Genomic DNA, 288,358 nt, shown 5'->3' with positions numbered 1-288,358 from the left:
AACATAGTATATCCTCAACACACCAGGCACAGGCCCTTGTACTTAACAGGTGCCTCCTAAATAGCTGTTTTGCTGAATAAATGATTCACCTGGGTAACACTGGCAGAAGCCTGGGCATATGATGGGTTAGTGGTATAGAACAGGGTATGAGATTGCATTAGAACAAGGAGAATCAAGTGATTAATTTGAAGAATAGTTTTCTCTATGAATAATGATAATTTCCAGGTTGGTAATAGGCAAATTGAATGGTGCCATTTGTACACCATTTCTGCTCCTTCTCTCCCCTTCAGTGTCTACCCTAAATATGCACCAAGATGTCCTCCATTTGACCTTGTCCCCTAGTAGAAACTTCCCTTCCCCACCACCATTTTTCCATATTCAAGTTCACGCTAGACTATGTTTTTAGCATTTCTTGGCCATTTGCATTTCTTCCTGTCATATATCACAGTCAGATTTATCTCAGAGTAAACAATGTCTTTTTTACCAATACCTTTCTTTTCATTTTTCTCATAATGCTACTTGTGAGCATAAAAAACCTGAATTCGGGCTGATTGGAGCAGTATTAATAATACTCAACAGCAAAAGCCAAGAAGACTTTATGTATTGAAGTAAATTGGACATTCGACAGAATAATAAATAAAATTATTTCTACTTCAGCTTTTTCTAGGCTCCTAAGGCCTAAATATCATATGACAGTGAGGTAAGAACAGAGCCCTGTGCAGAACTGCTAAGAAGATTGTAAAACTGTTTTTATCAGCATCAGTGAACCCTAATAAAAAAAAAAGAAAAGAAAAAAAAAAAAAAAAAAAACCTCTACAGTTCGAAGAACTGGAGAAGAATCCTGTTGAGAGAGTTATTGGCAGCATGGCTCCCCCAAGGGAGAAAACCTACTTCTTTGCTTTAAGCCAAGTGAGAGGAACTTCAAGCGGGGGAGACACTTGAAGAGTTTGATAAATATCTCCCAGAGTTTTAAAAGAATGTTAGTGCAGGTATAAGACATTGTGGCTAGACCGGCCTGAAGAAGCAATGCAGAGAACAAGGAAGGAATCAAACTTTCTGCACACCAACTGTGTGCCACACAGGAAGGAACAAACCTAGAGTTCTTGGAAGGACTGCCTGGAAAGACATAGCAAACTGCCAGGAATCGAGGACAGTGTCAAAAGTAACAAACTGCATGAGGTATCACCTATCTTACAGTAATTATAGTTGCAGTTGAGTCTCCCACAGGTAAAATCACTCCAAAAACACCCCTGTGATAAAGTCAGGTTTGAGCCTCCATGATGGCAAATCCAAATCACACCAGTAAGCTCTTTGATGTCCCCTTAACTCTTCTCCCTTATCCGCCTCCAGTGCTGAAGGCACTAGAAGCCATAGTTAGTGATGGAAGAGGACATGCCACGTCTCATACACACACACACACACACACACACACACGCACACACACACACTTTACATTCACATACATACACTCTCATACACATGCATTTATACACACATTCACATGCATTCACACACATGCACACACACAAACACCACACACACACCAGGCTTCCAATTCTTGGTCAGGCCCTGGCTGGGAAATGGGAGAAAATTTAAAGAGGACAATGGTTTTCTATTATTATACTGAACTGAACCGCTTAAAGCTTTAAAGTAACTGGAAGATTACTAATTGCCAGAAAATAGAGAGTAATTTTTAAAACTCTGAGATCTGCTCAAAATTTCATCCAAGAATCAGGAAAAAAGCTATTCAACCCAATGTGTTAAAGAGACAATGAGAAAAAAAAAAAGTTGCTTCAGGTTTCTTTTTTCTAATGAGCTTTTTTAACTATAATGGTCACAGACTTAATAGAAAAAGATTGGCCTCCAACCCTTCAAGTCCTTGAATGTTTTCAAAACCACTTTAAAACACCAAAAGGCATTGATTCATCTGCCCCTAATCGAACTGCAAGCACCCACATTTGAGAAAAGCAAAAACTATTTCTTCTTCGATTGTGTTGTTCCTCTGTTTTGCCTAATTAATAGTATTAAAACTATGTGTTTTCTATTGTTTTTCATTGGAAATGCACTGTACTTTTACTCCCCTATTGATTTTTAAGTCAGATAGACCTATAACATTCTTCATAAAGGAAAATGTCTGCAACATTCCAAAATTAATGGTTAGAACCCAACCCATTTGTAGACTAAGCTTCCCTGTAATATGTGCATACTCCAGTGATGACTGCACTTGTAAGAGTAAAATAAAACCTTTATTCAACATGATCATCTCCGTATAGAACTTGTTATACTAATTTCAAATCTCTCAAAGGATATAGATGTTTTCCTCAGCAGGTCTGGTCTCAGGGATAAGAGAAATTCATTATTCCATCTGTATTAATTTGTCATGGTGTGTACAGCCAAGGATCCAGCACAGAAATGGCACAAGCAAAGACTTCCAGGCTGACTGTCTCTTGGGGGTCCAAGACACAGTAAGTTGTCAGAGTTGATAAAGATATGTTCTAAGAAATGTGAACCTGCCCATTATTTTTCTGGGAATAGCAGCCAAAACCAATAACAAAAAAAAAAAAAAAAAAAAAAAGACCCAACACCGCCAGGCTTGCAGGCATTCTTTACTACATTTCATGCCAATTATTCCTTCTCACATGAAAAGCAGGCATTAATTTCCAACCCCTGACCTATATTTCACATACCAGAGTTTCAGACCAAAAGAAACACTAGCTATCATAAAAATGCTACGACAGCCTGCCACATGAGGAGGAATCCCTTTAGGCTTCCAGCCAACAAGTTTGGTTTGAGTCTGCCACACTTTTATAGGGTGGAAAGGTGAGGTAGGGGAGAAAGAGGATAATTGTCCTCCCTTCCTTGAGAGGTCTTATCACAATATCTACTACTTTCAGAGAGGCAGTGAAAAAAATGATGGAAATCATAACTAATATCTGCTTGTCTCCATGGCATCTAGAGTCCCAGCAGGCCTCATCCTTAGCTGCTTCTCCTGTTTCAAGCACAAACTAATCATTCCAGTAAAACCTCCAGAAAAGATCTCCTGCATGCCTGAAATATTCCAAAGACATGGGATTGGAACTAGAAAGCGCTTCAGACAGAAACTTATGCTGGAGCATGGCTTTTGTGAATGGGAAGTCATGGGCAATGGTTCTTCTAGTGGCTGAACGGGAATTCAAGTATAATGGTTCATTTTCACTAAATGGTTCCCTGGGGGTCCAAAAAAAAAACACAAAAGAGCAATATCCAAAAGTGCCAAACATCTTTCCAGGGGTAGCTTTTTCAGGGGGAAGAATCTAATTCAGTGAGGACTCACAATGTGTTATACTGAAAAATGGAATGAAAATACATTTCCAGCCTTCTCAAGCAGACTCCAACAGTGAAGAAAAAACCAGAACACAAAACATTCTCAGGTTATAGCCAAGTTCTAGATGGATCTCAAGACCCAGCAGAGAGATTAATTTAATTTTCTAAGATAGCAGAGTAAGTCAAGAAATAGGGAATTTAAATGAAATTATTTTTGCCTGACTACCATATCAAATCCTTAAATAATAAGGCAGTGTCTAACTCCATTATTTCAAACTTCAAATATTGTTTCTAGCATAATAAGAGAAGCATGCAGAAAGGGGATGGGAGGCATACTGCATTGTTATTCAAAGCAAACCCTCAGCATCTTCTGTACTTCATTCACATATATGTATTCACATATATGTATTAACTATTCCATTCAAAGTTCTGTGCAAGCTGCTAGGGCTGAAATTGTGAACAAGATAGATAAGACTGTTGTCTTCATATAGAAGCAGAGAAGAGAGAAAAACTGCATTTTGAACAACAGACAAGCTCTAGCTATGTCAAAGCTCTAGCTAAACTGATATACTTGGTCAAGGTGTCCAGCCTTTGTAGAAAGAATTTCAATTTGGGTTCTGGCTCTGTCACTAACCTAACTTGTGACCTCAAACAAATCATGAATATTTTCTGGCTCCCAATTTGGAGACAATGGCACCTGTTTTAGGGAGCTGAGATTCAAAGAAGACAATGAAGTTTTATAAAGTGTTATATAAATAAAATGTCTTATTACAAATATTAGAAAACACTTATAGCGGCCAAGCATGGTGGCTCACGCCTGTAATCCCAGAACTTTGGGAGGCCGAGGTGGGCGGATCACCTGGAGGTCAGGAGTTTGAGACCAGCCTGGCCAACATGGTGAAATGCCGTCTCTACTAAAAATACAAAAATTAGCTGGGCATGGTGGCAGGTGCCTGTAATCCCAGTTACTCGGGAGGCTGAGGCAGGAGAATCACTTGAACCTGGGAGGCGGAGGTTGCAGTGAGCCGAGATTGTGCCATTGTACTCCAGCCTGGGTGACAAGAGCAAGAATTCATCTCAAAAACAAAAAACAAAAAACAAAAAAAAAGCACTTATAGCAAAAATACTTGTTAAGAGTTAGCATTCTATTTGTTGCCTAATTCAAATCTAACAAAAATATCTGCTGTCAGAGCCAAAAGAGTAGGTTGTGATTGTAGCTAATCATTTACACAATACATCATGAAGAACACACAACACTCAGATCTGTACAAAGTCACAAGCTAAAGCATAATAACGTTTTACACAGTTTTCTTTAAATTGTTCCCAAACTACGTAAAAAAAAAAAAAAGAAAATGCATATTTTCCATTCCATACTCTTCAGAATTAAAGAAAAATAAGAGATACAGAAAAATAGGCCTTTTTAAATAGGTAAATATAATTTTTTTTAATGAATAGATAGGTTTATTTCAGTTAGTAGTCAATGACTCCAGGGAAAGAAGTTAAGGGAATAGTCCATGAGGTTTTGGTGTGTGTGTGTGTGTTTTTTCTTCCTTTCTCCCCTACCTCTCTACCAAAGGAAAGGAGCCAAGACGAATGGTGAACGGAAGGTTCCTTTTATTCTCCCATAATTCAGGTACATATTTTTTCCAGCTGAAAAGGGGGTAAGTACTTCTTCAGCGATGACCCAGAATGATCAGTTTCCATTTCAGAAAGAATGGTTAAAAACAAATACACATATAGTAGACATGCAATTGTAGTCACATAGAGAGATTTTTTTCCTACATCTAAAACAAATGAATCTAAGTATTTTAAGTGGCTTTACCAGTTGGTAGAAAATGTGCAAAACATAATTCACAGGTGTGTCTACTGGGTTCCTTTTATGGCAATGAGCAGCTAGGGGGTTCCCATTATCAGACAATAAGGACAATAGTTTTAAATCCAAACCCACTGCAGAATCAAAAACTGCCATAGTGGGAGAAGTCAATCAAAAATATTTTCATTGAATGCTTTAGCACTGGAGGCATTGAGAATGCAGTGCAGCTCATCAAGACAGATTCCCTGTCAGCAAGTCCTGGCACACGTATATGGGAAAGCTGTGACCCTCTTGCAAACAGACAGCTTAACTCCCTCACCTTTGGTGTAGTGGGGCACACCCTACTACCTATAGCAAACTTCCCATAGGGCAGAATATTAGCTAGGCATGAGATGGCTTATCACCTAGCTATTCTAGGCATGGTGGGGTAGTCACAACCAGTAAACCTTCTAATGTACTCTCTTTCCAGGAAGGCATAGACAAGGTAAAGAGGACAAGTCTATTATAAGCTTAAATACTTAATAACTTAGTGGGGTAAAGATTTAATACCAGCGTCTTGCCAGCAGAAGTTAAAAATGGACAGAAAGAGCCACAAAGAAACAACAGGAACCCCCGCTACCCCCACCACACACACACACACACACACACACACACACACACACACATCAGAATTTTGCCTATTATAGAATGCAATTCTACAAATCACATAAAAGCTGCAAAGGAGTAAGTTTTCAGTAAATGTTGTCAAAAATTAAAAGCAACGCTATAAAGGTATTGTAAAAAAAAAACACACACACACACATACAAGGGAAAGAAAGACACTAGGAAGTTGGGTGATGACTGACTCACAAAAATGTCTTATAGAAACATCAGCATGAAGAGAAACTACAGCTTAACCAAAACCATCTGATGGCTGAACTCTAGGTGCCTTGTAAACAGGATCTTTGCCTTTATTTTTCTCTCAGCAGCTGACTGCAATTTTGGTGGTTTAAAAAAAAATCTGGATTTTTTTTCTACAGATGAAACTTATATGTTTGATGTTTAAATTTCTGTAATTTTTCTTTAGCCATACAAGGTTCTGGTGATATGAACACAAGTTATACTATGCGCGCGCACGCGCGCGCACACACACACACACACACAAACATTGATATATATTCATATGTCCAGATTTGGGGACAGGGAACATACTTTCTGATGATATAAAGCATAATCTTTCTTAGGGAAAATTTGTTGTTTTGATACATTAATCTTTTCAGTTGGTATCTCAGCTAGAAAACAAAGGAAGTTAAGCCTGATTTAGCTATATTAGATTTTAAATCTGCTGAATTCACCAAAGTTTACCCTGAGCCCAGCAAAGTGTTTAATACATAATAGGCACCAAGCAAATGTCTGTTAAATGAATTAATATAGTAAAACCAATCAGCAAACCTATCATTAAAACTGAAGTTTTACCTTAATTATTTGTATAAACTAAAATAACTTCCATTGTAATATTGCTAGTTATGAGCTAATAAAGATCTACTCAGATTTTAAAAATGTGTTTGGATTTCACACTCCTCTCCCCAGTAGCAGCCAAGTCTCTGTCAATAATCATATAGTGACATTTCAAGTCCTCATGTCTTAAGCTAACAAATAAAACCAGGGGGCTAAGAAGCAAATTTATGAAGTATAATTTGAAGAATACTTAAATGATTGCCTAAAAGTATTTTTCCTTCACCAATTTACCATTGGATGATCTGAAATTGCCACCATCAATCATGCATTGGACGCAAAACATTCAAAGGTTCTGGTAAAAGGCAAATATGTTACAGGTACCATCTGAATTTCCTTAGACCTTAAAAATGTGGGTTAAAATGAAGTTTTATTTAATGGAATAATTTAAATGTTTATAGTCTGTATAACCATTTGTGTTTGACAGGCCTTCAGGCCTTCAGCCTTCCCCACCCCACTACTCACCCTGATCCCTTCAAAAACTTTTTTCCAATATTTCTGAGTCTGAAACAGGCTGCTAAATAATCCCATTCCTGCTGGCTCCTGTGATGACCTCAGCTTGGCTTAGCCATCATTCCTGCAAGTACCCCAGTTCCTCATAGGGCTCTCCAGAAATCAAATCTATGCAAGAACTATATCACAAGAAAGAAATCTTACTTCCATTTTGCTTTGGAGAGATTCTCAAGCATGGTCACTTAGGTCCCAGTACTTTACAGAGTTCTCTCTCTCTCTCTCTTCTCACCCCTAACCTCCCTTAAAATTTTAGAGTTCCTCTGCTCTCCGCAAAACTCAGATATGTTCCATTAGGGCAGGGAGACAGCTCTAGGTGCCTGAAACCATGGCACATGCTGGCTCAGCACCCCCTGACAGGCAAGGCCCTACGCTGAGAGCTTATCCAACCTGGCTCCTTCTTCTCCCAGGACATTCCTCAGTGTTTGTGCAAACATGCTTCTGGCAAGCACAAGATAAAAATGTGCCAACTATGCCTGAATTTCAGTCTCAGTTGAGACCACTTCCACATATGGAAAGATGAAAAAATAAATATTAGCACAGTATCATCTACAAACATCTTCATGAAAATTAGATTCTGAGATCAGTTGATCCTGCAACAGACAGCAGATCTCTGAATGATAGGACAAATGTGATTTGATGAAAGGGACAAAGGGGAAAGAGACATAAAGGTTAAAAAATTCAGAATCTGGAGGTCGTTCCCAGGGTGATGAGCCCAGGAGCCAGGTGCCTTAAGGGTGAATGCCCAAGGGCACCTGAGGATATTGGGTACAAGGGCAGGGGACACTTGGGTGAAAGGAGATGAAATGGGAATGAAAAGACACCAGAGATAAACTCAGCCAGGTCTCAGTGTTTCTGAAACTGTCTTGGAAACAAATAATTATCTTTTCCAGTGAAATTCCAGTGAGTTTCTGAAACTCAGTCTTGGAAATAAATAATTATCTTTTCCAGTGAAATTCCATACAAAAGTTTGATTTCACAAATTTGTCATTGATCTTCCCTGTAACTGGCTCTACTCCATCGTTAGCCAGTCATAACTTCAGTCTATGTGACACCAAACATCCAGCCAATTCAGCCGTAATCAAAACTCCAGTTAACCAGCCAGCTGTTGTCTGTACATAATGCCAAGCAATCAACTGGACTAACTTCATGCCTGGGTTGATGGGAAAGACCAGATGTTTCAGCATTATGTAAATGCTAAGTGCCACTTGAAAACAGGAGTGTTCGCTGTCATTTTGCATACAATCTTAGAATGAGCACTTGCACTTTTCTCATAAGTAGGACATTAGCCCAACCAAGATCTCAGAGATACGCATACACAAACACAGGTACACATGCACACTGAAAATGCCTCAGTGCATGTGGGCATGTAAGAACGTGTCAGAGGTGCAGGGGCAGTAAGTTAATTCATACAATCTCAACTTTATAAAATGTACTCAATGCGCCTGTCCCTGCCAGTCTGTGCTCTTCCCTGCCTTGCCCTGCTCTGCTCTCCATCTCAGGGAACGACTCTTCCAGGCTCTTTCGCCCTCTGGCTTCAGCATATTGGAGGCACAGCTAGAAGATGAAGGGCACAAGGAAGGGCATGACAAATGAATTTTCTCCCTTCTCTCTCTCTCTCCTTTGATGTCTCCAGAAGCTGCATCTCCTTCCAGGTTATCTTTACTTCCACAGTTCTGGTTCCCATCCAAAAGCCCTCTCTCTGGTCCCTAAACTCCTTCTCCATCATCTGTGAAATCTATTTCCTGGACTAAATTTCATTTGCTGAAAGACCTGGAGTGCCTTATTTTTCTGGCTGGACCCTGACTGATACACAGGATAATCTGGCAAAGTAAAGTACTTCTCATCCTAGGGTTTCAAGGGCAGCCTGAGGCCTATTAAAGAGCAGCTCGAGTGCTGAGCCAATGAAGGATGTGAGCAGAGTTCTTCTCCTCCTCTTCCTTGGTTCTCCCTATCAAGTCTTCTTTCCTACTAGTTAGTAGGAGAATAAATAAGTAAAAATGATTTAGTGCTTGCTTTGGCAATACATATTCTAAAATTGGAACAATACAGAGAAGATCAGCGTGTCCATGTGCAAGAATGACATGCAAATCTGTGAACACGCTATATATTTTTTTACTATCCATGTATCTTATAAAATCATGTTGTATACCTTAAATATACACAACAGAATTTATTTTTTAAGTGCTTTATCAAACACAACTGCCACCGTTTCCTCCAGTGATTCCTATGAGACAGAACCCCCAAATCAAATGTTCAGAACACTTTCCAAAATCAGCAAGCAATCCTGTCTTCCTGCCTCCACTCTGTATGTCTGCCAATGGACAATGTAAAATGATTTTATCATTTCTTCTTTTGTGGGCTAGGATGCAGCAACTTCTTCAGATGGCCCCCTAAACAGTAACTCAGAGTTGATAGCTTTTCAATTTTAAGTTAAAAGTCATTTCAACAGTCTTATTTATAAGTTTAAGACATTGTTAAATCTTTTGGAAACAATCTTATATCAATTTTGTCAGAAGTTTCATCAGACCACTTTAACAAATTACATTCACACATTCCCTTAGCATACACACTGATGAGGACAAAAGAAAACAGGAACATCAAGGTAAAGTAGATTTCACTGAATGTAGGAGAAATCATTAACATGGAAGAAAGCAAATGGAATGAATTCCTTATACATACGTTTTCTGAGTACTTAGGTACAGGCTCTGTGCTGTTTACTTACAATACACGAGTTCAAAAATGATAGTCCCTGCTTAAGAAAGGAGCTCACACCTGTGTACTGAGAATTGCACTTTATAAAAGTATCATTTCTTTGTCAGTAACTGATCTGTCTTGTAAAATAGCATGAAATACAGCTAAAAATAAAGGGGACAAAACCATACTCGCCTCTAATTCTGGCATAGAGTCAACTATCATTAACATATTGGTATATATTATTCCAGACTCATCTCTATGCATGCAAATAATATGAATATTTGTACATATTTATATTTTTACATAAATTGGAGCATGTTATTCCAATTGTTTTATATTAGCAATATTTTATGAACATTTTTCCATATTAACATACATTCTACCTAATCTTTATACTATATCTTATTGTATGGAGTGTGTATATGTCTTATTGCTAGTAATCTAGATAGTGTCCAATGTACTTGAATTATAAATAATATTGCAATGTTACTTGTAGAAGTGCAAAACTATATGTGCAAGGTTACATTGCACCAAGAGCAGAAGTATATATGCAAGGTTACTATATGTGTGAAACTGTGCATAGTTTTACACTTGTACAAATATTTTTATATAAGTTGCTTATAAATAGTTAGAACCCTAGATCTCCTCCCCATTCCTGTTGCTGGGAAATTGACCCACCACCTCTCAGAAAGGAAACTGGGAATTTATTCTCTGGAAGAGGGTAACAGATAAAGTCCTTGGACTGGGGACTGACTGGGCATAGTTGAATGTGTGGTACCAGACCTGACACAGGAGACTTAAGTAACAACAATCATACTAGAGATGGAATAATGAGGCCCCTAACTTCTTCCCCCACAAAGCTTCCAGAATACTGGCAGCCAGACCTTTACCCTCCTGGAAAGAGAATGGAGGAATATTCACTGCAGAACTTGACCAACCCAAGAAAAAAGACTTACATATACTGGCATCAGCATTTCACCAAAAAAAGCCCACTCAAATCACCCTACAATTGAGCTCACTACTCACAAGCCCCCCAAAAAGGACACCAATATTAATCAAGAACAAGAACCAAGGATTACCAGATAGCTGAAGAAATATTGTAACATGGGAGATGTGACCAAAAAGAGAGTAGAGGAGGGAGATTTTTAAAAGGGAAACAAATTTTCTGCAGAGAGAGCCATATTAAAATACCCTCAGAGAATACCCTCAGAGAAAATAAGAGAAAAACAAAAACAGGATACTACCAAATAGGAATATTCTGAAAGGAAAACAGAATTTTTGAAACTTAAAAGTGATTACATAATCAAAATTTCATATATTAAGTCAATTCCATGTGGAAAAAGCATTCTTTTCTATAAATGGTGCTGAGATAACTGGATATCCTCATGCAAAAGAATAAAGTTTGATCCCTATCTCACACCATACACAAAAATTAACTCAAAATGGATCAGACACTGAAATGTAAGAGCAAAAACTATAAAACCCTCAGAAGAAAACATAGCAGCAAATCTTTATGACCTTAGATAATGGTTTCTTTTTTAAAAATTGATTTTTCATACTTGTACATATTTTGAGGGTACATATGGTATTTTGATGGATGTATACAATGTGTAATGATCAAATCAGAGTAATTGGGACATCCATTACCTCAAATATTTATCTTTTCTTTGTGTTTGGAACATTTTAATTCTTCTCTTCTAGCTTTTTTTGAAATATACATTAAATTATTAATAGCTATAATTTCCCTACTACTCTATTTTTATAACTCATTCCTTCTGCCCAACTGTATTTTTGTAGCCATTAACAAACTTCCCTTCATCCTCCTCCTCTTCTCATCCCAGATTCTGATAACCAGCATTCTACTCTCTATCTCCATGAGCTCCACTTTTGTAGCTCCCACCCCTTGTGTAAGTGTGCCCTGGACATGGGACATGGGACATGGTGTCAAAAGAGATTATTTTGGAGCTTTACAATTTAATGGGTGTGCTCCTGGGTTTCAGAGTTGCTTGAGGCCTGTAGCCCCTCTCTTTTGGCTGATTTCTCCCTTTTGGAGCAGGAATGATAACCCAATGCCTGTACCCCCATTGTATCTTGGAAGTAAATAACTTGTTTTGATTTCTCAGGCTCATAGGTGGAAGCAAATGAGTCTCAGATGAGACTTTGAACCTGGACTTGGGACTTTTGAGTTAATGCTGGAATTAGTTAAGACTCTGGAGAACTATTGGGAAGGTATAATTGTATTTTGCAATTAGAGAAGGACATGAGATTTAGGACCAGAAGCAGGACGATATAGTTTGAGTATTTGTCCCCACCTGTATTAGCCTGTTTTCATGCTGCTAATAAAGACACACCTGAGACTAGGAAGAAAAAGAGGTTTAATTGAACCTACAGTTCCACATGCCTAGGGAGGCCTCAGAATTATAGCAGGAGGTAAAAAGCACTTCTTATATAGCAGTGGCAAGAGAAAATGAGAAGGAGCAAAAGCTGAAACTCCTGATAAACCAATCAGATCTCATGAGACTTATTAACTATAACAAGAATAGCATGGGAAAGACTGGCCCCCATGATTCAATTACCTCCTCCTGGATCCGTCCCACAATACTTGGGAATTCTGAGAGATACAATTCAAGTTGAAATTTGGAGGGGGACACAGCCAAACCATACCACTACCCAAGTCTCATGTTGAAATATAATCCCCATGATGGAGGTGGGGCCTGGTGGGTGGTGATTGGATCATGGGAGTGGATCCCCAAAGGCTTGGTGCTACCCTCACAATAGTGAGTGAGTTCCCATGAGATCTGTTCGTTTAAAAGTGTGTGACACCTCACCCCACCCCTCTTGCTCCTGCTTTTGCTATGTGACGTGCCTGCTTCCACTTTGCCTTCTACCATGAGTAAAAGCTCCTTGAGGCCTCCCCAGAAGTTAAGCAGGGGCCAGCACCACACTTCCTATACAGCCTGCAGAACCATAAGCCAATTAAACTTCTTTTCTTTATAAATTACCCAGTCTCAGGTATTTCTTTATACCAATGCAAGATTGACCTAATACAGCAATAAAAAAAAACCTGATTTTAATATGGGCAAATGGTCTGAACAGATATTTTCCAAAAGAAGTCATGCAACTGGACAGTAAGTACATGAAAAAATGCTTAGTATCACTAACCATTAGAAAAATGCAAATTAAGACTGCAATGAGATATTACCTCATACCTGTTAGAATAGCTTTTATTCAAAAGATGAAAGATAAGTGTTGGCAAGGATGTGCAAAAAGAGAACTCTTATACATTGCTGTTGAGAATGTAAATTAGTAGAGACCTTATTAAAAAAACAGTATGGATGTTCCCCAAAAAAACTAAAAATAGAACTACCATATACTCCAGCAACCTCACTTCCTGGGTATATAGTCAAAGGAACTGAAATCAACATGTTGAAGGGATCTCTGCACTCCCACATTCATTCCAGCATTACTCACAATAGACAAGATATGAAATCAACCTAAGTATCCATTATGAATGAATAGGTAAAGAAAATTTGGTATGTGTACACAATGAAATACCATTCAGCCTTTTTTTAAAAAGGAAATGCTATCATTTGTGACAACAGGAATGAACCTAGAGGACATTATGCTAAGTGAAATAAGTCAGATACAGAAAGACATGTGGATATGTGGAACCTAAAAAAGTGGAACTCTTAGAAGTAGAGAGTAGAATGATGGTTACCACAGATTGGGAGATTGAGAGAAGGAAGGGAATGTGGAGTTGCTGGTCAAAGGGTACAAAGTTTCAGACAGACAGGAGAAATAAGTGTTGAGATCCATTGCACAGCAGGTGACTACAGTTAATAAAAATGTATTGCATATTTCAAAATGACAGAGTAAATTTCAAATATCTCACTGTAAAAAACAATAGGTAAGTAAGGTGATGGCTAGGTCAATTAACTTGATTTAGTCATTTCACATTGAATACATATATCAAAACTACATCGTAGCCCACAAATGTATATAATTATGATGTGTCAAGTAAAAAAAATTTAAAAATAAAAATATATTTTTGAAGAAAAATAAATAAATAGAAGTAGATAGTAATGATGATTGTACAACAAACATTGAATTATACAACTTAAAATGGTGAATTTCATGGTATGTGAATTATAGCTCAATAAAGTTTCTATTAAAAAAATAAAATCACCTACAGGATTAATAAGAAAAGAGAAGGAGGTCTAGGATTAAATTCTTGGCACATTATTAAATTCCCCATTATCTAGAAGTTCAGCAGAGGAAGAGAAGCCAGCAAAAGACACTGAGCATGACCAACCAGTAAAGTAGAAGAAACAACCAGAAGACTGTGGTGTCATTGAGGCTGAAGAAGAAAGTGTGTCAAAAGAGGTATGCAGTGGTCACCGCTGTCAAATGCTGCAGAACAACCGAGTAAGAGGAGATAATAAATTGACTGCTGGATTTGACAAGTAATGCCAATAGCAGAATAATATACTTAACTTGCCTTTATGATCATTATAAATCTACTTGTTATTTCAAATTACCAACAATTATCAAAAAGCATAGCAAAAAATAATGTTTATAATATTTGTCACCTTTTTAAAATTTGTAATTTGTGGGAATTTCTTAGCCTAAATAGATATTCGTTTCATACCTAAACAAAACAAAACAAAACCTTAATAGAAGGGCTGGAATAAAAAATTGAGCACATATTCCAAAAATAAGACAAAAAGTCAAAGTATGGAAAACAGGAAAGAAAAACATTAGAAGAACAATACAACTCCTATTTGAATAATAGGAGTTCAGAGACAAATACAAATGGAGAGAAGAAAATCATCAAAGAAAGAATCCATGAAAATTTTATAGAGTTGAAGGACATGAGTTTCCAGATTGAAAGGATCCAGTGAGTACCAAGCATAATGAAGGAAATTAGGCCCACACCAAATCCCATCACTATGAAATTGTAAAACACTTGGTCAGGGGGAGGGTGAGTAGGAACTAGACAACCCAGTAAGAGTCCAGACAGGCCAGGCATGGTGGCTCACGCCTGTAATCCCAGCACTTTGGGAGGCCAAGATGGGAAGACTGCTTGAGCCCAGCAGTTTGAGACCAGTTTGGGGCAACAAAGGAAGACCCCATCTCTAAAAAAATTATTAATAATAATTAAAATAATAAAATTTAAGAGTCCAGAAACAAGTTTAAAGGGAAGGAATTTCAAACAAAGTTTCAAGAATCACAATGGCAGAGATTTCTCTAATTCCAATCTGAAATCAGAGAGCAATAGAAATATGCTTTCAAAATTTTTATGGAAAATTATTTGCAACCTAGAATTCTATATGCAGTAAAAATTAAAATCATATGTGAAGGTAGAATACGGACATTTTCAGAAGTACATAAATGTCAAAAATTTTACTTCTTATGCAAGTCTTCTCAAGAAGCTAGTGGACAGTGTGCTTCTCCAACAGAAGAGTAAGAAGAAGGAAGATATGAAATTTGGGAAACAAGAATATGATATAGGAAAGAGAAGACTCATGAATAAAGATCCCACAACTGCACAGCAGACCTAGAAAACAACTAATCTAAGTTTGGAACAGGTCAAAAGTCTCAGGAGAGATTTCTTCAAGACAGTGAAGGTGACAAAATACCTAATGTGTCCAAATGTTTTTGAGAAGATGTTTCCACAATTGAGAGAGTTTGGTCAAAGAAAATGATATGATTATAGAAAACTAAAGAAAGAAATGACAGTAAAACCAGGCCCTCCTTAACTTTAAGGAGAACAAAATATTGTCAAGAGAAAAAAAGATCATGGTATGCTACCTAGCTCATTCATGAGCAATTACATAGTCATAGAAACATAAACCCTGATTACTGGTCTAATCAAATTGTCATATAGCTATCTTGGGAGGTGGGTGGGTTCTGAAGTGGACTAAACGTGATAGAAGAAAGAAGTTGAAAAGAGTTAAATCCTCATCCTCCAGAGCAGTAAGTTAAAACACAATGCTCAAAATATTTTCCAGTTAAATGTCTCTTTCAATTGGCTTTGTAAATGCTCACACTTTCCCTTTACTTCTATTGTCTATAACACATGGTAAATCAATTAGTTAATTGTTGATTTGAAGATAGGTAATAAATTGAAAGTCAGGAAATATAAAAATATTTAACCTTAATTTTATGTAAGAGTTTCCTCAGAAGTAGTTTTGGAATGAAAAAAATAGTTTGAAAGTATATATTAAAATTTAGAATTATTTTTTGCAACTCAGCTAATGGTATTATCTTCACAGAAAAACTATTCTCCAGTAAAATATACAGTATAACAGAATGTAAGCTTTGAATATAATTGAAAAGAACAAATTATTTGCTTAAAATATGCAGAACTGTCCCATAAATCCACAGGAATTGGCCATCTGGTTTGTCTCCGTGACGTATCTATTGACTCAAATTATGTCATCTGACTATTCTTGGGGGCGGTCAAGTAAAGTAAATAGAGGGAAACAAGTCAGTATAAAAACCATTGAAAATCTCACTGTTCTTTTCATTCATGAGCATTATTTGACATACTATAATGTCGTCATCTTTACCTATGTGCAAGCCTAGAATCGAGCACTAAATCATTAGGACCAGTTCAGGATAGGACTACAGCGTTTCAGCCTTTATGATGGAATTTGAAGTGTGATGACCATTTGAGTCATTTCTGTTTCACATCCTTGAATCCTTTGGAAATTCTTAACTGTTATCTTTCACTGTACCATAGCCTTCCATTTTTCCCCCCAGCAAATGAAAAGTCTGCAGAAATTTGAAAGAAAGAAAAGATACAAGCCTAATCAAAGGAAGATTGATTACTTTCCTGATATTCTGTAAATCTTGACATTCTATAAAAGGAATGATAGCATCTTAAGGAGCTAAAAAGCTTTCCTTATTCATTCATTTTTAATATAAACCTGTAATTGGATCATTTGGTTTTAACAGGTTCTTTGATTTAGAGAACCATACTCATTATAATTGCTATTTATAAATTCATGTCAAAGAGAAATGTATTAAGAATTGTGGTTAAATTTGAAATTGGCCAATATAAGAAATTTTTTCTATTAATCCTGAGATATATTTCTTCATAACAGTTTTTAAATAATTTAACGCTAAGATATTGCAACTGGAAATTTTAACCATTTTTAAAAGATAGTTAAAACTGCCATAAAACAGAAAAATCTTCCCAATATATTATTCCATGCCACAATGGGAAACCATAGCGCAGCCTGAAAAAGCAATTAATTTACATATTATTGCCTAGAAAAGTATCTCTAAGTGCACAGTAATAGAGAGTAATTTTATTTGAAAACTCAAAACACCTTAAAAGACCAATAAAATGTTAAAATTATAATCCCTTATAGATATTGAAGCTACACACATATTCCTGTGTGTACCTTTATAACATTTCTGAATATTATTATTCTGCTCATAAAAATGCTGTACTTTTTCTAAGGGAGATTATATACTAAATTCTTCATGGAATCTTTGGGAATTTGTGCCCACGCTAAAGCAATACACCAAAGCAGAATTCTAAAAGAAGCTGTTTTTAAACAAAAATGAATTGAAAGGCAATAATGTATTTATCTATTAGGAAGTTAAATATATAATCTCTTAATTTGAAGTCAGAAGATTAAAATTGCCTTTTCATTTACGTATACCACTACCCAAACCATTAAGGCAGTTGGCTTATGATTTCTACTTTGGCCTTTCTGGTCAACTGTCTGCCAGAAAGCAATGTAATTACCTCTTTGAACTTTAACTACTGCATCAGAAATAATGAGAACAATACTTTCTAAAATTCTATGACTTTACAGAGTATCTAGAAGACTCTGTATTTCATGATGTTGCTTCAACATAGTTGATTCAAAGTTCAAATAGCTTTCTAATTCTGCAGCTCTTTGTGACTGTTTTATTTATCATTACCTGGGAATTACTGGAGTATTCATATATGCACTGATCTTATCATTAATTTAATGGATATTCTCTTTTATCACAAACTCTGGAGTATTCTATTAGTCTTTAGGAATAGGATGTCAGGAAGTAAGAAACTGGCTCCATCTCCATGGACACTATCGTTTCAAGTCAAAATAGAGTCAAAAGGAACCCCATCACATGCTGTAAGCAACTAGAAAAAATCAGACAAAACATAGGAAACACTGGTTTAGAGGCATTTGAAAAGAGGCATTATAAGACTGTGATCCCTGAGAGAAAGAAACCAGATGATGAGATGTTAACCTGCACCATCTTACTTCCTGTAGGCAGTTTCCAGGCAACAGCACAGAGTTAGGCAGTCTTTTTAAGCTGAAGAAAGAGAGATTAGAATTCAGGGATATTACAAAAGGTGGAGTTCGTGGGGACATGGTAGCACAGATGAAGGAGCTGCACAAAAAAGGAACTCTGGAGATCTGCAGTGGGGTCTGGAGGAGGCTTTGCCTAAGTACTGATCTGTGCATGCATGAGAGGAAATGACTCAAGCTTGGGAAAAAAACACAAGAAAGGAGTAGTCAGAAATATTCCTGCAGCTCACAGAGCGCTAGGAATTGTTCATGTTCCCACCAGCCAAGATGAAACAATAACAACAACAACAACAAAATTTTAAAAACCAAAAACCAAATATATAAGGTATCAAGTAAAAGCTTGAGAATGGTATTAGATTCCAAAGCACTATATAATTAAATGGCCAAAAACTAATGATAAAAAGAAAATCTTAAGATCAGCCATAAAAATAAGACACATTGTGACACACTGCAAACAAAGCAACAAAGAGAAGAATGATAGCAGACTTCCATCATAAACTATGCGAGCCAGATGTATTGAGAGGGGGAAATATTGTCTACCTACATTTCTTTATCAAGAAAAATATATTTCCAATGTGAAGAATGAATGTACATTTCTGGAAGAACAAAATGAAGAGAATTCCTCACCAAAAGAATTCCACTCCAACAATGCTAAAGGAAGTTCTTTAGGCAGAGCTAAAATAACACCAGGTGGAAAATTAAATCCACACAAAGGATTAAAGAAAGCCAGAAATGGTAAGTATGTAGAGGAATGTAAAAAAACAATTTTCTCATTTTACAAAATATCATCAAAATAGAATCGACTGTTTAAAGCAAAAATGAGAGCAGTGTAGTATGGGATTCACAGCAAACATGGAAGTAAAATACATGAGAACAGCAGCCATCAGGATAAAGAGATGGAAGCACCCTGTTGTGAGGTTCTTATACTGCATGTGAAGAGGTATAAGGTAGATTGGGATAAGTTTTTTCTAATGAAAATTATTTGTATTTTTTTTACCTCAATATGTGACTTTTTAAAAAATTTTAGGTTTGGGGTACACGTGCAGGTTTGTTACACAGGTAAATTGCATGTCACAGGGTTTGGTGTACAGATTATTTCATCACCCAGGTAATAAGCATAATGCCTGATAGGTAGTTTTTGGATCTTCACTCTCCTCCCATCCTCCACCCTCACATAGACCCTGATGTCTGTTGTTCCCTTATTTGTGTCCATACCCAATGTTTAACTCCCACTTATAAGTGAGAACATGCAGTATTTGGTTTTCTGTTCGGGCAACGGCCTACAGCTTCATTCATGTTGCTGCAAAGGACATGATCTTGTACTTTTTTATGGCTGCATAGTATTCGATGGTGTATATGTACCACATTTTCTTTATCTAGTCTACCACTGACGGGCATTTAGGTTGATTCCATGTCTTTGCTATTGTGAATACTGCTGTGATGAACATATGTGTGCATGTGTCTTTATGGTAGAATGACTTATATTCCTTTTAGTATATACCCAATAATGGAATTGCTGGACAAAATCTTAATTCTGTTTTAAGTTCTTTGAGAAATTGCCAAACTGCTTTCTACAATGGCTGAACTAATTTACATTCCCCCCAGCAGTGTATAAGTTTTCCCTTTTCTCCACAATCTCGCCATCTAGACTGTGATAAATTAAAGTCCTTCGCTCTTCCGCTGAAAGGAAACTCCAGGTGATTTGGCATTTGATTAAAATTATTAGGCCACCATAGGTACGTCTCTGAGAATGTTCTGCGAAGAGATTAGAATTTGAGTCTTTGAACTGAGTGGGGAAGATCCACCCTCAATGTGGGCAGATACCTTTCAATTGGCTGGGGGCCCAGATGGAATAAAAGGGTGGAGAAAGGGCAAAATCTTGCTCTGCCTTCTAAAGCTAGGATAACTTCCAGCTGCTCTTGAATGGTACAACTCCCCTTCTCAGCTTTTGGACTCTGGGAAACACACCAGCACCCCCCAGGCTCCCAGGTTTTTGGCCTTGGACTGAGACTTATGTTATTGGCTTCCTTGGTTCTTAAGCCTTCACACTTTGCAGTGAGCCATGCTACCAGTTGCCCTGGTTCTCTAGCTTGCAGACGCCTATCATGGGACTTCTCAGCCTCCATAATCAACTGAGCTAATTCATATATCTTATCAGTTCTGCCTCTCTGGAGAACCATGACTAAAACACCTATTGATTACTTATAATATGCCAGAAATGTTCTAAGTAATTTATACATATTGTCATTTAATTATCATAGTTCCAAATAGATGGGCACTATTATTAAACCCATTCTACAGATGTAGTCCTAAGGCACTTGCCCAATGTAGATGTACGATGCTTTAGGAGTTCAGAAACAGGAGAAGGAGAAATTCAGGACCAGGAGGAACAATAAGGACTGTATTAGCCTAGAGAAGTTGTCATGGAAGGTATAAGACTTGAGCTAGCTCTTGCAAAGGTATATGCTAATGACTACCAGAATTGTCACACCAAATGTCACAATCTAATATTATCAAAGATCTAGTACTTCAGCAGAGTAATTTAAATCAATTCCTCAGATCTCTCAACATTTATTAAATACCTATTATGTTTTAGCCTCCGCAATCAAAGAGATAAACAAAAAATGGCTATCTATTGAAAATGTATATATGATACTCAGCATATTACTAGATGTCACTGGGGTACAGCCCCCACTTTTGAAAAGCTTGTAATCTAGTTGGTCGTGTGTGTGTGTGTGCATGTGTGTGTATATGTACACGTGTGCAAACTATTTAAAAAGCAACTGAGACTAGGTTATAATCATGAGCTACACTGAGCAATGCTCTATGATTCAGGAAAGCAGATTTCTGTGAATTACCCAGATAGCTTCACGGAGGAGATGGCTTGGAGCTGAATATTGAAAAAGCAGCCACATTTATATAAGTAAAGGAAGCAGGAAGAATTTACCAGCTGGTGATAACAAGATGAGAAGGACTTAGGTAGGGATAAGCATAGTTGGTGTGACTAAGAGTGAATAATATTAAAAGATAGCTGAAAATAAAGTCACACATGTAAAGGGGGCAAGAGGGACACAAATTGGACATTAAAATTAACTCAAATCCCAGATTGTTGTTGAGAATATAGGCTTGATAATTTTCATCCTCAAATGCTAACTAAATCTTTCTGTTTTACTTATGCAGGAGAAAGGGCAGAAATATAAGACAGAGTGCAGAGAATACTAAAAATAATAGAAAAAAATAAGGTTGCAAAGACCATCTGATATGTAATTTCCTTGGAATTCAGAAATATCAATAAAATTTAAAACAGAGAATGTTACCTGATCCAAGATTTTATTTTTAAGCCCAAATCTTCTGTAAGCAATTAACAAACAGGCATCACTGATCCCACTAAACATCATCAAACCATATAGAAAATGCGAACTTTATATCAAAGAGCAGCATGAATACTGACATCCCCATGGGCTGGTGACGTGCCTGCACTGCTCAAATGACAGGGCACTGGGCCTTCCATGCGTCCAGGGGATATTCCCACTGTAATGTGTCAGCAGATTTGCAAATGTTCTCGGTGACAGCAGCACACAGTCCAGGAATATATCCTTACCCCTGTGCTCAGCTCAGATCGCCTCAGTGCAACGTCGCTCTGCCCTGCGGGGTCCCTCTAATGGCCCCAACTGCCAATGAAACACCTTCATCATCTCTGTATCTAAAATTGGACGAAGGTATCAAGTTTGGCTGCCTGATGAGACTAATTAAGTACTTTGCAGAGATGTGAAGAAGTAATCAGTCCTAGCCAGTGAGAAAAGAAAAAGAAAATATGAAGGAAACCCCCAGAGGTGACTCTGACACAGTTCCTGTCTCTATTGATGATTCATAAGATCACAGCTGAAAGAACCTCTACCATAAATCCAGGACCTGTGTTAACAGCAGGAAACGAAACATCATCTCCCAACTCTTCCCCCACTAATTCAGCACATCAACCCCGCATCCTAAAATCGTTACATTGCTGTATACTGACACCTAGTGTCCAGAGTTAGGTGAGCCCAAAGGCAACATTTTTTTCGGTCAAACTGTGGGACATGGCTCTCTCCCGCATCAGGTTTCCTGGTGTGATTCCTCACTCTGCTTCAGGGCATCCACGTGAAAGTGTCATTAAGAATTTACTTTAGTACAGTTAAACTCCCATTTTGTGGCCTACCCTCCTCAAGTACTTTGAAACTGCAAAGTGTTCCCCAGGACGACCCTTCTTTCTACTGAGCACACAGCAAACTCCCACCTTTCCTTCTTCCTCCTCTCCTTCAGTATCAGGATGTGGTCTTTCTTTATACAAAGTCTATATATTTTAATAGCATTATTTGCTATATCAAATATAATTGGAAAGAGAAAGCTGTACCAAAAATGCCTCAGAATTGTTCATAATAGCAACATGTAAGTGGCTTTCGAATTATTTCATTTTGGAGAGTCACCTCTTCCCTCCTTCTACTCCCACAACCACGCAGTGAGACAGAGAAAGAGATGTTAATGAATAATCAAAAGTCAACAGAATAACAGCACATAAAAAAATCAAAAATAATCCCAAGGAGTAAGTACTTAAGTGACTCTATTTTATTCTAAGCAATCTTTAGAGATAAGCCGGAGCCGTTTCTAGACAGGAAGTGTAAAAATTTTTGAAGATGTGAGCTTTCAGATAGCAATAATTTCTCTTAAGACCATTTTTAGATCTACATTACTGTCTTTGAGTCAGACTTTTTCCATACAGGCAAAATAGAAGATGTAAGCAATTAGATGAGATTGGTGAGTAGAAGATGCATGGATGTAGATAGCATTTGGTCTTGGAGTTAGATTTTCCAGTTTGCTGTGCAATACATGGGACATAGTCATACTAAAAAATTATTCATTGTCCTCTCGGCCTTAGCACCATTTTCTTGAAAACCTCTGTGCCATAAGAGCCAAGTGGAGGAAGAAGCGAATGCGCAGGTTGAAGCGCAAAAGAAGAAAGATGAGTCAGATGTCCAAGTAACCACTAGCTTCTTGTACCATGGAGGCCACAGGAGCAGAAACATGGAATGCTAGATGCTGGGGATGCTGGTACAAGTTGTAGGACTGCATGCTACTGTCCAGAGCTTATCTTATGATCTAGAACTTCATCGCCCTCTGATCGCCAATCACCTCTAAGACCCATGTTGCTCATAACCAAAACTGCCCATTTTGGTCCTTTGCCCTAGACCTGTGACATTCTGGACTATTTATGTGTTTACTTGTGGCCGAGTGTAACAACCATACAATAAATCATCTCTTCCGCTGTCTTAGCTGAAGAATTAAAAAGAAATCATTGTTTACATGAAATCAAACTTTATATCAAACTTACCTGGCTGTCCAGTATTTTATCAGGCAATGCTATTTGGGGTGGGGAAAAAAAAAAGAGCTAACTAGGAAAAGTAACTAGGCTCCTAGTGAAACCTGAGTCATTTTTATGGAAATGGGTGCTATAGTGGGGTTCCAAAGATCAAATATAAAAGTGAAAGCCCAATGCCATAAGCATTCAAGTACTATTTTGCATTTATTTAATGCTTCATAATTGGTAGAGCATTTCATATTTATTATATTATCTGGATCCTCCTGATGACAACCCTTATGTGGGTATTTTTATGCACACTAAAAGACTCAGAGATGTTAAGGAATTGTCATTGTAATCTGCACGAGGCTATAAGGAAAAGACAGAATTCGAATCCAAGTCTCCCAGTATGGTGCAGTGTCTAAAAATACAGAAAAAGTTCCTTTGAATACTGCACAAGACTTTTAATCCCTGAGCTACACATGAAAATTAAGTATCTGAAAAACCCAGTAACATCAGGACATAATACCAAGAAAATGAAAAGATATTCTTAGAAAGAGTCATTGACCTGCCTTACATACTTTCAAACTGTAGAGTCCAGTTTGGTTTTAAAACCACAAAAGCATCCACTTTATTTCCCCAAGTATAGTAAGACATTATTCTGACATGGACTTACTCACACATACCCAAAATCTCTAAATCTCCAACCACTACTCTTTGTAAACTATTTATATGTCTAGAGATCTTTGATAAAATCACAGGATAATTCAAATCTGTTTAACTTAGAGATCATGTTCCCTAGATCTTTACATTTCAAATTTAGAAAATGTTCTTGTAATAATTCTTTTCACTATTAACCATCAAGGTCATTTTTAAATTGTAGAGTACTGACAGCTGGTGTTCATAGTGTATATTGCACTTCTCCCCTGAACTGTTTTTATTTCTTACCTGTGATCTTCAAATTGCAGTGTTTATAAAAATTCCCTGAGGAGCTTGTTAAAACATAGATTCCTAAGTCCCCACTCTTATAGATTCTGATTCTATATATCTGGGGCTATGTACATGGCAAGCACCACTGCTACCATCCCTTTTCCCACCTCCTGGCCAATCCTATTCAAGAGTCTGGAGCAGGGCTTTTCAAACATTATTGAGCATATGAGTCACTAGCAACCTTGTTAAAATACATATTCTGGGACAGTAGTTTGGGGATAGGGCCAGAGATCTTGCATATCTAACAAGCTCTGGGTTGCTTTATACCCCGATTTTAAACCTAGGCATTTCCAGTTCTTATGTAGCTAGATCACCACAGACCAAATCCTCTGAGTTTACAAAATGCAACTTATAGGTGCTTCTTGCTCAGTGACTAAAGAGATTTTGCTTAAGTCTTCTCCTTAACCCTGTTTTCGACTCTGTCCACATGCTTGGGGCCTAAAGGATAGCCATAGTCACCTCAAGAAGTAGCTAGGAACAAAGAAGGCCATTATCCTGGTGGGAGTCCCACTAAAACCTTTGCCTGCTTTTCTCTAAACCAAATCATTTCCTGATACAAAGGAGACAGAAAGGCCCAGGGCAATATCACTCCCTATAAATCACAGTCAAACTAAGCACCAAAATATTAAATCAAGGGCTTCTTTTCTATTGTATCTCAGAGGCATGTAACATTCACTCTCCATAACATTTCTCTATGCCATTCACGCATTTCACCTAACAACAGATGGCTAGAACATACAGGATAGCCTTGGCTTTTCTGGAAATGGCCAGAGCATATGCCTGTCTTCATATACTAAATACTGAAGAATTCTTGCAGCAACCATGCAGGCAACTTCAAAAATGCATTCTCAACAGTTGAGTTGTATAACCAGGTCTAGTATGTTCACATACTTTTACTTAATCTTTTTTATTCTTATTACCTTTTTTTTACATGTTATTTTCTTACCACCAGGTAATAATGCTATAGAATCTTTTCTTAAAATAACACAGAATATTGTCTCCAAACTTCAAATGTGCTTTTAGATATGCTTAGTTGCGTGGGAAATATTCCCTGTTGTCTCTTTTGGTTTTATAATACTATTGTCTTTACCGAAAAAGCAGACTGCAATCCAATATTCTTTCCAGGTTGAGCATTTAGTGATAACTATATATGCCTTAGTTTGCTTAAGTATGCATCCTTTGTTATTCAGATCTAGTGTTTTCTAGAATAAAAAGGAGACCATATGTTAATCAGAAAGCATTAATACAGGCAGTTGTAAGGGTGAGATGAGAAAGGAAACCCCAAGGATTACATATTAGCCTCCAAATAATCTCATAATCTGGTACTTTGATCAACCTTTATAGCTCTCTGAAGGCTCCTCTTTACCTCTGAAGGATAAGAACAAACCGAGAGAGTGAAAGGAGGAAAACATGTAGATAAGGAAAAATAGAATAACCACTGAGAGACAGCTGTTCACCTCTGTCTCTTCTCCTTAGTTTTGCTGTAGTGGGGGGGAAAAAATAAAAACCTAGAAATTTTGGAGCCAGATAAATCCAAGTTTGAATCTCACATCCGTCATTGTGTGTTGCTATATGGCTTCAGGTAGTTTACTTAGCCTCTTTGAGTCTCAGTCTGTTTATGAAACACAGAAACTACTCCTTCCCTGGCAGAGTTCTTGAAAAGATAGATGTTAGGTAGGTATGGAGCCTGAAAATAGAACAACAAAGAAAAGCTGTTATTAATGGTCGCTGCCACCACTTCTTCATCTGTTCAACTTTCAACAATATTTATTGATTACCTCTCTGTAGCAGGAATATAGTGAAGTCCTAAGAACAGTGAACAGACAAAAAAATCTCTGTCCTCAAAAGGTTTATGTTTCATCCTTTGAATACCACAGTAATCAAAATTTCATCTCTTACTGTTCCACTGAAATTCCTCCAGCAAAGTCACCATTGGCCTATCAAATACGATGATCTCTTTTTGGTCCTTACTAAGACCATTGTGTAGCATCTAATAATCCTGAGCAATTATCTTCATGATGTTTAAAATATGTCTTTCTCCTGATTTTTGTCTACCCACTGACTAAAGTTTTTCAGTCTCTGTTGCTAGTTTTCTTCTTCGGTTACTCCTTTAATTGATACTTCCTAGAGCTCTGACTTTTGCCCTTTTTCTTTTATACTCTCCACTAGTGGCCCTTGATCTTTTCAGAGGCACAGACTCCTTCAAACACCTAAAGAAGCTCAGCTCCCTTGAAGGGGAAACAGAACCTACTGATAAATATTCAGGAATTTACATGCATTTTCAGGAAATTTCACAAATCTTCTTCACTCTCTGCAAAGCCCATCATTGTACTCCAGTTCAAGGGGTTCCAATGGCTTTAACTCTTTGTTAAAAACTCTCAAATTTTGGCTGGGCATGGTGGCTCACACCTGTAATCTCAGCACTTTGGGAGGCCAAGGTTGGCAGATCACTTGAAGTCAGGAGTTTGAGACCAGCTTGGCCAACATGGTGAAACTGGTCTCTACTAAAGATACAAAAATTAGCCCCAGCATGGTGGCACATGCCTGTAATCCCAGATAATCGGGAAGTTGAAGCAGAAGAATCGCTTGAACCTGGGAGGCAGATGTTGCAGTGAGCAGAGATCACTTCAGTGCACTCCAGCCTGGGTGTCAGAGCAAGACTCTGTCAAAAAAAAAAAATCTCATATCTTGATCTCTCAGACAAGCCACTTTCTTGAGCAATAGACCTTTCAAATGACTTCTTGGACAAAAACCCACATGAATGCTCTCAGGCATCTTAAATTAAAATTCAAAATTCAAACTAAGCATATTATCATTCTCCTTAAATTTGCTTTCCTCTTGGGAGGAAGTATCCTATGAAAAAGGGAATACTAGTTTTAAACCAAACAGATCCAGATTTAAATCCAGCCCCAGAAGCTTCAGTAATATATTTCCTCTTTTTGCTTTCATTTTTTCATTTATGATATGAAGATAATAATACCTCAATTTTCTGCATTATTGAGGGTTAAAATAGATATTGAAAAAATGCCTATCCAAGTGCCTGCCACGTAGGATATATTATACAAATATCCACTTTTTACTGGATTCCCAATCTCAGTAAAAGGAACCCCATTCGCCAAATATCCTGAATCAAAAATTTAGAAGTTGAAGATTCAACTTGTCCTCTTTTCCTCATCAGCAACCCATGGATAGCTATGTCATGTTGATTCCTTAACGCTCCCCTTCCCTTAGTTCAGGCTCTTTGTGTTCTTCCTCATGGATACTACAAGAGTCTCCTAACTGCTTGATCCAATTGCAGCCCAACACCCTTCCAATCTATTCTCTGTGCTGTAGCCAGAAGATCTTCCCAAGACACAAATCTGATAATGGCATGACTGCTTAAATCTGCCCACTTACTTTTCATTGCTTCCAGGATTACATCCGCCTTAGTATTGCACTGAAGACCAATTATGATCTGATCCCCATCTACCTCCAACTCAATTCCTTGAACTAGTTGTGGATCTCTCAAACTGCCCACAGTCTTTTGGATTCTATTCCTCTATTCATGTTGCTTCCTTTGCCTGAAATGTTCTCAACCCCCTACATTTCTTCTGGCCACAAGATGATGAAGCACACGGGCCCTCAGAAGATTCTAGCATATACTGTTGGACTTCCAGCTCCATAACCATGACCTAAATAAATTTCTTTATAAATTAGTCAGTCTGTGGGATTATGTTGTTATTTTATAACAATATAAAATAGACTAAGACAATGACTTAGCTAGCAATGTCAGATTCAAGAATCCAATCAGGGCCATATGGTGTTAGTCTATACCTGTACCATTACATACAACATTCTGCCTTTATAGAATAGCATCAGTAGTGGTGGTAGAGGTCTTCAGGCTGGTAACTCCTGGACATACTTAGTTTGGAAGGATAATCTAGAATTCTCTCCTCAAGTCTAGTTTCCTATCACTAATGTTTGCAAAGTAAAGGTCTCAAATCACCAGCTTCTTTGGCACTTTTCTGCTCTCTTCATCACTAAACAACTTGACACCCACAGACTTTCACTAGGAATCACGAAGTCACAACAGAGAAAGAGAGCTCCCACCCCTTCCTTGGTTGTGCCTTATATCTAGCATTTTCTGTAAGAAAATATGCAGCTCTCTTTCAATTTCACATCTCAGAAATTGAAAGACAGTCTGATGACTTTAGTAATTGGCCCACTTTTGGAGCAACAAATTCCCAGCATAAAAAAGCATCAATTAAAGAAAAAGACAATTTGAAGTCAAAATTTTTGACTTCCATCCCACTACTGACCAGCTGTCTCCTACTATGTATAGGAAAAGAGGAAATAAATGTACAACATGAGAATTCTGGGGCAGGGATAATTTCCTAAGATTAAGGTTTTTTGAGATATCAGATGGTTTCCAAGGAAAGTCCTAGAATTCCTTCCCTGGATATCCTTAACAAAGACATTCCAAGATATTCTCCTTTATCTGTGATTGAGTATTCATTGATTTGAACAGCTGCAGGAGTGTCAGCCTGTGATTCGTAAAGCCTACTAATTTGGACATTACCAATTTGTAGTAATCGGACAGGAGTGGAATGAAGTTTGCTCTATGTTATCAACATAGAAGAGCATTTCTTAAATTAACTATAAATATGATTGTGGGGAAGATGCTCAAATAACCTAGCAGAACTATTTTCACATGTCTTATAAAAATACAATTGCCAGCAATTGTGCTTCTAGATATTTACTCAACTGACTTGAAACATGTTCACAGAAAAACCTGCACTTAAATACTTAATACCAGCTTTATTCACAATTGTCAAAAACTGGAAGAATCACAATGTTCTTTAATAAGTATAAATGGTGGTACATCTATACATTAGAATACTATTCAGGGATCAAAAAGACAGAAATAAAGACCAGGCATGGAGGCTCATACCTGTAATACTAATGCTTTGTGAGCTGACGTGGGAGGATCCCTTGAGGCCAGAAGTTTGAGGCCCCCTTCTCTACAAAAAAGTTTTTACAATTAGTGAAGCATGATGGTGTGCACCTGTAGTCCCAGCTACGTGGGAAGCTGAGGCAGGAGGATTGCTTGAGCCCAGGAATTTGAGGTTACAGTGAGCTATGATCGTGCCACTGGACTGCAGCCTGGGCAACAGAGCTATCAGACCCTGTCTTAAAAAAGAATCCATAAAAAGACAGGAATGAACTGTTATGCCACACAAAAACATGGATGAATCTTAAATGCAGCTATTACTATGTGAAGAAAATGAGTCTGAAAATGCTACATGCTGTATTATTCCATTTCTATGTCATTCTGGAAAAGTCAAAATTATAGAGATGGTAAACACATCAGTGGTTGCTAGAGGTATAGGAAGGTGGGAGGGTTTACTACTAGATGAAACAAAGGGGATCTTTTTAGAACTACAACTTTTCTGTATGACACTGTAATAATGGTGGATCCATGACACTATGTATGGATTTGTCAAACCCCATAGAAAGAAAATTTGAAGTGAAAAAAATTTTTACTTCTATCCCACTACTGACCAGCTGTCTGCTATTATGTACAGGAAAAGAAAAAAATAAATGTGCAATATGAGGATTGCACAAAGAGAACTTAAACGGAGGAAGATTTTTTAAAAAATCTTAGGAACTCAAAGAATCCCAGGAGTAATGCAGATTGTGGCAAAAGATTACAACTGTATTACGAGCATATAAAATAACTTCACTGAGGCTGGGTAGAGGTAGGAGGGAGGGCTGCTGACTTCAGTAACTTTGAAAATAAGTGGAGTCTATAAGATTAAAAGCAAAAGAACTATACATAAGCATTGTACTCTAATCGGTAAATCTGTTTCTCACAGGTATACCTGGTAACAGTTCAGAAACAACTATACATGTACTCTGAATACAGGTTGACGGTTCTGAATCCATTATACATGTAACCTGGAATTGAACAATTAGGTAAATGGATGGCAGATGATGAGAGCCAGGTGTCTCACACTGGAGTGGAAGGCTACAGACAAGCAAGGGGAGAAGGCTGCAATGATCCATATGGTGCTGGAATTGAACTGAAGATAACAGCTCTCGTATTTGAACCTAGAACGCCTGTGTAGCTGTCAAAGATACAGATGGATACATACATAAATACTTACAGATATGCGTATTTAGTCAGGTCAGCATATGCACAAATATTTCCTTGCTCTGTCAGCTGAGAGTGTCTAGAAGCAACAACATCCCAAATGTCCAAATCTTGATTTCTAATATCATTTTCCATTAAAAGTACCCTTGGCTCCTTGGGGAAGCAGCTGATTCTAGGATTGGGGCAGGGAATATACAAGATGAGCCTGGAGCAACTTATAGAAATTAAGAAAATGCTCAAGAAAAAAATCAATAAACATAAAATGAGGAGGGTTTGTCAAAAAGACACAAATGCCAACTAAAGGAAATCTCAATAGCCAAAGCTGGAACCAATATGAACAACAAAATAAAGTAGTATTGGATTATAACCCAAAATGTAAAATAAATATCCATGAGTCCATACTGACATAAATGATTGAATACATAAATAAATGCAGTACAGACAAATCTTCCATGCAGAAGAATTCCAAATAATTCATGAAGATATTCTGTCCTCATAAAGGTGGAGTATAACAATTTCCCATTCCTACAGTTTGGGCTGCACAGAGTGATGTCCTTCCAAAGAGTATAGTATGGAGAGGAAAAGAAAAACAGTAACCTCACAGTGGAGAAATCTGACAAACCCTACATGGGGAGGTGGAAGGGCTTACTAGATGAAACAAGGGGATCTTTGTAGAACTATAAAACTTTTCTGTATGACACTGTAATAATGGTGATAAAGGTTAGCATCAACAGTAATAAGTCATGTGGATAGTATATACCCCTGATGTGATGTGATGAGAAGATCACTTTACCTTACCTCTTAACTCAAGAAAAACCCATAACCTCAGTTAATGCATGAGAAAAATACAGGCAAAACCCAATTGAAGGACATTTGACCATTAAGGTTATCAAAAACAAGGAAAGTATGAGAAACGGTCACGGTCCAGAGGAGCCTGGAAGACATGGTGATGTACTCCGGACAGGATCCTGGAATGGAAAAGAATACCAGGTCGAAAACTAAGGACATCTGGAATAAAATATGGGCTTATGGGCTTTAATCAATTTTTTAAAAAGTATTAGATACATGAAAATGATACACGATTTACAAATCTATCGCCTAATATTTATCGAGCATATTGAGAGCCTGGCACTGTGGTAGGGCTGGGGACACAGAAAGAGGTAAGTGCCCTATGCTCAAAAACAGCGATTCATGAAAAATAACTATGACAAAAAGAACAGAAGACTGTATCTCCTGGAGGCAGTAAGGAAGGCTTAAGTTGGGAGGACTATCAAACGCATCAAGGAGTTACTGAAGATTAACTGACCCGCCTAACGCAGGTCGGAAGCCCTCCTCTCCATCCACCCAAATCACCCCTGCCCCACCTTTTCTCCTCCCTTGCGTTTACCCAATGGCAGGTCGGCTCCGCGTAGGCCTACTTTGCGCGTGCGCATCATCGTTTCGACGCGCTCGGAAGCAACTTCCTTCGCCTGGTCACCGCCAGCGTAGGTGCTACCACCGCTGCCGTCGCCGCCGCCATTTTGGTGGCAGGAAGAGTCCGGTTCTGGGACAGCTGGAGACAGTGGTGGTGACTGGTACGGATGGTTTCTGCCCGTGTTAGCCCCTCCAAATTTGCCCGTGTTAGGGTTACAGCCCTCGGTATTGCCCGTATTTTCACTGGGTCCCTGTCGTTGTCCCCAGCCATCCTGTCCGTCTGTCTTTAGTCTCTTTTCTGCTTCCTCATCCTTCAGATCAGCCTGAAGCTTTGCCTGGAGCTGTTGTTACGCAGCCCCAACCGCTGTTAAAGCAGCCGCTCCGATCCTCTGGACTGAATTTTGGCCGCCCAGCCCCCATTCCCCTCCCCGATCTGGTCCGAGTTGTTTTTCCGCGGCTGTAAACCGGAAGGGCTCTGAGCTGCACTGCCGGCTCCGGGCTGGGGGATCTGTGCCCGGCATGGGGGCGAGTTCTGGCCTCCTTAGGGTACGGGGAGCGCTTGGACTTTGGTCCTGACGTGGTGGACGACACACCTTCGAAGAGTGGACGTTACCTCAGTTGTCTGTTGTTAGAGTTTAATCGATCACTCGTCTGTTTTGTTGTGTTCTTTCCCAGAAATAACTTTACCAAAGGAAAGCTATTTTGCGAACTATCTTCTCCAGTGGAGATGGCCAATGTGAGTAAATTATCTCCTAAGAATCAGCATAGTAAACTCGTTTGGGAATGTTAGGAATGAAAGAACGGGTTTAATTATGATGGCATTGGGTGGCATAGTGTTAGATATAATGTATCAAAAATGTCAAGGGAAGCAAGTGGTGTGAAATTATGTTATGCTTTGAAGATGGTAGCATTCTTTGCACTGCAAATACACTTATTTATACAATTTCATTTGTACAGATGTGGAAATTCAAGCACCCTTTCGGTATTTTTTAAATACAGCGTTTCAGTAAATATTAGAATCTATGTTTAGGCCCTTTTTTAGCTTTTGGGTTAGCTAAACTGAAGAGTTTTTTTAATCTTTTTTTCTTTTTTTTTTAAACAGTTTCCATATTGGAAGTGACCTTCTAAATCCTACAAAATAAGAATAGGAGATACTCTCACACACCAGAGATATTTATTGACTGTAACTTTCCAGTGATTAGACACATCCTATCTATAGAATTCATATGTAGCGGTCATAAGACATATATAAAAACAGCTACAATTAAAGTATAAAGTAATAATTTTTTTTTAGAACCTACACGAAGGTGCAATGCAGATTCAAGTCTTTGTGGAGAGGAGTTTGGGATCACTTCATGAGGGAAACATTTAACTTGAGGTTTGAAAGATAGGTGGGATTTGTATAGTCTAAAATATGAGCAGGAAGGACAGGAAGGTATATTCAAAGAACTCCCCACCCCGCCTACCCCTTTGAAAAACGTAAAAGTGACTGCTGCCTGCCAACCTGAATGTAAGATGTATGAAAGAGATAAGTGGGAGATAAGGTTGAATTGTGAGGTTGGTACCAAGTAAATGAGAGCCTTGAATGCCGAACTCAGTAATTTAGACTTTATTCTTTAAATTGTGATTATTCACTTAGAGCTGTGTGCTAGGAAGATTTATATGGCAGCATTTAGCCAGGATGCTATTTCTGTAATTGAACAAGGTATATTAAGTCTAAAGTGTGACTATAGAGACAAGTCATAAGAATAGATTACTAGTCTTGGCCAAGTTCTGTGGTGAATTTTTGCCTACCCATAACCTGCACAGAAAGAGAATGCTGTAAAAGAAGTATGTGGTACTTTCAAAGGAGAGAAATTAATTGAAGTAGAATAGAATGCTATTATTTGACCTGGTTTTATTTTGGTTTAAATGAATAAATTATAATAGTTCAGTAGGGAAGATCCTTTTTTAAGTCTTTTGTTAGAAAGAAGTTAATATTAAAATAATTTAAGTTTCAGTATCCAAATGTACGATAACAATTTTTGTGTTTATATGGATTGTAAATTCTGGATGGATGTTACTAATGAAATATGCAGATAGTGTTTCATAACAAGGGGCAAAAATGTTCATATTTCAGAGTCTAGACAGGTACATTAATTAAGAAGCCTTCGTGGGGACTATGACAAAGCCTTTCTGAACAAAGGGAAGCAGCCTTCCCTTAGCTACAGTGATTTGTTGCTAACTAATGCCATTTGGTTATGTGAATCCAATACTGCCAGATCTTCTGAGTTTTCAAGAAGAGCCAAATTTCTGGACCTTTTGTGTAAATATTTCGATTTCTCAATGTTTGTATTTAATTCAAATATCTTGCAACACTGTGGGATGCACAAAAATGTCTGGATAGATGTGGATGCGCTACATAAACTACCAGTTTTTAGTTTTTGTACAGACCATATTTTTTCCTCACATGATCAAAAGCAGAACTTAGTCCTAAGGCAGTGCACAAAAGGCACTTTCTCTTTATATACTAATAAGGATTTTACAGTTAAAACATAATAGCATGTCATCTTCCCAAGTCTAGAAGTTTGAATTTAATCATATATAAAATAAGTGCTTTTCCTCAATCTAGAATGAACTCTCTGCTGTAATTTTGACTTGCTTTTTGGCTATTATTTTTAATTATGTTCACCAGCTGAACCAGTCATAAAATCTGTCAAGTTGTCAGAAAACATTCCACTTCCACAATTACAATTACAGATTTGTTTTTCTTTTTTTTTTTTCTTTTTTTTTTTTTTCTTTTGAGACGGAGTTTCACTCTTGTTTACCAGGCCGGAGTGCAATGGCGGGATCTCTGCTCACTGAAAGCCTGGCACCTGGGTTCAAGTAATTCTCCTGCCTCAGCCTCCTGAGTAACTGGGATTATAGGCACTCGCCACGATGCCCGGCTAATTGGCTTTTTTTGTATTTTTAGTAGAAATGGGGTTTCATCATGTTGGCCAGGCTAGACCTCAGGTAATCCACCCGCCTTCACCTCCCTAAGTGCTGGGATTACAGGCATGAGCCACTGCACCCGGCCAAGATTTGAGAATCTTACAGGTTAACGGGTAAGGTTTGAAACAGATTAGTACTATCATCAACTGTCCCTTTCAGTGGGCAATTTAGATACTGGTTTATTTTGCTATTAAAATGAAATTTGGTAATTGGATTTTCTTAGGCTAGGAACAAAACTCATATTTTATTATATAACTTTTGTTAAAAGTTCTATCACCAAGAAAAGAATGTCAAAATATAATCTAATGGCCTTGATAGGCTAAAATAATAAATAATAGGCGATTTTTGAAATAATTTGGATGATCTTCCTCTTCCTTCTGTTTTTTGCTTGTGAAACGATGTGAATGATCGCAGATTGTAGTTTAACCATGCTGAAACTAGTTCTAATAACAGTATATAGAATTGTTATGGAAATTAAATAAAACAATGTATATGTACAGCACTTACTATAGAACTTGGACCCATAGTGTCCAACATTGATTATTACTATTACATGCTCTCAAATATTGGCCCCTTCAGATAATCTTTTATTTTGCTGCTGCTTATTTTGAGCCCTTGCTGAAAATATTTTTGGAATTTGAAATTTTAGATTCCTTTAGATCCTGAGGCATTCTCTTAAATATCCTTAGTTGTAAAGGTAAATTTGTATTATATAAACACCCAAAAGTCTGAGTTTGTTTAGTAAGTAAAAAGCCAAATAATTACCATTTTTGTTTCTTTGGGCAAGTTGGGTACAGACCCCAAGAGAGGCGGCCTAAATTTTCAGGTTGACAGAATGCTTTGGAGACACGTATCACAAAGGAGGTTATATTTATCCAGGTCTTAAAGAAAAAGTAAGAATTTGCTAGAATTTTCTAGAACAATAAGGAAACAGTATCTTTTAGCAGAAGAATTCTTATGGCAGTATAAAGAATGAAGAGAAATGGGAAATGTTGGGGAGATATTTTTATGTGATTGAAAAGTAGAATAAGGGAAGGGAGGGTAAATTTGTAGGAAATTATGTCAGAAAGGCAAAAAGACCAGTTAAGATGCGCTCATAGTGACAAAGGAGGAAGGAAAAAATAGGTTGGATATTAGAATACTGTACTTTGTGAAAGGGAAATAGAATAATTCTCAGGTGTCAGATGGCTGGATTTTTCCAACATCCTGGTAACTGATTTTCACACCACCTCTCTACTCCTCCTCCAGTCCATTTTTTATACTGCCCTTAGTGGTACATTTCTTAAAACAGCCTTTGTTTTTGTCAGTTTGCTCTGGCTCTTTCCTGCCTACAAATTAAAATTCCGACTTACTATCTTGATGTAACAAGCCCTTTACCATCTGTGTCAAATATACAGTCTTTTATAGTTGCCCATAAGTTCAATTTCAAACCTTTTTTTAATTGCATTCTTATACCTACCCTCACTGAATTTGTCACTCTTTGAAATATGTCTTCATTCCTTTGTTCCTGAAAGTCACTCATTGAAATGCACCTTTCCCAAGCAAATTTTTACTGTCTTCAAAACTTAGTATATCCTCCATGAAATTTATTACCTTTTCTCCCAAGGATTTCTTAACAATTATTCAAATCTTTTCATAGCATTTCACAGATGATTTGATATTTGTTTTTACATCTTTTTCACTAAACTGAGAGTTGCCAATGTCTGTGTGTATGTGTGTTTTTAATACAAATATCCGGATAGTGCATATTTTAGGCTTTGTGGGCCACAGAATATCTCTTGTAACTACTTAACTCTGCCATTGTCGTGGGAAAGTGACCATAGGTAGTACATAAATTAGTATGGCTATGTTACAGTAAAACTTTATTTACCAAAACAGTGGGCTGTATTGGGAAATCGTTCGCCAATCCCTGCATTAAATTGTTCTGACCCAAGTACTTTGTTAAAAAATGTATGAATGAAAGATTGTTAAAAAATTTATGAATGAAAGATATTTACACATTCATCCATTGTAATACATGACCTCACTGTCTAGTAAGTGAACATATAAGCAGAAAAAAATATACCACAAAGATATGTGCTGAAATGGAGAAAAGCAGACATTGCCATGAAACCACAATGAAAGGACAGTATGGGAGAGAATTAGCGCAATTTATAGCAGTAAAAGAAGAGAGAAAAGTTCGAAAGTAACAGATTTTGGTCCAAAGAGATGTCTTGAGAGTTCTTTATTGAGGATAGAAGAATCTTGTTAGTTGTGCTACCTTTTTAGTGTTGTGTCTAAATAAGACAACTTTTAGATGTCTATTCTCTCATGTGTGGCACTCTTGAATTCTAGCCTTTATTGAAAAGTACATAGACTTTTACCCAAACTAACTTATTACTTGTTTTTTTAATTTTAATTTTTATTTTTAAAATTACAAATATATATAATGCTTTCATATAGTAGGTGTTCAGTAAAAGTAGAATAAATGTTGGTTTTAAAAGAACCTTGCAGTGTGAAGATTCGCCAGAGATTGTCTATGTAAGTATAACATTTATATTCAGAACAAATAGTTTTAATTTTGTGTCATTTTTAGGTGCTTTGTAACAGAGCCAGACTGGTTTCCTATCTCCCAGGATTTTGCTCTTTAGTTAAAAGGGTTGTCAATCCCAAAGCCTTTTCGACTGCAGGATCATCAGGTTCGGATGAGTCTCATGTGGCTGCTGCACCTCCAGATATATGTAAGTGAAAGTTGTTACTGCTTTACTTATAATTGTTTCAAAACATTTTTAGTTGTATTTTCCTCTAATATTTCTTCTTAAGGCTTAATGGATTTTTCTAAAGTTGTGTTTATTCAGTTGAAAATGAATCACAGCTCTGCCTAAATATATTTATGTCAGAAAGCTACAGTATTAAAAAGGAAAAAAGAATAAGTACTGGTTTCTAAAACTTACTTCTTAAACTTTTCTATCTTCAAACATAGAGTCTTCCCTGAAACAAATCTCCTTTTGGTCCTGTTAAACCATATTATTATTTCTTCCCATTCTTTGCTAGATTTCATAAATGTACCTTGTACTTTTTATGTGTTAGTGTTTATTGAACTTACCTGCTTTCTACAAAGTCTGTTTCTTCTAACCTGTTGGGTACACCACTACCATGCTAATCATTCTAAATTATTTTAACCGTGTCCCTTTCTTGAAAAACCTGTTATCTTTTGTTGCTTTCAGCAGTAGTTCCCCGACTACCTTCAAGCCATGAAGCTTTGTTCAAGGTTAAAAAGAAAAAGTGGGGGTAGGGGGATAGTTTCTGTGGTAGGTAAGTTTGAGAAATGCTACATGCCATATTCCTGTCTTGGAGGCTTATAAGGCACACTAAAATATTAAAGACTCTTAGAAACTTAACCTAATGTGTCCTAAAGATATTGGACATGGAATCCTTTTTTCATGGCACACATTACTTAACAACGTAATTTAAGTTCACTTGAGCATTCAGAGCCTTCCATCCTGCCCAAGTTTTCTAACTCTCTGACTACTCCCCAATTTACATCACCTAAAGACTAACCATATATTTATAATAAATGAAAGATTTTGCCATTCAAATTATATAAGATGTTAGTATCTGGAATATATAAAGAATTTATAATAGATCAATAGGAAAAGATAACCCAACAGAAAATCAGAAAACAAAAGGACATGAATAGGCCTTTCACAGAAAAGAAAACCTAAAATGACCAGTAAACATATGGTCAAATCCACTGCCCAAATCTACTATTAATATGGGATGCTTGTTTTCTGTAAAGAGAATCTAGAGATTGTTAGACTTTTAAAAACCATCTTGTTCAAAAATAGCTAACAGGTTTTCTCTTGGGAAGTGACTTGAGTAGTCATTAGTGGCTGTCTAGATAGAGCCTTGTTATTCAACATGATCTGCATCAGTATCATTTAGGAGCTTGTTAGAAATACAAAATCTTGAGCCCCACTCCAGACCTATTAAATCAGAATCTGCATTTAAACTAGATCCCAGATGTATCTTAAGTACATCTTTAGAGTTTGAGGGGCACTGGACTAGAGTGTTTATGTTGAGAATCTTGAGACGTTGTCTGGGTTCAGCAGGAAATGGTTCCATGATTGATGGGTGATGTATGTCCTAAGTGTGGAAGAGGGATATGGTGGCTCATGATCCAGGAATGAGACAGCCATACTGACATGGCCATTCTCAGTTACTTAGTTCTCTGACAGGATATTTTTAAATATCTATTTTTATTGCTTAGTAATATGCATAGCAGTTGTCCCTCTGTTTCTCTAAGCCCAGATCTCTACTCTGAGTAATTATTAGTTTAATTTTCTACTTTATTCTTTTCTGAATCTTTCTGAATTTTTTATAAGTTAGGTTTTTTTAAAGTTTTAAGTGAATAAAGTAATGTGGTCTGTTCTATATTTGCAATCCATATTAACTCATGTGGCTGGTAAACAGAGCATTAGGTCACGTGATGCATGATTTTTTTTCCCGTTCATATTTTGTGCCACCAGATAACAGCAGCAGAATGCCCCTCCCCAGATGACCATTACTAAGTTTCATTTTAGATCTTCTCTTTACTTAAAAACATGGGCCTGGCACAGTGGCTCATGACTGTAATCCCAGCACTTTGGGAGGCTGAGGGAGGAGGAGACCTTGTGTCTACCAAACATAAACAAAATTAGCTGGGCATAGTGGTGTGCACCAGTGGTCCCAGCTACTTGGGAGGCTGAGGTGGACCTCAGAGGTCAAGGCTTCAGTGAGCTGCGATCACACCACTGTACTGCAAGAGACCCGTCTCAAAAACAAAACAATACATGAATATGGGGATGTAAATAAATGTTGTTATACATGCTGTTCTTTGACTTAGCTTTTTCTTTTAATGCATTGTATCCTGGATTTCATTCAGTGTCAGTACGTAAAGGTTTATTGTCTTCTTTTTAATGACATTCAAGCATTTCTTAGTATGGATTAGAGTATTTTATTCAGTCTTTCCCCTAATAACGGACTTGCCTGTGATCTGTCAATCAGTTGCTTTGATTAGTGTTTTGGAAACAATAGGAAACTATCTATTTATATTCACATGGGAAAGCAGATTTTGAAGATCTTTTAGATAAAAATATACATAATTTTAAGAAGAGCATTCTTTCAGTCTACCAATATACTTGACTATTAAGGAGAAACTGTTCCTTTTGTTGTTTCTCTTCAGGCTCTCGAACAGTGTGGCCTGATGAAACTATGGGACCCTTTGGACCTCAAGATCAGAGGTTCCAGCTTCCTGGCAACATAGGTTTTGATTGTCACCTCAATGGGACTGCTTCACAGAAGAAAAGCCTGGTTCATAAAACTTTGCCTGATGTTCTAGCAGAACCCTTATCAAGTGAAAGACATGAGTTTGTGATGGCACAATATGTGAATGAATTTCAGGTAAATTGTTGGTAACATTTATTGTGCTTTCCTGATTGTTAATGCTGTATGACTTTTGATTATTATAAGCATATTACTTTTGTTGAAAAGGTAAAAAATCAATTTAATTCCAATACATGTATATACAAAAACAGCATATATAGCTTTGGAAAACTTGGCATTGTCCTCTACAAAGTGTTTGCTATATAATTTTTTTACTGTACATTATAATATTTTTAAAATATTTCTTGAAAAATATGTTTTTAAGTAACTAGATATACATAATGTAATTACGTCTGTATACTGGAAATTTAGGTTCCCTGTTTTTCATTTTTAATAAATGGCAATTAAATTTGTATATGGATCTAATTCCAACTGGTTCTGTATTCCTCTAGCCATTTAAAAGCTTAAGAAAAATTTGAGATCTCTGAAATTGTTCAGATATAGTAAAAAAAAAAAAGGAACCAGTTTCATAAGTTTATTTTTTCTTAAACAATTTATTAAGGTTTGTTTGGGGTTTTTTTTTTTTTTTTTCGTTTTTAAACATTTTAAACTTGCATTTATGATTATTTAAGTGGAAAGCTACATGCAATTCAGGGTTTTTGTCAAACCCCTGATGGTTATCATTTTTCATATTTTTGCATAGTTTTAGGCTGAGTTTTTTTTTTATCAAAGCCATATTATAAGCAGCACCAATTCCTTACATTTGAGTTATGTTAGATGACATGACACTGAGACACAGTTGACCTGTCCTATCTTTTTATCTCAGATAATTCCTTCTCAGCCTTCTTGGCTCCTTGTTCTTCCTGTCTACCAATTAAATTACATTTCCCATAAGTTTCTGTCCTACACCTTCTCATTTGAATCACCCCTTGGTCACTTAATCCCTTGGCCTCCTCCACAGTCTATGTTTTTATAATTTCTAATTCAGTATTTCTATTTCTGACATTTCCAGTTCTATATTTCTATATGCCTACTGAACCATCTTTGTTTGGATGTCTCACAAGTCCCCAGATTTTGTGTGTCTAATACTGAAGTAATCTTTTTTTTCCTTAAAAACCTGTCCTAACTCCTGTATAACCAATACTACTAGTGGAATAACCATCCTCCCCTCTCTCCTAAGATAAAGCTTACAGCACCAACCTTCTTTCTCCATCATATCACTATAAATAATATAAAAATCACATCGCTTTTATCTCTCAAGTTGCTCCTAAAATATTAGTGTCCTTTCAATTCTTTGCCAGAGTTCAAGGCCTCTTTGTCTTACCTGGATTTTTAGAGTCATTGTAGCATGACACACAATGAAGATAGAATAAATCTGGGTTCAAAGATTGACTCTGCAACTTACTTAATTTTGTGACCTCGAGGAAATTACTTAACCTTTCTAAGCTCCTGTTTCTTTGTTGTTGTTGTTGTTTGGTTTGTTTGTTTTGAGATGAAGTCTCGCTCTGTCACCAGGCTAGAGTGCAGTGATGCGATCTTGGCTCACTGCAACCTCCGACTCCCTAGTTCAAGTGATTCTCCTGCCTCAGCCTCCCGAGTAGCTGAGATTACAGGCGTGCACCACCACACCCAGCTGATTTTTGTATTTTTAGTAGAGGTGGGGTTTCACCATGTTGGCTAGGATGGTCTCGATCACCTGACCTTGTGATCTGGCCGCCTTGGCCTCCCAAAGTTCTGGGATTACAGGTGTGAGCCAATGTGCCTGACCACTCCTGTTTCTTTATATGTCACATGAGGATAGTAATAATCTCTAGCCCACAAAATTTTTTTTTTCTTTCTTTCTTTTTGAGACAGAGTTTTGCTCTGTTGCCCAGGCTGGAGTGCAATGGCATGATCTTGGCTCACTGCAACCTCTGCCTCCTGGATTCAAGCAATTCTCATGCCTCAGCCTCCCAACGAGCAGGGATTACAGGCATATGCCACCATTCCTGGCTAATTTTTGTATTTGATATTGCTGTTTCTCATTGCCTGTAGACTAAAGTCCAAATTTCTTAATGCTGAATAAATGGCATTTCATATTTTTGATCCCTTATCTTTCCCACCTTATCTGCCACTACTTCCTATTCCCTCTGCACTCCAGCCGCAACATACTTGCCATTTTTCTTGAATACACATTCTGTGTCTTTGTACTTTATTATCTTTTGCTGGACTATTTTTCCTCCTGAATTCCTAACCTCTGTACCAGCTATTTTTTACCTGTCAGACATAACACATCAACTAACTTGTAGCTCAAATATCACCATTTCAATCATTTCCTGATGCCTCCCAGCAAAGTAAGTTTCTTCCTCATCTGTGCCCCTAGAAGACTTTATTCATAACTCTGTAGCACTTGTCATATTTAATTGCATTTATTTGCTTGTGCTTATTTTTTTTTATTAGGCCTGAAATAGCTGAGAGTGAGGACTGAATTTTTTACCATTGTAGCGCCTGCTCCTGTCATAGTGCCTGATGTATAGTAGGCTCTCAGTAAATTTCAGTTGAATAAAAGCCTCTAAGCTCTTCCTGTAGGAGAGGCTGTATTATTTAGTCATGTATCTTGTAAGTTAGTATCATTATCCCCCTTTTACAGATTATAGAAGAAAAGATAATTAAATATTACCATAAAATAGAAGAGGTAACATTATGAGACACATTATGGCATTTTAGTTACTTAGCCAGTTTCTGTTTATACCAAGTTTTAGAATATCAGTATATTTATATATTCATGCTCTGCTGTATTCACATTTTTTGAACTTCCAAATCTTATATTCATTGTAGAGAAAAGTTTGAGTAAATGAGAAAATGTTATTACCTCACCTCCCAGTTAGATTATAATTTTTTGTAAAAACAAAAAGTTTTCTAAGGAAGACAAGTTTATAACAGGCAAGATACCGTTTTATTTGAACTCCAGATTTTGTTGACTTACATCCTTGTTCCCCTTAGGGTAATGATGCACCTGTTGAACAAGAAATTAACAGTGCAGAAACTTACTTTGAAAGTGCCAGAGTAGAGTGTGCAATACAAACATGTCCAGAATTGCTGCGAAAAGGTATGTCATGCTTTATACTTTGAAACACTGTTACTAATTTTTTTAATATGTTGAATAATGTACTCTATAGAAATTGGAACGCTGTATACCTTAATATTATATTTTACCGTATCTGGCTGGAAGTGATTGCATGGCCAAGATAAAGGCTTTCAAATGTCCTGTGACATCTGACCTCATGCTGCCATTAGATAGGAAGAGTAAAATTTTTAATAACTTTTTTCCTAAGGCTAAATTAAAGTCATTTTTACTCCTGGGTGATTATTAGAGTTATAATTTTATGAGTTAATATAATACAGAAAAATCTTAACAGTAAGCATTTTTGAAAATTATATTAACCCCAAATAACGTGTAATCCTACTTACCCTTCAGGATTATTGGTAGTAATATTTCAGTTCATCCAACAAAAGCAGAAGTAAACAAAACTAAGTGAATTTTACCGTTTTCAAAAATAACATACATTTATAAAAATTATCTAATACCACAGTAATTTTACTTAATCAGCATTTTTCTAAAGAAGTACTTTTATCCTTCTTTAAAAATTTGTTCTTTAAAAATCAAATTCTTTTCTACCTGGAATGTTTATTCTTATTTGTAGATTTTGAATCACTGTTTCCAGAAGTAGCTAATGGCAAACTAATGATTCTGACTGTAACACAAAAAACTAAGAATGATATGACTGTTTGGAGTGAAGAAGTAGAAATTGAAAGAGAAGTGCTCTTAGAAAAGGTAATTCTTTCAATTGCTAATAATTTAATTTTATGGTCATTATTTCAGTAATAGTGAACCAATGTCTTAAAATGATGAGTGTCATTTCCACCCTTTATTCATTTTCTGCCAAAGTATTATAATACTAAAGGACTTACATCTTTTTTGAGAATAAAAGTGCAGCTTTTTAGTATCCTTAAAAGTTTAGATTCTGTTTATTACTTTCCTCAATTTATTTTTAAAAAGTCTATTTTGGAAAATTTGGAAAATGACAAAAAGGTAAAATTAACTCTTTATCCTTCTCCCCTCAGCCTCCCCCTCCCTCTCCTTCTCCATCTCCCCCTTCATTTCCCCGTCTTCCCCTCCAAATCTATCCCCTTTCTCCTAGGCCTAGAACATGTCAAAATAAAGAGTGAAAATTATGCCAGCTCTCTCCAAGAGTAAACAGTAACAGTATGCAGTACAATAGTAGTATAATAATGTATACCCACATTTTTTTCTGTGGTTTGCTTTTAACCTAAAGTATGCCTTGACGTGTTTCCATGCTTACACATAGATATATTTCATTCTTTATAAAATCTGCATAGTATTAATATCACAGGGTAAACCATAAACTTTTTAATTTATTTAAGAATTTTAACCGGGTGCAGTGGCTCATGCCTATAATTCTAACACTTTGGGAGGCTGAGGCTGGAGGATTGCTTGAATCCAGGAGTTTGAGACCAACCTGGGCACTGTAGTGAGACCCTGTCTCTATAAAAAAAATTATCCAGGTTTAGTGGTGCGCACCTGTAGTCCCAGCTACTCTGGAGGCTGAGGTGGCGGATCACTGGAGCCTGAGAGGTCGAGGCTGTAGTGAGCCTTGATGGTGCTACTGCCCTTCAGCCTGAGCGACAAAGTGATAACTCCCATCTCTTATAAAAGAAGTTTCTTAGTCATTTATAAGTTTAAAATCCAACTTTTGCTATTATAGGCAACAAGCAGTGACAATCTTTTTACAAATACTTTTATGCATGCTAATGTCTATAGATTCCTAAATAGAGAATTGCTGAATCAGTGTGTATCTACATTTTAAATTTTGATAAGACACTTCCAATTTGCCCATCAAAAAGATTGTTCTAGTATATAAGCTGTCATGCTAGCTTACCCTGGGTGTTAGCAGTTCTTTCCAACTCAGGTTAGCTAAGGGGCCCAAGTCACTAACTTGAGTTAAAAAATCCCTTTAGTGATTTCTGTGTAGGATGTTAGGAAGTATTTTATATTTGGGATTAGATGTATGGTCTTTATTTGTAAAAGTATATTGTAATTTACATATTCAACAATGTTATAATTTCACATTTAAATGTCACATAACTGCTAATAGATTTTGTGTGGTTTTTAACAATCACAAGCATATTAGTTATATACTAATTAACAAGGGAGTTATAGAGAGGTATAGGATATTTTCTATTTACATATTAAAATAATGCTTAGTAAATATATACTCATCACTATCATTGAAGTGCTAGTATATTGTCACATGTATATTGCATTAGTGGTTCTAATTTTTGGTCAGTTTAAGATTCTGAACCTAATTTGATACTGACTCCAGTATAGTTCTAAGTTTCCTATAACCAGTTTGAGAGTTTTAATTTTGTAATGACTGAAGCTATTTTATTTTCTGTGAAAAAAGATTTTTTTTTTTTAAAGATTTCGTCATGATTATTTTGGAACCACACCTAGCTCTCCAAGTAAATATTTGATATTTTATGGTTTAAATCTGTTCTAATTTTTTCCAGCAGATGTCAGTGTTGGTGAACAGAAATCCTAAGAAAAATACTTCAGCTGGTTTTTTTTGTTTTAATTTGAGATTCTTTCAGTTAACCTTTGTAAACATTTGATCGCATTGCATTGTTTTGCTCTCCTTGTAGTGTTTATGTATGACACATCTGTTCATTAAATTGAAATACATTCTAATGACTATTTTCTAAGCCATATTCAGTAGTTTTCTATTTTTAAGAATTATGAGGATTAATAAAATACAGCAATAAATATTAAATATGGAAGAGAATCTAAAGAATACAGTATTATCTTAATGGTTATTGTTAGTTTATAACCAAGTATTAAGAGAAAAGTTACCTTAGATCAAATAACTTTTTCTATAAAGGGTGTTAAAAGACAAATTATAACAAATTTAAAGATCTAATTGGTTTTTATTTCAAATTCTAGAATTAAGCAACGCCTCATTCTGTAAAATAGATTTGAGTGTTACAAACAGCTAAGCAGAGGAGGTTGGCTTTATAGACGGCAAAGGGCTGGAGAAAGCAGAAATAGGAAACAAGAAGCAGATTGTTCCTTTCAAAGTTACTTTCCTTACAGGGTTAAAACACAGGTGGCTTTCTTATGCTGGCTCAGGTAAACTAGGCCCATTATGATTGGATGCTGTGAATCTCCTGGGTTTTGTGTTGTTTGTTTGTTTGAAAACTAGTCTGTTTCAGAATTCAGTTCAATTAGGCGGTACCTAGCATGAGTGACCCCATTGTGGTTTGGTCTCATCTCCTGCGACCTAGTGCAGGAGGCTAGTTCAAAACAAGGAGCTGCCATAAAATTTGTTTAACAAGGGCCAAATAGTAAATATTTTAGCTTTTATAGGCCCTAGGGTCTCAGCTACCCAGCTCTACCCTTGTGTTGTTAAAGCATCTGTAGACAATATGTAAATGAATTGCCATGGCTGTGTCCAGTAAAACTGTTTATCCAAACAGGCACCGGATCAGATTTGGCCCTTGGGCTGTAGCTTACTAACCTCTGAATTACAATATAGTCTCGATTTGTAAGGCTTGGACTTTTGGAGATCTCAGCTGAAATACCAGAGTTGGTCAGTAAGGTCTTTTCATTCTGGGTGGGTCGGAAATCCATGTGTCCCAGCACTGCGTGCCACATGGATTTCTAGGCCTCTTGGAATCTTGCCTCATGAGTGCACAGCTCAGCCCTTAGCTAAGAAACCCTGGTGAATAGTTCTGCAGACTAACTCAGGAGCCCATTTTATGTATCTCCTTCTTTTCCAGTACCTTCCCGTACAATCCCAGGTGCCTCAGCTGTCTAGAACTCTTGCTTTCTACCTCCTCAGCTCCAGTGACACCATTACTTTGCTTGGGCCTCTAGTTCATTGCCCTGTGACAGGCAAATGTCCACAGACAGAAAGCTAGAGCAGATATAGGGATTACTTCATTTGTTTCCCTTCTCTCAAAGATTATAGTCTTGTCTCACCTGTTGTTCAGGGTCCAAAAATAGTTAACTTGTATATTTTGATCAGTTTTACAGTTTTACAACAGGATGGTGAGTTCAGTACCTGTTAACTCTGTTATGGCCAGAAGTGGAACTGTGCCCTTGATTTTTTTTTTTTTTTTTGAGACGGAGTCTCTCTCGCCCAGGCCGGAGTGCTGTGGCATGATCTCGGCTCACTGCAATCTCTGCCTCCCGGGTTCAAGCAGTTCTTCTGCTTCAGCCTCCCAAGTAGCTATGTGCCCTTGTTTTTAAACATTCATGATCTCTGCTTTATTTCAACATTGTAATCTGGTCTTAATATTTGTTACTGTCTTTTCACTACTTAGACTTCTGATAAAGCTAATAAAATATCTTATAAATTAGGATGGTAAGACCAAAATTTTTATATATGCACATGGTAGTAGTAATTGTACACTATACAAAAGACAGAGAAGAGTATATAATGAAAAGCAAGTACCTTGTTTAACTCTGTACACCATTTACCAGGTTATATTATTTTTATATGTCTTTTCAGAATTATTTCATGACTGTGAGTAGATAGATGTATATTGAAGGACACACAAACAAGTAAATGTTTTTAAACAACTTTCATTTAAACGAATGAATGTTTCAGATGTTTTCACTAAGAGCATTTTATTTTCCTTTACCTATTTCTTTTTTTTTTTTTTTTTTTTTTTTTGAGACGGAGTCTCGCTCTGTCGCCCAGGCTGGAGTGCAGTGGCGCGATCTCGGCTCACTGCAAGCTCTGCCTCCCGGGTTCACGCCATTCTCCTGCCTCAGCCTCCCGAGTAGCTGGGACTACAGGCGCCCGCCACCACACCCGGCTAATTTTTTGTATTTTTAGTAGAGACGGGGTTTCACCGTGTTAGCCAGGATAGTCTCGATCTCCTGACCTCACCTATTTCTATTAAAATACATATTTAGTATTTTACCTATTTCTGTTATCACCATAGTAATACAAAATAGCAACCATAGTTGATAGTTTATGACAGATTCAGAAGTTAGTAGTACAGAACTCATTAGAAGTAGTTCATAAAGAAAGAAAGAATTCAGAAGAAAAAGTACAGAATTTAGTCTTTTTGAAATAAAGTGTTGTGTTAACCATTAATCTTCTGGAATGGTGAAAAGAATCTTACGCCTTTACAGTCTAATTTGCCATTGGTTTTTATTTTTTTATTAATCTTGAGTTCTTTTCTGAAACAAGATAGTCACTTAAAATTTTATTTAAAAATAAAACAATCTCTAGTAATGCTATCTTAAGCATATTATTTGTGACTTCCATTGCAGTTCATCAATGGTGCTAAGGAAATTTGCTATGCTCTTCGAGCTGAGGGTTATTGGGCTGACTTTATTGACCCATCATCTGGTTTGGCAGTGAGTAATTATCATTTGAAAATCAGATTATGTGTAGTAGAGATGATTTTTATTATAAAATGTGTTTATAACTTTGGTAATAGATTAAGACTTTTTAAAAATCTCACAATTTTACCCAAAGAAATACTACTGTGAGTCAGTTGAATTCTCAACTTTTGAGAGACCTCTATCACTCACAGTTAAGTTTCTCCATCACTTTAATTTTTTTAATTAAAAATGTTTTTACTTTGTGCTCTCACTAGTAGATATTATATATTTGATTTGCATTGAATTAGTGTGTTTACTTTATATGTTGAAAATTATAAATTGGTACAGTCTAGTTTCTGTAAGGAAGAAATAATTATTCTTAGAATTAATTGAGTAAAATACAGGTGGTAAAAATAAATACTTAGACCAGCAAATTTTTGGAAATTAACATCTATAAGGTTATACTTTGAAGAAATAACTGAACTACCACTGTAGTCACATTTTAAATTCTGGGTATATCTTTCTGTAACAAGTAGTAATTAAATCATTTCTTGAATCTTAAGATAGGAATATATACCATTTCTTCTCAAAGTCAAATAAGATATAATCGAGAAATGGAAAACTTTTGCTTGGGCTTTAGTTTCCTTGTCTTGAAAATGATGGTGAACTGTAGATAATTGTCTAGGGTTTATTCCATCTTCAAAGGATGCAATATTATGCATTTGATTCTAGGTAACATGTAATTTGCTAGATCATTTCAGATTTCCAGAATGCATAGGAATTGGGGGAAAGGGATATTAAGGCGGTTTAAGTGTTGCGTGTGACTTTTTACTTATTTAGTTTTTTAAATATTTGGAGTATTAAAGTAGATAGGTGTTCATGTTTACCTAAAAATTATTACTAAAATGTCTTTCTTACTAATGAGAATATTTCATTTTTATTTCCTCAGTTTTTTGGACCATATACAAACAACACTCTTTTTGAAACTGATGAACGCTACCGACATTTAGGATTCTCTGTTGATGACCTTGGATGCTGTAAAGTGATTCGTCATAGTCTCTGGGGTACCCATGTAGTTGTAGGGAGTATCTTCACTAATGCAACACCAGACAGCCATATTATGAAGAAATTAAGTGGAAATTAGCAGAAATATCCATTTATTTGCTGTACTATTTGTATGTAATATTTGGGTTGCTCTATAAACACTGTCAGACTAAAGTTTTTAAAATATACTTATTTCTAAGTATTTATTTCAGCATTTATGAATTTACAACATTGGCAAGTGATTTGGGATTTTAAAATTGCAAATGTTCATTATTCATATCATTGAATACACGTTGAACACATCCACATTGTATAGGATGTGGTAATTAGCTTGTAACCAGGGTATGATCTGCTATTGTTATTTCTCCTCTTTATTGGAAAAAGGCCTCAGTTTTAATTATTTTCTTCCCAAAATAAATCACACATTTGGTTACAATAATGTGTGTTTTCAATACAGTATTTTTTAAATACCATTATTGATTCTTAAGTTTCTATATTAATCTTTTTAAAGTTCTTTTTAATAATGCAGTTGAGAATTTTGGGTTCATTGTAGACTTTTTCAAATTTTCTTTTATCTTTATTGTCTATTAAGTGTTGTGGTACCAGTCTGAGTATTACTTTGAAATAATTTATGTTCAGGAAAAGAAGAAGAGGGATAATACATCTTTAAACGCATATGAGTCTTGTCCTTATCCCTACTAAAAAGGTAATTCTCTCTTAACTCCTGAGTTGAGACAGACAAATAGAACTATGCCTTAACTGACAAATTTATTTTTCAATTTTAGCAATAGGTGGAAACTGCAGTACTTTACAGAGGTGCCTCATTTGAGACAGAGCTTGTTTTTACAGCATCATAAACTTCATCTTTCATTTTTGAAGCTTTTGCAAATAGAAATAGGCAGATCTAAGAGTAAATGTAACAACTTCCACAAAATGAATTGAAATAGATTTTTTTCTGTTTTTTCTTCTTTGCATGAAATGCCTGTTTTGAAAAGGACTACATGGAGATAACTTTTTAATCACACCTTGTTTTAAAACCCCTAGCTTAGTTAACGTCATTTGATAAGAGGTGTTGCTTATGATCTAGAGCTAGAAAGTTTTCATTTATTTTGAAATGATGAAGTGTAGTGATTGCCACAGCATTTAGAAGAACATTTATTGAAGTGTGTATATATATATATATATATATATATGCACATCATATGTGCTCAATAAATTTTTATCTATGTAACCAGCACCCAGATCAAAACACAGAATACTCAAACACACGCATCCTGCTCCCTTCTAGGTACTTACATGCCCCCAGCCTTTGCCCTTTCCATGAGTAACCACTGTCCAGATTTCCTTGTACAGTATAGGTTGGTTTTGCCTGTTTTGATGCTTTATATATATGTAGACACACATACACATGTATATATACACACACACACACATTTTACATATATATATGAAACTGTATAATGTGTTCGCTTCAGTGTCTGGCTGCTTTTACTCAACATTGTGAAATCAATTCCTGTTATCGTATATGGTATCAAATTTGTTTGCCTAGTTTTTGCCTTCTCATTGCTTCTGAATTGGGGCAGCTTTGCCCCTCAAGGGAAATTTAGCAATGTCTGGAGATATTTTTTATTTTCATAATTTGGAGGGACATGGGGGAGTTGTGCTACGGAACTTAGTAGGTAGAGGACAGGGTTAGTGCTGAACATCCCACAGTACAGAGAACAGCTTTACACAATACAGAATTTGGTCAAGTACCTTGCACCACTCTCATTATTTCTAATGTGTATTTTGCTTATTCAGCCATTTCCTACCTTGCACCATTCTTTAAGGCAAGTTCCCTTGAAATTTCAACATTTGCTTTAACAATTAGGAAGTGTCACTTACTGATCGAAAATGATACTTATTCCCTATAGGTGACTAAGTCTGTGCATTCTGTTGTACTGAGATAGATAGGGTACATGGTGACGAGACTCTTTATCAACTTGCTTTTTAACAGGATTTCCAGAAACAAATATGATCAGCAGTAACTGTTAATTAAAAACTTTTTTTTCTGAAGTATTATGGCAAGATTCAGGTTTTAGAAATATAACTCAAGGAACTCTTACTGAATGATAATAATATAAAGTGGTTGACTATTATGTACCACAGAAAAAAACACCTCAGGTAACTGTTCACTTGATCAGGACCTTGTGGACAAGAAAGGATTTGTAAAATTATGTATCTTAAACATAAATTTGCTACCTTTTAAAAAAATGACTGAGCCATTGAAGTTACTATTAGATCTGTCACTGAATAAAAGTTTATTTGTTGTTAAAGTTATGTTTTCACAAGAACTTAGGAATTTTTGTTCTTGGATGCTGGTTACATAGATGAAAATTTATCAAGCACATAGAAATTAAATGCTGAAAGAGATCTTTCAGATCATGTGATCCACATTCCTCATTTTATGGTAGACAAAATGGGAAACAGGAGCATTTGCATCAGGTCACACAGCTAGTGTTAAGACCCAGCACTGGGACTTGGCCGAGAGTCCATTAGTTATATATATTTCTTTTCTATATTCACTTCATGGTCATAATCAAGAAGTCTGTTAAGTGTCTGATTAAAAATATCAAAGAGTTGCAGAATTTAAAGTGAAAGAACTTTTGGGTTAACTAATAATGCTGCCACTTCATAAACTTAGGAATTCATTACATTGAACGCTATGTGCTTTTAGTTTCTTTGAAAATTTACTGAAATATGTATCTAAAAATTCAATTATAGCATGCTAGACTTCATACAATAGTTCTCTAGCTTCAAGTTTAAAACCTTCATGTCTTTCTTGGGCTTCTGTTACTTGTAATATCAACCTAGTCCTTACATTTGAACAAAACTCTCTTTTTAGTTCCAACTCTATATTCTCCTTGTGACTGTTGTTGCTCCAAAGCAGGGTTTATCCACTTCTGCACTATTGACGTCTTGAACGAGTCTTTGTTGTGTGGGCTATCCTAGACATTGTAGGAAGTTTAGCAGCATTCCCTAGTTTCAGCTTATTAGATACCAACAGCAATCCATGGTTATGACAAAAATGTCTTCAGTTATTGCTATATTTCTCCTATGGGACAAAATACTTACCAGAAGTCAAATTTAACCAGGTGTTCTGAGTTTTATCTGACAACTTTATCACTGGGGTTGAGAACCACTGATTCAAAGTCCTCAACTTTAACTGTACATTTAGATCCCCTGAGGGCATTTAGTACTGATGATTTGGCCTCACACCCACATATTGATATCATTAGTCTGATGAGGTTTGGACCTAAATATGTTTTACGGGTTTCCCAGGTGTTTCAGTGTGCATTCAGGGTTAGAACCTCTGGTCGGTTCTAAAACTCAGTAATAGTTGGTGGATTAGAGGCATCTAAGGAAATAAGAGTAAGATTTGCTAATCTATTTAATGTATTAAGGAGCTATAGAAAAGAATGAAGGCTCTAATATTTTGCATTAAGAGAGACCTAATCAGCCCTAAATCAATTCAAGGATTTGAGTCGCACTTCCTCTATGAAACCTTTCCTGGCTCTTCATCCCTCACTGGTCTTTTCCTTAATTTATATAGTACTTGGTCTCCACCACATGATTTTGTACACAGTTCCTTTATATTTTTTTGTCTTAAATCTTGCCTCCCATACTTGGAAAGTAAGGACCCAATTTCCTACTAATTTAAACACACCATTGAATATGCAGTAATAACTTTCCTGTTATCCTCTCATTACTAACCAGGATATTTTAAACTTTTTCATAGGGTTTTCATTGCCCTCTCAGAATACATGTAAACTGTAACTTAATTATTTAGACTTAAGGCTATGAGCATTTTTTGTTTTTTAAGACTTTGAGCATTTGTCTTCCATTCATTACTGGAAATTATAATCAGTTAAAACCATGTCACTACTATAAAAAGCACATAAATGGTCACTTGATTGATCACAGAGGTGACACTGCAGTGCAGTGAGAAAAGAAGGATCTTTTCAGTATATATTGCCGGGTCAATTGGATATTCATATGGAAAAAATGTATTTTTACTTTTACATGACACATACATCAAAATTCTAAATTGATTCCAAGTCTAAATGTGAAAGGTTAAAGCTTCTAGGGGGAAAAAAAATCTTTGTGCTTTGGAGTAGACAAAGATTTGTTTTTAAGAGAATACAACATAATCATATAAAGGGAAAAATGATTAATTGGATCATGTTAAAAGTAAGAACCCTTGGCCAGGCGCCATGGCTCACACCTGTAATCCCAGCACTTTGGGAGGCCGAGGCTGGCGGATCACCTGAGGTTGGGAATTCAAGACCAGCCTGACCAACATGGAGAAACCCCGTCTCTACTAAAAATAGAAAAAATTAGCCGGGCATGGTGGTGCTGTAATCCCAGCTACCCAGGAGACAGGAGAATCGCTGGAACCTGGGAGGCGGAGGTTGCGGTGAGCTGAGATCATGCCATTGCACTCCAGCCTGGTCAATGATAGCGAAACTGTCTCAAAAAACAAAAACAAAAAACAACTAAGAACTCTTAATTCATCAAAAGACATCATGAAGGAGAAGGCAGCTAGCAGAGTTAAAGATAAATACATACTCAACAATCCGGCAATATACATATCCAATAAACAGCTTGTATTCAAAATATATAAAGACTCCTAAAATCAGTAAGCAAATAACCAGCAGAAAAATAAAGAAACATTTACAAAGAAAGATACTCAAATGGTCGATAAACACGGTAAGGTGCCATACTTCATTAATCATCAGAAATGTAAATTAAACCTACAATGCGATACCACTACATCTCTACCAGAATGAAAAATGAAAAAATAAATACACCAAGTTATAGATGTAGAACAACCTAAAATTCTGTTGATGGGAATGTAAAGTGGTATAAATACTTTGGAAAACTGACAGTTCTAAGGCTTAATGCGCCCTAGGACCTGGCACTTTGACTCTGAGGTATAGACCAACCGGAAATGCATATATGTGTGTGTGTGTGTGTGTATGTATGTATATATTCACCAAAAGATGTTTACTCATGTAAAAGTCTATACCGGTGCTAAATAACCAAAAGTAAGAAACTACTCAAATGCACACTAGAATTTTTTTTGTCAATTTATATATCAGTTGTGTCACATTCACGTAATGGGATACTATATAATAATGAGAATAAATGCTTTATAACTAGCAACAAAATGGATGAAAGTAATAAACAATATACCAAAGAAACCAGACGCAGGAGTACATCCTATGTAATTCTATTAATATGAAGTACAAAAACACAACTATGCTGCTACAAGTCAGGATAGTGCTTACCCTTGGGAAAGGAAGAATTGACTGGAAGAAAGGACAAAAAGGATTCTGGAATGTTGGTAATGTTTTGTGTTCTGTTTTGTTTTTCTGAATTTGAGTATTGACCACATGATGAATTCAGTTGTACAAACTTAGGTGCACTTTTTTGTATGTGTAGTATACTCCAATAAAGTTTTTAAAAATACAATCAAATCCACTGGTAAAATAGTGGGAGAACCTATTCAAAAATAAATGATGCCAGCAAAGGGCCCTTAAACTGAATCCAGTTTTTAAAAAGGAACTAAAATTTATAGGTAAAGGAAATTTTTTTCTTTTTAAATGTTTAGCTAGAGTTTTAATTATACATTAATGCTTACATTATATAAAACAAGTTTTCAAAGCATTTTATTTTTCTTACTTTTATTAGACATGTTTTACATTATTTATAGCATGATCATTTTTGCCAAGAGCTTTAAGAGTTTTCCCAGAACCTCTTAATCCTTGGATAGTTAAATCATGCTTAGGGTTTCTAACATTGAGTCATCCATGTAGATTTCCTCTCTATCAATCAATCTAACAGTTCTTTCACTGTTTCAGTTATTTCATGAAATGTTGCATTTTGGGCACAGTGTATTTATATGAAATGGCATAGTCACTAACTTTGTTTCCTTTAAATGAAAATAGACTAAACAGTTAGGGTTGCAATGCTATAATCTGCTTTGATCTCGTTCTATGTAAAAATAGAGTCTCTAATTGCTTTAATTTTATGTAGATAGGATTATATTTAAGTTACAACTTCTTACATCTTCTAGTATAAAGATTTTGTGTCATTAAATTGCCACTCTAAAATGAGTGGCAATTCAGTAGTACAAAAATAGGTATTAAACTTTTTAAACACTGGTTTGTACTCATAGCTTATGTTGTAGCTGTATATGCCATTTTGCTACAAATTTAATTTTTAGTAGTTTTTAAATAGTTTAAAGTCATCCTTGTCACAGACTTCACGAACAAGTACCTGCCAGGAAGTCCAGTTTTGTTACAGGAAGAACGGTTGAGCACAGTTCCTGTCACATAGATGTTCAGTAATAGATGTGAATTAGATGCTGATCAACTTAATGATGATTCAGAAGAGTAAATCTAGATTTGTTGAGGTCAAACTGGAGCTTTGTCATGTATCTGCTTTAATCCAAAAACCTGGTGTAGAGATCTTTAATTGAAGTCATGCACCATATAACAACGTTTCTGTCAAGGTTGGACCACAAATATGATAGTAGTCCTATTTTTACTGTACCTTTTCTATGTTTAGATACACAAAAACATTGTGTTACAGTTGCCTACAGTATTCAGTACAGTAACATGCTGTACAGGTTTTTAGCCTAGGAGCAATAGCCTATACTATTAGAACCCAGGTGTATAGTAGGTTATACAATCCAGGTTTTGTACACTCTTGATATTCACACAATGATGAAGTCTCCTAACTACCCATTTCTCAGAACGTATCCCCGTAGTTAAGATATGCATGACCATAGTTTCAGACTAGTTTAACCTGTTTTACAATTGTAGCACTATTTTATCAGCACAATTGTGATAGCATATTTAATGAAATACACTGCCTGTCTCCCAAATATTGAATAGTACATATACTAAAAAAAATTTTTATCTGAAATTCAAATTTATCTTAGTGTCTTCCTTTTTATATTTGCTGAATCTGGTGACTGTGTGAATGACAACATTGCTGTCAAATGACAGTTATTTTTAATGGTAAAATTGTAGAGGGACTCAAAAAAAATACTAAAGCCAAAAAGAGTACAAGCTTTGAGCACCCTAGAAAATCAGCACTTCCCAGGTTAAATAGTGCCTCCGTGGCTCATCAGTTTATAATTTCAGGTTGTTGCCTTTGAAGGTTCATGGTTACTGTTCATTAATTGCTATTTCATCTCTCCTGTTTGTTTTAAATTTGTGACTAAGATCTTCGACATTGAAATCAACAACAATTTTATAAGAATTCTATTTTTCACATCCCTTTTTGATTGCAGAAGGACATGAGGTCTATTCCTTGTTTGCTTACAGTGAATGTGACTTCATTTACCCTTGTTTAAAGTTATTTTAAATAATATGAACTCCATTTTCAGTGTCACACAATGTTGTCAGTTGCTGGATTTGTGCCCAAACTGAGTTAAGTCACCAGTGGTCACAGAGGAGACTTTCTTCTGGTACTAAGTAAACAAGCTGAGAAAGAGAAAGGGAAACTATGTTTATGGCTGTGTAACTAAGTTACAGTAATAAGATTTGTCCTGTATGAAGCCTGGATGAGTTAAAATACCTTCTGAGTCAAGTGGTCACTCATGGGAAATAACTCTCCTGGGACACTGGAGCATGAGTTAGTGATCTGAAGAGGCAATTAATCTCAAATGAATGAGCACTTGGCTTCTAGATTGCTCTCTATTTACATTACAGTTTTTTTAGAATAAATGTAGGTTAACCTACAGTGTAGTTTTATGTAGATTAGCCAAAAGTCCATGTTAATTCAAGACAGTGTCTCTAAGAAGCAAAAAATATTTTAGCATATTGAAAAAAAAAAATGCAAGTTGGTCATGGAATCTAAAATAGAGATGCAACTAATATTCCTCTCAACAAATTAGGGGAGTCACAATAAAGCAAAAAAGAAGCAGTTTATTCTTTAGGGCTACCAGAACTCATGGCCTGCTTCTTAAATTAATTCTGGCTTTCATCTTAAAGTGACATTTATTTTCATGGGCAAGTTAAAGATTCTGTAGAAGCCTACTATGAGAACCCCTTTTCTGATACTATATTATGAAGGATAACTGAAAATCACTGAGATTAACTAATTCCATAAGTTGTATGAAAAACCTACTACAGTCATTTCCAATACTAGATCCCCAGTGTTGTAGGTACTGTTTAGTCCCAACCAGCAGAAAGAGCTATTGTAAGTCCAGGATTGCCTTTAGCTATTAGCTTTTCCAGTATGCCCCTCCATTTCAGAGTGAAAAATAACCTAATGCTACAATGAGTGTCCTTTTCATGAGCATATATATTTCTTATTCATACATACACACACACACACCCCTTGTGGACAAACCTTCTAACAACAAAATAGCTATATATTTGAGATATGTTATCTAATTTAAAATATTGCATTAAAATTTATTCACAAATGTGACTGTCTCAAATGGATAAGAACCTCTAATTTTGCACTTAGGATTTTGCCAACTTTATTGAACATCCTCTATATTTAAAAAGATAGGCTGCAGTGATACATTTGGCCAATAGGTGGCACCATTTAATTACCTTGAAATTCCTCAAATTTGAGGCTTGTAGTTTGGCCAAGAAAAAAAAAATTACCTTATCAATTCTGCATGTTTGAAATGTAAACCATTTAGAAAGAAAAGTTCCTGTACATTGATAATTACTTCTTTTTTTGACTTTTTAGAAACTAGCATTTTTTTCTAGTGCTATTTCCTAGATGCCATTACTTGAGCTATGAAATAGAAAATGAATGCCTGATGCAGTGTCATGTTGTTCAATCATTATACATGTAATTTTTATCATTTTTAAAATTGTGAGTTTCTAGAAAAGTATCAATCTGTGTCACAATACAATCTAGTGTCTTGAATCAGAAGAAAGATAAGGGAGCACTCCTAGGCACTTAGGGAAATAAGGCAAGAGGCAGCAAAAAGACCTGGTGTGAGATGGTCAAATTCTTTCTCACCAGCACGCAGTCAAGAAATCCTGGAATTGAGAGTACTGTGTTTAGTCAAAAGATCCGACATGATCTGAGATTTAAAATTAATTTTTAGTTGTTAAGCAATTATTTAGTGCCTCCATTCCTGCCAAAAAAAAAAAAAAAAAGCGGGGGGGGAGTGTGGCTCTGACATGAAAGCAAAAAATTAGTAAGGGTAAACTATTGAACTTTAGAAGTGTAGTAATGTATTATGGTTTTACAGAGTCATTAAAAACATACTATGTGAAATGCAGAGAAAATGCATGAAAAAATGAACCAATTCAATTTTGTCATGTTACTATGCAGTATTTAGAACAGAACATGGCAAAATCCAAAGTGTCTTGTGAATAGTAAAAGAAAACTCAAGATTTATAATTATTTTAATATTAAGAAATTATATTCTAATTATTTGAAAAATAAGTTATGTGGGAATAGACACATTGAACTTCAAGGTCAAATTAAGTAAGTAACATAACTTCACACAAATAAGAGCCTTGTAGACAAGAAAAATAAAAGAGTATAAAAATATTGATTTGGGAGGTCTTAGAAATTGTCTAGTCCTGCCCTTTATTTCTTGGATGAGAAAACTCAAGCCTTGAAAAGTTTAATGATTTGCCCAAGGTTAGAATTGGCAAATCTAGAATACAGCTTTTCTGGGTCTTAGTCCATGAACTACTTCTTGTCTAATTGGCAATTTCTGATAATTCAGGTAAGTGACTTTAACGTTTTATTTTTTATGAAAAATTTTTAATTACAGTATAGACTTTTATAATTCCATCAATTTGCATTACATGGTAATGTATTTGTAATGCAGTCTTAATTAGGAAGCTTCTCCACTCTGAAAAGGGAAACTCATTGTACTCTTTATTTGAGCAGCTCTGCTCCATTTATTGTATGGGTGATTATATAAATGGCAAGAAGTTCTGGCTAGTGGTAGTGCCAGAACTAATAAAGAAAGGTCTTTTGATATGATAAAATACTATATTTGCTCATTAATATTTAGGTTTCATAGTTATACACTTACAGGTATAAGAAAGCACCTTTATTATTGAAATTTCTTCAGAAACAATAATGGTATGCATTTAAAATTCCTGTTTGGTCTATTAATTTTTTTTTATCATGCAAGATTTCCTAGGAATGCATCTGTCACATAGCAGCATAGATACTTGAGATGATGGGGCTATTAATTTGATCTTGAACAATTATGTCAGGCATTCTGTTGTACACAATGCCATCTACTTATTAAAATAGATTACAGCAAGCCCTTTGCTACTTCTATCATTGCCTGCCATCGCTATATGGTTTTAATGTACTTGTCCCTCCAAAATTCATAGGTGGGAACTTAAACACCAAGTTGGTAATATTAAGAGGTGGAGCCTTTGGGAGAGTGATTAAGTTATGAGGACTCTGCCTTGTGAATGTGATTAATGCCCTTTTCAGAGAGCGCCTTCACCCTTCTACCCTTCCCTCCCTTTGCCATGTGAGGACACTGTTCATCCCTGCAGAGGGTGCAGCAACAAGGCACCATCTTGGAAGCAGAGAAAGAGCCCTTACCACACACCCCATCTGCCGGCACCCTGAACAGTGAGAAATTTCTATTACAGTTGACCCTTGAACAAGAGGGGTATTAGGGGTGCCGACCACCCCAACCCCAGGCTGAGTCAAAAATCCACATATAACTTTTGACTCCCCAGAAACTGAACTACTGACAGCCTACTGTTGACTGGAAGCCTTGTTGGCAACATGAGTAGTTAACATATTTTGTATGTTAAATGTATTACATTCTGTATTTTTTTTTTCCTTGGGCTGGAGTGCAGTGGCGCGATCTCAGCTCACTGAAAGCTCCGCCTCCCAGGTTCACGCCATTCTCCTGCCTCAGCCTCCTGAGAAGCTCGGACTACAGGCACTTGCCACCACGCCCGGCTACTTTTTGTATTTTTAGTACAGACGGGGTTTCACCATGTTAGCCAGGATGGTCTCGATCTCCTGACCTCGTGATCCGCCGCCTAGGCCTCCCAAAGTGCTGGGAAATAAACTAGAGAAAAGAAAATGTTAAAAAAAAAATCAAGAAGAAGAGAAAATATATTTACTCTTTATTAAGTGGAAGGGGCTCCTCATGAAGGTCTTCATCCTCATTGTCTTCATGTTGAGAAGGCTGAGGAGGAGGAGGTAGAGGAGGGATTGTTCTTGCTGTCTCAGGGGTGGCAGAGGCAGAAGGAAATCTGAATATGAGTGGACCCGGGCAGTTCAAACCCAAATTGTTCAAGTTTACCTCTAACTATAAATTACCCAGTTTGTGGTATTCTGTCAAACCAGCCCAAACGGACTAACACGGTATAAAAATAATTAAATCATTTAAAATTTTATGACTCACAGAGGTTTTCTCAAACTCTACACCTTTCCTTTGCTTTTTACTTAATCATATCCAATATACATCCACTCTGAATTAGTAAAGTTTGACGTTTGATGCTGACGTACTTTATGTCTGCTCCAAGTCGTAGAGCTTATGGCATGTCTAGAGACTCCTGGAGGAGAGGAAATCTCAGCTGGCCCTTGAAAGGCAGGTGGGATTTGAATAGTGAGCAGAGGATATTACAGGAGCTAAAACATGAGACTAACACAAGAGAGTGGACTGGTTTACCTAGAGTTTCCTTGACTGCAAAGACTTGGGAAATGAGGCTAGAAAGACACCTTGGGGCTAGATTGAAGGAATTTTTAGTTCCAGAATAAGGAATTCACCTTATTAATTAAACATTGAAGGTTTTCAAGCAGAAGAATAATTCGATTAAATCAACTTTTGGAAAGATAGATCTCCTGGTGGTATAGGATATAAATTGTAGGCAAAAAGTAACTGGCAACAAAAAGACTACTGTTGTAATGGGGTAACTCAAAGGTAATAGAGGCCTAAATTAGGGTGGTGGCCGTAAGAATGAAATAAATATTCCAAAGTAGAAATTAAAGCAGGAACTAACTGCTCCCTAGGTCTTGCTGTCCAATCCCACTTCCAGCAATCTAAACAAAAGACTGCAGTTTTCAACATGGATGACTAAAAGAATAATAATAATAGCACTGGTAATAATAGTAACAAGCCAACATTTTCATCGTGCTTACTGTGCCCAGCACTTAGCTAAGTGCTTTATACATAATGCATATAATCTTCATAACAACCCCATGAAATAAGTATTATTATTCCCATTTCATGGATCAGAAACCTGAAGCAGAGAGAGGCCAGGTGATGAGTTTAAAGTCGCACGGATATTGAATGGCAGAGCCAGGACTGGAACACAAGCAATTGGGCCTTGGACCCTAATGCCTAGCGTGGTGGTCTCACTACCAAGTACTAGTTTGCAGCATATAGCCCTCTTAAATTTATGTGGTAAAGTTAAAATGGTGGTGAATATCTGCATATACTTAGAGTTGGGAACCTAGAATTCAGAGAGTAGTCAGGATAGAGGATGTAAAGTTGAATGACAAGCATACCTTACTCAACTTGAATATTTGAAACTCCATTATTGCATTTGATGATAGAATTTAACCCACCGATCTTCCACAGCTCAGGAGAGAGGGTGTGGTAGGGGTGGGATCAAAACAATAAAGATTTTCAGACCCATTGGAAAGAGTTTTGACAGGCTTTGTCATCATACCTCTCAGTAGTTATGCTCTGCTTATCTTTTGTTCTCTGATGTATGCTAATAATTTGCTACGTGATCATGTACTATTTTAATTTCCATTTGGTTCTAGGAAATCAAGTCGCTTATAATATTTTCATGCTCATTCTTATGTTCCAAACTTTAACAACCGTTTTAGGATTCTGAAATTTCTCAACATTACAACATGCATGAAATATCATGACTAGTTCAGTTATCCAGATACCCATCCAAAATCAAAGGACTGTACAGCATCGTGGTTAAGAGACTGGGGTTTGGAAAAAAACTCCTGAGTCTGGATCTCAGTTGTGCTATTTACAAGTTTTCTGACCTTGAGCAAGTTCCACTTCTGTTAATACCCATCTCATGAGAAGATTTAAGGTTTAGGAGGGATGACATATGCAAGACATTTCTTACTATTCCTGTGGAAGAGGTCAGTAAATTTTAGCTGTTCTTATTATCTGACCTCTGAATGTGTACAAATTTTGTGGACATCTAAACAGTAAAAATTACCCCCAAATATATTTTCCTAAAATTATAATACAAACATCTTCAAGAGGACATGTATTTGGCAGAACACTTTAGTATTTAATCTCACCACAACTTTGGAAAAGTAATACCATCACAAACAATTCATCACATCCAAAACAAATAAATGGAGCACTCCTACTAGCTGTACATACACAGATAGTGTGTTAAGTAATCACAGAATTCACTGCTTTAGACTTAATCAGCCATTACATGCCCAGAGATGTTTTTTTTTTTTTTTTGGGAAAGTTTTTATTGGCATTTGAAATGGTTTCCTGTTGGCGAAGTGTGCAGTACCTCAAAACTCAACATGCAAACACTGTATCCAACAGAATTCCACCTCAATAGTTTAAAAACTTATATACATACACTGTGAGAGAACACAGGTCTTCAAAATATCAGTATTTGTAGTGACAGATACTGTGTGTTTAAAAAGCCAAGTTTTTAAAAGTCCTACATTAGTGCAAAATAGTTCCCTCCATAGAGATTTTGCTAGGTCTTCGCAAAAGTCAAACTGTTCACATCTATTGTCATGATTCCATTTACGGTCAGGAGATTGGAAATTAACCATTTTTTCACATGCATTTACTGTTAAAATTTACAGAAGTACTGTATCTCATTTAATAGTCATAAAAACAGTATGGGATAAGTGATAGTATCTCCAGTTCCTGAGGAGGAAATCGAAACTCCGAAAAAAATAAGTAAATTATTTAAGCTCACAACATTTCTAAGTAATGGACTAGGAATCCAAACTCAAGTCTTTTTCATATGAAAGTTCCAATCTTTCATGCCCTACTGCTTCATGAAAATCACTGGTCAAGCTTCTCACTTTTGGAAATGGCTTTTGGATATTTTATTGAAGGGCGGGCCTGTTGATTATAAGGAAGTGATTGGAACATGATTTAAAGTGATTTTGATAAATGATTTTTTTAGGTATCCCACAGTCATAAATGAAAAGGCTTGATAATACAAGTCTTTATATGGCAGGTGGCTCAGAGTATGTTCTCCTGCGTTTGAAAACTTAAAGTTCAAGAAGCCTTTGAATTCTGGATTTAGAAAAAGTGCACTAGTATATTTTTAGGCTAATAAAATTTAGACAAAATTAAAAATTTTAGTATTGCAATCCCCAGCATGATTCCTGAATAAAGTGGCTATTAACACCTGCTTATATGGTTTGGTGAAGCTCAAGAATATTGTAAATACTTTAACTTGAATTCTACTATTTATAAAGTGATTGTATGAATGAATTAGAAAGAAACATCCCAAAAGAAGTCTTAATGGGTATAATGGCTATGGTTGCCCTCAATAAAAAAGGTTACAAACATGTATGTGCATAAGTCCAAACATACACAGATATGCACAGGTTTTTTTTAATTTTTGTTATTTTATCATATTATATTATTACAAATTATTTAATATTATTCTGGTACTTAAGAAATACTATGAGTTTTTTAACTGTTATAATTCTGTTTCTTTATTACATCTTAGTTATTATTCAAACTAGAAATATAAAATTTGGAAGCAGCAACTCTTGTTTACATTAGCTATTCTTTGCTACATTGAAAAAATATCTTTCAGGGGCTCTTAGCCTTTTTTCTGCCATAGGCCCCTTTTCAGAATTATGTTTTTAAATGCATAAAATATATATAGTTACTAAAAACTCAATTATTTTGAAACACATTTGTCAAAACATTTTTAAAGTTTGTGACATATATACTTTTTATTAATGCATTAAATTACAAAATTGAACAGCAGTCTAATGCTGCTATAATTTTGAATTAGTGATAAGGAGAAATGACCTTATGAGATATCTGCAACAGCTGTAATATGATGGGGAAAAATCTGTGTTTTCTATTGGTGACAAGTCACAAGAACTGCCAATAACACTTGATTTGTTGCCTGTGTTCATAATGGAAAGGAATGCCAAAATAAAAATGTAATTTTCTTTCCAACCAAATTTTATTCCGTTCATGGACCCCCTGGAAGTCCATGGACCTCTTGTTAAGAAAGTAACTGTTTTCCACAAGTTTGTATCAGCAATGATTATTTACTATTATTGCATACTTTGGGGCTCCTATTATAATAATCCCTGTCATATTTAAGGTAGACTACACTGCTATATTGGCTTGCACTGATATATATTTTGGCGTCCAACACAATGGAAGTCTTACTTCTTAGTCATATTACAGAAAGGCAGGTGGCTCTCCTCCAGAAGGTAATTCGGGGACCCAGACTCCTTCCACCTTGTATCCGTATTAACTCCTAAGTCCTTATTGTTGTCTACATTCGACTGATAGGAGCAGAAAGAGTGAGGAAAAAAAAGTGGTGGTGGTGATGTGAGCCATTTCTGGGCCAAGCCAACTTAAAAACCAAGACAAAATTTGGGTAGAAAATTAGCTTTTGCTCCTAGAATCATTTTCTTTTAAGGTTCTTATAAGATAGATTTGAGAGAGTGTTTTTCTCATATCATCCCTCACGTTCCTGAGATAAACCTTACTTGGTTTTGGTGGACTGGCTGCTTTTCTAAATTGTTGAGCTGGGAAGAACAAATAAAAAACTCAGCAGCCTTTGCACTGTGAATGGGAGCAGCTAAACTGCAAGCATAGAAGCTGTGTAAAGTGTCCTTCTCTTTGACTCCTCAAAAGGTGATCTATCAGTTGCTGCTTCCTATTATTTAACATCCTAAATACCACTTTAATCAGGACTGCCCCTGCCACTGCCTTACTTCAGATGCTCATAAATTCTCTCCAGTACTACTTCTGTAATAGCCTATGGATGGAATGTTTTGTCTTCAGTTTTGTCCTCCCTCCCAAGGTCATTTTTCTACCACTATTCTCCAAACTTTTAAAACTTCACACCCCTGTGAGTGAAAACATTGAGCACACACCTCCATACCTGCACATTGATTTCTTTATAAGTATGCACATTTTTTTGCTATTATATGTATATAATAAGATGTTTATACACATTAAAAATGTTTAAATGGATAGATTAAAAGATAAACGTAAATAGAAGTTCTAAGATGATCTTCCCCATTCAATGAATTATTTGACACATACATGTATCATCCTGTGTACTGTCAAGATAAAGGATGCTACAAGCATTGGAGGAGTCATTGAAGAATTACAGCTTACCTGAGAAGCTAGGAAGCACAGGTGGGTCTGGAAGGGGAGAGTCAGGACTAGAGAAACACAGCTTCAGCTTGAAGTAGAAATGCTGAGTTGGAGTTTGCAGGTAAGTCTCAGAAGCAGTAGAACTGACCACAAATAAGGACAGTGAAGTGGGAGCTCCTACAGAATTCTCAGAAAACTGCTGTGCGGGACCATCCCTGGGCACCCCAGGACCTTCTGCATATGATGCTTTTTGCTTCACCTCTACCTTCTAAATTTCCCCAAGTTCCTCTCCTCAGAAAACTCTAAAACATTACTCTACTAAGAAGGCAATTCCAAGAAATGTATTTCCCAGCCTCAGAAGATACTGGAGCTGATGGTGCCAGTTGACAACAACCCATTCAATCCAATATACTTTGGGGAACAGCCACTTCAGATTGGAGACTAATACTCTATTCTGGAATTCAGAGTAGTTTCCTCAAATTGCACCTGATTTTGTCTTTTTCAAAATCTTACAGCTTCCTTTTTCTTCCAGTGGTTTATAATCATTTTGGCCCTGAAAACTTTTGTTTACATACTTACGTAAGAGCATAAGCAAATAAAAATTCTTATATTAAGCATTGGTTGAGCAATGGGAGAGTGTCTGAAGCCTCTTCTATTTCCCCACAACCTGCACTGTTCCCCATAACACTACACACTGCTCCCTTAATAAGGGAACTTCCAGAACACCATGGAATGTGTCTAGAAATCACCGCCCTACAAAGGTCATGAACAGGCACTTCTCAAAAGGAGACATTCACACAACCAATAAAAAGATGAAAAAATGCTAATCATCACTAATCATTAAAGAAATGCAAATCAAAAGCACCATGAGATACTATGTCACACCAATCAGAATGGCTATTATTAAAAAGTTGAAAAATAACAGACGCTGGCAAGGTTGCAGAGAAAAGGGAACATTTATATATTGCTGGTAGGAATATAAATTAGCTTGGCCACTGTGGAAAGCAGTATGGAGATTTCCCAAAGAATGGAACACAGAACTACCATTCAACCCAGCAATCCCTCTATTGGATATATACTCAGAGGAAAATAGATCATGCTACCCAAAAGACACATGTACTCCTATGTTCACTTCAGTGCTATTCATAATAGTAAAAATATGAAATCAACCAAGATGCCCATCAATGCCCACCGATGGACTCGATAAAGAAAATGTGGTACACATACACCATAGAATCCTACGCAGCCATAAAAAAGAATGAAATCATGTCCTTTGCAGCAACATGGATGCAGCTGGAGGCCATTATCCTAAGTGAACTAATGCAGGAAAAGAAAACTAAATACCACATGTTCTCACTTATAAGTAGGAGCTGAATATTAAATACACATGGACACAAAGATGGGAACAATAGAGGTGGGAGGGGAGAAAGGGGGATGGCTTGGAAGTCTGCCTGCCTACCGGGCACTATGCTCACTACCTTGGTGACAGGGTTAAGCCTCAGCGACACTATTTATTCATGTAACAAACCTGCACTTGTAACTCCCGGACCTACAGTAAGAGCTGAAAAAAAAAAAAAAAAAAAAAGAAAGCATGCAAATGAATAGCCAACAGTTACATGAAAAAAAAAAATGCTCAATATCACTAGTCACTGGGTAAATGCAAATGAAAACCCCAATGGGATATCACTTCTCACCTGTTAGAACGGCATTTGTTAAAAAAAAAAAAAGAAAGAAAGATAATAAGTGTTGGCAAGAATGTGGACAAAAGGGAGCCGTTACACACTGTTGATGGAAATGTGAATTACTACAGCCATAGCAGAAAACAATATGGAATTTTCTCTCAAAATTAAAAGCAGAACTACCATAGGACCCAGCAATTCCACTTCTCGGTATGTAGTCAAAAGAATTGGAATCAATATGTTAAAGAGATATCTGTACCTCTATGTTCATTTCAGCATTATTTACAATGTACGAGATAGAGAATTAACATAAGTGTCCACCAACAAATAAATGAATACATACATATATTTGTTTTTTGCATATATATATATATATATATATATATATATGCAAAGGAATACTATTCAGCCTTAAAAATAAGGAAATTCTGTCATTTGCAAAAACATGGATAAACCTGGGGAACATTATTTTAAGTAAAATAAGTCCGACACAGAAAGATAAATACTACGTAATCTCATTTATAAGTGGAGTCTAAAAAAGGTCAAACTTATAACGTACAGTAGAATGGTGATTCCCAGAGGCTACAGAAAGGGAATGGTTGAGGAGATGTTGGTCAAGGAATACAAAATTTCAGTTAGACAGTAGGAATAAGTTTAAGATATCAATTGTATATTAGGGTAGGTATAATTAATAAAATATATTATATTCTTGAAAATTGCTAAAAGAGTAAACTTTAAATGTTCTCATTACAAATAAAACTATGTGAGGTAATACATATGATAATTCACTTTATCCATTCCACAATGAAAACATCTATTAAAGGGCAGCCAAGATGGCTGAATAGGAAGAGCTCCGGTCTACAGATCCCAGTGTGAGTGACGCAGAAGACGGGTGATTTCTGCATTTCCATCTGAGGTACTGGGTTCATCTCACTAGGGAGTGCCAGACAGTGGGCACAGGACAGTGAGTGCAGCGCACCATGCGCAAGCCAAAGCAGGGCAAGGCATTACCTCACTCAGGAAGCAAAAGGGGTCAGGGAGTTCCCTTTCCTAGTCAAAGAAAGGGGTGACAGACGGCACCTGGAAAATCGGGTCACTCCCACCCTAATACTGCGCTTTTCCAACGGGCTTAAACAATGGCGCACCAGGAGATTATATCCCGCACTTGGCCCAAAGGGTCCTATGCCCACGGAGTCTCGCTGATTGCTAGCACAGCAGTCTGAGATCAAACTGCAAGGTGGCAGCGAGGCTGGGGGAGGGGCACCCACCATTGCCCAGGCTTGCTTAGGTAAACAAAGCAGCCGGGAAGCTCGAACTGGGTGGAGCCCACCACAGCTCAAGGAGGCCTGCCTGCCTCTGTAGGCTCCACCTCTGGGGGCAGGGCACAGACAAACAAAAAGACAGCAGTAACCTCTGCAGACTTAAATTACGCTGTCTGACAGCTTTGAAGAGAGCAGTGGTTCTCCCAGCACGCAGCTGGAGATCTGAGAACGGGCAGACTGCCTCCTCAAGTGGGTCACTGACCCCTGAGCAGCCTAACTGGGAGGCACCCCTCAGTAGGGGCAGACTGACACCTCAAACGGCCAGGTACTCCTCTGAGACAAAACTTCCAGAGGAATGATCAGACAGCAGCATTCGCGGTTCATGAAAATCCACTGCTCTGCAGCCGCTGCTGCTGATACCCAGGCAAACAGGGTCTGGAGTGGACCTCTAGCAAATTCCAACAGACCTGCAGCTGAGGGTCCTGTCTGTTAGAAGGAAAACTAACAAGCAGAAAGGACATCATCACCAAAAACCCGTCTGTATATCACCATCATCAAAGACCAAAAGTAGATAAAACCACAAAGATGGGGAAAAAACAGAGCAGAAAAACTGGAAACTCTAAAAAGTAGAGCACCTCTCCTCCTCCAAAGGAACGTAGTTCCTCACCAGCAATGGAACAAAGCTGGATGGAGAATGACTTTGACGAGTTGAGAGAAGAAGGCTTCAGACGATCAAACTACTCCGAGCTATAGGAGGAAATTCAAACCAAAGGCAAAGAAGTTGAAAAGTTTGAAAAAAATTTAGACGAATGTATAACTAGAATAACCAATACAGAGAAGTGCTTAAAGGAGCTGATGGAGCTGAAAGCCAAGGCTCCAGAACTACGTGAAGAATGCAGAAGCCTCAGGAGCCGATGCGATCAAATGGAAGAAAGGGTATCAGTGATGGAATATGAAATGAATGAAATGAAGTGAGAAGGGAAGTTTAGAGAAAAAAGAATAAAAAGAAATGAACAAAGCCTCCAAGAAATATGGGACTATATGAAAAGACCAAATCTACGTCTGATTGGTTTACCTGAAAGTGACGGGGAGAATGGAACCAAGTTGGAAAACACTCTGCAGGATATTATCCAGGAGAACTTCCCCAATCTAGCAAGGCAGGCCAACATTCAGATTCAGGAAATACAGAGAACGCCACAAAGATACTCCTCGAGAAGAGCAACTCCAAGACACATAATTGTCAGATTCACCAAAGTTGAAATGAAGGAAAAAATGTTAAGGGAAGCCAGAGAGAAAGGTCGGGTTACCCACAAAGGGAAGCCCATCAGACTAACAGCGGATCTCTCAGCAGAAACTCTACAAGCCAGAAGAGAGTGGGGGCCAATATTCAACATTCTTAAAGAAGAGAATTGTCAACCCAGAATTTCATATCCAGCCAAACTAAGCTTCATAAGTGAAGGAGAAATAAAATACTTTACAGAAAAGCAAATGCTGAGAGATTTTGTCACCACCAGGCCTGCCCTAAAAGAGCTCCTGAAGGAAGCACTAAACATGGAAAGGAACAACCGGTACCAGCCACTACAAAATCATACCAAATTGTAAAGACCATCAAGGCTAGGAAGAAACTGCATCAACCAACGAGCAAAATAATCAGCTAACATCACAATGACAGGACCAAATTCTCACATAACAATATTAACTTTAAATGTAAATGGACTAAATGCTCCAATTAAAAGACACAGACTGGCAAATTGGATAAAGAGTCAAGACCCACCAGTGTGCTGTATTCAGGAAACCCATCTCACATGCAGAGACACACATAGGCTCAAAATAAAAGGATGGAGGAAGATCTATCAAGCAAATGGAAAACAAAAAAAGGCAGGGGTTGCAATCCTAGTCTCTGATAAAACAGACTTTAAACCAACAAAGATCAAAAGAGACAAACAAGGCCATTACATAATGGTAAAGGGATCAATTCAACAAGAAGAGCTAACTATCCTAAATATATATGCACCCAATACAGGAGGACCCAGATTCATAAAGCAAGTCCTGAGTGACCTACAAAGAGACTTAGACTCCTACACAATAATAATGGGAGACTTTAACACTCGACTGTCAACATTAGACAGATCAACGAGACAGAAAGTTAACAAGGATACCCATGAATTGAACTCAGCTCTGCACCAAGCAGACCTAATAGACATCTACAGAACTCTCCACCCCAAAACAACAGAATATACATTTTTTTCAGCACCACACCACACCTATTCCAAAATTGACCACATAGTTGGAAGTAAAGCACTCCTCAGCAAATGTAAAAAAACAGAAATTATAGCAAACTGTCTCTCAGACCACAGTGCAATCAAACTAGAACTCAGGATTAAGAAACTCACTCAAAACCACTCAACTACATGGAAACTGAACAACCTGCTCCTGAATGACTACTGGGTATATAACGAAAGGAAGGCAGAAATAAAGATGTTCTTTGAAACCAACGAGAACAAAGACACAACATACCAGAATCTCTGGGACACATTCAAAGCAGTGTGTACAGGGAAATTTATAGCACTAAATGCCCACAAGAGAAAGCAAGAAAGATCCAAAATTGATACCCTAACAACACAATTAAAAGAACTAGAAAAGCAAGAGCAAACACATTCAAAAGCTAGCAGAAGGCAAGAAATAACTAAAATCAGAGCAGAACTGAAGGAAATAGAGACACAAAAAACCCTTCAAACAATTAATGAATCCAGGAGCTGGTTTTTTGAAAGGATCAACAAAATTGATAGACCACTAGCAAGACTAATAAAGAAAAAAAGAGAGAAGAATCAAATAGACGCAATAAAAAATGATAAAGGGGATATCACCACCGATCCCACAGAAATACAAATTACCATCAGAGAATACTACAAACACCTCTATGCAAATAAACTAGAAAATCTAGAAGAAATGGATAAATTCCTCGACACATACACTCTCCCAAGACTAAACCAGGAAGAAGTTGATTCTCTGAATAGACCAATAACAGGATCTGAAATTGTGGCAATAATCAATAGCTTACCAACCAAAAGAGTCCAGGGCCAGATGGATTCACAGCTGAATTCTTCCAGAGGTACAAGGAGGAACTGGTACCATTCCTTCTGAAACTATTCCAATTAATAGAAAAAGAGGGAATCCTCCCTAACTCATTTTATGAGGCCAGCATCATCCTGATACCAAAGCCTGGCAGAGACACAACCAAAAAAGAGAATTTTAGACCAATATCCTTGATGAACATTGATGCAAAAATCCTCAATAAAATAATGGCAAACTGAATCCAACAGCACATCAAAAAGCTTATCCACCATGATCAAGTGGGCTTCATCCCTGCGATGCAAGGCTGGTTCAATATACGCAAATCAATAAATGTAATCCAGCATATAAACAGAACCAAAGACAAAAACGACAAGATTATCTCAATAAATGCAGAAAAGGACTTTGACAAAATTCAACAACCCTTCATGCTAAAAACTCTCAATCAATTAGGTATTGATGGGATGTATCTCAAAATAATAAGAGCTATCTATGACAAACCCACAGCCAATATCATACTGAATGGGCAAAAACTGGAAGCATTCCCTTTGAAAACTGGCACAAGACAGGGATGCCCTCTCTCACCACTCCTATTCAACATAGTGTGGGAAGTTCTGGCCAGGGCAATTAGGCAGGAGAAGGAAATAAAGGGTATTCAATTAGGAAAAGAGGAAGTCAAATTGTCCCTGTTTGCAGACGACATGATTGTATATCTAGAAAACCCCATTGTCTCAGCCCAAAATCTCCTTAAGCTGATAAGCAACTTCAGCAACGTCTCAGGATACAAAATCAATGTACAAAAATCACAAGCATTCTTATACACCAATAACAGACAAACAGAGAGCCAAATCATGAGTGAACTCCCATTCACAATTGCTTCAAAGAGAATACAATACCTAGGAATCCAACTTACAAGGGATGTGAAGGACCTCTTCAAGGAGAACTACAAACCACTGCTCAATGAAATAAAAGAGGATACAAACAAATGCAGGAACATTCCATGCTCATGGGTAGGAAGAATCAATATCGTGAAAATGGCCATACTGCCCAAGGTAATTTATAGATTCAATGCCATCCCCATCAAGCTACCAATGACTCTTCACTGAATTGGAAAAAACTACTTGAAAGTTCATATGGAACCAAAAAACAGCCCACATCACCAAGTCAATCCTAAGCCAAAAGAACAAAGCTGGAGGCATCAGGCTACCTGACTTCAAACTATACTACAAGGCTACAGTAACCAAAACAGCATGGTACTGGTACCAAAACAGAGATATAGATCAATGGAACAGAACAGAGCCCTCAGAAATAACACCGCATATCTACAACTATCTGATCTTTGACAAACCTGAGAAAAACAAGCAATGGGGAAAGGATTCCCTATTTAATAAATGGTGCTGGGAAAACTGGCTAGCCATATGTAGAAAGCTGAAACTGGATCCCTTCCTTACACCATATACAAAAATTAACTCAAGATGGATTAAAGACTTACATGTTAGACCTAAAACCATCAAAACCCTAGAAGAAAACCTAGGCATTACCATTCAGGACATAGGCGTGGGCAAGGACTTCATGTCTAAAACACCAAAAGCAATGGCAACAAAAGCCAAAATTGACAAATGGGATCTAATTAAACTAAAGAGCTTCTGCACAGCAAAAGAAACTACCATCAGAGTGAACAGGCAACCTACAAAATGGGAGAAAATTTTCGCAACCTACTCATCTGACAAAGGGCTAATAACCAGAATCTACAATGAACTCAAACAAATTTACAAGAAAAAAACAAACAACCCCATCAAAAAGTGGGTGAAGGATATGAACAGACACTTCTCAAAAGAAGACATTTATGCAGCCAAAAAACACATTAAAAAATGCTCATCATCACTGGCCATCAGAGAAATGCAAATCAAAACCACAATGAGATACCATCTCACACCAGTTAGAATGGCAATCATTAAAAAGTCAGGAAACAACAGGTGCTGGAGAGGATGTGTAGGAATAGGAACATTTTCACACTGTTGATGGGACTGTAAACTAGTTCAACCATTGTGGAAGTCAGTGTGGCGATTCCTCAGGGATGTAGAACTAGAAATACCATTTGACCCAGCCATCCCATTACTGGGTATATACCCAAAGGACTATAAATCATGCTGCTATAAAGACATATGCACACATATGTTTATTGCGGCACTATTCACAATAGCATAGACTTGGAACCAATCCAAATGTCCAACAATGATAGACTTGATTAAGAAAATGTGGCACATATACACCATGGAATACTATGCAGCCATAAAAAATGATGAGTTCATGTCCTTTGTAGAGACATGGATGAAGCTGGAAACCATCATTCTCAGCAAACTATCATAAGGACAAAAAACCAAACACCGCATGTTCTCACTCATAGGTGGGAATTGAACAATGAGAACACACGGACACAGGAAGGGGAATATCACACACAGGGGACTGTTGTGGGGTGGGGGGAGGGGGGAGGGATAGCATTAGGAGATATACCTAATGCTAAATGACAAGTTAATGGGTGCAGCACACCAGCATGGCACATGTATACACATGTAACTAACCTGCACACTGTGCACATGTACCCTAAAACTTAAAGTATAATAATAATAAAATAAAAAAATAAAAATAAAAATAAAAAAGAAAACATCTATTAAAATATCATGTTACAAGCCATAAGTATATAGAAGTTTGTCAATTAAAACATTTTTAAAGAGAAAAAAAAATCACTGCTTTGACATTCAAAGTAATTAGCACGGTATATAAGGCCCTTCATCATCTCGCTCCCTCCTACTTTCAGTTTCATTTTCCAATAGTCTCCAAGCACCCTGCATACTGGCATTGCCCATTTAATTATTCTAACCTCAAAGCTTTTCCTTGGCATATCTGCTCCCCTTTACTTGGAATGCCCCCCTCCCTGCCACCTTATCCATCAGGTCCACTCTTATTCCTCAATTTCTGCAGGTAATTGTTCCCAGCCCTAACAATCCCTCCTTTTAGCAGAACACTTGGTACAGAGTAGGATTCCAGACTTGTTGATTGCATGAATTGAGGAAACATGAGTTGAGCTATCTCAGAAGAGCATCCCTAAAGATACAGTATACATTATCCCCACTCTTCATTTCTGAATTCTATTGGCACTTAGACAAAATATATATAGTGCATAGTTTTATTTTTGGCGTTCTTTTAATAGCGGATCATTTTGTGTCTCTGTGTATAATTTTGCCAAAACAAAGAGCTGTTCTGAAATTTATCAATGAAAATGAGATATTTTGCTTTTGCTGGATAAAAATTGAAAATCATTGCAAAAATTGACAAAGACAAGCATTTCTTGACTCTCGTATTTGCAAAAGCAAACTACAGCATTCAGAATTGTCCACTAACTATCCTATGCTCTCCACTCAACTTTGTCATCCATCGTTTCCTGATGCTAATCTCTTCCTCCAGGCTGGACAGTTTTCTTACTATATTTATGAACAACATGTTAGGTTTTACTTCCAATTCTTTCCTCATACTATTTCTTTTCTTAGAGCATTCTGTCATCTCCTTCTGCATTTTTTTTAATCTCCATCCTTTCCAGCAAGAAAGATCCAGTTCGCCATGTCTAAACAGTCCATACTGTTCTCTTCTGCTCTGAACTTTATTATTAACATTTGTATTGCATCATTTCATTTGTCAACTAATCCCACTTTGACTTGCATTATTATATGGCTCCTTATTGTTGTCTTGTCCTGAATTGTCAAAGATATGGTATTGTACATTTATTCACATCATCTTCCTAAACTAGCCCATTAGTATATACATAACAGGGGCTCTACACTTATTAAAAGGTCCTACATTTCAGAGCATGTCCAAGAACTAGGGAATTTTTGAGTTTTGTTTTGAGTGATTGATTCAGTGAATAAGTTCACTGAATAAATTTTAAAAAGATTCGTAATCTCTTTGCATGAATAAATTAACACTGCTTTAAATAATGGGCTACAATGTAAATGAAACCAAGATTTGAATGTCAAGCATAAAAATAGAATGGTAATGGCTAAGAACTGAATGGAGGCATAGTAGCAATCTTCATGCAAGTCTTCACTGCATTGGCAAGAACACTGGGTTGAATGTTGGGAAGTATAGGTTTCAGTCCTGGATACCTCACAGGTACCTTTGGGTAAATTGTGTGACCTCTCTTGGGTTTCAGATTATACCTATCTAAAAGAAGAGTGTTGAGCTTCATCATTTTTATGATGATTTTGTGATCCATTCCAGCCAAAAATAAAATTTATCTCATTTGCCTTTGGGCAAGTAACTAACCAACTGACTTAAAATAAGGAGACTATCAGCCTGGTGCAGTGGCTCTCGCCTGTAATCCCAGCACTTTGGGAGGCCAAGGCAGACGGATCACCTGAGGTCAGGAGTTCGAGACTAGCCTGGCCAATATAGTGAAACCCCATCTCTACTAAAAATATAAAAATTAACTGCGCATGGAGGTGCATGCCTTTAGTCCCAGCTACTCGGGAGGCTGAGGCAGGAGAATCGCTTGAACCCAGGAGGTGGAGGATGTAGTGAGCAGAGATTGCGCCACCGCACTCCAGCCTGGGCAACAGATAGAGACTCCATCTCAAAAAAAGTAAAAATTTGAAAAAGGAGATGGTATCTAGGTGGTTCAATTAAATCATAAGAGGCCTTTAAATGTAGAAGAAGGAGGCAGCAGAGATTCTGTCAGATGATGTATCGTCAACAAAACTCAACCTTCCATTGCTGGCTCTGAATAGGGAAGGGGTCATGAACCTAGGATTGCCGTCAACCTCTAGACACTGGAAAGGGAAAGGGAACAAATGGTTTTCCAAAGCCTCCAGGAGGAACCAGACCAGGGACACCTTGATATTAGCCCAAGAACACTAATATCAATAGTCTGACTTCCAGAATACTAAGTTACATAATTTGTGTAGTTTTAAACCACCAGATGTGTGGCAATTTGTTAAAGCAGTAACAGAAAATTAATACACATCCTACCCAACATAAAAGATTTTTAATTAGAGAAAAAAACCTATACACTTTCTAGTAAAGTAATATGTGAACAAAATAAATCAACATGGCATGTATGAACTAGCAGCAGTCACTTTAGGGACTGTCTGAAACCTTCATTTACTAAAAAGAAAGAGTAATCCAGCCACTTAAATACTTTATGAAGCATTTATTTTCATCTTCCTGGGCTCAGAAGATGTATTTGCTGTATATACTATTTCTTGATTCAGTTCTTAAGTAACTACTTATGTGTAAAGCATTCTGTTAGGAATAATAATATGTATTCCCTCTTCTTACATATATTATAACTGAAGAAAGGGCTAAGCATGGGTGGTATTGGGTAAGAGGAGTTCAAAACATGTCTTAAAATATTATGTCAAAAAATTTGAGCATAATAAATTACTATGGCATAGCACAACCAATTTTTCTTATTGCTTAGCAGTTTTAAAAATGATTCCTACTAATAATCCATGCTGGCTATAGAGACAAATAACTTCAGGAACTCAGAAGATAATTAAATTAAAAGAAGCATTTATGAGCCTTTAGTCCATACCCTTCATCTTAGAGATAAGAGATTGAGCCCCAGAGGTAAAGAGACTTGTCCAAAGTTATCATTCCTAGCAGCAGAATGGGAAGTGAAATATAACTCCTGTCTGGTATTCCAGGCCAGTGTTGCTGCAGAGGTGAGAAGGGGGAAAATGCGAGGGAACAAGCACCTCAAGAAGAGAGGGGCAGCCACACACAGGAGTTTGGATTTAACCTAAGTACAACAGACAGCCAAAATCTGCTGTGTATTTTTAAATGTATACATTTTAACATAAATTTAATTTTGTATAGATGCACGGATGAAAGTAAAGAGACCAACTGCAAGGTTGTTGCAGCAGTTAGGGAGAGAAGCTATGGCAGCCTGGATGAGGGTAGTAGCCAAGGTGACTAAAAAAAAAACAAAAAAAAACCAAACAGTTTCAGGATCTACCTTGGAGTAAATCAATAAAATTTGCTAATAGATGCGATGTATGGATACGAAAAACAGAGAAATCAAATATTATCCCCAGATTTTGGCTTAATGGTGCCATATACTGAAATGAGAAAACTCAAGGAGGGAAAAGGAGGACTTCTACTGTATCTTCTGAGTTTTCCCCTCAGTGTTCTACTCCGTGATTCAGTCCTTAACTATTTACTTATGTGTAAAACATTCTGCCTGGAATAATAATATCCATTTCTTCTTCTTGTGGGGATCATAACTGAGGGAGGGGCTAGGCCTGGGTAGTATTGAATAAGAGGAGCTCAAAAACGACTGTGAGGGAAGACAGGCTAGGATTTGCCATGAGAGAGGTACTAATAAAGTGCTACAAGAGTAGTGAGTGAGACTGTTTCTCACTGGACTAAGTGAGAAGAAAGGCACAATGGAGGAAGCTTTTTGAAATGGGTCTTATTGGAGAGAGATGGCATTTCAGGAAGAGGGAACACTGTTGTTATCAAAGGCAAAGTGGTGGGAAGTTCAGAGCATGTCCAAAGACCAGGACAGAGTGCAGTGTGGTTTTCATTAGTTGATTCATCCATTCATTCATTCAGCAAATATTTATTGAAAACTTAGTATATGCCAGGTCATGTGTTACCTGATGAAGATTCAAAGATGTCTGAGACACAGTCCTGTCCCTCAGGAACTTTACTGCCCTAGAGTGGTGTTGAATGAATTCAATGAATATATGGGAGAGAGATAAGAAAACGAATAGCTTACTCATACATTTTTAAAATTCATTCAAAAAATTGTTGGATGCATTATTGTGCACCTACTAGATGTATTGCTCTAGAACTTCCACATTGTTCTAAGAAGACTTTTACAGTAATACCAATGGATGTGCTTATAGAAGTATTAGGAAAGGACTAACAAAGTTCACCTGGTTTCCACTAGGGATGTGATTGTGATAAGGCTTTACAAATAGCTCAACTTTTATGCTAGAGTAGATGGAGTTAAGACCAAAACATCAGGCAAGAGCCATACCATGGAGGGCCCCTAATGCCCATCCAGGAGTCTGGCTTAATTCAATTGGCACTGGGAAGTCATTGAGAATTTTTTACCACTTGAGTGACAGAATCAGAGCTTTAATTTGGCTCTTATTAATTTGATAAAGGCAGAGCTAAAATAAGGAGAAACGGGAGGCAAGAGGAGTTTTGCACACCTTTTAGTCTCCCAGAGGAAAAGTAATGAAGCTATGGTGTAAGGCAGTACCAATGCTCACGGAAAGCAGGAGGCAGATTCAGGAGACATTGCAGAGATTGAGTAAGTGAGATGAGGCAGCTAACTCGTTACCCCTTCTTTGTTTCTACATCTAAGCATGACTATGGCTTCAAAAGTGAGTGGCCTTATTGGTAAAGATGTATAGAAACTGAAACCCTCCTATACCGCCGATGAGAATGTAAAATGGTACAGCCACTGTGGAAAGCTGCTTGGCAGTTCGTCAAAAAGTCAGACATAGAGCTAGTGTAAGACCCAGCAATTCCACTCTCAGGGATATACAAGAGAATGGGAAACATGCGTCCACACAAAAACCTGCACGGGAATATTTACAGCAGCATCATTCCTGACAGCCCTAAGTGGCAGCAACTCAAATATCCATCAACTGATGAGTAGGTAAAGAAAATGTGGTATATCCACAGAATGGAATATTAATCAGCTTTAAAAAGGAATAAAGTACCAATTCCTGCTACAACATGGACAAACCTTGAAAACATTGTGCTAAGTGAAAGAAGCCTGACACAAAAAGCTACATATTCTTTGATTCTATTTATATGAAGTGTCTGTCATAGGCCAATCCATAGAGAGAGAGAGTAGATTAGTGGCTCCCAAGTACTAGGGGGAGAGAGGGGTGAGAAATGACTGCTAATGGATTTGAGGTTCCTTTGTGAGATGATGATAACGTTCTAAAATTAGACATTAGTAATGATTGCACGATTCTTTGAATCCACCAAAACCCACTGAATTGTACACTTTGAAGGGTTTTTATATTCATGTAAATATAAATGTAACATATTTCATGGTATGTGAATTGTATCTCAATGCAGATGTTATTTTAAAAAGGGAGTGACTTTAAGACTGCTGATACTATTACCACGATACAGTGAGAACAAGGAGGAGCAGATTTAGGAAAAAGGTGATTTTGAGACATATTAAATATTAAATTAAGGCATTTATAAGACTTGTAGATAGAAATATTCATACTGAGGATGTTTATCTGCAGCTTTAAAAGAGGTAGCTCTTCAAATGCAGGTGGTTCTAAATGGGAAAAAATATAAAAATTAAAAAGAGGTAGATACGTGTATTGTCCACACAGAAATGATTATTGGAACCACAGAACTTGATAAAACTAAACCTCTGAGTGAGAAAGTGCAGAGAGAAGAGACTAAGCCAAGAAAAAAATCTCGAAAATTGCTATAGGAAGGCAACAAGGGAGAAAACGAAATTCCAGGAAGAAGAACTATTTGAAAAAGGTCTCTGGAAAGAAGGAGCCTAGAACACATGGAGACCTAAAATATAAGGCCAATGTGGTAGAGCCCAGAGGCACGTCAGGGGACAAGGTGAGACATGATGAGTCCTCAGAGGTGAGTTCCTACAACCTTTGTAGGCAAGGCTAAGGTTAAGGCAGGGTTCACGTAAGAACAATATGAAGCTATTCAGCAAGGAGCATCGTAGTTAGATTTGAATTTCCAACAATCACTCTGGCCATGGTGTGGAGAAGAATTTGGAGAGGGTTCAATCAAAATAATCCTGGTGGGAGACACTATTAATAAGTTGGACAAGGTTGGTGGTAGAGTAGTTCTGGGCTGAATAATTTAGGGGTCATCATCATCTGGATGGTCAGTGAAGCCTCGGAGTGAATGAGATTGATTAGGGAGAGAGAATACAGCAAGAAGCAAAGAAGACCAGTTTAGGACGATAAGACTGAGGGCCACAGTGAACTTATAGAACATCTGTACTTAATGGCCATATTGAGGAGAATGAGCCACTAAATGAGAGAGAGAAGTGTTTGTCATAGAAGTAGAAGAACGTCAGCATAATGCAGTGTCATGGAAACCAAGGCAAGAGGGTGTTTCAAAGAGAAAGGAACAACCAGCAAGGAAGAGTGGTTTGGGTGCTGCTGAGAACTCAGTAAGGATAAAGACTGAAAAATGTTCGTTGTGAAAATTTCATATCATTCCATGGCAAAAGTGTTTCATAAAGAGATTAAATTACAAACCTCAGAACCAGACACAACCTTTTAATGAGGAGGCGTGACCAGTGTTGAACGCTGTTAAACACTGTTCATGAATGTTAAAAGAAGGGTCTGATGCTGATTAGGGAACCTGAGACTTGGTGGCCTTCCAAGTAGCTTTAGTAATAAGCCATGACTCACCCACCTGAAGGGTGTTCTAGAGATGGAGTTTCCAAACCCATAGTACCCTGGCTCCTAGAACTTCCACCCAAAGAAGTCCAGGAATGCGGACATGAGCTGGGAATGCCCATTATCCTGCTAATCTCTAAAAACAGAGAGGGTAAACACACACATTTGACTCGTCAAATCTTTTGGTAGTGCAAAACCATGTTGGGTTTTTTTTTTTTTTCTTTTTTCTTTGAGTCGGAGTCTTACTCTGTCGCCCAGGCTGGAGTGCAGTGACACGAACTTGGCTCACTGCAACCTCCGCCTCCCAGGTTCAAGCAATTCTCCTGAGGCTGAGCAATACTCAGCCTCCCGAGCAGCTGGGATTATAGGTGCACACCACCATGCATGGCTAATTTTGTATTTTAGTAGAGATGGGGTTTCACCATGTTGGCCAGGCTGATCTCAAACTCCTGACCTCTGGTGATCCATCCGCCTCGGCCTCCCAAAGTGCTGGGATTATAGGCATGCCGGCTAACCATGTATATTTCTTAATTAATAAGTTCATCTTACCCTCTTTCACATATCCCACTTCTACTTCCAACACCTAAAAGTTCATGCTCTCATTTATTTTTGCTGAAGGTACAATTGGTCAGTTTTGGAGGATTTAACCAATTAGAAGTGTAACAATACTAGCAATGTAAATTATAGCATCATCAACCATTTTTGTAAAATTGTCATAATCCAGTAATGACTTCAGTGTTGACTGTTATCAGTGAGGTAGGATGGTGATTTTCTGTTATTTAAGGTAATTCAATCCAAGCAGAACATACACATTATGAAAATTTATACTTTCAGCTAGATCTATTTTACATGCATTTGAAAGCTAGCTGTATTTAATCACTTTTTATTACATAAACTAATGATGTGGGTAATGTTGTTGATTTTTTATTCATCTCTTAATGGGTAGTTTCAGAGCAAAGGCACATAAGTATCCTGCTACAGTGCTGCTAACTGATATGATCAAAGTCATATAGGAAGATGCCAAATCATTCATCAAGAACCACAACCCCAAGTTACAGGGAAGATAAAATGAAACTGAAAGGTATTTATAGGATCTCTTGCAATTGCTCAAGAAATATTAAAGTATCTTTCAATTTGATTGCAGGTAACTTAAAAGTATACTGTGGGTAAAAGCTTGGCTACCTTACCAAACTTCTCTTTCCAAATGTAATTAATAAAGTTTGGCTTACAGAATGTGTGCATACTTTCAAATTAATGTGCAGTGAGCCCTTACTTTTTCAGAGGCCATAGCTTGGTAACAATGTTTTGGGATTGTATAGAGCCTCCACTTCCCTTCCTCTTTTTCTCCTCTGTTTTTTCTGCTGCCTACTTTCCAGATATGTCATCCCTTGTTAGTGCTTCCACTTGGCAAAGGAGCAGAGAAAGGAGCTGAAACTTAACTCCATTCATTTTACCTCTTGCTAGCAGCAATGGTAGAAGATTTATTACAGGAAGATGTTGAAAGTATTGGCTGAAATGAAGTACAGGGAATATAGTATATTTCAATTACTTGAGCTCTCACTCTGTTCTTTAGTCAAATAATCCAGTCCCAGGCATGCAGTCAGCTGTTCAAGTTTAATTATCTCAAGTGTGGTGTGTCCACATACACTGCTTCCCCCATCTTCCCCCATTCTATCTACCCAACTTCTTCAGCAGTCCTGTGCTTTAAATACAGCCTAAAGAAAGACAGCACAGTGAAGTCTAGCTTCCCAATGGGTTCACAGCATTCTAGAAAAAGCAAGAAATTATAGCATTAAGGACACAGTCCTTAGAGGTGGCTCTGATTCAACTGGGGATCTTGTTAAAATGCAAATTCTAACTCAGTGAGTCTGGAGTGGGGCCTATGATTTTGCATTTCTTTTTTTTTTTTTTTTTTGAGACAGAGTCTCGCTCTGTCGCCCAGACTGGAGCGCAGTGGCGTGATCTCGGCTCACTGCAAGCTCTGCCTCCCGGGTTCACGCAATTCTCCTGCCTCAGCCTCCCAAGTAGCTGGGACTACAGGCACACGCCACCACACCTGGCTAATTTTTTGTATTTTTAGTAGAGACGGGGTTTCGCCGTGTTAGCCAGGATGGTCTCCATCTCCTGACCTCGTGTTCCGCCCACCTCGGCCTCCCAAAGTGCTGGGATTACAGGCGTAACCCACTGCGCCCGGCCCGATTTTGCATTTCTAACAAGTTCTCACATGATGCTATCATCTTTGGTCTATGGATCCAAACATTTTGAGTAGAAAAGGCTTAGGCAAATTGTGGTATTCCTTGATAAGCAATAGATAAGAGCTCATTCTACTTTTACATAAGGTTCAGAATATAGGTAATCAAATAAAGATCCTCCCTGGTACATTTTTATTCAAATACAGAGCGATATATATTTTGCTATACATCAGCGGGTTTCAGACATGTTTTATTAAGAGCAGCAGAATGCCTTTCTCAAAATAAATATTTTATAAAACTGTAAAGTAAAAAACAGGCAAAAGTGGCGACATAGAAGGAGGAGCCCTTAAACTCTGCCTATTTGGCCTCCTTCTCAGTGTCCCGCAGCCAGAAGTATCTCAGCAGAACTCTGTTTTCCAAAGGATATAGATAAAATCCCATTGCTTTAGGCCACAGTTTATATATCTTGGCCAGTGTCATAAGGTAGCATACATTCATTCAGCACATATTTATTGAGCACCTACTATGTGCCAAGCACATAGAGGAGTTTACATTCTAGTGGGAAAGAGAACCAGTAAACAATAAACAGGATGAATAAGTAAATCATGTAATACATTAAGGAGATAAGAGCTAGAGAGGAAAATGGAGGACAGAGCCAGAGGAGTCAGGAGTGCTGGTGTGGGGTGGGGCAGGTACAACTGTAAATGGGTGCTCAGGGGAGGCCTCACTGAGACAGTGATACAAGCAAAGACTTGAAGGTGAGCCAATGCTACAATAATGGTGGATGGACTCACTGTAAAAGGTTGCTGCTGAGTCCCACCCTATGTGAGGTTGGCCTGGAGGCCATCTAAAGACAATCCATGATGGTAATTGCTCTTGCAGACCACTTGGCCTGACTCATATTTCTTGGATCTCAAGAGAACATGAAGCCACACACTAGTTTTTGCACCCTGCCATCTTGCAGAAATCAATCAAGATCTTGGAATTGGTATCAATTATCCATTTGTGCATTTGTCAATCATGTATTAATTGTCCATCATGCTGGGAGCCTTGTGCTAGCAGAGTTCAATCAGCTGAGGTCCTACCTGTTCCTCAAGAAGCTTGCGACCTAGCCACAGGTGCAGGTGCATGAAATGGCAATCCCAAAACAATGCATTAGATGCAAAATAAAGTTATACGCGTGGGTAATGAGAGGTCAGAGGGCATCAACTCAGACGTGGGGTGGGGGGGCGTCTCATAAGATCACGTGACATGAAGGATGAGTAGGCTTCGGTGCTGGCAGCCTGCCTTCCACCTTAACAAACTCACTGGCCAAATAATTGCCCTGCACAAGTCTGAAACCCTTTCTAAATATCAGGTTCTGACTTAGGGTTGTTGTTTTTTTTCCAAATAGTTGTTAATTGAAGTAAATTGTTACCTTCAGATATTTCTGCACTGTGCATTGGTGAAATGTTTTTCTTCGTTTATAGGGTAATTTATTTTGCTATATGTTCGTTGTGCGTGACACTTCATCATGCTGTAATGCATTTTCTTGATGTCTGTGGAGTTACTCAGGGATAATAAATGTGTTGCTACATTTTTTAGAATGAAAAATGTCTTGGGTGGGAGAGCAATAGAGAGAGGAAGGGCAGGGGAGAAGGAGGGAGAAAGAGACAGGTGTATAGAGAGAAAGGCAGAGAGCAAACAACAATGAGCCCAGAGCAGGGAGAGGAAAAGTACATTTTGTCCTTATGACATAGCATCCAAGCCATGCTTATACCCAAGTGATACAGCATCACTCATGCCAGGAAGCCCCAGAAGTCATCGTGCTGGCAGTCATCTCTGGCACTTTTGTCCTGAAACAAGTTGCCTGGAAGAGGAACTGGATAGATGGTATGATAACCCAGCTCAAGGGATTTGTGTTTCCCTCAGACCAGACTTTTCAATGAAGAGATCAAAGAGGAAATCTCAGAACAGAAACCAGGTTTCAAAGGATGTCACCAAAGCTGTGCACATGGGCCTGGGTGATTCCTTTGTCCTACAGTCCCATCCTGGCCTTTCCAGGATGCCACCCAGACTTCCTCTGGCTGTGGTCCTGTGACATAAGGGCATGTGCACTCCTATAGATGTACATGCTTTTTTCTGCTTGTAGGAAATGACAACACTTTTCCCTGAGAAGCTAGCTGTCTGGTACAAAAGCTCTGTGTTCTGGGAGTGGCTCCAGGTGCTCCTTGTTGCTCTTTTCTGTCTACCTCCTGCTTCCTTGTCCATTCAGCCTCTACTCTAGAAGACATAGCAGCCAAAAATAGCTAGCACACTTTCCACTTTTTTGAACATTAATTAATTGTTACTCTCACTCTTTCAGGCTGCAGAAACTCCATCACTATGATTCCTTGGACTGTGTCTTGTGACACAAATGGGCACAGAGCCCTTTCCTGAGTGGCCACTCCTTTCTCGTCTCATGGATGTCTTTTTAGATAATGGCTGTCAGTCACAGAGCACTCCTCAGCATCTCCAAGCTGGCAGGCTCCATCTGAAAATCCTGTGGACAGAAGCAAATGCCTGGGTTGTTGTTGCTGTTGTTGTTGTTGTTGTCCTGGTTTTACTTTAAAAGCTTGTTTTTATAAAAGAAGAACCATACTGGACACAGAGACTGCTCATCCCACTATCCTCTTTCTGAGAGTGACATCCAGGGATGATTTATGGAGAAGCATTGTTTGGAGAACTTCCCCCAAGTTACCCTATAGTTTAGCAACAATCTCAAAAGATAACCCTCAAACATCCCTTGCTTCCCTTAGCAACCCATTAATGATATATTGTTCATGAATTTATGTATCCACTCTCAGTCCTACTAATTTTTTCACATTCTGCCTCTTAAGAAAACATGTTCCTTAGGTTTACTGTTCTTGTGCAAAGTGATTCTTTCTTTTTATGAGTGTGCTAGATTCATCTTCTTAATCCTCACTTCCAGCATCTGGTGAATATGTCTACGTTCTATACCCTATAAGACTTTGATTAATTTATGTATTTATTTAACAAAGATTTAAAGAGCATTTACTTTATGCAAAAGTCCTTTTTATATTGTAGTTTACCTTCCCAGAGCTAGATATTACTCTCTTGCTTAGCTACTTGTCCTTACCTGTGATATTTCAGGTAGCTTTCTGTCTTACTTAATAATTCACAGCTAGCACTTCCCACAGAACCCAGCATTTCTGAAACAAAGATAGGAAAACATTCTGTTTGGTTCCCAGTATTCCTTCTAATCATGGCCAACATCTTGTTTGTCTTTTTGTTGTAAAATATACCTATTTGGTACACATTGTCAGTAGTCATTATTAGAATTGTTCCATGAGTAATACTTGAGTGTTTAGGGCTATGTCATCCTTTGGAGTACAGTCATGTGCCCCATGACAGCACTGGACCATGTTGTCAATATTGGTCAACATTGGACCACATATAGGATGGTGGTCCCATAAGATTATAATTCCATATTTTTACTCTACATTTTCTATGTTTAGATACAGAAATACTTACCACTGTGTTATAACTGCTTATAGTAGTCAATATAGTAACATGCTATCTGGTTTGTAGCCTAGGAGCCATACGCTGTACCATACAGCCTAAGTGTGTAGTAAGCCATACAATCTAGGTTTGTGTAAATACATGCTATAATGTTTCCACAATGACGAATTCACCTAATGATGCATTTCTCAGAACATGTCTTTGTCATTAGGCATTACATAACTGTATTTTCCCCAGCGCCATCACTTTCCCCCTTGCTCCTACTGAATTGCATTTGACATTAAAAAAAAAAAATTTGCAAAGCCTAGAAAAATCTCACCGATTAGTTTCTTACTGTCTGAAAGATTCCAGCCTATCCTGCCTTCTAAGTTCAGGTCAACTCAAAAGCAGCTACACCTAGTAGTTATTGATTTGCCTATTATGTATTATGTCAAATAGAAATTTAATTATATTAATAATTTTGACCCCTATCAATTACCTAAGATCAGAGTGGTGTCATCATTAAACCTACAAGTAATTCGTCAGCTTCAACTGAAACCATAATTATAAGATCTTTCACTATTGAAACTTCTGTTAATATGATTTTTTATCTTCTTTGCCATTGTTCTTTATCTTTCTATCAAAAGAGTTATGAATGGTCAAAAGCCCTGATAAAAATAGTAGCCGGGCTCTTTGGCTCATGCCTGTAATCCCAGCACTTTGGGAAGCCAAGGTGGGTGGATCACTTAAGCTCAGCAGTTCGAGACCAGCCTGGGCAATATAGACATCCCGTTTCTATGAAAAATAAAAAAATTAGCCCAGAATGGTGGCATGCATCTGTAGTCCCAGTTACTCAGGAGGCTGAGGTGGGAGGATCACATCAGCCTAGGAGGTTCAGGCTTCAGTAAACTATGATTGCACCACTGCACTCCAGCCTGGGCAACAGAGTGAGACCCTGTCTCAAAACAAAACAAAACAAAACAAAACAAAACAAAACAAAGATATGTGAATAGTTGCCTATGTTTAAGCCAAACCCTTGATAAGCAAAGCAGTTGAAAGTACCACTTGCTATTTTAAATGGTTTCAGAGCATAAAATCTACTGCTGGTTGTCCCCCCAGTTCCATTTTCCCCATCTTCCTGGCATGCACCTGGACTTGATATTACAGCCTCTCTTCTAGTTTGGTGAGGTGATGTGACTGAATTCTAGCTAACTTCTATTGTTTGAGCCATTAAATGTTTGAGTCTATTTCTTACCTCAGTTTGGTCTAACTTATCTAATACAAAGAATTCTCTCTCTTAGAGTCAGGTCTTTCTCAGTCAAGAAAATAAGCAGTTGTGCAGGCTGCCAAGGTGAGAGGTAGGATTCCAAGAGAGAAAAGGACACTGTTACCTATGTTACCAGCCATAGAGTTTGTGATTTCAAGAGATGGGAAAGAGTTTTATGTGGATGCTCGTGGCTAAGTCTCCTGGTGGATATTTCCCTGAGTTTAATTCATTGATTTTTCTTCCCAGGCTGTTTCTCTCATGGTTTTCATAACATATATAGCTTCTGCTGAAGGAGAAACCTCCATGGAGTTAAGGCCACAGTTCTGTGAGTTTTCACAAATTAACAGTCATGTAACTACCACCACAATAAAGACATAGAACATTTCATAACCGCCAAAATTTCCCCCACACCTTTTGTAGCCAACCACTTGAAATCATTGATCTTGTTTTCTGCGGCATGGCATAGAAATGAAATCACAGTTTGTATGTATCCTTTGGGTGTGGTTTCTCCCACTAACATGGAGCATTTAAGCTCCACCTGTGTTGTTGTATATATCAATGATCTATTTTTATTGCTGGGTTGTATTTCATTATATTGATATATTACGATGTGGTTACTCATTCCACAGTTGAGGGACATTTGGGTTCTTTTTAGTTTGGGGGTTATTATGAATAAAAACATGCTAATCATTTATGTATGGGTTTTTGTATGAACACAGGTTTTGTTCCACTTGGGTAAATAGCAAGGAATGGGATTGCAGGCTAAATGTATATGAACATTATAAGAAACTGCTGAAGTGCTTTCCAAAGTGACTGTTCCATTTTGCATTCCCACCAGAGTTCCAGATTTTTTTAATCATTTGCTCATTCTAATAAATAGTGCCTAAGATTAATTTTGCCTGTTCTAGAATGTCAAATGGAGTCATTTACATGGCTTCTTTTGCTTAGCATAATGTATACAGAGTTAGTCCATGTTATTACACATACCAGTAATTCATTTTTTTTTACTGCTGAGTAGTATGCCATTGTATAAATATATATCTCTTCCTTTATGCATTCATCTCTTGATGGACATTTGGATTGTACAGAAACAGGCAGTTACAAGCTCCTCCGTAGTTTCTTGTCTTTTTGTTGTTGTTAGCCTTGCTGAATCAACACCTTGCACAATGAATGTGCTATATTCTCTGGATCAAAAACAAGTAAAGACTGTATTAAGTTGGCGGATGGTCATTTTTCCAGCTAAAAGCAAGAAAAATCAAATTTTCTGATTAAACAGAGGAATTGCCTTAGAACCACTCTCTAAAGTGGAAAATTGATAGCCTGCAATCTCAAATAGCTAAAATTTCTGCAGTTTGGGGCCATTATGAATAAAGCTGCTGTGAGTGTTCTTGTATTAGTCTTTTTGTGGACACCTGCAAGAATTCTCTTGGGGATATAAGTCAGAGTCGAATTGCTGGCTCACAGAGTAGGTGTATGGTTAACTTTATTAGAAACTCCTACACCCAATTTTGTATGCTTTTTCTTAAAGAGGACCCCTAAAAATGTGTAAGCTTAAGGTCTTGTAAAGCTGAATAGTCTCCCCACACATCATGAGGCCAAAGACACAGACAAATCCCCTTCCAGTGAGTTAAATCAGAGTACACGTGGCAATGGTAAATGTCATCAGTCTTCTTTTTCTTGGAGGGCAGTATCCTGCTGGCAGTTGCAACAAGCTCTCCCACAAACATGGCAGGCCAGGGCTGGGTGTTTAGAACCTGTGCCCTGCAGTCAGCTCATCTGCACATCCTAAGAGAAGGGATAGTTGCCCAGGACCTTTACCCTGACTGGTTAACTCTCAGTTAATTGGATATTGAATTAACAGACCTTTGGGGTCTTGATATATCTGAATCATGGCATCAGTTCTCATCTTCACTTGAAGGGTGTTGACAGAGGCTCAATAAGTCAGTAACATATATTTGGGACCCACATTCTTTCAATTGCCAGGAAATCCAGTGCCCACCTGTTTGTGCATTGCAGCAGAAGACGCACTGAGGTGTAGGGATATGTGGGGAAAGGCCTTTTTGTGCAGACGAGCCTGTTTCCACCACCTCTGAGTGAAGCCTGGGCAACAGACTTGCTTTAGCTAGAGGCTTCCTGCATTTGCCAGAATGCTAAATACTTCCTCATCCCTGGCCAGTCCTAACCACAGGTCAGCTTGTTTCCCAGCTTTGCTGGATCACTTTGCGCGTGGTTCATTTCAGAAAACGATCCAGTGATGAAAGACATGAAGTTCTCCCATGATTATTGCTACCCCCTGTGCATAAAGAGAACGCTCACCCCACAGTGCCTTCCAAAGGACACACCTCTCGTGCTTGGGAACCTGATGACAATGGTCTAATTAACCCACTAGGGGCTCAGACAGGTTTGAGTCAGTGTGAATTTACCTGGGCACTAGATTTTCAGTTAATCCTATCAAAACTTGTAGTCTAGGAGTGGGATAAGATTACAAATCCAAACATTTACACAGATGTCTTTTTTTTTCAGCCCTGCCACAAAGCCAGGATTGCATTTACATCTTGTAACAAAATCACAATTATCACAGACCAACCCTGTTAGAAATGTAAGACCAGGATATTGAGAGAGAGAAAAAAAAAGGGGAGAGAGGCAGAGAGAGAAAATGAATGAATGGAGCTTAAGTGAGGAAAGGAAAAAGCCCATGGGGAAGGGCCCAGCGGCAATCAGCTGAGAACAGCAGGCCTGTGTTCAGCCCATGTGGTTATTTTCTGATTGTGCTGGGTCGTTCTAATCAGATTTTCTGCTCTCTGCTATCCATCTTATTAGGATATGTGCGGCTTAGTGTTTCCTAGCAGTCACAAGATGATTCAAAGTAACAACCAACAAAGCCACTTTCGTAGGACAGTATTTATTAGGTTTATTCCAAGTCAGGGCCTCTTTGACTTTGAATAAATGAAAGGATAGATTTTCTTTCTCTTGAACTTAAGTCTCAGGAGAAGTCTAGTTTTCATGCAAATTTAATTATAAAAATAGTTTCTTGATTAATCAAAAAAGCTCCCCTGGGTAGAACCTGATCTAGTAACATTCCTTCAACATAAATAAATATTACTCAGACTGCTTATGTGCCAAGTGCGGGGCCAGCCAGTGGGCATAGCATAATAGATGGAATGATGGACAGAATGCATACAGGCTGCACCTATTAGCGTTCATGGTCTTGGCCACAGAGAAGACAATGCTTTTCTTTCTTGGAAAAGTGCACAGGCAGTAGAGAGACAGGAAGTAATCTTTTGTATTGTTCTTGCTCTGCCAAAGGCAAAGTGACATTAGGAATTTTTTTTTTCTTGACAGCCAGTGGTGGTTCCTGCTCGCCCAGTACATAGAACAGAATACTTCAGTGAAGTATTGATGTAAACTACTTTTGAAAACAAAGTAAAGTGACACAAGGTCTTCACACAGCCTTTCTGTACCTTTAAACTTGGCTATTTGGAGCCATAGGAATAATGGAACAATCTGTAAAAATAGCATTTTAAATAAAATGTATTCAAGTCTAGGACAATTGTATTACACGTTGCACACAGGGCTATCTTATTTCAGATTCCATGACAAGCAAAATATGGCTATTTAGCAGAGGAGGCAAATTCTACCCTACGGCTAAGAACGGAAATCTAAATGGAATGTGAAAAGGAAATTCAACTTCTCTTTAAATGCCATCTACAGATGGTTTCTAGCATGCCTTCAGCTATTTTACAATGTCATCCACTGAACAAGGACTTTTTGAAGACCATGTATGTAAGTATTTAGAGACACTTCTAAGAAAGATATCCTTATAAATATCCTTTACTTGCTACTAAATCCAGCTATTACTAAGACAGAACTTCTCATTATTTGCAAAGAGGAAAAAATCCTGTTTACCTGTGAGTTCTTCTTGTTTCAGAACCTATGCCTCAGAAATAGGGATTGCCTCATGTCTAGCCCTTAAGACTGTGGAGTCCGTGCGTGTTTAAAATAGAGGGGGAAAGAGAAGGGTGAACAGGGCCAGAAGCTGACCTGCTTTGGGAGACAACCTTCCAGGAATGGCAAGTTCATGCACTGATCCAGCTCTCTGTCAACGAGATAACATATGTCAATGTCCAGTTACTATGTGACAGGGATTGGGCTAGACCCTGGAGCCACAAAAACAGAAAAACCACCCTTGAATGGTTCAAATGTTCTTTCTAGAAAAGGTTGCATGGCTCTGAGAGTCTATGCTTCACATCCTCTACTCCTGTAATGAGGGCCCTTGCCAGCTCCTCCTCTTTGCTCCACAGTGTCTGGAATCTTCTTTAAGGGGTTGCCAGAAGGCCAAACACTCTCAGGATATATTCTAGATTTTCTTCCCCCAAAAAGAGATTGGCAAAGCAAATATGAACCCTGTAATGGAGGGAAGGGGAGGCCTGTGCACTCACGATCTGTTCCAGTATTTACACAGGCCAAGAGCTCAGTGCACTCTGCAGGCTGGTACAGAATGATACCTCACCTCTCTGTTGCAGGGAAACTGAGGGGGGTGGGGATGGGGAACTAGTCCTAGAGGCATCTTCATTAATTAAATCCTGCCTCTTAGTCCTTCTTTTCTTACCTGCATGAAAGTCAGATTGGCCTTCCAACTCCTCCTTTCTTAATTGTCAATATCTGTGTTTGCTGCCACAATTCCTAACACTTCTGCCACCTGCTCCAGGACTCTCAGGCTTTCCAAATCAAACCCACTCTTCTTCAGATCCCTCCACCACCCTTCTAGCTTCTTCCTGTACCTCCATTTGATTACAAACAGCCTACCTGGTTATCAGACTTTTCTTTGTGTATATCGTCCACTAACATTTGTTTTTATTTTTATCCTCCATGACAGTGCAGAATCTCTCTAGTGGTACCATTCTCTCCATTTCTCTCATCCTGTACCCCATCATCACGCCCTAGGCACAGGTCAGCAAATCCCTTACAGCCACCTGCAGATCATTGTCCCATGCCCTCCCTCCACAACTGGAGGAATTTCCCTTCTTTGTTGATCCTACTGTTTAACTATGGCATCCTCTCACTAGCCTCTTCTCTGAGCCCCCAGGTTTCCATTACACTCAGTGATGTTTCTCTAGGAATTAGCAATGCCTGACTCAAGCTACTTATCAAATACTTGAACTCCTAGTTCAAGCCCCGACAGAGCAATAGAAAATTCACTACAGTGGGGCCAAAATGGCTGATTAGAAGCAGCTGGGTCTGTAGCACTCAAGGAGAGAAATGAAAGAGACAAGTGAATTCAGCACCTTCAACTGAAACATCCAGGTTCTCGCACTGGAACTGACGAGGCAAATAACTCGACCCATGGAGAACAAAGAAAAGCAGGGTGGTGGGATGGCACACCTGGGAGCGCACGAAGCCAAAGGAACCTCCATCCCCAGCCAGGGGAAGTGGTGAGTGATTGTGCAACCCCTCCGGGAAACCATGCTTCTCCCACAGATCTTTGCAACCTGCAGATCAGGAGATCCCCTCGTGAGCCCATACCACCAGGGCCTTGGGTCCGATACACAGAGCTGGTGGAGTCTCAGCAGAGCTGAGACTGTTCAGGCACACCTAGAAACCAAGGAGTCTTACATACCTCAGCCCTAGGATCCCTGACGAGGCGGCAGATCCGTCCATACATACCTCCAGGAATGGGGCTGAATACCGGGAGCCAAGCAGTGTCATTCTGTGGGCCCTAATTCCATGGCACCTCACAAGTTAAGACCCACTGGCTTTGAATTCCAGCCAGCCAACAGCAACAGGCTGGAGTCTACCTGGGAGGGGACTGAGTTCCCCCAGGGAGGGGTGGCTGCCATCTCTGGGGTTTGGTTGACTCAGCCATTCTAGCCCGCTGGCTTGGAGAATCCAAACGGTCCTGACAAGGAAGGGTCCCCACAGCACAGCACAGCACAGCACAGCACAGCACAGCACAGCACAGCTGCGTTGCCAGATTGTGGCCAGACTGCTTCTTTAAGAGGGACACCGATCCACTCTTCTTCACTGGGCAGAATCTCCCTGCAGGGGCTTCAGCCACTCCAGCCAGGGTTATATGCACACAGCTCTGATCTCTCCCTGGGATGGAGGTCCCTAGGAGATGGGTGGCCACCATCTCTGTGGTTTGGTGGACTCAGCCATTCCAGCCTGCCAGCTTTGGAGAATCTAAACAGTCCGGATGAGGAAGGGTCCCCCTCAACACAGCACACCTGCTCTACTAAAAAGCAGCCAGAATGTTTCTTTAAGAGGGGCAAACCACACAACTACATGGAAATTGAACAACCTGCTCCTGAATGACTCCTGGGTAAATAATGAAATTAAGGCAGAAATCAAGAAGTTCTTTGAAACTAATGAGAATAAACAGACAACAAAACAGAATCTTAGGGACACGGCTAAAGCTGTGTTAAGAGGGAAATTTACAGCACTAAATGCCCATATCAAAAAGCTAGAAAGATCTCAGGTTAACAACCTAACATCACAACTAAAAGAACTAGAGAACCAAGGGGAAAAAGAAAAAAACCCAAAGCTAGCAGAAGACAAGAAATGACCAAGTTCAGAGAGGAACTGAAGGAGATAGAGACATGAAAAGCCCTTCAAAAAAATCAACAAATCCAGGAGATGGATTTAAAAAAAATTAATAAAATAGATTGCTAGCTAGACTGATAAAGAAGAAAAGAGAGAAGAATCAAATAAATACTATTAGAAATGATAAGAGGAATATCACCACTGGCCTTACAGAAATATAAACAACCAGCCGAGAATACTATAAACACCTCAATGCACATAAACTACAAAATCTAGAAGAAATGGATAAATTCCTGGACACATACATCCTCCCAAGACTGAACCAGTAAGAAATTGAATCCGAATAGACCAAAAACAAGTCTGAAATTGAGGTGTAATAAACAGCCTACCAACCAAAAAAATCCCAGGACCAGATGGAGTCACAGCTGAGTTATACCAGGGGTACAAAGAAGAGCTGGTACCATTTCTACTGAAGCTATTCCAAATAATTGAAAAGGAGGGACTCCTCCCTAACTCATTCTATGAGGCCAGTATCATCCTGATACCAAAACCCGGCAGAGATACAACAAAAGAAGAAAGATTCAGGCCAATATCCTTGATGAACATCAATGCAAAAATCCTCAATAAAATACTGGCAAACCAAATCCAACAGCACATCAAGAAGCTTATCCACCACAATCAAGTTGGCTTCATCCCCAGGATGCAGGCTTGGTTCAACATACACAAATCAATAAAAGTAATTCATCACATAAACAGTCCTAAAGATAAAAAATACATGATTATCTCAATAGATACAGAAAAGGCTTTCGATAAAACTCAACATCCCTTCATGTTAAAAACTCTCAATCAACTAGGTGTTGAAGGAACATACCTCAAATGAATAAGAGCCATACATGACAAACTCATAGCCAACATCATACTGAATGGGCAAAAGCTGGAATCATTCCCCTTGAAAACCAGCACAAGACAAGGATGCCCTCTATCACCATTCCCATTCAACATAGTATTGGAAGTTCTGGCCAGGACAATCAGGCAAGAGAAAGAAATAAAGTGTATCAAATAAAAAGAGAGGAAGTCAAATTATCTTTGTTTGCAGATGACATGATTCTATATCTAGAATATCCCATCATCTCAGCCCAAAATCTTCTTAAGCTGATAAGGAACTTCAGCAAAGTCTTAGGATATAAAATTGATGTGCAAAAATCACTAGCATTCCTATACACCAACAACAGTTAAGCAGAGAGCCAAACCATGAATGAAATTCCATTCACAATTGCTATAAAAATAATAAAATACCTAGGAATACAGCTAACAAGGGAATTGAAGGGCCTCTTCAAGGAGAATTACAAACCACTGCTCAAAGAAATCAGGGAGGACACAAACAAACGGAAAAACGTTCCATGCTCATGTATGATAAAAATCAATATCGTGAAAATGGCCATATTGCCCAAAGTAATTTATAGATTCAATGCTATTACCATTAAATTACTATTGACATTCTTCACAGAATTAGAAAAAAAAACTATTTTAAAATTCATATGGAACCAAAAAAGTGTCCAAATAGCCAAGACAATCCTAAGAAAAAGAACAAAGCTAGAGGTGTCATGCTACCTGACTTCAAACTATACTACAAGGCTACAGTAACCAAAACAGCATGGTACTACTACAAAAACAGACACATAGACCAATGAAACAGAACAGAGAACTCAGACATAAGACTGCACACCTACAACCATCTGATCTTCCACAAACCTGCCAAAAACAAGCAATGGGGAAATGATTCCTTATTTATTAAATGGTGCTGGGAGAACTGGCTAGCCATATGCAGAAAATTGAAACTGGACTCCTTCCTTACACTATAAACAAAAATTAACTAGGGATGAATTAAAGACTTAATTGTAAACACCAAAACTATAAAAACTCTAGAAGAAAATTTAGGCAATACCCTTCAGGACATAGGCATGGGTAAAGATTTCATGATGAAAATGCCAAAAGCAATTGCAACAAAAGCCAAAATTGACAAATGGGATCTAATTAAACTAAGGAGCTTCTGCACAGCAAAAGAAACTATCATCAGAGTGAACATTCAACCTACAGAACAGGGGAAAAGTTTTGCTTTGTCAAATCTATCCATCTGACAAAGGTCTAATATCCAGACTCTACAAGGAACTTTTAAAACAATTTTACAAGAAACAACCCCATTAAAAAGTAGGCAAAGAACATGAAGAGACACTTCTCAAAAGAAGACATACATGCAGCCAACACACATGAGAAAAAGCTCAACATCACTGATCATTAAAGACATGCAAATTGAAACTACAATAAGATACCATCTCATTCAAGTCAGAATGTCTATTATTAAAAAGTCAAAAATAACAGATGCTGATGAGGTTGCAGAGAAAAAGGAATGCTTTTACACTGTTGGGGGGAGTGTAAATTAGTTCAACCATTGTGGAAGAGAGTGTGGTGATTCCTCAAAGACCTAGAGGCATGGATACCATTTGACCCAGCAATCACATTACTAGGTATAATCTCAAAGGAATGGAAATCATCCTATTATAAAGATATTTACACGTGTATGTTCACTGCAGCACTATTCAAAATAGCAAAGACATGGAATCTATCTAAATGCCCATCAGTGATAGACTGGATTAAAAAAAATGTGGTACATATACACCATGGAATACTATGCAGCCATACAAAGGAACGAGATCATGTCCTTTGCAGGGACATGGATGAAGCTGGAGGCCATTATCCTCAGCAAACTAATGCAGGAACAGAAAGCCAAATACTGCATGTTCTCACTTATAACTGGGAGCTGAATGATGAGAATACATGGACACATGGGGGAAACAATACACACTGGAGCCTGTCTGGGGAGGAAGAGTATCAGGAAGAATAGTTCATGGATGCTGGGCTTAATACCTAGGTGATGGGATAATCTGTGCGGCAAATCACCATGGCACACATTTACCTATGTAACAAACCTACACATCCTACACATGGACTCCTGAACTTAAAAGTTGAAGAAGAAAAGAAAGGAAAGGAAATTCACTACAGCAGGAGCCACACCTTCCATTTGCAAACACCTCTATCAATGAGAAATATTTTAATAAGCTGAAGCCTGTGTTCCTATCATCAGTGTTAATTGTCTAGTCCTGCTTTTTGAAGTTCTATAAAAGAAATTAAATTGCTTTTCTTATATCACAGCCCTTGGACCATTTGGGAATTTTTATCATATTCCTGCTAAGACTTCTCTACTGCAGGCTAACCAACTCCAGGGCCTTTTAGTTTTGTGAATATAACATATTATAAGGTTTCTTCACTCATATAATTGCTCTCCCCCTGAATATTCTCCAGGCTTTGCATGTGGTAAGACTGTATATATAGTTTTCAGTGTGATGTGATCAGTGGTGCTATCCCTTCCACTCCAGAAACAGTTTTTCCATGAACACAACCTAAGAACACATCAAGTCATTGTGGTGGTGGTGATGGTGATTATGGTGGTAACGGTGGTGGTGATGATGGTTGTGGTGGTGGTAGTTATGGTGGTGGTTGGGATGGTGAGGAGGGTGATGGTAGTAGTGGAGTTGGTGGTGTGGTGGTGGTGTTGATAGTGGTGTGGTATCTTCATCTTTGGTGTGGTATCACCATCTTCGGTGGTAGTCTCAGTAATCACGTAATACTCTTGACTTAGTGAAATTAAGTAAAACTAAAAGCTTGTTTTGCTGTTACTAAGTCACATCTCCATCATCTTTTCAATCTACTGTTGTCTTTTGGACCAAGATCAAGACTACTGACCGTATGTTGGTAGATTTGAGCCATCATTTCAACCTAACAAAGGTCAATTTAGATCCTGATTTTGTCACTGTTTGTTCACCATTCTTCCCAGCTTTGGTTCACCTGCAGATTAATGATCATGTCTTCTATATCTTTATCCAAGTTTCTGATTAAATATGAATCAAGCAGTGTTAAAGTTAGAGGCCTATGAAAAGACACTAAAGAGTGTCCTTCAGGGTAACATCTATCTATTAATCAGCATCCTTTGGATAAAATTGTTCAATTCATCAATTTTAATGTACCTCATTTTTCTTCTGTTCCATTCCCAAGGCTATCATGAAATTTGGATGCTCTCTCTATATGTTGCATTTCTTCTTTGTACCAATTTACTAATCAAGGCCCCCCCTTGAAAAAAAATTAGTTTGATATGACTTTTTTGTGTTGCTATAAGAGAATACCACAGACTGGGTAATTTATAAAGGACAGAAATTTAATTTCTCACATTTCTGGAGGTTAGGAAGTTCAAGATCAAGATGCCAGCATCTGGTAAGTATTGCTCTCTACTTCCAACAAGGTATCTTGAATGCTGAGTCCTCTGAAGAAGAGGAACATTATGTCTTCACATGGCAGAAGGCAGAAGGGCAAAAAATGGCACACTCCCTCCATCAAGCCCTTCTACAAGGAGACTTCCTAGTCTCATTTTTGAGGGTGGAGCCCACATGACTCAATCACCTCCCAAAGCCCATATCTCCCAATAATGTTGCATTGGGAATTATGTTTCAACATAAATTTGGAGATGACTGAAACATTCCATCTACTACAGACTTCTTTTTCTTTTTCCATAGGTTATTGGGGGCACAGGTGGTGTTTGGTTACATGAGTAAGTTCTTTAGAGGTGATTTGTGAGATTTTGGTGCACTCATCACCTGAGCAGTATACACTGCACCCTATTTGTAGTCTTTTATCCCTCACTCCCCTCCCACCCTTCCCCCCAAGTTCCCAAAGTCCATTTTACCATTCTTATGCCTTTGCATCCTCATAGCTTAGCTCCCACATATCAGTGGGAACATACGATGTTTGGTTTTCTATTCCTGAGTCACTTCACTTAGAATAATAGTCTCCAATCTCATCCAGGTTGCTGCGAATGTTGTTAATTCATTCTTTTTTATGTCTGAGTAGTATTCCATCATTTTATATATATATATGTATGTATATATATGTATGTATACCTATATATGTATGTGTATATATATGTATGTATACCTATATATGTATGTGTATATATATGTATGTATACATATATATACGAGTAAAGAAACTGATATATATGTATATATGTATATATGTGTGTATATATATGTATGTGTGTGTGTGATATATCTCACAGTTTCTTTATCCACTCGTTAATTAATGGGCATTTGAATTGGTTCCATGATTTTGCAATTGCAAATTGTGCTGCTATAAACATATGTGTGCAAGTATCTTTTTCGTGTAATGACTTCTTTTCCTCCGAGTAGATACCCAGTACTGGGATTGCTGTATCAAATGGTAGTCCTACTTTTAGTTCTTTAAGGAGTCTCCACACTACTTTCCATAGTGACTGTACTATTAACATTCCCACTAGCAGAGTAGAGTGTTCCCTGATCACCACATCCACACCAACATCTACTGTTTTTTGACTTTTTATTATGGCCATTCTTGCAGGGGTGAGGTGGTATCACATTGTGGTTTTGATTTACATTTCCCTGATCATTAGTGATGTTGAGCATTTTTTTTCCATATGTTTGTTGGCCATTTTTGTATCTTCTTTTGAGAATTGTCTATTCATGTCCTTAGCCCACTTTTTGATGGGATTATTTGTTTTTGTTTTTTTTTTCTTACTGATTTGTTTGAGTTCGTTGTAGATTCTGGATATTAGTCCTTTGTCAGATGTATAGATTGTGAAGATTTTCTCCCACTCTGTGGGTTGTCTGTTTACTCTGCTGACTGTTACTTTTGTCGTGCAAAAGCTCTTCAGTTTAATTAAGTCCCAGCTATTTATCTTTGTTTTTATTGCATTTGCTTTTGGGTTCTTGGTCATGAAATCCTTACCTAAGCCATTGTCTAGAAGGGTTTTTCCAATGTTATCTTCTAGAAATTTTATAGTTTCAGGTCTTAGATTTAAGTCCTTAATCCATCTTGAGTTGATTTTTGTATAAGGTGAGAGATGAGGATCCAGTTTCATTCTCCTACATGTGGCTAGCCAATTATCCCAGCACCATGTGTTGAATAGGGTGTCCTTTCCCCACTTTATGTTTTTGTTTGCTTTGTCAAAGATCAGTTGGCTGTAAGTATTTGGGTTTATTTCTGGGTTCTCTATAATGTTCCATTGGTCTGTGTGCCTATTTTTATACCAGTACCATGCTGTTTTGGTGACTATGGCCTTATAGTATAGTTTTAAATCAGGTAATGTTATGCCTCCAAATTTGTTCTTTTTGCTTAGTCTTGCTTTGGCTATGCAGGCTCTTTTTAAGTTTCATATGAATTTTAGAATTGTTTTTTCTAATTCTGTGAAGAATGATGGTTGTATTTTGATGGGGATTGCATTGAATTTGTAGATTGTTTTTTGGCAGTATGGTCATTTTCACACTACTGATTCTACCTATTCATGAGCATGGGATGTGTTTCCATTTTTTTGTGTTGTCTATGATTTCTTTCAGCAGTGTTTTGTAGGGTTACTTGTAGAGGTCTTTCACCTCCTTGGTTAAGTATATTCCTAAGTATTTTCTTTTTCAGCTATTGTGAAAGGCGATGAGTTCTTGATTTGATTCTCCACTTGGTCGCTGTTGGTGTATAGAAGAGCTACTGATTTGTTTACATCAATATTGTATCTGGAAACTTTGCTGAATTCTTTTATCAGTTCTAGGAACTTTCTGGAGGAGTATTTAAGGTTTTTGAGTTAAACAATAATAAACAACCACTCACACAGAAAAATAAAACAGCAGGCTAAATAGCAAACTAATAGCAGAATGATGAATGGAATTATTCCTAGGCCCAAAGGCTATTATACGTAATGTACAGTCTCTGTCTAATTCATTCATTCAGCTTTGATTCAACACCCTTTTGTTAAGTGACAGTAATAGTTACCAGTTACTGAATCCTTCCTATGGGCTAAGCAGTTGAATAAGACAGTAATGTGGTGGCTACCAATATCGGGCTTGCCTTGAGTCCTGGCAACACCAGTTATTATTTGTGCAACCATAAACCAGCTACTTCATTTTAAAACAAGTTATCATAAATATTAGTTATACCACTATTGTTAAAATATATTATCTCATTGAATCCTCACAACAACCTTGTGAGCCACTTTTATTTCTTCCTACTTTAATAATTTGCAAGGTACTGGGTGCTGGATGCTGTAGGATTTATAGAAATGACCACATCTATAAATGACCTGATCCTGCCCTCAAGGACTTTACAATGAAGTAAAAAGGACTGAATTTTAAATAATTAATTATAATCAAAAGCAGAATGAAATATTTCCCATAGCAATGTGAATGCAAAATGTTGGAGAGCACAGAGGATTCAACGGATGATGGCTTTATATAAAAGGTAGAATATGAGTTGAAACTGGAGGGGTGAAAAGGATTTGCAGAGTCATAACAGAGGTAAAGGACAATCCACAAAAGTGAGGGAGCCACAAAAGCAAAGCATGGCAGCATAAAAAAGCATTAGGGGTGCAATGCTGACCAAGGAGTGTTTCTCAACCTGCTGGCTGTAAGAATTATTTTACTGTGGCCCTACCAGAATTATTTTTGTATATGGAGTATATCAGCAAGACAATTAGAGTGCATCACACATAGAAAAGTTAAGGTTGGTTTTGTGAAATTTTTTTCAATGATATGTACGAGTATTGGGTCATAATGTAAAACATACTTCTTATTGCGGGTTGTGGTCTAATAAGTGGGGAAGGCGCTCATCTAGAGAGGTTGGAACCTAAGTCATGAAGAGAGATGGAGTGTGGGGATGAGGCTGGTGTCCTAGAAAAATCATGTCTAGAAAAATAACGCTGTGGGATGATGTATTTACATTTTAGATGAGGAATGGAAGAAAGGAAACAAGTTAGGGAAAGCTGCAACAGTCTGTGCCAGCACATCCCAAATTGCTGTGAATCAAGCCTGTTCTGGGAGTTATTAGTAGGCATGAGGAGGGGAAAGTCTTTGGGTGAGCAAATACAGGCATTGTAACATGTAGATAGAAGTGGGTTTATGGTAAAGCTAAGGAAGCTAAATCTTCTTGTTTTCATAAGTCCCTTCCAAGGCTCTGTTCTGAATTTTGTGTTCATAATTCTGTGTTCTTTTTCTTAAAAAGGACCTTCAGATTGTATAAACTTCGATACCCATCAAACCTGAATCTTCCCCAGCTTGTATATAAATTTAAGTAGGTGGCTTTTTCACAAAATAGGGCTTCTCAGAGACTTTCAGCTACTGATGTGCCAGCCGGGAGCGGTGGCTCACGCCTGTAATCCCAGCACTTTGGGAGGCCGAGGCAGGCAGATCACAAGGTCAGGAGTTCGAGACCAGCCTGGCCAACATAGTGAAACCCTGTCTCTACTAAAAATACAAACATTAGCCGGGCATGTGCCTGTCGTCCCAGCTACTCAGGAGGCTGAGGCAGGAGAATCGCTCTGTTGCCCAGGAGATGGAGGTTGTGGTGAGCCGAGATCATGCCAGCCTGGGCAACAGAGCGAGACTCGGTCTCAAAATATATATACTCGGTCTCAGTATATATATACTGATGTGCATTTTGAATCCCCCTGAGATAGTAATATTATACCTTTTCCTCTTTCCTCAAACTCCCACACCTCTCCCTTAACCCTTCCTCTCAACTGTCACTCACACCTCACATTTCACGAGCAACACAGAAGCCATTCAATGCAATTTCACTCATTGTCTCACCAATAAACCTACTGTATTGCTGTCAAAATTTATATCACAGCCCATGTTTAGGGAAAGGGTGACTTTTTTTCTTTATGTCTAATTGACCCCATCTTTCTCTGGAGTTCTCATTTCCACAAAAAAAAAAAAATGATAACAAGTTTACTAAGAGTAACTTGGTTTCTTTCCATTTAAAAGAAGCTGTTGGTTAAATAGTCTCTGTGAAGGTAAATACTCAATTTTTCAAAGTGTTTTCCATTTCCTGTTGTCTTTCTCTTCTCCTTAGGTAGCATCTGGACATAGTGGAACCCTCTGTGAGTTCACAGTAGTGGGAGAGAGGCCTCTGGTCCACCTCCTCTCCTTTGAGCCCCCAATCCCACTAGGGGATAAGTCATTCTAGTGGGCTTCTGGCCATCCAGCAGCCTCCACAGATGATACCCTGGTCTCTCACCACATCACAGACTCCCATCTCAACCTCAGTCTTATTCTGAGCCTTGGCTCCTCTCAGCACTTCCGCCACCACTGGGGGCTGGAACCAGCTGCTTTCTCAAACCTGTGGGAGAGGCTTTGTGTTGATGGAAATGTTTGTTGAAGCATCTCTCAAGCATCTCTTTCAGCCTTGATTTCTCTCCCATTCCTTTGCCTTCTTGGAGATGATGCCTCCTCAAATGTAGGGCTCATTTGAGAGGATTTCAACCACCCCAGGCTGTGTCTCAGGAAAGTAAGTACTGGCCATATAAATTTTGTTTTCTACAAATCTATCTAGAACTTTCCAATATAACATACTCTCAAGTTAGACCTCAAGAGCATTCGTGTGGCTGCTTCTTTCTTTTACACTTCTCTCTGGCCTCTCCTCCCTTTGTCCTTCCCTTGCCTGCCTGGCAGGAAGTCCCCTCATATCGTTTTCTCCTCCTCTTCTATTCTTTGTGCTTTACTCAAGACAGTACCCTCCACTTCTTCCTTGGGGCAATAATATGTGTAATTTAACCTTATAGTAGAAGGTCAGCAAGAGAGAGAAACCCAGAAAACAAAGAAAAAAAAAAGTCAGGTTATGGTTTTTAGATGTCCATTCTCCTACATGACAAATGTATTTGTTAATCCATAGTGTCTTTATCTTTTTCCATCACCACGGAGACTATTCATATAAAAGGTTAATCCTCCACTTTGTCAACAACCACAAGTACCCTCCAGGATTTCCCTTTTAGGTTATCTCGCCTCAGTGTGCCTCATCAGTCTCCTCCTCTGAGATCATCACCCTCCACATATGAACAGGTTCCAAAATCACCCATTTGACTCATTCTTGATTCTAAATGCTCCTCCAGGACAGCACCATTTCTCCTGTTATTCAGAGCAAACCTCTCAAAACAGTTGTCTCATACCACATTTCCATTTTCTTGTATCTCTCTATTTAATCCACTATATTCTGATATCTTCCTGAACCATCCCACTGAATTTAATATTGTCAAGATCACCAATGACTTTTGTATTAGTCAGCTCCAGCTACCATAACAAAATATCATAGATTGAGTCGGTTAAACAACAAAAATTTAATTTTTCACAGTTCTAGAGGCTGGAAAATCCAAGATCAAGGTGCCACCAGGACTTGGTTTCTTGTGAGGGTGCTCCTTCCGGCTTGCAGATGGCCACCTTCAAACTGTGTCTTCACATGACCTTTTCTTGGTTTATTTGTACGTATGTGTGGTTGAGGGGTAGCGGGGAGAGAGACAGAGAGAGAAGAGATCTTCCTCTTTTTATAAAGCCACCAATTCTATGTATTAGGATTACACCATTATGACCTCATTCAACCTTAATTAGCTTCTAAAAGCCCTGTCTCCAGATACAATCACATTGGAAGCAGGGGCTTCAATAGATGAATTTTGTAGGGTTGGGGTGGTGTGGAGGAGAACACAGTTTTGTCCATAGCAACTTGCTTATTGCTAAAGCCAATGAAGATTTGGATTCTCATGCTTGTCTTCTTAATAATATTTGAAATAAGAAATTATGACTGCCTTCTTGAAACACGTTTCTTAGTTCTCTGTTACCACTTTTGTTTTTCTGTGCTTTTTCCTCTGCCACTAGCCTGTCCTTCTCAAGCTTGCTTGCTAGGTCTGGCATTTGATTCTGGGGGCTGCTGAGGGTCAGTCCTGAATGCTCTCTCTCTCTCTGCCCTTTCTTTATGTTCATGACTCTCAAATTTATATTGCCAATCCAGACTTCTGGTTTGAGTTTGCTACCATATAGCCATGTGCCTACTTAACATCTTTTGAATGTTTCACGCATGTATCTTCAGCTTGACAGATTTGAAAAATAACTATTGATTTTTCTTAACACACTGCACCCCAACGCCAATTTCTTCCTATCTTATTAAATAGCATCATTTTCTTTTTCTTTTTTTTTGGCGGGGTGCGGTGGGGGGAGCAGGTGCGGGGAGGTAGGGGAGGGGATAGAGTTTTGCTCTTGTTGCCCAGGGTGGAGTGCAATGGCGCGATCTTGGCTCACTGCAACCTCTGCCTCCCTGGTTCAAGCAGTTCTCCTGCCTCAGCCCACCAAGTAGCTGGGATTACAGGTGCCCGCCACCACACCTGGCTATTTTTTTTGTATTTTTAGTACAGATGAGGTTTCACCATGTTGGCCAGGCTGGTCTCGAACTCCTGATCTCAGGTGATGCACCCACCTTGGCCTCCCAAAATGCTGGGATTGCAGGCATGAGCTACTGTGCCTGGCCCAAGAGCATCATTTTCTAACAGTTGTTCAAGCTATAAATCTAGGAATTTTCCTTAATTTCTACCTTTCCCTTACCTTCTGCATGTAATCCAAGAAAAAGTGCTTTCAACTCTCCAAATATGTATTTTTCTCTCCTCTGCCTGCCCCTTACATCATACCACAATTATGCCACAATCACCTCTCACCAGACCTTGCACATTAGCCCCTTAACTAGTTTCCCTGCTTCAGTTCCTGTCTTCTCCAATTCACGCTCCATATAAATGTAAGGGATGTTGGTTTAAAATATACCATAGCTCTTCTTCCTTCTCCTCCTCTTTCTTTCTCCTTTGTTTCTTTACCCTTCCTCAACAATTCAGCCCCTAAGCCATTCATTGGTGTTACACAACATAGGCATTCATATTGTGGGGGATTGGCCACAATGACCAGAAACGGGGGTCAGAACCCAGGGAAAGCTCAGGAGGGCATCCATGTGGGGAGAGAGCTTGATGGGTATTGCCTAAGCCTGGATGAGTGAGAAGGATATCCACATAGGAGGGCAAGGAGATGGCAATAGCCCGGCATGGCTGTTAGAGCCTGAGTGGGTGAGATTGTCAATGCCGGGGGGCGCAGAGGGTTGGCGGCAGAAATGGGAGATTGATTATATGCAGGGATGCTGATCAAATAAGTTAAATAGATTAAGGGTAATGAAAGCCATATTTCTCACTGTGGGAGAAAAGGGCTACAAATATGGAAAGGTATAAAAATAGGATTTACCCTGTGGTGTTGCACTGGAATTGGAGGCAGCAGTATGAATTCATGATCTCCAATATATACCAATGGACATAAAAATCAACAGAGGTAAATATGTGTAAACATACACACATACATACACATATAGCTCCCTAACTCTGTCCACTGAGAAAGCCTGGAAGCAGTGACACCCAAGTAACAATAAGCACAAATCTTAGTGTCTAAATACCATTTTCCACTAAAAAGAACCAGGGCTCCTAATTGAAATGGATCATCCCAAGCCTGGGGCAAGGGAAGTACTAGATGACTGTGGAAAATGTTTTGTGTGAGAAATCAAGAAAGTGTTCATAAAATGATGGAAACATATCAAAAGAACACAGAAACCACCTTGAAGGGGTTGCCGCTGGTCACATCTGGAACTATTTTAGCACCAAAAAAATAGTGATCATACTAAATAATTATTCATTAAATAAAATAACAAATTTTAAAGGTAACTTTTCAATGGAGAGGCCTGGCTCTTACCTGACCATAATCAGGTGATCAAAGTTAAAATCACTGGCTTAAATAGGTTGCTCAAAACCATGCACCACTTTATAGGATGTAATGCATCATTCTGATGATATTCCTGCCAATTATACATAACCTGAATTTAATCATAAAGTGACATCAGAAACATCACAATTGAGAGATGTCTACAAAGTAGCCTCCAATCTTGCAAAGTGTCAAGATCATGGCCATCGAAGAAAGGTAGGGCACTATAGCAGATTGAGGAAAACTAGAGATATGCTACCTAAAAGCAAAGCATGATTTTGAATGGAATCCTTTTGCTATAAAGGACATTATTGTGACTATTGGCAAAACTTGAATAGGGTCCAAGGATTAGTTAATAGTAATGTATTGACTGTAATCTCAGCACTTTGGGAGAGCCAGGTGGGTGGACCACTTGAGGTCAGGAGTTCAAGCCCAGCCTGGCCAACGTGGTGAAACCCCATCTTTACTAAAAATACAAAAAGTAGCTGGGTGTGTTGGTGTGCACCTGTAATCTCAGCTACTCAGGAGGCAGGAGGATGGCTTGAAGCCAGGAGGCGGAGGTTTTAGTGAGCCGAGAGCCTAGGTGACAGAGCAAGACTGTCTTAAAAAAAAAAAAAAAAAAAGTAATGTATTGATTTAATTTCCTGATTTGTGGGATCGTATTTTGAGTAGTAGGAGAATATCCTTGTTATAAAGTGGTTGGGTTGATGGGTCACATGGTAGGCAGCCTTTAAAATGTCTCCATGATCCTTTCCTCTTGATATTCATGCACTCATATAATCCCCACCCACTGAGTTACATCTATGCCCAGTGACTCACTTCCAAATAATAGAACACAGCAAAAATGATGGCATATCACTTATGAGATTAGCCTTTTTGGTTACAAAAAGATTGTGGCTGCCATCTTGGATACTCTTTCTCCTTTTCTTGCTCACTCACACTGAGAAGTCAGCTTCCATGCTGTGAGCTTCCCCATAATGGGAAGTACATGGCAAGGAACTGAGGGAGGCCTCCAGCCACATGCCAGTGAGGAACTGAATCCTCAGAAAGCAACTGAAGGCCTTAGTTCAGAAGCCTAAAAGGGGCTAAATCCTGCCAATGACCACTTGAAAGAGCTTGGAAGTGAATCTTCCTACAGTTGAGTATTTGAGTGAGATTGCAGCCCTAGCCAACACCTTGTTCAAAGACTTCTGAGAGTCTCTGAGGCAGATGACCCAGCCAAACCACACCTGGATTTTGACCCACAGAAACTCTGAGATAATAAATGTTGTTTAGTATTTACATTTCTTTCTGGATTTTCTTGGATTTTAATGAAAAGTTGGGACACAAGGCATCAGTCTTCAAACTACATTCTGCTGTCTGCGGGCAAATAGAACTTCCTTTCTCCCTTTATTTTAGAATTAAATACATTCTAAATACATAATCTCATTCCTAAAGCTGCTAAGCTTTAGGGTAATTTGTTAGACAACAATAGATAACTAATATAGGGCATCATATTGCAACTTACTCTCAAATGGTTCTGAGGAAAAGGCTGTACTTGAAGTCTGATATTGTTTTTTGTTTTATAAAGTGTGTGCCTGTGTGTGCATAATGGATTATATCACTTTCCAACTTAAATGTCTTTACTGGCTTCCCATCACATGTAGAACAAAATCCAAACTCCTTGCCATGTCCTCCATATTGCCCTTGCCCATTTCTTCAGCTCCTTTTCCCCCTTACCCCTCCTAACTTCTGCCACACTGGTTTTCTGTCAGTTCCTTGGACAGATCCTGCCCTCTCCTATCATAGGGCCATTGAATTCACTGCTACCCCTTCCTGGGATGCTCTCTCCCAATTCCTCATGTGAATATTCTAATCTTATCTTTGGAATCTCACTATAAATATTAGCTTAAGTCCCTTACCCCTCCTTCATATTCTCTTGTTCAGCCCCTCATTCATTTCTTTCATATACTTTATCAGAGGTTGTAATTCTCCTATTTGTGTACTTGTTTTGATCAGTCTCAGCCTTTGATAAAGACAAACCCCATGGGAGACATCCTCCTCTTCTACACCATTATATTCCCAGTACCTAACAAATAGTAAATACTCTTTAAATACTTGTTGAATGAATTGATTAATATAATGTTGATCATCTGCGTAGAATTTTTCAAAGTCAAATTTGATTAATACTCACTCCTGAAAAGAAATTTTAAGGCTATATAGAGAGTTCAATTGTACCAATATAGGCTGATCATACCGATCAAGACTCATCATAATAGATTATTTATCTTTCAACATCAAAATTAAGAGTGTCCTTTTTCTATATTACATTCTGGTTATCTTGGTTACCACACTTACCTGTCTCTACAAGTGGGTTTCTTTTTCTTTTTTTTTTTTTCATTCTTTCAATCCCTGTTTTGCAGATATCACAACAGAGTTGTATTCTACGTACAGTAAAATCCCACATTCAGATAACAGCACATTCTTCCAAGAGTTCCAGGAACAGCCTCCGTGTGGATTTAATAGGCCAAGGAGCATGGCTTTCAAGAAGGCAATGACGGTGGGGCTGGGGACCCTCCTCTGACAGCTACATGACCCCATTCCTCTTCAACAGTTCAGCACCATCAGTGAGGAGAGAAAAAGGCAGAGAGAGAGACAGAAAGACAGACAGAGCATGCCCAAAATCCCCCAGCTTGTTTCTGTCAGAACACATCAGTTCCAGGTCATGTTTCTGCAGCAAGCATGTCATGGAGCAAGCACCAGCTGTCAATATGGAGAACAGAGAAGCTCCTTTGACAGATCCCATATCTACATTCCAGGCCCATTATGTCAAGATAACTTGTTGTTCCCCTTGAATGAGCTGCCTCTCCCTCTGCTGGGTCCCCAGCTGTGGAAATCCTCACTGTAGAGCCCTGAAAGATGCCACGTCTCTGCTTGTCATACATATTTACAGGCCAGAACTGCTATAGTCATAGTTGGGAGTAGGGGTGAGGAGGGACAAACAGGCAGGAACATGGCCCGTCTTCCAGAAGTGCCACCTGCCACTCCACATTCTCATCATGGGAGGTGTGTTCAGTTCAAACCTAGAATCATTAAAGTCAGCATCAGAGTTCACTTCTTTTAGTGGGAACCTCACACTTCTGAAAGTAGCTTTCAAGAAATGGGTAAACAAATCTTTTAATGAAAATTATACATTCTGCCTAATTCCTCATTACCTTTGGCTTCCAGTTTCTGGGTATGAGGGGGTTGGGGAAGAAGACAAATGTGTTTATTTGTTGACTGGGGCTGTATATTGTAAAATAAAGGGAGAAAGGTAGTTCTATTTGACAGGAGACTGTAGTGGGAAGACTGATGCCTAGTGTCCCAATTTTTTATTAACATCCAAGAAAATCCAGAATGAAATGTAGGTATTTACACTGGCCAGAGCTAGTACTGACAGTCAAGCTATTGCCCAACTCTAGGAGGAATTTTTATAAACTACAAGACTGGGTAGATTGAAAAACATATTTGTGGGGGGTAGAGCCAAGATGGCCGAATAGGAACAGCTCTGGTCTACAGCTCCCAGCATGAGTGACGCAGAAGACGGGTGATTTCTGCATTTCCATCTGAGGTACTGGGTTCATCTCACTAGGGAGTGCCAGACAGTGGGAGCAGGACAGTGGGTGCAGCGCACTGTGTGCGAGCGGAAGCAGGGCGAGGCATTGCCTCACTCGGGAAGCACAAGGGGTCAGGGAGTTCCCTTTCCTAGACAAAGAAAGGGGTGACAGACGGCACCTGGAAAATCGGGTCACTCCCATCCAAATACTGCGCTTTTCCAATGGGCTTAAAAAACGGCACGCCAAGAGGTTATATCGTGCACCTGGCTCAGGGGGTCCTACGCCCACGGAGTCTCACTGATTGCTAGCACAGCAGTCTGAGATCAAACTGCAAGGTGGCAGCGAGGCTGGGGGAGGGGCACCCGCCATTGCCCAGGCTTGATTAGGTAAACAAAGCAGCCAGGAAGCTTGAACTGGGTGGAGCCCACCACAGCTCAAGGAGGCCTGCCTGCCTCTGTAGGCTCCACCTCTGGGGGCAGGGCACAGACAAACAAAAAGACAGCAGTAACCTCTGCAGACTTAAATGTCCCTGTCTGACAGCTTTGAAGAGAGTAGTGGTTCTCCCAGCACGCAGCTGGAGATCTGAGAACGGACAGACTGCCTCCTCAAGTGGGTCCCTGACTCCCGGGCAGCCTAACTGGGAGGCACCCCCCCAGTAGGGGCAGACTGACACCGCACATGGCCGGGTACTCCTGAGACAAAACTTCCAGAGGAACAATCAGGCAGCAGCATTTGCGGTTCACCAACATCTGCTGTTCTACAGCCACCACTGTTCTGCAGCCACTGCTGCTGATACCCAGGCAGACAGGGTCTGCAGTGGACCTCTAGCAAACTCCAACAGACATGCAGCTGAGGGTCCTGTCTGTTAGAAGGAAAATTAACAAACAGAAACGACATCCACACCAAAAACCCATCTGTACGTCACCATGATCAAAGACCAAAAGTAGACAAAACCACAAAGATGGGGAAAAAACAGAGCAGAAAAACTGGAAACTCTAAAAACAAGAGCGCCTCTCCTACTCCAAAGGAACGCAGCTCCTCACTAGCAACAGAACAAAGGTGGATGGAGAATGACTTTGACGAGTTGAGAGAAGAAGGCTTCAGACGATCAAACTACTCCAAGCTACAGGAGGAAATTCAAACCAATGGCAAAGAAGTTAAAAACTTTGAAAAAAAAATTAGACGAATGGATACCTAGAATAACCAATGCAGAGAAGTCCTTAAAGGAGCTGATGGAGCTGAAAACCAAGGCTCGAGAACTACGCAAAGAATGCAGAAGCCTCAGGAGCCAATGCGATCAACTGGAAGAAAGGGTATCAGTGATGGAAGACGAAATGAATGAAATGAAGCGAGAAGGGAAGTTTAGAGAAAAAAGAATAAAAAGAAACAAACAAAGCCTCCAAGAAATATGGGACTATATGAAAAGACCAAATCTACGTCTGATTGGTGTACCTGAAAGTGACGGGGAGAATGGAACCAAGTTGGAAAACACTCTGCAGGATATTATCCAGAAGAACTTCCCCAATCTAGCAAGGCAGGCCAAAATTCAGATTCAGGAAATACAGAGAATGCCACAAAGATACTCCTCGAGAAGAGTGACTCCAAGACACATAATTGTCAGATTCACCAAAGTTGAAATGAAGGAAAAAATGTTAAGGGCAGCCAGAGAGAAAGGTCGGGTTAACCACAAAGGGAAGCCCATCAGACTAACAGTGGATCTCTTGGCAGACACTCTACAAGCCAGAAGAGAGTGGGGGCCAATATTCAACATTCTTAAAGAAAAGAATTTTCAACCCAGAATTTCATATCCAGCCAAACTAAGCTTCATAAGTGAAGGAGAAATAAAATACTTTACAGACAAGCAAATGCTGAGAGATTTTGTCACCATCAGGCCTGCCCTAAAAGAGCTCCTGAAGGAAGCACTAAACATGGAAAAGAACAACTGGTACCAGCCACTGCAAAAAACATGCCAAAATGTAAAGATCATCGAGGCTAGGAAGAAACTGCATCAACTAACGAGCAAAATAACCAGCTAACATCATAATGACAGGACCAAATTCACACATAATAATATTAACTTTAAATGTAAATGGGCTAAATGCTCCAATTAAAAGACACAGACTGGCAAATTGGATAAAGAGTCAAGACACATGAGTGTGCTGTATTCAGGAAACCCATCTCACGTGCAGAGGCACACATAGGCTCAAAATAAAGGGATGGAGGAAGATCTACCAAGCAAATGGAAAACAAAAAAAAAAAGGCAGGGGTTGCAATCCTAGTCTCTGATAAAACAGACTTTAAACCAACAAAGATCAAAAGAGACAAAGAAGGCCACTACATAATGGTAAAGGAATCAATTCAACAAGAAGGGCTAACTATCCTAAATATATATGCACCCAATACAGGAGCACCCAGATTCATAAAGCAAGTCCTGAGTGACCTACAAAGAGACTTAGACTCCCACACAATAATAATGGGAGACTTTAACACCCCACTGTCAACATTAGACAGATCAATGAGACAGAAAGTTAACAAGGATACCCAGGAATTGAACTCAGCTCTGTACCAAGTGGACCTACTAGACATCTACAGAACTCTCCACCCCAAATCAACAGAATATACATTTTTTTCAGCACCACACCACACCTATTCCAAAATTGACCACATACTTGGAAGTAAAGCACTCCTCAGCAAATGTAAAAGAACAGAAACTATAACTGTCTCTCAGACCACAGTGCAATCAAACTAGAACTCGGGATTAAGAAACTCACTCAAAACCGCTCGACTACATGGAAACTGAACAACCTGCTCCTGAATGACTACTGGGTACATAACAAAATGAAGGCAGAAATAAAGATGTTCTTTGAAACCAATGAGAACAAAGACACAACATACCAGAATCTCTGGGACACATTCAAAGCAGTGTGTACAGGGAAATTTATAGCACTAAATGCCCACAAGAGAAAGCAGGAAAGATCCAAAATTGACACCCTAACATCACAATTAAAAGAATCAGAAAAGCAAGAGCAAACACATTCAAAAGCTAGCAGAAGGCAAGAAATAACTAAGATCAGAGCAGAACTGAAGGAAATAGAGACACAAAAATCCCTTCAAACAATTAATGAATCCAGCAGCTGGTTTTTTGAAAAGATCAACAAAATTGATAGACCGCTAGCAAGACTAATAAAGAAGAAAAGAGAGAAGAATCAAATAGATGCAATAAAAAATGATAAAGTGGATATCACCACCGATCCCACAGAAATACAAACTACCATCAGAGAATACTACAAAAACTCTACACTAGAAAATAACTAGAAAATAAACTAGAAAATCTAGAAGAAACGGATAAATTCCTCGACATATACACCCTCCCAAGACTAAACCAGGAAGAAGTTGAATCCTGCATAGACCAATACAGGCTCTGTAATTGTGGCAATTGTGGCAAGACAGGCTCTGAAATTGTGGCAATAATCAATAGCTTACCAACCAAAAAAAGTCCAGGACCAGATGGATTCACAGCCAAATTCTACCAGAGATACAAGGAGGAGCTGGTACCATTCCTTCTGAAACTATTCCAATCAATAGGAAAAGAGGGAATCCTCCCTGACTCATTTTATGAGGCCAGCGTCATCCTGATACCAAAACCGGGCAGAGACACAACCAAAAAAGAGAATTTTAGACCAATAGCCTTGATGAACATTGATGCAAAAATCCTCAATAAAATAATGGCAAACTGAATCCAGCAGCACATCAAAAAACTTATCCACCACGATCAAGTGGGCTTCATCTCTGGGATGCAAGGCTGGTTCAATATACGCAAATCAATAAATGTAATCCAGCATATAAACAGAACCAAAGACAAAAACCACATGATTATCTCAATAGATGCAGAAAAGGCCTTTGACAAAATTCAACAACCCTTCATGCTAAAAACTCTCAATCAATTAGGTATTGATGGGATGTATCTCAAAATAATAAGAGCTATCTATGACAAACCCACAGCCAATATCATACTGAATGGGCAAAAACTGGTAGCATTCCCTTTGAAAATTGGCACAAGACAGGGATGCCCTCTCTCACCACTCCTGTTCAACATAGTGTTGGAAGTTCTGGCCAGGGCAATCAGCCAGGAGAAGGAAATAAAAGGTATTCATATACGAAAAGAGGAAGTCAAATTGTCCCTGTTTTCAGATGACATGATTGTATATCTCGAAAACCCCATTGTCTCAGCCCAAAATCTCCTTAAGCTGATAAGCAACTTCAGCAAAGTCTCAGGATACAAAATCAATGTGCAAAAATCACAAGCATTCTTATACACCAATAACAGACAAACAGAGAGCCAAATCATGAGTGAACTCCCATTTACAATTGCTTCAAAGAGAATAAAATACCTAGGAATCCAACTTACAAGGGATGTGAAGGACCTCTTCAAGGAGAACTAGAAACCACTGCTCAATGAAATAAAGGAGGATACAAACAAATGGAAGAACATTCCATGCTCATGGGTAGGAAGAATCAATATCGTGAAAATGGCCATACTTCCCAAGGTAATTTATAGATTCAATGCCATCCCCATCAAGCTACCAATGACTTTCTTCACAGAATTGGAAAAAACTACTTGAAAGTTCATATGGAACCAAAAAACAGCCCACATCACCAAGTCAATCCTAAGACAAAAGAACAAAGCCAGAGGCATGACGCCACCTGACTTCAAACTATACTACAAGGCTACAGTAACCAAAACAGCATGGTACTGGTACCAAAACAGAGATATAGATCAATGGAACAGAACAGAGCCCTCAGAAATAATGCCGCATATCTGTAACTATCTGATATTTGACAAACCTGACAAAAACAAGAAATGGGGAAAGGATTCCCTATTTAATAAATGGTGCTGGGAAAACTGGCTAGCCATATGTAGAAAGCTGAAACTGGATCCCTTCCTTACACCTTATACAAACATTAACTCAAGATGGATTAAAGACTTACATGTTAGACTTAAAACCATAAAAACCCTAGAAGAAAACCTAGGCAATACCATTCAGGACATAGGCACGGGCAAGGACTTCATGTCTAAAACACCAAAAGCAATGGCAACAAAAGCCAAAATTGACAAATGGGATCTAATTAAACTAAAGAGCTTTTGCACAGCAAAAGAAACTACCATCAGAGTGAACAGGCAACCTACAAAATGGGAGAAAATTTTCACAACCTACTCATCTGACAGAGGGCTAATATCCAGAATCTACAATGAACTCAAACAAATTTACAAGAAAAAAACAAACAACCCCATCAAAAAGTGGGTGAAGGATATGAACAGACATTTCTCAAAATAGGACATTTATGCAGCCAAAAAAACACATGAAAAAATGCTCATGATCACTGGCCATCAGAGAAATGCAAATCAAAACCACAATGAGATACCATCTCACACCAGTTAGAATGGCGATCATTAAAAAGTCAGGAAACAACAGGTGCTGGAGAGGATGTGGAGAAATAGGAACACTTTTACACTGTTGATGGGACTGTAAACTAGTTCAACCATTGTGGATGTCAGTGTGGCGATTCCTCAGGGATCTAGAACTAGAAATACCATTTGACTCAGCCATCCCATTACTGGGTATATACCCAAAGGATTATAAATCATGCAGCTATAAAGACACATGCACAGATATGTTTATTGTGGCACTATTCACAATAGTAAAGACTTGGAACCAACCCAAATGTCCAACAATGATAGACTTGATTAAGAAAATGTGGCACATATACACCATGGAATACTACACAGCCATAAAAAATGATGAGTTCATGTCCTTTGTAGAGACATGGATGAAGCTGGAAACCATCATTCTCAGCAAACTATCGCAAGGACAAAAAACCAAACACCGCATGTTCTCACTCATAGGTGGGAATTGAACAATGAGAACATATGGACACAGGAAGGGGAACATCACACTCCAGGGACTGTTGTGGGGTGGGGGGAGAGGGGAGGGATACCATTTGGAGATATACCTAATGCTAATTGACGAGTTAATGGGTGCAGCACACCAACATGGCACATGTATACATATGTAACAAACCTGCACATTGTGCACATGTACCCTAAAACTTAAAGTATAATAATAATAAAATAAAATAAAAAAAGAAAAACACATTTGTGACCTTCTAATTTTTTACCTCCAGAAGGGGAGCAATCTGACAGCCTTTTTCCTGTCCCTGCTGGTTGTCACGAGACCAGCAAATAAGGTCTGAACCAGCCAGAGAAACGAGGAATTGTCTGTACTACAAAGGTGGAGAGGGTAACTGGCACTGCTATTGACTAATGATGAAGAAGGACAGGGTAGGAATGAATGACAGTGGGAAAATCTGACAGTGGCAATGTCACATGTATTCCAGAGGTTCTGAGTGTCAGAGCACCTTGCCACAGCCCAGCAGAGTCACGGCATGGAAACATGTGGGGTGAGAGGAACTGGCCTTGGTATTGTGTTTAAAATCCTTCCTTCCTTCTGAGGTAAAGTTATTCATTCACTCAGCAAGTATTTATTTAGTGGTTACTATATGCTAGACCCCCTTCCTGGCAATGGGGTAAACTACTTGCCTTCGAGCAGCTTACCTTCACATAGGAAATAAAGAACAAATGTTGCTTTTTAGCATGAAGTGCTGTGAAGAAAATTAATCTAGTGATCTGGCAAGATGGCCAAATAGGAACAGCTCCAGTCTGCAGCTCCCAGGGAGACCAATGAAGAAGGTGTGCGATTTCTGCATTTCCAACTGAGGTACCCAATTCATCTCACTGAGACTGATTAGATAGTGGGTGCAGCCCAGGGAGGGAGAGCAGAAGCAGGGTGGGGCGTTGCCTCACCTGGGAAGTACAAGGGGCCGGGGAACTCCCACCCCAAGCCAAGGGAAGCTGTGAGGGACTGTGCCATGAGGGATGGTGCTATCTGGCCCAGATACTATGCTTTTCCCATGGTTTTTGCAACCCTCAGACCAGTAGATTCCCTCGGGTGCCTACACCACCTGGGCCCTGAGTTTCAAGCACAAAACTGAGTGGCTGTTTGGGCAGACACCGAGCTATCTGCGGTTTTTTTTTCATACCCTAGTGGCGCCCGGAACCCCAGTGAGACAAAACCATTCAGTCCCCTGGAAAGGGGGCTGAAGCCATGGAGCCAAGTGGTCTTGCCCAGCGGGTCCCACCCCCACAGAGTCCAGCAAGCTAAGATCCACTGGCTTGAAATTCTCACTGCTAGCACAGAAGTCTGAAGTCAATCTGGGACACTTGAGCTTGGTGGGGGCAGGGGGATCCACCATTACTGAGGCTTGAGTAAGCAGTTTTCCCCTCACAGTGTAAACAAAGATACCAGGAAGTTCAGACTGGGTGGAACCCACCACAGTGCAGCAAAGCCACTGCAGCCAGACTGCCTCTCTAGATTCCTCCTCACTGAGCAGGGCATCTCTGAAAGAAAGACCCTAGCCCCAATCAGGGGCTTACAGATAAAACTCCCATCTCTCTGGGACAGAACAGCTGGGGGAAGGGGCAGCTGTGAGTGCAGCTTCAGCAGACAAACATTCCTGCCTGCCAGCTCTGAAGAGAGTAGCAGATCTCCCAGCACAGCACTTGAGCTCTGCTAAGGGACAGACTGCCTCCTCAAGTGGGTTCCTGACCCCTGTGCTTCCTGACTGGGCGACACCTCACAGCAGGAGCCAACATACCTCACACAGGAGAGCTCTGGCTGGCATCCAGTGGGTGACCCTCTGGGATGAAGCTTCCAGAAGAAGGAGCAGGCAGCAATTTTTGCTGTTCTGCAGCCTCTGCTGGTGAAATCCAGGCAAATAGGGCCTGGAGTAGATCTCCAGCAAACTCCAGCAGACCTGCAGAAGAGAGGCCTGTTAGAAGGAAAACTGACAAACAGAAAGCAACGACATCAACATCAACAAAAAGGATGACCATGCAAAAACCCCATCCAAAGGTCATCAGCATCAAAGATCAAAGGTAGATAAATCCACAAAGATGACAAAAAACCAGCACAAAAATGCTGAAAATTTCAAAAACCAGAATGCCTCTTTTCCTCCAAAGGATCACAACTCATCACCAGTAAGGGAACAAAACTAGACAGAGAATAAGTTTGATGAATTGACAGAAGTTGGCTTCAGAAGGTGGGTAATAACAAACTCCTCTGAGCTAAAGGAGCATGTTCTAACTCAATGCAAGGAAGCTAAGAACCTTGATAAAGGTTAGAGGAATTGCTAACTAGAATAACCAGTTTAGAGAAGAACATAAATGACCTAATGGAGCTGAAAAACACAGCATGAGAACTTTGTGAAGCATACACAAGTATCGATAGCTGAATTGATCAAGCAGAAGAAAGGATATCAGAGATCAAAGATCAATTTAATGAAATAAAGTGTGAAGACAAGATAAGAGAAAAAAGAATGAAAAGAAACGAACAAAGCCTCCAAGAAATATGGGACTATGTGAAAAGACCAAACCTACATTTGATAGGTGTACCTGAAAGTGAGCAGGAAAATGGAACCAAGTTGGAAAACACACTTTAGGAGAATTTCCCCAACCTAGAAATACAGACCAACATTCAAATTCAGGAACTGCAGAGAACACCACAAAGATACTCCTCAAGAAGAGCAACCCCAAGACACATAATCACCAGATTCACCAAGGTTGAAATGAAGGAAAAAATGTTAACAGCAGCCAGAAAGAAACATCAGGTTACCTACAAAGGGAAGCCTATCAGACTAAAAGCAGATCGCTCTGCAGAAGTCCCACAAGCTGGAAGAGAGTGGGACCAATATTCAACATTCTTAAAGAAAAGAATTTTCAACCCAGAATTTCATATCCAGCCAAACTAAGCTTCACAAGTGAAGGAGAAATAAAACCCTTAACAGGCAAGCAAATGCTGAAGAATTTTGCCGCCATCAGTCCTGCCTTACAAGAACTCCTTAAGGAAGCACTAAATATGGAAAGGAAAAACTGGTACCAGCCACTGCAAAAACATACCAAAATATAAAGACCAATGACATTATGAATAAACTGCATCAATTAATGTGCAAAATAACCAGCTAACATAATGGTGACAGGATCAAATTCATACATACCAGTATTAACCTTAAATGTAAATGGGCTAAATGCCTCAATTAAAAGACACAGACTGGCAAATTGGATGAAGAGTCAAGACTCATTGGTGTGCTGTATTCAGGAGACCCATCTCACATGCAAAGACATACATAGGCTCAAAATAAAGGGACATAAAAAAAAAAAGCAGGGGTTGCAATCCTAGTCTCTAATAAAACAGACTTTAAACCAACAAAGGTCAAAAAAGACAAAGAAGGGCATTACATAGTGGTAATAGGATCAATGCAACAAGAAGAGCTAACTGCCCTAAATATATATGCACCCAATACTGGATCACCCAGATTCATAAAGCAAGTTCTTAGAGACCTACAAAGAGACTCAGACTCCCACACAATAATAGTGGGAGCCTTTAACACCCCACTGTCAACATTAGATCAATGAGACAGAAAATTAATAAGATTATTCAGGACTTGAACTCAGCTCTGGAACAAGTGGACCTAATAGACAGAAGTCTCCACCCCACATCTGCAGAATATACATTCTTCGCAGCACCACTTAGCATTTATTCTAAAATTGACCACATAATTGGAAGTAAAACACTCCTCAGCAAATGCAAAAGAACAGAAATCGTAACAGTCTCTCAGACCACAGTACAATCAAATTACAACTCAGGATTAAGGAACTCACTGAAAACCACACAACTACAAGGAAACTGAACAACCTGCTCCTGAATGACTACTGGGTAAATAACAAAGTTAAGGCAGAAATAAATAAGTTCTTTGAAACCAATGAGAACAAAGACACAACATACCAGAATCTCTGGGACACAGCTAAAGCAGTGTTTAGAAGGAAATGTATAGCACTAAATGCCCACATCAGAAAGCAAGAAAGATCTAAAATTGACACCCTAACATCAAATTAAAGGAACTAGAGAAGCAAGAGCAAACAAATTCAAAAGCTAGCAGAAGGCAAGAAATAACTAAGATTAGAGCAGAAGTGAAGGAGATAGAGACACGAAAAACCCTTCAAAATATCAATGAATCCAGGAGCCAGCTTTTTGAAAAGATTAACAAAATAGGTAGACCACTAGCCAGGCTAATAAAGAAGAAAAGAGAGAAGAATCAGATAGCCACAATAAAAAATGATAAAGTGGATACCACCACGAATCCCACAGAAATACAAATTACCATCAAAGAATACTATAAACACCTCTATGCAAATAAACTAGAAAATCTAGAAGAAATTGATAAATTCCTGGACACATACAGCCTCCCCAGTCTAAACCAGGAAGAAGCCAAATCCCTGAATAGACCAATAACAAGTTCTGAAATTGAGGCAGTAATTAATAGCCTACCAACAAAAAAAGCCCAGGACCAGATGAATTCACAGCTGAATTCTACAAGAGGTACAAAGAGGAGCTGGTACCATTCCTTCTGAAACTATTCCAAACAAAAGAAAAAGAAGAACTCCTCCCTAATTCATTTTATGAGGCCAACATCATCCTGATACCAAAATCTGGCAGAAACACAACAAAAAAAGGAAATTTTAGGCTAATATCCCTGATGAACATTGATGCGAAAATCCTCAATAAAATACTGGCAAACCGAAACCAGCAGCATATTAAAAAGCTTATCCACCACGATCAAGTCAGCTTCATCCCTGGGATGTAAGGCTGTTCAACATATGCAAATCAATAAATGTAATCCATCACATAAACAGAACCAATGACAAAAACCACATGATTATCTCTATAGATGCAGAAAAGGCCTTCGGTAAAATTCAACACCGCTTCATGCTAAAAACATTCAATAAACTAGGTATTGATGGAAAATATCTCACAATAATAAGAGCTATTTATGACAAACCCATAGCCAATATCATACTGAATGGGTAAAACTGGAAGCATTCCCTTTGAAAACTGGCACAAGACAAAGATGCCCTCTCTCACCACTCCTATTCAACATAGTATTGGAAGTTTAGGCCAGGACAATCAGGCAAGAGAAAGAAATAAAGCGTATTCAAATAGGAAGAGAGGAAGTCAAATTGTCTCTGTTTGCAGATGACATGATTGTATATTTAGCAAACCCCATCATCTCAGCCCCAAAACTCCTTAAGCTGATAAGCGACTTCTGCAGTCTCAGGATACAAAATAAATGTGCAAAAATCACAAGCTTTCTTATACCCAAAAATAGACAAACAGAGAGCCCAATCATGAGTGAACACCCATTTACAATTGCTACAAAAAGAATATAATACCTAGGAATACAACTTACAAGGGACGTGAAGGACCTCTTCAAGGAGAACTACAAACCATTGCTCAAGGAAATAAAAGAGGACACAAACAAATGACAAAACATTCCATGTTCATTGATAGGAAGAATCAATAATGTGCAGATGGCTATACTGCCCAGAGTAATTTATAGATTCAATGCTATTCCCATCAAGCTACCACTGACTTTCTTCAGAGAATTAGAAAAAAACTACTTTAAATTTCATATGGAACCAAAAAAGAGCCCACATAGCCAAGACAATCCTAAGCAAAAACAACAAAGCTGGAGGCATCATGCTACCTGACTTCAAACTATACTACAAGTCTACCGTAACCAAAACAGAATGGTACTGATACCAAAACAGATATATAGACCAATGAAACAGAACAGAGGCCTCAGAAATAATGCCATACATCTATAACCATCTGATCTGTGACAAACCTGACAAAGACAAGCAATAGGGAAAGGATTCCATATTAAATAAACGGTGTTGGGAAAACTGGCTAGCCATATGCAGAAAACTGAAATTGCACCCCTTCGTTACACCTTCTACAAAAATTAACTCAAGATGGATTAAGACTTAAACATAAAACCTAAAACCATAAAAACTCTAGAAGAAAACCTAGGTAATACCATTCAGGACACAGGCATGGTCAAAGACTTCACAACTAAAACACCAAAAGCAGTGGCAACAAAAGTTAAAATTGACAAATGGTATCTAATTAAATTAAAGAGCTTCTGCACAGCAAAAGAAACTACCATCAGAGTGAACAGGCAATCTACAGAATGAGAGAAAATTTGTGCAATCTATTCATCTGACAAAGATCTAATATCCAGAATCCACAAGGAACTTGAACAAATTTACAAGAAAAAAAAAAAACATCTAAAAGTGGGCAAAGGATATGAACAGACATGTCTCAAAAGAAGATGTTTATGTGGCCAACAAACATACGAAAAAAGCTCATCATCATTGGTCATTAGAGAAATGCAAATCAAAACCACAATGAGATACCATCTTATGGCAGTTAGAATGGCCATCGTTAAAAAGTCAGGAAAAAACAGATGCTGGAGAGGATGTGGAAAAAAAGAAATACTTTTACACTGTTAGTGGGAGTGTAAATTTGTTCAACCATTGTGAAGACAGTCTGTCAATTCCTCAAGGATCTAGAACTAGAAATGCCATTTCATCCAACAATCCCACTACTGGGTATATACTCAAAGGATTATAAATCATTCTACTATAAAGACACATGCACATGTATGTTTATTGCAGCACTGTTCACAATAGCAAAGACTTGGAACCAGCCCAAATGCCCATCAATGATAGACTGGATAAAGAAAGTGTGGCACATATACATCATGGAATACTATGCAGCCATAAAAATGGGTGAGTTCATGTCCTTTGCAGGGACATGGATGAAGCTGGAAACCATCATTCTCAGCAAACTAACAGGAACAGAAAACCAAACACCACATTTTCTCACTCATAAATGGGAGTTGAACAATGAGAACACATGGACACAGGGAGGGGAACATCACACACTGGTGCCTGTCAGGCGGTGCAGGGCAAGGAGAGGGATAGCATTGGGACAAATACCTAATGCATGTGGGGCTTAAAACCTAGATAACGGGTTGATGAGTGCAGCAAACCACCATGGCACATGTATAACAAACCTGCACATTCTGCACATGTATCCCAGAACTTAGAGTATAATTTAAAAAAAGAAAATTAATCTAAATAAGGAAATGGAGATGGGGGTCTAAAAAGGCCTGAGGAGGTGACATCTGAAGAAAGACCAGGAAGAAATAATGAGGCCAGTGTGAAGGTCATGATGAGCATTATAGAGACAAAGAAAATTAAGGAAGTAGAGGCAGAAATGAATGCAGAGCCTGGGTTGGGGAAGCAGCACAATCAACAGAGAGGTTGTGGGAGAAAAGAGAACACAGGTGACTAGGGGGCAGGTAATGGAGGGTTTGCGTTTTATTCCAAAGTGGAATGACATGATCGGGTTTATATCATTTAAAGATAATTGCAGTTACTGTGTTGAGAATTTATGGAATGTGAACAAAGGTGGAAGAGGCACACGAGTTAGGAGGCTGCTGCACCAGTCCAGCCTGGAGGTGGATGTAACATGGATTAGGGTAATAGCTATGCACATGATTAGAAGTGGTCATATTCAGGATATAATTTGAAGGCAGAGACAATAAAGTCTTCTGATGAATTAGATGTAGTATGTGAGAGAAAGAGTATTAAAGATGACTCCTTGGTCCTGCATCAGCACTACTGGATGAGTGATGGTGCCATTGTGATGGAAAAATCTGGGGAAGAATACAGTTGAGAAGGTAGAAATTGAGGTTCCGTTTTGCCTTGTTTTTTTTTTTTTTTTTTTTTTTTTTCTGAGACAGAGTCCCACTCTGTCACCCAGGCTGGAGGCAGTGGCATGATCTCAGCTCATTGAAACCTCCACCTCCCGGGTTCAAGCAATTCTCCTGCCTCAGCCTCCTGAATTGCTGGGACTACAGGTGCACACCACCAAGGCTTGCTACATTTTTTTTTTTTGTATTTTTAGTAGAGATAGGGCTTCACCATATTGGTCACGCTGGTCTTGAATTCCTGACCTCAGGTGATCTACCCTCCTCGGCCTCCCAAAGTGCTGGGATTACAGGCATGAGCCACCGTGCCCAGCCTTGCATATGTTTAATAGAGCTAATTTTTAGGCATCCAAGCTAAGATGTGTGTGTAGCTCAGGGTAGCGATTTGGACAGAAGACATGAATTTGAGGGTCATCTGTAAAGAACTGTAATTTAAAGCTATGACACTACACAGGATCTGCAGAATGAGGGTAGATCCAGAAGAGGAAACAGCCAGGATCTGAGCCTGGGGCACTCCTGCATTTAGTCAGAGAGAGAAGGCAAGAAGGTATGAGAGGAACTCAGAAAAGGAAGACAATGGAAGACAGAGTTCAGACACTGCCAAGAGATGAAGATGAGGACTGGGAATTGGCCTTGGGAGTTGGCAAGATGGGGGCTGCTGACTTTAGGAAAAATATTTCATGTAAGGGTCGACCAAACACGGATAGGAGCGGGTTCAAGAGAGAAAGGGAGAAGAGGAAGTGGGGATATCAAGGACAGACCAACATTTTAGGGAGTTTATTATAGAGGGAAGTAGAGAAGTGGGGCAGTGGTAGAGGGAGGTGTCGGTCTAAGTCAATATTTTTTCTTTTCCTTTCTTTTTGCAACAGAAGTAGAGGGAGGATCAGTTCTCCTCACTCCTATCACAATGCACTTTCCATCTGACCACATGGATTCTCACTTCATTTGAACTGAGATGAGAAATTATGATGAACTTCACAGTTGGAAGAGTATTTGTTAAAATGGGTGGTATTGCAGCACACTTATACACTGATGGGAAAAAAAACCCTAGTAGAGCTGGAGAAATTATGGATGACATAGGACAGGAATTGACAAACAATTGTTGCAGGACAAATCTGGACTTCTGCCTACTTTTAAAAGTAAAATTTTATTGAAACATAGTGACAGATATCATGAGACTTGCAATTCCTAAAATACGTATTATCTAGTCTTTTACAGAAAAAGCATGCTGACCCCCGATATAGGAGGTCAGGGAAAATTAGAGGAACGGTGGACTTGAAGAGATTAAGAGAGATGAGATTCAGGGTACAAGTGGAAGCACTGGCCTTAACTACAAGCAAGGACACCTCCCCTCTGTAACTGGAGAAGGCAGGTATGGTATACAAATCACATATTAGTGAATCTGGAGGTGCTTCTTCAGGTTGTTTTCTTCACATTATTTATATTTTTTCCATTAAATAAGAAGTGAAGTCATTTATTGAGAGTGTGGAGGGAAGAGAGTGTTGGATCTGAAAATATGAGAAATGCATTTAATAGCACCAAGGCAAGGGAAGGTGATGAGAAGAAACATCATATCCAATCATGCAACAAAGAGTATATATCTGCATAAATCTTCCTTCACTGGAGAAATTGCAAATTAAAATAAATTAACATGGGACCTCACACAATCACTAAAGATCAAGAGGAAAGAAATATTCTCACCAAGATTTCCAGAAGAAAACAAATGGAAACTAATAATTTGAGATATTAACATCTAGCAAAACTTAAAATGTGTGTTCTCAATGACTGAGTAATCACATTTTCAGATAATACTCCTTAAATGTGTAAACATAAGTAAATAGATAAATAGCCTAATTCAAACACTTTTACTGCAGTCCTCCTAGAAAGAAAACAAACTTGATAACAACCCATATTTTCATAGCAGTGGTACAGCCAAATTAATCCTGGTATATTTATATAATGGAGCTCAGTATATATGTAGATCTTGAAAACATCATGTTGAGAAACATTCAATTTGCAAAATATTATGTACAGTAAATCATTTATGTAAAATTTACTTACACAAAACAATGTTGTTTATTAATATATATTTAGTAAACATATAAAACCTGACTCACAAAATTCATGATAGCATTTCACTCTGAGGAGAGAAGAATAAAAAGAAAAAACCAGGGAAAGGCTGATAGAGAACTCAATTTATTGGTAATAGTTTATTTCTTTAAAAATCAAATGAAATACGACATATTAATATTTGCTAATTCTGGATGGGAAGTACATGGGTATTTATCTTATCCTTTTTAAAAACTTTTTTATCTTTAGTTATTCAAAATAAAAAATAAATTATAACAGTTTATAAAATTTTGAAAAAACACAAAAACAGGAGCTGAGATAGGTTAACAGGATGAGAATCACCATTATAAAAAGCTCACCAGCCTGGACAACACAGCGAAACTCAGTCTTTATGAAAAAGTACACACACACACACACACACACACACCCAACCAGCCATGGTGGCATGCACCTGTAATCCCAGGTGCATCTACTCGGGAGGCTGAGGTGGGAGGATTGCTTGAGCCCAGGATGTCAAGGCTGCAGTGAGCCGAGATCACACCTCTGCACTCCAGCCTGGGTGACAGTGTAAGACCCTGTCTCAAAATAATAATAATAACAATCACCATCATCATCATCATCCCATTATCTCAGTGGTCAGGGATGCTGCCGCGAGTAAAGTACAAAGCCCTTCACCCTTTGCTTTCTACTTAGGGGCGTGCAGCCTGAGTCCCAGAATGGATTTCCTCTCCTCCCTATCACCTAGCTGGCTCCGCCTCATCCTTCATCTCTCAGTTTATAAATCATCCTCTCTAGGAAGCCTTTCCTATTTTGTAAAAGTGAGTTATACTTCCCTCCTTTGTACTTGAAAAGTTCTCTTTGTACCTCAACCTTGCAGCATTCATCACTCTAGTATAATTTCTTGTTTACTTGTTTGTCTCCCCTCTGAGATTGCTGGCTTCTGAGGGGAGGGGCTGTGTGGGATCCAGCGTTTCAGCTCCAGCTGGCATAGTTCCTAGCCCTGAGTACACGTGTCCTACATTTTTGCTGAATTTTGTAGCTTCCTGGCCCAGAGTACTGCAGAGGGCAGCATGAGGGTACTGAATGCCTGAAGATCCCAGCGGGAAAAAAGGCAAGACAAACCATCCACTGAAAACCTTTTGCTGGAGCTGGACTTGCATTTCAGAATCAACATCTAAAACTGATTTTCATGAGAAAAAAAAAAAGTAGACTCATTTCATTTTTAAAAAGCAGCTGATCTTCAGTCTTGCTTTTTTTCCTTGTTTTATCTAAACACACAAGTAGGGAAAATTGGTTCAGAAATGATTCAAAATTGGATTTTTCTTTCACAGCCACCACTCAAAATCACCCACTTAAACCATTTTTCCTCATAAAAAAAAATCCAAGGCTCAGCCGTATGGAAAACATCCTAATAGACATTTTTCTGTTGTTGCCATCTTGTCCAATTTTGGAAAACGTAGAAACCACATCAAACCTACCTATTTCAGTAAGGAGGAAAAGACGAGGGTGGGACGGGTGGGTAATGCGGGTTGCATAGAGTGAAACCACACCTCCCATGAACTTTGACCTTAGCCCATCCCTACTTTTAGAATCATGACTTAATATTGATGCCCCTTGGCTTCAGAGCTGTTGGTCAGAACACGTCAAAGGCAGGAGCCCCATCCCCTCTGATTTTTGAGGAGCGCAACATTTCTGGGACTTAACCTGAATGGTGGGTAGCACAGTTGTTCCCGAGTGTTCACTGCCCCTTCCCTCACTCGGTTTGCCCCTGCCACCTGACTTGCAGAGTTCCCAGTCGGAGGAGAGGGAGAGTGTGCTGCTCTGCGCTGCCGTATTGACAGCAGCTTGGCTAAGGGACCTGCTTTGGCCAATGAAATGAGACTGGAAGCGAAAGTGTGTGCTCCTAGCAGAAGGTGTTAAGAGGCATTGTGGCTTCCCCACAGTGATCTTGCTTTCTTTGCCCTCTATCAAGAGAATGGCATGCTCCAGACAGAGGCTGCGCTTGTAGCCTGAATTCCAGAATGAAGGAGACCAATGGTGCCAACTTGCAGCTGATAGTGTGAGCAAGGAGGGAAAACAACAACCACAAAAACCCTTTCTTTTTGAAGCCACTAAGCTTTTAGTGTTGTTGGCTACCGTGGCATAACCTACTGAAAGATGACAGATAGTGAGTTTAATAATAATAATAAACTAAACTGTGCCCCACACAGAAAGCACCAGGGTGCGGCTCAGCGGCTTCTGTGGAAGGTGGGAGGGAACTGTGCCCGGAGTTGGCCTCTTTTCTTCTGCAAGCCCACGTGTAGTGAATGTTCTGTTTCTGGTACACAAGCCGACAAAAAGCCTTTTGATTTTTTTTTTTTTTTTTTCATCCCAAAGACCCAGAATTTTGTGAGTCTAAGACAAGCTGCCGTGTTCCACTGAACTTCCCAGGGAGAACTTTGCTGTTTGGGCAGAGCAGATTGTTTCCTATCTTTCCAGTATCATTGGTTGGAAGTGCTAGAATTTCCCAAATTAAAGTGTTTTTCCCCCTATTGATTTTGCCATTAGCGACAACAGCAGCTTCTCTAGGAAGTTGGAAAACCTTTCATAAAATATTTCCAGAATGTGGGTGTAGCCTAGAGCCTGCCTGTGGTTATCTTATTTCAGAGGAGCAAGACAAGAGTTTCATAGTTGCCGAGAAAAAAACAACAGCGTTTCATGGAAACATGGTGCTCAGCAGGGGTGTTGCTCTGAAGGAAAGAAATTCGACTAGAGAAGGTGATTAAAATGCTCTATTAACACTGGAAATGTAGAATAAACTGGATATTGCATCCATTTGGTTTTAGCGCATTCAATACATGACGTTATTCAGCTCACATAAGAGCATTCTGTACATAAAAATAATTCCCTTTCAATACCAAATGTACACGCTGTTGAGAATTCAACATGCCATTCTTATTTGCTATTATCATAGGTCACGACAGTGCCTCTAACTTACTATGTGACCTGGGATAAGTCATATCTCCTCTTTGTGTATCCATGTTCTCCTCTATCAAATGAACTGAGGATGTTTGGTTTAATCATTTCTGAGGTCCATTGTCACTTTTAACAATAGAAATCTTGCTGCTTCTGTGTACATTTGGTCATTTGAATCTGCTAGTTTTGAATCATCTGCTAGTTTTCATTTGAATCTGCTAGTTTCCTTGGGCCAGTTTTACTACTTCTTTATTATTACTATTTATTGATATGTGGGCTTTGAAAGTAGGTATTTTCTCTTATTTAACAGTTGCTGTTAAATTGAAACCTGATATTGATTGTCCCTAAAATGATATTTCTAATTTGTAGATTTTCTTAACAAAAATTCAGAATACAGAGTTGCAGAATCTAAAAGGGATAGGGGTGGGGTGGGGAGGGGATGAGCATTTTCTTCTGCCTGAAGATGGCAAGTGAGTTAATCCATGTTTCCAAAGAAAATAATCATAAAGCTACTCTTAAGAGAATTTCAGCATCTGTCCTGCATCATAAGGCAAGAGTGTTGATTTCCAATGTGCTCCCAGAGTCTATTCTTCATAAGCCAGGACCTAAGCAACAGAAGATGGTGGTGTGATAGCGACCTCTCTGTTGGTGAATAAAGGGAAGGAAGTAAAATCAGTCACATCAGCATCAACATAGCTGCATGTGGCAGGGCTGAGAAAGGTTCTCTAGGCTTGTAGGTCATTTGATTCATGATCTGTCACACGGTAGATGCCTCAAGCCTTCAGAAAAAGTGTGTGCTGCACATATAGTCAATGGCCAGTGTCGAATCTCTCCTGGAAGGTAAAATGACTTGTCCCATGAGCAGCTTTCCTCCCAAATAATTCCAGAATGGGCAAGGGCATTAACCCATCTTATCCAAATGTCTCCTACTTTTCTCTACTGAGTTAACATAAACATTCTTGTTAATATTTCCAAATGAGAAAAAAAGAGATCTCAAAGATAAAATATTGATGGGATACCAAGTTTAGAGAGGCTTTGCAGATACAGACATTCTCATACACTGTTGGTACAGGCCTAAACTGGCACCTCTTTCAAGAGGGTAACTTGGTAACATAGAACACAGCTATAAACGCACAAAAAAATTCCATTTCTATTAGTTATCCCACAGTTACCTCTAGAGGGTGCACAGATGTTTATGGCATAATTGTTTATAATAGCAAAATCTAGACACAACTTTTAGAACACACTGAATTTGAGTAAGTAGGGGATGAGTTAAATAAATTATGGCCCATCTATACAATGGAATACATACAGCCACTTAGAAAACAAAATGAATCTACATGTGCTAGCAGCAAAAGATGTTCCATATGTACTAATTTTAAAAGGCATATTGCAGATCTTGTTTTCTACATGTATACATGAATTCATTCACATAATTATATAAATATATGCAAAATTGTATATGCATTAGAAAATATTTAAAAAGTATACTCAAGAAATTATTAATAGCAGTTATTGCTGAAGAATGGGAAGAGATGGAGTGGAAAGGGAGAATGGTTTTACTTTTCTACAGAACAATTTCAAATTTCAATGCTAATGCATTACTTTTATATAAAAAGATTTTCAAAGTAAAAAACTAGAAACACCTAAAAAATATGAAAGAGGAAATGATGAAATAAATTATGGCGCAATCATAAAATGTAATACTAACCAACCATTAAAAATTATTTCCTACAGTTCTACTTGCTGACAGAAAAATGTTTGTGATGTATTGGTAAATTTTCAAGGCAGTTTACAAAACAAAAAGAGAAAGCGGGTGAGCCTGATAAGCACCGGAGCCCCTTAGGGGTACATTCCAAGTCATGGTCTTTGTCACACCAGTGCCAGCACAGTGCCCAGCACACCTGTCAAGAAAGGACTGCTTATTTGATGCTCGCACATGCCTGCACCTGCACATGCTATGGGCTTACATTGCTGATGGCTGACCCTCACAACAAGCTCATTTATCCCATTTTACAAGCAGAAGATTGAAGAAGATTAGGGAGAGTGTTTTAACTAGCAAAGCTTGAATCCAAACCTAGATTTGTCTTTTCAAACAAGAAGATTTGTGAGACAATTAATCAACACATCAAAAAACATTCAAATGAACTGAAGAAAGATTATAGGACTACACTTGAGTTAGTACAAGAGTGAATGTGGAACTCATAATTCAGGAAGAGATCATTACCTTATCAAAACACCTGAGCAGTGAGGGGGCATGGTCTTTAGACCAGGTATTGAGTTCCTGATTTCTTGACTTCAGGTATATAACTGGAAATAAATATTGAAAGGATCATTAATAATCATATAGTTCACTGTTTTTCAAACTATAAGTTTTAACCCATTAGTGGAGTCATGAAATCAATATTGGTGTGTTGAAAATTAAGACTTTTAAAAAATAGTAAACTGGAACAGAATGGAATAGAGACAATATTCAAGTGTAATATAATAATGAATACTGTGAAGGTCTATACCTTTTTGTGAAATGTATTTCAGTTGCATTTTTATATACATTAGAAATATGTGCATTGAGTCACACTACAAACTATTAGGATGAATGGCAGCCAGAAATGTTTTAAAACCCCTGATTCAATGTCTACTCCTTCACCAGTTGGTGACCCTGAGGTCTGGAGGGATTAGGTGGCTCCTTTAGGCCATAGTGTCTTTGCCTACAGAACCTGGCTCCATATTGTGCTTTCCATGTACATTTTGTGTTTTAATGTTCCCATCTTTCAAATGGGGCTAATTTTGAGCTCACCTTTCTGACAGGGCCATTAGGGGAATGAAATTATCTTAAAGTGCTTTGAAAAGATAAAACCTATAAATACGGAAACTCTACCCCCTAAGACTTGCCATGCTATTAATACAGGATGAGCTGCTGGGCTCTGGCAGGATCCAAAGTCACTGGCTCAGCGTCAGACAAACAGAGCAGGTTTCATGACCTGGAGAGTGAGAATTCCAGGTCCATATATGCTGACAGCTTAGAAAAAAATGTTTCCAATCCCTAAATGGCTCACAGGTAGAGAGGAAAGCATGTGGCACAGGACCAGCAATGCAACATGGCAATGAGTACTTACAGAGCATTCCACATCACTGTCCTCCAAACGCCTGAAAGCAATTCCCATTCAACTGCAATCCTTGCTCTACCTGCAACCCTTTAGCCTCAACAGGTGTACTAAATTGATAAGAAAGTTGCAATCGTGATTCACCTTAATGCTTTTTCCAGTGCCTTACTCTACTCAGTTTCATGCTGAGTAAAAACTTGCTTTTCTTTAGTCTACCAATGTACCATTTTATTACAGAAGTACAAAATTTTCTCCCCTCAGGAGCATAAGGAATGCCCTCCCCTTCTCCATCTCAAGATGTAAACACTTCATTCCTCTCTGGCCCTTAACTATGATCACTTGTGCTATGAATCCTTTTGGCTTGTGCTGAGGGGCCCGTGATGACCCAATTAACAGGGCTCTTTATGGAAGGTTTAATATCAGGCACTCCACATGCATAGTCAAAACACTGTGGCTGGATATCAGATATCCCAAGACAAGAAACAGAACAAGGCTAAGAAGTAGATATTGTGAGATTGCTAAGTTTCCAACTTTTGTTGGGTTTTGCCACCTTTGGTTTGGTGTGGTCTGGGCATGGGCAGTACTAAAGACATCCTTAGAGGGATACAGGGAAAAAATAACACCAAAAACGCAGTACCTTTTTGCAGTTGTTGATCCCTTTTTTAACCTAAATTACTCATTTGCTCATTACAACTGGTTTGATTTAGGTGTGCTTCTTTTTATCTTACCTTGTTTTGGTCCCACTAGGATTGGCCTGAGCTGGAATGTTCGTTTCTTGATTTGGAATTCCATTTCTAATCCTTGCTTATTCATTTGCTCAAAGAACAGCCCAAACACCTTGACACATTAATTTCTAAGGAAAGCTTTGCCTGCATCCACCAGGTTCTGAAGGATTGCTGTGCATGGACTATGGGGGTAGCTATGGAGCTATGAAGGTCTGTGTTTGTATCTGAATTTTCTCTGCCATTTATGGTCTTTCCATAGGATCCAAGCTTTCTCCTCTCTATTCCCATGGAAGGCATTTTAAATCTATGCTTAGTGTTTAGTCTGAAAATGGATTTTCCATTGGACAGAAGCCGTGGCATCATGACAATTCCTGTGTAAAATTAAACATACCCCAGCCATAACTGCAAGCTGGAGTCCTCTGGCATTGATACTAGATCACTTATTTTTCAATAAGGTACAGGAGAGGGATAATCAGTCCACACCAAAAGAGTCACGTTGGGTCCCTTGCTATTCTAATCCATTTCTCTACAATCTGAAATGTCAAACAGTTTGGTAAACTTCAACCTAAATCAGTTGACAGTACTATAGGTTTATCCAATTCAAGTCAGTGGAAACTTAATAAGCAGTTGAAAGAGAGCAACCCATACACAAATCTATTAACATTTGTTGTAAGCTCACTGTGTGCCCAGAGTTAAGAGCTTTCCATGATCTCTTTTGAGCCTCAACACAATGTGAAGAAATTTAACTGAGGTCACTTAGCTTTTTGGTGGCTGAACCATGACTTGAGACCTAGCCTGCTGATCCCAAGCTAATGCTTATTCCATTTTACAGTTCTCTCTTGTCACTATGATATACACCACATTTTCTGGATTTATTTATTCTGGCACTGATTGTAAAATGTGCCATTAGGTTCAATAGCATTTCAGAAAAAAAGTATACTTCAAAAATTTCTAAATTTAATTCTATTTTTAATTGACAAATAATAATTGTATAATTTATGGGCTGCAATGTAATGCTTTGACATATGCTTACATTGTGAATGATTAAATCGAGCTGCTTACCATATCCATCACTTAACAGACTTATCAATTTTTTGCAGTGAGAACATTTAAAATCTATTTTTTTAACCAACTGCAAATAGCATATATTCACCTCCTCAATTGCATTTATTTATAGTCAGAATTTGAGTCTAAGCCTTCTTCCCATTTAGAGTCTTCTAAATAATTCTTGACCAGTGAGTCAGAAACTTCTGAAAGAAGGAAGAGGTCAAGAGAAAGAGAGCAGAAGGAGAGACCTTCTCATGCTTTAGTATTCAATGGGAGCATTAAAACCTCCCTTCCTTCTTAGCACAGTCCCACATACGCAATCAACATAGATTAGAGAGTGAGAAGCAGAGAGGCAGAAAATGCATTTTTCAGCATCTTTTTTTCCTCCAGGGAAATATGCAGCCCACAACTCCTGGAGTTGAGCAGACTTGCCCAGACAGAAGTTCCCTGGTCAAAGGTTTTCTTATCATGGAGCAGGCAAAAGCCCTGCACTTGAATGCCAGAATGCTGGAGTGCCAGACAAAGGCAGGCTCCTGACATCCTGCCTGGAGGCCAGTGGGTCCCCTGGGGCCCACAGACAACTGGTTTCCCTCCACTAAGACCTGAAGGGGTGTCCATGACAGACGCAATCTTGACAAACCTCCACCGGGCTCTCATCCAGGGGACTCTCCAGACACAGGGAACTGAAGTAGTCACCTTTGGAGTCCCGTGTCTGCAGGAGGTCCCTGGCCATGGCTTCCTCTGGTCTTGGGATCAGCAGCTTTTAGCAATGCTTTCTGCTCACTCAGAGCCTCAGCCTTCCAGGATTTTTCTTAAGTCAGGATTTGATCCTTGGAGCCCTGGTCAGGTGTGGTCAGATCTCCTGTGGACAGGAATGATACTTGTCTTCCACCAGTTTCTGTATCCTGAAGCATTTTGTGTCCTAAAAAGGAGAGGGGGAATGTCCTAGAACAGCCCAGTAAGCTTAAAGACATGAAGAACTCAAGTATTCTAGGAACAGTCCCAGCTCAACTACCCTAAACCAGCAGGGTTCTTTGGTGGCAAGCAACAGAAACTGACCCTAGCTAACATAAAACTTTATTGGAATAAAAGGGGACTGGCTAGAATGATATATGGGAGCTCAGAGAATGGAAGGGGTCTGAAGAAACATGAGAAAGGACAGGTCTGACTCCTGGTATAAGGGCTGATTCCTGCTGCTTTGTAGCTGATGGTCTGTATAACCAGAGTAACAACGAGAAGATAGCCAGTTCCTCCATAATAACTACCTTCTTCGTCAAATGCTTGTCTTAGAATTAGAATATGGATAATAAGCTGTTGTGTCTATGTTAAATTTCTTGATTTTTATAACTGCATTCTGGTTATGATAGAGAATATCTTTGTTCTTAGGAAATGCTGAAGTATTAAGGGGTAAGGAGGCATGGTGTTTGTAACCTTCCTTAAAACGGTTCAGAAGACAAACTATAATATTATATTATTAGAGACAAAGAGAATGATAAGTCAAATGTGGCAAAATTTAAAAATTAATGTGTCTTTAAATTTTTCTATATGTTTGGAATTTTTTTAAAGTAAGTAGTTTTAAAAGAAATACTTTTTTAAAGTCATTTTCTCCAGATTATCTCATCCAAGATCAGTACAATTTGCATCTCTGGGGGTAGGATTCCGACATTGGTAGATTTTAAAGCTACCCAGGGACTGCACTGGGCAGCCACAGCTGGGAACCAGGCTCCCAGGGTCTGAGCCCTGATCTGGGCTAAAAGCAACACTTCTGAGGAACCCCTAAAGTAATAACAACCACAAACTTAACATAGTCTTAACCATTTATTATATTTATGTTTTTCATTATAAAAGTAATATAACCACATTGCATAAAATTGGAAAATTTTTTTAAAAGAAAAAAGTTATTACCGTAACATAAACAATGAGAGAATTTTGGCTTATTTTCTCCAAGCATTTTTTAATGTACATATTTGCTTCCTACATAGTATGACACATTGAACATATGGCTTTAGCACTATTTTCATTTGACTTGAAAATGTCTTTAGAGCAATCATTTTTGTTGATAGTATATCAAGTGGATGTGCTGTTACTGACTTAACTATTCCCTTACTTTCGTGTATTTACATTGACACGATTTGTTTTTTGTTTTGTTTTATTTTGTTTTTGTAATTACAAATAATGCTTCAAGGAACAAATTTGTTCATAACAGTGTTTCTAATATTTCAGGCCACTTTACAGAAGTAGGATTATGGGGTCAGAATATGTCCATTCTCATAGCACTCAACACATACTGCCAAATTGCTTTGTGAAAGAGCTTTAACAATTTGTTGCAACCAGCAAGAGATGCTAGTTTTACGGCTTTGACATTATACATTTTTTAGTGCAAGATTAAATATATGAAGATGTGTCAGAAGTAGGCCAGGACTAGCAGAAGCACAACCTCAGTTTTAACTCTTGTTGTGTCACTTACTAGCTCTGATGCTTTGAGATTGCCCCTTACTCTTTCTTCCTCATTTTATGGGTCTACTCTATACATTTACCAAGCACCTATTATGTTCCAGGCACTATTCTCCATGCTGGGAATATGTATTGCTATAGGTCAGGACTCTTGAGAAGGAGGCTCTGAGATGGAAATTAGTGTGGAAGAGACTGATTAGGGACTGTTCTTGGCATCGACACTTGTGGAAGGGAGGTGACAGATGCAGGCTTGAACAGAGAGGGGAGCTGGGCTGCAATGAAGTCTCAGTGAAGCCACAGCAAACCCCACGTGAGCTCTGAAGATGGGATATGCCTTCAAAGGTGTCTGAGGTAGGTGATGGGGGCTGGGCCTTTATATTCTTACTTTGCTCCATGACTGCATGTAGGGGCTGCCTAGGGAAGGGGGCATGGCCTTGGGTGAGGCAACTCTCTTCAGCCCCATCACTTCACGAGGAGGACTACTATCAGAGAGCTGCTGGGGCAACGCTCCCCCAACAACGAGGAAACAATCATTCCTGAAGGGAAATCTGGGTGGTGCACGGCAATACCACTGCAAGTGATGAGCAAAGCAGACAATGGTCCTGGCCCCATGGAACTTAGAGACAGAAGGAGAGCCAGGCACTGATATTACAGACACAAACACCCCCCCACATAGGAAGACAAACTGAAAAGCACTGTGAAAGGAAAGTTCAGGGTCCCATGAGAGTGGGCAACAAGGGGACTTGATCTAATTTGGGGGTGTCAGGGAAGATGTTCTTGAGGAAGTGATAATGAGCTGAGATATGGAGGGTATAAAGGGGGTTACCAGGTCAATGGAGAGAGGGTGAAGAGTACACCTGGCAGAGGAAAGAACACTGTGCAAAGAGCTGAGGCTGGAGGGAGCACAGTGTTCAAAGAAAAGAAAAGCAGAGGCCAGGCGTGGTGGCTCATGCCTGTAATCACAGCACTTTGGGAGGCCGAGGCAGGCTGATCACCTGAGGTCAGGAGTTTGAGACCAGCCTAACATGGTGAAACCCTGTCTCTACTAAAAAGACAAAAGTTAGCCAGATGTGGTGGTGCATGCCTGTAATGCCAGCTACTTGGGAGGCTGAAGCAGAAGAATCGCTTGAACCTGGGAGGCGGAGGTTGAAGTGAGCCATTACACTGCAGCCTGGGCGACAAGAGCTAAACTCCATCTCAAAACAAAAAAAAAAAAAAGAAAAAAAGAAAAAAGAAAAGCAGAGTGGCAGGTACCTTTCAAGTCAAAGGGCATGTAACGGGTGTGAGGCCATGGAGGAAGGCTGTGTGGCCAGTGCAGGGGGACTTGCTGGCCCATAGAGAGGGCATTGTTTTCCACCCCATGAACAATGTGAAATTCTTGAATGGTATTAAGCAGATGGGTGACTTAATCAGGTTTGCATTTTAAAATCTACTTGTGGCTATGAAAAATGGATTGAAATAGGGCAAGAAAGGATGGGTGAGATCAATAAAGATGCTGGGAAAGATGTGATCATAGCTGGGACCAGAGGGGTGGAATTGGACATGGAAAGGAGTGGATAGACTTGAAAGAGAAAAAATTGACAGGATTTGACAGTAGATTAGACCTGGGAGGTGAAGTAGAGGGAAATGTGAAGGAGAAACCCAGGTTTCTGGTCCACACAACCAGATGATGTCAATGCTGTTCACTGAGATGGGGACACTAGACGAGGTCAGCCTGGGAGTGGATGATACATTTGGTTTTGGTCACTCTTACATCGGAGGTGCTTGAGTTTGAGGAGTCCTACAAATGAAATGTTGAGTAGATAATTTGGGGAGAGCATTCTACAATTCATAGAAGGAGTCTGAGGGGGAAAGATTATTTGTCAGCCACTGACAAATGGCTGGAAACTTAAATAACAGGCATGGAAGAATCACCTAGGAAAGATTATAGAATGGGGAGGAACTTTAGCACCAAATTTCGAGGAACTCTGACATTTAAATTTGTATAGAAGGCAGGTTTTGTAAGTAGGAAAGCTCCTGGGGTGGGTGGTTCATGGAAGCCAATGGAAGTATTTCAAGTAGGAGGGACTAGACGAAGTGTTGAACGAAGCTGAGAAGTTAGGTGAGGAGAGGACTGAGAAGTGACTGTTGCGCTGAGCAGCTTGTCCTTCATTAGTGAATTCAGTGAATTCACTGTGAGGCCTGAGGACAGACTGGACTGGTATAAAGAGTGAGTGGATTGTGAGGAAATGGGGTCAGTGAGCACAAAAGTCTTTCAAGAGGTTTGGCTGTAGAGGGTACTAAAGAGAGGGGGTAGCTGGATGGAGAATTAGGGTTTAGGTCAATTTTCCTTTGTTTTGCTTTTATGATGTGTGAATGTGGGTGGGACAGATCCAGTTCTTTCAACTTTATCATTCCCTTCATGTAAGTACCAGGGGTGAAGTGCCCCAGGTAGCAGGTGGAAAAATAAAGTAAAAGTATACAGAGTTGTGCTCAAAAGAGGCGTTTCCTAGACTGAACCAAATGTTCATTTCCAGAGCCAAGTGCAGTGCCTCATTCCCGTAATCCCAGCACACTGGGAGGCTGAGGCTGGCAGATCACTTGAGGCCAGGAGTTTTCGACCAGTCTGGGCAATATAGCAAGACCCCATCTCTACAAAAAAGTAAAAAGTTAGCCAGGTGTGGTGGCACACACCTGTAGTCCTAGCTACTTAGGAGGCTGAGGCAGGTGGATCATTTGAGCCCAGGAATCGGAGGCTGCAGTGAGCCAAGACTGTGCCACTGTACTCTAACCTGGGCAACAGAGTGAGACCCTGTCTCTAAAAAAATAAAAAATAAAAAAAATCACACGCGCGCACGCACACACACACACACACACACACACACCTCTATATACCAAAGGGTGAATTCCCTGTCTTCTGAGAATTTGGGGCAGTATTTGTCTGCCCTTTTTGTTCAGTTGACAGAACCACTGAACAGGGGCTCTGAGGACCCTAGTGAAAATCATATTCCTAGTAGGCTGCCTTGGTACTCCAGAATTCTTGAGGTGAGTATGAAGAGAAGCCCTTGCTGTCCCACTGTCTTTAAAATTAAGGTGGTTATGAGCCCAGCTAATCAAGTTGGTCTGGAGTGCTCTAAAACATCAGGTAGTTTTTGGAAGCTCCCCTACCCCAGGTGATTCTAACAGGCAGATACTAGCTAACAGACTGGAAGGGCTACAACCGTCAAAGATGAACAATAATAATCACAGAAGCAGCCTTAGTGAAGACCAATCTATAAAAATTAATCATGGACAGGTCTATTGGCAAGTTATAGTTACCTACAGCTAATTACCAATTTCTCTCAAGACTGATCTCACAGCTTTCCTAAAATTCCACATCCGTGACCTTTTGATGCCTGTCTGAGCAGGGGACTCTTTTCACTAGCCTGACACCTTCTCATTTTCCAAGTATTGGATTAAATATTATTTTTCCTGGGAAGTCTTCTCTCACCTCTAATCAGAAGCCAGACTTATACTCTGGCTGTTTTCAAGATCCTCAGATATAGCCTGGCTGAAACATACCACTATGCTTTTTTCCTAAATACTCCAAATAGGCCTTTCAGGGTTGCTGTTTCTTTCTTTCCTTTTTTTTTTTTTTTTTTTTTTTTTTTTTTTTTTTTTTGAGACACAGTCTTGCTCTGTCGCCCAGGCTGGAGTGCAGTGGCACAATCTCGGCTCACTGCAACCTCTGCCTCCCAGGTTCAAGCGATTCTCCTGCCTCAGCCTCCCAAGTAGCTGGGATTACAGGTGTGTGCCACCATGTCTGGCTAATTTTTGTTTTTTTAGTAGAGACAGTGTTTCACCATGTTGGCCAGGCTGGTCTCGAACTCCTGACCTCAGGTGATCTGCCCTCCTTGGCCTCCCAAAGTGCTGGGATTGTAGGCATGAGCCACCACACCCGGCTGACCTTTCAGTTTTTTCAAGATGATCTGACTTTAAAGAAAGGGCATTCATGGGAGGTCTGATGGCACATCTCACGTGGTCTCAGGCTGTCTTGCATCAAAAAGAATGTGTCTCTACACAGCACACTTGGTATTTAGGGCGGTGGCAAAACATACACAAGGTTATTAAGTAATTAAACATATTAAAGTCAAGGATGGGCCCAACGCTTTGAGTGTTTAAAGCCTTTAAAGGTAGGGATAAACCCAGTGCTGACATGTGCCAGGACTGAGCCAGGCTGAGTCATGAGTGAGTCCAGAAGTGTTCTCTCCCACCACTGACATCTACTCAGCCCCTTTCCACCCAAAGCACCTCAGTGCCAAGCTTCTCAAGCGTGATCCCTCTCCCCAAACAACTGGTCTTCACATGCCACTGTGTGATGTGGGTTGCTCGTTGTTCACAGACCTTCTTTATGGCTGGGAGAAGCTAGGGTCAGGGGAAAGCTTAGCCAGCAGGTAGCTGTGAAGTTGGACCAGTAGCCATCGCCAGGTGCACACCAGTGGGGAGGCGGATGGCATGTGCTCAGACTCCGGGGGCAAACTCCATGGGACCCAAACAGTCACGCTCCTCTGTAGATGGAAGAGGAGCAAGACACTAAGTCTATTCTGAATTCTTCTCAAAGATGAATGGATTTATTGAGAGCATGGCTTATTTTTAGCCCTTCTCTTTTGCATCATGGCTACATCCTGGTGGCATTTTGTTCATTTTTCCTAAATCCAACAGAGTTGCTTTTCAGATACACTTTCCCCACTTTGACAACACAAGCCCTGTCACCTCCCCAGGAGGACATCAATGGAGGCCTGAACTCTGAGCATAGAGACAACACACGGTTTTGGGAGGCCAGTTTCTGACATGGGACATGCCATAAACCCCGAGAAAACTATTTCTGAATAACTGATAAGGTCTAATTTAGAGACATCATTCTACCTTTTTAGGCCATGATTCTGAAAATGATTATTTTCCCAGAATATTTTTCTTCTCATATTAGAATGAAAAATGTTTCTATTAGGCTAGCTTGCTGTCCTGCAAAAGCTTGCCCTTTTATTCTCTACCCTTCACTACCATGATGGTCCTCGTAAGACTGCCAATCCCACAGTAAAGGGAGAGGAGGCCTCTAAATTGTTTTCTATCAGCCATGTCTTAATTACTCTGAGCATCAAAGAAAGGCCATTTTGATGAGTTGTAACAAAAGCAATGTGGCATGCTCAGAGACAAATGATCTGAGTTCTCCAGGGTTCTTTTCTCTCCTGTATAAATCTAAGCAGGTAGACTAGATGTTTTCTAAGGTTCTACTCACTCTAACTTTGCGAACTGAGAAACGGCTTTCTAGTAAAAGTGCCAGAGAAGGATGAAGCCATTATGCATGTCACCCTTGTGACATGTGTGTGGAACAAAGAGTCCTGGATCAGGGATCAAAATCCTTGTAGTATAAACTACCAGTGGGGCCTCCCAAAACCACTCCAAAGCTTTAGCTATGAAAGCTATAAATGGGGTCATGCTGATCAACCGAAGCAAGGTATATAAAACTGCTTTGCAAATAAAGTCATATACAAAAATCATTCTACTGGGGTAATAAAAAAGAGGACCCCAGATAAATTTCTTAGGCTCTAGATTTTAGGTCTCTACCCAGTTTCAAATACAGCTATGTAGAGGTCCCCCAATCCAATTCCAGCAATTGCAATGGAGTTAAAATTTGTCAAAGATAATAAACAGCAAGACAATAGTAATTGCTAATGAGAAAGGCCATAATTTTTTACAATAGCTAGAGAGAGGAACTGCTGAAAGTGAAGGCTTCATTTGAAAGACATTTTGGAAATTTGCGTTGGTTTTGTAACACCAAATTATGTCAGAAATATTTATATTTTTTAAAAAAAATCATAGGCCCATTTTCAGTAGACTCCAGTGAAGAGTGCCCCAAGGTGAAGTCATGATGCTTCATGTCCATGCCTTAGTCCTGCCCCAAGTTCCTGTGCAATCTTAGAAAAATATCTGAATCTTTAAGTTCAAGTGCCCCCAGTTACAATGAGATTCATAACAGATTCTCAGTGTTTTCATGTACTTCACTCCTAGTAGGTAAGTTAAAGGAAAGTTATTAAAACATTTGTAAGTGCTCTAAGTATTTCAGATAAAAGATACTGTAACACTGCCAAGGCACCACTTCTAACTTTTATAGAGCTCGCATGCCCTAAATTTTGTTTGTAAATAAAATCTTAAAAATGTGTTAGGAAAGGGATATGAAATACATTTATAAAGTAAAGAATTTCTTTTAAAACCCCTTTGGGAGGCCGAGGCGGGTGGATCGTGAGGTCAGGAGATTGAGACCATCCTGGCCAACATGGTGAAACCCCGTCTCTACTAAAAACACAAAAATTAGCTGGGCGTGGTGGCGGACACCTGTAATCCCAGCTACCCGGGAGGCTGAGGCAGGAGAATCGCTTGCACCCAGGAGGCAGAAGTTGCAGTAAGTGTGAGATCGTGCCATTGCACTCCAGCCTGGCGACAAGAGTGAGACTCTGTCTCAAACAAACAAACAAAAAACCCACATTAAGTAAACATGTAAGTCTATATCTTCAAAATCAAATTTTCTAAAAGCACAGTCCACCTGCAGTACCACTTACATTAAAGACAGAACTATCCACGGAGATCAGCAATAAGAGCTATCTTCATGTAAGTACCACACTTTAAGGAGCATCAGTGACCAACTGTGTCACTGATTCAGACCAAGAGAAAACATATAACTTTGTGGAAAAGATTTCCCTGGAAATTTCAAAACATAGGTAATTAAATAACCAGAGATTGGGTGCAGTGGCTCACACCTATAATCCCAGAACCTTGGGAGGCTGAGGTAGGAGGATTGCTTGAGCCTCAGAGTTTGAGGCCAGGCTGCGCAACATAGTTGGATCCTGTCTCTGCAAGACATTTCATTAAAACCTAGCCAGGTGTGGTGGCACATGCCTATACTGTAGTCCCAGCTACTTGGAAGGCTGAGGCAGGAGGATATCACTTGAGCCCAGGAGTTTGAGGCTCCAGTGAGCCATGATGGTGACACTGCATTCCAGCCTGGGCAACAGAGCAAGACCCTGCTGTCTCAAAAAAAAAAAAAACAAAAAAAAGAGGAGGAGAATAATCAGGAATCACAAACAAGCTGACATTTTTCAAGCTTGCTTTCAATGTCTATCACTTTACTAAGAAAAATATAATAAATTCATTGTATAGATAAAAATGACATGTACACTATTCCAATATTTGTTTCCTGTTGAAGAAACCATCAAGAGAAAATCTTTTCTGGTTCATCATCATTAACACAACCCCCAAAATAGAATACAATTTAAAAATAGTTAATAGGGTGGTATATATATATACACATACACATACACACATAATTTTTATATTTCCTGATTTAACAAAGACATGCTCTTGGGAAGCTGTAGACCTTATTGAAAAGTCTGGTAGTCTTTCCTTCTTTTATTTTCTGCAGTACTTAAACAGCCTGTATGAATCATTTGGCATGGGTGAATTGTCTTGTATCTTCTCATGCATATATTCTTGTCTACACAACTAGAAAGCGAGCCTCTGGAAGGAAGTTCCCTGTGGTGCTAAGCCCAGTGCCTTGTACATAACCTGGGTGCATTAATCATTGACTGACATGTGCATTTGCAGGGAGGAGCCTGGTAAGATACACTCAAAACCTTTATTCATTGATTTACAAACTGTACAATATTTACAAAGTTTAGGCATTAATCCCATATTGACATGAATGCTGTGGAGAGTCTAAAAATAAATATGTGGCACATAGCTTAATATACACATCATGGCTCTTTACACTTAAGCCATTACCAATGGTGAGATGTAATGGAGAATTTAATGTGGTAGAAAGGTCAGATGGCTGACCAGTCCTGGTCCTTCCATGTGAATGACTCTTCCTTGGCTCCTTGAGGCTGGGGATAGTGAGCAAATAACTTTCTTTCAAGAGAATTAAACACAGCCATTCTGACAGGCACATGGGATGCATGCAGCAACATCTATGCAGAGTCTGAAAGCACTCCCTGGGTGGTGGTTGAATCTGCACCACTGTGGACCTGATCCCTGTACACCAGCCAGGGAGGCTTTGGTGTGGTCACTTTCTTGTTTCTTATTCAATCACATGCAGTACTTGGAAGACGTCAGTGGAGTGTAATCATGCACAAAAATGGTACTTGTAGGTATGTACAACATCAAACTTTCATTGTCTTATAGCATCTTTAGATGCAACATCAACTATCTCCTCTTTTAGCAAGAGGGATGAATGAGGAAGCCAAACCCCTACTCCCCAAAGAAAAAACATCATCTGGGGACACATGCAAATGGCATCCTGCAACAGCAGGGTGAGATAAACTCCACATGATAAGATGGATGAATTCCTATGAAGTCAGGCCTGAAAGTCTTCCTAGGGGGATAATTCAACCTTTCTTTCCTCTTCAATCCCACATCATCCCACATAACCTAAATCTGAAGGAAACAGCTTCACAACATTGCATTTGAGCTTTGGTATCTTCATTTGGGAAGTGTAAATGCTAGTAACATTCCTTATAGGATTCTTGCAGGGATTAATCCTAACTTATGTAAAGTGCTTAGCATAGTGCCTGGCACATACGAGGTGCTTAATAAATGTCTTGCTTTCTCTCCCTCTACTTTCCCACCCCAATTAAAAGCAACATATTGATAAGCCTAACAAACTCTGAATTAAGGCCATTTGATGCAATTTAGATTATTCTGTGTCAGAGTTACTGCTGTCAGTTCATATTTAGTCCCTGAGGGAGTCTCATTTTATGAGCCACAGACATTTTTCTATGGAGGGCAGATGGACCCTGACAACACTGTCCTCTTTATTAGCCATGGTTCTAACAAGTTTCACAAAAACACATCCGAAAACCCTGCACAGAAACTTAGACCAGTGATGGTCACCACCTGAATAATTCCAGGACACCATCACTGAGGAAACCATGAGAAAAATCCTTGAGACAAACATATTCCTCTTGCCTACATGTTAACTTTTTTCAACACTGGTGCAAGTATTATAGATAACTTTCAATAAACATATATTAAAAGCTCTACCACTGTTGAAAAATATGTATTCTAATTTGATCACTTTGTTCAGAATAATGAATTTTTTAGAATATATTTTAGTTTCTAGTTATGCCTTACAAAAATAAATACTGTTTAAATTATTTACAAGGAAGAAGAAAAATTGTAACTTGGGGTACAAAAAATACAGGAAGGATGACAAAAATTTTACCATCTACTTCAAAAGCAATATCTAAAAGAAAGAAAAACTTCCCATTGAGTCTCCTTGTTAGTCTTGCAGTCACCTCACTGGTCTACTTTCTCCTCATCATCGCATATTATGCCTTGCTTCCCTATCATTCGAAAGACAATTTAATGCAGAATCTTCTCCATAAAGTCGCTGGGGATTTGGAAGTGGGAGCTCTTTGGCAGTATGAACTGCAGATGGAGTAAGAAGCTGGCCGAGCCACTTAGTCGGCCCTCAGAATGAACTAGGACTAATCTCCACACATTTTTCCTTTTATTCTAAAATCCTCTGTCTAGATTAACTATGGCTGAATAGAACCCCATATCTGGGGAAAACAACTCCATTCTGGTTTGGGGCTCTGGACACAATTGACTCAGGTGGAATCTAGGATCTCATGAAGCATAATTAGGTGCCAAGTCAAGGAGAAGGCCGATCTCACCAATTATATGAAGGGATAACACAGCCACTTTATGGACAGTGGCTCCATTAAGTTGAGGAAAATCCTCCTCCAGGCATCCCCACAAATATAACAAACTTTTATGATTGCCTTTTTGTCTTCTGCACAGAACAGAGGGAATGTGATTCCCAGCACTGGGAGAAGAATGTTGGGAAAATTAATTGAACAAATGGCTGGAATTGTTGGAATTACTACTCTTCCAGGGACTCAGTCAGAATTTCCAAGGAAATAGTCCATTCAGTTTGGAGTCAAGGTTTTAAAATTCTAAAGCTACAAATGAACTCACGATTATATTTAAACCAATGGTTACTTTTCTCCTGAAAAGCCCACATCTATACATGCCTCTATAACATACTCCTAATATCTTACAGTCTCAGGACCTACTGCATCTCATGCATGTATTCTTCCAAATTAAGAACCCCAGATCTCGATAAATGCAGAACTACTTCTTGGAATGAAAACAAAGGTTTATGGTATGGAACTTGGGCTGTACTGACAGAAGGCTTTGATGAGTCTTGGTTAGACTCAAAATGGCTACAGTGAAGCAACATTTATTCCTCATGGTAAGTGGCAATGCTTGGCTGTGATGACCTCCAAGAGTGTTGTGTCTCACATGTGTAATTACTGTCAGGCCAATGACTCATGCAGGTCTGTGGACCATCGAGATCCCCATGGATCGCTATTAACACATGGAGCCACTGAGCCGCTATAACATGAGCCCTAACCACAACCACAAGCAGGACACTATCACTGACATACAGCGTGGGTGCCCATTTGTCTGATTTATAGGTGACGTCGTGGCAAATGTGGCATCAGTTTCATTTCGGGGCAGTGGCAAGTTACAGATATTTCCTTCACAACAAGAAGTGCAGACCTGAAAGAAAGGAAGAAAAAAAGATAATGAGAAGCCAGCATGTCTTGGAAGGAGGCAGGGTTTTTGAAGGCACTGTCGCCCACATGGCAAGATGCAAGTAAAAATTACCTAATCTATAAAGGAGATGCCAACTCTACGTTCAGGAAGGCTGGGGATAATATTTCTTCTAGAAGCAATCTGGTCAACATGAAAACTCCCCAGGCCAAACTTCAAGAGATCTAGGTTTTGTTTTTGACACCCTCCACCCATACTATTCTTACAAAGGTGTATAGTATAGCCTTCCTGGGCCTCAGTTCTTTCGCCCTTAAAATGGGAATAAAGAAACTCGTCCTTCTTTTTCCATGAGGCTCTTTCTGACTACTTGAGGAAGAGAGGGTAAGCCTTCATTTGCCAAGTTTTCAAGTGAGAGTCAAGTGGCAACAACCCGGGTGATTTAAACTTGAGTACTGACTTTCATAGAACTGTTTGTGTAAGTGTCTCCATTCTCATTGGGTGAGTTAATGTTTGAAGGGTTTTCATTCATGCAGTTACTCCTGCTTTACACCACCTTACTCGTGGATCATTAGAAAGAAATAAACCCACAGAGTTAGTGACAAAAACTTTCTTTGGGCATGGCTACACAAAGTACAGACCAGCAGCTCCAACATCAGCTAGGAGTTTGTTACAAGTGCAGAATCTCAAACCTTGCCCCAGACAAAGAATTAGGAATACATTTTAACAAGATTCCCAGGTGATTCCTAGTCATAGGATGGTTATTAATAATATTCTATACAGTCATTTTCCTGCAGGGATTTGAGTCTTTAGTCACAGTGACATGTGTCAGGAAGACAGTATAATGTTGCGGAGGTAGACTCCAAACCAGAGGTGAGTTGGAATTCTGTGCCTGTCACTTACCAGCTGTGTGACCGAGCATATGACCCAACTTCTCTAATCCTTAACTTTCTCCTTAGTAAAGAGGCCATAGTAACTCCTCAGAATCAAGTCCAATTTGCTGGAGAGGTCAGGGAAAGCCTTTGGTTTTACTCATTTTGAACCAGGAGCAGAATAGGCAGATTATATTTAAAATTTTAATTATTAGTGTATTCAAGAGGTTGCTTGAAAATTAGGTGTCTGCCTTCTTAAGAAAAATAAGCCCTACTGACAGTGCTGTTCCCAGGTATTGAGAATGGACATTGCCCAAACCACCAGGAAGGCCACCTGCAGGAGAAGTGTTCAGCTGCTAAATAAAGGCCAAAGCATGATATGTTAAGGTCACACGTATAGACAGCATATAGACATGTATAGACACACGTATAGAGGGCAAGGCTGCCTTTCTGTGATTCTTTATATGCCCCTTCAAGGCTGCCTCCCAAGCTCATTTTACACTGAGTGCTTCTGTATATAGGCACCATGTGTTTCCGTGTACAGGCTTCTACAGGTACCAGGTGAAGCTTAAGCGAACACACAAGATGGGTCTCTCATCACCTATCAAATGACTCAAGAGCCAATGGAGACCCTCCCCAAACTGACATCCCAGTCACAACATGAGCCCTACTTTACAGAAAGTTATCAAAGCTGAATTGCCTCGGTCCTCCTGTGATGAATGAACTGGGTACATCTGCAAAGCTTCACTGTGATGGACATAACTGGTCTCTTGCTCCTCTTTTTTCTGGTAGCTTTATTACTTTCCTCTGAGTGAAGAAAGTTATTAAAATAACACTGAACACCCTCTTGATGTGTGTTTACACAATTTATATCAGTTGTCCTATGCTCTGGTATAGATGTGTATTCTTTTAGAGTAAACAGGAAAGGAAGCGTCTTTTCATAGAGCATAAAGACAATCAAAAGACAGCCTTCATGGGGGAGTAAGAATCTGCTCATGAGTACTGGCAGATGTCTGAAGAGAAGGCAGCTGGCTATGTAGTACTGGTCACTTGCTCTGTTGCCCAGACCTTGTGGCCTTCATGCTCGGAGTCTCTGCAGCCAGTGGATAAGCACTCTTCCAGTGGGACACAGCGTTTGGTGACTGAGATACTGTTTCCTGTGACTTCCATTGTGTGCTGAGTGTAGCAGTATCTGGTCTCTGTCAACAGAGAAAATATATTTGAGATGGGAAATGTTGACCCAACCTGCCTAAAAGGAAAATAACAGGAGTGTCAGCATTATCATTCCAGAAAAGACCTAATAGCACATAAGATGTGCACTGCTTTGAGTTTATGTCCAACCCCAAAGACCTCTTTGGAGAGCTCCACTTTGCCATGGTAGGAGGACAACCTTCAAAGAATATTGATTTCTCTGCCCAGCATTATTCCCATAAACCATGACACAATGGTTTCTCCTTGCCTTTCAACAAATTTTGCCACTGGACTGATTTTTATTTTTAGGGGATGAGTGGTTTTGGGGGGATGATTAAAGAGGTATAAGTCATAGCAATTTTAAGGAAGATGAAAGGACAAAGAGATTCAAAGAACTCAGGGTTAAAATGAGTTAGGCAGGTAACAGTAGTCCTCAAGGAGATAAAACACTACAGCAGTGGCTGGTGTATGTGTGTGTGTGTGTGTGTGTGTGTGTGTGTGTGTGTGTGTGTTGGGGGGAAGCAGCTATTCACAAGAGCAGAACAATTTAAAACTTTGTGCCAATGAGCATAGCTGGGTCCAGGGTATATTACAGATGAAGACTGAAACAATAATGAACATTTTTCCAAAATTGAGGAGCTCCGTTTCTCCCTAGCATGATTTCAGTGTCTTCCTAGGACAACAGATGAAGACCATGATGGGAGTTTCCAGAGGTCCCTCTATGTCTAATGAAACTGAAAGCTTGAGATCTCTTCCAAAATTCTTTGGGGAACTTTTAATGTGTAATTTAAAAACTAAAGAAAAATGGCTTTGTCAATGTAATTCTTTAAGGCCTCCAGGCAATGTTCAGCTCTCTAAGTCTGGGATTTAGGAGAATGTTCTTGCTCTACTTTCACATTAAAAAAGAAAATGAATAATTCTTAAGAAATGTCACCGAGCTGTTTTTCATCCACATCTTGGATCCAACTTTGCATGCTTTATACATTTCAGATATTTAGTGGCTAATATGGAATTATGACCTCCTATGAGATTATTTATTAGGCAATAAAAATTCCTCCCCCCTCCCCCACCAGATTCTGTCATGATTTTAGCAGTTTTTAACTGAAGAACTAATGTCCAAAGAAGAAAGCATAAGAAAATTTTAGGTCTTGAGAATGAGCTAATACAGACCCTTCAACACATTCTGGAAGTCATCAAAACTCAGGGGTTTTAACAGTCTTCCTAGAGACCCTCACCTGACAGGAATCCCAAATGGTCTCCAATTAAGTCGTACTAAGAGCTGCCACTTTCCCAGTGGTGATGCTATTGGCGGGTGTGCCTGGGCAGAGTCTGTGGCAACACCCTCCCCTAAATGCTGTCCCACACTGCATCCCAGCTGGAATTGTTAGTTGGATTGGGCTGAAGCTTGCTCCAAGGTTGCCCAGGGTCCTACGGAGCTCTTTGGGAGTAGGGTAAGGTCATCTGGGGAGCTCACAATAAGAAGAGTTGAAAGTTTTCTACCTGGCAATAATTCTCCCAAAGCCCTAAACTACCTTAACATTGGAGTGATTGCTTTTCTGTTGAAGAAGAGGCCACAGCTCTCCTCTTTTTTAAGCCTTAACAGGTTTTGACAAATGGAGGCCAGTGGCCTGGGAGATTTACCACATCTTCTAAGAGGACTGGTTTACTTCTTTGGTATCAGACTCAATGGACGTTTATGGTCACAATAGGTTCATCTTTCCCACCCCCACCCCAACTTCAAATGTTCTAGAAAGCAATAAAATCAGGAATGTTCTTATCTCCTGTCTCCTCTTCATGCAGACAGCTAAGAGCAGCTGCCAGAGGTTTTACTGCTCCAAATGTAAATCCGAGCAGATAAGATCATAGGCTTATGGAATAAGTAAATCACTACATAGCTGCAGTTTTGGAAATTAGCCTTTTCCCCCAAGTAGTGAATTATCCTGTTTTAAGTAAGCCTTAAAATAATAATTGGTGAACTTGATATGACTACTTCTTTGTTCATACTTTTCTATCTTTAACAAAATATCTTATACATAATGGAGAGCGTATTCCATTGAATGACAGTAGATGCAACAACTGATAAAAATAATTTTTCAGGAACACATGCAAAACCTTAGTACCTAATAAGCTGATTTTTTGCCATTCTGGGGGTAGAAGGGAGATCAGTGCAGTAAGAAGTTTTTCTTGTACTTCACCCAGTCCAATCCATGAAACAAAAATATATGAAGAACACTGCCATCACTTCCAGCAGTACAGACCTCAGTGCTGAAGCATCAATCCTTCAAAAGCATTTATTCCACTTCTTATCTTACAAAAACCCTAGGTGAGTTATGAAATGTTAATGTGGAAAAAGGTTCTGTGGTTTAAGAAGTTTTGAAAATGCTCAAATAAACTTGAACAGGTTTCTTCAGTGCACAACTTATGAGAACCTTCTATATGTGTTGTGATCTCATGATCTCCAAAGGTATATCAGGGTGAGCAGGCAGAATTTCCCAAGTAGAACTAGGTGGGCCACATTTGGCTTATCACTGGACTGGAGTAGTGATAAAAACCTAGTTTCAGCCACAGAGCATTGTTCTCTATGCATTTTGAAAACTCCTTGGGTTAGTAATGAGGTAATATGAGAATCAAGCCTGCTGATCACTTCACACTAAAAGGATTTCAAAGGCTTTTATCTAAAAGATAAAAGATGAATTTGAATTTCCACCAGATTAGTTTCAGTCTCTAAAATCTCATATTCTGCAACTACATGGTATTCCCAGAGGTTGTGAAACAAAACTCTTTTACTATTAGATTAACAGGCATTCAACTAAAATCAGAAATGGGAAAGAGAACTTCATCAACAATTGGAAAATATAATTTTTATGAAATTCACACCCATGTGCACGCATGCACACAGAGTTCATAATCTAGTTCTGAAAGTTAAAAGTAATCCAAAGCTAAATTGCAAACTTTCATTTACCCACCATCATTGTTTTTAATAACAGAAACTATATTTAAACAAAACATACATAAGATGATTTGAATTGAGACATTACAAATGTCCAACTTTCTTATAAAAGGCTTTCTTGCCACTCAATTATTCTTCATGGTTCTGCTTGTTTTAGTTTCTTCACAAACATACAGGTTGATAAAAATGATGCTAGAGAATAATTTTCCAGGTGCAAGAAAATTAATGGTAGGAAAATACTTTAATAGTAATATTATGAATTATACTGAAAAATGAAAGGCCAGTCGCAGCTGCCTGCTCTCTCCCTGCCCCCATTCCTTACTGTTCACACAGCTCTTCACTTCTGCCACACTACTCCCCTGCAACGACTGTTCCCTACGCATCAAATTCCATGCTCTTTTCCCATGTCTGACCCTGTAGGATCTCTTTGTGACTCTGGGACTCTACTATGGATAATCTCATCTGTGGGACTCTCCATCCTAGACTTCAGAGTTCTGTCTTCCAGATGTTCTCCTAATCTCTGTTCTCTCCACTTTCAACACTTTCCCTAATATGAATGTCGATATTCTCCCATGTTCTGTCCTTGAACCTCTTCTCACTCAAGTGGCCTCATCAAACTTCTCATGCCATGTGTTCAGTCTGACCCTTTTTCCTGAACTGTAGAACCAAATTACCAACTATTTTCTGGACACTTCCAGCATTACCTCACACCTGATGTGTCTCAACCCAATGCATTATCTCCCTCCCCCTTGCATCTTTTTATCTTCACATGTGTCTATCTCAGGAAGGGACCTCCTGGGATATTGTACCTCCATCTTCTCCAGTAACTTGAACTAGAAATCTGGAATCAGCTCAGACTTTTCTCCCTAATCTGGGAGTCTCCAAGTCTTCTGAAATGTCTCCATTATCCATCTGGTCTTTTCTGTTCCATTTTCCATTTCCTCAATTCCGGACCTCATTGTTTCTTGTTTTGTCTCTGACACGCAACCCACCACGCGCAAAAGCATGAATGCCACCTAATTGTCAAGGAATCCTGATTGCTGAATTACTAGGCTTATTTGGCCTGCCTGAGTGGCTTGCGAATAGGCCATTGCTCTCTCTGCTCCTGAAGCTGTGTGTCAAGTGCATTGGAGTAACTGCGCTTCCCTGATAGAATCATCAGTTAATTTAATTTCTAACTCAGAGCTTGGTATTTGAAACTCAGCCCTCATTACTCACGGTTCTCCTTGATGGAGGCTCCAAACTATCTCCTCATTGCCTCGTATATACCTTGAGACATAGTACCACAACTTTTGACCATGCACGATGAAAAATGTGCATCCTTAGCATGGTCTGCATATTTTTTCCTATCTTCTACTCCTGGACACCTGATATTCTTCAAGGCTCAATCCAAATGTGATAAATTCTGAGAAATCTTCCTGATCTTCCTCCCAACCAGGTCAATGCTAATCTTCTCTCTTCTCCATGTTGTCTCAGTCCTTCTTAACTTTCTCATTTGGGATATCTGGCTTTTCTTCTAGATCACGGTTCCTGATCAAAACAATTGACTTTTTGTGTTTAAACTGTTTTTTTTAATTTAACCTATTATTTTGAGATAACTGTAGATTCCCATGCATTTGTAAGGAATATTAATAATAGGAGATCCTCTACACCTTTTACCTGGTTTCCCCAAATGGTAACAACTGCAAAACTATGGTATAATATCACAACTGTGATATTGACATTAACCCAATCAAGATACAGAACTTTTCCACAGCCATAAGGATCCCTCATGTTGATCTTTTATAGTCACACCCTCTTCCCTCCTGCCCCCACCCCTTCCCTAACCCTTGGCAACCACTAAACGGTACTGCATTTCTATAATTTTGTCATTTTGAGAATGTTATATAAATGAGTCACACAACATGTAATATTTTGGAACTGGGCATTTTCACTCAGTCTTATTCACTGGGTTTGTTAATTTTTAAGAGTTTGTTAACTTTTATTGCTGAGTAGTATTCCACGGCATAGATGTACTAAAGTTGGTTTAACCATTCAGCCATTGAAAGGACATCCAGGTTTGTTTCCAGTTTAGAGATATTATTAATAAAGCTACCATGAACATTTGTGTAGAGGTTGCTGTGTGAATATAACTTTTTACTTCTCTGTATGAGTGACCAGAAGTGAAACTGCTGGGTTATATGGTAGTTGCATGTTTAGTTGTTTAAGAAACTGTCAAGCTGCTTTCCAGAGTGGCTGTAACATTTTATATTCCTACCAACAATGTATTGAGTGATCTAGTTTCTCCTCCTTTTTACTAGCATGTGGCATTTTTCCTATTCTTTATTTTAGGTATTCTGATAGAAGTATCATAATATCTCATGTTTGAAATTTGCATTTCCCTTATGGCTAATGATGTTAAATGTTTTCATGTGTTTATTTGCCATCTGGTTATCTTCTTTGGTGAAATGTCTGTTCATATTTTTCCTATTTTCTAATTATGTATTTTGTTTACTGGTGTGTTCTGAAAATTATTTATATATTCTAGATAGCAGTTCTTTGTCAGATATGTGATTTGCAAATATTTTTCCCATTTCATAGCTTGCATTTTCATTCTCTTAACAGCGTCTTGTGCAGGGTTAAAAAGTTTTAAATTTTGATGAAGTCTAATTTATTATTTTTTCTTTTATGAGTCATGCTTTTGGTATTAAGTCTAAGAACCTCACCTAGCCCTAGATTTATGAAGATTTTCTTCTATTTTTTCCTAAATGCTGTATGTTTTTATATTTCACATTTAAGTCTGTGATTCACTTTAACTTTCGTAAAAAGTGTGAGACTTAGGCTGAGATTCATTTTTTGCCTGTGAATGTCCAGTTCCTCCAGTACCATTTGTTAAAAAGGCTGTCTTTCCTCCACTGAATTGCTTTTACACCTTTGTTAAAAATTAGATGGGCATATTTTTAAGGTCTATTTATTCTGTTTAATTGATCTATGTCTATTTCTCTGTCAGTACCGCAGTCTTGATTACTACAGCTGTATATTAAATCCTGAAATAGGGTAGTTTGATTCCTTCCACTTTAGTCTTCTTTTTCAAAATCGTTTTAGCTATACCAGTTTCTTATCTTTCCATATAAACTGTAGAACACTTTTGTCTATATCTAAAAAAAAAAAAAAATCTTCCTGGGATTTTGACAGGAATTGTGTTAAACCTATATAACAATCTGTAGAGAACTGACATTTTACTATGCTGTCTTTCAATCTATGAACATGGTCTTTCCATTTATTTAAATTTTATTTTTTTCATTGATGTTTTGTAATTTTCAGCTTACAAGTCCTATACATGTTTTGCTTAGATTTACCTGGAAGTATTTAATTCTTCTGAGCAATATAATGCTATATTTTAAATGGTATATTTTTAAATGGTATATATAAATGGGATATTTTAAATTTCAGTGTCCACATGTTAATTGATAGCATAAACACAATTGAGTTCTCAATTTATCTTATATCCTATGACCTTGCTGAACTCATTTGTTAGTTCCAGGAATTCTCTTTAGATTTGTTGGAATTTTCTACATAGAAATCATGTTGTCTGTGAAAAACGACAGTCATATTTCCCTTTCCAATCTGTATGTCTTTTATTTACTTTTCTTGTCTTATTGCACATGCTAGAATCTACAGGATTGCACTAAATAAAAGTAGGGAAAGCAGACATAATTGCCTAGTTCTCTGTCTTAGCAGGAATGCATGCAGTCTTTTACCATTAAGCATAATGTTAGTGGTAGGTTTTTAATCGATCTTATCAAGTTGAAGAAGTTTCTCGCTATTCCTATTTTTCTGAGAGGTTTTAATCATAAATGGTGTTTAATTTTGCCAATTTTTTTACATTGGTTGATATGAACATGTGATTTTTCATCTTTAGCCTATTAACACTGTGGATTATATTGGTTGATTTTCAGAGATTAAACCAGCCGTGTATCTGTGGACTAAGCCCCACTTTGTCATGGTGCATAATTCTTTTCATATATTGCTACATTCTATTTGCCAATATTTTGTTAAGAACTTTAGTGTCTATATTCATAAAAAAATAATAGATTGGAATTTTGTATTTGTTTGCTTGTTTGTTTGTTTGGTGCTGTGTTGGTCTGGTTTTGGTATCAGGGTAACTCCAGCTTGATAAAATGAATTGAGTATTCCCCCTTCTCTTTCATTTTCTGGAAGATTTTATGTAGAATTGGTGTTAATTCCTCTACTAAAACTTGGTAAAATTCTCCAGTGAAATTATTTGGGCCTGAAGAGTTCTTTTATGAGTGTTTTTAAGTTATAAAAAAAAATTCTTAGGAGTTATAGGACTATTTATCTCATTTTTAGTGAATTGTGGTACTTTGTTTTTTGAGTTATGGTCCATTTCATTTAACTTGTCAAACTTATGTTTTTGAGTTGTTCATACTATTCCCTTATTTTCCTTTTCTTAGTACCTTAATGTTTTTCTCCATTGATTTTAATTGAAAAAAATTGTATGTTTATGGTGTACAATGAAATGTTTTAGTATATGTATTCTCATTGAGTTTTATTCTTATCATTATTATATTTCCTGATTTTTGCTTAGTCTTGTTTTGTTTGACTTTTGGTTTGTTTTTCTCTTCCTTTTTCATCTTCCTGATGTGTGAGCTTAGAGAATTGATTTTCCTGTTTTTAAATATGTGCATATAGTGCTATAAATTTCGGTCTCAGCATTGTTTTTGCTGTGTCCTACAAATTTTCATACGTTTTAATTTCATTCAGTTCACTGTCTTTTAAATTTCCCTTAAGACTTTATCTTTGATCTGTGGATTATTTAGATGTGCACTGTTTAGTTTCCAAGTGTTTGGTGATCTTCCTTTTATCTTTCTGTCATTGATCTCTAGTTTAATTCTATTGTGTCAGAAAACACTCTGTATGATTTCAGTTTTTAAAAGTTTGTTGAGGTTTGCTTTATGGCTCAGGATATAGTTTATTTTGGTATGTGTTCCATGGTCACTTGAAAACCATGTATATTCTGGTGTTGCTGGATGGAGTGTTCTGTAAATGTCAATTAGATTCTGTTGGTTAATGGTGCTGTTGAATTCTTCTATATCTTTGCTGATTTTCTTTCTGTAGTTCTATCAGTTTTTGAAAGAGTGGTGTTGAAGTCTCCAACTATAATTGTAGATTTATCTATTCCTCCTTTCCTTTATATTATTCTGTTGCACATATTTTTCAGCTCTGTTATGTGATGCTTATATACTTAAGATTGCTATATCTTCTTAGTGGATGGGCTTCTTTTTAATCATGCTATAATGTTCCTCTCTGCCTCTGGTAATTTTATTTGCACTGAAGTCTTTTGATTAATGTTTCCCTACTATCTTTTTCCATTCTCTTAATTTGCTTATATAATTATTTTGAAGTAAATTTATTACAGATGACATATATTTGGGTCATGGTTTAACATATTCTGTCAATACATTTCATTTATTTTGTATATTTATGCCATTTACATTTAAGGTAGTTATTGATATGGTAAGACAAATTTTGTTGTTTTCTGTATTGTTTTTGTTTTTTCTTACATTCCTATGGGTTACATCAATGTTTTTTAGAATTCCATTGTGATTTATCTACAGTGCTTTTGAGTATATCTCTTTTTAAAATTGTTGCGCTAGGTATTAAATTATATGCAAAACATCACATCCTGCTGGCATCATAATTTTACCAATTAAAGTGAAGTGTACAAAACTTACCTCTTTTTATGCCCTAATACCTTCACTTGTTTGTAATAATTTTTTTTTTTTTTTTGAGACGAAGTCTTGCTCTGTCACCCAGGCTAGAGTGCAGTGGTGTGATCTTGGCTCACTGTAACCTCCACCTCCCAGATTCAAGTGATTCTCCTGCCTCAGCCTCCCGAGTAGCTGGGACTACAGGTGCCTGCCACCAAGCCTGGCTAATTTTTGTATTTTTAGTAGAGATGGGGTTTCATCAACCTGATCAGGCTGGTCTTGAACTCCTGACCTCAGGTGATCTACCTGCCTTGGTCTCCCAAAGTGCTGGGATTACAGGCATAAGCCACTGTGCCTGGCCGTAATATAATTGTATTAAATAATCCTCTACAATATATTTAGAACCACATCAGACAGCATTATAATTTTTGCTTCAACTGTCAAACATAATTCAGAAAACTCAAGAGAAGAAGGACATTCTGTTGTACTGCATTGTAGTATCAAGTAGGTTTACTAAGTTTTTTCTTCCTTTCTGATGTTTCAAGTTTCCTTCTTTTATCATTTCCTTTCTGCATATAGAGCTTCCTTCAGCCATTCTTTTAAGGTAGGTCTGCTAGTGACAAATTCTCTCAGTTTTCCTTCCCCTGAAAATGTCTTAATTTCTTCACATTCCTGAAGGATATTTTCTCTGAATATAAGATTCAGCATTGATAGCTTTTTTTAACAGTTGGAAAATATTGTACCATTGACTTCTGGCCTCCATAGTTTCTGATGAAAACGTTTCATTCAACTAATGTTTCTCATATCAGATGTTCTTTTTCTCTTGCTATTTCAAGACACTTTGTTTTTAGAAGTTTTATTATTATGTGTTTTGTGTGGATTGCTTTAGTTTTGTCCTCTTTGGGGTTTGCTAAGCTTCTTAGAAAAACTTTTAGCTGCTAATTCTTTGAGTACTTTTTTCAGCTTCACCCTCTTTCTATTGTTCTCTTGAAACTCTGATGATGTAGTGTTAAAACATTTGTTACAGCTCCATAGATCTCTGAGGCTCTGTAGAGGTTTCTTTCCCCTCAGCCTATTTTCTATCTGTTGTTCAGATTGGATAATTTTTATTGCTCTATTTTCCAAATTCATCACTAATTCTTCCCTTTGTTCCTTCCATTCTGCTGTTGAGCCCATCTATTGAGATTTTTATTTCAGCTACATTATGTTACAATTCTACAATTTCCATTTGGTTCTCCTTTATATTTTCTGTATCTTTGATGAGATTTTAAAAATTTGTTTCAAGTGTGTTTGTTATTACTTACTGAAACATTTTTATTATGGCTGCTTTAAAATCCCTGCCAGATAATTCTAACATCTCTATTTATCTTGGTGTTGGTGTCTATTGATTGCTATTTTTCATTCAGTTTGAGATCTTCCTGGTATGACAAGCGGGTTTTTTTTATTGAAGCCTGGACATATTGTTATTATGTTAGGACACTCTTGATCTTATACTCCCTGTTTGAGAGTGGTAAGAGTGCCTCATTAATGCTTCCCATGTAGCCTCTACTGATGCCATGGGATGGGAGATGTGTTGTAGCCTCAATACCAATGGGTGGCGGTGAAGGGTGAAGTCTTGACTCTCCATTAAGCCTCCTTTGACACAACCTTGGTCAGGGGAAAGTAGAGGCATCTCATTGTTGCTGGTGGAGGTGAAAGTCTAGGCTCCCTAACACGGTCTCCACTGACACTGTGGAAGAGACCTTGTTACTGCCTGGTGGGGAGGGACAAATGTCACCTTTACTTGTCCTTCTCTGACACAATCCCAAGCAGAAAGGTTGGGACATCTCATTACAGCCTATTGAGGATGAAGTCAAGGCTTTCCATTCAGCCTCTACTGGTATGGGATTGGGGCTACAGTTTTTTCCATAGTGTTTTGCTGCAGTAGAACAGCTATTGTCTAAAAGTTATCTTTCTAGGCTTCCCCCTTCCTGGTCCTTTTGCTAGAGAGCAAACTTCTGTTGGGGGGTTATTTTGCCAGTGCCTATGGCATTTGCAGGATGTTGACTTCTTTAGCTTCAAGTCTAGAATATATGAGACTGAAAGAAAACCTAGTGAACTCAGCACTGTGTTGTTCCTTGAGTCTTGAAGTCCCTAGTCTGTCATTTTCTTTACACCTTTCAGAGTCTTTTCATGTCTTTGGTTTGCTTTTTAATAAATAATGTTCAGAATTTTTTGTCATACTTAGCAGGAGGAATAGAAAAGTACATCCACTCCATCTTTCCAGAAACGGGAGTTTTCAGCTTCTGACATTTTTGGGCTAGATAATTTTGTTTTGGGCAGACTGCTCTGTGAATTGTAGGACATTTAAAGCATCCAACAGCCTCTTCTCACTAGATGCCAATGTCACTGCCAACAGTAACAACTAAGAATGTCTCCAGTCATTGACAAATATACTTTGGGCAGGGAAGAGGGAATTGCTCCTGGTTGAGATCTACTGTTGTATTATACATTATAATCTTGAGAATCAGGCCCATTCTTGTTGGTGTCTGCATTCCCTCCAACATATAACACAGGGCATTGCACACAATAGCAGGCATTTAATCTCTAATAAACTCTGTATTACCAGCAGAGATGGATGGGTAGGAAGAATATATCTAGCTAAGCTCTTCCATTCAAAGTTGAACCAAATTAAAACATTTTAATTTAGTTCTACGACGTCTATAACATATCTTCCATTGAATTTGAATAGTCTCATCAAATTTAAAAGAGAAATAATACTACACTTCTACCAGTAGTGCAATTTTCATATACTATCATGACTTCTCAAAATTGTTTGCCAGGACTACTAAAAGTAAACCTATGCATATTCTATGAAGCTAAAATTCTATTCCTCAATATACATCCAACAGGAATGATAAGTCCTAGAACGCACATAGAAGAACTATTTGTACAAACACTCTGTAAAAATGTTAATTAGCAACAGAATGAATAAATTATAGTATCTGTTCCCATAACAATGAGAATGAATGGATTACAACTAAATCTAACGAAATGGATGAATCTCACATAATATTGAGTGAAAGAAGTCAGACACAAAAGAGTTATACTGTATGATTCCACTTCTACAAAGAACCCAGTAAGACAAAATTAACCTACACTACTGGAAATTAGGAGGGTAACTATATTAGTTTCCAGGGTTGCCATAAAAAAACCACCGAATGAATGCTTAAACAAAGGTTTTCTCACAGTCCTGGAGGCTAGAAATTGAAAATCAAGGTGTTGGCCAAGGCTGGTTTCTTCTGAGGCCTCTCTTTTTGGGCAGTCTTTTCCTTGCGTCTTCACAACAGCTTCCCTTGGTTCCTGTCTGTGTTCCAATCTCTTCTTATAAGGATGCTTGTCAGACTGGATCAGGGCCCACCTGAATGACCTCACTTAATTACCTCTCTAAAGACTATTTCCAAATATGGTCTCATTCTGAGGTACTAAAGGTTAAGACTTCAACATAAGAATTTGAGAGCAGGTAGGGGGAAAAATGGGAAGGACACAAGTCAGTCTATAACAGCAACCCTTGGTGGTAGGAAAAGTGACTGAAAACAGGCATGCGAGGAGCTTCTAAGATGCTGGTCATTTCTTAATCAGGGTGCTGCTTACATGGAGTATTCAATTTGTGAAAGTCCATCATGCTATTTACTATTTGGTATGTACATTATACTTCAAAGTTCAGTAAAATTGAAAGCGAAAGAAAAAAAGAGCCCAAGATGAAAGAAAATAGACTCAAGAAAAGGATGAACTACAAATTGAGTTGCAGATAAACTGAATTATTTTAAACTTACCCTAATTAGTAATTACTACAGTCTCTGCTTTCAGGCACCAGATTATTGTTTTGGCTTTTCTGCTCTTAACAATTATTCTCCATAGATCTTTTAAAAAGATGTGTTTTCTCCTCTTGTTCCAAGTAAAAAATTCCTCAAGGCAGAAATTAAAAACAAATAAATGCTCATCAAACTGACTGAATCATAACTGGTTAGTCTCCTCTACCCTGAAGTCAGCACCTTTTGAGGAAGCTGCCAAATGGAGAGTTCCCTATTTTCTTTTAAAAAATATTCATCCACATTTCTTAATGAACCTCTCACTGGAGGAACTTCTTTTAAAACTAATCACTGAAATTCAGGAGGCAATGTATTTATTACCAAGGCCAACTCCAAAAAGGCAGCTGGGAAGGTATGCAAAGGTGGTGAGGATAGACAGGACTTTATGGTGAACAGTGATCAGGATAAAAGTGATAAGGCAGACCATCAAATGGAAGCATCCCAGCTGAGGCAATGGATTTGTAAAATATATTTGGACAAAATATTGTGAATTGGAGAAGGTTAGATGCTCTCAGTGTACGAAAAAAAGTCTTGTATAGGCTGATAGAACTTAAGGTTAAAAACTTGCTGGAGGCCAGGCATGGTGGCTCACACCTATAATCCCAGCACTTTGGGAGGCCGAGGTGGGTGGATCACAAGGTCAGGAGATCGAGACCATCCTGGCTAACATGGTGAAACCCCATGTCTACTAAAAATACACAAAATTAGTTGGGTGTGGTGGTGGGCGCCTGTAGTCCCAGCTACTCGGGAGGCTGAGGCAGAAGAATGGCGTGAACCCGGGAGGCGGAGCTTGCAGTGAGCTGAGATCGTGCCACTGCACTCTAGCCTGGGCAATACAGCAAGACTCTGTCTCAAAAAAAAAAAAAAAAACTTGCTAGAAAAGTTCTAAGACTAATTCCGAGAATTATAATGCCAGCTGAAATGGGATGGCTTACATTGTCTTACCAAGAAACAGAATAAAATTAAAATAGCCAATTAAAATGTAAACAACAAAAAATCTGTGTGAAAGCACAGGCCTGCCGCTGTAGACTAGATTTAAAGAGCAAGGTACCAGAGAAAAGACAAGCCCCCTGAGTGGTGCCTGACATTCTATACCTGTTCTCCCCTCGAGGCATTTGCTGATTCAAAAATTGCACAGGTGGAGAGGCTGAAAAACCAAGCAGAAAGCTCTGCTAAGGGGCAGAGAAGTAGGGCAGCACCTTCATCGGTCTCAAGGGGACTGGGAGCACAAACAGGAGATCAGAGCTAGCAGGGCAGCCGCAGGAGAAATGAGGTTCAGAGAAGCGAGACTGATGGTCTCCACATAGAATTCCAGGATGCCAGTTATTTACTTTCAGCACTTTAAAAATGTCATCTGGTTAACTTCTACCTTCTATTGTTTCTGTCAATACTAGGTGTTGGCAAGATTGTGCAGCAACTAGCACTTGCATGCACTGCTGGTGAGATTATAAGTGGTACTGTCATTTTGCAAACAGTCAGGCAGTATCTAGTAAAGCCAACGCTTACATGCCCCATGCCTAGCAATCCCACTTCTGGGAAAGACCTAGCAGAAACGCATATGAACACGTACCACAAGACATAGAGAAGAATGTTCATAGTATTAAGAAACTGGAAACAATCCAAATGTCCTTCAATAGTGGAATAGATGAATTTTGGTATATTCATATAATGATCTACTATACATCCCTGAGAAAACATGACTTTGTTGCTCAAAAAGACATGGAGGAATGTCACATACATAATGTTTGAAAGCAAGGAGTACATTCTATACAACTCCACATATATGACGCTCAATGATAACAGTCTCAACATTGTTACCTTTGGGGATGGAGTATAATGACTGGGGCACCCTAGCAGCCTCTGGGGTTCTATTGCTTCATATGGGTAGAAACACAGCATGTTCACTTTGTAAACATTCACAAATTGTGCACTTATGATCTCTTCACTTTGTGGTATGTATATTCAACTTTACTTTAAAATTACTTTTAAAAAGGAGGATGTCTAAGACTTTCACTTAGCAATATGACAATAATATGATGAGAGATCATCTGAAAAACATCTTATTACATAGCAGCCAGAAGTGTTGGATAAAATGTAACCAGCACTTTTTGTAAATTACAAATGAATTCTCCAGAAAGGAAAGTGTCAAGGGCCAACACTGGATAAGGTACTGATTTCTCTATCCTAGGGAAAGAACAATGTTAAAAGATAAGCCATAATAAATTGCAAGGCGTTGGGTCCCCATGGGATTCAGAGAGACAACAGAGACTCCTGTATAAATGAAAAAAAATTGGAGGGCTATATTCTAACTGTAAAATTGCCTAAAAGGAAGAAAATTCCACCCTTAGGTTAAGTCAAACACAAAGGTTGTCTGTTTCTGCCTGGGCTATGTCTGAAAAAAGTCAACAATAAAGAAATCGTTCCTGAAAATTTGTAACTATGGTCTTGTCTTCAGTTGAGCTGAGGATCACATTTACATTTCCTGCTTGTAGCAAGAACCATCAGGCAACCAATCTGGAAAAAGCCATCAAGGGATATGTCCAGCTTTTTCTTTACTTTTACAGAAAAACAGTGAAGAGCATAGAAGCTGGAGCCAAAAGAATATGTGTCCTCTAACTCAAGAATCTTCTTTTTCTGATTATATATCAGCAGTATTTTCAAATGGAGATTTTGCCTTAGAGGGAGGCATCTGTACTTCATAATTAAGAAGGAACATAATGTCTTCGGCTTAGCTATCCTCCACAAAACAAGCCTTTTTAAAAACTAATGTCTTTGACTTCACATTTAATTCCATAGACTTTTAATAACCATTTTTACAGTCCCTCTCTCTAGGATCTTTTCATCTTGCAGCACAGAGAAAAGTCATGGGCAAATGTAGATCCAAGCACACGACATTCAACTCTTGTTTTAGATCATCAGTTCCTTCAACTGGCTCCTCACGTAATGTGATTTCAAGATCCTTTTCCATTCTGGTTCACAAAATCAAGAAAATTGAACAGATTTATAATGAGTAGCTAATGAAATTAAAGTTGTTGCAAAGGAAGTGCTCAGAGATCAAAGATGAAATGGAAGCCAAGCAAGTAAAGCAACCAGAGTCAGTTATGGAGAGCATCTTAAGCTCCCATTTCTAGGAAGGGAGTATAGTACTATGAATCTGGAAGCACCAGAGGCACAAATAATGTAATGGAGGAGAACGCCCTTATATCACACACCTTCTGAAAAGAAGAGAGACAGGGAACCTGAGTTAGCTAGAGGTGTGTCCAGCTGATGCCGCCACTGCCAAAAGAGTGATTCCAGTCAGGAGAAAGCTTTCCTGACACTTACTTGGCCAAACAATAACTCAAAACAAGTCTGAATCCCTGAATGTCAGTCGCTAAGATACACTATGTCTCTATGCACATGCATGTGACTGAGGTTAGCTTTAGAAAATTCTTGACATTCCGTGAATCCCCTAAGCAATTTGGGGTGTGCACTTATTCTGCGTTTATAAGATTGAATACTTAGATGAGGTGATTTTTTTCACTTTCAACAAATTATTTTCACATCAGGTGATAATTTAAACCTAGTTAACTGTGTCACAAAGCAAACCAAAAAAACCCAGGAATGTCTTAGAATTTCCATAGCAGTGTCTCAGTTGCCCTTCCTAAGCCCATTGGTAGTCCTAGAGCTGCTTCAGACTACTAACAGAAAAATCTAGAGTTAGCTACTAGTGAAATACATTTTCTATTTTAATTTATTAATAAAATGGCATTATTTTCATTGTTAGAAAAATCTGAAGAAAACCTGGAGGAAAGAGCAGAAGACTCATGGGAAATAGGGCTGGCCAAGCAGGAAGCTGAGTGTGGCCTCACCCCTTCTCAGGTTACAGCTTTAAGTTCCCACTCCTTACCTGATGCTCAAGGCCCCACAAAAATCACCTGGCTCCACTATTTTGGGTCCCTAATTCTCTCATACAAACTAGTTGCTACTCCCAGGTCAGCTCTCTCCCCATCCACTGAGCACACCTGGGGAGTCTTGTCTCTATGCCTTTGCTCTGAGTGAGTTCCTGGAAGACATGTTCTCTTCAATGCTGGACCTCCAGTTCCAAGTTGTAGAGCTACTGCAATCTTCTCAGCACATGATGCTTTTGCTGGCTACCTCAGTCCCCAGTAGCTCTTCTTCCTGTAAACTCCCACAGTGCTTAATGCCAGGTTCCGCTTGGCACTTACCTTTGTCCTGCTAATTTTGACATCTGATATGTTCAGATCCTATCAGCCCAACTAAACCGCCTGCTCCCTGAAAGAAGAAACCAGATTCCTATCTTTCACTTTGTAATTCCCCAAGGGGCCTAGCATGGTTGTTTTGTGTTCTGAACCTCAGTGCATGACTTTCTATTTATCCCTTTAAATTGAAGGACAGAAAGATAAAAGTAGAGGGGAAAAAAGAGAAAAGGATAAATTGTGTAGAGACCACTCTGCAATACCTTTAGGTATCTGGACTTTGAAATGATAGATTATGACCTCAAAAGAAAGTATCAAGATGGAACTTCCTCTTTTCTCTGAGAGGCATTCCAGCAGTGTTTCTGGTCCCTTGCTTTTTCTTTTTGACAGGGATATACTTGTATACCATCAAACGTGGCCCAGAGCCTACACAGAATACCAGTTCACATTCCTTTTTCCTCTGCATTATCTCCACTAAGGTTACCTCAAAGCTCAGTCAGTACCAGGAGAAGCAGTCACATTTTGCTATGGTCTGAATGTGTCCCCCAAAGTTCATATGCAACTTAATCACCAATGTGAGGATATTAAGAGGTGGGGCATTTAAGGGGTGATTAAGTCATGAGTCTGGAGCCCTCAAGAATGGGATTAGGACCCTTATAAAAGGGTTTGAGGGAGTGGGTCTGTTCCCTTCCCCCCTTTTGTCTTCTGCCACGTGAGGCCACAGTGTTCCTCCCCTCCAGAGGATGCAGCAGCAAGGTGTCACCTTGAAAGCAGAGAGTCTATGCCCTTCTAGAACCTGCCGGCATCTTGATCTGGGACTTCCCAGCCTCAAGAACTGCGAGAAATAACTTCTATTGTTTATATATTACCCAGTGTGAGGTATTTTATGACAGCATCACAAGTGGACTAAAACACGCTTCCTATATACTAGCTCTGACCAACAGGGCAACAGCTTCAAAAGCAAATCAGCCGGCTTTATCACCACAGGAACTAGCCCAAAGATGACTAGATATACAAAGCAAATCATCTTGGTTTTGCCTGAAGTCACTGTTCATGATGGTTCTCAAATTTGGTTGCATATTAGAACCATCTGGAGGGCTTTTAAAAATCCTTATGCCTAGCTGGACCATTTAATATGAATCGCTGGGAACAAATCTAGGTGTTAGTGTTTTCGAAAGTTTACCAGGTAATTTCAATAGACAGCCAAGTCTGAGAAGCAGTGGTTTAATCAGATCCATTAGCAATGTTCATTCCACAGTGGTAATGTTAGAAAATACTGGCCCATTTGGAAATGAGCAGTGACTACAGACGGCAATAAAACTTATTTTCGATTACTCAGACGGCTGGATATCTAGTTTTCAGTTAAGCCAATCTTTAGTGCTTCCATGTTTTTCTCTGCCCTATAGACCCTATTATCATCTCTACCTAAAAGTCAACAAGAAGAGCCTAGAAATGACAACACTACATTTCTGTTTCTTATGCAGAGGAGCTCCCTGTGGTTCTTGCCCCTGACTTTTCATTAGAATCATCTGCAATATTTAAAGTACCAATGCAGGGCCCTAATCTCAGAAATGCTGGCTCAATTTGTGTAGAGCTGTGATTCTTAACTCATCACCTGACAACCCTTTAGAAATGCAAATTCTCAGGCCCTATCTCAGACCCACTGAATCAGAAATGTGGGTGAAGAAGTGGGTGGGAGCAGAAATCTATGTTTTAATAAGCCCTCTGGAGAATGATGCTGCTGCTGAAGCTTGAAAACCACTGGTCTAGGCAGGGCAAGGCTTTCAGTGATTTCTTTGAAAAATTCCACAGGTGTTTCTACTGCACACACTAGGTGGAGTGGAGGCTCCTGGGTTAGAGTACTAGCTTGGATAGTTGACATGTTTCCTTTAATTTTGGTTTCCATGCTCTCCCAATTTCCAATCCTCCACAAGGGCAGAATACCATTCACTGGGTTAAGTATGAGAACTCTTATATAATACTCGTGTTATACTGAAAAATAATGGATTTGGTGTGGTTGTGTCAAAGCCATTTTAACAACTGAATTAGATCAGCAGTGAAACCCATCTAACTATTCACTTGAACATTTGTCAATAAAATTCCCTGTGCTCATTATCTCTACCCCCACCAAATAAATAGACTTTCCTCCAAAGTAAAATAGCCAGTTAACAGTGACTCTGTAGCCAAATATAACCATCTATTTTTTTTTGATAGGATAAAAGAGACATGAATATAATGGGTATTTATTTTGAAATGGGCCTTTGGGTCAAAATTCCATGCTTCAGTTCCGTGTTCATCTCATCCTTCAAAAAAAACTTAATAGTTTAAAAATCTCAGGGATTTTATTTGTGCAATGATGACATTCAGAATTCTAAATTCTAGAGACTGCATGAAAGTCTCTGGCAAGATATGTAATCAATGGAATCTTTATATGAACATCAATTCATACATTACATAAAAGAGGTTACTATGCACTGACTAATGCCTCAAAGAGTGGCAGACAGACTGGCTGTTCTTTTTTCCTACATTTGACTGGGCCTGGGGGTACAGGCGAAGGTACCACCTCCTGTGGAGTGCCAAAAATACTTCATGAGAAAGGAAACAATCCTATGGCTCAGTTTATGTCTCTGAGAATCTCTGATAAGTTACTGGTGTGGTACCAAAGATCTAATAGCCTTAGACAAAAGGAGCAGCTGAGATTGCAAGCATGCCTCTCTTTATACATCACCAAAGTCAAAAGGGCTGTTCACTCACGGACAGCCCAGGGGACCCCAATCAGTCTACTGAGAGTTTACCTCGAGGGCAGTAGATGTCTGGAGCCCATCGGTTGCACTCATAATTGTCTGCTGCCTTTTCACAGGTGAAACATTTAAATCCACCAGGATATGGTGTGGCTAAAAAAAGGATTAAGAGAAAAGATTAATTTTTAGACAAGGCACAGAATCCTGTGAAGTTAAGACATTTTCATTATTTTAAAGAAAGGATTCTCAAGACAACTTAGCAGTTTCTTAAACCTCCAACTGCCATATGACCCAGCAACTTTACTCTTGGGCATCTGTCCATGAGAAATTAACATTTGTATTCACGCAAAAATCTGTACACAAATGTCAACAGCAACTTTATTTGTAATAGCCCTAAAACTGGAAATATCCTCGATGTCCTTCAGTGGGTGAATGGTTAAACAAACTGTTGGATATCCATACTATGGAACATTAGTCAGCAATAAAAAGGAATGAACTATTACTACTTTCAACAACTTGGGTGAGTTTCCAGGAAATTATTTGGAGTGAATAAAGTCCATCCCAAAAGGTCATATATTGCATGGTTCCATTTATATGACATTTTTGAAATGATTAGTGGTTGTCAGGGGTTAGGGATGGCAGAGGTGGGGGTAGGGGTGGAGAGGTGGGGAGAGAGGTGGGTTTGAGGCCAGTAGGAGGAACCCTTGTGTTACTGAAATTCTTCAGTGTCTCAACTGTGGTGGAGGATACAAACCTACACATGATAAAATTAGGTAGAACTAAATGTACACACACAGAGTAAAATTAGGGAAATCAGAATGACATTGGTAGACTGATTGTATTGAATTAATATACTGGTTGTGGTATTATGCTATAGTTTTTCTTTTCCTTCTTTCTTTTCTTTTTTTCTGAGTTTCACTCTCGTTGCCCAGACTGGAGTGCAGTGGCACAATCTCAGCTCACGGCAACCTCTATCTCCTGGGTTCAAGCGATTCTCCTGCCTCAGCCTCCCAAGTAGCTGGGATTACAGGCATGTGCCACTATACCTGGCTAATTTTGTATTTTTAGTAGAGATGGAGTTTTACCATGTTGGCCAGGCTGGTCTTGAACTCCTGACCTCAGGTGATCACCCACCTTGGCCTCCCAAAGTGCTGGGATTACAGGTATGAGCCACCATACCCGGCCTATGCTATAGTTTTTCAAAATGTCACCACTGGGACAAACTGGATAATGGGTACATGGGATCTCACTGTATTATTTCTCAAACTCCTGGCCTCAAGGGATTTTCCAGCCTCCGCCTCCCAAACTGCTGGGATTATAGGCATGAACTACCACACTCAGCATCATGTACTATGTCCTAAAATTGCATATGACTTTAAAATTATCTCAATAAAAATTTTAATTAAAAAGGCATTCTCTGGATTTCTAATAACTTACTCATGTCAACTTATACACAGATGTCAACATGCAAATAAAAATATTGGGTTGAATCATAAAATTTCCTGATGTTTGACCATTTCAATCTACAAAAGTGGCAATTTCTCTGGTACACTGTAAAATTTTTATCTGTTCAGACCTGATGTCATTATGAATCCCTGGAGATGGTAAGCCTTAGCTAAGAGAAGAGTCTTCATTGCTAAAATATATGCTGCCCATGCAGAGGTGACCCTCTTCAGGTGCCTTTCGGACCCATGTCCATAGAAGCTAGATGCTGAGGGGACGTGGGGATGAGGCACCAGAGGCTACCAGTTCTAGCCTGAGGACTAGGCCATTCCAGGAAGCCCCACTTATCTCTTCCTACTGCTCCCACTGGTGAGTTGCCTCTTCCTGCCTTCAGAAGGAACTATCCTCCAAGTGCTTCGATTCTTCACCTATACGCTCAGGTGAGGAGGGGTCACATGAGATTTGAGCTCTGGAGACTGTCGCGGGCACCCAAGGCCTTCTCTCCACAAAAAGATGAGGATCACCGAGGAATGTCAGGCCCAGCTGTTCTTTGTCCTTACCACTGATGTGCATTTAATTGCTTCTTAGCTCTAATCATTTGCTTGCTTCACTACTTAGAGTTTGCCTTTCATAAACAAAACTTGTGTTGTTTAATTTGTAAAATTACCTGGCCTATTTGAAAGCTGCAAACACTCAAACACTTCATCTGCAGGAGCCAACTGTTCTCTCTCGCAGATGGCTGAGCCTGCATATCCCACTGGCGGAAATAATCATCTCAGGGTAAATTGCTCTGCCCACATGGAACCAATTAGATATGTTATCAAAAATAAATGAAGGAGAAGGCAGTAGCTTAAGGCCAGAATGATGGACCAGATATCACTTTGATTTTCACCTTGCCGAGAATAGCTGCCCATCCATGTACATGCTTGCATTACTTCACAGACCTGACTATGACAATATCAAATAATGTATCATGATCAAAAGTCATAAACAGTCTAAAAAAGACAAGTAATCGGAACTTTTTATGGGCCCATTTGCGTGCTCTAAGTCTCTCACATAGTAACTCAAATTCATAAACAGAATGATAGAAAAAGTGCATAGATCATTTTACAAAATGATGGAAAGCAGCTTAGACACAGCCATCCAACCACTCCATTTTCATGAGGAAATTTTAATAGGGGGAAAATGTCATATAATTGTGACAAAGAGAAGTATTTTGTAAACTATAAACAAATACTTTTTATACCTTCACATTACCCACCTATAGAAAAATGGGTTACATTTGAATTGAAAGGTTCTATTTAGGTAAGGGCAGGTATACCTTGTTGTATCACAATTCATTTTAGCACACTTTGCAGATACTGTATTTTTACAAATTGAAGTTTCGTGGCAACCCTGCATTGAGCAAGTCTATCGGTGTCATTTTCCAGTTGCACGTGCTCACTTCATGTCTGTGTCACATTTTGGGAATGCTTGCAGTATGTCAAACTTTTCCACTACTTTTGTATCTGTATGGTGACTTGTGGTCAGTAATCTCTGAAATACTATTATAATTGTTTGGGGGCACCACAAACTGCACCCACATAAAATGGTGAACTGAATAAATGTGTATGTTTTGACTGCTCCATTGACCTGCTATTCTTCCATCTCTCTCTCTCTCCCTTTCCCTGCCCCAGACCTCCATATTTCCTGAGATACAACAATACTGAAATTAGGCCAACTAGTATCCCTACAAATGCCTCTAAGTGTTCAGGTGAAAGGAAGAGTAACACAATTTTCACTTTAAATCAAAACCTAGAAATGATTAAGACTGGTGAGGAAGGCAGGTTGAAAGCTGAGATAGGCTGAGAGCTAGGCCTCTTGTGCCAGTTAGCCAAGTTGTAAATATAAAGGAAAGGTTCTTGAAGGAAGTTAAAAGTGCTACTTTAATGAATACACGAATGTTAAGAATGTAGAACAGCCTTTTTGCTGATACAGAGAAAGTTTGAGTGGTCTGGATAGAAGATCAAACCAGCCACAGCATTCCCTTAAACCAAAGCCTAATCCAAGTCAAGGTCCTAACTCTTATTAGTTCTATAAAGGCTGAGAGACATGAAGCTGCAGAAGAAAAGTCTGCAGCTAGCAGAGAATGGTTCACAAGGTTTAAGGAAAAAATCCATTTCCATAACATAAAATCATAAGGTAAAATGGAAAGTGCTAATGAAGAAGTTGCAGCAAGTTATCCAGAAAATCTAGTTAAGATCACTGAAGATGATGACACTAAACAGATTTTCAGTGTAGACAAAACAGCCTTATATTGGAAGAAGATGACATCTAGGACTTTCATAGCTAGAGAGAAAAGTCAATGCCTGGCTTCAAAGGACAGGCTGATTCTTTTGTTAGGTGCTAATACAGCTGGTGACTTTTAAATTGAAGCCAATGCTAATTTATCATTCTTAAAATCCTTGAGACTTTAAAAATTATGTTAAATCTACTCTGTGCTCTATAAAGGGAACAACAAAGCCTGGATGACAGCATATTTATTTACAGAATTGTCTACTGAATATTGTAAGCCCCTGTTGGGATCTACTGCTCAGAAAAAAAATATCTCTTTCAAAATACTATGGCTCATTGGCAATACAGCTGGTCACTCAAGAGCTCTGATGGAGATCTACAAGGAAATTAATGTCGTTTTCATGCCTGTGAACCCAACATCCCTCCTGTAGTTGAGGGATCAAGAAGTCATTTTGAGTTTCAAGTTTTATTATTTAAGAAATATATTTGCAAGCCTATAGCTGCCATAGATCATGATTCCGCTGATGAATATGAGCAAAGTAAATTAAAAACTCTTCTAGAAAGGATTAATCATCTAGGTGCCATTAAGAACATTTGTGATTCACAGGTGGTCAAAATGTCAACATTAACAGCAGTTTGGAAATACGCGATTCCAACCATCACAGATGACTTTGATTTCAGTAGAGAAAGTAACTGCAGATGTGGTGGACAGAGCAAGAGAACTAGAATTAGAAGCGGAGCCTGAAAAGGTGACTGAACTGCTGTAATCTCATAATAGAAGTTAAATGAATGAGGAGTTGGCTTCTTATGAACGAGCAAAAAAAAAAAAGCCATTTCTTAAGATGGAATCTACTCCTGGTGAAGATGCTGTGAACATTGTTGAAATGACAAAAAAGGATTTAGAACATCATAGAACTGTTGATAAAGCAGTGGCAGGGTTTTGAGAAGATTAATTCCAATTTTGAAAGAAGTTCTGCTGTGAGTAGAATGCTGTCAAACAGCATCACATGCTACTGAGAAATCTTTTGTGAAGGGCAGAATCAGCTCATATGGTAAACTTCATTGTTGTCTTATTTTTAAAAATTGCCACAGCTACCCCAGCCTTCAGCAACCATCACCCTGATCATTCAACAGCCATCAATATCAAGGCAAGACCCTCCACCAGCAAAAAGATTATAACTCACTAAAAGCTCAGATGATCTTAGCATTTTTAGCAATGAAGTCTTTTTAAATTAAGATACGTACATTGTTGGTGGAACATGGTGGCCAGCGATGTAATCTCAGCACTTTGGGAGGCCGAGTCAGGTGGATAGCTAGAGCTCACAAGTTCGAGACCAGCCTTAGCAACATGAAGAAATCCTGTCTCTACTAAAAATACAAAAATTAGCCAGGCGTGGTGGCACACACCTGTGGTCCCAGCTACTCAGGAGGCTGAGGTGGGAGGATTGCTTGAGCCCAGGTGGCGGTGGCTGCAGTAAACTGAGATTGCACCACTGCACTCCAGCCTGGGCCACAGAGCCAAGCCCTGCCTCAAAAAAAAAAAAAAAAAAAAAAGATATGCACATTGTTTTTTAGACATAATGCTATTCCACACTTAATAGACTATCGTATAATACAAACATAACTTTTATATGCACAAGGAGACCAAAAAATTTGCATAGCTTGCTTTATTGTGATAATTGCTTTGTTGTGGTGGTCTGGAACTGATCCTGCAATAATCTCTAAGGTATTCCTGTACATGGCTGAAGAATTAAAAAAACAAAAACAAAACAGGTTCTCAAACGCCAAAGCCATGCAATACTCTTGCAGATATTTTAATTAATCATATAAAATATTTTAGGAAATTGTCCTGATTGGATACATTAAAAAATAGTTTCCCTATCAAGTTTAAAATACTTAATATATAAACAACTTTCAAAGATTGGACTTTAAAATAGCTTGTAAAATTTGAAGTGGAATGATCAAAGTAGACATTTTGGAAAAAAAAAGATATAAAGCATTTGTCAGAGAACTGCATTTCTCAAAAAAATGATCATCATATTCACCAAGGTTTATGGCTGCAAGCTACTCGTACCACTTCAGTTTGCATGATTAATTCACTGGGGCATCCAATTTTATCTGTCTGTCACTGCAGCCAGTAAAATTTTTGGATGGAATACTGAATTAGTTATTCCTGGAAACTTTCCCATCAAAGAGATAAATTAAGAATTCTGAATGAAGATTGACGATCCAGCTACTCCAAGAACAAACTTATTGAGACCCTAACACTAGTAAGTTGTAGTGTTCACAAACTTGAATTACTTAATAGACTTTTCAAAATGATCTTTTGTGAGACAAGTGACATACTATAAACACTTATTTCTTACATAAGAGGCCTGGATTCTGAAAATGAACCCAAAGTATATTGAAATTTAAACAGGAGTGGGAACTAAAATACTATGGCAGCAAAATGAAGCTTTGCTTAAATTCTTTTATCTCTGAGTTTATCAGCACGTATCGTTGACAACCAAATTATCTCATTTTTGGTGAGTTTTCTTTTAGAATCTACAGCTCCATATCTGTGCACATTCTCAATGGCTAGAGTTTAATATTTGCTTGTAGGAACTTTTACTGACATCTTGGCAGGTAATACCGATTAGTGAATAATCACACCCTGATTAATGACAAATCTCTGCAAACATACTGCTTTCAGTGGATAATTAAGGTATAATACCAAGTAAATGGTTAAATTCTTCCCTCTTGAGATATTTTGCCAGAAATGAGGTCTACAGATGAACAACTATCTCCAGTAACTTGCTAATTGATACTGCATCTGATAAAGAGGTTTTTTTTTTTTTTTAAAGGACGGAAAGAGGTTCCTAAGAGATGTGGTATTTGCTTCTTTGTTACTTCAAAGCATTGTAGAGCAAGCGGAGTTTCAAATTGTTGTGGCCCCAGCTGTGAATGAATCTAATTTGGCTCTTGATCACAGAGTTAATAAGCTCAGTACTCTGTATTTCAGGGCATAAGTCCTTGGTCCCTTAAGAGAAGGTGATTGTAAAGAAAAAAAGAAACGCCAAAGTGCCCAGTTACTTCCTGTAAAATAATCTGTCCATTAACTCTCATGGTCAGCCATAGTTCAACCGACCATAATTTATTTGTACGGTATCAGAAAAGATTTAGTCTTTGTTTCCATCTCTTGGAACTTTTGCCTAGACAAAGGCCTTCAGTTACCAGAACCGTGGTGAGAACAGACTTTTGTTTTCATGAAAGGTACGCTGATGTGTAATGCATCCAAACATTTTTCTATCCTTACCAAATTAACTTCCATTGTTTCTGAAAACTGGATGCAAATATAAAAATTCTAGAAATCTAATAAATGTATCTTTTTTCTCAGTCCACTTGGCAACAAAATATTGTAAGTACAATTTTAATATGAACATATTTCTGACAGAAATAAATACATCATCTGGTACCTTCCTAGAAAGTCCCCTTACTCTCTAAGGCTTACGTAGTATAGTCTGAACAAACTTATTTGGCTCTCTACGTGGGCACAAACAAGCCCCCACAGGAATACAGCTCTTTGGTGCACATGATTAAGGAAAGATTCAAAACATGCAACCAGAGGGAAATTGGATATTCTTAGGAAAAGTTTCTTTCTATTCTAAGGAAAGAAATGGAGGCTAAGAATAGGTCGCAGCCACTTAGTATATTAAACTCTGCTATCTCTTACTATGTCTGACTACCAAATAAGCAGCTCTATTTCTCTTAATAGTAACTCTTGTTTTGAAAGTTTTTATTTGATTTGGTACTTGAATCATAGGCTGGGAAGAAATTCATTTTTCACATTAAAAAAAGCAAAGAAAAACTGAACAACAAATGACACAAGGATTATAGAAAAGAACGTTATTGACGACAGTGCTTCAGATTTGAAAGCCATGAAGTTTCTTTCTTTTAAATGTTCAGAAACTTCAAAGATTAGGAAACCAGGGAGCAAAAAAGATGAGTCATGGGAGCCTGAATTTTCCCAGCCTGGGTTCCAATCTCTCCCCAGTTATTATCAGTGATGGCTGTTCTGGGCACCGGAATGAAGAGAAAATAGCTTCTGTTTGTCTGGTACAGAAAATGTGTGTGTCTTCTCACATCTCCAGCATCACCATATTTCTCCTTCAGCAGGTTCCGAGCTTCATGTTACACATTGTAACATTAATGAAATGTGGCTCATTCACAAAAGAATGCTGTTTGTGCCTTCATCTACAAAGTGAGGTGACTATATAAATAATTCAAAATCAAACTAATCCCATACTTCTCTCATATATTTTTTACGGTCTATGTTCAACAGATACCTGCTTATTTGTAGAGACTACAGCTTAATATGGTCTAGTGCTCAAGGACATAGAACCATGCCATTTAAAAAATCAAAGTGTGAAAACACACACCACAAACTTCTAAAATAGTTCAAAGAAATCAGAAGTTAATACTGATTTAAAAGTGGACAGAATAGGCCAGGCGTGGTGGCTCACGCCTGTAATCCCAACACTTTGGGAGGCCGAGGCGGGCAGATCACGAGGTCAGGAGATGGAGACCATCCTGGCTAACATGGTGAAACCCGTCTCTACTAAAAATACAAAAAAAAAAAAAAATTAGGCCTGGTGGTGGGCACCTGTAGTCCCAGCTTCTCGGGAGGCTGAGGCAGGAGAATGGCGTGAACCCAGGAGGCGGAGCTTGCAGTGAGCCAAGATCGCACCACTGCACTCCAGCCTGGGCGACAGAGTGAGACTCTGTCTCAAAAAAAAAAAAAAAAAAAAAAGTGGACAGAATAAACGAAGTTCTGGCCAAGCAGGAGCCATTCATAGTAACTTCACTCTAACAAGAATTTACACAGTATTCCCATCATAAGTTACGGAGGGAGACTCGAAAGAGAACTTGGACCCTGATCTGCTGGTGAATCATCTACTTATAATCTCACTTAGGAACAACTTCCATCCTTCTCCATATCTCAAAATCATATCAGAAAACCTCACCAATTCTTTTTTCTTTTACTTTTATTTGCATTTGTTTTATGCTGCATTTATTTCCATGTCATACGTTTTTGTTTCTTCAGCTTCTTCCGGGATATCTTTTTCTTCTCTGCAACCCCCTCTTCTGGTTTAGGAACAATTTGATTCTTTTCAGTAAGGGTCACCTCAATGTAACAGGGGGAGCTCATGTATGGCTCTTTAAGTAAGTTCAGCCGTGCATCTTGGATTACTTGTTCACCTGGATAGAGGCTCAATGACCAGGGAATCTACATCTAAACCCTTAAGTACAGCATGACTCTGCATTTTAAAGCATGTGCAGCAAAAAATCAGCACTCTTTTCAGGCCACTGATCCTGTGTTCAGCCTCACTGTTTGGCCTGGGCACACCTACCAACTCCACCACTGTAATGTTAGAATGGTAGACATTATTTTTGTAAAGTGACATCTTTCAGACAACTCAGTGGCTTTTTGTACATGCATACGCTTGACGGTCTGGGCAGTTTCACAGGTGTTCTTAAAGAGAACATGAAGATTTGAACCCTGATTTGCATCATTTGGTTTTCCAGGTCAAATGAATAGTGAACCATTTTTACAGATCACCTCAGGCCAGTGAGGGGAAGAGGAAGCCCTACTAATTCTTTACATATGGCGAGTTTCTTCTAATCAGGCCATGGCTTTACTTAATTAACATTGGTCATATGAGCAGAACTTTTTCATCAACTTTTCAAGAGCAGAAGTGATTTCCCTCTGTTTGCAAGGCTCAGCCTTCAAGACCTCCTTCTGAAATTGAATTTCCCAATAGAGACCCAACACACAGGGCACTGACCCACCACACTACTGAGGCAGAAGTGGTGTGTATGTTGTTAAATCCAGTCACCTTAATTCTCCTTCCCACTCTGTGTGTACAATCACAGCCTCCATGTAGGTCCAGTGTGGACCTTTTCTGCAGCCCAGTTACTACTGAGTCTGTCACTGAAGTTGAGAAGGAATCATACAGAAGCTGAAAACTCTGGCAATCAACCCTAAGAGACAGAAACCTAGGTTTTTGATTCACCAAGTCTAATAAAGTAGCATGCCTGCTTGGAGAAAACAGCAAAATGCAATCTAGAAAACAGAACAAATATTAAAGCACCTTCTCTTCATGCATATTATTAAAATAAAAAGCCCCACAAAACAAGCAGCCAGATAAGTCTTCCATACAATTAACCAGTGGGCACCAGACTATACTGATAAGAGGGTACAGAGACAATAGAAATCTAAAGAAATTATTTGCTGTCTATTAAAAGTATATTGGAGTTATACAACACTGGAGCAGTGTATTCTCAGCACCCCCAGTTTACTAAGCCAACGATAATAAAAACAATAATGTAAACAACCTGGTGTGGTATAGGCCTAGTGTTTTACAGATATTATTTCTGCTCCATAAAATAATGCTATCGAGTATGTATTATATTACTTTACCACTTTAGAAAAGACAAAATTAACACAAAGAACTCTCCTAACATTGATTGAGCATTTCCTATGTCTCACACTCAGTGCTAAGTGCTTCATACACATTTTTAATTTAATCTTCACAATGATAGGGAATTTATTTTAAGTCAAAAGGCCACAAAGCAGCTGAGCTAGTTGCTGACCCTAGGTCAGGTGGACTCCAAGCCCCAGGGCATTCTGCATACCACCTCTCAGCTAACCCAGAACAAGCAGACATTAAATATTCCAACCACGTGGATTGAAGGAGTCCACATGGCTGCCTTCACTTTGTAGACTATGTGATCCTCAAAAGCAAGGACTGTGTTTGATTTGCCTTTATGCTTTCAAGCCTATCACAATCCTTGACACACAGTGGACACTCAAACTATATTTGTTAAGCAGAGCATTTCAAAAGAGTAATGCACCTTGGGGCAAAAGCCGAAGGTCAGAATATACACCATACAACCAGCTCTCACCTCAACAGGGGCAATACAGAAGAGGATTCATACAAAGAGACAATAAATACAAAGATAGAGACCAAAAGAGGAAGTCAAACTGCTGTGTTTCCTAAAGCGTGATCCTTAGAATATCTGCAGCAGAAGTACTTGAAGTTCTTGCTGAATGCAAAAATCCACAGGTACAGCCTGAGATACATGCAAATCAGAAACTCTAGGGCAGGGATCTGGGCATCTATGTTATTAAGCATTCCCTAGATAATTCTTAAATATAGGAAACCAAAAGGAGGCACAGGACATTGGAAGTTGTGGGAGGAAATTACGCTGAAATTGAGAATTAGATGCACAGAGAGGAAGACCAGCTATTATCTTACGTATAAAGGATTGATCTTTTACAAACAATCCTCCTTCTGGGATATGGTGGTTCACTTTAATAGCTGACTTAGGACTGGCATGAGTACAAGGGGAAGAGTGTTCAGAATCAGAGTGATTGTGTAGGGAACAGAGAAAAGCCCAATAATTTGCCTTAACACCACCAAAAATCTTCTTGTGAAAAGGTGAGGGTAAAGCATAAAACATCTTTTGTAAATTACCGCACCACCCCAGTTAAATCACGGGAGGTTTTCACTATACTGAAGGATGCCTTTTCCTGGCCAGTTTTTGAACCACCTCTTATTTGAAATAAAGTGATATTTCTGCAGCAAAGAGAACAGTCTTACTTGAAGGGTGGAGGTAGATAATGTCTTTCACCGTGAAGTCTCGGGACTGAGCAGCTTTCAGGCAATCCGCCAGCAGGCTCAGGAGCAGGAGCCAGGCCAGAGCAGGGCCAGGTTCCATGGCAGACCGAAGTGTCACTCATACAGAGGGCCTGGCAGTGGGCACTCAGGGCAACAGGAGAGAACTTGCACCTGAAAAATGAAGAAAGAATCATCTCAGTGATCGACTGGAGAAAGCCACAGGAGGCTTGGCTGAGCTCCCATGCTGGTAAGATGGGATGGAGAGCAACAGGGCACAAGGAAGCGGGTAGACATGGAGAGAAACTTTATCAACAGTAATTTTAGAGCACTGAGAACATTCCAGCCCAGATCTAGTCTTAATCAGGTTGCTAAGGCTCCACTGGTAGCCATCCCCTCTCATATCCAGCAGAGATGGTATCAAGAGAGACTGAATTTTAACAAAATCCAGCTATTTTTTGCCAGGAGGCCAGGGGATGGCTGCCAGAGTACGATAAAGAAGTCAGGAGCAAAAGCTCAGAAGCACTTCCCTGAGAATGGTGCAGGTCAGATAGGGAGTTCAGCCATACTGGGCCATGGTGTCCATGCAAACCTGTACAGGGCAGACTTTCAGATTTAGGAAAACAAACAAATACAGGAAAGCTGACCTCTCCAAAATTAAAAAGTGCCTCCGTAACACAAAATCTCCTTAATGTAACTAATATTTGTTGGCCAGGTACTACTGAAGTCCTTTATGTATATCCATTTATTCTCCCAGCAACCGTATGAGGTAGGCATAATTATTAACCCATTTTGGGTAAACTGGGGTTCAGCAAATAAGTAGCAGATCTGACTCTAACCCAGGCAATGTGGCTTTGGAGTCTGCACATTTAAACACTAGGCAATTATTTGTTCTTAAGACTGACTTAAGGTGTATTTAAAAAACGGATTGGATGGGCGCGGTGGCTCATGCCTGTAATCCCAGCACTTTGGGAGGCCAAGGCCTGGATCGCCTGAGGTTGGGAGTTCGAGACCAGCCTGGCCAATACAGTGAAACCCTGTCTCTACTAAAAACACAAAAAATTAGTTGGGTGTGGTGGCAGGCACCTGTAATCTCAGCTACTCTCGGGAGGGTGAGGCAGGAGAATCGCTTAAACCTGGGAGGCAGAGGTTGCAGTGAGCTGACTTTGTGCCGTTGCACTCCAGCCTGGGCAACAAGAGTGAAACTCCATCTCAGAAAAAAAAACCAAACTGATAAGATCGTGTTGTCGCTATAGCACTAAGTGATTACTATCTACTGTGTCCTTTATTCTGATTGTCCTTTTCACTCAAAATTAAGGAAAAGACAAATCTGTAATAAGCCTGAATTGCTCTGCTTACTGGGAATGCAGAGATCTGTCTTAATTTTTATATAGGTGCTATTCTCTTGCTATCTTCTTGGTTTCCTATAAAGCTTATTCCTCATGTTCTACTACTTTTCCAAGTACCATTATCTCTATTGCTCTGCAAGGAGTCAAGGTTACTCATTTTATTTTAACCTAGCTGAAAACCAACAGTTTTGATATTTTGTTTAATATAAATGTTCAACAAGATTTTTTAAATAGCATAATTACTTTGTAAAAATACATAGGCAAGGAAATATATTATGAAACAGAAACTCAGTACAGAAAATCAATACGACCCAATCAGATCTAGAATATACTACAAAGCAAAAGTAATCAAAACACAATGATAGAAGGTATAAAAATGAACTTACAAAGTAGAACACTCTAAGGAGCCCAACAGACCCAATTGTTTATAGGGTGCAAGCAATTGTTCAAAATTACAGAATGGGACCACATTAAGTGAATAGTATTATAACTTTTTAAAATATTTTTTTAAATAGCTGAAACCATAAAATGCATAACATGCCAAATTACTTCCAGATGTGCTGATTATTCTTTTTTAATTGGCAAATTGTTAGACAACAGAGTAGAGCTCTCTTATCACTTGTAATAGCTTGATAATGCCAACCTTGCTAATTTCATGCTCACTACGCCATCTTCTGTTTACAATTTAATTCCCCAAGCAAACCTGGCATTCAGGAAGAGAATGGGCCACTCAATCACTTAATAAATGTGACTGCCAGGCACTGTGCTGGGCACTTCGTTGAACAATATGAAGAAAAAACAAGTATCCACCAGTATCTTTCCCTTGCAAGTCAGCAGCCAAGTGACAGAGACAAACATCACTTCATCTTGAATGAATGCAACAGTGCTTCTTTCCACATCCATCTGGCTTTTCTCTGCCAGCATGGTGAGGTTGGTAAGGTGAGGCTGCACCTCTGGGACAGGTCTGCACAGCATCCCATGGACACCTGGCAGCACCATGGCCAACACCCCCATCTCCTCCCAATCTGTATGTAGGAGGGCTCAGTTTGAGAGTCAGAGATCAAAATGGCATGAACATTATGTGTGTAACTGTAAACATAAATGTGAACAAATGCACAGACAAAAGACTGGAGAGGAAAATACAAAATTAAGATAGTAAAGCCATGGTGTATGAGTTAGCCCAGGCTGCCGTAACAAAATACCATAGACTGGGGGGCTTATACAACAGAGATTTCTCACAGTTCTGGAAGCTAGGAAGTCCAAGATCAAGGTGTCGGCAAGGCTGCTGTCTCCTAAGGCCTCTCTTCTTGGCTTGCTGATGGCTTTGCCCTACATGCACAGTCCTGGTGTCACTTCCTCTACTCATAAGAACCCAGTCAGATTGCATTAGGGTCTCAGCTTTATGGCCTCAGTTAGCCTTAATTACCTCCTTAAAGGCTCAATCTCCAAATATAGTCACATTCCAAGATACCAGGGGTTAGGCTTCAACATATGAATTTTGGGGGCACACTTTTCAGCCCACTGCATGTTTTCTGTTGTTGTTGTTTTGTTTTTTTAGGTAACATTTCCTCCCACAAGACATGTCCCAGTGATGATGATGTTTCATAATTTTAAAAGAGTATAATTGATCTGAGGTGACACAAGAATACTGTAAACTCCTTCCCAGGCTATAGGACCATGAGCTCCTCAGGACAGGAACTTGCCGTGATTATCCTTACTTTCCCTGCCTCAGACCCTGGCCACAGAGAGGGTTCTGAGAGCCTCTGTGGGAGTGGATGGGAACATTTATGTCAGACTATTCTAATACCTCAGGGTTGGCCTCTTGCCCTCCACTCCCTTTCTTCGTCAACTCATCCTTTGTTTTGCCATAAGAGATGAGTGATAAAGACATCATCACATCTGCTAAAAATAAAAATCCAGATCCATGCTATAGAAAAAGACTTAATTTGAAGTCATGTATACTCTATCTTTTATGACCAAAAATATGAGCAGATGGGAGTGAGAAATGTCTTGAAGGGATAGTTAAAAATTCACAATATCAAGAATATGAAAAATTATATTCATAGTAAAGTACATAGTAAAGCAAACTCATGGCAAAGTTTAAATTGATGAGGATTAAGTATAGCAGAACTTTTGTTCTGGTTACTTTTTGGAAAAAAGTAACGACTTACAAAACTATGTGGCATCACTTCAATTTTTAACTTACTCTTCCATGTAATCTTATGCAGCATTTTCCATTTTTGTTTTGTTGCCTTTAATAGGGTGTTTAAATTGTCAAACATGCTTCCCCCCTCCCTCCACCATACCACTTATTTATCATCTAATTGGTTTGCAAATGTCTATGTGCAGAACTAAGAGTGATCATGGTACCTCCATGGTGCCTAACGTAGATGACGGGCTGATAGGTGCAGCAAACCACCATGGCACATGAATACCTATGTAACAAATCTGCACGTTCTACCCATGTATCCCAGAATTTAAAGTATAATAATAATAATAAAAAGAAATGGTGGGAGATGTCTTCACAATATATCATGATTCCACATCCTTTCTGATAAAATTATACACTAATGCTAATGATATATTAAAGGACAATACCAAAAAGCCAAGGCTCAGGTCAAAAAGGAGATGGATATTTTTACAGACCAGACACAGAGTACATATACAATGTGGGGAAAATGCCATAGGGCTGCTGGGAAATGGACCCAGTAGCAGGGATGTGGCAGCAGGAACTTGGCCTCTGTGGAGAATAGTCTTACATGTCTTCATGTGAGATAGGGAACTAAAACCAGGCTCACAGCATAAAACTAGGGACTGGAGTACAGCACTCTGCTCATAGAAGCTAAAAAACCCAAATGGCCAAAAACCCCAAATGGCTACAATTGCTGCTTGAAGCTATGCCTCATAACAAGCAGGGTGCCTCATGAGAAAACAGTCAAAGTTCCTGCTTTGCAGCCAGGAACTAAATCAAGTTCCCCACAGCTTTCCTGACTGTATGGCAATATCTCCATACCAAAGAAAAAAATTTTTTACTTGTATAAAAGATGCTGATGGAGGTCAGGAGCACATTGCCTTGTATTACCTTCCAAGGCCATGTCCTGTGTGTGCACAGGATGGTGGATCAGCGTGGATGAAATTAAGCAACTATTTCATTCATTACAAGAGATCCACCTCTACTCATCACAGGAAAGAGCAAGCTGAATTCATTAGGCCTGATTTCTTTAGCACAAGTTTTCAAATTTGGGGGATTCAAATAATTTTTTAACCATGAATTTCATGTGTTTAATGCTGAATTTCCAAATTCTTAAAGTAGTTGAATTTTAATTCTCCCAATACATTTTACTTGTGAAATCATTTCTTCTTTGGAAAAAAAACAGTATGTCTTTTCTAGGTTTATGTGTAATTAGAAAAAGGACTGAAAGGATAGACACCAAAATAATGTAGGATTTAGGGAGTGTTTTGATAGTCATTTACATATTCAAAACATCTTAATGAGCATGTATTATTTTATAGAGAAAAAACTTTTAATAACATTTTTCAAAGAATGAGTTTGACAGACTTACTTTTTATGCACAAGTCAGTCAGCTTTTCACCTGAAACCAATGAACATAACCTCAAAATAGTCATGTCTTCTAAAATAACAGATTCAATATGAAACAGAATGTTCTCTCTTCTCATCTCTTACCATGCCCTCCCCTGGTGTCCTAACACTATTTGGAAGATGCAAGCCTAAGACAATGAGGGAAAGGGGGAAAAGAGAGATGGAAATAAATCTAGAAAACAGAAGGCAACGTGCTCACCACGTTGTACTATGCTGCTCACCACCTCAAATGACACCACAACGGTAGAAGATTAAGAGGAAGGCCTGCACATTGGTGTAGCCCATGGAAGGAGAAAGAGACAAGTCATCTACCTGGTTCCTTCCTGCTTGATCACCATTGATCAAGCTTCACTCCACAAGGAACTCCCTCCCTCCCCTACACTTCAGCAGCCAGAATGGAGGGCCATAACCCAGTGTGGATGGACCTCTGATCAGGAAACAGAAAGAAAGCACCCGGCACAGAAATCTGAGGTTTCTTTTATTGTATGAACATACTATGTTTATCCATTATCAGATGATAGACATTGGGTGATTTTCACTTTTTGGCTATTGTGAATACTGCTGCTAACATTCATGTACATGTTTGTGTGTGGACATATGCATTCTGTTTTTCTTGGGTATATATGCAGGAGTGGAACTGCTGGGTCTTGTGGTCTTACGTTTTACTTTTGGAGGAACTGCCAGTTTTGCACTGAAGCTGCACCATTTTACATTCTCATCAGCAATATATGTGTTCCAATTTCCCCACATCCTCATCAACACTTTTCTTTTCTTTCTTTTTTAAAAAAATTATAGCCATCCTAGTGGCTGTGAAGTATATCTCACGCTGGTTTTGACTTGTATTTCCCAAGCAACCAGTGATGTTGAACATCTTTTCATGTGCTTATTAGCCATTTGTATATCTTCTTTGGAGTGATGTCTATTCAAATCCTTTGCCCAATATTTTGCCTGAATATTATCTAATTATTTTTGAGTTGTAAGAGTTCTATATTCTGGATTCTAGATCCTTTTCAGATAAATGTTTGCAAATATCCTCTCCCATTCTTTGTTGTCTTTTACTTTCTTGATGGAGTCCTTTGATCTACAAAAGTTTTTAATTTTGATAGAGCCCACACATTATTTTTTATAAACATAGATTTTGTTCCCTTATAAAAGTCACAACCAACACAGGACTAAAAAAAATGCATACAATGCACAGTAAAATAACTTGTCTACTTTATAGTAGACAAGGCTGTATTTTCCACCTCTCTTTTCCATGAGAAAAACAGGATGGGCAGGACTGTTTATTCATATCACCGACTGTTTACATTCTTGCAGTAAATCATGAAGCACCACTCACTCTATTAGTATTTTCTAGGAACTGAAAAATGAAAGATGAGTGGCATGCATTCACAATTAACCTAACAGCTACTGAAATACAAACACTGCTAAGGGGATGTATCTTTTCCTCATAGATTCTCAGTAGTTGATGGAGCTTTAATCCACAAACCTCACAAATGTGACGCTGGACATGTTCAGATGATATGAAGTCTTTCCTGGGACTTTGATGCTTTTCCACAGAATCTGCAGTGCCTTTGTACTGTATTAGACATTTAGAAAAGACATTGTGTTTCCATTTTATGATGCTGCTATTTGAATATGCACTGCGGATCCTGTCCCTGAATACGGTTCTCTATATGAAGAAGTACACTCTCATTTTCACAGCTCTGTGACCTTTCATTTGTTATTTATGAGCTTTTGCAAATCTAATACCGCTCTGACAGATTTAATTTGTGCTCTAAATTACCTTTGCATGAGTTACTCAACTGCTGGTTTTATTCCAATGGATTACTTGCTACATTCCAAAACAGAAAAAAAAAAATTAGTTCAAGATCTATTGGACTTCCTCCACTTGGGAGAAAGTTGAGAAGAGTTGCATTCTGAACCTTCACTGTGTGGATGGTACTAGACAATATAAAGGAGGATTTCTACATCAGTCAGAGGCAAAGTGCTAGGACCATAAGCCAGGTCAAGTTTTACAAGTCTACATCCTAATTACTATTTCATGTACAGTCTATAAAATGAGATACTTCCACTTAAACTGGTCACTAGATGAAAATTAAGCACTTTGGAAGCTATCTTAAGAACCAAGTACTAAATTACAAAATCTCAGGACTAAGTCAGTATATACGCAGTTATAAAGTGGCAAACAAATACAAATCTAAATATTTCAATGCTATTCAAACAGAAATTTAAAAATGCCTAATACAAGAGCAGAATGGAATTCTGAAGCCTCAAAGATCACAATCAATCTTGATTTAATTTTTAATATGGTGGTACCTTAGTTGCCTGAAAAAGTTAATACAGTTTCCAAAAGTATAAACTAAAGGTAGGTCTTTCGAAAGCTAAGTCTCCTTAAATATATCACGCTGACCACAGGCACCTTTCATGCAATTTGGGAATTGCTCAAGATATGCCCTGCTTTAAAAACTTGTCTGGGGGCTAGGTGCGGCAGCTCATGCCTGTAATCCCAGCACTTTGGGAGGCTGAGGCAGGAGGATCAACTGAGGTCAGGAGTTTGAGACCAGTCTGGCCAACATGGTAAAACCCCATCTCTACTAAAAAAAACAAAAATTAGCTGGGCATGGCGGCGGGCACCTGTAATCCCAGCTACTCCAGAGGCTGAGGCAGGAGAACTGCTTGAACCTGGGAGGCGGAGGTTGCAGTGAGCCGAGATCATGCCAACGCACTCCAGCTTGGGTGACAGAGTGAGACTTCATCTCAAATAAATAAATAAATAAATAAATAAAACTGCGAATTCTTTCACATGTCTCCATTGAGATGTGAGGTCTACATCTTGTCATTTTGACTCTGGGCCAACTTTACTAACTAGTTGACCAGAGTGTGGTATAAATGATGCTTTGTGATTTCCAAAGCTAGGTCACAGAGCATGATGCAACTTACACCTGGTACTCTGGAATAATTGTGCTGAAGCTCTGAGACACCATGTTAGCAGCCTAAGTGCCTTGAGGCTGCCATGCTATAAGGAAGCCCAAGTAGTCCACAAGGAGCTACTGAGACTTCATAAAAAAGAGAGCTGCCCAGCCAACCCCCAGGGGCTCCAATCCCAGCTCCTCCCTTCTATTCCATAGCCACAGTTACCTTGCAACAGCATAGAAACTTCCAGAAAAGCCTAGCTTAGCCCTTCTTACATTCCCGACCCACAGAAATCATGAGAGAAAATAAAATGATTGTTACTGCCTTCCAGCCACTAAGGTCTGTGGTGACTTTCAAAGCAGCTACAGATACCTAAACACAAGGAAGTGGAGCTAAAGAGCTAACTAGAAATTACAGTTCAGCTCACGAAGATAGTTGCATTTTCAAGAACACATTGGTTGTAAGGTACAGAAATCCCAATCAAATAGGCTGTAACTAAAACTGCAACTGGGAAGGAAGGGAAAGCATTTTACTGTCTCACCTAACCATCCAGTTTAGACATGGCTGGACTTTTAACCTTGTTTTCAGGAATTTTCATCCCTCAACTTTGCTCTGCCCCCTCTTTTACTTTTATTCTCATCAGGTCCTCCCAAACTACAGCCACCAGCAGTTCCAAAGGCATTCTCCAGAAGTCTCTTTTCAAAATATTTCAAGAAAAGCTCTAAGAAAGGAGGGAGGTCCATCTTTGGACCAAGAATTGGCCAGAGGAATGTGCCATTCCACTTGCCCAGGGCTGCGTCACTAGCATGTAGCTGAAACCAGAGCAAAAGTGTCATTTTTATTGAAATCACAAGGTATGAGAGTGCGGGAGGTATTGGTTTCCCACAGGAAAACCTAGGTGTTTCAAGCTGAAGCAGAAGGACTGACTAGATGCTGGGAGAGCAAAACCACAGATGACCACTACAACAACAACACAGAGTTTGAATAACCTCATTAGCCTAGGCATGCAAAATGAAGCTAAAGGTTGCTCTGGTGAATATTTCTGCAAATACCAGAAGACAGCAGTGTTCCTCATTGACATGTTACCTATTGACAAGTAGGAACGTTACCTATTTTCTTCTCTAAAAATTGAATACCATTCCATTACAACTTTTCAAATCAAAATATAAGGTTGAAACAATAAAACCAAAGTTCTAGGGGGCATTCGCAATGCATTCTGCTCTATACCTCCCCCTTCTTACGGGAACGGGTCTTCTGCTAAAACCAGTCATGTGTTACTATTGAAGAGTTTCACGTTCTTACATGGCTCAGCCTACTGGCTACTGTTATTTGGGTCAGTGTTGGACATTTTCACCAAGTCTGGCCAATTAGAAGTCTTCCTGAATATTTTTCAAGTGAGAATGGAAAAATAAACCAGTCTTCTCTGGTACAGGAGCCCCCAAGGTGTGACACGCAGAAACATGTGTATGCCATGTTCCTCCCATCATGGAGGAGGAAGAAGAGAATGAAACTTGCTGGCTAAGAGAAACGGTGATGAGAGAGAGTCAAAAAAGCCCCAACTGTGTTCAACTCTTGCATTTTTGGCCAGTTTTTAACTCTTCCCTTAATTATTATAGAAGCCTTAATATCCATCCAATAAATCTCCCTTTGCCCAAGCTAGTTTGAGCTGGCATTCTGTCCCTTGCAGCCAGGAACTCTGGCTCCAAAAGAGTCCTCCAAAAGGATCCAGCCACTAGCTTAAATTTTGTTTTGTAAACAAATATGCTTTTTACATTAATATTTATTTAAGCCTTATCAACTAAAGGTTAAAGGTGGTTTTAAAAATGTCAATAATAGAGAACTAGCCAGAGATGATCTCTCTTGGACTTCATAGACACTGATACTTTATTCTACACCTAGACGGAGAAAGTTATTCACGCATACCCAATCTTAACTGCGAATCTATTTGCATAAAAATCAATGTTTTTTAAAACAGTTCATTTCTCTTTCTGGAGCCCCTTGGCAAGGCTAGAGTTATAGGGAAAAGCTGTCTTGCCCCAATTTGATTTAAAGTTCAATTGCATCAAAATACTTCAATTCCTGAAGGGCAAATGATGTCTTGTTGTGTATGTCTAGTAATATACAATCATACATCATTTAACAACGAGGATACGCTCTGAGAAATGCATTGTTAGGTGATTTTGGTGTTGTGTGAACATCATAGAGTGTACTTATACAAGCCTAGATGGTATAGCCTACTATACACCTAGGCTATTGAGTATAGCCATTATAATTGTATGGGATTACTGTTGGATACGCAGTCCATTGTTGACCAAAATGTCATTATGCAGTCATTATGCATATGCATGACTGTATTCACAATTCTAAAGGATATATTTACTCTAGGAGCTATTCAGCTTGTTGGCTGTGTGCTTGTTTGCTTTCTCCATCAATCTGAAGGTTCTTGAGAACTGACAAGAAGGCATTTTCAAGTGCAAACAGCCAGAAGGGAAAGGAGTCAAGAACTCCCAGGCAGGAATGGAACACTAGGTACATTTCAGTTACAGCTTGTCATTTTTTATTTATTGGGAGGGGGTGGTGGTCTGAAGAAATTTTTGCCTTTAGTGTCTTTTATTAAACTCTTCTTATGTTTCAGAATGCCATTTTTCATTTTATTTTTTCCAGGAATTTTTACCCTAGAGATATTCCAAAAATGCAGAAGTGTAAAATGTACTCAGAAACAATATAATAGTTCTAAGTGAACTAAATTGCAGCCAGGTCTGTTCTTACATTCAAAATAACCTGGTTCCAAATCTAACATTAGATTATGAGGCATATACTTTATATCCTTTAATCAAAAAAAGAGTTATCTTGGCACTATATAGAGGTAGTCATTTCTGTATTTGGAGTGATGCATTTACCTTTCTTTTATTCATGTTTCCAAATCTTCAGAAACAAGAAGTACTAGTAATCAGTTATAAAACAGATGCTGCCTGCTATGCACCCGTGGAGATATTCTGCACTATTTGAACTGAGTTTTATTGGCAGTGCCCACTGGAAGGTGTTTTGGGCCACTCTGTCATCATTTTAGAGGGCTGGCATGAAGATTCTGTTTGAGGCTTTGAGACCAGTTCATTCTCCCACCCCACCCAATGTCTTTGGCACTGCCCTGCTCACCCACATTATTAAGGGTTTTCTGCCCTTCCTGACACCCCTCACCACATTGTCTGAAAGCCAAATGTAAACAAACCACTCTGAAATCTTTAACCTCTTCATGAAATGTTTCTTCCATTGCTTTGTGTTGACAGAAGCCCAGCTCACAGCAAAAAAACTGCTACTTCCTTTTGAGCTATGTCCAGTACAGAGTACTCACTCTTCCCAGTCCCATGGATTCTGGGGACAGGAGGAAGCCAGAATTCTCCCTCCCACCATAATTTACAAATCATGCCCTTTCTTTCTACACAAATTCTCCTCCTTACCACAAAGCCTAAAACATCTGCCCTTGTAGCTAGCTGTCAAGAAAGGGTTAGAGAACGTGAAGAATACGGCTCACCTTCAACCATTAACAAGCACTTAGCCTCATCTTGATTCCCACTCAAGATTGGGAAGAACCAACTCATGCTGAATCTTGTGTCCTACCTGGCATGGAGTAGGGTTTTTCCAATGGTTCCAAGAATCCTGACCAAATATTTGTCAAAAAACCCTGAGAGTTGTTTCCATTTGGCCTTTGAAATAATTTAAGTTCAAGAAAGAGCTGTAATTACTAATTTGGTAGGTGTGGAGAGTCCTTCCAGAATTTCTTACAGCAGAGAAGAGCCAGCCTGTGCTCTCTTTTCTTGTAGGAAAAAGAAAAAAAATTCAAACAGCCAACAACAAAACAATGGCTTAGGTAAAAACCCTATGGCTAAACCACTATTTGCAAACCACTGGGTTCATTAGCAGCCAACTTCTAAATCTTAACCAATATTTCTCACTTGACAATGAATGTTTTAAAAACAAATCTATGTGTGTACATATCCTCCAAATCTGTGATCAATACCTTCAGCTACACACAGTATGTCTCCTGACAGCTCAAAGACCATCGCAGTTTTATTTCTGTGAAAGGGTATAAGATTGGCTAAATCAACCTAAACTATAATTTGACTTTTCAAACACATTTAACTAATTAGCACACTTATTTAGAGGAAAGAAGGATTTCCTCATCCTGCATTTGAAGGCAAAAAAATGTATCAAATAAGCTCCCAACTCTGTATCACTGAGGCAGGAATTCTTCCTTTTAATGCACCATCTTCATTTGTAAGTCTCTATAAATAATGATAATTGAAGAAGTGTATTATTGTAGCAAAGCAGAATATAATAAGATTTTACATAGCATTCACTCAGGCAGAAAAGGATACAGGGGTTATTAATAAAAGAGCGTTGTCCTTGATAATAGAACATTTTTGTTTTTGCATCTAAGTTAATTTCTTTCTTAGAGAAAAAAGTACTGAGTAGCCTCCTATGGATAAGAAAATTGTCCTCCTTGTTTTCTATTTTACCTGTTCACTCATTCACCCACTCATCATGCTCTACAAGGCAGGCACAGATAACAGTATCTGTTATATACATTATTGTTAATAGTTCTAGCATAATACTCAAATTCTTGAGCTCTCTTAGTAAAATCATTAATGTTATTCTTAAAATAAAAGTCTCCACAAAGACTGCTAAGAGCATGCGAAGAAATGCTGGCTTCAGTCACTTGGTGAATAGTGAGCATGGTGTGATGTTGATGTGCCATCCTTAGAACCAAGGCCACACACATGTGAGACGCAGGAAGAGGATCCAGGTGACATGACTGCATCAACCCTACACAGGCATTATCCATGAAAACCAATAAGACATCCATAATCCTTCCTTCCAACTAGGGCAGCTTATCTGGAAGAAAAAAGGAAGGAAAAAATGGAGAGAGACAGGGATGACACACAACCTGAGGGGAAGGTGCGAGCTGTGGAATGCCCTGGACTCCCTGATCCAAGGTGATCCCATTGAAGCTTTCCAGTCTCCAACCAGACTGGCAACTAGGGCCCAATTCTGTCTTCAAAACAACCCTAAGACGAACCTTTGGGGAGGAAGTAAAGTGGGAGCTCCAGCAGCAATGAGAAGCATCGGTTCTGGGTAGAAGGGGAAGTCTACAAGCCTTCCCATGATCTGGTGCCTGCCTACCACTTGCCCCTTGACATTTCAGCTCAACTGACAGCGCCACTATGAATAGGTGTCTAGTGCACCACGCTGCTTCTCATTCAGTGCCTTGGCTCCTGCTGTCATCCTTGGTTTCCTTCAATTCACTACTGAAGTCTCAGTTCACTTCCTTTAGAAAGCCTCCCATCCCCTCTCCTCACACCAGATCAATTAGAAACCACCTTCTCTGCTCCTGTTTTGGCCTCTACCTATCTAAGGTGGCTACAGGCCTTATTTCGTAAGGACAATGGGCTTTGTATTTTGACAGATTTTGGCTCAAGTCCCAGCTTTGCCACTTATTAGGACTATGACCTTGGACAGGTTACTTTATTTTCCTCATCTCTAAAATGAGACCGATAGCTTCTATGCTGTAGGGACAAGATACGAATTAATATACCACATATAGCTTTCATTAGTTATTATGACTGCCAACATGTAGTAGAACTGTTAAGATGACATATTTTTTACTAAATTTTGAGCTCCTTAAGGGCATAAATTTTACGGACATCATCTGATTTATCCTTAGGTCCCCAACCCCTATGACATAGGAGGTCTCTGATAGCAATTTGTTGATTTGTTGATTCGATATAGAAGTAATCATAATAACTGCTTTTATAACAGAGGGATGTGTGTGTTTGTTGTGTGCATATTGACATGTGTACGCATGCTACAGGAACTTGGAAGAAGAAAAGAATTTGGGGTGTTTCTGGTGAGGAGGGTGAGAAGATAAAGCCATCTTGAGATGATGGCATCTTTCGGGGAAATCTTCAAATCTTTGAGTAATACTTTATCAGGGCTGGATTCGACCAGCAAAGGGTTCTGTCCCACATCTCCCAAATCAAGCTTACTCAGAGGCATCCATGGGAAATACTGTGCATTAAGAGTCAGAATACACATGAGCATATTAAAGGCTCTGAAATGTGCTGCAGTGAAGAAATCTCTTTGGTTTTGCTTAAGTCAGCATTTTCCCCACACTTATTTGAACAGCGACACCCCCCACCCCCCGCCCCAGCAGAGAGCTTGTTTTTTAATGAACATCTATTAACTAGTCTAGTTTTCTGAGGAGTAGTTTGGGGAACCAATGTCCTATTCAAAGTGTGTTATTTTATACATGAAGGAATTGAGGCACAGAGTATTTCAGGTATCTATCCACAGAAAAAAGCTGGCAAACAATTAGAGCTTCAAGGGCAGCCTCGTTTTCCTGCCACCCTGGCTAGGACACTTTTCAGCCCAGCATGCCATGTCACAGTCAGCAGAAACATGGCAACTCTAAACCTTGCTTAACTTCAACAGAGAAAGTAGGCAATCGTCTCATTTTGCAATGTACAGGGTGGTTAAAATCTACCCCAAATCTGCATCCCACCTATCAAAACTTCCCCCCTTCATCACGCAGCCTGATATCATCACGAACTGGAAATGTATTTAAGGTTCACAAATGTTTTCTTTTAAAATTCAAATAACCCAGAAGCTTACTTTAAGAGAACCTTCCTTTATTGAATGCTTCAGGCCAATCTAATTCCTTGACCTCCACATCCCACCTGAGATACAGCTGCCCCCACAGTGCTGATGAAAGAGGAAGGCAGAGGCTGGGAGGTGGGCAGGGCAGTCCAGCTGATCCTCCAGCTACATATGAGGTCACCCTGTACCTCCTTGCCCTGTGGGGGCAGGTGGTTATCTGTCTTGGTGTTGCCTCCAACTGCCAACCCAGCTCAGGATCCATTACATTTTATAAAGATCAGATAAACCTCTATGTTCATTCCGATAATCAAATAAGTACACAAGGGGTATACTTCTTTGATTATTGGGCACTGGAAATAAAAGGGCTTAGAGAAAAAGCTGTTAAAATTCAATTGCAGCAACATGGATGAACCTAGAGGACACTATGCTAAGTGAAATAAGCCAGGCACAGAAAGACAAACATTGTATTCTATGATCTCACTATATGTAGGACCTAAAAAAGTTGAACTCACAGAGGAAGAGTAGAATGATGCTTGTCAGGAGCTGATGGGGGAAGACAGGTAGATGGGAGACGTTGGTCAAAGGGTATAAAATGTTAGTGAGATAAGAGGAATAAGTTCTGGGGATCTGTTGTATAGCATGGTGACTAGAGTTAATAACAGTGTATCATATACTTGAAACTTGCTAAGAGAATAGTTCTTAAATGCTCTCATCACTAAAAAATCTTAAGTATGTGAAGTGATTGATAAATTAATTAGCCTGATTTAATCATTTCACAATGTACACATATTTCAAATGGGTGTGGCAGCCACAACCAACAGCCACAAGCAGGCTGACCAGGAACCACTACAGCAACGACATGAAGTGCTGGGCTCCAGAGCAGAGAGACCCCAGGCCCCATTACCCACTTGCTAGGCTTACTGTGAAGGAGAATACGTAATGCATCGAAAGCAGTGTGGTACAGTCCAGGAGCACAGGCTCTGGAGTGGGCCAGCTCAGCCTAGCATGCTGACTGCTACTGGGAAGGTTGCTTAACCTCTCTGTGCCTTAGTTTCCTCAATTGCAAAATAGGGAAATTAAAACCTCTAGTTTACAGGGCTCTTAGGAGGTTTAAAGGAGATAGTACACTTTGAACAATGCTAGCACATGCTTGCTAGCTAATATAGTCCTTAAAATCAGCTCACAGTAGGGGAAGAAGGCACCTGGTTACTCATCTGGGTCAAGACACTGCCCAGGAACGTTTGCTTTCCATTCAGAAAGACCTTTGAAAGGTCTTCCAAAAGGCGCCATGGCATGCCAAGCTCTATTATAAGAAGTCAAAAGCCTGGGTCACCACCTGTCAGACTTTCTAGCTGATCCCAAGCTAAGATCAGCATCTTGTGGTGAGGATAAAAACACAGGCAGAAGTGAAGCAAATTAGTTAGGGAAGGTCTGGGGCAGACCTTCTCAAATTTGAAAAGTGTTTTCTCCTATAAAAGGAGAAAACAGTTTCACAGACAGAACCTCTCCCATTCCGTTAACTAATGAATGTTAATTATGATACTACTTATGAATACAGACAGAAAACTGATATTAAGCTTTAAAGCCCATATATGGCTTTAAAACTAAATAAAAATTGCCAAATATAAATATTATATTCAAATAAAATACATTGGTTACATGGAAAATAACAGCAACAATTAATGTTTATTGAGCACTTACTATAGGACTGAATAGTATTAGACTGCCACTATCCCATCATTTTCGACCTACAAAAAGAGCAACTTCATATGGCTCAACCTAGTATGTGCAAGGTGCTTCCATATGTGCTTTCTGTAATCCCCACAACACTCAGTGTAGTAGGGGTAATTATTATTACTCCATTTTACAGATACAGAAACTGGGACATCAAGAAATAAAAACGCACTTTTTTTTTTTTTTGAGATGGAGTCTTGCTCTGTCACCCAGGCTGGAGTGCAGTGGTATGATCTCAGCTCACTGCAACTTCTGTCTCCCAAGTTCAAGTAATTCTCTTGCCTCAGCCTCCCAAGTAGCTGGGATTACAGGCATGCGCCACCAGGCCGGGCTAATGTTTTGTATTTTTAATAGAGACAGGGTTGTTGGCCAGGCTGGTCTCAAACTCCTGACTTCAAGTGATCTGCCCGCCTTGGCCTCCCAAAGTGCTGGGATTAAAGAAAGAGGTGGGATTAAAGAAAGAGGTAGGATTAAAGAAAAGTGCTGGGATTAAAGAAAGAGGGTATCAAAAAGGGCCAAGGTTTCCAAATTTGCTACACATCGGAATCCCCTGGGGATCCTGAAAAACTCCTCATGATGGCTCTCACCCACTACCATTTCACTGCTATGGGATGCGACCTTGACACTGGGATTGTAAGAATCCTCCAGGTGATTCTAATTTGCAACACAGTTTGGGAAACCTTATAATGCTTCTGTAAAGTTGCCAGCGGGAAGAAACAGCCCGAAATGTGTTCTGTTATTCCACAGGCTGCAGCAAACAGCACTGAGAAGTTCTCCACACGGCTCAGTTAAGGGGCTCTTAGCAGTCCCGCATAATCAGACTATGATGTATTCCACCAGGTCTCCTCTCTCTATCCTGCCTGTGGGTCTTCCGAGTCTTTGGGGAAAGGAAGTAGGCAGGCCCTGACCTATGAAACTACCACGGCATCTTTCCTGGTTTCTACAATGCTCAGCCCTAAACCTGATGGGATTCTCTTCACTTCTTTGGCAGTAACTTCCCTAAAGTGTTTTTCACCCTCTTGATGGAAGTGGTTGTCTGGTGTTACCCTTGAAATACTCCAGGTGAAGTACACTCTACCTTTCCAGCCAAGCACACTCGATTTTTATGACAACAAAAGAGAAAATGTCTTGAGGCCTCTCCAGAGACGAACATACACTCACACCTATTACTCTAAAGGTAGCCAGCGGGACGGTCACATTTTGAGAAATGAAACACACACAGACACCAACATTTTCAGAGGCAGCATGGAGCAACCAGAAAAGAACAGCTTTTGCAGACTGCAAACTTGAACTTTGACTCCTGCTCTGCTACAAAGAGCAGGGTGAACTTGAGCAATAAAACTTCCCTGCAGTTCAATGTCCTCGTTTGCAGTGGCACACTGAGATGCCTTCAGCTCACTGGGACCCCCGCCCTGACATCTGGACTGTGAGTAACTATGCTTCTGAGAACTAAGCCTTGATTACATGACCCCTCTCTAAAGGTGGCATACTTTCTGGCCTCTCTTTCTAGTCACTTATTCTGATGTTATTCATAGCGGAAAAGCAGGCAGGCCTGGGATTAAGGCAAAAGGGAATAAATACAAGTAATGTAGTCAGGAATCAACAGGAAAGGTAATGATACATTCATTCTGATTTCACTCTGTAACGTAGAATAACATAGTTCCAATATCAAAACCATACAATTTCTGTAGTTACACTGTATCCTGCAAGGTCTTTTTCCTTATAAGCACAAAGAAACACAGACACACACACACACACACCCTGAGCACATATTGTAGAGAATTATCCTACAAGAGGCAAATGAATTTGATCAAAAGTCTTTGAAGGATCGGCATTTGATATGAGATAACTGGTTGTTCTAATTCCTGTTTTTATGCTTATAGGGATCTGAAGCTTTCTGCCAGCTTGTCTGTGCATGAGAGCACGCAGGTAGTGAGGATAAATGCTACAGTGATTCTCTATAACAAGGGCAGCAAAAGAAAGGGTCTAAGTCAGCTGTCCAATAAGACTTTCTGTAATGACAGAAATGTTCTATGTCAATGCTGTCCAATTTGGGAGCCACTAGCCACAACTGAAATGTGTGACTGAGGCACTGAATTTAATTGTATTTAATTGAAATTTAAGTTAAATAGTCACATGTGGCCAGTGGCTACAGTACTGGACAGTAGAGTTCTTAATTAATGATAAATGAATAAAATCCAATCACTTAAAGCTGTGACCTCAGAACCAATTAGGACTAGGGTGAAGAAGAATGAGTATTACCCAGTGAAATACCAACACATCAACGTTAATTAAATAAGAAAATATAACACAGCTGCTTCTATGGGAGATACTCTGGCCCTGATCATTAGAGTCCAGTAAAAGGGGATCAAAAGGAAATGAAATAGACCAGGCATCATACCTGCAGAAGTACTACAAAGAAACACTCCACCCTCACCTTTCTTTTGTAGTTGATGGCTGAAAATGATAGATTATTTGAAAAGAATCATTCCACGCTTTACATTTGACTCCGTCAATTACCCTCTGAGGTAGGTTATTATCTTAATCCCAGTTTTTACAGATGAGTAAGCTAAGGAAGATCAATTGTCACCTATAATTGTATTATAGAAAGTGGCAGACTCAAAATTTGAATTGAAGCAGACTGGTTTCATATGCCAGGTTTTAAAAGTCTTCAGCCAGTTAGAAGATAAGGTGAACAAAAGAACTGCCTTTGAGAGAGGCTGGCTTGCTCAATGTATCCTGGACATGCTAAGAATGTGTCACTGTAGGGGAAAGTGGTCATTTAGGTTTTAAGAAGTATAAAGCAAGCATGTGAAAGCTGGGTGCTGAAGAAGGGTGAAGAGAAGGAAGCAAACATTGAAACCTGGGGCTCTGGGGTACTCGCACTTTGCCAACTGGCCAAATGCTCTAGGCCTTCTCTGAATCTGCTAGCTTCTCCTCAAGCTATTAAAGTCAATGGGAAAATTGTGGACAGGTATCTGAGAAATAGTGCAAGGTCTTGAGAGAATTAGAGGAAAGAAGTGTTTCTATATGTTAGAAGTTGGTTTCTCTTTAACCCAGTTTGCTTTAACTATAAAATCTTATCAATACAGATCAAAATGTAAGTTATTTTAAAGGGCCATGTCCCCCATTTCAACTTCTTATTATTACTCATTTCAGAGAGTTCCAAATTTTTATGTTCTAGATAATGCGTGAGCAACCTCCTTGCTACTACATTATATGGTCTATGCCCCATTATTTTCTTAGAATAAACTCCTAGACATGAGGGAAAAAAAGGAAATGATCGAATCGCAGCTTGCACTGGTTGGACCAGTAAGAATGTGGGGGTTTCCCTTCCCCTACAATTGTGTCACAAAGGAATTTCCATATTGCCTGGAAATATTTGTTCCCTTTGGCTTATAATCAACAGGAGAAAAAAGAGGATCTCTCTTGGTCCCTTCCTGCTGTCAAGATTTGATGAGGCCATAGAGATCGAGCCCATGCAAAATCAGAAAACATCCGAATTGTCTGTAATTTAATACAATCAGTCCTGCTTACCACAAGACGAGTGAACAAAGCATTTCTCCTCCAATATTTATTACACTGCAAGTTCAACATCTCCCAGTAGTAACTCAATGCTCATGGCAAAAATGAATCACAAATTTCGGATTATTGATTTAGTTGGGAAAATTCATTCATTTAATAAATATTTACTGTGTCTAATGTGTATTAGGTACTACTCTAGGTTCTGGTGTTACAAAGAAAACAAAACAGATGAAAACAATATTGATATTCTGGTTCATTACATTTCTAGTTTATCCCAGCTCAGTATTTTTTGGAAGAAAAAAATTAATTCAATATGAATTAATATTGGGATTCACTTAAAAATCCAGCTGATTAAATATAGCTCAACACAGGTCAAGTTTCTTTTAGTGGTATAGTCCTTGGGAACTCTTTACTCTAAAATGCAGCATCAAAAATTTAACACATGAAATCCTTTCTGGTTACTTTGCAGACCCCCAAACCCCAGAATTGTTCTAGACAGTTTTTCCCTCCCAACATGCAATTTCCCCATTTTACTGATCCTACTTTCTAAATACTCTTCAAATCACTTCCCCGTTCTTCATCATGCCTATGGCCTAAATTTTAGTTCAGACGCTTAATTTTTGCTGGTCTGACTGTTTCTTTTCTTTCCAAACATTCTGTATTACAGTTTTCTAAAAGATCTAATAATATAGGTCCACAGTTAGAAACTGTCAATGGTTCCCCACTGCTCACAGGATAAAGTCTAAATGCTTTATCAGTATATACAAGGCAGTATAGAGCTTATGGCGAGCCCCAGTGGGAGAATCATAAAATAGGCCTTGGGATTCTATTGGGAATCCCAATATTAAGTGTACCGCGCCACTCATAAGCAGCAGGCCTCACAGAACACTAGAACTGTCTTCTAAATGTGCAGCTGAAGCACCAGCTAGGAGGCGATCTTCTGAAAGGATGTGGTGCTGTCCTTCAGGATGCAGCATACGCACTGCATCAGAGTCCTCCACGGGGTGCTGTCTCCAGTAGGAAGATGGCATGGGCCCCAAAACCAACAATAGGAGTAGCCCCGCTTATTAGCACTCCTGATAACTCACCAGGGGATTCTATGCTTCTCCTTCACAAAACTCTGGGCTTTGTAAGGGAGGTCCTGGGCTCCTTACCCTCTTGCCAAAGAACTTAGCAATGGTCCCACTGAACTACAGTTATAGCTGCCAGGAGGGCACCCTGGATTCTTTGTGTCCAGGGACCAAATGGCAGAGATAACTGACCCTAATTGGCAGGAAGAGGCAGGGCTGTTTTTACCCAGGTAAGGCAGAGAGGAATACATATGAAACCGAGGCAACCCATGTGGGTGCCTCCTGATACTCCCTTACCCCACTGTAATTGAACAGACACATGCAGCAATCCCAGCCTCTGAAGGGCATGACTACAAAGGTTTCATTCCCCTAGGAAAGAGGATTTGGGTCACATCATTAAGTAAGCCAGCAAGACCCACCAAGGTGGTAATTAGGGATATGGAGAACTCAGAGTGGGTAGCTCAGGAAGGAGAAGATGAGTACCCACTGCAGACCCCAAATTAACTGTGGTGAGGAAGGCATATAGTTTGTCATGCTAACCTTCCTCTTCTGAGTTCTCTCTCAGGAAAAGCAGCCCATGGAAGTCACGGAGGCACTGCTCTTCAAACTTGAGTAGAAAAAGAGGTCTGTAAGGCACAACTGTGGCAACTTTGACTCGGGATTGTTAGCTTTGTCAAACTTTCTTAGAATTACAGGTTAGGCTGGGCATGGTGACTCCTGCCTATAATCCTAGCACTTTGAGAGACCAAGGTGGGCAGATGGCTTGAGCCCAGGAGTTCAAGACCAGCCTGGGCAACATGAAGAGAAACCCCATCTCTACAAAAAATACAAAAAAAAATTACAAAAATTAGCCTGGCACAGTGGTGTGCGCCTGTAGTCCCAGCTTCTCAGGAGGCTGGGGTGGGAGGATCACTTGAGCCCAGGAGGTTGACGCTGCAGTGAGCCGTGATCATGCCACTGCACCCCAGCCTGGGGGACAATGTGAAACCCTGTCTCCAAGAAAAAAAGAATTACAGTTTAGTGTAAGGCCTACCCAGCCCTTCCTTCTTTCTTTCTTTCCTTCCTTCCTTCCTCCCTTCCCTCTCTCCTTCGTTAAGGGTGAGACCTGCATTGCAGTCTGATAGCTCTCCAAGCCTTCCCCAGCTCCAGCACCATTTCCCTTAGAGATATTTCTCCCGGTCAGTTGTTCTCAGCATCTGCTTCAGTTCTTCCTAATCTGCCTGTACCATCTCTAGGCTTAGCCCCCTTCTTTGCCCCTAGCAAGCCCCCTGCCTTCTGCCATGCGCTTCACATACTCCACACTAAAGAGCCATCCTCCTTTTTCAGCCAGGCAGAGGGAGATCTATACTACTCCCTCTGCTCTCTCTCCAGGAACTGAGGTTTGGCAGCCAGTCTAAGGACGAGAGTTGATTCTGGCCCTGCTTTCCCTATTTGTTTTTGCATGGCCAGTTCAAAAGGATCTGCCTGACTGTGGAGCACAGATTCCTCCGCACCCTACACCAAGTTGTAGGGTTCCATATATTTATACTACACAGCATGCATCCCACAGAATGTCTCTTTCCCATTGGACAGTGATAAAATCTAGAGGGTGTGTCCATCTATAAGGAACACCCACTACCAGCTCTGGCTGAATGTTGCCACAAGGGCTAGTGAGGTTAGCTCTGCTGAGTTTTTAAGAAACCTCAGAAGTCTGTACTTTTATTGTAAGATCACTGCATTTTTAATGTTGTAAACTGGTTCAAAATGAACAAAACGTAACAGGAGGACAAACGCACCCCATGACTGTTTTGGTTCCTGCCTGCCAGCTGGTGTCCACCATTCTAAATGCTCCAACAGCCTCAACATGACCTCCACAGAATGCCTCTTAAGAAGCTAAACTGTCACCATTTTAAGAAACTAAGTCATTATATTTTGGATTTTGTCCTTTCAGTTCATGGGGTATTTCATAACCCCAGGGTACTACAGAATATATTAACTTCACCAAAGAGGCAATTAATTTATTGTCTTATTCAAGAAGTATTTTCTGAGAATTCAATATGGGCCAAGCCCTGTGCTAGTTATGAAGGTTCAGATTTGTATAAGAGTTGATCCTTATCCTCCAGAAAATCATAATTTAATAGGAAAGACAGAAATGTTAAAAGTATAATTTTATATTATTTGAGGCAATTTTAATATATATATTCTCTACTAAAGGCCAATGTTTTGATTTTTCAAAGAATAGTACCATCTTTCAAACAAAAATATAATGCAAATTTAAAAATACTATTTTTTTAGAAACACCTTTAAACCATAAGCTATTTCCAAAGAAAGATTTTTATGGATAAGAAAGTTTGTCATTACAAAACTGTAGAATGTGAGAATTTAAGAAACATTAACAGTGAGTATTAAAAATATATTAGGGACCATTTAGTAAATGTTTTAACAAATGCTTTAATAAAATCACTTTAAAATTATATCTTATTCTAATACTCTGAAATTTCTTTTTCTGAATAGTGGCATAAAACACAAATTAATCTGAGGGAAGAAAAAAGGTACAAGTTCTTTAACTGAACATCTATCAAAGTTCTATTGCTTATCAAGTCCTATTTCTAATTACATAAATTTGTAAAAATATACAAACACAACACCAACTAGTTCTAGGGAAAAGTGGCCATAGATTCTGGGATTGCTAAAGAACCACCTACACATTTTAAAGATGCAAGCGGCCACCCTTTGGCCAGTATCCCTAACTTATGCACATTTTCAATAACCTGTAAAGGTTATAAGATATGTTCTTATTGATCACGCTGTATGGTGCAGAATGCTGATGGACCCCAGAATTAGAGTAGACTTGGTAATTGTTCTCTATACCTCTTCCCTTCTTCTTCCCCAAAACCCACAGTCACATAGCAAATCAATTGCCAGGTACTGCCCTTGTGCCACAAAGTAGATATGTGAACTTCGCTTTTCTAATGACCCAGGCCAACACTTTAAAACACACAAATTGAAACTGCTCCATGTCAGTGAGTATTGGGAGAATTTTAACAACTAGATTAAAAGGCCAATCAATAGGTAAGTCCCCAGGGGAAGTGCTAATGCCAGGGAATAGATTAACTGTTAACTGATTTCAAGAGTAAGTGGAAAGTGCAAATCTCACAGAAATGAGGTGGAAAGGAAAATAAAATAAGTGGGAGATGAACAACTAAAAGAATTTTGGGCCAGATAAACTGTAGTGTGGTAAGTCTGTAACATAGTAGAAAGATGAAATTCTTCTTTTTTCTAATCTCTCTCTATCTCTATCTCGTCATTTCACTTTTCTTTACACATGAGAAAATTTGGGCTGGTTTATTTATCCATGTTTCTGTATCATGTTGCAGTAAATCAGAAGGTAGAAAATGTACCCAGTAACTCACAAACTCAACCTCCTCTTTCCCCCATCTTAGTCTCTCCTGGGCAAGGAACGGCTGCCTGGCAGGATGTTGGCGCCATAATTACTGAGTAACAGAGGGTGTCTGGAGGACCCAGTTGGGGACTCCCAAATATCCTCAGTTTCCCTTGGGTGAGGAAAAGGCCAACTGCAGATGGTATTTAAAGATGTGTTAATCCTTTATAAAGTCAAGAAGAAGGGAAAACACAAGCCCTGGGAGAGTTTTGGAGATGAGTGTAACATTCTCAAAAACAATAGAAATCCGGAAAAAAATATAAATATCAGAAACCTAGCAAAATACAGTTGCTATGATTGGTCTTAAAATTCAGCTCTGGGCTTCTAGGCTCAAAAGGTAGTATGGAGAGCATGATGAGTTAATGATTATGAAAGGAAAACACTGAACTAGCACATCATTCACAAATGGGAATTCTCCTAGAAAAAATTATTCTCTATATTCCATTTTCATTTCTGCCACAAAAGGCAGTTTGGATCCTAATATGATATTACTTTTTACATATACTTTTTTGGCTTAAAAAAAGTTGACACACTATTTTGGCTTCCAATGATAATATTGCTCACAATGCAATATTGAAAACTGATTTCTAGTCAATTGGATATAGACAGCAGAGACACTGCTGGTGTGAGAAAGCTCCCTTAGATGCTATGTTTATGCTGCTCTTGGACCACAGCCTACTCCTGACTGACTGGCAACAGAATCTGTAAAAGCAGGCTATTAAGAGTTGAGAAACAGACTCGAGAACTCTAGAGTAGAATCAGAAAATCTGTATTTAAAAAAAATTAACAAAAATAGCTTCTCTGATGGATTCTAAGGATTTCCAGGTATGGGAACTTGAAGACTAGATCATGAAAAACATAGATAAGTGTCATCTCTAAACACCAGTCCACAAAAAAGAAAAGAAATAAAATTAGCTAATAAATCTTTTTTAAATGTTCAACCTTATCAGAGTCAAAGAAATGTGAATCAAAACAATTAGATTCGATTTGTACACCCATAAAATTGGTAAAAAGGTTTTCATTTGATAATATCCTATGGGAAAAGAGAGTCTCATTTGAAAAGCAAATTAATTTGTATCTTCTGGAAAGTTACTAGGCAGTACCTATTCATTTTTTAAATGTATATACTCTTTAATCCCAAAATTCCATTTCCAACAATTTTCCTAGCTGATAAATTTCAAAAGTGTGTCAAGATAATGCACATAATCTAAATACCTGATAATAGGAGGTAGGTTTATAAAGTACAATCATACAAAAGAATATCATATAGACTTTAATAAGAAGACCATATGCTATATTATGAGAAAAAAAGATGCAAACAAGAATGTACACTAGGTCCTTTTTGTGATTTTTAAAAGGCAAACGCATAAATACATATACATATATATGTGGGCTCTATGTCTAACCTTTATGTTCTAAACTGTGTTAATGATTATCTTTGGGGAAAGAGCCATCACTAAGGGAGTGAGGGAGGTTTTAAACTTTTCATTTAATATTTCTCTATACTGTTTGCATTGTCTTACCATGTGTAAGTATTCAAGGGCATATATGGTATTCTGCAAAATATGCTTAATTCCATGCTAGCTTCCCCTACCATCATTTCTTTGTCAAATACTTCCACTGTCAATCATATCATGTGAGTGAGTCAATTTGTTTCAAATTATATCGCACCCCACACTGCCAACCCACTAACTAGCAAAATGGATTTGAGAAGGCCTATAATAAAAGATTCATAGAAAGGCTGTTAAATAAAACAAGCAAATAAAATTCATGGAAAGGAAGAGGAAATAAAAAGCCCAGGCAAATGGAGTAAATGGAATGCCTATGATTAAGCAATAAGCACAACTCCAAGTTTCCTGAAGGAAAAGGCAGAAATGGAAACATGATGAGTGATGTCACTCTTGTTGTCTGGAGAAAGACTTCATACCTGTTTATAAAAAAAAAAATACACACACATTTTTACCAGACGATGAATTCTGAGATGTTATGCAAGACACTGAAAACATCTTGATTTTATGGCTTAGCCAGTGGTTCCCAAACTTGACGCTGCATCAGAGGGCTTGTTAAAACAGATTGCTGGACCCCACTCTCATTTGAGTCATTAGGTCTGTGGAATGGAGCTTGAGACTACATTTCTTACAGTTTCCTAGATGATGCTGATGTTGCTGATCTGGCACCACACTTTGGGACCTTAGACCAACCATTCCACTGTACTAATCCTAATGGTCGATGACTTCATCAGTAGTTCTGCTGAAGATCTGGAGATACTCTTCACATAAGCATTTCAGTAAAACAATGAAATGTAACATGGTGAAAGCATTTACAAACCTAATGAGGCCACATAACTTTCCTATGATCTAAATAGAAAACACAGATGGAACTTGAGTACACCCATACATTCAGATGTATTGTACTTGCCTGGGCCCTTCATAATGCAAATGTATTACACATCACCTGCCCCTGATAGGGCTTAGACAAGAGCTCCTAATACAGATTTATTGAATACTGACTCGCATGAACAATAGCCTTGTTTTATCCACACAGAAGGCTGGTTTCCTGCCAGCATCCAAAATACATTATAATTCAATTCAAAATCAGGAATCAACGACTTTAGACAATCTGCACTCTTTTTTTTTTTTTCTATTGACATGGGGAATAGAGGATTAACTGTACCAGAAATTAGCATAGGACTTTTCACTGGAGAAGCAAGAGTTACTTTTCAGGTAAACAACCTCATTTGTTTTCCAACATCCCTGAGGGGTAAACTGCACCTTAGTCACAGCACTAGAATCCTATGTCTGAGACCACCATTTCTAACTCCGACTTGGTTCACACTTGTCAAAAGTACTTGATGCCATAGGAAATGGCTCATGTATTTAACAACTGCACCTAGATACAAATCACAAACACATACAAATATTCACGTATACTGGCACAAACCACCAGCATGTTTTACAAGATTAAAAACAACTAAAAATGTATCCAACAGATGCACTTACAAACGTATGCATTATACTCAAAAAAGAGAAAAATAAAAAAGGAATTTTTATAAAAACTAGAAGTACTCTGAGACCCCTAAATTTCAGTAAATTTTACTAGTTTTTGACAGTTCAAGTCAACAAACTTCAACTGAGCACCTACTATATGCCAAGTGTTGAGTTAAGAGCTGGGAACTGGGGATTAAGATGGCAGACAGAAGGCAGGACTAGCTTGCAGCTCCTGCTCAGAGGGACAGAGCAGTGTGTGGAGATGCACATCATGACCTTTTGCTCCAAGAACTACCGCAGGAACACAGCAGGAAAGCTGAGAGAATCCACAGGCCCTTAGAAGGAACTGAATCACTGCTGCAGGCCCCCTAAGATGCTGAAAAACTGTGATTCTCCTGCTTCTTTTCTCGATGGCTCATGGTCTGGGGCAAGTTCTCAGCCCTGGTAGTGAGCCCTCCTACTCACGGTAGGAGTGAGACCAGCCTTTAGGACTGCCAGCTGTATGGAAGCAGGACGAAGCCAGTGACTGCCAGCTTTCTCCCACTTCCCTGGCAACCTATATGACTCAAAAGAGGCAGCCATAATCCCCCTGGGAATATAACTCCACTGGACTGGGAACCATACTCCCAACCCCCAAAACAGCTGCAACAAGCCCCACCCAAAGAGATGCTGAGCTCAGACATGCCTATCCCTGCCCCAACCTGGTGGTCTTTCCCTACCTGCCCTGGTAACCAAAGACAAAGGCCATAATCTCTTGGGAGTTCTATGGCCCTGCTCACCACCTGAGAAACCTGAATGCTTAACCAGGTGTCCCTAGGGCAAGTGTGCATCCTCCCTATAGGACTGCAGCTGATGCGCTCTTGAAAGCTCCACCTCCTGACTGGAGGCTAACCAACACAAAATCAGTGCTCTAAACAAAAACACAACCAAGGACCCTCAGAGTCCACATCACTCCCCTGCTACCTCCACCAGAGCAGGTGCTGGTATCCACGGCTGCAAGACCTGAAGATGAGATACATCACAGGACTCTGCAGACACTACACAGTACCAGCCCGGAGCCTGGTAGCTCTGCTAGGTGGCTAGACCAAGAAGAGAAAAAACATTTACTACAGTTTAGCTCTCAGGAAGGCCCATTCCTAGGGGAAAGGAGAGAGCACCACATCAAGGGAGCACCCCATGGGCCAAAAGAATCTGAACAGCAGCCCTTGAATCGCACATCTTCCTTATGACATCATCTACTCAAATGAGAAAGAACCAGAAAAACAATTCTGGTAATATGACAAAACAAGGTTAACACCCCCAAAAGATCATACCAGCTCACCAGCAATTAATCCAAAACAAGACAAAATCTCTGAATTACCAGAAAAAGAATTCAGAAAGTCGACTATTAAGCTAATCGAGGAGGCATCAGAGAAAGGCAAAGTCCCACTTAAATTAATCAAAAACATGGTACGGGATATAAAAGGAAAATTCTTCAGTGAAATTGAAGAGCATAAATAAAAAACAATCACACCTTCTGTAAATCAAGGACACACTTAGAGAAAAGCAAAATGCACTGGGAAGTCTTCACAACAGTATCAAACGAGCAGAAGAAAGAACTTCAGAGCTTGAAGACAAGGCTTTCAAATTAACCCAATCTGTCAAAGACAAAGAAAAAATTTTTAAAAATGAAAAAAGCCTCCAAGAAGTTTGGGACTCTGTTAAACGTCCAAATCTAAGAGTAATAGGCGTTCCCAAGGAAGAAGAGAAGTCTAAAAGTTTGGAAAATACATTTGACGAAATAATCAAGGAAAACTTCCCCAGCCTTGCTAGAGATCTAGATATTCAAATAAAAGAAGCTCAAAGAACACCTGGGAAATTCAATGCAAAAAGATCATTGCCTAAGCACATAGTCCTCAGCTTACCTAAAGTCAAGACGAAGGAACGAATCTTAAGAGCTGTGGCAAAAGTATCAGGTAACCTATAAAGAAAAACATATTGAAAATGTCCCTGTCTGACAGCTTTGAGGAGAACAGTGGTTCTCCCAGCACATAGCTGGAGATCTGAGAACAGGCAGACTGCCTCCTCAAGTGGGTCCCTGACCCCTGACCCCCGAGCAGCCTAACTGGGAGGCACCCCCCAGTAGGGGCAGACTGACAACTTACACGGCCAGGTACTCCTCTGAGACAAAACTTCCAGAGGAACGATCAGACAGCAGCATTCGCAGATCACGAAAATCCGCGGTTCTGCAGACACCGCTGCTGATACCCAGGCAAAAAGGGTCTGGAGTGGACCTCTAGCAAACTCCAACAGACCTGCAGCTGAGGGTCCTGTCTGTTAGAAGGAAAACTAACAAACAGAAAGGACATCCACACCAAAAACCCATCTGTACGTCACCATCATCAAAGACCAAAAGTAGATAAAACCACAAAGATGGGGAAAAAACAGAGCAGAAAAACTGGAAACTCTAAAAACCAGAGCGCCTCTCCTCCTCCAAAGGAATGCAGTTCCTCACCAGCAATGCAACAAAGCTGGACGGAGAATGATTTTCACAAGTTGAGAGAAGAAGGCTTCAGATGATCAAACTACTCCGAGCTACAGGACGAAATTCAAACCAAAGGCAAAGAAGTTGAAAACTTTGAAAAAAATTTAGACGAATGTATAACTAGAATAACCAATACAGAGAAGTGTTTAAAGGAGCTGATGGAGCTGAAAGCCAAGGCTCCAGAACTACGCAAAGAATGCAGAAGCCTCAGGAGCCGATGCGATCAACTGGAAGAAAGGGTATCAGTGATGGAAGATCAAATGAATGAAATGAAGCGAGAACGGAAGTTTAGAGAAAAAAGAATAAAAAGAAACGAACAAAGCCTCCAAGAAATATGCGACTATGTGAAAAGACCAAATCTACGTCTGATTGGTATACCTGAAAGTGATGGGGAGAATGGAACCAAGTTGGAAAACACTCTGCAGGATATTGTCCGGGAGAACTTCCCCAATCTAGCAAGGCAGGCCAAAATTCAGATTCAGGAAATACAGAGAACGCCACAAAGATACTCCTCCAGAAGAGCAACTCCAAGACACATAATTGTCAGATTCACCAAAGCTGAAATGAAGGAAAAAATGTTAAGGGCAGCCAGAGAGAACGGTCGGGTTAACCACAAAGGGAAGCCCATCAGACTAACAGCGGATCTCTCGGCAGAAACTCTACAAGCCAGAAGAGAGTGGGGGCCAATATTCAACATTCTTAAAGAAAAGAATTTTCAACCCAGAATTTCATATCCAGCCAAACTAAGCTTCATAAGTGAAGGAGAAATAAAATACTTTACAGACAAGCAAATGCTGAGAGATTTTGTCACCACCAGGCCTGCCCTAAAAGAGCTCCTGAAGGAAGCACTAAACATGGAAAGGAACAACCGATACCAGCCACTGCAAAATCATGCCAAATTGTAAAGACCATTGAGGCTAGGAAGAAACTGCATCAACTAACGAGCAAAATAACCAGCTAACATCATAATGACAGGATCAAATTCACACATAACAATATTAACGTTAAATGTAAATGGACTAAATGCTCCAATTAAAAGACACAGACTGGCAAATTGGATAAAGAGTCAAGACACATCAGTGTGCTGTATTCAGGAAACCCATCTCATGTGCAGAGACACACATAGGCTCAAAATAAAAGGATGGAGGAAGATCTATCAAGCAAATGGAAAACAAATAAGGCAGGGGTTGCAATCCTAGTCTCTGATAAAACAGACTTTAAACCAACAAAGATCAAAAGAGACAAAGAAGGCCATTACATAATGGTAAAGGGATCAATTCAACAAGAAGAGCTAACTATCCTAAATATATATGCACCCAATACAGGAGCACCCAGTTTCATAAAGCAAGTCCTGAGTGACCTACAAAGAGACTTAGACTCCCACACAATAATAATGGGAGACTTTAACACCCCACTGTCAACATTAGACATACCAACGAGACAGAAAGTTAACAAGATACCCAGGAATTGAACTCAGCTCTGCACCAAGCAGACCTAATAGACATCTACAGAACTCTCCACCCCAAATCAACAGAATATACATTTTTTTCAGCACCACACCACACCTATTCCAAAATTGACCACATACTTGGAAGTAAAGCTCTCCTCAGCAAATGTAAAAGAATAGAGATTATAACAAACTGTCTCTCAGACCACAGTGCAATCAAACTAGAACTCAGGATTAAGAAACTCACTCAAAACCGCTCAACTGCATGGAAACTGAACAACCTGCTCCTGAATGACTACTGGGTACATAACAAAATGAAGGCAGAAATAAAGATGTTCTTTGAAACCAACGAGAACAAAGACACAACATACTAGAATCTCTGGGACACATTCAAAGCAGTGTGTAGAGGGAAATTTATAGCACTAAATGCCCACAAGAGAAAGCAGGAAAGATCCAAAATTGACACCCTAACGTCACAATTAAAAGAACTAGAAAAGCAAGAGCAAACACATTCAAAAGCTAGCAGAAGGCAAGAAACAACTAAAATCAGAGCAGAACTAAAGGAAATAGAGACACAAAAAACCCTTCATAAAATTAATGAATCCAGGAGCTGGTTTTGTGAAAGGATCAACAAAATTGATAGACTGCTAGCAAGACTAATAAAGAAGAAAACAGAGAAGAATCCAATAGATGCAATAAAAAATGATAAAGCAGATATCACCACCAATCCCACAGAAATACAAACTACCATCAGAGGATACTACAAACACCTCTATGCAAATAAACTAGAAAATCTAGAAGAAATGGATAAATTCCTCGACACATACACCCTCCCAAGACTAAACCAGGAAGAAGTTGAATCCCTGAATAGACCAATAACAGGCCCTGAAATTGTGGCAATAATCAATAGCTTACCAACCAAAAAGAGTCCAGGACCAGATGGATTCACAGCCGAATTCTACCAGAGGTACAAGGAGGAACTGGTACCATTCCTTCTGAAACTATTCCAATCAATAGAAAAAGAGGGAATCCTCCCTAACTCATTTTATGAGGCCAGCATCATCCTGATACCAAAGCCGGGCAGAGACACAACCAAAAAAGAGAATTTTAGACCAATAGCCTTGATGAACATTGATGCAAAAATCCTCAACAAAATACTGGCTAACCGAATCCAGCAGCACATCAAAAAGCTTATCCACCATGATCAAGTGGGCTTCATCCCTGGGATGCAAGGCTGGTTCAATATACGCAAATCAATAAATGTAATCCAGCATATAAACAGAACCAAAGACAGAAACCACATGATTATCTCAATAGATGCAGAAAAGGCCTTTGACAAAATTCAACAACCCTTCATGCTAAAAACTCTCAATCTATTAGGTATTGATGGGATGTATCTCAAAATAATAAGAGCTATCTATGACAAACCCACAGCCAATATCATACTGAATGGGCAAAAACTGGAAGCATTCCCTTTGAAAACTGACACAAGACAGGGATGCCCTCTCTCACCACTCCTATTCAACATAGTGTTGGAAGTTCTGGCCAGGGCAATTAGGCAGGAGAAGGAAATAAAGGGTATTCAAATACGAAAAGAGGAAGTCAAATTGTCCCTGTTTTCAGATGACATGACTGTATATCTAGAAAACCCCATTGTCTCAGCCCAAAATCTCCTTAAGCTGATAAGCAACTTCAGCAAAGTCTCAGGATACAAAATCAACGTGCAAAAATCACAAGCATTCTTATACACCAATAACAGACAAACAGAGAGCCAAATCATGAGTGAACTCCCATTCACAATTGCTTCAAAGAGAATACAATACCTAGGAATCCAACTTACAAGGGATGTGAAGGACCTCTTCAAGTAAAACTACAAACCACCGCTCAATGAAGTAAAAGAGGATACAAACAAATGGAAGAACATTCCATGCTCATGGGTAGGAAGAATCAATATCGTGAAAATGGCCATACTGCCCAAGGTCATTTATAGATTCAATGCCATCCCCATCAAGCTACCAATGATTTTCTTCACAGAATTGGAAAAAACTACTTGAAAGTTCTTATGGAACCAAAAAAGAGCCTGCATCGCCAAGTCAATCCTAAGCCAAAAGAACAAAGCTGGAGGCATCACGCCACCTGACTTCAAACTATACTACAAGGCTACAGTAACAAAAACAGCATGGTACTGGTACCAAAACAGAGATATAGATCAATGGAACAGAACAGAGCCCTCAGAAATAATGCCGCATATCTACAACTATCTGATCTTTGACAAACCTGGGAAAAATAAGCAATAGGGAAAGGATTCCCTATTTAATAAATGGTGCTGGGAAAACTGGCTAGCCATAAGTAGAAAGCTGAAACTGGATCCCTTCCTTACACCTTATACAAAAATTAATTCAAGATGGATTAGAGACTTAAACGTTAGACCTAAAACCATAAAAACCCTAGAAGAAAACCTAGGCATTACCACTCAGGACATAGGCATGGGCAAGGACTTCATGTCTAAAACACCAAAAGCAATGGCAACAAAAGCCAAAATTGACAAATGGGATCTAATTAAACTAAAGAGCTTCTGCACAGCAAGAGAAACTACCATCAGAGTGAACAGGCAACCTACAAAATGGGAGAAAATTTTCACAACCTACTCATCTGACAAAGGGCTAATATCCAGAATCTACAATGAACTCAAACAAATTTACAAGAAAAAAACAAACAACCCCATCAAAAAGTGGGCGAAGGACATGAACAGACACTTCTCAAAAGAAGACATTTATGCAGCCAAAAAACACATGAAACAATGCTCACCATCACTGGCCATCAGAGAAATGCAAATCAAAACCACAGTGAGATACCATTTCACACCAGTTAGAATGGCAATCATTAAAAAGTCAGGAAACAACAGGTGCTGGAGAGGATGTGGAGAAATAGGAACACTTTTACACTGTTGGTGGGACTGTAAACTAGTTCAACCCTTGTGGAAGTCAGTGTGGCGATTCCTCAGGGATGTAGAACTAGAAATACCATTTGACCCAGCCATCCCATTACTGGGTATATACACAAAGGACTACAAATCATGCTGCTATAAAGACACATGCACACATATGTTTATTGCGGCACTATTCACAATAGCAAAGACTTGGAACCAACCCGAATGTCCAACAATGATAGACTGGATTAAGAAAATGTGGCACATATACACCGTGGAATACTATGCAGCCATCAAAAAGGATGAGTTCATGTCCTTTGTAGGGACATGGATGAAATTGGAAATCATCATTCTCAGTAAACTATCATAAGGACAAAAAACCACACACAGCATGTTCTCACTCATAGGTGGGAATTGAACAATGAGAACACATGGACACAGGAAGGGGAACATCACACTCTGGGGACTGTTGTGCGGTCGGGGGAGGGGGGAGGGATAGCATTAGGAGATACACCTAATGCTAAATGACGAGTTAATGGGTGCAGCACACCAGCATGGCACATGTATACATATGTAACAAACCTGCACGTTGTGCACATGTACCCTAAAACTTAAAGTATAATAATAATAAAATAAAAAAATAAAAAAAAGTGGGCTAAGGACATGAATAGACAATTCTCAAAAGAAGATACACAAACGGCCAACAAGTATACGGAAAAATGCTCAGCATCACTAGTCATCAGGGAAATGCAAATCAAAACCACAATATAATACCAACTCACTCCTGCAAGAATGGCCATAATCAAAAATAACAGATGTTGGCATGGATGCCAAGGAGAAAAGGGAAAACGTCTACACTGTTAGTGGGAATATAAACTAATGCAGCCACTATGGAAAACAGTGTGGAGATTCCTAAGAGAACTAAAAATAGATCTACCATTTGATCCAGCAATCCCACTGCTAGGTATCTACCTAGAGGAAAATAAGTCATTATATGAAAAAGATATTTGCACATGCATGTTTACAGGAGCACAATTTGTAATTGTAAAAATATGGAACCAGCCCAAATGCCCATCAGTTAACATGTGGATAAAGAAAATGTAATACACACACACACACACACACGCAAACACACACCATGGAATACTATTCAGCCATAAAAAGGAATGAAATAATGGCATTTGCAGCAACCTGGATGGAATTGGAGACTATTATTCTTTTTTTTTTTTTAAGTTCTGGGATACATGTGCAGAACGTGCAGGTTTGTTACATAGGTATACATGTGCCATGGTGGTTTGCTGCACCTGTCAACCCGTCATCTAGGTTTTAAGCCTCTCATGAATTAGGTATCCGGAGACTATTATTCTAAGTGAAGTAACTCAGAAGTGGAAAACCAAACATCACATGTTCTCACTCATATGTTGGAGCTAAGTTATGAGGATGCAAAGACATAAGAATGATACATTGAACTTTGGGGATTCGGGGGAAGGGGTGGGGGGTGGCAAGGGATAAAAGACTATGCAGTGGGTACAGTGTACACTACTCGGGTGTTGGGTGCACCAAAATCTCAGAAATCACCACTGAAGAACTTATTCATGTAACCAAACACCACCTGTTCCCCAAAAACCTATTGAGATTTAAAAATTTTAAATTAAAATAATAATAAAAATAAAAGATCTGGGAATAAACATTGGATACAAATCCTACTCTCAAGGCACTTACAAGCATAATGAGGTAATATTCCTAAAGTAGAGATTTCCACCAGATATAGAAAATGTGTATGTGGAAAAAGACAGGGAATATGAGATGTGTGGATACAGAGTACCATCAATGCTCGAAGAATGGACACTTAACCCCACCTGGGGCTCACAGAGGGCTTCCTGGAAGAGATGGCACAGACAGAGGCCTTCCAGATGAGCAGAAATCAGCTGGAACAAAGATAGAGGGGAATGGTGAAAGCTCCTGTGCCTGGCACTTCTGCTTACATATCCCAAATCCAATCACTCCTTCTTCGTTATGAATAGAAAAATTTTGTTCAGGGTGGCAACCGGCCTGACCCAAAATACACTTCCCAGAATTCCATACAGGTGGTCATGTGGTGCATTCCTGACCAATGAGATGTAAGTGGAAGCCACTAGATGGAACCATACTGATGGTCATGTGGTACATTCCTGATCAATGAGATGTAAGTGGAAGCCACTAGATGGATCCATACTGATGGACATATGGTGCATTCCTGATCAATGAGATGTAAGTGGAAGCCACTAGCAGGCCTTCCAAGAAAGCTTTGCACTGGACTTTTGCTTTTCCTTCTTTGTCCTTCAGCCTTCTAGCTGCCTGAAATACAGATAAGAAGCCCAAAGGCATGGCTGTCATTTGGGGGAGCACGAGGTATGGAAAGATGAAATGAGAATGGTATCCCAAAGCTTTCATACCTGCTTTCAGCTACCCACTACCAGTCTTCATATTACCGAGAAAAGTAAATCCCAATTTAGTTAAGCCCCCAGAGTGAGGATCCATCTAGATTTACACAAACAAAAACCCATCTCATACACACAGTGCATTTAAGCATTACTATTTGTTTGCATATGCTGGAGAAGGCCCCAAGTTTTAGATAACTGAAAGCAAACTTTCTGAATCTTTCACTCTTATCAAAACATAAATTAAGGATGCCCTGACACTTTTGTAAAATGCTGTTATAATTAAGTAGCAAACGTTATTAAAATTGTGTTACCAGGAAGTTTATATACAACATTTAGTCAAGAACTAACACAATTACAATGGCTAGCAACATTTGCAGTTTCCTCCAAAAAAGTTCACATGACTATATAATCCCAGGGTTTAAACAGCATTCGTTTAAACAATACTTGTTCCTCTCTCATGCTCCGGAAAGACACTGAACTGTAAACACACCAACGCGGCATTCACTCACACACACACCCTGCCCCCATCCTTTTATCGTTTTCTCACATACAGTCACCAGTCTCAAGAACTGATGTTGCTTTCCGTTTGCTACGTAAACAGCCATGTGCGACCTATCGATCAGCAGGAAACGATTCAAGCGTTCTCAAATCCATGTCTTCATTACCCCCTATAAGAATGGTAAGAGCTGGGTAACCCAGGAGGATAGAGTAAGTGGCAAGAAGTGCTCAGACAGTGGACACACTACTGCAGCTGCTGCCCGCGCAGCGCACGCATCACTCACTAGCTGTTCTCACAGGTGGAAAAGCACCAGGCCATTGTGCTGAGACTTCCCACTGCCAGGACACTCTCTCCAGCTGCAGTGTGCTGGGAAGGACCCAGCTGCTCCCCTCCGACAGTCACACAGGCTTTTCCACCCTGCATCTGTGGGTTGTCAGCTGGAGGGTTTTGTGGACCAGTAAAAGTGTGGTCCAACAAAGCTTTGCCAATGCTGTGTTTTTCTTAAAATGAGCATCCAAATAAAGCAACAACAAAGGACAAAAGCCTTATTAGACATAATGTTCCCAACCACCATCCTTTGTTGGGAAGATTTATCCTTTTATTATGAATGATTCTGTTCTTCCCATTTTGGGTGTGTTACACTGTCCTCCAAGTCTCTTTATGTCCCTCTAATGATTTTATTTATTTCATTATGTACTTATTTTTATTTATCCATATACTTACTTATAATTTATATATTTTATTTTATAATTTATTATATTTTATTTGGTTTTTTTCCACTTTTATTTTTATATGTTTTTGCTCTTCCACTTGATCTTCTGGGCCAATAGTTTACTCCAATGGTCCCTATATCCCATAGGTTTCTTGACCTTTTTGAGGGCATGATCCCTTTGGCAGTCTAATGAAAGCTAGAGAACCTACCCCAAATATAATATGTTTAAATGTATAAAGTGAAATCCATAGGATTACTAAAGAAACCAATCCTATTTAAGTATCAAAATACTAAAATACACAAACTCAATGACATGTGCTTTTATTATGACGTTAAATACCAAGCTCTAGTGGTGGTACTATGAACAATTATAACTTTAAGCTCTGATGAACATAAATGACATTCAAGATGTCTGCAACAACTGTAATATCATATGAAAATATTTTTGATTTCTATTGCTGACAAAGTTACAGGTACTAATAACACTGTTGCAGTTTCATTAGAAGAAAATGAAAAAAAGATGTATTGTTTTAATTCCAAATTAAATGTTGTGTTCTACTATAATTCATAAACAGGAAATTTCCACCCTGGCCTAACACCACTGCTTGATTTTTTTTTAACACCTTCCTCTTCATTCTCCATTCAACTACATAACTGCATATATACATGATATATCATTTTGGCATAGTGGCAAATGTCAATGAATAAAGGAAGTCATCTTCTCACCTTGGTCCCCAGCCATCCCTTTGCCTCCTCTCTGGAGGTAATCTCTTAGCAATTTCTTGGGTATCTTTTCCATATATTGAATGTCTCATTTTTAAACTACTTGTTTAAATTCTAGAAAACTTTATTTTTTGCAATGGAATTATTTTATACCTTTTTGTTAGGATTAAACCTTCTCCTCTATCCATTCTGTTTGACCTGCACCACTTACCTTCTGCTTATTATTTTCTGGTGGCTGAGTCCCCTTATGTTGGTTTCCAGGCTTCTCATTGTTCTATTCACCCTCAGAGTTCAATTCAGGTCGAGCTGTTTGGGAACTGTGAACAGCAACAACCCCATGAGAGGGCTAGGGCTGGAGCAGGTCTAGCTGCCTGTCCTTTGTGGAGGTCTCCAGGAAAGCTTCTCTGCTACCCCCATCCCTTCCCCACTCTAGCCTCCTCAGTAACAGGAAAGTAAGGAAAGCAGCATCCCTCTGCAAATCTGCTGGAAACACTTTCAGGACAGCCAGGAGACAAAAACAACAAAACAAGTGTGCACGTACACATACACACACACACACACACACACACACACACACACAAAGCCATCTTTGCTATTCCCATCATATCATAAAGGATAATCTTCTACAATAGGAAAAACAGAACTTTATAACAAAAGAACAAATCTTCCCATGAAAAGGCAATTGTCATATCACAGCCAAGCAAATAATAGAGAAAGAGGAGTATATGGAAGAGAGACAGTAACTGAAGAAATAAAAGAGAAAAAATCCCTGCTTTTTTAAAAGACTTCAGTTGGCATAAGAAGTCTCATCCAACTGAACTGAAAGAGCTCGTCCAGTACCAGGTTAAGAATATATTACAAAAGACTTCTATCAATCCAAACTATGGTACTTGCTAGAATAGAAAAAAAGAAAAGCTATTGTGTTTACATGTTTATCTTGTAATGTCTCATCTTACCGTGTTCCCTCTTTAATTCTAGTTAGTTGTTTTTTTCTTAATGGAGTTTCCTGGGCTTGCTAAAAATAATCATCAGCACAGAGAAGATATTTTATTTTTTTCAACATCTACTTCTTCCTTTTCTTGTCTTATATTTTCTAGAACCTCCAAAGGTCTGTTAATAAGTGGTGATAACTATCTTATTTCTGCTTTTACTGAAAAATCCTGAAAGCTCCTAGATAAAAATAACAGCTTGCTTACAAAGGAAAAGTCATTAGACTGGCATCACACTTCATCTGCACATTACTTACAGAAAAGAACCACAGTCCTAGACTTCTATACTCATACAAGACATCATTCAGCTCTCAGAGTAAAAGCAAATTCTGAAGGTAATTGAACAACTGTAATAATATCACTGAGTTAATAATTCTATAGCACTCATTCAGTGCCAGATTCTAGTCTAAGCACTTCACTTATTGTGGTAGTTTGTCTATAAATGCGGCTATCATTAATTCCTTCCCTCCCTCTCTACTTGTGCCACTCCTCCAACTCAAGGTAGAGTGTATTCTTCCACCTCATAGAATGTGGTTGAAGCACTGCTACACCAGTTCTGGGCCAAGACATTATGAAGACCAGCAGTTTTCTGCCTCTGCGAACCTTGAGTTAGCAGGTAAGAAATCCAGGCTACTCTGATGGAGACAGAGGCCTCATGGAGGAACACTGAGACAATAAATAAAAAAGCCATCTGGGACTCCCAGCCCAGCTGAACCTTCAGATGACTCCAGCCACTGCTGCTATCTGACTCCGACCATGACAGCCCCCAAGCAAGAACTGCCCAGCTAAACCCAGCCAACTCATAGACCCATGAGAGATAATAATACATTGTTGTTACACTGCTGTTTTAAGGTAGTTCATTTTATACTGCTGGCCCTCCATATCCACAGGTTCGACACCAATGAAGTGAACCAACCACGGATAGAATATATTTTTTAAAACATAAAAAATACAGTATAACAACTGTTTGCATAGCATTTACGTTGTATTAGGTATTATAATATAGAAATGATTTAAAGTATATATGAGAGCTGCAAAGGTTATATGCAAATAATAAGCCATTTTATATAAGGGACTTGAGCACTTGTGGATTTTGGTATGGGAGGGCAGAGGGTGTCCTGGAACCAGTGCCCCACAGCTACTGAAGGACAATGTAGCAACAGATAACCAGAATGCATATATTAACTCATTTCATCTTCATAAAGTTCCTGTAAGGTCTCTGTTCTTAGAATTCCCATTTTACAGTTAAGGAGACTGAGACCCAGATAAGTTAAATAACATTCTCAAGATTATACAGTTAGAAAGAAAATCTTTGGAATAATGCAGTTTCAATAGTAAATCAACCCCATGCTTCATCTGAGGAAAACATCAAGAAAGACTCTAATGCAACAAAAATAAATCAGAGCAGAGATCTCCAGGGACAGGGGAGGGGAAAGGAGAAAAGAGTGGTGAGAAGGGTATCTTGCAAATACACTATGAAATCTAAATGGATAATGATACCATGACTGAGAACATGTAAATAAATATTAAAGATTTCTGAAATAAGAGGCAAACTTCAAGGGTATAGTAATACTCAGGAACAAAAGAAAACATAGGCATTAGGAAGAAGCAGGGCTGCAGGCAGAAGGGGGAGAGAGAAGAGCATTCTGAAGTTCTTGGTGTGACTTTCCACAAAATATAAAGGAACAAAACTGACTCAAGTAGAAAACTGAATAGACCAGTTCCCACAGGAGAGATAGGAGAAGTGATTTTCTAAGAGGAAAAAAAAAGCAGAGAGCAAAAACAGTTGATTTCACAGAGAGTTCTATATAACTTAAAGGAAAGAAATGTTATTTAAATTATTCAAAACAATAGAAACATAGGGAAAATCACCTAAGTCCATATCATTAAACTGGTTTGGCCTTAAAACCAAAACTGGTAAAGGCAGTACAATAAAAGAAAACTACAGAGCAATCTCATTTGTAAATATTTGTTAAAATTCTAAATAAAACATTATGAAGTAAAACCCAAAACTATATCAAATGAATATTGTCAATGATCAAACATGGACAACTCCAGAAAGGCAGTTTTCACATCAGCAAATCCATTACCATCATTCATGAGAGCAACAAATGCACGGAGTAAAAGTGGTTGGTTACATCAATAGGTTCTAAAAAAGCATTTGGTGAAATTCAACAGCCATTTCTAATAAAACTTCAAGTAAAATAGGAATAAAAGAAACCTCTTGAATATGGATTCATCAAAAATCAATTGCAAACATCATTCCAAACAATCAAATGCCAGTAATAAGATGGGATACCTGCTGTTATCATTATAATTCAAATTGAGGGGAAAAAATAGTTACTATAAACAGAGTAAATGAGAAGACAAAATTTTCCCTTCTTGCTAATAATATATTCATACTCCTAGGAACATCAACTCTAAAAATAAAAAAGTACTCGAATCTATGAAGGAATTTAATCAGGTGGCTGGAAAAGTTTAGGGCTTTTTAAAATACCTGTAATGCAAATTGAAAAAAATTACAATAGCATTATACTGTCATTAAAAAGGAAAAGAAAAATTAAAGCATATAAATTCAAAATTCATATATACATTTAATTAGAATCCCAAAATTTTTAATGTGGATATAATACATTTTTAGGTAATATCAAATATCCAAAAATTGGCAGAAAACTTTTGAAAAAGAATTATGAGGGGAGTATCATACCAGACTTAAATTCACTAAAATGAAAACATGGCATAGGAACAAACAACAGAACTGACTGATGAACTCAGAAATCAATTCCAGTATCAACAGAGGCTTCTACGTGACAAGGTGAGTCTTGTGATCCATGGTGGAGAGAACAGCTTATTGATAAATGGCACATGCATAACTGACTACTCAAATGGAAAAAAAAAAATAGTTGCTCTCCCACCTCATATCCTATTCCAAGGCCATTACAGAGTGAGTCAGCCCTAAACCATCAGGAAGGGCAGTCCATGAGGTATTGTTGACTGAGAAAAGTAACATACAGAGAATATATGTTTCAATAATCTCATTTTTTGGAATATCTTGTCCACCATTTTGAATTGTGAATAATGGACCCTGGGCACATGACAAATACCGCTTTGGAGGGTGACTTTTTGTAGAAAACAAAACATAAATATATACATAAACATGGATAGAAATGTGGACATCTACAAACTAGGCTGTTCAACACTGGTTGATGGTGGTGAGCAGGGAGTGAGTATCAAGGGAAGGAAAGGAACAAAACATAACTTTTAAAAGCTATGTACAATAAGTACAAAATGTATAATATAATTTGTGAAAATCTATTTATACCCATGCCATGCGCCAGTGCATGTGTAGAGAGAGACAGAAAGAGAGAGATATATATGAAAGAATGAGCACCAAAATGCTATTTGTGGTCATTACAGACAGATGAAATGTCAAATAGTTTTTACTTTATGTGATCAAAAAAACAAATTTTATTATCAAAAATACCAAAATTATAAAATATAAATGTATGGGTGTAAATTTAGTTTTAAAATATATCCAAAATGGATGCCAAGTTGGTGGGCTTTCCTATTATATTTTGAGGAGTTAAATACGGTGGAGAGTAAAAGCCCATGGCACAGTGCCTGACACATAGAATAATGATTGCTACTTTTACTACTATTTTCAGAGGTCCGTGATCACCTGTTGACAACTCTGTCTACTTGTACCAAAAGAATCCCCTCAGGGACCCAGAGGGGAGGGAAGCTTCTAGAAGCACTAATGGCTCTAAAATCACCTCCATCCAGAGGAAAACAAGAATACTGACTGATTTTCTCCACAGGACTGTGCAGCAACAGGAGACGACATCATTGTGAGTTAAGAGTTGAAGCAAAAACATTAGTTTCTGACTTTCCAAACAGAAGGTCTTAAGTCCTCTTGCCATTCAGCTAGAAACGTGACAGTGTAAGCTAATGACCGAATTTTATATTTGAGACTGTCGAGCTGCCCGATTTGTAAGCAGGCTTTGTGTAATATCTCCCTGCCTCTATCGGCAGGTCTGGAGAGCCCTTCCAGTCTCATCTGGCACCTTGGGATTCAAACCTCACCATAAAGGAGAGCAAATCGCCCTGTCACTGCCCTATCTTTTTGGCAGTCAGTGTTTCAAAGCTAATAGATGGTAATGGATTCCAGGAGAACTTAGAAAACCCTCTGGTTAAAATGCTTTTTAAAATGTCTTCAGTCTCGCCAGCTGGGGAAAGCTAATCTCATCTCTCACGGTACAGAGCAACCCAGATCCCTTAATCTTCCTCAGATTTGTGCATAATACTTACCCTCTGATGTTTAAGTAATGCAGTCCAAAAAGGTAGCTCCTTAGTGCACCACAGTCAGTAGCCTGCTGGCTGCCCGCACGGGGCCAGGAGGACTCAAGCTCCATCTTGGTGAGGCTGCCCTGTCCACTCTGCTTTTATGCCCCCTAACTCAGTGGGCCTTAATTCTTGATAAATTGGCTCTTTAGTACCTGAAAGAACAACTATGAGGCTATTTACTTTCAAAATGTATGCTTCTGTAATTGTGAGCAGAAAATACCCTGTTATCATCACACAGAGAGGAGCTTTTAATTCACACACTCACCCGAAGCCATTTATGAGCACACTGACCTCAGTTGCCTGGCTGCCGAAAATGATGGGAACACAAGAATAGGTTTTAAATGGACCCTCTTCGAGCTAAATCAGCCCTCAAAATACTTCTGATGGCATCTATTTACGTGTAAAACTGAGAAGCTATAGATGCATAAATGTATTCAGATGTCTGATTATAATTACCATGAAAAAAAGGCTTTTATAGCTGTCACTGAGTCATTGTAACTTCGGAAGCAAGGGAAGACTTGAGTGAGATTCTGCTCAATCAGGTGAGTATGTCAAAAGAACACAAGACCATACACTTCACCATGTACCTGGGCCAAAGTACAAGGATTGGTCTTTCTTTGTGAGATGGAGTCTCGCTCTGTCGCCCAGGCTGGAGCACAGTGGCACGATCTTGGCTCACTGCATCCTCTGCTTCCCAGTTCAAGTGATTCTCCTGCCTCAGCCTCCCAAGTAGCTGAACTATAGGCACTCACCATCAGGCCCAGCTAAATTTTTTTGTATTTTTAGAAGAGACAGAGTTTCACCATATTGGTCAGGCTGGTCTTGAACTCCTGACCTTGTGATCCGGCCGCCTCAGCCTCCCAAAGTGCTGGGATCACAGGCATTAGCCACCGTGCCCAGCCAAGGATTAGTCTTTCTAGTGGGGTCATACATAAAGCAGTATCCTCTCAAGTGACAGAAAACTTTCCCAGGGGGTCAAATTTGGACCTAATATATTTCAAAAGAACAGATATTCGTATAGCCTCAAAAATAAATAAATAACACGTCTGCATTCTGCTTATGGCAATGGGGACAACACTCTCTCCCATGCTGTCACAGCTTCCCTGGTCCTCAGGGGGACTGGTTACCCTGTGAGTTTCCAAGAGTTGAGAGAAGAGCTGAGTTATGCCAAGCATTCACAAGTCCCACTTTCCTCTTACTTGCAGTCCAAACAGACCACTGAGACATTGTTTTCTATAATCTTGTTGATTGTGCCTTTTATGCCCACAATTAAACACCCACACACTTGCCCTGACCATCCTGGAGTGCGATCTTCCTCCACATGTTTTAACCTCTCCACCATTATGCTATGTACTGAATGGTATCCCCACAAAATTCATGGTGAAGCCCTAACCTCCAGTGTGACGGTATTTGGAGATGTGCCTTTGGGAGGTGATTAGGGTTAGATGAGTTCAGGAGAGTAGGACTCTCATGGTGAGATTAGTGCCCTATAGGAAGGGGCACCATGGAACTTGGTCTGCCCTAACCACCCCATCCCCATTGGAGGACACAACTAGAAGGCAAAAGTCTGTAAGCCAGGAGGTGGGTCCTCACCAAGACCCAAATTGGCTGGCACCTTGATCTTGGCCTTCTTGGCCTCCAGAACTATGGGAAAATAAATGTCTGTTGTACGAGCCACCCAGTCTGTGGTATTTCGTTATGGCAGCCCTAGCTGATTCAGGCACCGACTTCTATGGCTTCCCCCTGCTTTGTTTCTGGGCCCCAGTTGGCCAAACCATTTGTCCTGGTGAGGTACATCAATTAGTTTCTATTTCCCCACCAATAGGGATGCACATAGCCACATTTCCTTCTAATATACCTTCTATTCTTCCAGAAAGCTTCTTCCAGCAACACCTCTTCCTCTTATTGAAAGGGAGGTATGTCACAGGCAGGGAGAACTCAGGGTCATGTCCAGCTCATCACATACCCTTGAGTGGCCCCTAAGTGTACCACTGTGAAACAGGGATCAAATATTTGCCCTTCTAGGAGCAAATCAAATAATGTATATGGAAGGCATTTTATAGATAATGAGGGGCCCTATAGATGTGAAACATAATTATACAATCTTAGCTCCTTTTGTGGAATTTGACCTCAAAGCAAAGATCACACAGCTCCAGTAACAAAATAAGTTTAAAGAAAAAAAAACCCCACAAGCATATGAAGATCCACAATAGTCTATGCCACCCCTTAAGGTGCGTTTCTTTAGGGCAAGAAGTTTTCTCCATTATCGGGAGGAAAAAAGAGAGTTGGAATAAGAAAAAGCTCAAAGGTAGTAGTTTCATGACCTTTCTACAACAGACCAAAAAATCAGTGACATTAAACAAGTGGTTCCCCCACTCAACTATGAAATGTTTGAGGTAAGAGCCGAGTCTTACTTACCTTTAAAACTCAAGACCATGTCAGCGTCTGGCAGATAACAAAAAAGGATCAATCAGTTGATAAGCAAATATGGTGTACATTCAAGAGAATGCTAGTGTCTTCTCCTGCCAATAGTAGGTCACTAATTATCACCACTAGGATTCTTCTTTGTGAATATATAGCCACATAGCCTAATGGAAAACTGACTTTGAAGTCAGATATACTGGCACAATAACACTGATTCCACCTCAGGCAAGCACCTCATGTCCTTCCTCTATAAAATGGGGATACCAATGCTCACCATACAGGTTGAAAGTGTTAGAGGAAATACTTAGAGCATTATGCAATCCAGCATATGTTCTCAATAAATAAAAGTTGTTTTTATTATTGATGAATCTCTCCAAGGAAGAACCCAATTATATCTACACGATGTCATAATCTGTTCATCATCTATAAAGTACATCTAGTAATATTTCCATTCAATTAACTGTCTACACTACTCTGTGTGTTAATGGATTGCAATATTTTCTGCTGGACATCAAGAAGTCATAATACTAAGATAGAATTGGCTATCATAAGAATTGAGGTACTGAGATTTAAAATGTAAGCTAGGATAAGCAGTACAGGCAGGGCCTACATGACTGAGGAGTGGGCAATGCTGCAACAAATCTCAAGGAATTTTCCAGAAAGCCAAAAAAGTTAGCTGTCTCTAAGTAGGACAAAGGGCCACTAAGCAAGGTTGAAATGACCAACATACAAATGCACAATTAAATGGAACCACAGGAAGTACTGCATGAGTAGAAGATAGGGATCCAGGACAAGCCAGGCCTCCCCAAATCCCCTAAACCAGTAAGAACCAGTGAGCATTTAGCTTCACAGCTACAGCATGTAGGAGGGTCTCCCCTGAGGGACAAGGGCCACTGTCCTTCCCAAAGGATGCAAAAGAGATCATTCGAAGTAGAGATCAAGTAATAAGATGCTTCGGGTAAGAGGCCAGAAAGCCAAACTAAATGGTGGGGCTGAAGGACTAACCATCGCATGGTTAAAGATTTTCAAAACTGACCAAGACTTCTTTCAAGGTCAATATATGGCACTGTGAAAATTAATCAAGATCCAAAATACGAATGAACTACCTGTACAGAATATCTACCAATAAGGAACTGAATGCAAGATAATTACAGTCAACCACATCTGATTAGCAAACAGCATATAATGTGCTTACACGTATATTATTCCATTTGGGAAAATGCCAAGAGGCTGTATGCTAAAAGGTCAAGAGCCAGGGATAGGGAGGGGGTCTGCTAACATAATCTCAAGACAGCCGGCCACCATGCTAACCATACAAATGACAGTTCAGTACTAAAGTGGATCCCTGCACTGCAGCTCAAAGAGAGAGAGGGCTTGGGGGTCCTGAACTAACATGACATCCATCAGTAGTCAGGAGCAGGGGGAGTGTCTGACTAATTAGAAACATGAAGCCAGTCCACCTCCACTCAAGGCCTGGCTCAGGGAGAGATCAACTTTGCCTTGAACAAAAGAGCTTACAGACCAAAAATAAAGATACCAAACCTAAACCCCATTGCGCTGACAGGTCAAAACTCTTAATCCTGGTGACCTTCCATGCTATTCAGATGCAGGCATTGTGATGAAAACGTCCCTGGATTCAGTTTGTAAGCTAAGACGCAGACAACCACAGATGTTCCCTCAGGCCATTCATTAATGCATGGGGTCATTTTGGCTTCTCTAATTTTCGTATATCTGTAATTTGGTTCTCATCCTCTAAATGCCTAATTTGGTCATTCTCCCTGAAACCAGTTCCATGCCTAGCTGTGACTGTTTTTATGCCACAAAATTTTAATCTCTTCAGGTGTCTTGATTTCAATAAATTCAAGGAAGCAGTATCAAATCAACTCGGAGAGACAGGAGTAGCTCCCCAAACTCTCCCCCACCCTGTATAACTGGCCCCAACTCTCTCGGGCATCTACAGGACAGTATTTTTGCCATGAAAGAGCTTCCTAGGAAAAGGTTAGGGAGATTGTTATCAGAATGGAAATTAAGAAAAGTGATTCATCAAATGTCACAAAGGGAATACAATTTCATAAGTCTTTAGAAGCCAAAACTTAGCCGTTTTTTTTAACCTCTAGTCACTCTTTCTTTCCCCTAAAGTCATGGCATAATTGACCTTTAAATCCTATGCTGTAACCTGATCTGGCAATGCCCACAGTAAAGCTGAACAAAGTGTGCAGTACAGTACTAACCTATTTTGTTGGGCAACTACTTTCCAGAATTTTCTCAGTCCATCCAGGAAAGGAGAGCTAATGTGCCCAGCATTAGGAAGGGTTAAGTATACCAAGCTGTTGGTAACTTTTAATTTTCTTTTCATCTAAGTCATAGTACTATTAACTTGAATGTTATTGAAAACAGATTGAGTTGATCTGCTCATAAAATACCAACACAGAGAAGAGGAAAAGATATTCCAACTCCAGCAAAATCAAGAATGTGTAAAGAATAGGTTTCTAAATGTAGCTAATCATCTTGTAAAAAAGAAGCCAGGCCTTGAAACAAGAATTACGACTCTCCCTCCCACCACACCCCCCACCTTCCCAGCTCCTCATCCCCCTAGTGGAGTTGTGAGAGTTCCACAAGCATTAACTAACACCCAGACATGTTCTCCTGACACACCATCTTTGCATAAGGACCTTCTTGTGCTTGGCTTTGCTCAACAACAGAGCCCAGTGCTTCTCAGTCTTGTTGACAACCCCACTGCAGGCACCCACCCAAAAGGGCTTGAGATTCAGCCCAAAGTAGAAACTTCCTTCATGCCTCATGTTTGTTTTTAAAACATGCCAATTGCATTCTACTCTATAATAAATACATTTTTTTCATTTAATAGCAATGTTTCTGAATTCATGTGAATGAATCATCCCAGGCTAACCCTGTGCCCTTGTATATCCATGGCACACCAACAGTATCAAAGTACACTTCCTCTGCTTCTAAAGAAATCCATTCAACTCTTTCAGACACTGTAGACCAACTTAGACCAAAAAAAAAAAAAAGAGAGAGAGAGAGAAAGAAAGGTAGTTACACATATTTAATTATCTAAATGAAATTTAGGTTACTATTTAGAAGACATAGAATATTTCAACTTTACTCAAAATTTCCTTTAGGCATAAGGTGATTTAAGTAAGGCTCGGTCATTTAGAACTGAGGGTCACAATACATTTTCCAAAATGAAAATATGGACATGTAAGTCCCAATTGCAAATCCTTCAGTGCTCCCTACCAAATACTTAGAAGTCAAAACTGCTTAGTATAACACCAAGGTCATATTTCATGTAGACCCCACCTTCCATAGGCCAAGAGTGACTGATGGATGAGCCTTGGTTTTATGCACTACATGCAAAGACAATTGAGAAGATGCTCCAACTCTTGATAAAAGTACACGTTCCCATCTTCTCCATTTATTTCATCATTTACTTCATGGCTCCCTCTATATTCTCTCACTCACCCACATCTGTCTGACCTATTCCCCTTGCTGGGAGCACCTCGTGCTCATTGTCTGCCCTATCTCAGCTCAAGCAGATTCCCCCTCTAAAACTCCACCCCAATCCTTTCCCACTGAGTTGCTAAATTCTTTGATGCTTCCTTAATTCCACCCAAAGGAGTCACTCCAGGCTGCAACCTGTCTTTTTAATCTTTGCATCACTAGCATCTAACACAGCGCTTCCCATGAAGTAAATCTTAGGTACATATTTATTAAATGAAAAATGAACCAGTGAAATTAACATACCAGTCAGTGCTACCTCAAAAAAGGGCAAGATGAGAAAGAAAATGGAACTGAATGCCAGTTTGCTTCTTTCCACCTGGAACTTAGCCAAGGACCTCTGTTACTCAAAGTGGTTTGGCCTAAGAGAAAAGTATCAAGAAGACTAAATGGAACTAGAAGTACTAAAACATTTTCTTTCTCATTCTGCTATCCACACTCAATACAATATCTCCCCTTGGCTCTATTCATTTGGAAAAAACTTTTTGTTCAGATGTTCACACTGAAATGAGAGTTAATATTATACAAAAATACAGGATCTCAAACTAAGGAAGAGGCTGGCTTTCCTAAACAGCACACTTTGATATTGCTAGAGAGAAGTGGCCTGCTGGGTGCACTGAGATTTTTTTTCCACTTGGTCTCAATGGCCACTGCAGTCCCCAGCCTTTCCAGGAGACACAGATTCCTGTGGGTCATGTTGGGGGTGGGGACAGAGTGCTCTGTTTTCGTAACTGGGAAGCAAGATAGCTGGTGTGTGAGCCATGATTGTGCACTACATGCAAGGGTGATTTAAAGATCTTCCAAGTCTTGATAAAACTCTTTCCATGTTCTCAATTTTTTTCATTGTCTATACTCAAGAGGTAGTGAAGGTAAGGCCCACTGTCAGCCATCTGGCTTAGCTGCAGGATGCCACACAGAAACTGTACATTCATTTTGGTCTACCAGAACTTCCCAGTGTTGATTACAGTATACTTTATATCCATTCTCTCCCTTTTCAGAAATTCTATTAGCATTCAGATTTGTTCTAAAATGTCTATTTTCTGAATAGTCTTTGTTAAATGAGAAGACATGGTTCTTCGCCACCAGCACCATCCTGTGCTCACCACCTCTTTGTTTTCAGCAATTGGGAATATGTCTACAGGCACGGCTCTCATGGTTTCCATCTGGAAAGCAGGTCACAGGTCCCCACTCTGAGCCTGATATTCAAGAACCCATTTCCACCCTCACTGCTGAAGGCTTTAGGATGCAAACAGGCTTACTGTGGAGAGAACAGTTTCTAGCAGCTGAGGTAAGAGGATGAGACTGGTAAGAGGCAGAAAATCAGGACCTTCCATGTCTATAACGTTATTAAAATTTAAAGCATGTGGTGAATGAGAAATGTAAAAATCATCTTACACAGAGGAAGAAATGCTCAGGCAGCTGTAATGGAAACCAAAATACTCTAAATCTAGGTACAACAGGATATAAAACCTAGTACCCTGCCATTGCTTTTCTAAAGATTCTCCTTTCCTTATAATTATAGCTGAGTTCAGGTTAATCGTCATTCTTCAAGAAGGGGTAACTTCCCCCACATGCTATTTATCTCTTTACAAAAGATTTAAAAGGTTAAAATATGTGGATTAAGTTTTAAGGAAATTTTCATTTTGGAAAACATAGGCAATTGTAATAGTTAATTACAGGTCTGGGGGGGAATTCTGAATCTTTTGCCAAGATGTATCTATTTAACCATACCTGGGGAACAGTAGCAGTGTTCCAGACCCAAGTGCTGCTTTAATCTTCCAACCCCTGGAAAGGGAGTCCCAACCCCACTCCACTCTCTAAAGCAGGTAATTTCTGTTCTCTGCCTCACTTCTTCTCTGCCTCTCTCCTTCTCTGCCCCTCTTGTTCTCTTTTTCCCTCTCTTTCTGTATACACAAAGACAAATGTGCATTTTGATTTCCAGTGCCAGAGAAAAGTCAACCCCTTTCCCCTCCCCCTTTGCCATAGCTGTTCTCTTCCAGAATGAGCACAAACAAACAAGGCTTAATTACTCTGTTTGTTAATCATGGGAAAGGAAAATTCCAGTGTCTATACAAAGTCAGTCTAATTGCTTTCACTGAATCCACTGGTCATTTCAGTCCCCGAAAATAAATCACTCCAACTGCCTGGCTGAGGAGACCAGCTAAGTCCCTGAATTTTAGCAAAAAAGTCACCAAGGTAGCCCTATACAGACATGACTGACATTAGGACTCTGTTGGTAGTTTTCCAAATAGCCAATGTCTTTGGCACATCATGGCTGTTCTCAGGCTAATACCATTAAACTCAGATAAATCCACTATGTCCTTGCTGGGTTTGTCCTCTTGGAAGTTTAGTGGAAGAAATGTGCCTTTCAGATGCTTCTGCTCTGAATGCCACATGTTAAATAGAGGATTTCAGGCAAAGGTGGTCTCTGAGATGGGTAGGCTGGGTTTACACACAGTGAATACATCAGGCGCTAATGAACACCCCATCTTTACCCATTTGCACTCTGCCACCTAGAGCTTCATAACTTTCCTTCAGGGCAAAGGAGGAATCAGAAGGGAAACAAAGGGAAGAGAGATAAAATGAAAGGAGAGGAAATGAAAGGATGGTCCCACGAAGCTACTGAAGGTAGAGAAATGCCATCTACATCCATAAACAGATGAAATTGGAAACCATCATTCTCAGTAAACTATCGCAAGGACAAAAAACCAGACACCACATGTTCTCACTCACAGGTGGGAATTGAACAGTGAGAACACATGGACACAGGAAGGGGAACATCACACTCTGGGGACTGTTGTGGGGTGGGGGGAGGGGGAAGGGATAGTTTTAGGAGATATACCTAATGCTAAATGACGAGTTAATGGGTGCAGCACACCAGCATGGCACATGTATACATATGTAACTAACCTGCACACTGTGCACATGTACCCTAAAACTTAAAAGTATAATAATAATAAAATAAAATAATTAAAAAATTAAAAAACAGAGCCTGGAGAGGAGTAAGGGAAGTCCCACTGTCTAGTCACAGAGATGCATGGTGACACCTTGGGTCAGGCTATTCCCTCTGTGCTATTACCTCTGTGGTACTGTTAACAGCTATAGTGCCAACACGAGCACACCTCTGTGGTAGGCGCCATGTCAAATGGAATGTTCCCCCAACCAGTGCCCATGACTGGGGCCAGTGCTGAGCCTTTGCCCAGGAACAAAGCAGATGATGGAGATATCACAGTCTAGCATAGGCAACTTGGAGGAGACACATCCCCCTGTAATGCCTTCTCAAACCCCACAACCAACAAACACAGACATCCAGGTATTTCTATTGCAGATGTCATTTGAGTTTTCTACAGGCACTGACAAATGCCCAGGAGTTTGTGATAAGAATACTTTGCCTTCAGCTTATGTCATAAATGGAAATGTCTGCTGCCTCAATGCATACGACTGAACCCTATATATATTTTGCTAATTGCCTTAGTAAATAAAATATGAACATCTTATAATTGAGATGCTGTTAAAAAATGAAGACTCCAGTATGGATGCTTACATTGATCAGTTCATCCATTCAAATAGTGAGTCAACAAATATTTAATGGGATTCTACTATGGGACATGAACTATACTGAGAATATAAGCAGGAATAAAAGATAGCCTCTACCCTTGAGCAGCTTACTGTGTAGAAAAAACAGGAATTTAATGTGATGTTTGCTATAATATGTATTTCTTATAGCATATTATTAACACCAAAGGAAGATTGATTGACTGTCTATGGGAGTTAAGGAAGACTTCACAAAACAAAGTATTTAATTTAGATCCTTAGGGACAAATATGTGTTTTATAGGTGAAGAAAGAGGTGTAGGTTATAACAAACACACCATATGTAGGGAAACTCAGTTTTATTACTTACTAGTACATATCATCAGTTACCAGGAAATCATCCCCACTATTATCCAAAAGCAAATGGACCAATGCTTTAAATTGAAAAGTTATAAATGTGCTCAATGTATGATCACTTCATTGGAATTTACCAAACTGGTTCTTTCTATGGTTTTTACACAGTACATGGAAGGCTTTGACCCATAATGACTCAGTAAGATGAATGTTTCTCTCACTCCCATTTCCAAGTACTGTTTCCTTTAGTCATCTGTTTTTGGAGTCTCTTTAAACTGAACTGAGTTTCATCTTTGGACTGTACATGTGGCAACGCACATGATCATCAAATCTCTTTGATGTTAAACAGATGTTGAGTTTAATTTTGTGATACTCTGATAAAAAGGATTAAAAGAAGGCTCACAAAAGCAATCACCCTACCCCCCAAAAAAACTGAATTTTAACAATAATCAATGAGCCAAAAGATGTGGTTAAGTTTATCCTAGTAAGAAACAAAAATATTACAAAATGAACACTCAGTTTCTGACCCAAAACATTTTTACTGACCTATTAAAACTCAAGGCATTATTCAGGGTTAGTCAACCGGCATAGAAAAGTTTTAATATTTTCCTGTAATTTCAAAAGCACTTATTAAGTTTAGGTAATGAAAAGGTTTTGGAAATAGTGGTGATAGTTGCAAAACACTGAATTAATTAATGCCACTGAATTACATACTTTAGTTAAAATTGTAAATTTTATGCAATATATATTTCACCACAATAAAAATACCCTATTGAAATGTTTTATTTAAAAAGCACTTATTAGAATTTTTTATAGACCAGATATTGACATTTGAAATTTTTATTCTGACCATTTTCCTTGGAGAGTATTGTAAGAGATCAAAGATTCTAGATATATTGCCTTTTATCCAGGCAAAACCATATGTGAAGTACTATAAGAAAACTTAATCTATCTTAAAGAATTCTAGAAAAGAGTCCACAATATTTTCATAAATTTGTTACATTAATGAGCTAACAGAATTATAATAGGCTATCAATTTGATAGCAAACAGGCTATCAAATCTACTACTTTTCTACAGATGTTCTAAAATGATCTCAATTCTTATAGTTTTTGTTTGACCAGAATTTGTGCACAGTTGAATTGTTCTGACACTAACTAAATCTTATGTAAGATTTGAATCAAGCTAATGAGAGACTTAGAAACTCCAGTGATTTATGGTATAGAGAGTAATACTGAACTGAAATGCTGACTGACGTCAACATGAGGTTCACAAACATGAAATAGGGCCACAGAATCAAGTCTGAAAAGAGGTGGAAAGAAATGAGCAAATATTCAGATGGCGGAGTATGCCAAAGAGTTCATTTTAAGAGTAGGCATTTTGAGGAGATGTATGAATTAAAACTGATTAAATGACTTCTAATACAATAGGAAAATATTTCCACCTAAAAATTCTAATCATCTCTAAGGGAACATGAGAGATATTTTAACCCAATATTACTTATGCGTATGGCACAATTAGCATTGTATGAGATGTGACTGCAAGGTAAGAAGAGCAATTCCATATACCTCAACCTTATTTATGATAATACTTTGCACTTAAGGAAATTATAACTTCTAGTGTTAATTAATATATTTCTAAAAATGTATTTTTGGGCTGGAAAGCAACCAAAACTTCCATTAACAAGGTTATGTTTTTCCTATTAAGAAGGTTTCATTTTTAAGCTCTGCAAGGACTTTGTCCCCATTAAAACTTGCTATACACTGGACTATAACTGAAAAATGGTGAAACTCAACATTTAATAGTAATGAACAAAAAATACTTAATCTGATCTTTTCTCTCTAGGACTATTCAGAGCAATAAAACACATAAGGGGAAAAAAGAGATCCTATGAGTACATTCAGACCTGGAAATCATCACGAATTAACAGTCATTTAAAAAGAGAATATTAACAGAAGGAAAGAATTCTATACTGCAATTCAGATGACCTGGATTTGAGATCCACACTTTGACTTCAAGCTGTGTGATTTTAGAACACCCAACTCTCTGCCAACTTCACAGGGTTGTTGGGGCAACCAACATATGAGAAAGCACTTGGTAAATGGAAAAGCATTGACAAATGTAGGTTAATAAAAATCTACTGTTACCATTAAAATTTAGTCTGCAGTATTAGACATTAGTCCACTCGTGCTCTCACTCTCTTTGATGACAATGTTCTATCTTCCTTCTCTATCTTCAAATTTCTATCATTTTCTACCCAAGCATCACTCTTTGTTGGTGACCTGTTTTCTGACTTCACTAAAAAACCTGAAGCAATCAGAAAAGAACTGGCACGTGGTCTCACCACCACCTCTATCTACCTGTGAGAATCTTGCCCATACACTCTGCCTACCTCCTGTTACAGAGGATGAACTATATTGCTAAAACAGGGCCACCTCGTCAACAGACCCCATCTCTTCCTCCCTACTCAGCAACCCAATAGCAATTCTCCCCTCCGTATCTTAACTTTTTGCTCTCTACTACATCAGTACAAGCAATAAACCTTCATACTGTTGTTTCGCCCCTCTAAAGGCAAAAACCAAACCAAACAACAAAACAGAATCCTCCTGACTGAAGTTCCCCTATAAGGTACCAGACTATTCTTCTCTTCCTTTTGCAGCAAAACTCTTCAAGAGTCTTTACACTTGTCTCCAGTTCCTCTTCTTCCATTTTGTTGTCAACTCCCTCCAAAAAGCATCTGCCCCACCACACCACCCAAACAATTCTCCTCAAGGCCACCAATGATGTCCACGGTGCTCAATATACTGCTCAGTTCTCAGTTGTCATCTTATTTACAGCATTTGACCCAGATCACATCTTCTTCATATCCTCTTCTTCAGTTGGCTTCTGGGACTCTTCTCTGGGTTGGCTTTCCTTCTCTTTTAATGGTTGCTTTTTCTCACCTTCCTTTGCTATTTCCCTGTGTCCCAGACTCAAAATTGAGTACCCCAAAGGTCAGTCCTTAAACCCTTCATTCAATAACTTCTTTCTCACTCATACCTTGGTGTGCTCATCCAGGCTGATGGCTTTAAATACCATCCGTATGCTCATGTCTCTCAACTATATATTTTTATCCCAGATGTCTTCATTGAGTTGCATACTTCTGTATCCAACTGTCTACCCAACATTTCCTCCTGGAGGTCTCATGCCCTTATAAAATTTTCAATGTCCAAAACAGAATAACTGGTCAGTCTCCAAACATCTGCTATGGTCACAGAGTACCCTGCCTGAGTTAATGGCCACTCCCATATTTCTAGCTGTTCAGGCCAAAATGCTTGGACTATCCTTGACTCTACACTTTGTCCCACACTCACAACTTACCATACGCAAATCTTTCAAATGGATTGCCCCTTTACCACCTCCATCAATTCTTGTCTGGAATATCACATTAGCCTCCCACCTGGGCTCCCTGCTTTGCCTCTATAGCCTCTTCTTAGCATGTCATGTAGAGTGATTCTTTTAAAAGATAAGTTATGTTATATCTTCGCTCTGCTTAGAACGCCCCTGTGGCTTTCTTCCTCACTCAGTAAAATCCAGAGGTATAACAAAGTCCTTCAAGACACTATATAATCAAGAGCTGCCCCCGCTCCTCATTTCTGACCTTATCTCCTATTCAGGATCATTCCACCGCTTGCTATTTCTCACACTTGCCAACTAGCTCCTGCCTCAGGGCATCTGCATGTGCTCTTTCCTCTGTCAGGAAGATTCCCCAGAGACCTGTGGCATTTGCCTCCTTACCTCCATCTAGTTTTTATTCAAGGTCACCTTCTCAGGGAAGCCTTCCTTATCGAAAACTGCAAATCCTTCCCGTTCCTCTGCTCTGTTTCGAGGGAGTTCTCTACAGTACTTCTTTCTCACCTTCTGATATCTACTGTTGTTTACTGATTTATCTTGCTCACTGTCAGTTTCACCCATGCTGCAGATTGAAGCTTCTCAAGGGTAGGGATTCTGTTTGTTCACTGCTGTAAACTAGCACTTAGGAAGATGCCTGGCACTTAGTAGGTGATGCTTGATAAACATTTGTTGAATTAATGAACTAAATGATGGAATTACAGCTATTAGCTGTGAATGATTTCAGATGTCTAGTCCTTGCCTTATTCTGTGGTTCTGAAGGAGCATGGCTGACATGAGACACAGCTGAGCTCAGGGCTCTTTCCAGCCCACAGCCTTTCCTGACACAAAGACACAGAACTGAAGCACCCACCCAAGGTAAGTTCAATCACGATCATGAGAATAAATTCTTCCACTGCTGATTTTCATTGAATCTAATAGGAACTAACCCAGAATTTTTTCCAAATATCAATTGTAAAATGAAGGTCTATTCTATTCCAGGAATTGAGCATCCTTTGGTAAACTTTTAAAATTTTTTTCTTAAAATTTAAGCGTTAAACATTTAAGGTAAGTGGTTTGTAAACCTCAGGCTTCCAAAGGTTTAGCAGTTATGTCCATAAAGACCTGAGGCAGGTGTTGATGCACAGATCCTAGTGGTTTCTGAGCCATCTCTGCTTCAACTACCTTCCTCTTGGACTCAAGTCTTCCAGTTCTCCTAACTCCCAATTTAAAGCTGCTCATCTGATACCAAAACCAGCTGCAGCATAAATGCTGTTTTTTTCTAGCCTCTAGTTGAGGGGGCTCCCATACCACAGATGCACAGCCCTCCTGCCTGCTTGAACCAACACAAACTTTGGCTTATATAGTGCTGAAGAATTATTCAGAGGGCAGGTTTCAGTCAATTCGGTGAATTCATAACTTCTTCAAATAGCCTGAGATGATCAGAAAAAAATGTTTGCTAATTCTTGGCATCCTCAAATATAATCTCTCTGTTAAATGTCAGTTACTTTGACATTTGACAACCAGTACTTTTTGTGATCTATATTGCGGTCAAGGACCTTGGCTAAACACTGTATAGAAAACAAGGATATAGGCACAAGTTTCCAGGATGGGGCAGTAAGGAGTACATTGCAAGATCATGCCCCAGAAGTGGAGGAAAAAGAGTATTTGAGAGATACTGACCCTGTGGGTTTCATGAGAGAAGTTTTCATGTGGCAATTGCAGGGTGAGCTGAAGGGCTATGTCATAGGAGGGGAAGACACAAGGTGGCTGGCCCATTAAATACAGGGCAAATTGCTGAATGCAAGACTCCCCTTTCATCTTCTGCAAACTCTCATTTAAACGATCTGTACAAACGAAAATAATCACTCATCAAAAACATGAACCACATAGCACCTTACAGATAAGAGACATCCAAAAATATTTGTTAATAAATTAATGAGTATTAGAATAAGTTAAAATATTGCTGCTAAACTGACTACTTAAAAACAGGAGAATTAACATGAAATGATGGGACAAGTCCTCTTAAAAAGTTTAATCGGGCCAAGCCCAATGTCTCATGCCTGTAATCCTAGCACTTTGGGAGGCCAGGGCAGGTGGACAGCTTGAGCCAAGGAGTTCGAGACCAGCCTGGGCAACATGGCAAAACTCTGTCTCTATAAAAAATACAAAAATTAGCTGGGCGTGGTGGCAGGCACCTGTAATCCTAGCTACTCAGGAGGCTGAGGTGGGAGGATCACCTAAGCCAGGGAAGGTTGAGGCTGCAAGGAGCTGTGATTGTGCTACTACATTCCAGCCTGGGTGACACAGTGAAACCCTGTCTCAAAATATATATATTATTAATCATAGATACTCCCTTGATTATTACTATGAGTTACACATAGCTAGGAAGGTCTTTCAAAGAATAGGTAAAATGGCATCTCCAGCTTTAGGGGGTACATAGAAAAAGGAAGAGACAATATATAGATAGGAACTATGTCTCATTACTGGATCCCCAGGGCCTGACCTCATGCCAGGCACATTGGAGATGGTATATTTGCGATGAATACACATGAGGCCTGCAGGAGGCTCCAGGGCAAGAGTAATGATAAAGCCAGCAAACACAGATACAGACACTGGAAGGATCAGAGGCACCCTAACAGTTTCCCTTGCTTTTTTTGGGGGGTGGGGGGGTGGGGACAAAGTCTCGCTCTGTTGTCCAGGCTGGAGTGCAGTGGTGTGATCTCAGCTCACTGCAACCTCCGCCTCCCAGAATCAAGCAATTCTCCTGTCTCAGCCTCCCGAGTAGCTGGAACTATAGGCGTGTGCCACCACACCGGGCTAACTTTTGTATTTGTAGTAGAGACGGGGTTTCACCATGTTGCCCAGGCTGGTCTCAAACTCCTGACCTCAGGTGATTCACCCACCTTGGCCTCCCAAATGCTGGGATTACAGATATGAGCCACCGCACCCAGCCACTTTGCTTTTTTATGCTCACATTATTACCGGGCCTGTGAGAGCCACTGTTCCTTCAAGGTTAGAGCCTACATCTGGGAGAAGTGCTCCTGCCTCTCGCAGCATCCCTTTAAGTCTGATAAAGCAGCTCCTGTGCGCAGTGCCCACTTCAACCTGGGACTTGCTCGGCAATTGTGGTTTTTTTTCCAGTGATTAAGCCAAGCAGGCAGATTCCTGCATAGTCTCCTTGCAACAAAACCTGCCAGCAGACCTGAGAGACAACATCACTCTGCATGTTTCCAAGAAAAAAAAAAAGGAAAAAAGAAAGAAAAGAGTCATCTACTTCACCACAAAAAACCACTTGCCTATTCAAAGTCGTTTGTTGTTAGACAAAGTTCTAAACCAGGGGTCATCAGTTTTCTTAGCAGCAATAGTCCAGACCCTGGTTAAGACAGTGGAGCCCTATAGTGAGATGGCTCATATATGTATAACCATATACAGCAGAAGTCTGATTTTATGCTATCTCCTGATCCCAGTGACAAAGGAGATGCAAAGGTTTGGTGACTGCACTGTAGACAGTTTATATAAAACCAGGAGAAAAGAACATGGGAGCTTTGGATTGCTCCATATTTAATTAAATGAATTTAGTCAGTACTGCACCTACAAAATGCCAGATTCCAAATTAGGGAACAGTAGCAATGGTTACATGTGAGCTTTACCAGCAGTTCTGAGGATTTCAAATCTTTCTACACTTTATAAGCTTTACATGCGTCCCTGGATTAAGTTGCTTATATCAAATAAGAAATTGTATATAAAGACAGTGAAACAGTGGGTAAGACACGATGAGTACCCAGTAATATATTTTTATTAGATCTTCTACACATGTATGGCATCTAATGATAATGAATTTTATATTAAATTGCAATATTATTAATTGCATTTAATTCTCACAACAACCCTATGAAGTAGTTATTATTAGTAGTATTTTACAGATGGGAGATTAGGAGATTAGGTTTATCTGACTTTGTTCTTTATCCCCTCCTCTAGAACACCCAAGCAGTGGTTTTTCCAAACTAGGAAGACCCCCCTACTGAGCAGAGTTAAGAAGGCAATGGAAAAAAAAAATGTTCTGGGCTCAGAATGGCGTGAGTGAGGGACTTCTAATTCCATTTATTTTAATAGTATTCAGATGAAATGCAGGGCATACAAATAGATATGCACAGTGCAAGTTAACCACCAGAAAGCTCTTCAATCTTGCCAAGTTAGACAGAGCTGTTTCTTTTGTACCAGTTTTAGACCGCAAATCTGGAGAATTTATCTGTAGGGCTGTTTTCCCAAGGCCTCCAAAACAGACCCAGGGCAAACCACACATCCCGGGCTGACACTGCTCAACTTCAGCTTCTGTTGTTTCAGCTCTGAGGCGGTTTCCATGCCAGCATGCAGCCCTTTTGTGTTTTTGCAGCTTCATCCCAGGCCACATTTGTTTAGGTGCGTTCACTATCTCCAGTTCAGCTGCCTCCTCTCAGGCTAAAATAACACTTGGCTTATGCACTAAGAAAACGCTGCTATTGTAATTTTGCAGTGGTAGCATTTTTGGAACCAGATTCGCAATTCTGTATGCTTTGCATATTGATGGCATTGTTCTCGTTAGTCACATCCTGTCTAACTCTCTCAGTATCCCAGTCCTCAGCTTCCCATCATCCCAGACGTACTCTTGTTGGAATTCCCCCTTCCACCTGTCAAACCCAGTTCCTTGCCTCCCTGCAATCACAGCAATAATAAAAATAACAAACAGCAATAATAACAACACTGTCTTTTTATAGCACTTGGGAATTTCAAATGTCATGGTAACAGTTATAGCAATGGGCCCACAAAAAAGCATGGTAGAATAAACAGAGAAACAAGAATATACAAAGAGAAAATGTTGGGAGAACCCCAAACATTTTTCTGATTCTCTTTAGGAAAGGTATTTTCTAAATCTATTTTTAGACCACTGGGATTTCAGGGTCAAAGAACACATAAGAACTTGCTGAGCTTTATTTTCATCATGCCAAGACAGAGGGCAGGACCACATCAGTGCACATTCAATAAACAGTAGGCATGATTATCATCATCATCATCATTCCTTCAGAGGAAAAGAAACCTCTCACTCAAGTGTTCCCCACTCACACCCCACCTACCTCCCACAGTCCATGACTTCATCTCACCAAGACCCATTACAATTAGTTTGATACCAACTGTATATCAAAAATCACAGTGCCACTCACGGGCACTTACTTATTGGGTTCATTTACGCTGATGAAAAATACTCAAGAAATCAAGGTAAATCCTGGTTTGTCTACCTTCAGAAGAAATCTACTCATACCTTCACCTCCATCTAAGAAAAATTTACGAAGGCACTGTGATTCTAACCCTTAACAAACCCTGAGGTCTGTGAAACAGCTCTTCTGATGAATCATGGACAACCCCCAAGTCTCTCTAGATCCTTGAAGACTGAAGATCACCTGGACCAAACTGAACATCCCATCTCCTCTGAAACCCTGACTTCCTGCCAGAACCAAACAAGCTCCACAAATAGTGGGAGTGAAGTTGTTTCCTTCACTGCTTTCTTTCCTGGTCATCCCAGCACATTTCCTTGCATGCAAAACAAAACAAAACCACTATTTTTCCTCATAATTGTATTATAATATCATATTGCATAAATATGACTATGCTGTAAAATCAAATTTCATCCTGAAAATATTAACCATGTATAGTAAAAGCCTAACATGTGCCACCTTCCTGTGAAGCAGGATGTTAACCCTCCCTGTTGACACCAGCATAGGGAAACTTACTATAGACTGGACTTTCCGATTCTCAGGAGAACCTCCTAAATGCAAGAATAAGGAGAAAATTAATATAGATCATTTCTCTTAAGAGCCTAAGACTCAGCAAACAAGAGAAGGGAGATTGTCAGGGACAGACTTCCCTTCAGTGTAACTTTATTCAACACAATATCACTCGGGCACCTACTACTTGCTGGGCTCTATCTAGATAATACTCAAATTGTTGCCTTCGTTCCCAATATCATGGAGCACCAGGATCCAGGGCTAGATGTCACTGTGTCACAGGAAGTAGGAAAGTCACACATCTACTCTACTTTTCAACCTTGACTAAACATTGAGTTGACATCAAATACAAAGCCATAAGATGCATCGTATTCACAAAACACTTCCTAAACTCCAGACCTGAACATAATTGAGACTTTTTTCCTTTGTTTTTCTTTTTTCTCAGTCTATGTATTTTAGTCAACAAAACCATATGCTTGACTTCAAAATAAAGTGATGTGAGCCTTCCCTGCCCTGGTTTCTTTCCATTATTGGGATTTCCATAAGTTTAAGAAAAGATGCTGGCCATTTAGCCTCCAAGGATACTTAGCCTCAGGATCAGCTAGACAAAATCTAAATTTCCCAAGAAGTTCCCTCAATACTTTTCCCTTTAAAGCAATATGAATCAATTATCATGCAGTTCATTCCTGCATGGGGGCAGGAATGGACCATAAAATGACCTCTTTAAAAATCCAACTGAGTAAATATAAAGCCACAAAAATAGTTTCCCACAGCAACTTTCTATCTTCAATGTCTTTCACTAAAACAGCTAAAGAAACTAGATTCCAATTAATCTCTTTACATTACATAATAGAATTAAGCTTATACAATTAAATGTTACATGAAGGATTGATATTTTGAATACATGACTAAAGCAACAAATAACCTGCAAGAAAAACACATACAGCTTTGTTTCACTACCGTGTGGCTTCTACCAACACACCTCCAAATAAGCCATTCTTGCTGAGATGACCAATGGCCTCCATGCTATGAAATTCAAGTGAGGATTTCAGTCCTCCACTTACTTGACTCCTCAACACCACTCACCACAGTTCACCACTCTCCACTTCTTGTAACATTCTTCCCTTGGACACTAGGACAGCTCGGTCTCCTTGCTGTCCTTGTACTCCCCTTTCATCCCTTTTCAGCCTCCTATTCTGACTCCTCCCCTACCTGACCTCTAAATGTGGCAATTTCTCAGGACACAGTCCTGGAACCCCTTTCCTTCCTATTCTATGCTCTCTCCCAAAGTGATCTCATGCATTCTCATTGCTTTAAATACCATGCCAGCAACTCCCAAATTTATAACTTCAGCTCAGACTGATTTTCTGACTCCAGACTCATCTACTTAATTACCTACTTGTCATCTTCAACGGTGGCTCACTGGCATTAGAAACTAAACTTGCCTGCAGCTGAATTCTTGATCTCCAGGCACTGGCCCTTCCCTCCACACAACTGCTCCTGTAGGACTCCTGGGAATCACCCTCAACACCTTCTCCTGCACCCCCCAAAGCCCCTTGCCTGCCCTCTAATCAAGGGCCTGCTCTCTCTTGCTGACCACAGCATCAGCCTCCCAGCCATGGCCACTGCTCTCACTTAGTCCCCTCCAACCCTTTCTCTAGCAACAACCAGAGAGAGCTACTCAAAGCACAAATCTGATCCTGTAACTCCCTAAAGGATCTTAAAACCCCAGAAAGGTTTACACTGAGGACCTATAATGAAGCCTGCAATCTTAGGGAATGATGGGATCAACCCCTAGATGAAAATTTTTGTATTCTTTTTCACTGCTGTAAATAAAGCTCTGTGAATTTTTACATTTGTATGCTCCTGTGTAACTCAACACCTGAAACAACTTATAAACACTTTCAGCATTCTAGAAAGCTTATGCCCCTGTCCCATCCCCACCCTCTTCACAGGAATCTACTATCCTAGCCTTTATTACAATGAATTAATATTGTCTTTTCTTGACCATTATCTACATTGGCTCATAGAAATCAATAATTTTTTAAACTAAACCAAATTCTTTGAATGCTCTACAAGTTTAGACCAGCTTTAGGACAGTGAAATCCTGGAGTCATCTAATGTCAAATGTCTCAATTCCCAAAATAGTTTGTTAATTTAAAAGTGAGAATGAAATGCACCCAACACCCCAGATGAAGGTGTCCTTGTGAATTGTCCCTCAGTATTTAAGACAACAGTATTTAAGGGAACTACTGCCTCTACTCATGGGCTTTGAACCAATCTGGATATTCTGCTAGGGAAATTTAGTCAAAGAGACCAGTCTTTAAATTCAAACAGGGACTTCAAAGTGACAAAAGTACAATAGCATAAGCAAAGTATACAGTTATAGTCTTAAGAGAGGAACGGGACTTTATCAGGCGTAAGGTCTTACTGATAGAGTTGTATTGCATGTATTAGGAATTAATGAGGATGGGCTGTGGTGCGGCAGCTTGAAGTCTGATAAAGCCTCACCTGCACCCACTGAACATTCTATTCACCCAGGAAGAAGGCTGACAAATCTCTATTTTCAAGGCATAGTCCTTAATTTTGTCTTTCTGTCCAGAAAAAGGACCTATTCAAATAAATATCCCAGGGAAGCAAATCCCTGGAATGCCTCCGCTCTCCTATAAGTTATTCTGCCACCTGAAGGTCAAAGAGCCATCTCCCCTGGGTTTGGAATTTCGGAAGCCTCTGTGGAGGGGCAGGTGGAAGGGCTTAAGGACTTGTTTTTGCTCCCTCGACGGTCCAATACCCCTCCCTCAGATCAAGCAGAGAATTTCTAGGCCTAAAATCAGGATTAAATAGGAGTACTATGGACACTCCAGCAAAGTACGGCAGATTTGACGAAGCTACTCTCACAGCTCATCCCATTTCTTACTAGAAAGTCTGCCCTCTGCATCCTCTGGTAGCACAAACACTAGTTAAGTGCATCAGCAGACCTGTGCCTCCTGACGCCTGCTAAGTGCCAGGCACGGGTTCTGACAACACGATTCCAGGCACGTGTGAGGCACTCAAAAAATGCTGGTGACTATTACCATGAAAGAATTCCCACGAATCATGGTTTCTGCTTCCTAAATACACACACACACAAAACCTGCTTGCTTCTTCCATTTGAAACATAAATTAACTTGGGTAACATCACCATCATCCCATCCTCTTTTTGGTAAACTAAACCAGCAGATTTCTTAGAGGAAAAAATACTGCTTTAGAATATTTAATGATATATAAGTCCACTTTTTTTTTTTTTAATAAACCTAAGTTTCTCTTGAATCCCATGCTAGTAATTCTCATTTAGCCTTGCTAAAGATGCATGGAAGAAAACCTTCCAGGTCTTCTGGTAAATGGAGTGGTGGGTGAGAGGATGAGTCCATTTAGGGCCAGACATCCTTAGATACGTGCTTTGCCAATGACAGCTGACAAACTTGGGAGCAAGGCCATCTTGCACAGGATCCCAGCCCTATACTGTTCATGCAACCAAGAATCACCTGAGACTGAGAGGTCAAGGCTGCAGTGAGCCATGGTCTCGCCCCCTGCTCTTCAGCCTGGGCAGCAGAGTGGGATCCTCTCACTTATAAAAAGAGTCAGCCTCAGTGAGGAGAGGAAAGCCATAGCAAGAAGACAGGAGAAAGACAACCTCAAAGCTTTCTAATTCTTGTACAGTTGTCATTAGCTACGTTCATTATTTTTAAGAGACAGGGTCTTACTCTGTTGTCTAGGCAGGAGTACAGTGGAGCAATCATAGCTCACTTACGTAACTTCGAAGTCCCAGGCTCAAGCAATTATCCTGCTTCACCCTCCTGAGTAGCAAGGACTACAGGTGCACACCACCATGCCCAGCTAACATTTTTTTATTTTTTGTAGGGACAGGGTCTCACTGTTGCCCAGGCTGGAGTGACACATTCATATTTTTAAGTTTGCTTCCAAAATAGTGCCTTGTTGCTCACCCTCACAAGGTAAAAGAGATGGGAGGGAAACAGGGATGAACAGCACCCTCACGCCTCTTATATAAGGTCATTAATCCCACTCATGAGGGCTCCACCCTCATGACTAAATCACCTCCTAAAGGCTCCACCTCTTAATACTATCACACTGGAAATTGAGTTCCAACATATGGATTCTGGAGGAACACAGACCACAGCAGGAACACAGGAGCATTTACTTCAGACAGGGACACTGGGCCCAACTTGGGGCTCCTATAAGGAGTCCTGGCCTGGCATAAGCTCTCTGTGTCAATCCCCTGGCATATGGAATACCAGATTCTTCAGTTGTCAAAGACCTTTAAATTGCTCTTCTCAGCATTTATTCAATACATTTAAGGAGCAAAAGAAGAACTTAGGGTTTTGTAAAGAGTAAATAATTCCTGTCACCAGAATCTGGACTTAATTTCTTAGCAGCTCACCCTCCAAATTATCTACATCTGCACCCCACTTTCCTGCCAGCCTTGGTGAGAGCCGAGGCCCATTCCCGTCTGCTGCTAATCGCTCCACCTCTGTTCCCTCTTGATTTCTCGGGAATCTCATCCATCAGTTATGCCCTCCTTCAGCTGTATTGTCTACCCTCCCACTTTAATGCCTGTTCCTCCTCTTCCCCCACAGAGAAGCATACTTATGCCTTACCTGTCTAAATGAAAACCAACAATTTCCCACTTCTTTTCACAAACTTAGCTACTCAAAGTCATGGACTCACAGTCCTTTTCTTCCTGAATTCAATCCTTCTGTTGGGTCAGCGGCATCTAGCACAGTGGACCACTTCCTCCCTCCTCTTTGAATCTCTCCCTTTGTCTGGCTTTTTTTGACCCCTCTTCCTGCCACTGTCTTCCTATCATTTCAGCTGCCCATGGTAGATACGATTCTAACTACATCCTTCTTTCTCTAAGGGCTGACTACAGCCAGGCAGGGTGGGCCCTCATTAGCCACATTTGTATTGCATGACACCATGGGCACCTTTCCAAGATGAAACACTAGACTAAGTCTCCCAGAAAACTGGAGTTGAGGTCGAAAGGCAGTCAATTGGATGGGTGATCTCATTATCTGCGGAGGCTTCAACTCAGGAGCTGTGGGTATGTCGCCTGCACAGAGCAGTGGAGGAAGATGGTGTTTAGACAGAAAAAGGGAACAGCCTTGCTGCAATATGAGGACCTTAGTGTGACAGAGTGCCTGCTGTGCTCCTGGAGACTTTTTGGGTCCTAGTTCCAGAACCTTGAGTGCCTTTGATATCCTAAATTCTAAAAAGTGTGTTTTTGCTTGAGCTAGCTTGTGTTGGCTCCTGTGGCCTGTAACCCCGGGAACCTTGATTATCATACCACTCATTTCTCCTCCTCTCTTACAGTGTCCTCTCCCCTCTAACTGCAGATGTCACAGGCACTCACCCTTCACCCTATTTCTCCTCTGGGTCCGCATACTCTCCCCTGGTGGTCTCCTCCACATTCACCTGAGCTCCAGATCTGCACACCCTGAAACACTGCTCATCTCTGCTCAGATTCCTACAAACTCCTATAATTAATAATTCCAAAACTAAACTCAAACGTATTACTTTCCCACTATTTTGTAGACTGGCGAGTCACCCCACCATCTACCCAGTCACTAAAGTCAGAAATCTAAGTCAAGCTTCCCTTCTTCCTCTGTTTCCCCCTCCACAACCAGTGCCATCACCCTGTCTTGATGATTCTGCATCTTTAGGATCTCAAATTCACTGTCTCCTCTCCCTCTGACTTCACTGTATTTTAGACCCCCTCTCCCTTCACCTACATACTATTTGGTCTTCTTGTCGCCTAACACCCCTCCAATCCTTCTCTACTTCTAAAGCACAATCTGATTGGATTATCCCGATTCCTTTAAGGTAAAGTCCAAAATCCCTGGAACAACATCCAAGAACTCTGATGATCATTTTATTCCTGCCTAACTTGCCAGCCTCATCTTTTTATTTTTTATTTGTAGAGACAGGGTCTCACTCTGTCACCCAGGCTGGAGTGCAGTGGTGCAATCATAGATCACTGAAGCCTCTGACTCCTGGGCTCAAGTGATCCTCATGCCTCAGCCTCCTGAATAGCTGGGATTTCAGGCATCACCACACCCAGCTCCAGCCTCAATTTTTACTACTTTCCAACAAGGCCCCTAAACTCCATCCATACTGAACAACTTGCAGTTTTGTGAGGTCCCAAATGCTCTCCTGCTTCTAAACCTTTATACCTAATACTCCAATGCCTCCCAGCAAAGCCTGCCTTCATTTCTTCAAAGGTTAAGTCCAACTAATTCAACTCTGTGTCACCTCTTCCAGGAAGCCTTCCTTGAGTGATGTCTAATACTCACCCACCTGCAACTTAGGAATAGGTTTACAGCCTCTGTGCTCACACAGTAGCTTTTGCATAACTTTTTCTCAGGCTTTTTGATATTTGGTAATTGTGCACTTCCATCTGTGTCTCTTCCATAAGACTGTAAGTTCCTTAAACGAAGAGACGGTGTCTTTCTTCTACTTATATTCACGGTACCTGTGATTCAAAAAAGGCTTTTTGGATATCTTGTCCTGGAACACCCAGCCAGGAATTAATGAGATAAAAAGAAAACTGAAAATCTCCAGAACCAGAATATATTCCTTTCCCTCTAACACAGCTTTGAAAATGAGAAGGAAAAGATAAGGGTATGTTTTCTCCCATTGTTTTGCTGGAGCTCAGAGGCCTCTTCTTTCTCTTGCTTGAGATTGCTCAAGGAGGTTGTTCTTTATGTGTATTTACAGAGTGGTTGGTCTTTCATGCCCTGCACAGTGCTAGCCCAGGGCTCCACAATCCAGTTCAGCACATAGTGCTAGCTATGACCTCACAAAGGTTTTGTAAATATTTTAACTACGAAAAAAAGGTCTCTTCCCTCAAAGAATCTAAGATCCTGAAGGCTTGTTGGGATGGAGTCACATATCTCCTTGGCCTAGGATCCTAAGGTGCCCCTCGATCTGGTGTTAATGCGCTTGTGTAATCTCCTGCCCTTTAGTGTCGGCTGGTCTAGTGACTCTCTAACCAACAGAATATAGCAAAGATGGTGGATGTCTTTCCAGCAGACTATCTCTTGCTGGCTTTGAGGAGGCAAGTTCCAATGTTGAGAAGGCCCACATAACCAGGAACTGAAGGTGGCCTCCAAAGCAGTTAGGAACTGAGGCCCTCAGTCCAAAAGCCCTCAACAAACTGGATTATGTGGCAACCATGGAAGCATGGAAGTGGATCTTTCCCGGTTGAGCTTTCAGATAAGATCCCTGTCCTGGCTAACAACCGACTGCAGCCCTGTAATAGACCCTGAAGCACAGGACCCACCTAAGCCATTCAAAATTTGAGATAATAAATGTTTGTTGTTTTACTTGTGGCAATTTGTTACGCAACAACAAATAATTCATATAATCTCCTTTATCCTGATTGACAGTCTAGCACCTGAAAAACAGAAAAAATAAAACTTTTGTTTTTCAGCAGGTTACATAGGAAGCCAGCATCATGTAAACGTTTAACTAAAAATGAAATAGCCTCTAAAAACAGGCTTGTAAATCATTTTCGTATTCTAAAAGCTAAGGCCAAAAGAATCACACATGACAGTGTGTAAAATGAAGTGGGGGGGAATGGAAACAAAGTTAAAACTTGTAAAGGGGCCCTGGAGAAAATCTGCAGGCTCCATTGGTTTATTTAACTTCTAAATCTTACTAAATTTGCTAGACGCGTGTTAGCATTCATGGTTCATTTACTTTTATTCTGACTTCTATAAATAGGTACTCTATGAGCCCTGATAAATGACTTAAAATCTTGCTTGACTTCAACAAAAAAATTAGCAAGTTAATCTTAAAAATTCTACACATAGAAATGAATGAAAACCTTCCTCTGGGCCAACCTCCACCCCCTGCAAGTGCACCTCCCCCAGTCCCTGGACTCTTCTTGCCATCCTTGTTCTTTTTCTCTGGCTCTGTGTTTATAATATCTGGCATTCTCCCAAATCACCTAGCTCTGGCTCTCTTGTAAAAACAAACAGAAGCTACCTGGGGCTCTTTATTCTCGCTCATTTACATTCTTTCCCTGCCAAGGGGTCAGGGATGTCAGAGTTGGTGGCAACCAGTCAAGCTCAGCATGGAATGGCCCTTATCTACCAATGCAGTGTTTTCCTGCCTGTGAACATGCCGGCATTTATTTATCTAAAATTATAAGTAAAAATGTAGGTAACTGCCACAAATCAGAGACTAATGAATCTAAAAGTTCAGCCCAGAGCTGTGACCAAAAGTAGACAAAAGCCTTATACAAAGCTCATATTTAATAAAAAAGGCAGGCAGTGGGTGAAAGGTGGAGATATAATCTATATGACCCATAAAATATATGGAAAACAAAAGCAAATGTGAAATTTCATGTGGTTTAATCATACAAAATGCAAGTTTGAAAAATTAGCCACCCACACTGAAGCACAGCTTCCTTGTAAGTCATTAGTTGATGTGAGCTGAGAGTAACGTCGGTGTCATGTGTTCCACTAGTTGCACACATACGGTTATATGATCCGTCAGAATGTTCAACAGCTCTCCTCTCTGCCCTGACAGCCAGGGTTAGTCATCTAAATTGGTGTGTCCATTAACAGCATTTTTGAACTCCCAAGATTAAAATTGGTTGTTGAGGAACAAAAACATCAGACATCATAGTTTGTGGTCCTCCAAGGCTCAACCCTACCTGTCAAAATTTTATTCCTTAATATTTAATTTCTCTTCACTTCTCAGCCTTTTGGCTAAGATCAAGTGTAGTAGCTGTTCTTATCAGTTTAATATTTAATTTTTATCATTAGGAAGAATGTGAATTAAATTAAATTTTTTTCCTAGGGAAGGAGGAGCAATAATAAAAATAAAAGTTGAGAAACACAGCTGTAAATATGTAGAATTCTAAATGAGCATACAGAGAATAAGCGTAAGAAATGCAGACACTGAAAAAAAAAAAAACCTTAATAACAATCCAATAACCAGATCCATTTGTGTATTTAAAAAGCAGCAGAACTAGCGAAAGCCAAAGACAGGTTCTGACACAGCACTGGAAACTCTGAACTTGAAATCAGAAGACCTACATTGAGTCAGTTCCTAACATGTGATTATAAGTTGCACAACCTTAGAGAAAAGCTACTTATTTGGGTTCCTTTTCCTTTCTCTGTAAAAATAGAATGAAAATGTCTAATTCCAAGGTCCCTGCAATAGTTAAATGAGATAGTATTCATGAGGTGCTTTGCCAACAAGATGATGTGGTTCAGTTGAAAGGTAACATCATCCAGCAGAATTATCTGAACATTGGAGAGCTTTGCATGGGCAAAAGATTATATTAATAAGCCTAGAAGTGACATTACTGTGAATTAGTGGTTCAAGAGTGTTAGACTGATGAAGGGGCTGTTCATTAGGAATAGTATGTCCTGTGTAGCAAAACACACCAATGACCTAAAGTGACTGATCTATTTTAAGGGGATAGTGAGAGAGATTCAAACCACTAAGAGATAGTGAGAGAATGCTTTTCTCCTGTTAACTAAACCAGTGGTTTCAGCTTCAAATCACCTGGGGTGATTTTGAAAACTTCTGAAAAATGTCTGAACCTGGAAGATTGTGAGTACTCCAGAGATGCTACGGAGTAAGTGAACAATGACAAAGTTGCCGTGAGATATGCATTCTCATACACTACTGGTGGGAGTGTTAATTAGTACAGCCTTTAGGGAATATAATCTATGAATATGTATCTTTTTCTCGTTTGGTTTGATTTTAATGTTTTAAGTTGGTACCCTTCCTGGAGTAATTCTATGTCTAAGAATTCATCCCAGGGAAACAATGAGAGAGGAACAAAAATGTATCCAAAAGGATGCCCCTCAAAGTATCATTTTATGTCTGTATGTTGCACCAATCAGGATAGCTTGACTTTGAACATGCAAAAAAAAAAAATTGTACTCTGTAAATCCATGTCATGGGCGGGAATATCTGACAAGTAAACAAAAGAAACAATAAATCAAAACAAGATGCTGTAAAAAGTCAGGTGTCATCTCAGCCAAAACTCATTAATTTTTCAAAAAGTTGAGAATTTGCCAATGAATTCAGGTCTGGTCAGGTCAGGCCTTCCATCATCCTGGTGATTTCAACTAACCTCAAAATCAAACAGCAGACAATTAGCAATTAAAGCATCTTAAAGGAATAAGTAGCATTGCAGGCTAAGGCAGGACAGGGAAAAAGAGAATCAAATGTATTTCACTGGCTTTCTTTTTAAATTCCCTATCTTCTTGAGTCAGGACTCCCCAGGATTTGCAACTCAACACTGGCCTAAGATTCTCCACCACAAATGACTTTGCATTCTCAAGAGATTAACTGTTCACTCAAAGCCCTTCTGAAAAGCTGCTGAAATCATTGCAAATCTTCTATAAGTCGTACCTTCCTATGGGCTACAGGATAAAAATATTAGCTCAGGAATGAGATAAGAAAGGCTCATTTTTTTAAAAGTAGGAAAGAAAATAAAGTTCTATGAAGGAGACTAAATTCTGAGCTTTCAGATTTTTAGTGTCAACAACCCAAAATATAAGAATGAGAACTAGGAGGGCAAAAGAGCATTTTTATCAACTGCATTTACCAAATATTATTAAGCCCCTACTCACCAAATGAATCAGATCAGCCAGGTAATCCTGGTATGAGGAAATCTGCAAAAGATCTACATCAACCAAATATATACTTATAAATAGCATATGTGTAGTGCCTGCTGTTTCTCAAAGCACTTTCCCATGTGATTTATCATTCAGTCTTCATATTAACCCCATAAGGTAAGCAGAAAAGGAATGATTTAACAAAGACAGGCACACAGATCTAGGTTAGCTGACTTGCCCACATTTGCAGAGTCAACTGATTACTGAAGGCATCAATATTCAAATCTAGCTCTTCCAATTTTCTTCACGACATATCACACTAGGACAGCACACATAAATTGCATATATGTGACATGAGAACATGACTAAGCAGGATACAGCGCTGTGGCCACAGACCTGGGAGCCAGACTGCTCACTTCCAAGTCCCAGTGCCATCACATATTGGGTAGTGTGATTGGGGGAAAATTATTAAAACACTTTGTGCATCAGTTTTCTCATCTGCCAAATAGGGATAATAATGGTGCCATACAGTGATTATGAAGATCAAGTATAAATGTTGACCACAGTGACTGGCACACAGCAAAAGGTTCAATAAATGTTAGCTTTGATCATCATGGGCATCGAGAACAATTCTCTTGATTAGTCAAGGTCAGATGCAAATACACTAAGCCCAACTGCATGTTACATGTAAGTGCTGTTGATGGGGTTCAGAACATACTAACCCAAAATATGGCACCTTGGCACAGTGAAACTTTAAGGCTAAAGGAATGTGAGAAAAATTCCTTCAGTAGCAGGACGGTCTCTCTGACCTGCCCCCATACTTCTCCCCTGAAGCTGGTCAAAAAACCTAAGAACGACTTTTAACTTCCCTTGAAGCAGATCATTGACCCTCATCTAAGAGGTGCTTCCCTATACCAGGAGAAAAGGAACATCCTTGTCGCTGAAGATGAAGCACCACTGTTTTGAGTTGAATGTGTCCCCCAAATTGCATGTGTTGAAAACTTAATCTCCCATGCAACAGTGTTGAGAGATGGGATCTTTAAGAGGTGACTCAGAATGGATTAATGTCATTATTTTGGGAGTGGGTTATTTATCATAAGAGTACGTTCCTAAGAAAATAATGAGTTCTAGCCCCCTTCACTTCTCACTCTCTCACATGCACTCTCCTTCCCTTCTACCTTCCGCCATGGGATGATGTAGCAAAAAGGCCCCCAGCAGATGCCAGATCCTTGATATTTAACTTCTCAGACTCTGGAACCATGAAACAAGTAAACTTATATTGTTTATAAGTTGCCTAGTCTCAGCCATTCTGTTGTAGCAGCACAAAATGGATTAAGACAGTCATGGGCAGAATCTGAACAAACAGACCTTTCTAAGTTCCCCTCAATTTATTCCTATTACATTATACCCTTTTTATCCCATCATATTTCTCCACAACTATCCACTCGTTATCAAACCTAGCCTAAAAATACTCAGGTTTACCCATTTCTGTGGGTCTCAATTTCCTTATGAAGGCTCCCATGTCACATAAAAATTTATTAAATAAACTTGTATGCTTTTCTCTTGTGAATCTGTTTTTTGTCATAGAGGCCTCATCCATAAACCTACAATCGGTAGAGAAAAAAATATTTTTCCTCTCCTCCACTGTATTAGTTTCCTATTGCTGCTGTAACAAATTACCACAAAATTAGTAGCTCGAAACTTACACAAATGTGTTATCTCAAAGTTCTGAAGGTCAGAAGTCCAATATGGGTCTTACTGGGCTAAAATCAAGCATCTGCACAGTTTCATTCCTTATGGAGGCTCTAAGGGAGAATGAGCTTCCTTGCCTTTTCTAACTTCCAGAGGCTACGTGCACTCCTTGGCTCATGGTGCCTTCCTTTATCTTCAAAGCACATCATTGCAACCTCTGCTTCTTCTGACTATCCCCTCTCTACCCCTGCTTCTCTCATCACATCATCTTCTCTGCCCCAACCCTCCTGCCTTTCTCCACCATGATAATAAGATAATAGCCCCATCTCAGGATCCCTAATTAACCACATCTAAGAAATCCCTTTTACCATGTAAGGTAACATACTGACAGGTTCCAGGGATTAGAAGATGCAAATCTACAGGGGACCATTATTCAATTTACCACAGGTACCAAGGATATAAAAATGAATTTGATACAACTGCTGAGCTCAAGGACTTCATAAACTATTGAATAAAACGGACATATTCAAAAAGAAAATTAATTCTCATGCACATCAGACTACAGCACTCAGTATGGTTAGAGAAGAAACAAAGTGCTCTGTGGGTAACAAAGGATCCATCTGTTTATCTCGACCAAGAAAGGAAAGGAGGACTCAAAGAAAGTGATGTGTGTTTAAGAGACCAGAATATGCCATCCCAAAGAATGCCTCTTTGGCATAAAGATTATTTCAAGCTGATTATTTTGAACACTGAAAATACAGGAGAAGCTCTAAAAGCAGAGTAGAAGTTACCCTTTTGTAGGAAAATTTACATCTATAAAGGAAATATCTATTTGTAACTGTGTCACCCTCTCTGCATCAGGAAAGATGACTCTAAATCACTAGAGACTCGTATTAATGGAGAAGGCACTGACTTAAATCTATATAAGGAATCTTACCCTTGTGTCTCATGCTTTTCCTGGTTACCTCCCATAACTGTATCCCCCAACAGCTTTCTTTGTTCTAGCTAAAGATGATATTTAAGCCTGAATTCAAATCTACCCTTTCGAGATTTACTCATTTATCTGGGTATCTCCCATGTATATTTGAAATATACATGTTAATAAACTTGTTTTTCTCATCTTAATCTGTCTTTTGTTACAGGGGTCCACCCCAACTAAGAACTATAAAGAACAGAGGAAAACAACTTTTCTTTTCCTACGCATGCATAGAATTGAGCACTGATGTGTGCTCAAACTGAGGTGATGAAGGGTGTCCCAGGAAAGTACACTGAAAAATTAGGAACATTGAATGGGCTGGTGTGATCAGAGTCTGGCAGATAAAGGGAGTAGAAAAATGATCAGAAGAAAATGTTGAAAAGGGACATCAAAGCTATATTGTGAAAGGCTACAGCTAGAGAAAGGGACTTTTCAATAGAATGAAAGGCCACTGAAGGCTACTGAACCCATCATTCAGATTTATATTTCAAAAAGAAAACTCCAGAGGCAGTGGAGACAGTGGACTGCAGAAGGCAGAACCCAATTTAAAAGCTACTTCAATAGTCCAGAGGGAAAAAAAAAAAAAAACAAGTAAAGACTAAATTAAGGAAGTAATATAGGAAATAGAAGCAAAGATAGATGTGAGAGACATTTCCAAAGTGATACCAACAGGACTCGATGACTAGCTGAATACCGTATAAGATGGAGACAAAATTGATGCTGAAATGACTAGCTCAAGTGCATGGTAGATGTTGATGCCACTGAGGTGTCAGAGGCATTTGAACCACAGCAACTCCATCTTGAATAGGGGCTGGGAAAAATAAGGCTGAGACCTACTGAGCTGCATTCCCAGGAGATTAAGGCATTCTTAGTCACAGGATGAGATAGGAGGCTGGTACAAAATACAGGTCACAAAGCCCCTGCTGATAAACAAGTTGTGGTAAAGAAGTTAGCCAAAACCCACCAAAGCCAAGATGGTGACAAAAGTGACCTCCAGTCGTCCTCACTGCTCATTATACACTAATTATAATGTATTAGCATGCTAAAAGACACTTCCGACAGCACCATGACAGTTTACAAATGCCATAGCAACGTCAGGAAGTTACTTTATATGGTCTAAAACAGGGAAGAACTCTCAGTTCCAGGAATTGCCTACCTCTTTCCCAGAAAACTCATGAATAATCCACCTCTTGTTTAGCATATAATCAAGAAGTAACTGTAAGTATACTCAGGTGAGCAGCCCATGCCGCTGCTCTGCCTATGGAACAGCGATTCTTTTATTTTCTTTCTTAATAAACTTACTTTCACTTTACAATATGAACTTGCCACAAATTCTTTCCTGCACGAGGTCCAGGAACCCTCTCTTGGGGTCTGGATTGGGATCCCTTTCTAGTAATAGAGGGATACAAAAAGCAGAGAAAGAGGAAGAAGTTCATGAAGGGCTATGTTTTAGATATGCTGATTAGAACCTTTCATGGAGTTAACTCTAAGAAAAAGAAAAAACAGGAAGAAATGGTATCTACATGTCTGAGAGACATGAAGGAGTTAAAGGACCTGGCTTCTGGTCCTTTTCTGTAATTTAATAGCCTTGTGATGTCAAGTCACTCAACCTCTTTCAGGGCCTTGGTTTCACCAACTGTGAAGCAGAAGGTTGGGATACGAGACAATCATTAAATTCCCTTCTAATGTTTATATGTGTCTAATATCTGAGACACTATTTTCTCCTCAGTTTCAAACATTTTTCTCAGCCACTCTTGACATTAGCCACTAACAGAAAATCCAGTGGCTCCAAATTTTCAACTAAAGAGCTAAAGTTTAAAAGGAGAAGCTAAAGACACTAGCAATCATTGTGTGCCTACTGTGTGCCAGGCACTCGGCCTGCCATACTCTCCTCCAGCTGCTTCTCCCATTAGCCTGGACACCCCCATAGGAATCTCAGAAAAGCTCTGAGTCATGAAAATCAAAGACATGCATGGAAATCAAAGATGTGCAGTCATGGAAATCAAAGACAGACATATATAATGTTAATATTTTTTTCCATTTCTGTTTTATGTTCCATTCCCAAACACTCCTTTAAAATATGTTTGTGCCAACAGCACAACAAATGAGTTTTTTTAAAATTTGATACTGAAAAATTACATAGAGGATCATGGGAGCATAGAGATGGAGGACGTAAGTATATTTTTCAATTGTTTTATTTAAAGAATAATAAATTGAGATAGTACTTTAATGGGGTCACTGATATTAAGGACTCCACTTAAAACTCAGTGGTTTCCACTGCCCATAGCAATAATTCTCAACAGAGAGGACGCAAGGACTTATCACAATCACCTTGCGGGTTTTTAAAATTATTAATGTGCCCCTGTCCTCCACCCAACAAGATTCTGGTACTTCCCCAAGTTGACAATCACAGGAATATTCATCCTCCTCTTAAATTTAATACTGTAAACCAAAAACGTTAGAAAACTACTAATATCTAGAATAAAATTCAAATTCTAGTCAAATATATATATATTTAGAAAATATATATATTTGCATATTCATCTCTGATTAGGGTCTATCCCACCTTTTTTGTGTCCCACTTCTAGATACTCACTCCCTTACACATTTGACTCTAAATTTAAACAAACAACTTCCCCCAATTGCCCATGCCGCTTTATGCTCTAGGACTTGATTCACATTCTTTTGGCCTTCTTTCTGGCCCTCTCTGGGCACACCCAGTTAGCATAAGTGGCTTACTTCAAGTGTTATCTTCTAGTTAAAGCAATCCCTGAATGCAACCAGCCAGTCCCTATCTTTGTGTCCCCATTGTACTTTATGTCATGATTTCTCTAACTCTTTATTAAAGACTTGTTACTTGTCTATATATCCCTAGTATGTTTTAGGTTCCCAGAGGTAGAGTAATCGATGTTTGCTGACTGAGTGAATGAATATGATAATATAATAGGAAGAAACAGCAAGTATATTATTTGGTCTCTTTAAGGCAAGGATATCTTCAAAATCCATTTATAGGTCCAGAAAACATTATTTTGTTTATTCACTATTAACAATTAAAGGTAAGAACTTCTAAAGGTAGTACTATTTTTGAAATATAATGTATTTCAGCCGGGCGCAGTGGCTCATGCCTGTAATCCCAGCACTTTGAGAGGCCGAAGCGGGCGGATCACCTGAGGTCAGGAGTTCAAGACCAGCCTGGACAACATGGTAAAACCCTATCTCTACTAAAAATCCAAGAATTAGCCAGGCATGGTGGTACACGCTTGTAATCCCAGATACTCAGGAGGCTGAGGCAGGAGAATCGCTTGAACCTGGAAGGTGGAGGTTGAAATGAGCCGAGATCGTGCCACTGCACTCCAGCCTGGGCAACAGAGTGAGGCTCCGTCTTAAAAAAAAAAAAAAAAGAAAAGAAAAGAAAAGAAAGAAAGAAATGTATTTCATGATTTAGAGAGCACAGAATGAACCAGGCACACAAAATGGTCACTGAAAATTAATTGAATAAAATGTTTTCAAATTGTATTTATTCTACCATCATGTCAAAAACAAAGAGCAGAAATTGAACTATCACCACCTTAAAGTTCATGCTGTAGTGAGATTATAATTTGTAATACTAAAACAGTGGGACATTTATTTTTGTTTCATCTGTGCTGAAACAGGTACAGTTTTAGCCTTTGGGGATATATTTATGGCCATATAAGTCAACAGGCCCAGAGAAACAGCTCTCAGGGAATATGATCGTTACTGATTGCAAAAATAAAGTAACCATGTTAACATGTGCCAGGTGAGATAGTTATTGATGTGCACAACTATTAAATGGAACCCTGGAAAAAAGTGTCAGGAGACTATGTGTCCAAATCCTCCCTCAATCCTAAAAGACAATGCCTTTTCCTGCAAAAAGTGCTTACTCAGTGTCAATCATAATGCAAACAAATCACACTGTGACACAGACACTTGAAGTTAAAGCTCATAAAGCTCTCTTCAGTAGAAGAAAAATCTAATTCAATGGTTAAATGCCAATCAGGGTAGATAACTAAGTAGGAGCCAAAAATACAAGGCTTAAAATTCTACTGCAACTCCTTTGGAAATGCATTATTACCGAATGGCTGTCAGAATTAGAACATTAAGTGAGTTAGCACCATTAACTTGGGGAAAAAAGACAGAATGGCTCCTATTTAAGCAAATACAAAGAATCCCAGTAAATTTTTGAAGAGTTGCATGTTAAAATGGTTTGGAAAACTTTCTCAGCCTAAAAGTACATACAAGTGAATTTGGATAATGAAAACAAATCAGTAAACAAAGAAAAATCAAAATTGCTTTATCTACAACTATTACACATATGTTATACATACATAAAGAATCAAGTATCTCCTACAGTAGACAAGAATATTTGGACTCCACTGATCCACTCATCCTGAAAAAACATTTAGCCTTTAAGAAAAGGGCATTATTTCCTTGGCCAAGCAGATTGTGGATTGTGAGCTTCACCATTTAACCTTTCCATCTGCCTTCTCCTGAGTTGCCACTTCCTCCTGCATGACAAAAAGTAAATGAGGGGTACTGGGCTCAGGGGAAAGGATCAGAAGAGATCTGCTCTAAATCACCAACCCAGAAATTCTCCTCCTGTCTACAATATGTCTTGCCCCAAGTTCTTTACCAAATCATGAAAAGAAATGGCACTCAAGCTAGAGGTAATGGGGAAAAAGAAGACATCCAGAAGAGGCCAGTAGTCATACTTGGGAAGACTGAGGTGATGTGTCCACGTAGGGAAGGAAAACATCTCATGTGTTTGAAGCTACTCCAGCCCACAGTGATTTTTCTTTTACTAATACATAGAAAAGGGGTCACCAATGACAACTTTGTACAATGTGGTCCTACCTCCTGCCATAACTTATTGGTCCATGTTGATATCTGTCCCAAGATAGGCCAATGAGCTTTCTTCCCTAGGATTGTTGAGTCTGGTACTGGAGAAAGCATGAGTCAGTCCTAAACGCTGGCATAAACTATGAGATGTGTACATTTCAGCAGCATCTGAGGACATCACTCCCACCTTGTTTGCATACTTGTTTTGCATTAAGAAAGAATGAAACCAGTAAGGTAATAGGAAAAAAAAAGGTGGGGAAAGAGTATTAAATGCTCTCAAGTCCCTGCTATTGCCCTGTTCTTCCAGCATTTTGACTATTTAACTCTTCTTTCAATTTATTTTACACTTAATAACATAACAGAGGGGTGGCACAGTTCATCACCATAAAAATTTATTGTTAGGCAAGCACACAGACCCAGAGTGCAAAGGCCAATCCTCAATCCTCACAGAGTCCACAGAGAGTAAGTCAAGTGAAAGAGAAAGACACATTCTGGCCCACACATGAGATTAATGTTCCTAAGTTAATATGAGCCAGGTATTTGCTGCTTACAAACAAGATTCTACATACTTGATAAGAAAAATAAAAAGATTTTATTCCTGGGTGCCTTTGAACATAATAGGAGAGTTAAGGGGATGACTAGTTTCAGAAATAAAGACCTCCATGACATTTGGCCATCTGAGTATATACACAAGTCCCTTGTCTTGCTGACCACTAGGTTCCTTGGGAACTGATTACTCATATATGTGGATATATGTGCATATATATGTATGTAGGTTTATGACTATCGGGTCTTAAAGCCAACATCTCCTCTCTGATTCAATGCAATCTCAAGATAACATAAGATTATTTTGGAAGGGTAACAAAAGCGATTTTGAAGTCCTCAAAAAAGTTCTGAAAGTTTCTAATTTTTGAAAAGTGTATGCAAGACTCTGACAAAGTATTTAAAATGCTAATGTTTATGAGATAAGATTAATTGAAGACCATGTCTCATGCAGCTGATTAGAACTGACAACTGAGGCTGATTTAATTCCTATCATATCTATGTAAACTATGCATTTTAGCAAAAGGTGATGTTACCAAAAAGATGTATTCTTCTACTGACACTAGCAAGTTTTGATATTTAGAAATATAATGCTGAGACTGATGGTAGTTCTCTTGGGCACATCTTGATACACAACTCTATGAGCCTGCAATATTAAAAACACTCCAGACTAACATTTAATGTAACTTTGAAAAGATTAAGCCATTTACCAGGAACAGTTTTATCCCATAGGAAAAAATATAATTAATTAAACAACTTCTAATAAATTCTAGTTTTCTCTATTTGAGTGTCTAGCGGCTACTTCATAACACCACAAGTGCTCTATGCTCATAAGTCTATGGTTCCTCAAACTCTTAAATGCCCCAATTCTCAGGGCTCACGAGCTTTCAAGGCAAACAAATCTGCACATTGTGAGTGAGTACAGGAGGCACAATTTTTGGCTAGCCCTACCATTACGTAAGCCAATATCGCCAAGGTTAGCTGCTTCTTCAAATTTTGCAGGTCATTAATATTCTTGAACTTCTATTCAAGCTTGAAGCATGTCGGCTTTTTCACAATGTATAAGGTTAATTGCATTCCAAGCCCCCTTATGCTGTACAGTGAAAAGAAAAGGTGAGCAGGTGGTTGATGGACTCGTCTCATGGTTTTCCAACAACACAGGTGCATTCCTTAATACAAATTAAATAATGGGGCCATAGAAAGCTGCTGTAGCTTGGTCTAATCTCTTATTCCTTCATGTGTTGATGCTCTGTGCCTCTGTTTTGAATGGTTTGCCTTTTAAAATGCTATAGGAGGCCACGTGCAGTGGTTCATGCCTGTAATGCCAGCACTTTGGGAGGCTGAGGTGGGCAGATCACGAGGTCAGGAGTTTGAGACCAGCCTGGCCAACATGGTAAAACCCCATCTCTACTAAAAATACAAAAATTAGCCGGGTGTGGTGGCGTGCACCTGTAATCCCAGCTACTCAGGAGGCTGAGGCAGGAGAATTGCTTGAACCCAGGAGACGGAAGTTGCAGTGAGCTGAGATCGTGCCACTGCACTCCAGCCTGGGTCACAGAGCAAGACTCCATCTTGGAGGGAAAAAAATGGCTATAGGAAAGAAGCCACCAAAATGGCCTGAACTAACAGGGGCAGCCTCTACAGCCACCATCATCACTGCTCCCACCTCTCATGCCTTATCCACCAGTACAACCCAATGCGGGAGGAAGGACAGGTGAATCTGGGAGGAGACAAACACAGGATCTTCTGTTTGTATCTTTCTGACACCAGACCCTATCACTAGTTATATGTTCTCATGCCAGACTTCACACACTGCTAAATTCACATTCAGTTTTCTGAGTGAAGTTTCAGCCCCTGAATGGAAGGCAGAACCACCGTTTTGTGGCTCCTCATTAACAAGTGATCTTTGTTACAGGCCCACTGTTTCCACCATCATATCTCTGGTGCCAGAAAGATTTGATTTAATTTACAAGCTGGAGAGTCAGAGAAAAGAGCCTTAAAAAGGTTTCAAGGTGGAATTTTTTTTTTTAATGAGCACATTTATGTTGTTATGAGCCAAGTTCAAAATTCAAGTCACATATGAACAAATTTTATAGCGGGAGGAGTAACCTGATGTTCAAATTCATTTGCCTCCCATTTTCAAGTAATTCATCTTTAAAATTTCTGTGAAAATTCTAGAATTGCCCAGAAAATGGCACCGACCATCTGTAAGTAAAAACAAAAGCTCTCCATAGTATATATCACAGGTTCAAAGCACTTTGGCATCGGCAGATTGAACACGTTATTAAAGGAATTTAACTGCAAGAAGAGCTACCATAATTACACAGCAGCTGGTCTAATGTTGACAAAACAACTTTTAAAGGCTTGCAGAAGCCTTAAAGGCTAATCAATTAAAAAGGCATGAATAGTAATGTGCATCATCCTATCCTTAACACTCCGAGTTGCGTCTCCTACAAATACAGTGAGGTTTTCGTTTTGGAACCATCATTTCTTACATCCTACAATTAAGCAGAATATATAAATAAATTCTAAGTTGTGTCTAGGTGAGACAATTATACTTAAAATAAAATAACTCTGTAAAACTCAATGATAAACATTGAACTTTACGAGCATTTTCACTCTGGCAAAGTTAGTAACAAAATGCCAACAGCTCATGCCAGAATTTGTGCTTACTTTACCAAGAGCAGGCCAAGAAGTGTTTGTAGATGACTACATTGGCCTGCAATATGCTGGAGTCACAATGCATGAATGAATGCATGGATGTTGGAATGAGTCTGTACACTGCATTCAAGGACCAGAGATGCAGTCCTCTTGAGATCTGCTCAAGTGTTCCATGTGGACAGGCCTCCTCTGTCAGGACCAGCAAGTGTTTTCTTTTAAGGCCCAACCAAAAGTTCACATCTTGCAAGAAACCTTCTTCAGACTTCCCACAAGGCTTTTGTCTTCTTTTCTGAATCCCTTACAACCAGAAAATTAAAAAGGATTTTACATATCTCTAAATCCAATCCTATGTAGGGCCCAGCAAACTTTTTCTATAAAGGGCCAGATAACAAATATTTTAGGCTTTGAGGGACAAGTGATCTCTGTCCCAATTACACACTTTTACCATTGTAGTGCAAAACCAACCATGCAGGATACGTACACAAATGGGCAATGGCTGAGTTCTAACAAAACTTCATTTACAAAAGGAGGTAGCCACCCAGATTTGACTGACCCCTGCTCTACCAGTATGAATCCCCTTTCCCAGCCCGTAGGCAAGGTCTCTTTGTGAACACCTCCGAGGAAGGGGGATAACCTCCTCACAGCAGCCTGTTGTGTTTTCTGAAGCTCTCCCTTCTATTCACTGGAATGAACTTCCCTGTAACTTGCAGCCACTGTCACATCTCCATATCCTGCACATGCTGTCCTCTCCTAAATCATCCTCTCTCCCCAGAGTACTCTACATAAATAGGCCTTCAAAAATCATTTTTTTAATTAAAAAGAAATACCACCAGTTTTGCCTTCCGGAGCCCCAGAGAGTAAGTCTAATACCTCTTCCAGCTGCCAGCCCTTTATGCATTTGAAGACAACTATCGGATATGGCAGTTACTGTCTGCACCACTCATTGGGGATCTACCTTATAGCATTTTTTATCGTTAGTTTTCTTCTTCCATGTACACATTTTTTTCCTCCTCATTTAGATGGCAAGTGAAGCATGGTCCCTGGCACATAAGCTCCATTTAGTTTTACGAGTGAGAGTGGCAGAATGTCCACAGAAATATCAACCGACAAATCTTTTTAAACACCTTTCTCAGCAAATTCAACTGGGACAGCTTCTGATACTGGGGCAGGGCAGGGGCAGCTCACCACAGCAGCAGTAAGACTGTGGCCAACTTCTTCAGTGTAAAAACTGACCACCGAGAGACAAAAGACCTCCTTTATCCTGCACCACCTACCATGCTCCTGGAGTGTGATTTTAACCAGGACTTCCATAACAGCAACGCCCTTCTGGAGAATCCTGGGGTGAGGCCCAGAGCCTGTCTTTGTCACACACTCAGCCCTTCCTTGGCTTACAGTGACCCAATCTTCATCATTTTTATGTCCTGTGCTATCTATGCCTTTCTTTAATAACCCTCTTCCTGGAACAATACATACACATTTTGTATTTACGTGAAGGTGCATGGTAGACCTTCAATAATCCACTTTTAAATTTTTAAAATAATAATCTAGAGAATATTCCTTATGAACATGCAATCTTCCTCCAGGTATGAAATTTGGTTCTTCACAGAATTCTCACTTTCAAGACAACAGCAAGATGAGTATGTACTAATGCTGCCTCTAACATCTACGGCCCAGGATAATTCTTAGTCAGTAATAAAATACTCAAATAGGCTTGTTTTCTTTCTTTTTTTTTTTTTTTTTAGATGGAGTCTCACTCTGTCACCCAGGCTGGAGTGCAGTGGCATGATCTCAGCTCAATGCAACCTCCACCTCCCAGGTTCAAGGGATTCTCATGCCTCAGCCTCCCGAGTAGCTGGGATTGCAGGTGTGCACCACCACACCCATTTAATTTTTGTATTTTTATTAGACGCAGGGTTTCACCATGTTGGCCAAGTTGGTCTCGAACTTCTGGCTTCAAGTGATCCACCTGTACAGTCTCCCAAAGTGCTGGGATTACAGGCGTGAGCCACCATACCCAGCCTAGGCTATTTTTAAAATATCTCTGTGAGAAAAAGGTCTTTAAGACCATAAAAATGACCTCACCTCACCTAATGTCATTCTGCTTTTCCTTATTCCTTCTCCCCACTTCTGGGAAGGACAAGAGGGAGGCATTTCAAAAAGTCCTGTATACTGTCCAGTTCCTGGAAATAAGCAGGGGTGCCATGTCCCTGTGTGAAAGATCTGCCTGTGGACACTCACCAGGATGGCAAAAAGGCCCCGGCAAGGGTAGTGTGGGCAAATCTGTCCACTCTGTGCTCCAGAAAGCCCAAGATGAACTGTTAGCTTTGGCTGTGCAGTCACTATTTTATTTACAGAATAAAAACAAGTGCACAGGAGACACTAACTACATGTGGCTACTTGCATTTAATTAAAATGAAATCAACTTAAAATTCGTTCCTCAACTGTACTAACCACACTTCAAGTACTCAGTAGCCAGTATGGGTAGCATCTACCCATGTATTGGAAAGTACATACATAGAATATTCCTGTCACCAATAATAGGATAGAAAATTCTACTGGACAGTACTAGAGAGTCCACAGGGTTTCTTTATAAACCCCTTTGCCACTAACTGCTTACTACTCTCCAGCCAACACCTGCAGGATTCAAGGGACACAGATAAACTGTCAAGTCCTGCAGGAGTTGTACTCTGAACCTCCTTGAAACCCAAAGAACAAATGGGGATATGGAATGTCACACCTGGTTATGCCAAACAATTAACACCACATTATTTTAAAGGCATTCTTTAAGGAAAATGAACAACGAAATGTATAATTTGCTCTTACTTCAGAGAGTTCTGCCAAAGTCCTTAGCTTTTGCAACTCCATGAAAACCTTTGACAGAATAAAAACAATACTTGATTCTTACATAGATTCTAGGAAAAAGTGCGGAGAGGGGACAAGAGGCAAAATGTCTCTAACCATTTGTTCTGAAGCTGGCATCCTTTGTATTCTTTTATGAGGTTCATTTTTGCTTTGTTACTTTGTATCAAAAAGGAATGCAGGGTTGTTGATTTTTTTCCTTTTTAAAAATGTAACCCCAAAGTTGCTGGGAAAGCGTTAAAATACTCATGCACCTTAGATTTATCACCAGGCAAGTAAAGTTATTCAATAATCTGCCTCTAGGTAACATAGCATATATATTTTTTTTTCAGGTTTAATGAAATTGCCATCTCTCTAAAATCTAAGAACAAGAGAAAGTTGCTAATAAATTTTAAATTTCTCATATAGTTACTTTGGAGCATGAAATTATAAGAGGAACTAAATTCAAATTCCAGGCTGCTTTTTGAAAGACAAGATGACCTCCTGATAGTCTATAAAGTCTGTGAAACATCTGTTTTGATAACATATGTACTTAAAATTCCCCACATGTCAGTTTCAACTTACTACAAAATATAAGGCAGCACCAGCTGCAAGGGTAAGGAGGAAAAGCTGTTAGCAAAGTATTGGGAAATGTTAAAAAATTTAATGGGACCCAAGTCTCTTTATCATTTGCATATCATGATCCTTGGAAACAGACTGAACAAAATCTTCAAGTATTACCCCTTCCACACATGAGAAAATCCCATCATGACTTTGGTGTGTTTTCCCTTACTACCTCATATTGCACTGTGTTTAATTCTGGTAACTTTTAACCAAAATGCCCTCTCCTCATTTTCTCTACCCCTCCAAATCCTAACCATTTGCAAGGACCAGTCCAAGTCCCACACTTTTCATGAAAGTTGCTTCAGTTTTCTAGCCCACAAATTCCTACTTCTCTCTGTACCTACAGCAAATAATAATGGAGCACACAACTGCAACTTCATTGTCTTCACTCTGTCTCTGACAGACTGATCTCATCTCCTCACTCTCGAGGATTTGCTCCCCTTTTATGGCTTTTACTGAGATCATGAAGCTCCCAACATTATATCTTCAGCCCAGATGTCTCCCCTGAATTAATATTCATATTCCCAACCTCCTACTCCATTTCTCCATTTAGAAGCCTAATAGGTGTCTCAAATCTAAGGTGTGCACACCTGATATGATCCTCTTCCAAATCTGTTCCTCTTCAGTCTTTGTATCTCAGTAAATGACAGCCCCATCCTTCCAGTTATCAGGTCCCAAACCTTAGAAGCATGCTTGACACTGCTTTCTCACTTATACTCCACATCCTATCCTTCAGAGATCCTCTCCTCCACTCTTTCCAAATAGACAAAGAATGCCCTTTTTCAGCATCTCCACTGCAACCACCCAGATCTAAGCCAACATCTGGACTGCTACAACAGCCTCTTATTTAGTCTCCCTCTTTCCAACCTTGCCTTCCTATATTTATTCTCACAGTAACCAGTGATCTTTAAAATCATTTAATCAGGTCGTTCCTCAGTGCAGAATTTTCTAATGGCTCCCCAACTCACAAAGAAGGAAGGAAGAGAGTGGGGGAAGAGTCAACATAGTGTGATAACCTCTAAGGCTTTGCATGTTGGACAGCCTGCCCTGTACATCTTTGACTTTTTACTACACTCCCCCTGGCTTGCTCTACCCGCCTTCTTGGAGGGCAAGCCAGGCATGAGGCCATCACAGCACTTTTGCATTTCTGCCTGGAGGGCTCTTCCCACAGAGGTCCTAAGGGCTCTCTCCCTTAGCTGGTCCAGGTGCTCATGTGATACCTTCACAGTGGAGTCATCCATGACAACCACAGTTAAAGGTACCAGCTGCCTCCCACCCACCCCTGTACTTCCTCTCCCCTTCCTCGCTTTAGTTTCTCCATAGCACTTACCACCGCCTAACATACTGCACATTTCTTATTTATTTCCTTATTTTCTGCCTCTATTCCTGTAGAATGTAAGCTCTACCAGGACAGGAATTTTTTGTGGTTTTTGTTCACTGCTTTATCCCTAGAGACTTTTATCCATTTCATTTATTATTGTATTTCCACCCAGAACTATGATTGGCACAAGTTGGCCCTTGGGTATTTAAAGAGAGAGACAGGGAGAGAAGCCAAGTTCCATGAGAACAGTTGCTGTGTCTTCCACTCTTTTTTTTTTTTTTTTTTTTTTTTGTAGTTTTAGTAGAGTCAGGGTTTCGCAATGTTGGCCAGACTGGTCTTGAACTCCTGACCTCAGGTGATCCACCTGCCTCGGCCTCCCAAAATGCTGGGATTACAGGCTTGAGCTACCACGCCCAGCTCCACTCTATTTTTTTATATCCCTGGGTAGGGCCCAGAAAAAAAGTACTTGTTGCCTGACAGTTGCTATGTTTGCATTGGCAAATATAAAATATTAGGTCATTTAAATAGTTGGACATGTTAAATATAGACAGTGTTGATGCAATTAAAAGATGTAACTATTTTTTAAAGATTTCAAAGCTATTTAAACTTAAGCTCATAATCTCTGTTCAAGTATGAACAATTCTCAAAATCACCAATAAGAGAGAGTCTCTTAAGTGCTGCCAAAAAAATGACACAAATACCCACTCAAAAAATATGAAAAAGGAATCTGTCATTTTGGGGATAAAATTACAGCAAATAAAATTTCAATCCAGACCCCAAAATAAGTAACTTGAATTCTTCTTCCTTTAGGTTGATTCTTAAAATGAATAAGCGCTTTAACAAATCAATTCCATTTTGTCAAGTGATGATGTTGGTCATGGCTTTGGTCAAATTGTTAGGGAATTGGGGAAAATAGGGGGAATGCCACAGAGACATGAGGAGCCTGTTCCCTGCCCATCCTAAAAAAGAATGATACGTACTATAAAATGAATGTTTGTGTCCCCCAAAATTCATACACTGAAACCCTAAACCCCAATGTGATGCGACAGTATTTGGAGATGGGACCTTTGGGAGGTCATGATGGTGGGGCTCTCTTGAATAGCATTAGTGCTCTTAATGAGACATAGAAGAACTTGCTTCTCTCTCTTCTCTCTTCTTCCTCCACCTCCTCCTCCTCTTTCTCTTCTTCTTCTCTCTCTCGCCCTCTCTTCTTTCTCTCACCTTCCCCTCCAACCCCACCCCATGTAAGAATACAGTAAGAAGGCAGCCATCTGCAAGTTACCAGACACCAGACCTGCCAGCACCTTGACCTCTGACTGCCAAGCTTCCAGAATTGTGAGAAAAACAACTAGTTTTTAGGCAGGGCACGGTGGCTCATGCCTGTAATTCCAGAACTTTGGGAGGCCGAGGCGGGCGGATCATAAGGTGAAGAGATCAAGACCATCCTGGCCAACATGGTGAAACCCCATCTCTACTAAAAATACAAAAATTAGCTGGGCGTGGTGGCACTTGCCTGTAGTCCCAGCTACTTGGGAGGCTGAGGCAGGAGAACCGCTAGAACCCGGGAGGCGGAGGTTGCAGTGAGCCGAGATCACACCACTGCACTCCAGCCTGGGTGACACAGCGAGACTCCGTCTCAAAAAACAAGAAACAAAACTAGTTTTTAATAACAGAGACTTACTAGTCAGTAAGTCTGAGAAGTGCCTGGAAAGCCTCAATCTTTCTACACATCTAGAGTGTTACCTATAAAACATCAACAATTATCTACAGAACAAATGCAAACTAAGTTCTTTTTCACACAAGATGACTTGAAGGTTATGTAGAAGACTTTATGGAAATCCTCCATCCATAAAATGTTTGAGCATTCCCGAGGGGAAATGCTGTAACATGCCAAAACAAACCCTACCAAGTGGTTTTATGGCACTTATGTTCAGTCCCATAAAGAGCAACTCAGTCCTACGTGAGAGGACTCAGGTCTCTCCCAAGTTCATTGAGCTGCTGCAGTACAGAACCAATTGCACAGACACATGTGTTCAGCTTTGTGAAATCTGTATAAAAACTTTTATGTACAATAATTTTAACTTTATGCATTTTTTAAATAGAAAAACAAACATTAAATACTAATTAACATCAAGTTTGTGAGTTACAAAAAAAAATAGTTTTAAACTGTTTTTAAAAATAGTATTAGATGCCAGGCAGTGGCTACATTACTGGAATAAAAGTGGTGACAATTATAATAAGCACTTTTCATTAACAATTTATTCATTTATTCAAGAAACACTGATCAAGTAGGGAGAGTCTGCTCATCAAATATCTACTTGGCATCTATTCTCTGCCAGGGCTTGAGACTAGTAAACTAAGGCATCATTTATATGTTTAGGAGAATAGTAAAGGTGGCCTCTAAAAATGGAAGAGTTTAATTCAAAAACTGGAGCACGGTGCAGTTTGGAAGCCTCACTAAGGCAACTCAAGGAGGCTACAGACCTACGAGACCTCAGAGCAAAGCTAATATTATTAATATATCTTTTATATATTTGAGAAAAATACAGTTATCAGTTGTCTGCCAAATTTCAAAATGCAATTTGGAGTTTTAAAATATACATAATCAAATGTACACAACAAATTCCAATTTTTTAAACAAGACAAGGAAAACTAAATAGAAATATTAATGTTTCATCAGAGGTAAGCTTGAATTCAAATAACAGAAAATTTGACAAATATTCTTAAAAATTTAAATTAAGGCCGGGTGCGTTGGCTCCCACCTGTAATCCCAGCACTTTGGGAGGCCGAGGTGGGTGGATCACAATGTCAGGAGATCAAAACTGTCCTGGCTAACATGGTGAAACCCTGTCTCTACTAAAAAATACAAAAAAAAAAAAAATAGCCAGGAGTGGTGGCAGGTGTCTGTAGTCCCAGCTACTCGGGAGGCTGAGGCCAGGGAATGGCATGAACCCAGGAGGCAGAGCTTGCAGTGACCCGAGATCGCGCCACTGCACTCCAGCCTGGGCAACAAAGCGAGACTCCGTCTCAAAAAAAAAAAAAAAAAAAAAATTAAATTAAGGGTGGACCATAGACAATCAAACCAAACACATAGCCTACAGTAAGATGTCTGCTATAGATTACCTGTAGGTTACCTGTAGATATTCAGATCATTTTACTTTCAGAGAATTCATAACATGCAACAATAAGTATATGAAAAATAGTCAGTGTGAATCCTTACTCTTTATTCATTCTTTTTTCAGAGATGGGGTCAGGGGGTGTCTCAGTGAGAATCCTTACTCTCTTTTTATTTTTTTAAAAGATGGAGTCTCACTGTGTTGCTCAGGCTAGAATGCAATGACTATTTACAGGTGCAGTCACAGCACACTGCAGCCCCAAACTCCTGGACTCAATCCATACTCCTGCCTCAGCCTGCCAAGTAGGTGGACTATAGGCACGAGACACTATGTCTGCCTCTTCCTCTTTCTGACTTAAGAGATTACAGATGACCACCTTGTATTCCCTCACTTTAAAAAACATCTGGAAGAGGAGCTATTTTTGTAGGAGGAGGTCTAATTCAGACACAGCCATCCTACATCCTGGATGTCTATACCTTCCTCCACTCCCGCACCCACTCCCACAAAGCACTTCAGCTTTTACCTGCTCCTCATCAAGTCAAGGGTGAATCTGGTGCAGAAGCCAAATAAAAAATCCAAGATCGGTGTTGGTAAGGCAAGGGGTGATAAACATCTTTTGTAATTCTAAAGATGAAGGGAAGAATAGCGCACATTTTCTACATATTCAGTATTCGTCTTTTCATCTTTATGTTACAGCTCTATGATTAATTGCCCTGCTTTGCTTAGAAATGCCTCTGTCGGAATAAAATCTGGGTCTTTTGTAAATGATTCTTTTCTGAAATATTATCCCCTCTATTAGTATAAATGTTTCAATATTTTTATTAGGATATTGGGCAGGGTGTACAGCACTTGGGGAATTTATTGTTTGCTTTTTGACTGCCTTTGACTTAATGTAGTCTAAAATATAAAAATAAAAGGGAAAAGTGCATAGCTTGCAGATTTGCACTATCTCAACATGCACTTCTCTTAAAGTAGATGCAGAGATTTTCTAACAGAGTACATTGTTGATCAAATGGTTTACACACAACACAAAAACAGTTCTAGATAAGAAGCAAGGGGGCTGGCTAGGAAAGAAATAGGAGGAGAGACAAACTAATTGTACATTCACAGAATTTAAAACATAGAAGGACGTCAGACACCAGATAGTCCAATATTTTGTGTTCAGAAAACACTGACCCTCAAGATGAACCCTCAAAATGAGTATCACTGTCAAACAGGTCTGGGAATCACTGAATATTATATATTGCACCTTCTTTCAGATATATAGAGTGAACATTCAGTTACTAAATGTTCTAAAAGTCCTGCAACTCAAAAAACAAAAACATTTTTAATCCACTGTTTTTTTTTCCTGTAATATCCCACAGAACCAGTGTTTTTCCTTACAGGTCCTCCTTTGGAAGTGCTGATCTTATGCAATCATTTTGAGGAAACTGAAGTTCAAAGAAGTTACCTGGCTTGGCCTAAAACCTACCACTAATTGGTGGTTGATAATTCAGCAAACAGCATGATGAGAGTTTAGATGAAAGTGGGAAACAAGCAAAGATCTCAACATCTTTCCTTTCCACCCACATCTTACAAGGAAAAAGTTACCTCCTCTATTTCCCCATCTCAGTCCCCTTGCTTGGACTCATATTCCCCCAGCTTTCACTTGCCTACTGGAAGAGTATGTTACCCAGCTTAGATTCATTCATTAACGAGCATGATTTTCCCTTCAGGGAAGGCTTTTAACAGTGATCTTCTAAGGCTGAATCAATGACTTGCCAAAGGAGTGGCTTTGAAGCTGGGAGTGGCAGAAATTTGGAAGATAATTTAAGGCAGATGGATGTTTGTCATTCTCCTCAAATTTGTTCATTTTAGGGATTTCTCTGATAGGACAGGAATCAGATAGGATCAAAAAGTTTTTTTTTAATCTATTATAAAGTAGATGATACTTTCTTTATTAAAAGTTCTTTAGCTCCTTCTTCTCTGCCCACTCTTCCTTTCCATTTTCCATGTTCGATCTTATTCAGTACACTGCTTCTCTGGAAGAGATCTGAAACCCACGTGCAATGCCAGAACTGCCCAGAAGCTATAGGAAATGAGTTTGCTTGCTTCTCTACAAGACGTCTTGTAGACGCTATGGCACTGGACCTTTCTTGAATTTGCATGTCCTAGCTGAAAACTGTCTCCTCTAGCACAGATCTCTCCTAGATAGTTCCCAACTGAGAAGAAAGTACCATTATAGGACAGTACATGTCTTTAAAATGCTATTCTATCTATGAAATGCAGTGCCCTTCATTTAGAAAGTTGAGCCACCAAATAGCTTTGGTGAGAAAAATTTTTTTGTACCATGTTGATTTTTGCTTGCCTGGTTCACCTTACCAAAGAATAACAACATTGGCAACAGGAGGAGTTGAACCTTGAGTCATTTATCAGGACTGTGGGGAGCTGATGCTGATCTGGCCACCTCTCACCTGGTGCTCCTTAAAACAACATTTTAAGCCAGTTGGCTGTGATTCTAATCTATGGGAATGAACAGAAAGAACACTGGCCGTTAGAGATTAAACAGATCTGGCCTTGTCTATTTCTTTGTTTAAAAAATACCAGCCCTAACTATGCACATTATTCCCTCCCACAAACGGGAGGCCATATGGGAGACTACTGATGAAAGAGTTTTTCAGTAGCATAGAAGAACAGTGTACATCTTTATACGTAGTAAATTTGCTATATTGGCCTCTGGTTTACTCTAGGAAGATAAGGATCAAATACATTCAACATATGCTGTATCCATAACTAGGTAGCGACCATGTGACACAGAGAAAAAGAATATCATTAAAATAATAAAGAAAATACACACGAATAATTAAATCTGTGTGATAAAATGGGGAATGATTATTTTCTTCCTTAAACTTTTGTATATTTTAAAAATATAAATTACCCACTGATATGGTTTGGGTGTTGTATCCCATCCAAATCTCATGTTGAAATGTGATCCCAAGTGTTGAAGGTGGGGCCTAGTATTTGGGTCATGGGGGCATATCCTTCATTAATAGTTTTGTGCCTTCCCCAGGGTAAGGGTAAAAATATCATACCTAACTTTCCAAAGTCCTAGGTCATGGGCAACTCAGGGCTTAGAGTCTGTTTTGTGAAAACCCTCAATACCTAAAAGGTATTCATTATAAGGACACAGCGGCAGAGTAGAGTCTCTAAGAAGAATGTGTACAGCTTGTGGTATTCACATTTGTTCTTCCTGGACATCCAGGGACCAAAATTAGGTAACAGTTTGTCATATAATGCAAAACCTATCCCTTCCATCTAAACCAATCTGCTATGGTTTCCCTGTGATCCCTCAAAATTCAGGTGTGGTCATGTGATAGTATTAAGAGATGGAACTTTCAAGAGGTGATTATGCATGAAGGCTCCTCCCTCGCAAATGGGATTAGGGCCTTATAGAAGAGACTTCTTCACATGGCCTTAACTCACTTGCTCTTCTGTCTTTCCCTATGTGAGGACACAGCAACAAAGTGCCATCTTAGAAGCAGAGAGACTGTGCCCTCACCAGCCGATGCCTTGATCTTGGACTTCTCAGCCTCAGATGTGTGAGAAATAAATTTTTGTTCGATATAAATTTCCCAGTCTCAGGTATTTTGTTATAGTAGCACAACGAGTCTAAGATGCAATCCTTTGTGATTCCCCCCAGATCTTTACAGCTTTTCTCTATGAAAGACATTATTCTATTAAGCATATCGACTGAGGGCTTACTCTATGCAAAACATGTTCATGCTGGCATCCATGAGAAATAAGACTAAAAATACAGGTAACAAGAGAATGTAGAGAATGTAACAAAGAATATGTTACTACAAAATACAGGTATACGTAAAAGAGCAAAATTTACACTGATGAGGGAATCAGTAGAAAAGGCGTCTTTGGGGAGGCTGCATTGAACTAGGCTTTGAAGGATGAGAAGCATTGTAAATTGTGGAATAATGGATGGAAGGACACCCCGACCAAGGACACACCCGACTGAGAACAAGGCACAACTGCTGCAAACTTTTTGTGAATTCACTCGGGTAGTTCTTTTAATTCAGATCGGGAATCTGAATTAAAAGAACTCAACAAAAGAAAATTCTCCTATGAAGTTATACATAAAAGAAAAACCATGTACTTCTAATACCATTCCTTTGATCTTCCATGAAAAGCCACTATATAAACGCAGGATATTACTTCTATTAAAGTCAGTATTTTTAAGTGGCAATATTTTTAGAACACTTGAAAGTGAATTTTTTTCTCCAAGATTGAAAATTTTCTAAGAAATTAAATGTATTCCACATGGCGAGTCAAAGAACAGTGAAGATCTACATAGCAAGAAAATATATTCTGGGGGGATGTGCTACACCTTTTAAATTATTTATTAGAGGTCTCATGTTCTTAGAAGACAAGAATTCTTGAATGTTTATTTATTTTAGTCTATATACCAACACTATGCCACACTTTCAGTTAATCAAAGCAATTTTATTAGATCAGCATTAATGGGTAATTTTAAATATCAAAAACTATACGTTGGTTCCTACTCATCTGGGAATTTAGTGAAGCCTTTTGATTTGTACAGTTGAAGCAAATGATACCCAGTGGGTGACCTGCTGGCTAAAGGTCAGCCAGCTAGTTAATGGTGTAGCCGGTAAAACTGGAGGAAACTAAATAACTTGCCCAAGGTCACACAGGTAGCAACTGGTGGAGGCAGAATTACACCACAGGAGAGCCCAGACCTCCAACCTTCCCTCTACATTGCCTCTCTGCCAATGGAAAATTAACATAATCTCTCACAAGCAGGTAGAGTCCTGTGGATGAAAAACCATGCAAGTAAAAGTAGAGGGTAATAAATGCTGTTATTATAAGTGCAAGTAAATGATTATATTATCTAAAGTTCTGTAACAGCATAAAAGAACTAGTATTTCTAGATATCTTGATAGAAATTTAAGTAATATGTACATCTGGGCTAATATGTTATACTACAAGGCACTAAAAATTGTGCTTAAAATAGCCTTTATTTCTCCTGCTTTTTTAGGTCATAAAAATATTAAATATTTTTTGAAAATGTTTACCCAAAATCCTACTACAAAAACACACTAACTGCATTGTTATTTAATCACCAGGAATGCTTAAATATACTTTTTTGGTAGTTCAAGTAGCAATAATGATTTCCAAAAGAAAAGGCAGAAATCGTAGGACAATCCTGGGTTTACGAATTCCTTTATCTATGGCTGAGAACAAGTCATAACTGCTGCAAAAGTTGTTGTGAATTCATTCGGTTAGGTGATCAGGAATCTGAATTAAAAGAATTCAATAAAAATTCTAGCAAAAGATGAAGATTTTACACCCAATACTTTCGTTTTGCCTAACAATCCATTATGTGGTAATTACTCACGCATACACCTAAACACTTTTGAACCTATTTTTAATTTTACTTTGCATCCTCTTGTCCAGAGAATAAGGATGAGCAGGTGGGAACGCAGGACAGGAGGTAGGGGTATTACATAGTCTGACCTCATTGCTTTCTGTCTAAAATCCCTTGTTTTCAGATATCAACAGATGTATTCTAGTTCTAGTTTTTAATTTTTGTGAAAAATAATGCCAATTCACTCTACTTGTAACTGTGCATGAGAATTTGACTTCGGGTATCTGTCTAGCTGTTTTATTGTAGCAACCTGATAAGAGTAAAAACGTCATAGTAACAAGTTACAGCTATGACTGTAATTGGTAGGCTGGTTGAAAACTAAAATTACCTGATAGGACACCATGCTTGGGGCTTCCCTGAGGGCCATGATTCTGGAAACTGGGCACATCCCTATGAGACCTTGGAAGCTTTGTCTATGGAGTTACAAGAGATATCAACTCCTAGGGGAATGAGGCTTCTAAGCCACGATGGCTCCAGAACCTGTCCAATATAGATCTCATCTCTTCACACCTGAGCTGTGGACCATTTCAAGAACTCCCTCAAAGAGAAGCACCTGATGGCAAGCAGGAGTTCCTGCCCTATGGCCTTCTGGTTATACGTAGTCTTTGGGTTGGTCTATGTTAGTCTTGGAGTCGGATTAGTTAAAGAAGACTCTCTAGCAGGCAGTGGCCTTCATAATGTATACACTAGGCTCCTATCCCTTCAGCCTTTATCTTCCAAGCCAGAGTTCTATTTACATTCTGTCATCAGAAAATAGCTACTTCCCCTAAGTCCTCACTCAAAGTCCTGGGCACTGGCTTGACCATGTTATTGCTCTTATCCAATTCCTCCCTATCTGTCTTTCTTGAAAATGACAATAAGGGTTGCATGTTGTAACATATATACCAGATTTTATGTTAAAACAACATAAAATTTTCTGTTCTTCTGCCAAGACTCCTTCTGACAATACCAGGGATATTACTGAATAATCTGACTACAGTGCCTTATTAAGCTAATATTGGAGAACAATCTACAATGACTCCTAGATCCCTTCTGGGGATCAGGTGTTAATATTTGTCTTAGTCCATCAGGCTGCTATAATAAAATGCCTTAGCCGGGGTAATTTATAAATAACAGAATTTTATTGCTCACAGTCCTGAAGGCTGAGAAGTCCAAGATGACAATACCAGCAGATCTGGTGTCTGGTGAGGGCTCATTCTCTGCCTCATGGATGGCACCTTGTTGCTGTGTCCTCACATGGCAGAAGAAACAAGGGAGCTCCTTTCAACCTCTTTTATAAAGGCACTAATCCCACTCATGAGGGCTCTGTCCAAAAGGCCCCACCTTTTGATACTATTACATTGGGGATTATGTTCCAACACATAATTTTGGAGGTATGCCACTATTCAGACCACAGTAATATTCAATTGTTAATACTTAATAGTTTGTGGTATAAACCACTCTTTAAAAGATTCTAGCTTATCAAGAAGGGTCAGCCAAAAAATAAAAGATGCTGACATGGTTGCAGAGAAAAGGGAACTCTTATACACTGCTGGTGGAATTGTAAATTAGATCAGCCACTGTGGAAAGCAGTTTGGCAATTTCTCAAAGAACTTAAAACAGAATTACCACTTGACCCAGCAATCCCATTATTGGGTATATACCCAAAGGAATACAAATTGTTCTACATAAAAACACATGAATGTGTATGTTCATTGCAACACTATCCATAATAGCAAATACATGGAATCAACCTAAATGCAAATACATGGAATCAACCTGAATGCTCATCAACAGTAAACTGGATTAAAAAAATGTGGTACATATACACCACGGAATACTATGCAGCCATAAAAATGAGATCACATACTTTGCAGCAACATGGATGAAGCTGGAGGCCATTATCCTAAGTGAACTAATCCAAGAACAGAAAACCTAATACCACATGCTCTTATAAGTGAGAGCTAAACATTGAGAACACGTGGACACAAAGAAGAGAACAACAAACACTGGGGTCTGCTTGAGGGTAAAGGGTGGGAAGAGAGTGAGGAATTAAAAATTACCTATTGAGAACTATGCTTATTTCCTGGGTGAGGAAATAATCTGTACACCAAATCCCTGTGACATGCAATTTACCTATCTAACAAACCTGTGTATGTACCCCTGAACCTAAAATATAAGTTTTTTTTTTAAAGGGGGCCAGAGCTAACTGGGATTATATACACTGGTGTCCACAGTGGGAGAAAAAGATGATGAACCCAAGCCAAAGGCTGAAAGAGAGACAAAATCCAGAGCCAAGGAAAGAAACAAAACACCAGCCCCAAAGCACAAAACAAACTGAAATGAGAGATGGATGCAAGTGGCAGGAGCTGGATCAAAACTTGAGAATAAGCCAGAGGATCCCAGATGACCAGCACAAACCACTTTTGTGGCCCAGGGGTCATATAATACAAAGACTGCCAGGATAACTTACAGAGAAACAAACTAAAACGTGAGTGAATCATATGACCTCAGAGGATACAATGGGCCCTAGAAACTCTTATTTCAAATTTCTACATGCTTATCAGAGTTTTTAATCCTATCATTCAATTCAAAACATTCCAACGTATTTACTGGGAGAGTCTTCCGTGCTAGACACCAAGGCAAGCACTACACAGTCAGAAAGGAAAGAAACAGATTCGGTGCCTGTCCTCGTAGCGCTTACAGTCTAGAAAGAAATCAGCAGTGCTTCTATAACTTTGTTCTTCAAATCCTGAGTTATGGCAAAAACGAAATCTTTTTACATTTCCTAGTTCTATTTTAAAAAGCACATCAACCACATTTTTTCCTAACACCAAACACACACACACACACACACACACACACACACACACAAAGTTATTTCAACATGCTGCCCTTTTTACATGGGGAATTCAGAGGGGATAAAAAGGCAAAAAAATTTTCAACTACAGATTTTCAGAAGACATAGAAATAATAATCAAATGAGCTTTCTTTCTATTAACACTACATGAAACCTGAGGTTATAATACTAAATCTTATTTTCATAATGTTTTGTCTTATAAGAATATGTGTTTAATGTAGAAAATTTGGAGAACACAGGTAAAAGAGGATAATAAAAATCACTTCCAATCCCATATTACTTAGAGAGAGTCACTGTTAATATTTTGATGTATTTCTTTCCACACAGATGAACAAATAGAGAGGGTTTATTTATATAAACTTATTCAGCCATATATATTTTTAAAATAGCATCACATTAATACAGAGTTTTATATCCTACACTTTTTCTAACATTGACTTTAACTTGGTGGACACATGTGTTTTAGAGAGCTGAGAGACTACTAGCCAGCTATGCTGTCTGCTGATGGGAACAGAATTTAAAACTATCTCCTATAAATGTTCTTGGGATTGCTTTTTCCAAGTACACTTATCTTCAATCTTCCATTTTGACTTTAATCTTCTATTATTTTTCTTCCTATTTAGATGATCTTTTAAGTTATTTCTATAGTTCAACTTTAGCAGCTTGGTTTTTACTTACCATAAGAACTGCATATCACCCATAAGCATTTACAAAAGTGTTAAATTAGACCATCCCCAAACTACTTCCTGGAAGAGGCTATTTGTCCACTCAGAGATATACCTATTGATCTCCATTTTTTGTTTTTTGTTTCCTTAGCCAATTTCCCATTCATAAGAAAAGGTCATGAATGAGGAGGGAACTGGAATCGGAAACCTGGTTAGGCTTTCTGAAACATTAAAATATATTTCCTGCAACACTTGGCAACAAACATATAGTCATGTATCACTGAACAATGGAGATATGTTCTGAGAGAGCCATCATTAGCTGATTTTGTCACTGTGTGAACATCACAGAGTATATTTACACAAGCCTAGATGTATAGCCTACTACACACCTAAGTTATATGGTATAGCCTTTTGTTCCTAGGCTACAAACCTGTGCAGTATGTTACTGCACTAAATACTACAGGCAACTGTAACACAATAGTAAGTATGTGTGTATCTAAACATAGAAAAGGTACCATAAAAATACGGTATCAAAGAAAAAAGATACACCTATATAGGGCACTTACCATGAATGGAGCTTGCAGGACTGTAAGTTGCTCTGGGTGAGTGAGTGAGTGGCAAGTGAGTGAGTGGGAAGTAGAAGTGAAGGCTGAGGACATTACTGTAGACTACTGTAGGTTTTATAAATACTACATTTAGGCTACCCTAAATTTATTTTAACATTTTTTCTTTCTTCAATGATAAATTAACCTTAGTTTACTGTAATTTTTTTATTTTACAAACTTTCATATGTTTTAACTTTTTGATTCCTTTGTAATAACACTTAGCTTAAAACACAAACACATGGTACAAACATATTTTCTTCAAATCCTTATTCTGTAAGCTTTTTTTCTATTAAATGAAAACATGTTTTAAACTTTTTTGTTAAAAACTAAGACATAAGCACACACATTAGGCTGGGCCTATACAGGATTAGGATCATCAATATCACTGTCTTCCACCACCACATCTTGTCCCACTGGAAGGTCTTCAGGGGCAATAACACGCATGGAGCTGACATCTCCTATGATAACAATGCTTTCTTCTGGAATACCTCCTGAAGGACCTGCCTGAGGCTGTTTACAGTTCACTTTAAAAAAATAATAATAAGTAGGAGTTCTCTCTAAGATAATGATAAATTGCATTAACAGTAAATACATAAATCAGTAACATAGGTGTTTAATATCATTCTCAAGTAGTATGTACTGTACATAATTGTACGTGCCATACTCTTCTAAGACTGGTAACACAGTAAGTGTGTTTACACAAGCATTATCACAGGTGAGTAATGTGTTGTGCCACGACATCACCACGGCTAAGATGTCACTAGGTGATAGGAATTTTTCAGCTCCACTATACTCGTATGGGACCACCATCATATAAGCAGTGCATTCTTGACCCAAACATTGTTATGAGGTGCATGACTGTATTTTCCTTCTTTAACTCTAACACGTCAATCCCCCTTCTTCAGAAAAAAAAAAAAAATCGTTACTTGCTGTAATCTGTGTTTACTTTGAATATCCATCTCCCAATCATCCACAGGGACACGGGTCTGGTTTCTTGGCCCCTAGTCCTTCTGGAAACCCCTCCCCTGACTGGAGCCCCCAAGGACACCAATCAATCCCCCAGCAATACCCCAGATTGCTGTCACGTACACACCAGGCTTCTTCAATATACTTAGGTGAAGGCCATCTAGTCTTGGTGATTTATCTGTAATTAGTCTGCTGATTAGGTCTGGAATATCCTCAGCACTTGCCACTTCTTGATCTATTACCACCAATGTGTGTATTGCTTGAGAAAGCCTGGGTGTAGGAATATTACTCAGCAAAAACAGAAGCAAAGAATTCATTTACACTCTGTTTTATCTCTTTTTATCTCCCAGTACATGTTTGGTATGATGAAAGATGAGTAGTTCCACAATCCTTATTTCACAGTATTTAAGGGACTTTCATTATTGTTTTGGAAATCCATTGCAAGGATTTTTTTTTAACAAATTCACTTTTGGTTACCCCATTTCTAGTATGCCTGGGATCTGTTGCCCTTCATAAGGTCAATTTAATAAACTGACCCTTCAAATTTTCCTTTTTCATTACATGTATCCAGGTAAGCTTTCTTTTTCTTTTCTTTACTTTCCCTATGTGTTTTCACTATGAGTTTAGTGTTTTACAGAGCTTGGGTACAAGACTTGTTTTTCTTATCACTTTTGGGTTTCTATAAGGTAATTCGTATGCTTCCCACTTTCTTATGGGTAAATTAAGTATTTCTTTTCATTTCTTCCCTAACATATCAGCATTGAATTCCCTTTTAGAGATTGATTATACTCTTGATGTCCTTCTTTGGAGTCCCCTCTTCCATTAGAAGACTTAATTGAATTGAAACACATATCATTCATCATTACATGCTGCAATCTGTGTTACATCTGGTAGGCACTCTGAACAGTTCCTGAAAGAATGTATGATACCAACAGCTAACAATAACGGGGCATTTGGTAGGTGTAAGGTCCCATCCCAAGCATTTTAAATGCATTGTGTCATTAGATTTCAGGCACCAGACGGTAAACTTCATTGGCAAGGAGTTTGCACATGTATCCCTAGCATCTAGAGCAGAGCTGGTACCTAATAGGCAATCGCTAAACATTTGCTGCATGAATAAATTTTAAAAACTGCATGAGGTAGGTGCATTATTCATGCTTTACACATAAGAAAACTAAGGCACAGAGAAGTTCTATCATTTTTTGAAGTCCCACAGTTAGTGTATGTGAAGACAAGACTCGAATCCAAAGCCCACATACTTAACCAAGACTTACTACTAGTAAGCTCAACACTTAACCACGTTATTGCAAATGAAATTAATCTCATTAATAAATAGTATGCAATGACACAAGTAAATATTGTAAGCAATCATTTTCCAAGAATAGATTTGCAAATGAAGAGCCCTTAAAAAATAATCAGATAGGCAGATATCTGTACGCTTCTTATTGCTAGCTTTGCAAGTAAAAATATGATTTCTCTCTAACCAATGTCTTCCGCTACATTTGTACACTAGTCATTGAGGATTTCAGGACTTCTGATAAGTGGGTGCTTTTTGTGTTTCCAGAGTAGTTCTGATTTTATTTAAGTCATCTATTTTGTCAATTCTTTTTAAAATAAGAATAGCACTAATGAGATATTCATTTATTATTTCTATTGTTAATCGTCTACAGAGCTTATAAGGAGTGTGTTTATAAAATAGGAGACTTATATATTTCTCACACATCTCTCCTACTGTTACTTGTCTTTCTGAAACATTACAATTAGGACATCATCCTTTAGGGGTTTGATTATATGTACCTTTAACAACTCATTAGCAAAAATAACGTATCTCTTTGAAAAGGGTAGCTCTTTAAAACTATTCCTAGTTTTCACCTTGAATCTTTATCAGCCCTCACCTTAGTGGGAGCTAAATGATATTTAGCAGACAGCAAAGCCTTTTGGGGATGATTCACAATGGTCCCTCAAGCTATGGGTTAAACAGTAAAAAGAGGTGCAGAAATCAGAAGTAGGTAAACAACAAAGAAGTAGGTAAACACCAAAAAGGAAGGAAGGAAGGGAAGGGGTGAGGGAGGAAAGAATTTGAAAAACACTTGACTGAACTCTGCTATTGATCTTGGAAAAGTCAATCTTTGAAAGCCTCAGTTGTTTCATCTGTGAAATGGGGATGATAAAGATATGATTTCCTCAGACACTTTAATAGTAGATTTCAATATGCCATATAAACTATCCAGTATGATACAACACATGGTATGGTTTTTTACTTGATATTATTTGCCTAGAATCAGCCCCATTTATGCATTATGTACTATAAACATTCACCTTACAAAAATTGTCAACAGCTTCAGAGTGTAGCTTCATCAACTGTCTGTCTTAATTGGTCTGGAAGCATTTCCATTATTTCCAACTCAAGGAACCATTTCACGATTTTTAACAAGCTTTGTGTGCCTACAAGCTCAGAAAGCTTACTGTGTGCTCTCAGGACTAGAGTTCTATAAACCTCTATTTAAACAAGGAAGCCTCTTTTAAGTCTTGTTTCAGTCTGGTGCCTTTGGTCGAGGTGGAAACTAAAATTGAAAACAGATAGATGTTTTACATTTAAATGGGTTTAACATAAATGTGCATTAAGCCATTTCATGGGCGATTGCACAAATACCTTTTGCAAACTTGGTACACGTGAGCGCATATACAGTAACCATTAATGTCTTCTAGAGAAATAAGGTGCAGATCCAAAATTTTAAACAGCTAGCTCGAGTTCCTCTCACTCGAAAGAAAATGTAATGGCTTTAAGGGAATTGCTCTAATAATATCATGGCATCTGCAATGGCTGGCCAGAGCAGAGCAGAACAGTGTGTATGTCACCGCAAGTCAATTTAACAAGAAATAAGCTTCCCCCTGGAGAATCTAAACTCCCTTGTCTCCCACAAAGAAAATTGAATTTTGTAGGTCACACCTTGGGGAGGTTACCATAGAAAGAAGCTTAACATTCTTTTTGTCATATGCTCTGGGAGGTCAATGCTGTTCTTCCAACAAGTGACTACCAAAGACCCTCTTCCATTCCCCCCCACCCAATTCTCTCCCCCATCCCATTATAACAAGTCTTTGGAGTCCTCTAGGAAACGGGATGTGATTGTGACACTTGAAAATGCCAAGGACCACACCGAAGGCAATCATGCTCAAACACCAAGTTTTGAGCCCCGCAGTGAGGAGCAGGGCAGATACTGGGGCGGGAGAGGGGACTGGAGGAGGGCAGCGGTAGAGATAGTGAGGATATGGTGGGGGTCAGAGCGAGTCAGACCGTCAGATAGTGAGCTTTAGGTTGTAACTGAACGCTTAGCCAAATGTGAATCAACGGAACTGCTGTTACCAGAGAGAAAAACAGGTCGCCAAGTCAAGCCCAGGCCAAATCCCAACTCTGTAGGTGGATGGTCCCTTCCCTGGGTTGTCGGGGTGGATGGCTGAAAGGCCTAGCGTGGTCTTGCAGCGGCGGGGAGGTACCTCCAGCACACTGCACCTCCCTTAGAGGCTCCGGGTGGCCGCAGCCGGGCTACCGCCACTGCCCCCCGCCCCGCAGCAACATGTGGGGTGCTGCCAGTCCGCCGCCCAGGAACTCCCTCCGGCTGGAGTTCCTGGTGGACGCATGCTGGGCCGTGAGAAGATGCTGAATTACTCCTGGGAAAGGTTCCTCCAGCCTTGAACTTGGCAGCTCCTGACCTTTCCATCCCACCCTCCACGCGCCAGCCCAACACACACGAGTACACACGCCCCTCTGGACCCGTCCAGGCTGCGCGCGGGGCTCTCTGCCCACTCGGGGCAAAACGCCGGAGGCCGGGACCCCAGTTCCTCTGGCCCCAGGGGGCTGCCCTAGCATCGGGTAGTTCCAGCGACTCAGCGCACTCCGTGGCTTGGCCAGGCCCCGCCTAAGCCGGGGCCGCTGGCACCAACCCCCTGTTCTTTTGTGCTCTCCCGGGAAGCCCGCCTCTACTCACCCGGGCTGCGCGCGGATTCCGGCCGCCAGCTGCAGCCCGCTGCCCCATCCCACGAACACTGCGGCGCCCCCAGAGTGTGCAATGCGGCGCCCCGCCAGCGCGCTGCCGGAGCCCGGGAGCTCAGGGAGGGAGCGAGGGAGCGCGGCGGGGAGAGGCGGGGGGCGGCTGGGGGCGCGCGCGCGCCACTCCCACTCGCGCCACTCCCACTCGCGCCGGGCACTGGCCGCCGCCTGCAGCCGCGGCCGGCCCGGCCTCGAGGGCCGCGGGACCAATCAGCGCGCGCGGGGGGAGCGGAGCCCTCCGCGGGGCGCGCTCATTGGCCCGGCGCGCGCGACCCAACTCCGGGAGAATCGGCCTGAGCGCCAAGTCTGCAAACTCCGGCCAGCGGGAGCCGACCGCCCGGCGCAGGTGGGGCACCCGGGCGCCGCGCTCCCGCCCGCAGGGTGAGCGGAACTGGAGAGATTTGGGACCTTCCCGGGAAGCCTGTTCCCAGTGAGCGTTGAAAGCGAGCAGTGTTTGCTCAGGGTGCACCGATACCTTCCTGTGCGCGACCCCCTGCGCCTCTCCCTCGCCGCCAGCCTCAGCCGGGCCAGCAGCTGCGTGCGTGGCTGCAGGCCCGGCAGTGTGAAATGACCCTGGCCAAATCTCACTCCCCGCCATCCCCTGGGCCCCGCGAAATCCGCCGGACCGCAGAGCTCAAGAGCAAGTGAAGCTCCGAACCCAGGGAAGGAGGAGACCACTTGACGTTTGCAGTAAAAGACCTAAGCTGCGGGGCGGAGCATGGAGGCGGTGGGAAGAGCCAGGAAGGCAGGTCTTAGGCAGTGGGAATCCGCCTATGGGTTTGGTGCAAAAAAGTCCAGGGCATAATACTGCCACCCTCTGCCCAACCCTTCCTCCAGGTAAAGCCCCTGCAGCCCTCTTGGGACGTATTGGTTTTTCTCTTCCTTGTTGTAAATCGTGTTTGACCCCCCTGGACGGTTCGATCTAGAG

At 39.3% G+C, this 288,358-nt stretch overlaps 3 protein-coding genes, 1 non-coding gene and 1 pseudogene across 6 annotated transcripts; 3 read left to right on the top strand and 2 right to left on the bottom strand.

Annotated features, from left to right (window-relative positions):
* The first annotated feature begins 9,128 nt into the window (after positions 1-9,128).
* On the top strand, positions 9,129-9,235 carry LOC112208439 (U6 spliceosomal RNA). Its single transcript, XR_002942924.1, has one exon. It is a non-coding gene; the product is annotated as a U6 spliceosomal RNA (small nuclear RNA).
* Positions 9,236-26,554: 17,319 nt separating this feature from the next.
* Positions 26,555-32,521, bottom strand: LOC107973792 (uncharacterized). Its single transcript, XM_063791029.1, has 4 exons — positions 32,396-32,521; positions 31,975-32,341; positions 31,386-31,555; positions 26,555-30,759 (listed from the first exon to the last, which is right to left on the bottom strand). The coding sequence occupies exons 1-3, from the start codon at positions 32,519-32,521 to the stop codon at positions 31,413-31,415; spliced, it is 636 nt and encodes a 211-aa protein (XP_063647099.1). The 3' UTR covers positions 26,555-30,759; positions 31,386-31,412.
* Positions 32,024-50,433, top strand: MMADHC (metabolism of cobalamin associated D). Its single transcript, XM_001135306.7, has 8 exons — positions 32,024-32,161; positions 32,676-32,736; positions 37,549-37,693; positions 40,177-40,394; positions 43,299-43,404; positions 44,000-44,130; positions 48,661-48,747; positions 49,664-50,433. The coding sequence occupies exons 2-8, from the start codon at positions 32,728-32,730 to the stop codon at positions 49,856-49,858; spliced, it is 891 nt and encodes a 296-aa protein (XP_001135306.1). The 5' UTR covers positions 32,024-32,161; positions 32,676-32,727; the 3' UTR covers positions 49,859-50,433.
* Positions 50,434-144,977: 94,544 nt separating this feature from the next.
* On the bottom strand, positions 144,978-288,123 carry LYPD6 (LY6/PLAUR domain containing 6). 3 transcript variants are annotated; one of them, XM_063790504.1, is made up of 5 exons: positions 287,906-288,123; positions 180,788-180,976; positions 169,482-169,580; positions 149,853-149,983; positions 144,978-147,921 (listed from the first exon to the last, which is right to left on the bottom strand). In XM_063790504.1, the coding sequence occupies exons 2-5, from the start codon at positions 180,903-180,905 to the stop codon at positions 147,754-147,756; spliced, it is 516 nt and encodes a 171-aa protein (XP_063646574.1). In that variant the 5' UTR covers positions 180,906-180,976; positions 287,906-288,123; the 3' UTR covers positions 144,978-147,753. The 3 variants fall into 3 exon arrangements, with proteins under 3 accessions (XP_063646574.1, XP_016805297.1, XP_016805298.1); XM_016949808.4 differs by lacking the exon at positions 287,906-288,123 and adding an exon at positions 287,369-287,622; XM_016949809.4 differs by lacking the exons at positions 169,482-169,580; positions 287,906-288,123 and adding an exon at positions 287,369-287,627.
* LOC112208538 (U2 spliceosomal RNA) lies at positions 252,357-252,483 on the top strand (annotated as a pseudogene).
* Positions 288,124-288,358: the final 235 nt, after the last annotated feature.

Source organism: Pan troglodytes, chromosome 13, assembly GCF_028858775.2.
Source record: "Pan troglodytes isolate AG18354 chromosome 13, NHGRI_mPanTro3-v2.0_pri, whole genome shotgun sequence".
Lineage (NCBI taxonomy): Eukaryota > Metazoa > Chordata > Mammalia > Primates > Hominidae > Pan > Pan troglodytes.
This window is presented reverse-complemented; position numbering and strand designations above follow the sequence as displayed.

What these genes read in the sequence shown, in the direction of transcription:
- LOC107973792 (XM_063791029.1), bottom strand. Translation starts at nt 32,521, where the DNA reads ATGCCGGGCACAGATCCCCCAGCCCGGAGCCGGCAGTGCAGCTCAGAG. An exon ending in GGCTGGGCGGCCAAAATTCA is followed by an intron (nt 32,342 to 32,395) that starts GTCCAGAGGATC and finishes GCGTAACAACAG; the next exon opens with CTCCAGGCAAAGCTTCAGGC. An exon ending in CGGAGCCGACCTGCCATTGG is followed by an intron (nt 31,556 to 31,974) that starts GTAAACGCAAGG and finishes TTTCCATTCCAG; the next exon opens with GATCCTGTCCGGAGTACATC.
- MMADHC (XM_001135306.7), top strand. An exon ending in TGCTGCACCTCCAGATATAT is followed by an intron (nt 37,694 to 40,176) that starts GTAAGTGAAAGT and finishes GTTTCTCTTCAG; the next exon opens with GCTCTCGAACAGTGTGGCCT. An exon ending in TCCAGAATTGCTGCGAAAAG is followed by an intron (nt 43,405 to 43,999) that starts GTATGTCATGCT and finishes TCTTATTTGTAG; the next exon opens with ATTTTGAATCACTGTTTCCA.
- LYPD6 (XM_063790504.1), bottom strand. Translation starts at nt 180,905, where the DNA reads ATGGAACCTGGCCCTGCTCTGGCCTGGCTCCTGCTCCTGAGCCTGCTG. An exon ending in TATCTACCTCCACCCTTCAA is followed by an intron (nt 169,581 to 180,787) that starts GTAAGACTGTTC and finishes TCCTTTTTTTAG; the next exon opens with CCACACCATATCCTGGTGGA. An exon ending in CCGAGCATGAAGGCCACAAG is followed by an intron (nt 147,922 to 149,852) that starts GTCTGGGCAACA and finishes CCTTTCTTTCAG; the next exon opens with GTCTGCACTTCTTGTTGTGA.